This window comes from Lipophrys pholis, assembly GCF_963383615.2.
Source record: "Lipophrys pholis genome assembly, chromosome: 2".
Lineage (NCBI taxonomy): Eukaryota > Metazoa > Chordata > Actinopteri > Blenniiformes > Blenniidae > Lipophrys > Lipophrys pholis.
The window spans coordinates 9,260,856-9,549,213 of NC_137636.1; the positions used below are offsets into that span (position 1 = coordinate 9,260,856).

The 288,358-nt window shown below is 40.0% G+C and overlaps 3 protein-coding genes across 5 annotated transcripts; 2 read left to right on the forward strand and 1 right to left on the reverse strand.

Moving 5' to 3' along the window:
- The first annotated feature begins 24,268 nt into the window (after nt 1-24,268).
- Nucleotides 24,269-28,554, forward strand: pcdh20 (protocadherin 20). The gene is made up of 2 exons (XM_080458292.1): nt 24,269-24,437; nt 24,826-28,554. The coding sequence occupies exons 1-2, from the start codon at nt 24,390-24,392 to the stop codon at nt 27,445-27,447; spliced, it is 2,670 nt and encodes an 889-aa protein (XP_080314418.1). The 5' UTR covers nt 24,269-24,389; the 3' UTR covers nt 27,448-28,554.
- Nucleotides 28,555-52,166: 23,612 nt separating this feature from the next.
- On the reverse strand, nt 52,167-65,311 carry tdrd3 (tudor domain containing 3). Of its 3 annotated transcripts, none has more exons than XR_013935156.1 (14): nt 65,103-65,311; nt 63,904-63,988; nt 62,015-62,080; nt 61,252-61,412; nt 59,942-60,083; nt 59,713-59,784; nt 56,788-56,937; nt 56,134-56,286; nt 55,284-55,461; nt 54,617-54,742; nt 53,330-54,318; nt 53,053-53,178; nt 52,732-52,918; nt 52,167-52,406 (listed from the first exon to the last, which is right to left on the reverse strand). XR_013935156.1 is itself a non-coding variant. In XM_080458384.1 (14 exons), the coding sequence occupies exons 1-13, from the start codon at nt 65,138-65,140 to the stop codon at nt 52,766-52,768; spliced, it is 2,403 nt and encodes an 800-aa protein (XP_080314510.1). In that variant the 5' UTR covers nt 65,141-65,311; the 3' UTR covers nt 52,167-52,406; nt 52,732-52,765. The 3 variants fall into 3 exon arrangements, 2 of the variants coding, with proteins under 2 accessions (XP_080314510.1, XP_080314511.1); XM_080458384.1 differs by having other exon boundaries at nt 52,732-52,882; XM_080458385.1 differs by having other exon boundaries at nt 52,732-52,882; nt 65,199-65,252.
- Nucleotides 65,312-71,417: 6,106 nt separating this feature from the next.
- LOC308126859 (protein diaphanous homolog 3-like) lies at nt 71,418-232,422 on the forward strand. The gene is made up of 28 exons (XM_080491547.1): nt 71,418-71,960; nt 76,602-76,760; nt 78,053-78,157; nt 84,030-84,160; nt 92,141-92,215; nt 92,522-92,591; nt 95,984-96,120; nt 96,409-96,514; nt 100,103-100,213; nt 100,817-100,918; nt 101,174-101,307; nt 104,998-105,116; nt 105,185-105,249; nt 106,906-107,010; nt 108,609-108,947; nt 110,952-111,066; nt 132,884-132,925; nt 134,130-134,225; nt 135,751-135,845; nt 137,080-137,181; nt 139,861-140,100; nt 147,638-147,767; nt 155,501-155,660; nt 159,932-160,088; nt 167,452-167,587; nt 179,034-179,129; nt 179,740-179,802; nt 230,253-232,422. Exons 1-28 carry the CDS (start codon nt 71,838-71,840, stop codon nt 230,618-230,620), a joined length of 3,681 nt encoding a protein of 1,226 aa, XP_080347673.1. The 5' UTR covers nt 71,418-71,837; the 3' UTR covers nt 230,621-232,422.
- The last annotated feature ends 55,936 nt before the right edge of the window (nt 232,423-288,358 follow it).

Here is a 288,358-nt window from a genome sequence, read left to right on the forward strand (position 1 = left end):
TGTGGTTGACTACACAACAAATATCGGGAATTAATGGTGATTAAAAGTGATGCTTGCATTGTTGGAAAACTGTTGCTGTCTGCGATCAAACCCACCAGACAACAAGTTGTTGACCTACTTGTCGACTGAGAGCAGGAGAAACACAGCAGGATCGTTTCACACAATCAGCGCCTTCACAGAAGAGCATCAATCATCTCAGTCATTCACAAATCTATATTGAATATAGTTCATTATGAGTCTTCTTATTGTTTATTCAAACAAATGAGAATATTCCTCAATGTTTTGAAAATGGAAAGTTCGATTGTCCCTAGATCAAGACCAGGTTGGGGGTTTTTTATTTTTGGGGGGGGGGGGGGGGGGGGCTCTCTGTGTGTTTGAGGTTAATTTGTGACTTTAAAGTTGCCTGTAGCAGTGAGTGTGTGTGTGTGTGTGTGTGTGTGTGGTCGTGCTTGCACACGTGTGTAAGACTGCTTTAAACATTTTTCTTACGAACAAGAGCTATTGGCTCCTTCAAGCGGCACTGAAAAGTAAATGACACCCACAAATGAGGTCAAGGCGATCTGATTTTTGTATTTTCTTTTTTCACTTAATGATGTGCACTCAACACAAATCTTGGAAGAAGAAAACTTTTTTTGTATGCACTATTTATAGGAAAAGAAAAATCAAACCCTGGTCAGACTGTAAAAGACCTTCAGGGAGATTAAGCGGACTCAGGAGTGGTGCCGTGCTGTTCAGCTGCGCCGCACCTGTACAAATATGACCTTCATGGAGGCATCATCAGAAGAAATCCTTCCCTGTGTCCTCATCTGAAAAGTTGAGATGAGCAAAAGTATGTTTGGTTAAAGAACGATCATTTTTAGGGTGAAAATGGTCATGCTTTGGGCTTTTGATATTTTCAACACCATGATGAACATTTTACTGGTTAACTAAAAAATAAAAAAAGAATTCAGTCAAAATGTGAAATTCTGCAAGTAAATGTGTCAAGATGTGTAAAAAAAAAACTTTAGTTGCAGAGAGGAGGCCTGCTGTACCATCTCTTTTGCACGGTGCCAGCTGGGATTGTCTTCAGACCCCTGCGACTCTACACTGGATAGAGCAGGTTTAGAGGATGACTTCTACAACAGGATAATGACTCGACAACACATACCTCGAAATCCTGAAGAGGCATGAGCTGAAGGTTTTGCCTTGGCCCTCACAGTGCTCAACCTAAACATCGCAGAAAATCTGTGGATTGACCTCAAAAGAGCAGCGCCTACAAGACAGCTCAAGAATCTCACAGAACTGGAAATCTTTTGCTGAGAGAACTGGCAAGAAAAGGAGTAAAATAATTGTAAAATTCATGAGCTGTGATGTGTACTTTATTGATCATTTCTTAACACTAACAACATAGGGGGGACAAATGTTTACCTTGCACCCTGGTGTCAGTGGGATGACCTGGGTAAAGGTCAAATAAAGTAAAAATTAATCCATAAAAGAGGGTCGATATTAGAAAGTCAATCTCTTCAAAATAACCAAAAGTGGTGACCGGAGGTGCACAAAGAAAGCTGGTTTGTTGGGTTTCTCTCAGTAAAAAGCACCAAGAAACGACTGTGTTGTATTTGGTTCTATATTAATAAAGTTGAATTGAATTGAATTGCTTTCCCTTTTGCCCTGATCATATGACAACATAATAAAGGACTGAGAGTGAACGCTGTACGCGTGTTTAAACAAATACATGAACAAAAGAGCAAGTGGGCATCGGTGATGCAAACTGTAAGAAGTTGCATGATGGATCCATTTTTTTGCATGACTAATACTGGATGACAATGCATGACAGACTGTGCCACACAAAAGATTTATTCATGAAGTTGCTGAACGTTTGACAGGTGGGGTGGCGGGAATGAGCCGGAACAAAATGAGAGGAGCCCAGGAGAGGACATGAGTTGGAGGAAGTGATTTGAGCACGGAGCTTGAAGGTGTGGTGACAGTGGACGTGATGAAGCCAGCAGACAGACAGCGAGACACATACACAGAAATACAAAGAAAGACTACAGACTGAAAGCGAGGGGGAGGGGCAGGGAAAGGGAAAGGGAAAAAAAAAAAAAAGACACTTTCAAAACCATCTGCTGTCTGCCAGCGTGTCATTCCTAACCAGTCAACCAGTACCACAGGTATCTTTTTGAAGACTGTTACATTTTTAGCACTCGCCAAGTAGAATCCCGAAATATTACCCAGCATGCACTCACACATATTTAATTAGTCAGTAGCAATTTCAAAGAATTAATTTTTATTAACTTTGTTATGAGGTCTGATGAAAATTACATTTGTTGTAAAACCCCATTCATTAAGTGCGTTGAAAACAATTTCAAGAGAATCGGCAGGATACAGTGGAAACATTTGCACTATTACACTTCAGGAGTATACACACACGCACACACACACACACACACACACACACACACACACACACACACACACACACACACACACACACACACGCAAGCAGAACAATAACTACTATGTGCAGATTTGTGCCAGTTACGCCAATTTGTATTTGGCTACATTTACTAAATGCTTCATTTAAGTTACTGCTTCTAAATGACTAAAAATAAAAAATAAATAAATAAAAGAAACCTATTCTTGGAAATATAATTCACCAACCTTTAGTAATTCACAAGCAATTTAGAGTCAATAATTACCTTTAAATACATGCTTATGAACTGTGGGATGAGTGTGCCCAGATAGCTCAGAGAACAGAGATAACATGCAAACTCCTCACAGTAAAGCTCCCTAAGTCCAATTCAGACTCAAACCTGGGATTGTCTTATGTTGTATGTTTAATACATACAACCTGATGGGAATAAACCTATTAACTGATGACAAAAAGAACAAGCAGCAACAAACCTGCTTCGAAAATATGAAGATAGCAGCAGACAGGTGATAATAAGTTACTCTATGACTTTTATTTCAGGGTGGGTATACATCCGGTGTATTGTGAAGTAGTGCTGCTCCATTAATGTGTTTTTTGTTTCTCTAAAGCAATATAATACAATGCAGCTTCATAGCTTATGGCATGAAGTGTCTTGCCACTTATCCTTCTTGTCGTGCAGTGAATGCACTGAACTGTGTGGCTAGTAGCCATGTGAACAGAGGGACAGTCTGTTAACCAGATCCTCTTGGTTCAAGGCTCTGCACTGGCCAGTAAACCCTTCCCACACGTGTAGTCCAAGGAGGTCACATTTCCCCTCATGCGCATGCACACCCTCAAGTCCCCTGTCTGTTGATGGAAGCCGTTAGTGTGCAGTCGCGCAAAGCACCATTGCATCCAAAAATGGTGCTGCTCAGAGACTCCTGCACTTTGTAACCTGTTGTATATTTATGCTGCTCACACAAAAAAAGAGACAAAGAGAGAGAAAAAAAAAAGAAATGACATAAAAAAAAATCTCAGGGACCAACAGTGAGCATCTTTGCCTTGGATGCTAGCAAAGCGTTCATCCAGTGTGCCATTTCACTTGATTCCCACGTCTGACTGGGAAATGGAGGATAGCGAGGTCCTTGCCATGTCCCTGTGGGGGTGAAAGAATCATCAGTCATGCTTCCAATTTTAACAGGAGAGCACCCTAAAAAAAAAAAAAAAAAAAAAAATGGAATAGGGAATGATTCCAAATGTCTGGTGAAGGCTTGGATTCACAGCATTTGGAGCAGACATGGTCAGCGCCTGGACTACTGCCACCAGGAGAGACCCAAAAACATAAAAAGAGAGGGGGAGGCGGAGGGAGAAAGGGCTGCAGTCTGGCTCACTGGGGCTACCTCAGCTTGGTGGTGGATTAGTCATCAGGGATAATCTTTTCAAACAAGAGCAAGTGGTGACAAAATTGTGCCCCTTACTAATCCATTTACTGAATATGCAAAGTCGGTCATGCATAGCCACAGCTGCTTTGATGCAACATTTTTAGGAACAGTGTGACACAGGGGCAAAGCTGCAGATGAGGGAGTCTGGCTGTCTAGCCGTGTGCTCGAGCATCTGAACCTCTATGTGGAAAACAAACATGTTATTATAGGTTGTCAAAGCCATAGCAACAGTGAGGGTGGCAGGCTTGAACTCATCCTCCTCCAAGTGATGCGTAAAAAGGAAGTACCATAGAGCCTCACCTTTTAGGCTTCGGGGACCAGTTAGGGTAAAGGTAGAATTAAGGCAAGTCAAAACAAGTCTCCTGAGTTAAGTCTGTGGGGGTCGAATGGACGTTCAAGTGGTTCGAAATACCAATTTACTCGTTCTCGGCCACTAATTAAAAAAAGAAAGCCATATTTATATGCAACCACTCCAATAAATGCCTTCAAGCATCTTTATTCTGAGCAGACATAAGAAAAATAACTTAATGGCAACAACTAAGGTTGGAAATGGTGGCAGATGTAATAATTTAATGGCCAATAAAAAAAAGGCAATATGCAGCACATGGGGGATTTTATCGATACGGAAAATCTTGAAAATCATAGTGTAAGTTAAAATCAACTCCATTTTGTTAATTCGAGTGCAAAACTTCACATCGAGACTCGCTGATTCTGCGATTTTACTTAATATCTCTCTTGGTAGAGCATTTATTACATCAGATTCCTGGGTTCAGTCAGAGGATGTTCAATAGGATGAGAAGTACGAGCCATCTGTGAGGGGTGGGGAAGTGTCCTCTAAAGTGTTCTAATATTCAGCTCTAAGTGAAAAGGACGGGTTAGGAGGGTAATGTGAGGCAGCTGAACCCTGGTGCCCTGACCAACTGGCTTGAATGCCAGCTTGGAGAGGCCACAGGCCTTCTCCATGTGACCTTTAACCAGGTGGCCCCTGAAATAAACAACCATTTTGAGAGGAATGCGGAAGAAGGGGAAAAAAAATAAAAAAATAAAAAAATACAATTACAACACCAATGATGATTACAACACATTAACAAGAGGAGAAACCATGTTGTATACAGAAAAAAAGTGTAGCAAGATAAAGGTCAAGACCTCAAACAGTTCCTTTAGAAATTGAAAAATTCTCAAGAGAATTACATTTCCATCATTAATAACACATACACTCGCTCAACACCTCACAAAGATTCTCCGATATGCATTACTGATGGCTGAATGAAGACAGCAGCCCAATAGCCCATATAAACTAACTTGTGAACCAAATAAATACTAATTAAGATAGATCAAATGACATTTACTTGCTTCTGGAAATAAGAAAGTGTTCTCTCTAAAGGGAGTTTTACCTCATAATTTAGATATCTTTTTTGTCTTTAAAGTGTCTCACATGTTTGCATTACAGTAAAAATGAGAGTAATGATCCACTTGAATTGGAAGATTTAGAAAAATAAAGATCTAGTCTAAAAATTAGGTCTTAAATTCAGAAATTTGTTTTTACTTTGCTTTCTGACACTGGGAGCATACACGCTAAAGATGCTGAAACCAAACTCAATTGAAAAGGATCACAAGATAAATTATCAAAGGAAGATTATCACTTCAGTGATGAATGCAGAAATAATGTTTGAGGTTACCACAGTGGTTTATTCCCCTACACACAGCAGTAACCGTATATATCCATTTATCTTTGTGTCCTCTGTTCAGAAATAGCCAAACATCCTGTAATTCTCCATTTGTCATTTGTCTCACATGGCTTATACATTCCAGACTATGTCTTCTGCATCATGAAGCTTTTGTTTCACACTTCTTTACAATTACTACAGAGATAACCGTTTTCTCATTTGACTAAGCTTCTTTATCGAAACAAACACCTGACGGCTTTAATAAACAATAATTTCACCTTTGACTGGGGAAAAGTTTTAAGCTATACACGGAATGTAGCAAACAATAATCTGAAGTGTCACTTGTCATAGAGGATGAAAATGTTTATCTGGAGGACGTTGCCCAAACATGTTATCAAAGTCCTTGATAATGCTCGGAAAGGAAAAGAGAACACACAAGACCATTCTTGGAATAGTTGAATGTGTGAAGGCAGATTGCTTTCTGTGTGGCCCTGTATGGTCCTATTCACTGGTTTCTCGTTTACCTGGAATCCGAATGCCGCACACAACCATGTTTTGTATGACTTCACATGTTCCGTTCAAATTTACTTTTAATGCAAGTTCAACAAAGACTTGCGGCAAACGAACAAAAAGCAAAATGTTTGGGGCTGGTTGTGTGAAGGAAAAATGACAGCCCATTATCATCGTATGACATGCGGTGAACCAGCCAATACGAAAAAAGAGTGATGGGAAAGAAAAAAAAAAAGAGGCAGTTTTCCTTTGCATGAGGTGACCGGTCTTCACATTACTGATTGTAACTTTAAATAAAAGAATAAAATGGCGTGGAAAAGGAGACCTGAAGAGAAAGCATGGGGGGCACAGTGATAATAGGCTGCATTAGCCACGTCTGTTGGGAATAGGCCTGCAGTAAGGCTACTTGCTCAGTGAAGTGTAATCTTCAGTGGCCTGGCCCCTGTGACAGCCAGCACAGTGAGTGGTTTGGGTGGGGCCAGTGAGGCCTTACACAAAGCAATGAGTTTCACTATGGCAGGTAGGGGATACAAATAACACACATACAGCATAAACACAGGGGGAGGGCATCAGACCGTGTACGAGCCCAGCATGAAAGGTAGATCACCGGTGATATAGAGAGAAAACTAGATGTTGGAAAGGGGACTGTGGGGAAATTGGCTGGAGGGTGTGAATGGATGAGAGAGAGAGAGAAGATAGAAACTAGACTGTGATAGTAAATAGAACAGAGCTGCTGATGTGAAGATGCAATGGGAGGAAAAGGATGGATGGAATGATAAAGAGGATAACTATGGCATAAAGCGTGAGGGCTGAAGGGATAAAAACAAACGATAGCAGGTCAGGGAGGGATGCTAAAAGACGTGATAACAGTACGGAGACTCAAGATGAAATGCTCTCAGTGGGTCGGGATGTATGGTGTGACCTGTTAGAGGAGATCATATTTACCTACACGTGACAAGTTTCATCTCACTACATCCCTGGTAAGACATTGGAAATAAATGTACCGGCTGAATGTTACAATTCAATGCAGGCTTAATAAATCCAGTGTCTGTGTTACAGCTTGAATCATTGCTTTGAAGTGAGTCAGCACACAAGCAAATAGAGGGGCTTTGTGAGGGGTGGCTGATTATTTTACGTAAGGTATATGGACTGCAGGGCGAAGGCATTTTCTTCCTTTCAATTGTGTGGCAGAGTTCTATATTTTCTCATCATTCGTTGCGCGTACGTCACCGGAATGAAGAATATAAAACGTCACGACATCAAGTGAGACCACATATGCATGACCATCTGATGATATCCACAACCCAACTTGACTTGTGCACTGGATCAATTGTACGCAGTTCACAAGTCGGAAGTACCTCTTCAATCCTATCCCGCATCCCTGCACCCTGCCGGCCCCATGGGTGCCTGACCTTTGAGAAAGTGTCTCGTGAAACGAGAGACGGAGGGGAATAGAGACTCGGGAGATGTCTCCCCCCGGGGAGATGGACAGACTGGTAGACATGGGAAGTGGTGGCACTTGAAAGCAAATGGGAATCGGGATGGAAATAGAGGCACATCAGCAACTGTTGCCTGCAGGGTGGAGAGAAGTTGTTTGGTGTGCACCACTGAGGTGGAAATGTGCGGATGGCCCAGCATGGTGGGTGGGCAATTGCTTTTTTTAAAAAGTGGGAAATAAGAGGCATTTTTATGACTATGGAGATTTGCTTTTCTGTATGTTTATCTAAGACTTGCGAGCTGTGGATAGTGTAGTAGGATCAGCCTCAGAGCAGGACGTGTTTCTTCGCTGGCTAATTGTTTATCGAAACTTACCAAGATATCTTGAAGCGCATCCCAGAAACCAAATGTTCTACCTGCTGGTTGCAATGGATTTAATCAATTGTGTCATCAGAGAGCTGTGGTATTTTCATTTTAAATGCTGCTTTAACCTCCAGTTATACAATATGCAGTCTTGTGTATAAAAATAAAATAATTCTCTTGTGTCTGGTCTTGTTTTTGTCAAACAGCTGTATTGCATATTTCACCGAAAAGACACACATGGGAATGGTGTAGTTTCATTCAAAAATTTGGCATGGTGTTCTCCAAAGCTTGCAAAGTAATCCTCAGCCCTAACCGGAGAAGACATTTCCTATGCAGTGCTTGTAAACATCTGATTAACACTGCCTGGCCCCCACGTAAACAATATTACAAACATATTTGCATGCACAAACACATCGAGTAAATAAGGAAATCTTTTTCAATGAGGGCTGAGCACAAACGGCAAGAATCATATGAGATAATAGAGTGTGGAAGGTGACAGCTCCAAAGACCTCATGACCAGACACCAAGCAGAGAGATGTGTACGTCCATGGCAGCCAGTGACACTACATTGATGCAAACGGGCTTGCTGTTATTCACTTCTTTTTTTTTTACAGTGTAGTACAATGTGTTTCTCCACCTGCAGCTGAAGTGCAACCGTTTATAGATACCTAATGACAGTGATGATAACCGTGGAGTTTGAGTAAAGCAGACCTTTTTCCTTGTTGAGGAAATCCAAAGGTGTCTTTATTAAAAGGTAATTTCAAAGCCATCTGTTTCCATCAGCAACGCCGCCCCTTTTTCTCTGAAGGGCTTATTGATTTGGGTCGTAATCTACAAATAAATATATTGTTTGAGTTTATTTTTCCCATGCTCTAAGCAATGTTAAAAGGACACAGCTCATCTGGCTGATGGATGGGAGCAAATGTAGCCCAGGGCCTAAGGGTGGACTGCAAGAGAAATGTACCTTATAACACACATAGAAACCCACGCACACACATAAACAACCCCTCCAGATGGGTACCCCCTTGTGAGCAGAGTGTAGGGCCCAATTATGTGTGTGAGGGAGTGTGTGTGTTTGTTTGTGTGTATTAGCGAGAAGTGGGGTGGGGGCGGGGTGCAAACAACTCTTGTCACAAAGTGTTTTGAAAACTATTACAGCAAAATTGAGTCGCATTATGTGTAAAACACACTTTAAATCACACACACCTACATTACAGAACCACCGCACTCCACAGTAACACTGCACAACAACAGCGGAGCGCGTCGGTGGAGGTCAAGGCAGTGGATTATTGCTGCCATAAAAGAAAGCACAGTACAGTCTTACCCCACAAAGCTACGGTCATCTTTTTTATTCGTGTGCTTATCATGCAGCGTGACAATCGGCATGCCGGCATGGCTACAGGAGCGTTCTAAAGAGGTAGATGAAGAATCCAGAATGAACCGCTGTGTGCTGGCGATGAATGCCATCAAGCACAATCACTGGATATGTCAACTCCTTCATTTGCAGAGCTTTTAGTGTCTTTCTTGCATCACAGGACACCACTGCACTTATGGCGTCTTGCTAGCGCTACCGTTGAGTTTGACTCAGCTGCGATATAAACCATTTTTGTGTTTTTAGTGAAAGAAAGTAGTTCAGAGGGTGACACCCGAGGTTGCTCTGTTGGTTTTGACCTGTTTGGGTATACAGAGCAGAATGACCACTGAAAGAAGCTTTCTTAATGTTCCCACTATTTCTTTGTGTTAAGGAACAAAGAAAATTGAAGATGCAAGCAGCCTTGAACGGGTCCTCGCTCAGTCGGCGTATGCATGTCATCTAATGAAGCACGTGAAATACAGGGTCAATCGGACCATCGACAGGTTATGTAGACCGTACTTCCTGTTTCCAGCAGGTGGCGCTATAGTTGGGTAAAACAGGATTCTGGGGCTATCGTTTTCAAATTCTACAGGTTGTGCTGTTTTCACTAGGCCTGATGAATGTGTAAAGTGTCGCAAAAAAGTTCTGTATGTTTAGGCCCTCAAAAACACATTGGAATTAACAGGAGAATGATAACGATAATATCAATAATAATAAACCCTAGGTAATTACAGAAAACAAATACAAGTGAATACAAGTAGTATAAACTAAAAATCATTTACAAAAATTATTATAGTTGCTTCATCCTTGTTAAATGATGAAGGACATTCTTTCTGACTGTGTTGGGTCTTTACAAAGCTTCCTTGTCTGGCCAACACACACAGCTCGGTAGAACAAAGAGGTCAGAAACCAAGCAGAGGTCCCTGTGGGAGCTCTCTTGCCCTTCAACCTTTTAGGTGCTTGAGCCTGATGCTCATTCCCCAGAGGTGTCAGATGAACACAAACCAAGAGGTGTTGTATGCAAAGACAAGGAAAGGAGGTGTGGGAAACAAGGGAGAAGGAACTTGAGAAGGTGAGAGAGGACAGAAAGTGCTTTGAAAGAGCGTGGCAAAGGAGACAGTCGAGGAGAAGAAGAGAGGGAAGTTTAGAGGAAAAGAGCAGGAGGAGTGTGGCTGCAAATGGCATGTGGGGTTAACCGACAGGAGAGAAGGGGAGAGGAGAAGCGGTGCTCGAAAGAAAGAATACAACAAAGATGGGCCCGCATTAGCAGCACGTCTCAGACCAATTACACTGCTGCTAACCCTCTCTTCTATCGCTCCTCTGCTTTCCCTCTCACTGTCCTCTCCTTTTCTCTCCTTCTCCCCCACTTTCTCTATCGCTGCTCTAACTATCCGTGTGCTGTCAGCGGCAACAGATCCCTATATGATACCGGTCTGCACTGGCAGGTTTTATCTTCCCCGTTGTACAATAGGAAAGAAGGATCTGAGAGAAGATAAGATAGGACCAACCAACAGTGACAACAGCAAACACAGCGCAGAGGGGCACGTGCTTGACACAGTGCTTCACTGCCATCTAGTGGCAGGTGTTTCAGCAGGGCCTCCATCAAACCACGCTGATCATTAGTCACAGGCAGTTACGTTGCAGCAGCAGGATCAAAAAGCTCATCTGAGAAAGTGTTTTTTACAGATGAGTGCAATAAAAACCTTAAGGCCCTGAATTATGTTGTGCACCTGCACTCTGCGGGGGTTGTAATGCATTTGTGTGTGGTGAGGGTTTGTGTTTACCGTGCCTAATAAACTGAGCCAAAACATCCCGTTCTGGCTAAATGACTCCTAAATGACTCAAACGATGGTGTCTCAAGCAGCTCGATGCAATGCAGATCACCACAATAAAGACAATTTGATGCACGATGACAGAGAGTTTCTGAACAAAAGTTTAGGTTCTGAACAAAAATGTGGGGTTGAGCTCATAAGCAGTCATGAGATATATTTGTAAATCTCTATGATGTATTGGACTCAATATAAGAAAAGCAAGATAACTGCCGAATTACTAGCATGATCATTTATACTAATTTATACTAATAACAAGAGTCAAAATGCATCCTTGACTGTGCTGCGAGAAATTTCCTTCATTGTCCGTTTTTATCATTCAGTACAAATATATTTTCATTGCACACTGTCTATGCCTTTACAGTGGTATAGAGGTTCACACTCTCAACTCATAGTGAGATGTTCTCTGGTTTAGGTCTAGCTTAGGCCTGGGAAGTTTGCATGTTCTCCCTGTGCATGCATGTTTTTCCTCTGGTTTATACCAACAACAAAAAAAGAAATGCATTAAAGGTAAATTGGTGACTCTAAATCACTTGAACGTGTCTGTCTCTCTCTGTTTGCTCCTGTCTTCACCCACTGCTTACTGGGACCATCACAGGTGATCCTGAGTTGAGTGAAGCCTGGGCTTATGTGTGTGCTGTAAAGCTATTCACATCAAGCTTTGGAATTATGTACATTTTTAGAGTAGAGTCCTGTGCACCTCACTGTCTGACTCTGCAATGTATCGTACAAGAGAGACATTGACACCTTAACATGATTATCTTTTTTTAAGTCAAGACAAGGGTGATGACAAAAAAAAGAAATCAGAAAAGTAATGATGGAAGCAATGTTGCAGCAAATAAGCCCTGTTGATTTATGTGAGAAAAGGGTATCATTAATCTAAGAAGATATCTTTATTCTTAACAGTCATAAAATTGAGGCAAGGGGACCATTAGTGTCACTGTGGTTGAGAAACCCAATAGTTGGGTAAATCACAGTGTTGCATGTGGGACGAAAGTAAGTAAACAAAAAATATACACTCAAATTAAGCAATCAATGCTAATTCTAATCGTAACTATTACTAACCCTGGCCAATTCAAACTGTTTCAGGCTGTGTACCAGCCAGTGGTCTCAGATGACTTAGGGTGCGTTGCATGGTAACTACAAATTCATGCTATGAATAGGGTGTCAGGCTGTCATCTGTCTAATAGGGTGTTCAGGGTGTTACTGATGAGCTCATTCAGATGCAGAAAGAATAACACCAGCGGCGCCTTGTGAAGAACGTACAGGAAGATAATAACGTGTTAAATACTAACTGCTAACTTTTCTCATGTTTGATGAGTCTTCAATACCGGGCCAATCTCAAAAAAGACATTTTAACCGATGACTTAATTTGCATGAGGGCAACGGTCCAATGAGGTGAGAGTGTGTTCTGTGTGTGGTGGGTATCAGGGGTTAATATAGGTGCAAAGAGCTGGAAAAAGACAAAAATAAAATCGCGGGACCACTCCAGGAATAATGGGACATCTGGTCCAGGCATCTGGAGCCAGAGGACTTTTAGGAGCTTCCCAGCACCCTCTCACCTTGTGGGTAAATTAGCAAAGTGAGAAAATATGGCAGGGGTAAACGATGCTGACAATCACACAGAGGGAGGACAGTTGAGACAGGCTGGTGGGGGAATTCATCACTTGGAGGGTTTTTTTTGTGTTTCACATGAATAAAGGGTGATAAAGGCTGGACAATGTGGGAGTTCAAATGGGAATGTGTTTGTGTGTGTGTGCGTGCGTGTTTGAAAAGCAGATGGAGGTGGAGCTCGTCTCATTACTCTTTGACAAGAACTGATACGTTTTCTACACTGAGCTAATAAACACAAATATGTTTGTTAATGGAGATTATTATTCCAGGTAGGTTGGACAATAGATGACTGACAGTTATTTTCATCAGTCAGACATCAATATAAATCTCTCCTGCACCTGACAGGCAGAATTCATCATTACCAGGCGATCACTGGGCTTTACCAATATTTTTTTTTTTTAAATAGAAAAGAAAATCCTTTTGTTAAATCTGTCATAGATTAGCTCATGAAAATAGGTTCTGGAGACATTTTGAGAAACATGCCACAAGTTTGAGCTTTGGTTTTTAGCCGTACAAAAGTTGTTCAAAAGGTTGGAGGATATGAAGAGACAGGTCATCATTTAAACCTTACCAGGCTTAAATCTTGCAGTGAAAACTGAGCTTGCAAGATGCAGTCTGGCTTTGCAAGCACACATCATGGACTGATGGGTTGGCATGTGTCTGGAATGAGAGGCAGAAAGAGGGGCAGAGAGGGAGAGAGATGGTGTCAGATGTGATATTGATGACAAGCCAGTGTGCTCGTCTCTTGTTTCCCCTTGGCTTAATGTAAGGTCACAGAGGAAAGGTGGGACAACAAATGCCACCAAGTCACTCTGACAGCCTGACCCCTGGGAGAGAAAATACCCTTTTCATCAGATGCCCCCCTCCCAAATGCCCCATTCCTTTGCAGCCACCTCTCCACTTGCTTTTCCGTCTTGTGATCTTAATTCACCTTAAGTTAACCTATACTTTCCTCGTCACCTTCCTCAATATCACCAGCTGTTTTGCCCTTTTTGTTCTTTTCCCCTCTCTTCCGTGCCATTATACATACGCACATAAAGATATAGAAGCAGTCACACAGCCCACTCCTACCTGGCAGTTTCCTTGGGCTCTGGATCTAATGTCACAAATAGGTAATAAAGATGCCATCAAAAGGACACCAGAGGATCCACATTCTGCCTTCACTCCCTCCCACTCGTAACTCTCCAGAGGGCAGAAGGACATACATCACCTGGAGAGCTCCCTGGCATAGAATTATGTTGTTTAGTGCAGGCTGTTCCCATGGTGATCCAAATGCATAACACTCATGTGCACAGGAAAAAAAAAAAAGAATGAGACCCACACTGTGCAAATACAGCTAATATTATCCATTAAGTGGGAACCATTAAGTAATCTAAAGCATACAGCAAAATGTGTCTTCGAGCCCCCCTGTTCAACATGCGCACCACATGGAATTGGGAAGAAAGGATGCAGGGCGGTTAACGGGAAGTACATACTGTATTTATTCCCCTCTGTGTATCCTTCCGACCCCTCTTCAGACAGTCAAATAGGCCCTGCCCATAATATCTAGTCAGATATGACCTTGAGCGAGTCCATTGTCTCCCAGGATCTTCACTCACGCTGTCACATCAGGCCACTTCAGTGTTCTCAATAAAAACAACACAACAACAGCATTCCAATGATGTATGGCCATACATCAGTTGCATTAGCAAACAGCTGGGGAAGGTTTGTCATTTCCAGTCATTCAATCCGTACAGTGTAGTGGCTTTAAATGTCGTCCCAGTGAAATTTTTATGATTTAGCCTGTCTTGTCGGGCTCATTAACAACCGTGCTCATAAAAACCTTTTAGCAAACAAAGAAAGGGAAAAAGAAAAGAAAAAACAGCCCTCAGACCATCCTAACCTAAATGTACAACAGTATCCTCATATGTTAAATCACAGTTCATAGACTATGAATAACAGATTTAAAAAGAAAAATGTTGCGATTACAACATTGCACGCATGTCATGCTTGTGTCCTGCTTTTGTATGCAGCTTGAATGAATCTGATACCTTGGTCATGCGTTTCGTGGAGCTGTCGCAGTGACATTTTGCGCACAAATGTGTCTGGTTCACTGTGTTACTTTTAAGTGTGAAATTTAGTGCTGTGCCTTTAGGAATTATCTCACCTCCATGTGAGCGTTTTTGTCACAGCCCATGGTGTTGCACGGTACCAGCTCCAGTTAATGGCACATCATACTCATCTGTGCCCTTTTGCTATTTTGGCGTCTCAGTTCAGGTTGGCTGCACATTTGCGTGAGCAGAGGCTCAATACAGGTGGCAATGACCTAACAGTTCAAATTAGGATGATCCAAAGAGTTGTTTTTGAAGGTCTACACTGGTTGGAGAGCAGGTTCTTTGCAGTTTTTTTACAGGTGTTTCCTTGCAAGAAAGAACGAGCTTTGAATTACTGGTCTATGCGTATGAGCTTTCCCAGTTCCATCTGTGTAATTGTGGCATGCTACAAGCTGTTAATGCAATCCTGGTCCATTACAGCACCAAGAAGTCATGGAGAAGTTTGTTATGTTGGCATTTACTGTATGAAAAGGTGAAATATTAATTGCAGTGCCAAATTGTGAGACTTGTAAGTTGCTTTACACCTGCTTTGAATTTTTAACTCTTTGAAGCCAAGCCTATTTCTTCTTCTTGAAAATACCATGTGCTTATATTCTCAATGGCTCTGCTTTTATCTGGTGTATGGATTTATTTTATGCAAGCAGCCACAATATAGCAAACGGATTGACCAATTCACGCAACATGGATTTTGATATTTAGACTTTGATTTTATTATATATACTGTATTCTAGTAATCGTGCAATTTTTACCAAGATGATTTATGACTTATCTAAATGTTTTATGCCGTTTTATGTGATTGTGCAGTAGTGTACCAGGGTAGCACTGCAGCATTATAGCAAGATAGTGTCCGCTTCAAATACCTTACCCAACATAACCTTTCTGTACGACGTTTCCTTGCTCTACCTGTTCCAGTGGTTTGTCCAGGAAATGTAGCTTCCTTGTACATTCAGAAGACATCCATGTTGAGTTTATTTCTGACTCTAATGGTGAATATTCATGTGCGAATCATGCTTTTCTTTTCTTTTTTGTCGACTGAATCAAACTGTAGACTCCAGCAACCATAGTCTGAAAAATGTGGACATGCAAAAAAGATGGACGACGGGTGAACTGATTCATCGGAAAATGACCTCGAGTGGCCATACTTGAAAACATTGAGTGACAAAATCAGCAACAGAAGCTGCCTGTGGGTGGTAAATATTAGCACTCAATAGATTCTATCATGTTGCAAGCACAAAGAAGAACATTATTGGCTGTAATGTTTTCAAGTTGCATAACATAGTTATTTTAACCAAAACAAACACTTTTGCTGCGTGGCCTAACCAAATAATTTTGTGTTACCAGGTTTCCATTTGTTATGTTTATTGTGCCCGCTTATCATAAGATGAAACTCTGCTATGCTGGTCAATGATGCAATGAATTGTTAATATGAAGTGTGCTGTCTTTTTTTTTTTTCCTACATTTATGGTGTGTCCAAAGCTACATTGCAACTTTTTATTTATGTTAGTAGGTAGTCCCAGTCAGTTTTCAGCTACTCTGGAATTAACTGTTTATACATTTGAGGAGTGACTTGCATGCAATTTCTTTCTCTTTTGGTATGTTTGACTTCCTCTCCTCAGACTGGGACCCAATCAATCTTCTTCTTAGGTGTGTTCAAACCTTCATTAATCTCTTGAGTCAAAATGTTCCTGAAAGCCCAAATCATGTAAGTGACACTTTAATGTTTCGCTTACAATGCAAAAACTTGCACACTGTTCTTTATGTTCCAACTAAAGGCCATGCCCAGTGATTTTTCTGCATGAAACAAATATCAACAGACCACTGGATAATCGATAATCAAATAGTAATTCATTGAAAGATGTTTTAACAGGATATTGTAATAGTTTCCATGTTATTAACTATAGAAAAATAATGATTTCATTGAATAATAGTTTACTTGTCACTGCCCCTCTCTCTATCTGAGCTGCTATATGAAATAAATTAAGGTCTGATAAAGGACACCTGGGGTTGGTCCCATTCAGAGGAGGAAAGTCTGACAGCGTTTTGACTGAAAAAGGCTGATTGTTGAATTAAAGTATTTAGTTTATTAAAAGCAATTTTGTTTTGTTAAAGTTTCACATAATAAACACTTGAGCTGAAATGACAGTTGATTGGCCTTTTCTCATGATCAGCTCAAAATTCCCTCTCACTTGTGCTCCAAAATTTTCAATTTAGGCGCCAAAAATATGGAAGCTGAAAATTTGCAGCAGAAAAAACCCAGATAATCCTGAGAATAATCTTCAAACTGGTTGAAAATGACTTGGGCATAACTGCTTATTTGCAGGACAAAGTTCAAATTTACACTGACCCTCAACGTCTGATTGGAGTGTTTTCATTTTAATCGGCTTCAAAGGTTCTAAAATCGAGGTTGAGAAAACAAGACATGATGCTTTCCTGTTGTAGCCCCTAACCTCTGAAACAAGTCATGTGTTACCGCTAGATTTCCATTTCAGGTTTCCTTTATTCTGACTTGCTTCTCTTATTGTATTTTCTGAAGTTTCTGAAGCCTCCGTGTTGTCTTCTCACCTGATCATGTGACTTCAGGGCTCCACAAGTTGTGCATTCTGGGTTACACACATGGCTCTATGGGTTACTGTCATCCTCCTGTCATTCGCCTCTGACCTCTCTCATTGGCTCATTGGCATTTTCCTCCCCACAGAACTACAGCACTTTGGTTGTTGTTTTTGGCAAGAAACTGTGTAAACCCTGCAGAGCGTGGTGGAGGAAATCCCAGCAGATCAGCGGTTTCTGGAAAAACTCAAGCTAGACCGTCTGGCACTACCAATAATTGTATGGTCGAAGTCACTGAGATGACGTTTCTTTCTGCTTCTGGTGTTTGCTCTGAGGATGAACTGGACTTCCTCAGCATTTTTGGTCTTCATTATTCAAAAGCAAGAAACCTGTGTTTGTTGCACAGATGTCCGTCACTGCTGTGTATGTCAAAGGCCCCTTTCTCAATATCAGTTGCCACATGTGATGTGTCAACACTTTTCCAACATAGTAGGTGTGTACAAAAACCACCCCTTGGCAACGGCAAACATTCCATTCCAACATTGATCAAGAGCAGTAGATCAATAAGGAGGCTTCATCCACATAGTATTAGAGCTTTACAAATACATAATATTTTATATATTACTGGCACTTTTGTTGAGTGCATGGTCTTCTCAATTCATATATTTGAGGAGACCTTTTGTCGGCTTTCCAAGGATGGAAACTCTAGTCCATCTTGTGAGTTCGCTCTCTGTCATTTAACACTCTTAAGTGGCTATTTACTATGAAACTTATACCCTGATGGGGCTTGCTAAATGTAACTCCCCACTTTCTTTTGCTTTTATTGATTTAAAGACTCTCACAATATTGTAAAAAAAATTTAAAAGGACCCTTACTCTCAATTAAACTAGGAATTAAATAATTGATGGGTAAAATGTCACTATATATCTATACATTTTCCTTCTATTAATACAATTCTTCTTTCCGGCAAATCACAACAGACTTCATCCACTATAAGTAGTGAAATAATAAAACAATTATAATAATACAAAACAGATTTAGATTTCTAGTCAAAGTGTTCCATTCACACTAATGATATGTTTTCATGTTTTCACAAGGAAACAGAAAAAAAAAAGGTAAAATATTTCTGGAGAGCAATTCCAGACGAAGAATCGATGTTTTGGGTTTTTTCTTTCGAACTCCAATGAGACAAAAATCTACTATAGGTAGTCACTAAGCGATTATTTTTCCATCAACAAATTGAACCCTCCTGGAAACTCAATTTTATACACTAATTGATGTACTCAAAAACCTCAAACTGAGGTTCTGAAATAGTCACACTGTTAGCAGACAGAAACAAGAACTTGTGGTGGGCCAATCGATAGAAACTTCATTACCAGGAAGCCGGGCTAGTAATCTCCTTGGCTGCAGCTGTGAGAGGCATACATTCAACCACGGCACCTGTTCCCAATGATATATCCAGCCTGCACCTGCAGAGGCACAAAGGCACAGTCACACCACTCAGTGGTTTAACACTCCCAAACTATCTTACCATCTCTTTTCTCCATCTGTCTGTCTACCTATCAAATACGAGCGCACAAGGTTTCCATGTTATTTTATGCTCTCTCCCTGTTTCGCTCGCTCTCTCTCGGCTCCAGATGAGCTTTTTCACATTTGTGCCAGGATGCATCTTTACCAGCTGACAAGAGCAGAAAAGGAGAAAACTGATGGGAGAAAAAACAGCGGTGGAGAGGAGCAGCAGGGCAGGTGGGGGGAAAGTAAAGGGAAGAAGCAGCTGAGTATATCTTTTTTTTTTTCTGTTAATAGAAATAGACTGCTGGGGTTCAGAAATTGTGTAGTATAATATTAAGGTAGGACAGCTCCATTTTACACCAGAATTGGATCTATGATGGCTGGCCACGGAGTAAACATTCAAGCATTGTTCCTTTGTGGCTCTCCCTTGTTGAGAAAATTGGAACTTCACAGGGGGGGTGGGGGGGATGACAAATCATCTACTTATCAGGAATAAGTACCCTTGGAAGTATTTATCCTTGGACTGAACTGTTACATTTGTAGCAGTCTAATTCTCCGACAGAACAAAAACACTAGTGAAAACTAAATCCTAGCTCCAGCCGTGAATTGATTTTGTGCCCAACTAAACAACCTGCAAAAGATCTCTGTCAGGTCCAGTGTTGTGTGAATGAAACGTACTTATTTTATGTTAATTCAACCAGTAGATGGCAGTGACAGAGCAAGAACAAACATCTCTTATCTTGCAAGGTACATACTGTATTCCACACAAAGAGAAGTCCATGATATCTCCACAGTGATACAGAAAATGCTTTTCCTTGTTATTTACCCTCCATCCCATCTAGTAGCAGCCAGAACTAATCAAAATGTGCTCTTCCCTGCTCCAGCTTGGCGATGGCTACTCTTATAGTGAGGAATGCTGAAGTCTCCCCTTGAGGCGGAGGGATGCAGCTGCTCTGTCTTGTGCACACCGGAGAGCCCCTCGCTGGAAAATGTTGTTCCCAGATAGAAATATAGAACGGGCAGGGGTTATTTATTGTCTCATAGCCTCCATTGTGGTGGAAGTGGTCAATACCAGGACTTTGTCAAGAGAGAAATAATAAGTATATGCTAATAGTGCCCATCATGCATTCAGGTAGTGCAAAGTAAAGCAGAATTGTGGAGACTGTCTCCTGCGGCCCACTCTTGATCCTGATTGACATAATATATGTGCACTGAATGGATTTCTGCCTCATTGAATAGACTTAATGAACAGTGCATTTGGTGCTACTCCATTAAACCGAAATCTGTGTTTAATCTGCAGCAATTATCGTTTTGTGATAAACACAGGAAATGCAGGTTTGATTAATTCAATGTTACAAAACAAGTATTTGTAGCCACAGTGTGTTGAGTAGCCAGGAGCCAATTCTCCAAACATTCCATAATAACACAGCTGTGATGCATATTTCTGGAACTGTATATTACTATAGAAGTGACGATTCCAGCTGGCGCAGTAACAAAGTTTAGTGTCTTTGGGTTTTTGGCATTCCCACAATCATAGTAATTAGTCTGTGAAGAGTGTTTTGGGGCATTTGGTTAATTTGTACTGCATGAAACAATATATTACACATTGGGCACTTTAATTTGGGGAATAGTGCAGCTCCACATTGTTCTGAAGGAGAGCACTATTACACACATCTGCTTACCGAGAGGCAGACCATTGTAGGGCAAAGCTGTGTTACTGACCTGTTTGAGCACCTTGAGAAACATTTAATATAATCAATGGCTTGTTGGGAAAACAAAAGAGATGTGAAGTAACAAATTAAAAAGATACGCATTCTTGTAATTAAGTAGTATTTTTGGGCACTTGTATTTCACCTCCCTGGATAATACCCATGGCAATCTTGTTATGAGGTGACCATAATGTAATTCGTATATGGAAATTTCATACAGTAAACTGGGTCCTTTGCCTTATATTGACAATGCAGTTAAAAGTGACTGATTGTTTCAGTTGTTTCCGAGAAAAGTTTATAGTGTACTGTTACTTTCATTTGCTTGTAAATGACTACAGTTCAAGCAACGTGACACATTTTCGCACCTTTTCAGTCCTACTTCCATTTGTGCATATCACATGATTTAGAGGCGGTCAGTCGGCAAAAGCATGTTTTGAATGTGTACTCACAGGCTTTCAATGATGTCTAATTTGATGGAGCATAAAAGCCAGTCTAAATGCTTACATCAAGCAGTTCATGGTGGATTTTGAGATCCGTTGTGGGCCATTGTCCCACTGTAGAAGCATGCTTCTTTTCAATTTCTGCTTCATGACTGACTGGTAAAATTTGCATCCCGAATTTACAGGTATTCACTGGAATTCATTTTGTCCCCCATCTGCAAGATTTTCTGTGCCGCCAGCTTCTTCAAAGACCCAAAACAGATTATTTCTCTTCAACAGTTGGCAAGGTGTTCCTTTCAAATATTCTTTTTTTTCCCTCCCCTTCAAACATGTCTTTGGTGATTGTGGCCAAAGAGCTCAATTTGAACTTCATCTGTCAACAATGGCTCCGGCTCATTCAGATGTTGCTACACTGATGTTTGTGATGAGGTCACAGGAGAGGTTTCCTTGTGATGACTGTTTCATATGGTGGACCCTGTTTGTGCATTGATGTTGTCGACTTGAGGCTGATTTGACATGGATGGTTTTGCTTTGCCTTTCTGCCGAGCCGATACGATGTTTTATCCGAAAGTTTTCTTGATCTTGTCTAGACTTTCAGAGTTCCTCTCAACTGCCATTTCTTCAGAGAGTTTCTGACAGTCAAAGCTTGGAGTGCTTTGATACTTCTTTATAGCTTCCCCTTGCTTTGAAGTAACTGTACATCAGATAAAAATCATATTTTTTTCCCATGTTTGCTTGCCTGAGTAGTTGTATTTACTTCTCTTCACTTCAAAAATCAACACCATGTATGTAATTTGCCCAGTAATGTCCAAGCCACTGCACTTTAGGTGGTCCATAGGGAGCCTTAAATTTACTCACTAAGGCAGGATTCCTATGTTAAAGACATTATTAATTGCAATGGGAATCTTTGTAACTACAACTCAATCCAAAAGGGAAGTATGTTGTTTTTTTTATAATCTATGCTTAACTTAACTGAAATTGCTGTAAAAGATATCGGTTCTTGTTTTGCCCATTATTTAAACATATAAAGTAAAAAGTTTCAAGGACTTTTTACGATTTCAAATTATGGTCGCCATTTAAAATTGGAAAAATTATCTGATCTTATGAAATATTTTAATCATTTAAGTGGCTATCTTTAATTTTGGGTGAAAAAAGCTAAAAATAGTATTATATAAACAAAAAGGCTTGCGAAATGTCAGTGTATCTGTAATATATCTGTCTTTTTATTTAGTGTTTGGATGAAATCAAGGGGAAAATGATCTTTTCTATCGTTCTCATCTATCGTCTCACTTTTATGACTTTGCACAAATGTTTAACTTTACTTTTCAAACTCGTATATCTCTTGGCACAATACTTTTGTGTGGCCGTATCCATCTTACTTAACGGCTGTGAAGCTGTCTCGTAGCTATCAAGATAGCTTAGCAGCCCTTTGATTAAATGAAAAGACCAAGGTTAACAGGACATCTGTTAGGGAATCTGGGCAAAGATTACCCCGGCCTCATCTCACACAGACTCACAGCAGCAAATGATGTAATTAAGACCAAAGTAATACTGCCTCTTGGCCCTGGCTTCTAGCCTCATTCAACCTTTTGTAGTAGTTGTTTTCTGCCCAATCTCAGATTGGAGAGCTCACCAAAAACAAGAAAACATCCAAAAAGGAGTTGTGAATGCTTGGAACAGAACTAGTGAAATAATCTGCTGCAGTTATTTTGTATTAGGGAAAATTTGCCACTTCGATTTGTGGTCTGTAAACAGTCTTTATCTTTTTCTTACTTTCCGTTTGATTTTGGACTGAAGAGCATTATGATAGTTTCTGTTTTCTACGTTTGCGTGTTGTTCACAGAGTTTCAAAGAGTTCATGGTTGATCTTGATGAAGTGGATGACCTCTGAGAACTCAGAGAAACAGAGGTCAGGGTATCAGGTTTACACACATATAGCATCAGTGGTTTATGTGTTCGGCTCCTTGTCTTGTCACTGCTTCTTCGTAAATAATGTAAAGCCAGCCTGTAACATACAACCTTTTATGTTTGTTTAAAAAATTCATTACATAACTGATCACCTCCAACTTTAATCTTTCACTCGCATCGAATTGCAAAAGGTACCTTTTCTTTTCATGTGAAATATATAAATTCAACTGATAAAATGATTCACATCTAAATACTAAAAATACTACTGTTGTGTGATTTGAGGTAAGTACACTCTAGACCTTCAGTACCTGAATGCAGCTTTCAAATGACTCTCATTTTCCTCATCTTGTTTTCCCACGCTCTAAAGCCTCTCAGTCGACCATGTCTACAGCCTGTGTTTACAGAAATATTTTCAAGCCCAGAGCACGGACCAGAAAAAAAAACTCTGGATGCAGGAAGCGAGATAGATTTTTAGATGATCCATTTTAATATACTGCTTTCTCTGTCACCGAGCTGATGATATTATGCAAAGTGTGTCATAAAAATAGAAACTGGGTCTGTTTCCACAATCTCACCAAATAACAAAGGAAATGCATCAGTTGCATTATTAAGTTCATTGCAGTCCATCCATCCGATGCTCGCACATGATGAGAAATGACGGCAAATACCCGAGACTGTATGAGGCAAAATGATTGTGTGTGACTGTCTCAATCTGCCCTTTTCCAAAGAACTTCAATCTCGCAATATCTCTGAGCAGTATGCTTCCAATCCCAGCAAACAGCTGGCCTGGCATTTAGAACACATGGGGATTAGGGGGTTGATTTAGTTAAGGGCTCAATCCAGAGTCAGACCATAGCACCACTTATGATGCCAAGATCACCTCTCTGCAGGGTTTTTTCATGATATTTTTACATCATCCGCATTGATTAAATGCACATAAAGCATATAAGAAATAAGAATATTTTTTGCCACGTACCCAAGGCTGCTATGCGTCAGTAATATTATATGTCTTCTTATTTATCTGTTTATATTCTTAAGTGTTTGAACAAAGAAATGTGACAAATCAAAGTATATAATTTGACATTTGCTTTGATTCGTTCTGCAAAAACCTGTTTTTATCTGTTGTTGTTTTGTTTTTTAACTACTGCCGATTAAAATAATCTCCACACTGTGGAGATTTCAAATGTTGTCAGCTCGAGGTCAGCTGGTAATTATATGTTTTTGCTCTGTCACGTGAATACACGGCACGCAGGTGCTTGTGACGACACAGGTGTATTGAAAAAGTTCAGGCGTGTGTGTGTGGATGTGTTTTCATAGTATGCATGAAACAGGAATCTGTGAAGTCAAGCAGATCACCCGTTGGCCGTTCCCTTTCATTGGTTAACACCAGGGACTGATTTGCATACGGTGGGAGTGTCCTGAGCCAGCAGTGGGATGAATGACTTGTTCAAGTCAGACAGAAATAAGGCATAGCACTTAGCAGAGGACTGCACAGCTCAACGCTCAAAATGCCTGGGTTACTTAAGCTGCCACTCTTCCTGCTGTAAGTGGAAAGTGCTGGAATAGGACATAAACATGTTCAACAGCAGACACCCCAGCCTTAGCAAAACAGGAAGAATCTGGGTAAGTTTTGTCATGATTTGCTTTACAGATAGACTTCACTGTAACGTGACTCAGGTACAAGTGCATTTTTAATGCTGTGACTACTTTTTTATGGCAGAGGCACAAGCAGGCCCCATCTCCTATACACTGCTTTTTTTTCCAAGTGGTTTTAAGCAAGTGCATGCAAACCTTTATCTCAAAACAAATCTTATTTTATCGACTTTCTGATATAATAACATTCTTGTATTAGGTTGGCATGGTTGTAGTTCAAATCAGAGGCGCATGTAATAAATAATACAGCACAATATTAACTTTCTCATGTCATCCTAAAAAAGTCTCACTTTGACTCTCGTTTTATTGTGCTTTTCTTTTATTAAACTGTATCTCCTCTGATTGTTTTGCATTTCAGGGATTGTGCATCCTCTTGCTCTACGCCACCCCATTTTCCTGTTTGGCACATTTTAGTCAAGCAAAAGAGCTCATCTATAAGATAAAAGAGGGATTACCCAGGGGGACCTTCATAGGAGCCATTGGAGTGGACTTAAATTTGGATTTCACTGTGGAGCCCCCCTTTATATTCAATCTGCCACAAAAGAAGGTCAGTGAACAGTATGTGAATCTAAATAATACCACCGGGGAGCTGTTCACATCTGCTACGGAGATTGACAGGGAGACCCTCTGTCGTGATAACTCCGAGGGACAGGGATGTGTCCTCTCTCTGGATATATTTGTGCTGCCTCAGCAGTACTTTCAGCTTGTAAAAGTGAAGATTTTAATTGAGGATGTGAATGACAACAGGCCAAAGTTCCCCACAGATGAGATTGTAATGTCAATCCCAGAAAACGCACCGATCAATGCTCGGTATGCAGTGGAGCAGTCTGCAGTTGACCCTGACCTGGGTCAGCATGCAGTGAAGACCTACTGGCTGGTTAATGACTTTGGCATGTTCACGCTGGATGTTGAGGAGAATGAGGGAGGTGAGCTGACGCCTTTCCTCATTGTTACAGAAGCTTTGGACAGAGAGACACAAGCTGAATACAACACAGATATTATCGCAGAGGATGGAGGGGTCCCTCCTCTACTTGGCGCGGCCACTTTAAAAATTGTCATCACGGACGTGAATGATAACTGCCCCCAATTCACAGAGTCACAAATGAATGTCACCCTTAATGGGAATACCACTAAAGGGGCACATTTGGCACGTCTGCATGCTTTTGACCCTGACCTTGGTGCTAATGCTCAGATCAGCTATGCTTACAGTGAACGTGTGCCAAGGGACACCAGGAGCTTGTTCCATTTGGATAAAATCAGAGGGGAGATCAAGCTAGCAGGGAATATAGACACAGCCACAGCCACATTTTACAAACTCACTGTACTGGCCAATGGACCTGGTTGTATACCTGCTGTCGCCACTGTGACTGTCAATATCATCAAAGTTGTCACAGGACCACCAGCTATCATACCTCGATATATTGCACCGGAGAAGGATGGGGTGGTAACAATAAAGGAGTCGGAGCCAGCTTTTTCTCCCATTGCTTTTTTCACCGTTAAAAACGTCGACACAAACCAAAGGGTGGACTTGGATTTGGAAGGAATTGGTCCCTTCAGACTTGGCCCTTATCAGCTGTTTAAAAATGAATTTCTACTGGAGACTACAGAACCCCTAGACTATGAGAGGACACAGGAGTATGAGCTAATCTTGGTTGCGACGAATGCTCAAGGACTGGTTATGAAGACCTTCCTTAAGGTGCAGGTTATGGACGAGAATGATAATGCACCTGTGTTTCAGCAGTCCATGGTGGAGATATCAGTTGAGGAAAACAACCCACCTAACACCTTTCTAATCCAGCTCCAGGCGTCAGACCAGGACAGTGAAAGCAGAGGGGAAGTCGTCTACCTTCTCGGAGGAGATGCACCCAGCATTTTCCTTGTGGATCGAGACACAGGCGTCCTGACTGTGGCCTCCTCGCTGGATCGCGAGGAGAAGGAGAAATACAGATTTATCGTACGAGCAGTGGATCAGGGCTCACCCAGGCGGGAGTCGATTGCAACAGTGGTTGTGACTGTTCAAGATCGCAATGACAACAGTCCACGATTCATCAATAAGGACTTCACCTTCTTTGTACCTGAAAATTTTCCTGGTTACGGCGAGATTGGTGTACTGTCTGTAACTGATGCCGATGCTGGGGAAAACGGCTGGGTGGCCCTTTCTATCCTCAATGGCAGCGACATCTTCATGATCGACACTGGTCGAGGGGCACTCAGGGCCAAGACATCACTGGACCGTGAGCAACAGGGGACATATCAGCTATGGATCGAGGCTGTTGATGGTGGGGAGCCTGCGCTCTCTTCCGTTACAATGGTAACCGTGCTGTTGTTGGATGTTAATGACAACCCACCAATTGTCTTGTTTCCCCAGTCCAATCAGTCCTACATGCTAGTGCTGCCCAACACTGTACCAGGAACATCAATCACAGAGGTTTACGCGGTGGATAAAGACACTGGCATGAACGCTGTGATCGCTTACAGTATTATTAAAAGGAAAGGTGGTGAGCCGGGGTCATTTGCCATTGACCCTGACACAGGAAATATCACATTAAAGAGGGAGCTCAGCAACCGGGGCCTCTACAGCCTTCTGGTAAAGGTCAGTGACCACGGTCAACCTGAACCACTTTATTCGACTGTCATGGTTAACTTTTTTGTGAATGAAACTGTGAGTAATGAGAGTTACATCCAAAGTTTGCTGACCAGAGAGGCCGACATAGAGGTGGAGGAGAAGCCCTGGTACATTGGTCAAATGAGAGACGGTCCTGAGAGGTATGAGCTGTTTCCCTGTAAGCCCATCATTATAGCTCTATCAGTGACATGTATGGGGCTGTTCTTCTTAGTCCTCACATTGACATCTTACATATGCTGTAAAAGGTTTCAAAAGAGCAAGAAGAAAAGATCAGAGGTGGAAATACCTTTGAAAATGAAAAATGACTCAATGCATGTTGTAAACAGAAAGCTCAGGCAGATATCTAAGATTTGAAGTTCTGTCGTCCACACATCCAAAATCCACCACTGTTTACATGAATGTTTACAAAACTCCCTGAAAGAAGTGCAGCTCTTCAATTAAGTTGCTCCTTTTGCTTTTGTCCCATTTTTCTGGTTTACCTTTTTTTTTTTTAACCATAACTGAACAAGAGACTTTATTCAGGCATTGTCTCCCCCAGAAACACAATTAGCCACTACATGTTGTCACCATTATTGCAAAACCACAAGGAGCAACTCTCAGAATATTCTCAAGGCCCTATGTAAATATTGTACAAATGTTTTGCAACTTTATAGTTTTGCATTGGCATGAAAGGTACAAAGGATGTGTGGAAGCACAGAAAATGCTTGTTTCTTTAATAGTGTCCTCAAAACATTCAGTCGCTTTACGCCACCTGTTGTTATTACAAAGATATTGTTATATTTATTTTTTTATTGTATCATTCCAACATATTCATGAAGTAACTACTAATGTCTAAACTCTCGAACGAAAAAAAGGCTAATCAGATCTTGTATGTCATGCTGAATTACTAAGCACCAGTTCAATGATGATGCATTCTGTAGGATAAGCATGACTATTTATTCCTGAAACTGAAAACAGACCAAAAAGGAGAACAATCACTATTTTCTGGAGCTTTCAGTTGTGTCTCTCTTTTTTTTTTTTTTGATTGCTTTAGCTCAATCAATATGGGCTGATATACATTCAGTGATATATGTACAACTATAGTTGAGTAATATGCTGTGAGATAAGGTTGACAGCTTCTCAAAGTGAATCTTCTGGGTTTTTTTGTTTGTTTGTTTGTTTGTTTGTCTGCTTTGTTTTATACATGTCAGATTCTGTAGGTTGTTTCTGAGTCCTCCAGATGTGAAGGCTTATTGAGGATATTGACCATATATCTAAATCCTTTCAAATGCCATCTCAGCACAGCAAAGATTCACATATTTTCATTCGAAACAAGTGGACTTATGTCAAAACTTGTTTGTCAAATTGCTTTAAGTACATCACTGTCCTTCATCAAGTCAAGCAAATCTCAATGTTTCTGTGAAAACATGCAAGTGTCTGTGGAAGAAAATCAAAGTAATTATTAAAGATGTTTATTTTTCTACTACAATGGGTTTTATGCTTTGTGAATATTGCAATGAGATCATGTGTTCTCAAACAGGTTTGTCACTTCTGCCACATTTAGTAAGGGTTAATAGTTTTCTGCTTGACCCATCACTCGACCACCGACTAAAATGAAATGAAAAACACACACAAGGCAGACACGCCATCTGTCAAACTCTACTGTTGTTTAAGCAAATGTGAGGCTTGAAACAAAAAAAATAAAGTCTGTGTTGAATAATTAAGCTCATTAGTCAAAAGGAATCAAATTAAGACAGCATCCTCTTCAGATAAGATTTAATCTGGTATTCAAATTACCTGCTGCATTATAATTCAAAAGACACCGGAGACATGAAACGGTTAAAGATCAAAAGCCAGATATCCTGTATTGTTGTTATCACCTGAATAGGTCAGAGCTGGTGAGGTAAGACCCAGAGTCACACTTTGAAGGAACAACACTGCACCCAGCCGCCATTGTCAGGAACATTTTGGGATCAAATCATCATCTCTCACCTTTCCTGAGTGGTATTGGCAATCACTGTCCTCATAGTACCAAAACAATATCATCCAGGAAATTGTGAAAGAGGTTGTGACACTTTTGCTTCTAACAGATGAACTCATAAATTCTTTTTTTTTTTTTTTTTGCTTCACAGTGCTACTGTTTCTCTGCCCTATGCTGGTTTATCTGTTTTGCTGTGAGAATCTTTGTTTTCCTGTTAACTGCGCACACTCCCAAGTCAGGCACTCTGTTGGATTACGCGTCTTTAAAACCTGTTTGGGTTTGGTTCTCACAAAGCAGCAAGCATGCTAACCATCCTGTGAAAGTATTCACACATGCGCCTCCTCAAATTATCGCCAGTTTTATAAGAGAAACACTTCCTGTATGCACAGAGCACATCAGGAGCTTGAAACAGCTCAGTGTAATCCTCACTAATCACCTCTGGCCAAACAGTGCATTGCACAAATATACTGAAAGATGATATACATGCTTGTACTGAATGTACAAAAAGTAATGACATCTAGGACAGGTGCTGTAATAATAATTGAATACCTTAAGAGTGCATGACATTGAGCAAAAGCATTTCGCCTTATGTAAAAGAACAAGTGTAACCAGTTTGTTGTTGTTGTGCTGGAACCACTGCAGAATTCCTGTGATGCTGTCCAGCATAAAATGTGGCTAACTATTGTAGCAGTGTTCATGTGGGCCTATGCAGAGCAAAAAAATAAAAAAGCAGCAAAATTCAGTCATAAAAGGTACTTCGTCAACTTCTATTTTTAAAACTACTTTCATATTTGGATGCCCTTCACTGCTTTCACTTTGCAGGACATTTTCCAGAAAACTTCTCATAATATATGGGAACAGTTTCAAATGCCGCATACTCTTGGGGGACCAGGTGCTCTGTCATAATCAACTGCCCTCGTTTATCAAGCTGAATCAATACCCAGTCAATATCTTGTTCATGCATCCCGTATCTTCCTTTGGTAAAGAAGTCAGCTGCCTGGCCACTGGTTGTTTGCAGCCAAGTGACACAGAATTTAAGATGGTTTCTGCAGAGTATAACAGATTTTTTTATTTTTTTTTTCATGCAGAGCAAACAGTTACAGCACTTGATTTACTGCAGGAATAACAATGGAGGTCTAATTTCACTGTATCTCATTTCCCTCTCACCCACTCCGACTCTTTCAATTAGTCATTTTTCCCTCCACATGTTTAGACAGGAAACAGTCAAATAAGCCTTTTAGGCCTGTTATGGCTTAAGCCCAGCTGTTATGATGATAGAGTGTGCTCCTGGGTGGAACAACAAACAGTGGAGCATGTTATTAGATGATATGGCTTGATCATGGAATCACATTTCCTGAAATATTGCAATTATTGTGTTTTATTAGTCATTCGAGCCATTCATTGTTCTTTTGGAAACAAATGTATGACATGTGATACGTTTGTTATTGATGTAATTAATGATGAATCTTGAATATTTACTGTTATATTATGTTGTGTTTATACTCTTTTGGCAGATATGTGACAGTGTTTGAAATAAATTTAGCCTGAGTATACTATGGATGGATGGATGGATGGATGGATGGATGGATGGAGCTGGATGAAGCTGGATGAATGCAGAGTACATAGAGAAACAAACACATGTGATTTAGAGTGACTAAATAATTTTCAGCCCTTTTCTGAAGACTGTGAGAGATTTCTAGATACACCTGAAGAGAGCATGGCTCTGAACCAGACTCAAACCGTGGACATTCCTGCTGTGAAGTGTGGAGCACTAACCACTACAGGACCATGCGGCTCTTTGCTCACATTGTCTATGTGTCACAGCTGTGTTTAATAAAATACACACCGAGGCAACATCAGCTTAATGAGCGGATTACTAAGCATATCACAGCTTGTCCTGAGGAGAACACGGCTTGGTTTGTACCACGTTTAATGTCAGACTATTTAGTAGTTATCAAGATTTATTCTTTTTCCCATCAACTGCAATCATCAACCTCACGGGGACGTCACATAAACAGCAGGTGATCACCAAGGTTATTGTTACAGGAAAATGTGAAACTCATAAAAGCCCCTGTCCAAGTCTAGAAGATGTTGACATGATAATGTGAACCAAGTGCAGATACCGCACAGTTTTCTACAGTAAAACCCGGATTTGTCTAACAGTATGCAGCTTGCAGGAGCAGCCATGGCATTTCATTTTGTTGTCCATCAGTCAGTATCCTACTCCGCAGTATCAAATAGCAATTTGATCTATACATTCCCCTGCCCAATGCCATCCTCCAAAGAACTTTTAACCTCAGCTATAATTGTTTTTAACCTTCAGGAGGTCATAGACATGGCTCTGTCTTAGCAGATAAATCCTGCTTTGAGTTTTTTTTCATGGCCAGAAGCAGCTGGAACGGGAGTTATGCAGACGGAGATACTCCACAGCTTTTCTACATGACTGATGGCCTCCAGCAGTAAACCTGCTGACAGCCAGTTCAACATCTTCAGACCAGGGAAGAGTGGACTTTGGAGGAGTGGCCGACTTCGATCGGGTTTTTCTTGCCTTTGTTACTCCAGGGGGTTGTTTTCTGTATTTCACACTGTACACCAGGTATTCAAAAGACAGATTGTTTAGGGGTTTGAAGATTCTTCTTCCTCAATATATGCATATTGTGTAGCTAAATGTGTTTCTTCAGTAACGCACAGAAGCAAAGGCAAAGACAGACTGCTTTAGCTGAAGGCTAACTCAATGTCCACCACTCATTGGTTTCTCTCTCTCTCTCTCTCTATCTCTCTCTCTCTCTCTCTCTCTCTCTCTCTCTCTCTCTCTCTCTCTCTGCCTTCCAGGAAAGCCTATCTGAAATTACATTAAATTCTTAATGGTGTAGACAGCAAGTAATTACCATCAGTCACAGCGCGATCCCATTTCCAGATTGGCTTTATTGTAATGTCCCAGCCTTGAAATCAAACAAATAAAGACACAATGAGAGGTCCGGGTTAGGTTACGCAGGTCGGCTGAATAGGAGAGGCTACGTTTCCCAAGTTATGACATCAAATACGTCCCTCCGAACACACACACACACACACACACACACACACACACACACACACACACACACACACACACACACACACACACACACACACACACACACACACACACACACACACACACACACACACACACACACACACACACGTGCATGCAAACACACACATACACACTTTGCTCAATCTTCAATAATGCATCTTCCATATTCTCCCGGTGAAATCACTGCCTTTGATCTGAAAAAAATCTTTCATTTGCTGTGATGCAAGAAAATATAATCCAATCGCACTCTTTTGATCCTGCTGTGGATTATGTTACTAATTTCCTTTATACCTCCATCCTTATTTTTTCCCCAGTTTCATCTAGTTTCTGCCGACTAAAACACAGAGGGGCTTCCAGGGAATTAACTGTAGCAGTTCATTCCTGAGCAACTTATTTTTTCCCACAAACGCTAACAATTTAATACCATCCTGCCCTACCACTGTATTTATTCCCAATGACCCTGAAGCAGTTCATTTAGACAGTGTTGTTTCATTTTTCGTGGTTAAAAATACAAATTTAAAAAAATCATACCAATTATTCTGCTCAAAAATAATGTTTTTGACATTTTTAACCACTTTGAATCAGCCTCTTCTCACCAAAGCCATCATTAAAAGTAATGTAAAGTCTGCTCTGACTATTACAGTAAGAATTACCCACTGTGAAAAAATGAGTGTTCAAAAGTTTAAAGGATTTGATTTTTTCTTTTCATGTATCTATAGCGGATTGGTGACATGCTTCTTTTCAGCGTTGGTAATGTGCATGCTGCCTTCATATTGGAAGCTTTATGTGTTCGGTGAAGGAAGATATGTATTTAGAAGAAAAAGGTATGATTTACAGCACTGTCAACTGTATAAGACTACATATTGAAGTTGTTGCCTACCATTATATAAAGTAAGATAAGTAAACTGCTATGTGTTGAATGCAGTGCAAATGCCATACAGTTTCCTTTGTATTGGTCTCTTGATTTAAAACTGTCTGAATCACTATCACGTACCATTCATACCATTTTCTGAATTTCCATCCATCCATCTATCCATCTTCTATACCACTTTATCTTGTTCAAGAGCGCTGGGGGCCAATCCCAGCTAACTATGGGCGAGGGTAGGGTGCAGCCTGGAGAGGTTACCACACCATCACAGGGCAAACACAGAGAGACAGACAACACACACTCACATTCATACCTAGGGGCAATTCAGGATCACTAATTAACTTCACATGCATGTTTTTGGATTATCGGAAGAAACCCATGCACAAAGGAGAGAACATGCAAACTCCACACAGAAAGGCCCAGGTGGTATTTGAACCCATGACCTTCTTCCTGTGAGGCGAAAGCACTAATCGCAGCTTCACCGTGTGGCAGATATGAACTACTAATATAAAATGGTGCTCTTCCCTCTGCATCATTTACAGTGAGAGGCCATTGACTTAATTATCGGGTTTTTCTTAGTATTAAGAATGGTAATTGCTTAACCTTTGTACAGGGTTTTACAGTGGAAGAACTGGTTCAGCATAAACCTCTTCTAGTTGACTTTTAGGTAGAGCGCATGCCATGGCCAATTTGTTTCAAGAACCGAGTTAGCATTGCTAGTAGGTTAGCTGTTAGCTCATATCGATGCTGACTAGCCTGTCAGAAAGCAACATCACTGTGCAAAACACTGAGCGGGGGAGTGCAGATAAACCACTACCCGAGTCAATGGGCTCACACCGGTGTTCCTGGATATTTGCCGCACCGTGAGATTACCTGCTAGGTCCGTAGCGGAGTTAGCAGTATGCTGTCAGGCGGCTAACAGCAGCTTCCTTACAGCAGCTGTGAGTGATGGCTCACAGTGGACCTCCATTTTGTCCACAACAGAGGAAATATGTAACCTCTCCAGGAGCTGTTCGATCCCAAAACCTTGGTCCTTGGATGATGACAATCCCCCCCCCCCCCCCCCCCCCCTAATTATGAATTACAGATATGTGGAATATTCACCGAATTATTCTGAGTCTGTCATTGTTTTTCAGGGTTTAGGGCTGCGTGAGAGTTTTTGAATGTCTTCCAGACAACACAGTCCCTCATTGGAAAGTGTGCTGCTCGCTCCCCTTGCAGCTGGCTTCGCAAATTGTTGGAAGACAAGGTAAGGTAAGGTAAGGAAAGTCAAATCAACAACCGCATGCAGACATTTTGTCTCTCAAATTTATTTTTAAGTTGAGATGTTTGAGGGAGAATGAGTAGTCTGATGTCGGTTTGCAATGGGTAAATGGGTAGATGGCAGAAACAGCGTGACGGATTGATTCCTGAGTTCGCAGCACTGAAACAACGAATTGGCGATAAGTGAGTGGGTGTCCGTCAGGACTTTAAATACAGGTGCTGACCAACTTCAGGTGAGTATTACCAGGAGCCGAGAAACCAGCTGAGCTATTCTGTCTGAGAAATACAAAAAAAGAGGGAAAACAGACAGAGACCAGCCTCTGCTGCCACTTAGAGACTCAGTTAGGCTCTTTTTGTTGTTTAATCTACTCTTAACCTTTATTTGACAAAATGTATCTTCCCCATTCTTCTGTCTTTGAACATAATTAAGGTTATTCTATTCCTCTGATTTGAATAAAAAATCTAATAAGAATTTCTAAACATCAAGTAGTGGCAATGATTTGGCTTCTATTCAACCTTCAACTTTATTGTTGAAAGTTTCCGTTTTCTGACGTTTCAGTCTAGTTGTAGAGTTTTGTTATCATACGTTGTATACTGAAACTGTACTCCTCAAAGTAACGAAGCTGACAAAGGAGGGAATGCAATTTTTATTCTTTCAGATTTATGTGCAGCATGAGTCAATGTGAACCATCCAGTTTTAATTGATCACCAAGAGACGGGCTGACGTTGAGGACACTGCAACTAATTTTTTTCCAACCTTCTCCAGACAACCTTTGTAAGCATCACTGGGAATTTTCTACAAGGCCACCCCGTAGCATACTGCAAGGTTCGGTTTTAAACTCTTTTTTTCCCCCAATATATATTCTCTCTGTGGTGACATTATCCCGCACCGCAGTAGTTTCTTCTAATTTTTACATAGTTGATGCTTAGTTATAAATTTAACTTAGGGCTGATGATTCACAAAAAAGTGCTGGCCTAAAACAGTTTCAATGATGTCAATTCTCGGACGGTAAGCATAGAACATTAATGGATAAATGAATGGACGTAAAGTAACTGGTGAAACTTGAAACAGTGTAAAAATTAGCCCACAGCAATCTGGAAATTGTGCCTATGAAAGTAGTGCCTGCTCACTATATACATGAATTAGCAGTAATTCTAACCACTTAACTCTCGGGCATATCCACATCCTCACCATCAACACACATAAACAAAACTCTTCCTGCCTTTGAAGCTTCATGTAACATTTACCTCTACTGTCAAAGCCCAAGCTGCAAAGGACACTCTCCCAGCGCAATCTTTGGTTTATTTAATAAAATAAGTTGATTATATTAGAAAATTAAAAAAAGGCTCAATCAAGCGTAATTCACACAATTTCTTTCCAAGATGAAGCTTTCATGCTTCCTGGTGGATGCGTGTATTTAGTAGTAGCAGCAAACACATTTCTGAAAGAGAATAAAAAACAGCAAGTGAAAGAATTTTTAATGAAACTGTATTCTCTGGTTAGTTAACAACAAGGCCAGCTGGATCCTCACTACACAGTTTTCAAAGAGTTGTTGGAAATGCAGACTCCAGTTGCTCTTCTTTCACGTCATCACTTCTGTTTCTCTCTCATTTCTCTCCAGACTGATCTGAAACAGAACTACATGAACCGTCAAAGAAACAGCACCCGAACTGGTAAAGGAGAGCCAAATCAAATAATTCCATTCATAGGTTGTTTTATGTCATTTCAATCTACTAATCTAATCTATGTTTTACAAGCTGCACTTGTGTCTGTTTATTTTATTTCTCTGATCACACTGACGCTTTGATTGAACCTAATGTGCTTGCAGATTACTGCACTTTGTCAGTGTCCTTGACTGGGGAAAAGTGTTAAAAATGTGAAATGCTACCTGATAGTAAAATGGCTAACCTCAAAGTGAGAGTATTTCCAGTCCGTGTAAGAGCTTGGGAGTTTTTTCCTTCCTGTTCATGCTTGGGTTTCCTTCCAGAGTCCAACAGCTTGTGTTGTAGGTTAATTGGTGACTCTAATATCGCCTATACAATGAAAGTGAGTGGGGGTTGATTGTCTGTCTGTACAGGGAGTACCTGGCCTTCACACAGTAATCTGGATATGGGTTTCAGCAACTTGTTAGACTAAGTTGGATGAAACAGAATATCGATGGACAAAGAGCATGCCCAGTTTGCCAGTTTTCATGTGTAATTTAATTTTTCCGAAAGGTAAGAACCTCTGATCGTTCTATTTTCGTTGTAATTTGACAGTGAGAGATGGGGCAGCATGGCTCGGGTGGTAAAGCGGCCTCTCCTAATCAGAAGGTTGCAGGTTCAATTCCCATCTCCACACGTCAGAGTGTCCTTGAACCCCTTTTGCTCTCAATGTAGTGGCAGTGGCTTGCATGGCAGCAGCCTCCATTGGTGTGTGAATAGGTGAATGTCATTAATGATGTAAAACCACTTTAGGGCTGCTCATGCAGTTGAAAAGGGCTATATAAGTAAAGTTTATTTATCATTGTTTTAACCCCACTACCTTTAGTACATGTATTTGACACTACTGACTTGTCTACCAATCCATCCATCCATCCATCCATCCATCCATCCATCCATGCATCCAGCCGTCCATCCATCCATCCATCCATCCATCCATCCATCCAAATCTATATATTAAAGCAAGGGTATTGTTTCTGTGAGGAGAGAATATATATAGAGAGATATAATATATAATATATATATTATTTTATCATCCTACATGTAACCGAATCTGGCCCACATTAAATATACATAGTCCTAATTTTCTGAGTTGGTTTCATACTCACAGGAGAAACTATTTAATCAGTTACACACACCTGGGTGAGCTTAGTTTCTCTGGACCTGATGCAGTGCTAGTCTGCACTGTGACCAAATGTTCTGCAAATAAAGAAGAATACTTCTAAAGGGAGCCGTCTATAGTGTTGTAAATCCCTATCTTACCAGAAACTATTCTTTTCTTTACTTCAGATAGGGAAGGTGTTTATGTGCGTTGCATATTGAGTGCTTTCCAATTTAGTCGAGTAATAAAAGTCAAGGTTTCACTGAACTGCTGTCTTGGATTTGAAAATATAAAGCCAGAGATATCCCTTATCAACAAGCACAACTGACCTACACAGCAAGCCTTGAATTTTAAAATAAAACTCTTTCACTGATGCGTCTGACATTTGGTTGTGGAGAACCCGACTGTCACTTTCATTGTGTACAGTATCGTGTGTGAGATTATGGGTGTAACAATCAGCATGACTCTTGTCCCAGTCAACTTGCTATTCTTGTAGTATTTCTATTTACTTGGTCATGTGTCATTTACACATCTCTCATGCTGAAAGCTTTGTATGTTGAAGGGATAAGGTATTACGCATTGAAGGCTGGGTATTAACATGACTGCTTGGTATGTGTGTGGGTTTCCTTTGTTATTTGTACATCAAGGTGAGCAGAGAAAGCAAACTTAATGTCTTTCATCTCTTTGGGTTTGGCCAACAAACTATTTTGCCCTCTCTATTACCTTTTGTTTAAACCACAGATGAACCTATGACACGCTTTAGTTTTGTTTGTGGGCTTGTGAGCAGCTTTAATGACCTTGATGCGCTGCGATGAAAGAGAGGCTTCTGCTTGGTGAACATATCCAGCTCTGTGGGTGAGCAGTTAGGGACCACACCAACCCCAATTGACCCCTGTCCCCCCTACTGCATCCGGCACTCTCAAGTCATTGGGTGTTAATAATTAACACGATTTGTTATTCATAGTTAGAGGCACTGTCAGACAGCATTTTCAAATGTTACAAGTAAGCCTGTTATTAATGCTGCACTAAACCAGCAGGGGTGTTTCACCCATGCATGAGGTTGGCTGTACAAAAGTGAAGATGAAGGATTCTCTTCTAAGAGAGGAAACACATCGAAGTGCAGTCACTAATGAGATTTCACTCTGTGCAGTCACAGTGTGAAAGAAGTATTTTGTGCATGAGAATTGTACAAAATGTCAAACTAGAAGTGACACCGTGTGTTGTGTCATACTGGCATTTATTTCTATAGTACGTCATTCTGGAAGATGCAGGTTTATTTTTTATTTAAACATTGGTTCTAAGTACAGGGGTCATGAGGTTTCTTAATCCCCGAAGTAAAAGATGAAAGTGCAAAAAAAAAAAAAACCTGATAATGAACCAATCAGTGTATCTGAAGTCATTCTTTGCAGTGACTGGCATTTTGCAGTTTGATTGGCAGGATAAACTTTGTCATTGTGGCCACGACCACATTGTGCCCATTGTATTAGCCACATAGCATTAGCACAATTCAAGCAGGTACAGCATACTGCCAATAAGAATAAAAACAAAGACAGTGACACAATAAATATGAACAAGTGGATTTTTTATTCATTTTCTTCGTTTGACACTTACCCTTAGTTGAATGCTGGATTTTATTGAGATACTTTCCTAAATAAAGTGTTTTATCTTTTAAAACGTTTTGTTCATGTGGGGCAGTAGGAAACTTTTGCTATTACACAATGCTTTTTGCACAATGCTTTTTGGGGTATTTTCATTTGTTTTAATTTTGTGAATTAAACAGATCTACAAACATGCCTCACAATTAAAATCCTTCTTTTTTAAATTAATTAAATAACATCGATTAAGGAGGCAAGCTGGAGAAAGCTCCCTTTTATGTTTGTCTGTTTACCACTAGAAATCTACAAACACCAGATTACAAAACAGGTTTTAATTTTGACTGCAATCGAGTTCATTTGAGGTGAAAGCATTGATTAATTTTATAAAACACGTGTCGTCCTGCACAACTAAAGTGTTCCTCCTCCACTCCTCAAAGAGAAGTAAAAAAAAAGACTCTAATGCGAGGCGCCCTGTAAGGCCTGATTGTCTCGCTGTCTGACCGAGCTCTAGCATCAGGCTGAGTTAATGGAGTGCCAGATGAGCGGTCCTTGTTAATATCAGCCACTCATGCATTTCAGGAAGCCGTTTCTTCTGCCAAGGGGAACTAAGTCCGCTCACCTAATTTGGTGAATAAAATGTTCGACACAGGGTTTGTTTTTTTTTTAGAGAAAAGACATTTTCTTCACATCTCTTGTTTGACTGATGTTGATAAATGATTTGCAACATTTTCACGGTGTAGAACGGTTATAATATGTATGTAAATGGCTCGTGCAGAAGAAGAACTATGTACAGTATGTGCACTCCACGTGAGCATGTCTCTATAAAACGCTATACCCGATGCAGGAGAGGTAATTTGACATATTTAAAAAATCTCGTGCTAATTTTTCAGTATTGCAGTAGGTACAAATGATAAGAGCTGGTGGTGAAATGGAAAATTCACCTGAGTCGAGAGGGCAAATGCACACTGCGGACTGAATGGCAATGATAGGGTAATAGAAAAAAAAAAAAGAGAGAACCCATTAATCCCTCTGCACTCTGCTGGTGGTTTGTAATCTGACAGCCTGAAGCGAGAGAGAGAAAAAAAAAATGAAGAAAAACAACCAAAATACAGACAAAAATGAGCAGAAAAAGCCAGGAAGTACAGAGAAAGAACAGAGAGAAACAGACACGAACAGCTGGGCAAAGAAGCAAGTGCTTATGACATGTAGTCTTTGATCCAAAGTTTTGCTGTTGATAAAAAAGGACCCAGTACTCTTACCCCACAAAGCACAAGTTCAACTAATTCCATGTTTACTCGTGGATCATAAAAGTTGGACATGTTTTTCCATCTTTGTGACTCGTTCAAGCACATGTAAGGGTTAAATCAGACCCTGTGCTTCAAGCTTTCATGTTTTCATCTTTTCTCGTCATGGAAGGATTCGTTTTGAAATCTCTGTGTTTGCAGTCACACACAGTGACTCAGCTGCTCGTGTGCATGTATGCCCAACATTTTGGCAATAACTGAGAGTAGTTACTGAGTTGCCAACTATAATCAAGTGAAACTGGTTAGTTATAAGCTGGGGTATTTGTTCTAATCTGCAAAATGGCCTACAGTTAAATCTCTCTTGTCAAATGACATGTTGATACTTAACGGCTGAAAGAAAACGGTCATCTTCACTGACAGCATGAGAGGTGTTTGTCAGTTGTTTAAAAGTACTTGATATAACAACCAATGCCCCCGTTTCTCTTCTTTAGACGTGTTGCTGCTGTAAATGCAATTATTTCAAACTAATATTATTACATTTTCCATTTATTTTTATTTGGAGCCATTTTTAGCCTAAAGATATTTTCAAAATACTCAAAAAGAGCTATAATTTCTGTTACCCAATAAGAAGCGGGTGTTTTTCATACCTGTTTCAAACCAATTTCGGTGGTTCTGAAGGCAATAGCTGGCATGGTGGAAGCAGAAACACCTTGGATAGTCAGAATGTTCACATGGAGAGACAGACAGTCACATACACATGCCTATAAGGTAAGGCAGCTTTATTTGAATTCACATTTCTGCAAGATTGCAATTTAAAGTTGCATTAACAGTTAGGCAAATAAGTCGAGTTAACATGTGGGTCTTTGGACTGTGGTAGGAAACGTCCCGTTTCAGTGCAGTCACACTCCTGCTAAAAAAGTCTCATAAAGCAGATAAGGGCACGCAACATAACAGAAAATATTTCAAACATATGAGGTACAACAGTGCATGGAGTGCAACGCAATGTCTGGAGAAGGGAAGTCCTTCTTGAAAACCACACATTAGTATTAAAGAGTATTCCGAATCCCACTTGTGTGATGCATTTCTGGTAATTGCCACAGTGCACAAGTGCCTATTAGGACTGTCAGGATGTGGAGGATTAAAGGAGGTCAGCCGGATGCATTTGGGTCATTTTCGCAAAATACAAACACTGCACACGGCACGATCAGGCTGAGATGATTTGCCGCAAACGGCTAAGTAGGATCAAGCGTGCAGAATTACAGCTACAGTGACATTGTAAATATACATCTGATGACTGTGGACGAATTCAGTTGATCAGATGATCATTTTGTCATTTGGTACTACTGTGTTGTTGACGGCATAATGTTAACCTCAACATAAAAAAAGAATAGTTATTAAAGTAGGACAATTCAGCCACAATTTTATAGGCTTTGGAGCCAATAATTTTTTAAACATTCATGAATATTGTTGGTCTTTTCTTCTCTGGATAACTTGATGTGATGCAGTAGACCGGTAACCTGAGGGGTGTATTTACCGTAGTATTGAATGTGTCTCCAAGTGACCCAAGAGTTTATTGTACAAAATGATTTGAGCAAAGAAAGAGTGATATCCACCAGAGAAGATTAAAATAGAAATAAAAAAAGATTATATATGAAATGCAAAGCTGAAAGTATATCATGTTTGGCAGTATTTGTATTTACTAATGTTGCAGTTTTTCTCCTCTTGTGCTTAGACACTTACTGCACATTGTTTATTCGACTGTATGTTTTACTTTATTATAGTTTTATTTGCAAACAAATAACATATATAAGCCATCAGATGCAGGCCAGGGCCACATATCAAAATATTTAATTCAGCCAGTCAAAACCACACACACACTCACATAGATAGGCCTTCTACATTTCCATGTCTTTTACTCCGAAGTGACAATCATACACCAATCAGCCCAGGACCTTATGTTTTGACAATATGAAATATTTTACTGGGGTTCGGTCAACTTTGATTTCACTGTAATCACCAGTTGTTTGAGCCCCCCCCCCCCCCCCCCCAAAAAAAAGAAAAAGGGTTAAAAACATCAATAAACAAAATTTTCAATTCTCTTCATGATCTGGTGATTGCAGCTCATCCTTGAATATGACGTCAGTCAACAGTGCTAAACGCTCGTTCTCCGTTGAAGCCTCGCCTTGACACCGGCGTTGCACACATTTTCACCTTGTATCTCCGTGTTGCCAATATAACAAACCTCTGATCGGCAAAGCGTGCCAAGTTGCTCTCGAGCAGGCAGGAATACTAACACACACGCCAGAGGTCTAGAGGACATGAAGCGGTTTTAAGATTTTCTGTTGTTTTCACAATTACGTGCTCTGCCAAGTTGGATGAGATACCGCAAGATGAAAGCTCCCCTCCCCTGCTCAGGAAGAGCACCCAAAGAAGAAAAGATAAAGAAACGTATGTCGGGGGCTTTCAAAGGCATCGGAGTGTTTACTGTTATGCCTTTTACAATGCATTGATGTTTCCATGGATTTAGCTTAACGCAGTCATCAGTATGTGCATGAATATATATATATATATATATATATATATATCTGGCATCTTTAATTGCGTGCATGTTTTGGCCTCACAGGAATTTCAACAATAATTTCTGAAGAAGGATTTGTATTGCTTTGCACAGGACTCTTCTTAAACTACACATTACCATAGTGCACGGTACACTGCACAGCGTATAATATTGTGTCATTTGCAGTGTTTTTGTTCTCTAAAAGAAACTTTTGCTCCTTGCCACATGTCACAGTTGTACAGTAAAATAGATATAACCTCACACATGCCGGAATAAATAACACCCTCCGACATATAAGCCTCTTAGGGAGAGAGAAAGAGAGAGAGAGAGAGAGAGAGAGAGAGAGAGAGAGAGAGAGAGAGAGAGAGAGAGAGAGAGAGAGAGAGAGAGACGCCTTATGGTATTCATCATCATGTTCATCATGGTTTGCGGCTGCAATGCAAATCTCTATTGTCCACAGGTTAATCCAGAGATTTAATGGATTTTATGCACTTCATCAGCCAAATTTAGCTGCGATGAGCAAAAAAGGCACATTGGACCACGGTGCAGTCGATATTTTCTTCAGACGTATAGAAGGATTCAACCTTTACACACGTTGACATGACTCATTATTTCTGACAGGATCAAATTTTAGATGCTGTTGATCAACCTCAAAAATCCTTATAATGAAAAAGGAGCTTTGTTACATGCTCGCAAAATTCCATGCAGTATCTTACCAGAGAATAAGCTAACATTTAAAGGGATCAAAGGTCGTGCGTTTTGGGCCCATCAAGATTCAAAATAATCGAACAGTGGCTAGACAGTTTCAGAGGTGAACAAATTTTTCTTCATGTCTGATTGATTGAAGCCTTGGCATTCTACAATAACAGAAATTTTTTTTTTAAATTATGTATATGTAGTACATTCTTAAGTCCAAATGGCAAAACTTCCACTGAATTAAAGCCGATTACTTGAGACAGTTCAACCGAATTTACAGTGAGCTTATTATTTCTTACTTGTTACTTTATTTCAGAGTTTCCTAAATAAAAAAAGAGGTTACATCAGGTTACAGTAAACAACATTTAGGTGCCATCTTCAATCAGAAAGCAACAGAGCTAGGAATTGAAGTATTCACTAATGCCCTCAGAAGCAGAAGAGTGTGGTAACATAGTAACTTTGCTCCTCTCTACCTTTGGTGAACGGTGTACATGGGAAAGGAAGAGGCTGATGAAATGACGAGAGTCGCAGCGAAGAAAAAGATTGGGAAGCGCTGCTCTAGAGCCTCAGCTGTGGATCTCGAGCTGCAGACAAAGTATTAGCGGTGCGGTGAGGTTTGATTCATCAACAAGCACTTAACGTGTTACATCCTCTCGACTGCGGTGGGGAGAGACTTCCCGTCCCTGTCTCAAGACAATTTTTGCAATTCACAGATCACTCTTCGAGTTTACTCCCCCAGCAGCTGGAAAAACAAACGTACAACTAGCTTTGTAATTTGAAATTATTGAACGGTTGTTTTATTTATTTATTTATTTTATTTATTAACTTATGCCAATGGCTTCAGATGGAACTGTTAATGTATTACCACTTCTCTGCTATGATCCCTGGGGTCTGAAAGCTGCACGTCTACACCAACATGTGGCTCCTCGGCCCTTCTGCAGTAGTTTTCCTCGTTCACAAAATTGCACATCAATGAACATTTTCATTTGTTGTTATTATTTTCAGCAGAAATCATAGGCAAGTGTAGTTTATTTGTGCAGCACCGTTCATACACAAGGCAATTCAAAGTGCTTCCCAAAGGCAAAGACACACATCAAATTACATTAAAAACATAGAAATAAAACAAGTTAAGAAAATAAAAGCACATTTAAAAGGCAAAAAGCATTTAAAAGAAGAGTCTAAATAGCTGCGATTTTAAAATGAAACTAATAAAAATGCATTTAAAATAGTGAAAACTCTGAACGATTACAAGGAGTAATAATTAAAATCATGAGAATGCTGCAGTGAACAAGAATGTTTTCAGCCCTGATTTCAATTTTGACAGTTTGAGCAGATCTCTTGTGTTCGGGAAGTTTGTTCCACAGGGGAGGAGCACATAAACTTAATGCTGCTTCACTTCAACACACAGTAGACCTGTGTCAGACGATGAACTGAGAGATCTGGATGCTTCATAGAAACTAATAAATCTTGCATATATTATGGCCCAAGACCATTCAGTGCTTTGTAAACCAGCAGTAAGATTTCAGAGAGATTCATCATGCAACCTGAGGTGACAAAAACCTACATGATGGTTTCAGTTCCACTGAAATATGCATCACATGCTAACATGTCACCTGCCTGTTGACTTTCATCTCTGATCTATCACTAACTTAACCACAGCATTAGAGTAAAACCTATGGTTTCATTTAATGTGGACGGTCTTTCCCAATTCCACAAAAGCTGGTTTGACACCCCCCATCTCAACTTTTGCCGTGCCTCCCAGTAATGAAAAAATATCCATGCTTCTTCCTAATTGTGGTTCCTAAAGGCCACAGATGTAACATAAATCATAGTTTGCAACAAACTAGCCTGTATGCACACATGTTATTTCCACTTTAAAGGTTAAATATACTTGGTAGCTCCAGATGAGTTTCACTCGGTGGATAGTTGCGAAGGTTGCAGACCATTGCTCTATACCATGGCAGCCTCTTACTTTCTCTTTTGTTGGCAATGACAAGCGAAATTGTTCCCGTCTTTTCTGTTCCTGAAGAGAGTTGTGATGACTGAAATCACTCAGACACAGACAACTGAGCAGCCCTAACCTTGACACTTTGAGAACCAATTTACCAAAAATGTATAAACCTTTAGTTTTCACCTGTATTTGGAGGGTGATTGTCATTTGAACCAGGGGTCAGTAGAAATACTCCAAATTACTAGAATACTGAATTTATTTCAATAAAAAAAAAAAAAAAAGATATATCTAATGCTTCCATTCATCTAAAATTTGAAATATACCATTAGTCCATTTTCAATAAAGTAGCTTCCATAATAATAATAATAATAATAATAATAATAATAATAATAATAATAATAATAATAATAATAATAATATCACAATTTGGCCCTCACAAGGATTAAAACTACCCATCTCTCTGGACTAAAAATGTCTGCCAAAATTGGATAATTTTCTACTAAGTACAATAGCAAAGTAATATTTTTGACAAGAAGAAGAGTTTGCTGTGATTGCACGACCCGGACTGGACAAATGTATTTACTTCTAAAGATTGGAAAAAAATGTTTGCAGTATATACCAGTGCCGTTTTCTAGAAGTATAACTAATTAAGGCCAACAAATCTATACAGCCATTGTTCTTTTGAAGCTATTTTGAGTCCATAACGGTATAAATGTGGTCAGAGCAGAGAACGGAGTGAGCCCCATGGCTCCAATGGTGCCACTTAACAGAACCAGTTCCAATGCAATGGTGTTCTTAAACCCCTTTACTTCTGCTTGAACGGTTTTCAGCCTTAATGTGGAGCCCAAAAGTTTCTAGCCCATTTTCCATCACAGTCCTGGCCACTGTTTTCAGCGTGCTGACCCAGTCCTCTCACACTTTCTCATTTCTAAAAGCCTCAAAGCCGAATGTAGCATTACCCCAGGGGTCGCTCTCCCAGTTTTTCTGAGACAGGACCCAAAACAGTCCATTTTTCCCTCGAGGTCAAAAGGAGATCTTGTGCCTCACAGTTCACTACCTCCACAACATACAGTAATCACCTAATTAGGAAAGTCATGGAACCAGAAGCTGGAGGCATAACAAGGCCAAGTGGCTTTTTGTAGCTGACGAGCCCGGTGGGCCAGGCATCTTTTCTTTTTTTTTTCTTCAAAAATATCTCTTCATTTTAGTATATGAGGTTTCCTTAGATTTTAACATAAAAGAAAACCAAGATTGCAATAATGATCAGTGCTGAGCTTATTAACACAACCAACGTTTTTGATTAGGATTTCTTGTAAAGCAGTGACGTTTCAAAGAAGTACCTTTTCTTCTGTATTGCAACAGCAGTGTAAACCGCTCTTGAGTTTTGCATTAACGTGTTTTTTCTTCTTTTTTTTGATCCTTTGGCTCATAAGAGTAGTGGTGCAGCAAACGTACTAAACTTTGCTATTTGCAGGCAGGACTTTGGCTCGAAAAATGCTTGTAATTTCTGAATGTTTGATATGATGAAACAGAACTGAAACATTTGAGTTAAAAAAAAAAAAAAAAAGATATCCAAAAAGCTATGTGCAGCCAGTTATTACTACAAACTCAAATTAGAAAGATGTATTTCTGTGTATTAGGAGATTTTTATACTACTTAATACTAAGTTCACAATTAACAGGTGATTTCATTGAATAAAATCATCTTGGTTTGTTTGACAGAGGACTTCACGAATCTTAAGTTCTTGAAATTAAGTGGTTCACTTTGATTTTGCCACAATGAAGCAAGAAATAGAAATGAAAATCAGCTCTTTATTCATCGCAGCAAATACAAATGCACAGTTATTGGAAGACACGTTCCTAGATAGCTGACACCCACACTGCCTTGTTGCGCCATGATGAAGAAAATATTCTCGTTCGACCTCTAACACCAGACTGAGAAACTACCAGGGAATGTTAGTCTGGCTTCTTTGATGCCTTTGATCAGGAACTTCAGTCACCGACCAGTATGTCATGTCTGCAGCTCGACTCCTTAAAAAGTTTTTAGATGACCATTTCTAGAGCATTTGTGTGAGAACTGAGCAACACTCCCCAGCTCCATGAGCGACACTTTATGTGATCTGCAACCTGACCAAAGTGTGAACTTAATACAGGAAGTCTTGGTGTGGATGGGTGGACGCAAAAAAACACTCCCATGATGTTTATTCCTGTAGAGGAGGATTTTGTTTGCTACACCTGGCCTGATAGAGCACTGCCGCACCGGCAGAAAAGAACTCGACGAAACCCCCATGATGATATGAGTAGCTTTGTTCAAGAGAGCCTTTAGACTCAGTAACATACAGGTCACTTAATGAATCCGTTTCTCCCCGAGCTGGTTTGTAATGGAGATATAAAAATAACAAAGCCACATTAGCCAGACTCAATATATCTCCTTCATGTGGCATGTAGCCATTAGATGTAACTGGACAGAGTACATAAAAGTGACTGAAAGGTGCTTTGCTCCATGTTTTCTTTGTTGCGTAAGCCCATATGTGGTAATGGTAAGAATCAATACCAGGCTGCTGATTCATCATTCACCCTTAGTCCATACTGTCTTTGGTCAAGCTAACTGGCCCCATTTGACCATTACAGTGTCATGTGTTATGAGCAGCACAACGGCTGCTTGGCAACAAATGTTTGGCAGGATGTTTGAAGAATGACCCATATAGGCCACGGTCTGCTGCACTCTAAAAAACAACCATTAACGCTGACAAGCAGCACCTATCTTGCTCATTAAGCGTTCAGCCTCTGAACTTCAGCTCAAGTAGTGACACTGAAGCCTGAGATGCAGCCAAAAGTTCTTCTTTTCTTTCTTTCTTTTGCTGTTCTTTAGTGAGTGTTCTTGCATACATGTGTCAGTTAGATTAGTTAAACAAGTTCTATGACTCCTTATACCCACGATACTTAAAGAGCTCAACATTATGACTTAGATTGAGTGAGAAATTAATAGGCAGAAGTGGCAGTTAACAAATTGTTTGTGCTTCAATTGCAGGGTGTCAGGTTTATTTAGATTTTAGCCCACAAGGATTTGACTCTCTTACATTTTCATCTGAACTACAGAGACGCTGACGCCTCATTTCTTTATGCAGGTGAACGATGTAATTTCCCAGTGTAATTTACATGTGGGGTTGTTGTCGTTTTTGATATTATAATTGTTTCATATTTTTGTACTTTCTGTATTCTATATACCTATTCATGTTTGTACTTTGTGTCTTTATTAAAGTCGCTCGATTCATCCATGCAGTCTCTGTGCTGCTGAATCCAACTGAGGGTCCCAACATGCAGGAGCCAATCCCAGTTTACCAATAGTGTATACACACACACACACACACACACACACACACACACACACACACACACACACACACACACACACACACAGCTTGTTCTGCCTTGACCATTATATAAGAACGTATGTGGATACAGTTTTGAATAGCCAGTGAAATCACACATGTAAACAGTCCATTCATATATATTTTTTTTCTTTCTTGAAATAAACTTACCAGCCCTTGTGTATATATTCATCAGAGGTAACTTGAAATCTGCCATGCCAAAAACTGATTTCATATCCGACATCCAAGTCTGCGTTCAGGACCAAGGTGATATAATATGCAAAGGTTGGAAAATCACGCTGGTGCTCTGTGTCCTCTCCATCACCACCAAAGTTAGTGTTTCACTCGCACGAGTGCAAAGCTTTGCAACACAAATCGAATTTGCCTCGAGATTCCGACAAAGCATACACATGAAGGCACTTGTTTTGCATGTTAGTGGTGTTGCCATGTACCAGATGGTGGTTTGACTCTATACACTTTCACTCACATGCAAATTATAACTCTAAGCCTTTCACGAGCAGGAAAAACAGAAGAACCCACAGTCATGCAAATAGACATTTCCGGAAGCTTTAACCTCCACAAGCATCTTGTGTTGACCATTTTTCTTGGCATTTTAACCTTTTGAGCAGTAGCTAAAGCTGTCCTGTTTTTCTTGCTATGTTATCCAAATTGTGATCATTTTATTTAAAATCTCAGTTTCAAACAAGAAATTCTGTTGCATTATTAAGTGACAAAAATACTCTCATGTAGAAAGAATTTTCAAGGCTCATTGAAACAGTTCAGCCGTTCTTCCGTTTATTTGAAGTAATATCGTGCCTTTTTACTGATTCAGCAGTCTCAACAATGTTTTACATGATCCATACTCATTCACATTCAGCTTCTGTGCAAGGTGCTTGTACACCTTGGGGAGCAACAAAGTGTTCGCTGTCTTGTCCAATCACACTTTTGTCCCAAGAACAGGATGTAGGTTCAATACCCGCTGAGCAAGAGCCATCCCAAAGTCCCATATCAGTGATACAAAAAAAATGTCTTCACTGCAAATGAGCCTAATGGAAAATATGGAAGCTCGTTTAATTAAAAGGACCATTTATAGGTCTAATTCCAGTCAAAATGCATATATTTAAAAATTTTTGATTTGAAAGTTATTTAGTTTCTCTTTTTTTGATGACCCGACTAAAAAAAAAAAGGGCTCCACATCCTGAAGCACGGCATATCCCTGGAAAGGCTTTCTTCAATATACTATAATAGGAAAAAGTAGCGGACTCCAAGGAGTCAAAACAACTCATTCCATAGGGTCTCAGGATTGGTGTGACAGTGAACCACATAAAAATTTATTTTACTGGGTGGAAAACACCTCATAATGCAGCTAAGGTGTAATTTCTGCTGCACTGTTTCCATGTGTCACAGCTGGTACCAGATATGCCTGAAGGGAAACTTTGTTCTCTGGCCACTTTCATGTAGTCTCCTTTCTGACCCCCTTCGAAAAGACTAAGAGAAAGGATTAGTTTGTTGAAGCTGATGTTAAAATGATGTAAGAAAGAAGGCATTTAACAGAATGGCAGGGTTCAGATGTCACCGACACAAAAGTACCACGGTGGGTAGATGGAGAGAGAGGGGTCAGGTAAACTGAAAGACAATGGCCAACAGCTGTGAATGGGGATATGAGGCGAAGCGAGGCAGGTGGGAAACGAAAGGGGGGATGTTAATGTGGGAAAGAAGGTTGTTCCCTCTCGAGGAGTGAAAAGCATTCCTCCTGTTGCTGAAGGTTATCAGGTTGCAGGTTGAGGGAGGCCTGGAAAAGGAACACAGAAACCACCAGGTTTGTTTCAATGCTTCAAAAACGAGGCCCTTTCACCTCGCTGGCCACATGACTTTGGGGATCGCAACGTGTCTGGCCAGCACGGTTAAAAACATCAGCGCTATGGAAATGCCATTGTAAGCATCCTTGGGAGTTCATCGCACACATTTGATTGGGACACATGCTCATATTCTCCCCCAAAAGCACTGAGAACCGTTCCCGTCAGACTCTTAGACTTCATCATAAGGCTGTTTTGCTGTGAAGTGACAACTAACCACTGAGATCATCTGGCACCATCTCATAATCCAGTAAACAGAGACATGCGAGAGTGTGTCATGTGTGCACGAAAAATTAAGTCATGAAAGGGCAAACTTATTGCAACGAAGGCTTTCCTGTTCCATCCTATCAAACCCCGAAAGTGTTTTTCTCTCACTGTAAAATCCAATCATATCCTCAGACTGTTTGGTAGTACACTGGATAATTGAGATCACAGCTAACCACAGACTGTCTGTCACATAAAACCAAGCACAGTGGTTAAGGCTTTAGATTTACACTGATCACTGCACCAACTGTGTAGTTATATAAACATGAAAAACAAGTTGTAATCCACTCTTCTGTCCTCACAGATTTCATTCCCGCTTCTTTGGTGCAACTTTGCAAAGTACAAAACAGCCTTTCACACACACACACACACACACACACACACACACACACACACACACACACACACACACACACACACACACACACACACACACACACACACACACACACACACACACACACACACACACACACACACACACACACACACACACACACACACACACACACGTTACTGCAAAGGATCAGTGATTCAGGGCTACTTGTGTCTCCATAGACACTTGTGCCTTAAAACTGTTAAAGGTAGTCAACCGCATGATACCCACTGAAATAATTCAACAAATATACATTAAAATCCCGTTGGATTTTTTTTTTCTCCGTTGAAGATGGCTTTCTTTTCATTTCTACTTACAAGTAATATCAGTGAAAAACAGACACTTTTATCCAAAGTAACCTTTCGGTTTATTTACTCCCAACAGGTTAAACCAAGGGGACTTCTGATTAATGTGTTTTGCCTGCAGGGTCAAGTCAATATGAAATGGACTTAATACCACTACCAAAATATCAGTTTATCCGATTGAAAATCAATCCTTTAATATTATGTGGCCAGTGTGTCACGGTCAGCCCTCTAGAACACTTTCAAGAGCTTCACTTTCAGTTCCTCCCTGGTGGATAGGTTTCCATATTACCGGCCGTTAATTATTCATTTTGGCTCACTTGGAGCCCGAGTTGGAAAATAAAGCAAACCCTTTGGACTAGTGATACAGAATAACACAGTGACCTCTCGGTTGACCCCTGGTGCTTTGTCCATTTGTCTCCTACCGTTGGTATGAGTGAAATTGGAGCCACGGTGGAGATTATTTCTTCATGTGTAAATCTTGCCCCTTGCGCTGCTCGAGTCCATATACAGCTCCAACAGTAGGTGGTGTGCAGTGCTTGAAGAGCTGGGCACAGTCCCTTTTGTAATGTGCAAAATGATATCTCTGCAGTGTAACCATCTCTATTACAGGGGGAAGAGATTGTCTTACCCTCTGGATTTGCTTCAAAGAACAAGACAAATGAGCTCAAGCTGATCGTGCTATTGCCTATTCACAAGAAGAGAAATGTCACAGCTAAACTGTAAGACAACAACCATGGGAAAAATTTGTATGTAAAGTCAGTTAAAAAAATGATTTCTAATAAAAAAATTTCGGATCATGTAACAAAGGATCGTTGGATGGCTCACTTCTCTGCTCTGCATCAGTTTATTAATCATGTGAATCCTCAAGAATGAAACGCAACACAGGTCTGCTACAGACTAATCAGAATCTTTTATTTTAACGCATCCATTTTTCAAAGCATCACAACATATACAGTCGATACGTTCTTCACAAAATAAACAGAGGGAGCTTGTGTCAGTCTTTCCTTTAATTCCGTGTGAGGTGCAAGCCCTTTGAAAAGTTCTCATGTCCCAACGATGTGGACGCTTAAAAATTCAGGAAGCACTCTGGATTCTTGCAGAAAGTGGAGGAGGGTGTGAGACAAGCACGCTGATGGATAGAGAAAAAAAAAAGTAAGTACACTACAGAAATTACTCCTTTACATTTTTATGGCTGGAGCCTCTGACAGGATCAGAAGTCACATCTACATGACGCGAAAGAAGGATATCTTTAGTTCCTACTTGAAATAACCTTTAAGATATAATTGGCAAATTTATGGTATGCATTTTACAATAGCAGTAAGCAAAAGCCATGGTTAATTTTAAATAGCCACCTTAATAAAAAGAGTAGGATATGACAAGTTAACACAAAATTCCATCAAAAATACAGAAATATTTATCATTTGAATGCAAAAAAGAAAAGAAACGATACTTACATTGATTTACCAGCCAGTGTAAACTCAAGACACATTAATCTCGTGCCCTGGGTGGCTGGTAATACTGTTGTGTGGGTCTCGTGCGTCTCGGCTGTCCGTCTCCCCCACGTCGAAACTCAAGTGAACCGTCATAGTAACCATCATCTTCCTCCTGCCATCGCACATTTGATATGGTTTGGTTGTGTTACTGCGAGTGATTAAACTACATGTCATTCATATTTCATCAACTGTCTTCACTTCACATGAATACAGTTTAATTAACTGCTTCCATTTAGTATTTTGCAGCACATTAGGGTGTTGATGAACTCTTCAGATCCTTACCATGGCATCAGTGGGAATGGGCTTGATGTTGTGCAGGAGGACTTCTTCACAGTTTCCATAGTCACTAAATACAACCACAGCCGTGGAGCCTGATGGATGCACAGCATCTATTCTGGCATGGTACAACTTTACAGAGAAAGAGAGAAAAAAAATAATGTTATTTTAATACAAACATGTCCATATGCAAACATACCAATATCCCATTTAATTAGATCCCAACAACAAACAATGAAATGTAAATTTATTTTCTGACTCCAGTAATAGAGTAATGGCATACCTTGCCGTCTTCCCAGTACAATGCCAGACACTGGTCACCTGGTTTCCACACATGTTCCACAGGGTGACTTCTCTCGGATCCTCGGGGACCCTGACCTCTGCCTTGACCTCCTCTTCTCTTAGATCCAGGGTTGGTAGAGGCGTTTTTCCTGCTGGGCACCTCTCTGTTAGGCGGACAAGGGGAGATCATGGGCTTGATCGGTCCAGTTCTTTTGTGTTCCAGAATTCCATTTTGAAAATGAGCAGAATCTCCCGCCATTACTCGAGGAGCCTGTGATAACCCGACGTCTTGAACAGGACCTGTGCTGCCCCTTCCAATTCCTCCTCCACCTCCACCTCCTCCCCCTCCTCTCATGTTAAAGTTTGGAGGCCCACCATCCCTTTGTCGGTCAAAGTAATCCGAATTTGGTCGGTCAAATTTCCCCTTCCGACCGCCATTGTTGGCGTCGTCCATTCTGTCTGTGCGTTTATTATTTGCTCTTCCATCCATTTCGCTTCCTGCTGAATTATGCAGTTTAGGAGCTGGAACATTTTCTCTTCCCCCTCTCCTATGAGTTTGCCCAGACATATTCCCACTGCCATCTCCGTTTCTATATCGTTGTTGGGAAGATCCACTGAACTCCATCTGCTGCTGCTGCTGCTGCTGAGGATCCTTTGAATGAGGGAAGGCATTCATGTAGGCTGGAGGATAAATCTGCTCATCTCGCGTCTCTCTCCGATCATTTTGTGGTCTGTCCCGTGACCATCTGTCCTGGCCCCTCCACTGCTGGCCTTGAGCTGATGTTTGGGAGGTTGGAGAGTTGGAGAGAGGCTCCTGGCCGGGTTTGGGAAAATCAGTGTCCCTATTGAAGCGAGGTGGCCGGTCGTTCCTTTGCTGCCTGTGGTCATTGTGTGAGAACTTGGTGTGAGACGTGTCTTTGGTGTAATAATCTGGGTTGGAGAAATTTCCTCTGTTCTCATAATGTCTCTGTGGCGGCTGGTGTTTTGGCTCTGGAAAAAAGAAGAAGATGTAATTTATTAAAAAAAAAAAAAAACATCATCAAAAACAACATCAACACAATTATTCCATGAATATAACGCAGAGTTAAAAGGCATTCGTCTTGAGGGATTTAACGAGAGCGGCAAGCACCACTGAGAAAAATCCTCTTTAAACAAACACTATGAAGCCAACAACATCTAAAGATGCCTTTCGCCATGAAGTAGATCAAGTGTAAACTTGATGGGTTGTTCTGGACAATAAACGAGGCAATGGAGCAGTTTAGAAAGAAACACGGACCAGTTCACTCACCATCAATAGAGAAAACTCCCATCTTGGATTCCAGAAAATCAAACAGAGTGCTGGGTCCAGATGGCCTTCCTCCTGCTCCTTCATCCTCATCTTCATTTCTGGACCTGCCTCTTCCCTTTCCTCTGCCTGAGGGGAGCACAATAATCAGACCAAGTTAGGAATAGTTAACAAATAGGAGCTTGAACGAGCAAAAACCCAAGCAATGTGTTCTTACTGGGGGAGTAAATAAATGTACTTTTCTGTATGGGTGCTTGTGTCAGGCACTTTGTAGAACTCTAAGTCAATATACAGAATGTATGAACGCAGTAACTAAATGAGCTGTTGACCCACTCCCTGCTCGCAGTTGTAGAAAATAACTCTGTGAATAGTTCAGTGCGATTGGACTTACTGCACGTTGATTTTCATCACTGAAACAAATACCGAACAATGACTGCAGGTAAAGTGGAAAATCCATCGGATACCTTAAGGTGCGATTTGGAACAGAGTCAGCAGTAAAGTGCGCATTCAATTTCTGATAAGCAAACTAAAACAAGCCGTAGCGGCCACTGTGGACCTCTAACTACAGTGTTGGTGGTTTCCAATGCACTTAAAGGACCTCCACATCTCTGCCACAATGTTACCTCTCTAGGTGACATGAGGTCGGTGGAGGCAGGCGGTTTGTGCGTACCTCTGGGTTGCTGCTTGGTAGGTTCAGCTACCATCGGGCCAGGCCTGTTATCCGAGGATCCAGTCAGTAGGCTGTTTAGTGCCACTTCGAGGTTGTTATTATTATCCATCAGAGCCTGTCGAGCAGCCTCCCTGTTAAAACCCATCTCCATGATGTCTCTCAGAGCACGTTCATCCACCTACCCAGCGGACAGGATGAAAGAAGAGAAACTGAAGAGCACACGTTGAGTGAAAAAGGCGTAAAAAGTGCAGGGAGGTGAGAAAATGACACGTACAGATAATGTCTCCAACAATGAGGCAAAATAAGGCAACTTTAGAGGTAGATGTGAGGTTTATTCTGACTGAAAGAAAAAGGGACTGGAGAGATGGAAAAGAATCTAATGTTACTTCAACTTTAAAGCTCTGTTCTACCTTAGATTACTTTGAAATTAAGTTTGGAACCTGTAATAAAACAGTTCAGTGCCGAAAACTGTAATGACCTGTTCCATCCTATTTATGTCTTCGTACCAAAGCCGGCCGATTTTGAGCCGAGAAATTGGCAGGTAATAACATAAAAAAAAAAAAAAAGTCAAATGGATTCCCTCCTGATTGGAAAACCTGACCAGGCCTCCAATTCATTTACATTAGTAAAGTATCAAAATCAATACCTCACTTCCTCGTCTGTGAAGTGTAACAAAACACCTCAATCCAGATCACAAGACCCCAGAACAAGCTCCAGCTTTTAAATTACTTTTTTTTTTTTTTTTTGAACGGCGAATGGAGGCTTCAGTAAAGTGAGGTAAACCTATAATTATAACACAGTCTGCTTGCTTTCTTTCTTTTACAGGTTCAGACTACATTTGTCCTCTCACCAGCTCCCTGTAGTTTCCATCTTGTCTGCTCTCTGTTCTTTCGACCCTGTCTTCTCGTCTCCTCTGCTGGTATGAGTCTCGACTCCGGGAAGAGGAGGCTGCGTTGGATAAATTACTGCCTGCATTTCCTCCACCACCAAACGCGCGGGGGCCCTGACAAGAAGAAGAAGAAGGAAAAAAAAAAAAAAAAGCAGAAGACAAAAACACTTTGGGATCAATACGGCTGCAGGGCAGAATAATAAAGCAAAAAAAAAAAAAAAAAAAAAAAAGAGAGAAAGAAAGAAAACACCACAAAAGAAACAAGATGCTTGAAGTTGACAATGTAATTCAGATTTTTTATTTGCAGAGTTCCCAGAATGTCATGAGAGGTTAAGGGTAAAGCAGATGTCAATAAGGAGCATGTTTATTTTAAATGGAGGCCAAATTATGTAGCGTTTGCGTAATTTGAACGTCGATGAGCAAAGAGGCAAAAAAGTGTTAGCCGGGCAAACACGGTGCTTAGAGAAATCAAGTGGTCGATGAAGAAATTGAAACAAATATAGATTCCGTAGAAGTCTTTTTGAAATTGCTTGCAAAAGACTTTGTGTTGCATCACAAAATGTCCAGGCTACTTACTTTAAACACATTGGGGATTTACCTCGAGCTTTCGCTTACCTCTTTGGTCTTGGCCACCTCTGCAATGGCTGCCGTCCGCTGCTTTTCGAACTCGTCGTTCTCATCAGGACTTTTGACGATGCTGTGAGTCTGCAAAGTTTTCCTCTGGTCCAGCTCTTGGCTGTCGACTTCATCTTTCCTTGCACACTTCTACAGCAAGGAACATAACAGATCCAGTCAGGCACGGTTTCTGAAGCAAAGGATCAGTGCATTGTCAGTGCATTTTCTATGTTTACGCGGCACAACTACAATCAGTCCATCTGGAGCTCTGGTATTGTTGAGAGTCGGACTGAACCGGTAAGAAAAAGTCCTAACGCATCTGTTGCAATGTGAACTGCGCTGAATTTTAAAAGCATCATCCGTGACGTGGTAGGAATGAGATGGAAAGTGAAGATTTTTCCTGCAGCTGCTCAGTGACTGAAGGAAGTGATGAGTCAGAGCGAGAGTCAGCTACCAACTGCAGCAATGACCTTTGCTTCTGAGCAAGTCCCGTCTCTTTTATTGCTGCAAAGGTAAAACTGATGAGTCGGTAGGGATAAAGGACATAAAGGGAGCAATGACAGCAGGTATGCGACTACTGGAAAGTCGCCACACAAATCAAATCAACAGTAAACAGTGAAACAGTACTCTGAATGATGCCAAGCCGGCACTTTCTGTTTGTAATGACCAGGTCATTAGATAACCAGTAGACATTACAATATGATGTATGACTGCAGAAAGCTCTGAAAAATCACTTAAGGGAGTCTTTACAACAAAGGTACTCTGCATTATTCCCATACATCATCGTAATCAGTAAATACGGTATATATTAAGCCGAAGAGGTTTTCCCGAAGACAAATGTCCATGATCTCTGTAGATTGGCGAAGCTGGCCACAACACAAGATTTCTGCAGAAAAACCTAAACCTACTCTCACATTAATCCTTTTTCTACTCATATCCTGCCGTCGCTGACACAATTTTGCAGATCTAATCAGGGATGTGCTCGATGAGTCAAATTCAAATTCAAATATTTGCCCCCTTGTGAACGGCACCAGAAATGCGAAGTACAAATATACAAAGCAGCTGGACTGTCATGCACCTTGTCGCCACTAGTCGGGGCTGCAGAGCCGTCAAGACAGTAAGCCGCCATTTCAGCTAAAGTGCGTTTTTAAAAACAGCATGGAGGGAATTTCAAGGGATTTCTTTTCCCAAAATCAGCACTGTTTATCCATTAATTTTAACTGGAAGATTAAAAAAAAGAAAGAAAAAAAAAAGTAGCATGTATGCCGTCTCTGGAAAAAAAGAAAACTGGCACATAATCACTCTACAAGAGCAGTGCACAATCAACTCAACGGTTTAAATATTAACTTCCACGGAAACTTGCGTGTGAAATGTGGCTGCTGCTGCTCGCCACACTTCACACGCCAAATCAGTCACATGATTCTAATGAGACATTGTGATCCTGCAATATACAAGATATCTATATATGAGATATGCAGATATATTGTTAAAGTGACGCTAAGATTTACCTCTGTATGATCGTCACAATCACAGACAAGAAATCACATGCCTGTCACGTATTTGGAAAATTTACTTTTCAGTACATTAAAAGATACACAGGGCCGATGCACAGTAGCTCAAATTTCACAAAAAAACAAATGTCAATAATTCCAATCAACCTAGTACTAAATTGATGAACTGGCATTAGAACTTTGAGGACTTGAGCAATATATTCTAAAATACTCCTATATTTCACCTCGAGGTATGTCAGCCTGAAAAAAGCCCCGCTATGATGCAAACTAACCACTTTAACAAATTGTCAGATAAAAGCTCACCGACTCAGAAATCTCGCTCCTGATGTGAAGTGGGACACCTGGGGCTCCACGCTGTGAGAATGTCTTCCGAGTTGCAGGAACTCAAGAGAGGTACAATCGACTAACTGACAGAATATAAAGCCAAGGACAATGCAGGCACAGATTTGCTTCATGGTGCCAATTACTCTGAGATACAGGAATGTCTAACACCTTGAAGCGGACTTATTTAGCACTAAGTCCTGGACTGACCCGGGCATTAGGAATACAGCTGCACGGGTAAATCTGCAGAATGTTGAATGACGATTCCAAAAATGTTCCTCGTCCAACTTTACAAAGCTTGAGCAAATCTGGAATGAAGAGTGGGTGAAAATCCCACAATCCAAGTGTCAAGCTGATACGGATGCATCCCACTCTGAAGCTGCCATGCTTGCCAAGGGAGTATTGACTCAGAAACAGAAGCTTTTAAATGTAAATTCTGACAATTCTGAGCTTTCACTCCAGCCAGGAATTTAAATACAGTTTTTATTTCCTGAAAATAATCGTCATGTGCAAACCCTAAAATGCTGGAAAACAAAAAAACAAAAAAAAAAAAAAACGTGAGGTGATTTCATATGATGATGGTGAACATGGCCACTTTGTTCCTCTGTTCAACCGGATGTACAAACAGCTCATTTATCTTTTCTCAGTTTTTGTACACAGCAGCTTTAAATAAAAGCAACACTGACACCACATGTTGCTGATGGTTAAAAAAGAAAAAAAAAATGCACTAGAGGACTGTAAAGCAGAATTAAAAATCAACTATGCATTTCAAAGATCCATGCAGTTGTTGCAGAAAAGATCAGAGACAACGGAGCTGAGAAACTGGACACCCACCACCCTTTGAGGCAGAGACATGTGTTTTGCCCTTGCGTGTATTTCTGAGGTGATTGGTATTCAGCAGAATCCGACGTCCATTAAATCGCAGCTGAAATCTCATTTCATAAACATACGTTTTCCCCCGACTGTATTATTTTTGTTACTTCTTTTCAAATCACTGTTTCCAGGTTGCCGTTCGCTTGCGCCGGGCTTTTTTACCAGGGCGAGTTTTGATTGGAAAAGTGAAAGTGCCACTATAATTAATATTTTGCCTCACCTGACCAAACTGCACAAAGGGAGGAGGTCCGCCTTCTGCTCCAATGTTACTCCTGCTGTGTTTGGCCAAACTCTGGAGGTTAAAGAATAAAGACCTTGCAATCAGAGAAAATCCAAGCAACATTAAATAGCTGGAATACGTACTGGAGGCCGTTATTAGAGATTTAGGATGATCACTAAAATATGAATTCTTTAGTCAAAGTGGCCATCATTAAAATTTGGACTCTCACCCTTTGTAGTTCCCATTTCTCCACCATGTGATCAACCTCGCCTCCAAGGACGGAGATTTTTGAGTCATCAAGCAACAAAAGACCATTTTTAACCTGGACTGTACCAAGAAGCTTCACCTTTGTTCCGGGGGGGGTATTGAGGCTTGAAAAAAAAAAAAAAAAAAAGACAAGACATTAAAGCACATGCATTAAAAAAAATAAATATATATATAGATATATATTTGAAATCAATTCATAAAGGTTAAACTGTTCAGGTTTGAGCAAGGCACAGCATATAGAAAGCCCCAGACCCGACCACCTCACCCATACCACTTTATAAATGACATGGAGCAGTGCCAGCGGATGGGTGGCAAGGCTAGGAGAGACTATTAATAATCCCAGCTGCTCACCCATCCTCATGGTAAATTAAAAGCCCCTCTATCTCATCAGGCCTGATAAGGCCTCTGCCTCTCTCATTAGGAAAGCACAGGGACTTAGAGGGATTTCCAGCTACTGATGCCGGATGCCAAAGCAACAATTAGGGATTTCACTTCACACCACTGGGACGGATGGTGTTCTCATGATAACAGAAAACGTAGAAATGAGGCACTCACCGTCCTCGATTCGATCACATGCGAGCAAACACACATTTGGTGTTAGAATTCATCGCCAGCGCTGCTACTTAGTGCTAAATTGTCATGTCTCTCTACTATATCACTGTCACGCACTCTAAAGGGTCCTGTAATCCATCTCATCCTTCTTTACCACTCACTTATGGCCAGGCGCACACTAAAGCGGACACTTTCCGAGGAGACACTAACCACCGCAGTGGGCAGGCCTGCGTGTGTGTGTGCGCACCCCGCTCATAAAGAGGGGATTTGTTCGGTTCTTTCCTCTCTTCCCATCAGGAAGTCGAGGCCCACATTCGGGCCACTCCACCTGTACAGACTGGCTAGTCACCATGGCAGCAGTCACCAAGGCCACGGTTGCTTGGTTGGAGATGTAATTAAGGCCGGGAATTGTTAGATCAGCTGCCACCGACTGGAAATTGCAGATAAAGGGAAAATCCAAGCATGTGGTGGGGTGAGAGTGTTGACAAGGAGGTGAAGGGTGCGTACACAATCTTACCCATTAGCCTTGAATAAATGATGAAGTGGTTTAAATATAGCAAGTTTTAATTATACAGTATGTTGCAAAAAAAAAAAGAAAAAAAAAAGCCTCTTCTTTTTATTAAATAACAGTAACAAAACCAACAGCTGTTTAGAAGACAAATCGACTTCCAAGAAAAATACTGCATCTTTTATTTCCCTTGAACAAAACTGGTTTTGTACCTGATCTTAGACAGATGTTTAAACTCCAATCCAACACAGGTGGTGTGCCCATCTGTCATTTGTAGGCGCAGCATTCGCGGTGCACCCTGGGACTCTTCATGATCTTTAGGAGCCGAGATGTTTCTCACCTTCTGCACCTGGAGAACACATGGACCCTCCAACTGGCAAAGGAGTGAAAAACAATGTTTGAAAGGCAAATCGGCAACGTGCGGGGGGGAGTATTGCAAAAGTCGGTTCAAACTAAATCTGCACTTTTAAAAAAAATGATATTTCTAAACACAGTAACAAACACGTTCTGTTGCAATTATGTCGGAGCAAATTTTTGGATCTGTCTTAACTGCAACAGTATTTGTTTTCAGTTCAGTCAAAGAAAAGTTGCTACTTTTTTTCTGAAAAGATGTGTGAATGCCATCTACCTAAAACCCATCAATCTGGAAACTCAGAAAGGTCCTTTAAGTCCACTAAATAATGCATAGACACGCAGGGTATATTTCTAGAAAAATATGTGCCTGAATAGGAGTCGAACGCACATAAAATCACATGTTTTAATACACTTGAAGATTTTGTTTACTCTGGTTCTGAGAAGGGATAGTTTCATCTATATTTGTCAGTGTGTTAGGGCCATCTAGTGGTGCCTTTGTGAATTGCATGTAAAACGTATTTGTACCACAACATTTTCAACACAATTATCAGAGATTTTAACCTCTAGTATAAAGCAACGGCATTTAAAACAAAGCAAATAAAAACCTTACGGAGGACTCACCTTCTCTGTTCTTCCACTATTGATATCAGATGGGAGAAACTTTCTCCCAACAGGCCGTAGATCACTCTGGAAAACAATCAATATGTTCAACTAGGTTCATTATGCCTTTAGTTCAACGGTGTTCTTTTGTCTTTGTCAGAAATGTCATCAGCTGATAAAAAGAGGCATCATCCACCACCATCGGATGACATTTGAGGAAGACGAGAGAAGACCGCCCAAACATGTCAAAAAAGCATGTTGATAAAAGCCTACTTGCCTAAATAGATGAAAAGAGAATGCTTATAAAAGAATCATTATGAATAGGAAGACTGTGCCAATTATAAAATAAAAAAAATAAGAAACAAATGGATTTCAGTTACATAACGCTTTTCCACTTCGTCAGAAGTCCCCAAAGAACTTTGAATTGTTTATCACTTTCTCACACACACCAGTGGTGACGGCTGCCATGAAAAGCACTCAATCCTTCCATGGGGGCCAATTTGGAGTCAGTGTGTTGATCAAGTACACTTCCACATATGGACTGGGGAAAATGTGGGATCAAACCTGCGGCATTACAGTTTCAAGACGACCTCGCTCTACTAACTGAGCCTCGGCCACAAAAACGGGATCAAACAGTCCGTAAAAACAATTCACCCATGAGTAAGTGCCCTTTACCTGTATAGAACATCCCAGAAATTAAGTCCATTATTTGTTCCACCAAAAAATAACATCTAATAACGTGGTTAAACAAAAAAGTGACATATATATATATATATATATATATATATTTACACACACAGGCGGACTTGCATGATGAATATCCCTGGGGAAAAAAAGCTCAGGCAACCCTGACTGTCCCCAGTCAGCCTCCGTCTTCAGAGTTTATCTCGTTACCATCAGATCATTGGTTCAGTTTTTACCATCACACAGATCCAACAGCTGCCACTGGTCTATTCATTAACTGGAAATAGTGGCATCACTGAGTGTATTGTAGGACATATGCTTTCTTTTTTGTACGTCTCACTGCCGACTGTACTACAAATTGCCCTCTCGGGGATAATAAAGTTTACGTTGATGGTTTCTTATTTCAAGATTGTAAATAGATCCATACGCCATTATTTTTTCATGACTGCTAAAATTAGCATTAAACATCAGACGCTTTGTCAGTAAAAGATATATTTCCAAAAATATGTTTGCATATGTAGTTCCATCCTAATAAAATTGCTGTATTCATAACTCCATTACAATGGGCATTACCAAGTTTCATTCCTCTGTAATCCCGTGGACGTCTAAAATTATCTTTTGCCTTTTGGCCGTTCTACCCCCAAAGTCCACAGTTTACTAAATTAGGACTGTGTAGGCCAACACAACAAACAAACTTGGGTAAGTCCACATAAAGTACAAGACCTTTTAGCAGTACTCCAGGTCAAACATAAAAAGCTCTAAATAACTATTGCATTTTGCCAACTCTTCTGGTGCTGGTCAGGTACAGGCAGCTAAGAACGACGCCTGTTTTTTGGAATAGTCAGAAGAAGAAACCTCCACAAAGAGTCCTACAATCTCCATTTTCAGAAGCATTTAATTGTCATTACCATAAGCCAACTGCACTGTCTCTGCTATGTTGTCACATAATGCCACAAAAGCACACTATGGTTTTCAAGGTATTGCACCAACACTAATATATCTCTCCATCAACTATAACATGCATTAAAATCACGTGCCTATTTTTAAGTTTCATCAGGATGCCATGGTAGGACACGTCTAGAAGTCAGGGAGTGCATTAAATATACATTTCTCATGATAGCTGATGCAAATGAAACCGATTCAAGAATATGCAATGCAGTAAACCGCCCCCCTGACGATCAAATACAAAGCAACCACGATGGAAACTCTGCAAATGTGATACTCACATCAAGTGCAATGCCAATAATGTCAGCGTGTGTTACGCTCTCAACTGATCCTTTCAGTTCTGCTATACCTTCATCGCTGAGGTACCTGTAGGGTGAAAGATGAAGAAAAAAAACAAGAAGAAGCAAAAATTGGAAAAATTAAGCACTCTCAGGTAAACATATACAGTCTCAACAGTTGGCACTTGAAGACCGCTCAGTGGTTAGTCATCTCGCCTCACAGCAAGAAGGTCTGGGTTCAAATACTGGTGAGGCCTTTCTGTGTGGAGTGTGCATGTTCTCCTGCAGGTGAGGTGAATTGGTGACACTAAATTGCCCCCAAAGTGTGTGTGTGTGTGTGTGTGTGTGTGTGTGTGTGTGTGTGTGTGTGTGTGTGTGTGTTAGTCTGTCTCTCTGTTTGCTCTGTGATGGGCTGGTAGCCTGTCCACAGTGTGTTCTTTAGATTTTATACAGCTTTAACAGCTTTGTTGTTCAACTTAAAAATTATTTTGGAGGAGCTTCACAATCCTCGGGACTCATACGAGAAAACCCCCTCAATCAATACATGGGACGAATCTCACTAGAACAGTGTTTACAAAGATAGAATATTTAAACAGACAAAAATCGAAAACCAGGACAAGCCATTTATGAATCTTGCCACGTTAAGCATCAGGCAGTCGTTTAATTAGACTGTTTTCACCTGTGATCTCTGCAATCAAGCTCAAAAGGTACAGACTGACTTACTATTGAAATATCCATAACTTATGCAGAGTAAGACTGTCAGACTCCAAGTGGGGTCATCTCGACCCAATGTGTATGTTAGGCTTCTGAGTTCTTTTACAAATGTTGTATTGTAACTTGCACTTTGACAATCTCTTCTTGCCAAGATTGCACTGATGACGGTCTGGAGTAAGAGAGCAACCCTGTCGGTTTCGTTTTTACTGCTGATGGTAAAATATCAGCGTAGTGATAATAGCATGCTAAGTGTGTGTTAGCAAAGCTGGCGTCGTCAAGCCTGTCGCTGCTGCGTTCAGTTTGCTTTTTAATGTCGCTTTAGCGGGCACAACAATGTTACCGCAAGCAACAGAATCCAAGGCGTCCGCGATCAATTGCGTGAACGTGCGGTCGAATGTCAAAATGTGGATTCGTGTCGTTCGCTCGCACCAATTTAGCATCTCAGTATGAGATGCTAGCTCTCTGACATTAGCCGCCGTGCTACTCACCAGCCCTCTTTGACCAGGGAGTCTATCAGATCACTCATTTTCCTCCCAAACGCAGACGTGTAAATGAGTACACTAATGCATTGGAACGGGGGACACCTGAATGACGACTATCTCGGTCTGTAACACATGTTTGTCCCGCTAACAAAGCTCGCTAACGCGAGTGCTGAACGATCCTCTGGCTTTCACGTCACCACCGAAACGCGTTGTGCGGTACGGAAAGCCGCGTGGGCCAAATCAGCTATTATTGCCTTTTGCGAATAGAATAGAATACAAGAATCACCTTTATTGTTAATTAGAATATATACGAACGAGCGAGCAAAAATGTGCTAAGATGGCATGAAAACGCCAAGGCTTTTCTTATTGAAATGATGAAACCCAAACGAGTAATATACTGTATTTTGCGGGCACTTGGATTTTGGTGTCCCTTTACATCCTAGTGCTTTGCATCACTCTTTGATTTCAGCTGTGACAATCCAGTGGCATGTGGCATCCAAGTGCACGTCAGGAACTCGTCCTCTTCTTCTCCTGTCTTTGTATGCCCTGTCGATTGGAGGAGTCGGACAACCTCTCTTGTGGTCCATGTTATTTCCACTTTGGATCCGTGAAACTTCATGTTTTCTTGTCTTATCATACCATCTATCCTTTTCAACAACCAAGCAGTGACCACCATCATGCTATTGAGGTAAAACACAAGCCAATTGCACCACTTTGATCTGATTTTGTTGTGGTACAGTGCAATGAGAGAGTCCAGCAAATCTACTCCACCTATATATTTTCATTGTACTCTATCACAACTGTAGGACAGGAGACATGGATGACTTTTTTCCTCTTGTGGTCCTATCTATCTACCTCAGTGGCTGGATACACACTGTACCCTGCCCTGTCCTGTACTTAGCAGAGCTTTGCTCCAGTGCCCTGAACAGGAGGAGATGGTATAAAGGATTTCAATGGCTTGAAATTATTTTATTTGCCTATTAGTCAAAACAACACTGAATCACAATCCTTTCTGTAGTTTTCAACTATTTCTTTTAATATAGTTAGTCATAGTATGTTGTTGGGTTTTTGCCCATGCACATTTTTACATTCTTCCCAAAAATTTAATTAAAAAAACCTGTAATGTTGAGTCTAATATGAAACGGACTTTCTGGGAGATATAATATAATCCTTAATCCTTTTTGTATATTTCTTCTCTTGTTTTCTTTTGTAATGAGCCGAAATGGCTAAAACCCTCAAATTCAACAAGTTATTCTTCTCGCAAAAGTAAAGCTAAACTTTGATGAGTTATAGAGACTTTGCATGGGATGAAAGATTGCTATTGTGTGAAATCATAGCAAGTATTAGTTTTAAACATTTCCTTCCTCTTGGTTGCAAAGACTTTCCCTTAGCCTTAATAATGCAATATGTTTAAGCTCACACAGGATGTGTCTACGAAGCTGCTCAGAAAAATTGTTCTTCAATAATCCCTTGTGTCACATTGGTCATGATGCAATTTTCGTGTTGAAGAAGTCAAGCGTGAATGGAATATAAATCCAGCATTTACCTAAATTTGAGGAGTGTGTTTGAGAAGCATGCCCAGCCAAGTTCACTGTGTTCAAATTATGGCGTTTGGTTGAGGACACGAATCAGTCAGTGATGCTGAAAGAAGTCCACGTGACTCCTCAAAATGACTCAATGCAAAAAAAAACATTTGAGACCAGAGTGGATATCATTACATCAAACTTCAGACACACGTGACTGGAGATCAGCAGGTTTCTAATCCAGGTTTCTGGGCCCATCTGGGTGATACGACTGTGTCTCTCTGAGCTTGTCAAAATCAGATTTGTGAATATCAAATAAAACCACCACGAAATGATTTGTAATATTCAGAGCATAACGGGGAACTTTCTCATTGCTTTTAATTTTTGAACGCTTTTTGTGATTGTATGATCATTGGAGTGGGTGGGTTTGCCAGGGTGTTGCTTCATTGTCATGGTTTGTTTTTGTCTTGTTTGTTTTTTTCGTTTCTTTGCAATTCATCAACCTGAGAGAGAGTCCATAACTTTTCTTAGAGGGAATCTATGGTGGCTTCAAGAACAAAAGAGTAAATAATCTCTTGTGCAGATCAATAACATACATCTTGAAGTGTTGTCTTGCAGATTGTCTTTGAGATGACCAAGTGACAGACACAACACTTTAACAAGCTTTCTTTTCGGCACTTTGCAACCTTTTAGCTGGATAGACTGTTGGAGTATTTTGCAATTAATGACTATTCTCCTTGTCCTCGATGTCTTTTTTGGCGTTACACACCAGTGTGTATTCAGCAGCTCCTTTTTTTTTCTTGCAACTCCTGTCAAAGATTTGATTAAAGACTGTACAGTAAATGTTTATACTTGAACACACTGCTACAGTGATGTGATAATGGGCAACACTGTTCTATTCTTAAAGACAATTAATGGATCTCACTGTGAACAGCTTTCCCTGGGGATATTGATAAGTTCTCAGAGGGCTCAGTGACAGATTGCTAATGACTGATGATATATGAGCTCTTGCTGCAGAGACGTCTGTGTCAACTGGGATGTTTGTTCAACATCATAAACTTCACAAACCATATTGTATTGAGACAATTTATGCCTATTTTTTCCCCCTTGTGGTTGCTCTAATGATGTTGATTTCCTTTGCATTGAGTCATGTGCATCTTGGTCTGGGAAGAATATGGATTCAATAAAGGTTCATTTAAACGAGAGAGTATTTTTAAAGAGCGGACACATGTAAGGGGTTCCTGAACAGTATCAAATAATAACTGATGGTGTTGTAATGGAACCACAAGATGGCAGTCTATGCACATAAAAAGAGCATAACTGAGCCCGCTCCCCTGATAGGTTTATCAGGATTTATACTAGTTTTCAGTCAAAAATCACATTGAAATGGCCCTCTCAATAAATGATGCTTCGTATGTTTGACTCTATCTTATCTTATGGACGCTGACATGACGAACCTTTCCATTCTCAAGAGATCAAGAAAAGGTTTCCTTCTATTAAAGGAGTTTTACTCTTCCTTTACACTGTCACCTATACTCGCTCACGTGGAATTTGTTTTTTCTCTGTAAAAGTGTCTTCAGATGACATAGTTGTGTTTGGCGTTAAATACTTTGGTTCGAATTGAATTGACTTAACTTGAATTGATTTGACTTGACTTGAACTGATTTGATTTGAATTGAATTGAATTGAATTGAATTGAATTGAACAATGGCCCTCTCACCTCGGAGTGTAAATGTGACAGTGAAATCTGGACTGGCATTCCATGTTTTGTTTGTATACAACTGATAATAAAAGCAAATATTCAAACTCCTCAGCAAAAACAAATAAATCTTTTTTGTTTGATATGTAGTTTAAGAAAAAAGTCATTCAAAAAGAAGCACTTCGTTCTTATGAAATGTATCTGTATTTGTTGACACATTTTCAAGATATTCACGCCTATGTGGCACACAGCATTCAATTCCTTCATGAACCTTCTTGTATGCCGAGATCAATGTCATAATCTGTACGAGAACATTTATTTGGCTTTGGATTGTTTTTTTTTTTTTGTTTTTTTACTGTATATCCTTATGGCAGTCCTTTGACCGATTTGGAAGGCTCAATCTTTCATTGTCGGAAAGGATTAGCAAGGCACGATGCCACAAGGCTTGTGTTTGGCGAGACGAAGAGTGTTAATACACTGCTGGCAGGCATGCAGATAGCCTTCCAGGGATTCAAGGAGTAAAAGGTCTTTCGAGATAACAACATTTCAAGAGGTTGAATTTTAACAAAAGTCAAGTTAAATTTCATAGCTCAAAGCTTCATGCAAAAGTGACATTTGACTCAAGATAAAAAAAAATAAAAAAATTAGTTGGAGATTGTAAAATACACATTCGATATTGTTATGGGGCAAGTAATATACAAAATATACCTGTACAAATCATAGTTGGGTGGAAGAGTTCATTTTTATAAGCCGACAAAGTAATAATGAAAGACTGAATCATCCCATCTGTCAAAGATTGATACCCAAATATATAACAGTTGAGCAAATTTAATGAGCTACAAGATAGATGAATCATATCACCTGTTTTGTGTTTGTCAAATACTTTGTGCATTTTATTTCATTTTCAATTTTTTGCCTCAAGTGTACATGTCATAAAACGATGAATTACAAATGTTTCTCAAGTTGAAAAGTCTGGTAGGTCACACATGTCTTCTTGTCATGTGACTCCAGTGCTATGGATTCACAGAGGATTAGTACCGTGCTCACAGTTGTCAAGAGGCACAAAGGCTGTGAAAAAGCCTGACAACCGCTTGTGGTTATGATGTGTGATGGGAAGCAGTACCATGGGATCAGTCACAGGTTTGGATCGGCGGCAGCAGTATTGCAGTCATTGCGCTGGACTGTTATGTCAAGTAGGAGCAGAGATGCAAAGCCGCACTCCCCCGTCAGCACCCTCACCCGTGCTCATGAACTTCGTGTAATTTCCAGAATATTGAGATCAAAGACACAGACAGTTGAAAAGAGTTTCCTCTGCAGGGTGGCAGGCATCACTCTTCTTGACTGACGGGCCGGCCGGCCAAGAGAGACTCCAAGTGGAACCACTATATTCTTCCACATTTAGAAGAGCCAGTTGAGGTGTAGAGGACATCTGATTTTGGGTGCCTCCTGCTCAACCTCTCACGAGAGCTCGACTAGGGATGTCCAACTGAGAGAATGCTCAGGGCATGCATCAGAGATTATATCTCTTGGTTGGTCTGAGAGTGGATTGGGGTCCTCCTAGAAAAGCTGGATGAAGTTGTGGCGGACAGAGATGTCCGTGCCTCCTTGCTCGCCATACTGGTATGACAACTGATATGTGGACTCATTTAGGAAGAAGATCAGGCTTTTCACCTTCTTGCCTTCACCATAAGTAAAATAGAATTAGAATGAACATAACATTTTAATAACAATCCTAATCTTGCTACTGTTTAAAAGGAAAACCCATCAATGAATTCCAGCTCCTCTCGCTTACAGTAGTTGCCACAGCAAGTCGTAACAACCTGTGCATTAGTTTTCAAGCCAGATGCCTTTCATGCGGGTCTCACAAAATCAAGGTTAAGTTCCCTCATGTGCCACCATGGGGAAACATAAAGAAAATCCATCCATAGCAAGCTATAGTAGTGTGTGGTCCACCATCAATAATCCATACAGACATTTCCTTTTTTTTTTACTCTATTCTCAACAGGAGCACACTTGTTTCATAGTGGTTTGGCTTTCATTGAAGCTCTTTGTGATATTGCACGTCCTGAAAGATCGCGTTTCGAGTGGAGCACATGAGGGAAGTTTCTCTTAGTTGCATCATATTACTTTGCGCTGTTTGCATCAGACAAGGTACCTGGGATTTTACAGTAGCTTCAGTTTACTTTTAAATGAAAAACTACTGTGTAATAAACATTCACTTTTGCAAAGGTGAACTGAAGGAACTTTTAGGTTACATGAACAATGAACAAATTGTTACATCTGGCTAATATAACACATTGAAAAGAAAAATATAAGGCATATGACTTACCTAAAAAGTAAATAATATAGGTGGCTGCTGGTAAAGTTTATTTAAACATCTATTCTCCCTTTTCACATGATAAACAGTGGGTTTATAATTCCAAACTAATTGTTTGACTTTTGCCTTTTATGGGAGTGAGTGCCACTCAGGCACTGGAGCCGATTGTCTTCTAATCTTGGGGTTAATGGTTCAATCACCAGCTCTGTCTGACTATTTGTTCTGGTGTCCTTGGGGAAGACACTAAGACACTTAACATAAGGTTTCTCCCAGTGGTGTGTGAGCAGCTTTCATGGCAGTTGTCTCAGTTGGTGTTTGGACAGGTGAATGTGACTGAGAGTATTTTCTGGCATCTATCTATCTCTCTATCTCTCTAGCTATCTATCTAGCTATCTATCTGTGTACATACTCATAGAAATTCATAAAATACACATAGATCACCAATACTGTATCTGGTTTAACGTGACAGAAAAGGGGTAGGAAGAAGTAAAACGTATTTAATCCTAAACTCTTCTCCAAGATTCAAAAATTACAGAATGATTTTCTCAGAACAGTTGCACACCAGACTCCACTCAAAGCAGACTCTGTTTACTCGGGAGGATAAACACGCTTCAATCCGAAAATGAGGTAGGATTGACTAACAGCTCAGTTCGACCAATCATAGGGTGAATAAAAGCAATTCAGCCAATGAGGAGAGACGCCTGTTGTTCCAAGCACACTATTGGTTTGATTGAACACGAGGATATGACGTCGTCATTGCGCGGGTCTGTCAAAAAAACTATTCTCCAGCTGGAATTTATGCGGCTAACTCTTCAACTGCTCCACAGCTTTCTTTTAACGAGCGGGTAAAATTTGTTTAGCGGCGAAAATAGGCAGGTTTCAAACCGCTCTTTCTTTCTTTTCGTTTTTCTTTTTCTTTCCGCGAGCGGAACCCTGGGCGTTACGTGACAGTCCATAAATTGGATTAAGGGCTAAGTAAAGCCACCAGTGAATGATAGTGTAGCACCTTGCTAGCTGGCTGAACGGACCAGTGGAACAGTGACAGTAACCTGGATTTGTTTTTTTTCGTTTTTTTTTTAGCTTTAACTTCAGAGACACAGATGGTGACCTTACAGCGTGTTTAGATCTTTTGTCGTTCTACTCTGTGTTACACACGTTTACGTCCCAGGTCTCACCAGGTCGTGTGGAGTCATTACGTTAACATGGATAGTTATAATCAGCGGTTTGAATCAACTGCAGGACGTGATAGTAAGTCTCAAAAGAAGAAGGGCTCTTTCCAGCACAGCACGTCGGTGTACGATGAAGGGGACCGCAAACCAAAATTTGTGAGTATGGCAGTGGATTGAGAAACTTGTCTGTATGGCACAAAAGCAGGTGATGGCTTCATACACTCACACAAACACACAAAAAGCTTTGTTTATTTAGCGAAGGATGCATTCAGAGCCTCACGCAGAACAAAAATCAGAACCCCATGCTGTCAAACTCTGTCTCACGACTATTTTATTTAATGCAGAATAGACTACTCTTCTTTATAAGATCTATGCAGGCAACCATGGGCTGAGTTAGATCATTATAACTTACTGTCTTTTCACATGATTATCAAACAGGCAATGCCATTTAGAGGCTGAGAGCTGCATGCAACTCATCTTATGTCTTATCTTGAGAAAAAAAATTGATGAAAATCTCTTCAAATCAACGTGCAGTCAAAGCTTTTTTTGACCCATGACCTTGAGTGTTTGTTGACATTGGTTTGCATGTAGGAAATCAAATGGTTATAATTAGCCCAGGGTTTAGCAAACACTAATCCATGTGTTTCCATCTACTACAAACCAACCACCACCCTGTCATTGAGACGCTGGCTTACTCGATTCTTTAGGAGTTGGTGGGAAGATGTCAGTAGTTAAAAACTGAACCATCATTGATTTCTTTTATTTTCCACTTTATTCAACACATTGTCTGGTTTCTGTGAGGTTATTGTGAACATAATACATTTGTCTTTCAGAAAAAGAACTTGTTTATGGCAGTGATCTACTCATTGCACAGTCTAATTTTTTGATGAGCCCATTGTTGTTCGAGTACTACTAAATTCAAATTCCTTGTAGTATGGGTAGGAGTTACTTAGATATGTATCTAATGCCGATTATATCTGATAAAAAAATTGGACAGTAACTGTCAGAGTAGGAGTGCCAATGCACACAGTGCATCGTCTTTGTGAAAGGCAAAACAAAATGTTTACAATCACCCTGGACTCTGGTAATTTGTGATGGCTATTTGTTGTTATTTCTTCTGAAAGCAGAGAGGGTCCATCTCTGTGTGTGTCCCACCAGAACTATTGACTCATGGGCGCGTGCATGCCCTAAAATGGCTCGGTGGCTTTCCCAGCTGAAAGGAAGCAGAATGTCAGAGCACTGTTGGAATTATTGGTATGAATGTGAAGCTTCAAAGTAATTATGCCAGTCATGTATGAAGTGACACCAGCTCCCAGCTCTCAGTTTGTAGCAGGGACACAGAGAATAATTAGCAGTAAAAAGAGAATTGCAAGAGCCTGAGAAAATTGGAGAACAATATAATTAAACTTCTCGGTTTCATTGTAGGTTTTGTCTCTGAGGTTATTCAATATTTTCCGGGATGAACTCCACGTATTAGCCACTTTCTTGACCCGTATAGTTTGAGCAGAGAAGGGCCATGTTCTGGCATTCCTAACTATGAGTTGAAATATAGTAAAGGCTTATCAAAAATTCCACAGTGTGTGTAGCGTTTTAATGTCTTACCCGAGTAGTGAATTAAATCCAACAAAAAAAACCCAACTTGCTGCGCTCCTAAAATGTTCTGTTGGAAATTATATTATTCCAGTAGCTGTCGTACATCTTGTCGATATCAGTGTACAATTCTGCAATTGTAACTGTAATTATTTGGTTGCAACCCATTTAAAGGAAGTTTCACTCTGAACATCTTGTACTGAGCAGCACAAAATAAATACATGCATTGTTACGTCTACAGGTAGTAGTGCAATATGAAAAGAATCTGGATCGTTCATATTCAATTTCCCTGTTATAATAAATCTATTTCTTTCCCTTTTCCAGCTACAAAGAAATTCTGCTTATTCACACTAAAAGAGTTGTAATCCTGTTCAACACGGGTTATTTGCGATCCGTGTGGAACGCATTTCCACACAAAGTTAAAATGTGTTGACAGAAGAGATGAACTTTTTTACAATGCGTTGTGTCTGGGTAAAGGTAGTTATAAGAGTTTGGCTGATTTGACTGAGAGAAAAAATATGCCTATGAATAAAAAGAAAAAAAAAGAGGCGCTGTAGAACTTTGCTAAATTAAATTATCATTGCATAAGAATTGAATAATGATGCAAAGTTTGTGAAAGCGTGGAGAAAGTCCGACTGTCAGGTCTGATTCACAAATACATCCGTCATTACAGCAGGATTCAAAAAATGTTCAGCACAAGCCCTGGAAAGTTGATGGTTGAGTGTCTGGATTTTTCCTTCTCTGATAACTTTCTTCATAATATCTGCCAGCAAATTAGAAAATCTTTCAAAAAATGTTTAATTTCTCTTCACCTTGGTGTTTTGCATTCTCGCCTGACAATGAAGAGCTCCAGGTTGACTTTAAAATGCTTGATTTCTGCTGTGTTTTTGCCATGCGTGTGTTTACAATCTCATGTTCTGGGTGTGTTTTTGATACTAATGCTGTTTTTCAAGCATTGAAGTGGTTATCTGTCACTGCTGCATCACTCCTTATGAGCATTGCTGTTCTGTTCAGCCTCCAGTTTTGTGTTACGACTCCAACAGTGTATTCACCAGTGGAGAAATCAAGAACAGCAGCTACATTTGCTGAAAATGTCTCATAATATTCCCTTTGAAATGTTAAGACTTCACAAGGTCGTCCGATGGGGCAACACTGGCAGATGGGCCATATGTTGGAAACCCCTGTTCTGTTGGAAGCGGCTCAGTGGTTGTAAGACAACATTTCTCACAGCGGGTACATACAGTTTGTCATTTTATTACAATTGGGTTGTACCAAATTCGGTCTGAATTTGAGCCGAAAAGTATTTTCTTTCTCAGGAAGCAGATTTATGGCTCATTGACAAGTTGACATTGATTCATTTCATACAAACAGAATTGCTCCAAAGTGTATTTCAATGCTTGACGAAAAACTAACCCTGTTTATATATGGGTTTTCCCAAATGTCACTTTCCAAAATCCCAACACAACATTAAACCAACTTTAAGTCAAATAAATGAGAGAAAAAATAATGTAATCATTTTTGTATGTGCAAATTACTGGACATTGGCACTGACGTATAATTTTTTTTAGAGATGTGGCTTGTCTAAAACTCCCCTTCAGGCAGCGACTGAATAACGCTGCTTTATTAACCAGGTAAACTGGACCGCTGGATTTCTCAATAGGATTTCGCTTTTTCTGAGGTGAAGTTTGGCACCTACCCATTGTATTTACTGGTAGTTGGACACGCTTTTGGGGAAATGTGCAGTCATTTTGACTTCATTCAGCTGGCACACACTGGGTCCATTACTACTCCTGGATCAAAGCACTGAGTGTACCTTTACATAATGGAAAGTTCAAGTATTTATGGAAATGTGAACACTAACCTGGCAACTACAATCCTTTTATCCTTTCAGATAAATGAACAGAAATGTCTGTAGGGACGATTCTGTTATTGTTATACAACACACTAATGCTTTTCAGGCAGGAAGTATCAGGACTTTGGCATGTTCTTGGTTGGGTAGCCATTATATTTTTCCTGTGTTTGACTCTTCACTCAAGTTTTCATCTAGTTTGAATTCAGACAGCCTTCACAACTCTTTTTGTGTTTTGTGATTAATGTAAACAAGTGATAACAAAGGCTTCTTAGATATGCTCCACAAAGCATTATAGTTACTCAATAACTCCCAAAAAGTGAAATGAAAGGAATTCTGTAATAAAAATGTTTAATATTTAATGTGATTAGCACAAATATGTCAAAAAATATTTAGCTGTTCTATGCTTCGAAAGTCTTCTTTTTGTATTCGGTACTGTATCTTTGTGTCCTGATTTGAGTTTTCCTGTTCCTCTCTTTTTTTTTTTTTAGCATTTACCTTTTCGAAACATCACAGACGATGTGGTAAGATCGGACAAAGATTGTTTAGTTTTTAATGCCTGACTAATGTCTACCATCACCTTGCATGAAGTAATCGCGTCTCCTTTTTGAAGTGGTATTATTGTGTCATTGTGATTCGTTAACTCAGGGAACAAACTGCTTTACTCACAAACATCCTCGACTCGAGCTTGTGCTTTGTTTAACACGTGTCAACCAGAGGGCTGTACTACAAAGCTGGATTTTCTCTTTTCGAGGTACTTCAGGGTTAATCCGGGGTTTTCTGTCCTACAACGCAGGTTCACTTTAACCGGAGTAAATCACCAAGGTGACTTTTTGCTGAGTGGCTAACCTGCTCCGGTGCAGGTTATGTTCTGGATAATAGATTGCGTATAAAAGCACCGCCTCCTGACCACTCTTGGGAAAATATAAACGGGAAGAGCACTGAGGAAGTTCCGCCCAAAACGTCTGTGCCATGATAAAGTTTTGAGTGATCAGAGTGCTTTCCGTTTATATTGTGCAATGAATTAATATACTAAGTTACACATTAACAGTAGGCAAATCTGGGTTTAATTACCGAGTTGATAACCAGCTTTGTAGTGCCGCTTATCAACCCAGGTAACTGAGAAATATATTAATCTCGCTTTGTAGTACAGGCCCTTGATGTTCTGTGTTTGAGCTTCTTTCACACTCTAACCATTGTTTTCTAACTTGGTAAACGGCAAATTGGTTGTTTACCCAAGTAGTAACCGTTCTACCATACTTATATTCTAACACTGCTATTGTTCATCTCACCTCAGCTCAAAAGAGTCCAACGTCGCCTCCCCCGTATTCATGCTGCTTTCTTTGTTTCCTCCATAGCTGGACAGATTTGCCAGTATCCGGATTCCAGGCAGTAAAAAGGAGCGGCCACCCTTAACGCAAGCTAAAAACAACACAAACGATGGGTCCACTTCGTCTTTCTCCACCACTCATCACTTTGAGGAAAAAGAGATCTTGGCTCTGTTTGAAAAGATGATGGTATGTTCCTCTGTTGTTACTGTGGAATCAAACTCTCTCTATAAGTAAATAGGGGTGACTTGTGAAGCCTTCTATATGATGGACGGGCAACTCGTGAGTTGCTGAGTAGTAGTGATGTGGATCACATTGAAGAGAAGCAATAAATCTAACAAAGGCATCTGCCAAAATCGGAACATCTTTTCACGTCTGAATAAAAATACATCAAATGAATTAAAGAATTGTAAGCATTTTAACAGAGCAAAGTAATGTGTGATTGACGCCTGTATTTGTTTTTGAGACTTACCCGTATTTAAATATGCAGTGGGTTCTGAGACCGAAACATGATTGAAACGTTGTCCTTACTATTCATAATACCTGTGGAGTTGAGTGAAAAGTTAATTCTTTTAAGATAAAAATGCACATAAATTTTCTCATTCTATATAATTGGCCTCCACAGATTTTTTTTTTATTTTTTTTGCTTTTGACAGCTCGCACCCGAGATTGGCTGGATGGATTTTTTGCAAAAACCTTGTCTGACGAAGTTCTAATGAACTGATAATGATGTGAAAATTCTCAGCTTTCACAGTGTTGAGATGAGGTGAAGGGAAGCCTCTTACACAGCCTTCGTGGCTTCCTGGAATTCTTAAAAAATATAAAAATTAAAAAAATTCTGCCAATGTTTTGGTAGTGATTGAGAGAACACGACTGGCTGCGAGTTCCCGCATTTAAAACATCATCAAGTTGTGTCAGATGGGAACAACCGTGTCGAGAAACTTTTGCAGCTACAATCGCACCCACAACTTGCATGCGTCAATATTATGGCAGGAAGAAAACTAGCAAGTTACTTTCTGTGTCGAAACCTGTAAAAGGGAGAAGCCGAACAGAAACCAAACGTGTTAAAATTCTTCTGCAAGGGTTTTTTTTTTTTTTTTTTTTCTGATATAACAAGTGTTCTTATTATAACCGAGGAGACAAGTTTCAAATCTCTACTGTTTGCGTTCTCAGTGTCTCTGTCTTGAATTTTAAAGTTTGCTTGTTACATCTCCAATATTGACCATGTTTGGTAGGTCATCATGTTTATCTTTTAGATGACCATGAATGGAGGACAACCAAAAAAAACAACAACAAAAAACCACGACTCAAAACTGTATTGGGACTGTACTTTCAAACAAAACTAACTTTGCTACAACTTAATGAACATGCAAAAGAAGAAAGGGAAACTGGATAGCAATTGCCATTGCCAAGGTGCTGTTTTGTAGAAAAAAAAAATTTAAATTGCATATTCATTCAATTTCTTTCATTTTTTTTTTCAGGAGGACATGAACTTGAACGAGGACAAAAAGACTCCTTTGAGGGACAAGGACCTGAACACAAAGAGAGAAATGGTCCTCCAGTACATTTTTACTGCCTCCAAATCTGTGAGTTTTCAACTGCCTACACGTGTTTGCCTCAATTTTTACTCCGTTAGTTCCTGCCCGACTCTTTTATCTGAGAGCTGGTGTGTGGAAAATGAACATCTGCGCTTCAATGTCATAATTTTTCAAATCTAATTTTCTTTTCCTCCTATGTATTCATATTGAGTCATGTGGGTTCTTGAGCGTATGAAACGGGAGATTTGATTACACGAGACATCCAAGGTGTCCATACAGGTTTGAAATGTAAACTCACGCTTTCAGTTCTGCTGCTCCGTGTCCCTCTGAGGATCTTACATGGCTACTGGGACGTTCGGAAAAAATGTATAGAGGATGGAATGATTGAATAAAGTGGTCCATTACCTACAAGAGTTTAACAATTTTCAATACATGGTAGTTAAGATCTCCCCACACCGGCTGTGTCAGTGTCTCCTCTTGTTTCTTTTAGATTTGCTCACTCTTTAAAGATTTGTGACTTAAAAAAAAAAAAGAAGATCTTCAGCTATAGCGTTTGCTTTTGGCTAGTAATGTGTCACAGTCTTAGAATAATAGTAGATCACAACACAGAGGGGGTAACATTTGTATCGATTGGTAATATATATATTTTTTTTAATGCTGGAAGGTGGTTGATTAGATTGAGAGTTTGCTCTCACGGTTGATTGGTCCTTCGTCAACGTTTCAGCAATGAGCCCTAAGCTTTTCTTTTCCGCCTTCCCAAAGCAGACAGATGGATAGAGGGTTATAAAACTGTCAGTGTTTGAAGAAAAACAATTAAATCTTCAAAGAAATGGAAACTTTGGTTTCTTTAACCCCCCCCCCCCCCCCCCCCTAAAGAAGGTTGACGTGAGGGCTGCAATTTGCAGGTGATACTCCCATTAAACATTTAACCCACAGCATGCTCATAATTAACACGAGTTCAGCCTGTGACTCTTTGTTTGAATAATAATGAAAGCAGTCGACTTGATGTGTTTTGTTTTGGTTTATTTCACGTTAACAGGAACCTGAGAAAGCCTCCTCTTGGGGGTGCCTCGAAGGTGTTCTTTTTTTTTTTGTGTTCATTTCACTCTGACAATCTTGAGAATAATTATAATTTTTTTTTGTCCATATGAACAGAGCTTAAAGCTTCTTTCTGAGGGTTTCGCCTCAATTAAATCAAATTATTGTCACAGACACTGTTCAATTGTTGTATTTTTTTATCGCATGCATGAAGCTTAGATGGTCCCTTTCTACAATGACATTTGTGACGTTTTTTTTCTTTCTTCTTTCCTTTCCTCCTGGCGTTTCTTTACAATTGTGATGTTGGAACTTCAGCGATGTCTAACACTGACATCCAGAACCTCGGGGTGAACGTATGTAAAATGTCTTCTGGTCACAGTCGGCTCTCGGAGCTTCGGTTCACATGTTTAGTGAAGTCCACCAAACCACAACTTCACTTTGTGTTTTGGTTTAACGAATGTGACCTGATGCGGCCACACTGGCGCCAGTATATCAATTTATATTCCCAAGTGGTAAGTATAAAAACAAAAGTTTGTTGTCTTCACAATCGGCTTACATATCTTTTTTTTTTTTAAGGTCAACTGTAATGATTGTTTGCAGTTGACATTGAACTCTGCATATATTGGTGATAACTCGCTATCGGTGGCTTTTCAGACTTTTTAAAAAAAAAAAACAACAACAAATAAAACGCCACAATTTAGGTTTGTTGCCTCACGTTCCTCCTTTTTTGTTCCAAAACTAGCACAAAATCAAAGGAGGTTTGATAGCTTCTTTTTATGAAAAGGTTAAATGTATTTATAGAGCACTATTCAGACACAAGGCAATTCACAGGGCTTCATATAGAAAGAAAAGAAAAATATTAAAGCTTTACGAAGAAATAAAAGAAATACATTAAAGCAAGCAATTCAGAATGTCATTCTTAGTATGCAATACTTTAAAACCTCTCGCATTCTCTCTCACGCACTCCTCCTTTTCATTGGATCAACTGTACTTTGTGTTTTTCCCATATTGGTAATTTGGCGTCCCAAATCGCCCACAAATATTACGTCCTCTCGTCAGAGAACCCCATTCGTCATACTATTCCAGGTACCTTCACAAACAATGGACTCAAGCTATGCATCCAACATAGACGTAATACATTTCTGTATGACCGGTGGAGCTCTACACACCAAACTTTGAAATTAATTTCTACATGTGCGAAGGGAGCGCTTCACTGCGTCGCTTCAAAAAATGAATCTCCGATTAATTTCAAGGGGCAATTTTCAACTCGATCACTATCGGTTCTCACTCTTAGGTTGGGTCTGTTAAATAACAAGTTGAGCTGCAGTTGCAATATATAATTTCAGTCTGTTCTTGCCACAGTATCTTGAAGCCCCTTTTTACCTCATAAAAGCTTTCCAGTGAAAACTGCAAAGTTTTGTTGGGTCTTGGATGCTCGTTTTCCAAATGTTGCAAAACTCTTCTGATAGTTCCTCATTAAATCCTTTAGTGCTTTTATTGAATCATTTAGCTGTATGACCAACTTGCCCACAGCTATTTAATGAATTCATCAACAAAATGTAAATCTCAGGATTTTTCCCTTCAGATTTGGCCATGCGGTACAGTTTGTTGTGTCGTTCATGGACGGGGGGGGGGCTTTTAGGGACAATAGCTAAAATTCTAAGATTCAGGCAGTGGACAAAAATGAGCATTTAAAGAAAAATAATTAGTTTTCTGAACAACGGAACCAATGAATATTTTTTGAGTAGATCCTTTGGAGAAAAAAAACAAGAGCATTGGCACTGTGTTGTATTTATTATATTGTTAAAACTAGACACGTCTCCAAGTTCCCCTCTGCAACCTGCCTCCAGTTACCATGGTGATGCATTTGTTTACCTGCATAGTAAAATACCGTGGCCATTTTAATACAGAACATATATTTTCTTAAACTGGTGAGAGAGATGCATCTTCATGCATTGGAAAGTTGTGAGACCATGTGTTACAGTATTTTTACTTGTCCGGCATTACAGAATAGATAATAGCCAATTGATGTGTAATATTCAAGTTTGATTGTCTGTGAGTGTATAAAATGCTTATTTGCTATTATAGTGATGGAACTTGTTCAATATTTTGTTGTCTTTTCTTTTATTTGGCCTTATTTCATTCTTTCACAAAAAAAAAAAAAGAAGGAGAAAACCTGTCAGGAATAACACAATTTACTGGACACAATCCATTTAAAATGGCATTTTCTTGGCACATCTTTTCCAACCACATCTCTGCTTTACCAATTAACCTTTCATACTGGATTCTAAATTGATGCCTGCCCCTTTGCTGACATCGTCGACTGTGTTTCTACCTTGCGAATTTGGTAGATTGCCTTGTAAGAAAACAATTTTGTTGCATGTTGTTACACAAAATAATGGCTGGCCTTTGACCGTGTGTTATGTAGCAGTAGTTGTCTTGAAATAACAATTCTTACCTTGGTGTTGATTTGTTGGTAAAGTAAACCCTTATGTGGGAAATTGTGGATAGTCTACTTTAGTAGTGTGCTCTGAATCATGTCTGTGTCTTCAAGATTTTTATTTCTTCTTGTTTTTAAGAGAAGCGCTGAATACAATAATAAACATTCAGCTGATTAAGACCGTGAGTTAAAGCATGTAAAAGTAGTATGCTGGAGAGTCACAGATGCTTTCTGTTACATCCAGAATGTGAACGTGAGCCAGAGCTGTTGTTTAAATTCTGTCCTGTGTCGTGTGATGTGGAGCAAATTGAATTGAAAGAGGTTACCGACGGGTCCATGGCTCCTTCAGTGCTTGCAGAGAACAAACAGACACTAAAACTTATTTGATGAGAAAGTTCAGACAGATCGGCCATGAACAGCACACTGTTTCTGTGCCGTGGTGGAAGGCTAAAGAGATCCTGAGGAGCAAACAGACGAGTCATCATCACTGCTCACCAAAATTGCTTTTGGGGGCAGGCGCTGATTGAGCTACAGGACAAAAATGGAGGAAGGCTGATACTTACTGTACCCTTGATGGTTCGTTGTCCACCCATTATTCATGCAATTGCCTATGTTGTTCCACATACTCTGTGATGAGCAAGAGAAATATCAAAGGAAATGATGGTAATCAACGACCAATGTGTAAATATGGAGAAACAGGCATGATAATGTTCTGCAGCGGATGGTGTGAGATGCCCTATATCCATGAAAGGAGAGGCTGCTTTGATATGCCTTGTCCTGTTGAGCCATAAGGGTGGAGTTCACACCAAAGAGAATGATCACATTACGATTCTGATCTTCAGTAATTACTGTCTCACCACATCAACTACTTTATAGATTTGCAGATTACCATTGTCATACATATTTCTCTTTGACTCCTCCTATATGGGCAATCCATTTCTATACTTGGGACGACAGCTGAATATGATTATAGAAACACAAATATTTCTGGACTCCAGAGTCTCACATACGTTAAAGAAAAGAGAGATGGACAAGCAGTGCAGAAGCCTTGAGGGAGTATTAGATCCTTTTGATAGCGATGCAGGACAAGCGCCGAAACCTTTGATACATCAAGAATATGTCTTGCATTCCATGTACTCTGCTGTTCTCAGAAGTCCAACACTACATCATTGTAAGTATTTTGCTGCTGCTTTGTGAAACCACGAAATAACTTTTTATGGATATACAGTACATACTAGTTTAGTAGAAGCTTCTGAATTATGACTATACAACTGAAGATGGACTGTTTATTTAGTAATTTATGCTAATTTATCCACCATGGAGTTAATTTCAAATACAGTACGGTTGACCAAACGTGAAGTAATTCTGAACTCTTTGTTTGAAAGGTCATGTTTTTCTGAAGATGTTGTTAACTTTACTGTGTGGTGGGGCTTCAGTGAGAAATATATTGAAGTTTGGAAACTGAAGAGCTGCGAACTTCAAGCTTGTGCAATGCAGAGTTTTCAAAAACCAATCAATTGCTAGAATCTTAAAAAATACTTCTGAAGGTTGCTCCTATACATGAAGGTTGATGTTATTATCTCGTCATCATGGGAATGTGGAAAGGTTTAACAGACACAGGCATGATTTATTAAAAAAAAAACTATACAGCTTTGTCTTTTATAAAACACTGTGAATGCACGTATTTACAGGTTTCATATGATCACTCTTCTCTTCTTCATTAATCACATGCTTAAAAATAGTACCACGCTCACTCTATATATATTTCTCAAACCGATGTTCTACATCCTTCTCATTTCTATCACACCATGAAGACTCATACCACTGTAGTGAATTGTTGACACAGAGATGCTGTCATGTATTATTGATATACCTGCGCTACTGCAGTACACTTGAGCTGCTGTTGATTGATTAGCATTGTGTTTGAGAACACATTACATATACCCCCGTATACTTTTCACTGCAAAAGGCTTGTGACTTGCATCCAAATTTACCAGAGCGAAAGCTAGTTTCTTCCCGTCCTGGTGATGCATCATATATTTGCACTCTTGACCGTGTATGGATTTGTTTTATAAATTTTTTTTGGGCCAGGATTCTCCTATTTCAAAAACCAACACTGGGACTGGGAAAAAAAACCACATTTAATACCTCTTGCATTATTTTTTAAATGTGGTCAGATTTGCTGAAAACATTTTGTAATACAAGACATTTTCTGTATCCGTGAATGCATTAATCATCTTTTTCAGAATCAAATGCCGCCAGCCGGAACACCGTTCATCAGCAACAAACCACGTCTTAAGATTCCCAAACTTCCACCTGTATTGTTTCTTATATTCACCTCCAAGTTGACATTTGGACAGATTTATCCTGGATAAGCAACAAGCTGATGCTACTGACTTGCGTCTGGCAGATTTCTGAGATTTCTTCTTTCTTTCTTCCCAGGGTAGCTTGAGGAGCAGCCATCAGATATCTCCCCTAGAATTCCTGAGTGAGCTGAAGTCAGGGGTGATGGATGAACGTCTGTTTGCCTGCCTCGACTCACTGCGAGTGTCCCTTACCAGCAATCCTGTCAGGTATAGTACAAGATTATGACAGTGGACGTTCACATTTATAGCTGGTCACAGATGAAAAACTTACTATTGTTTATCAAGAAGATGATGGTGCTGAATATAATTGTTGGTCGAGCATCAGGGTCACTCAAAAAGTGACAATCTCACTGTTTTCACTATTTTTTGTGCCAAATAGAATATCTGTATGTTTAATTGCTCTTTCACCAATTATGGTAGAGATAATATTGATGGTGTTTCCCCAGGAGGCAACTGTTAAGTAGTTGTTTCTCTTTAACTAACTTTCAGGAATCTGCAATTCTTACAATTTCTCAATGATCTTGTGCAGACTAGTAGCTTCGAGTCATTCACTTCAATTGAATCCAATTGAATCCAACAGCCCTGGTATAGGCATGGCTATCTGAAACATAAAACATATAAAAACAGTTCATTGGAAATCATATATTTTTTCATGTATTCGTAGGACTCATTTCTCAGTACCTTGACAAGACAAACTGCTTTCTGACACAGATGAGTTAAAAACTACATTTCGCTTAAGCATATGAGTTAGCTGCCATTGCACTTTCCTTCATTCTGTTTCAAACTCTGTGAAAAGTGTCAGATTTAAGATCCACTTCCAACATTATCATTATCCATGAACCTTCCTCAGCAGTAACCTTATGCTTTATGATAGCGCGGCATCTGGTCTCCCGCTGCTTTGAAGATGTTGGCCGTTGCCACTGTTTTGCTGTTGGCTTTTATCTGACTGGAACTGACAACCTTGCTGCAAAGTTGGGTTCCTCTTGCAGCCTTGAACCTTTTGCTGTACAATGCTCGCTTCTCACTCCTGAATAGCCTTTGCACCTCTGCTGCTATAGATCTCGCTCTGTTTTTTTTTTTTTTTTTCTTTTTTGTCAAGTAAGGCCACATTGTTACCCCACAGGAGCAGCAAGGCTACAACTTGTAATTGTATTAAATGGATTTGATAAATGGATCTGACAAACAAGTGGAAATTGGTTTTTGATATTATATTAAAGCTGACCTTCAGGTTTAAAGCTCAAAATATATTTATTCATTTATCATTTTAGCCACACAACCATGCAAAGTTGAGCATCCTTCTTCTTGATACCAACATGTAAAAAAATAAAAATAAAAAAAGTAGATTCTCTTATTTTCTCTCATACACCCATGAGCACCTCGTACAGCTTTAAAAGTCCCATACCAAGATAATGACTTATCGTTTGAGTGCATAAACACTGTTTTATGAAATTAATGTGTTGATTATCAGGTTGTACTTTTCGGTATTGATGCACCGAATTGTAATATGTTGGCTTTTATTTCATCCTTGTCCACCCCAACAGGAAAGTGGGAAGAATTCCTGACACATTTCAGTGGAATGCCTTCAGGCACTTTAGATACACAACAGGCTGCTTTTAAACGAAGATGAAGACAAAGCAACTCACTGACAGTGTTAAATGTTTTTTGTAAAATTAGAATTTATGTCTTAGCTCGTTGCTGGATTGCTGAGTCGATGCTAATATGAATTAAAGCGAGGTGTATTATGAAACCTATGACACATTAAATTGTTTTTTTTCATTCTAATATTTAAATATAAAGTAAGAAGCGCTATAACGTTCTTAAAACTGATAAACTATTTAACACTATGGTCTTGTATGTATATTGCATTAGACCATTAGAATACTCAAAAGTTTGGGTATTGGGTAAAATATTTCAAAGTACATTAAAGAATCTTTTTTTTCTCCATTGTGAACAAAGGTGTTCTTGAAATTGTATATGTACATGCAGGGTTTCATAATCTGTAATGAAAATATTTGCGATGAGGTTGAGATAGTTTGGTCTTGTATGAAGGAGAGATTGCGGCGTCAAAGGAGGCTGAGGCTGGAGATGCCAATCGAAAAAAGAGGAGGGAAGCTCATGAGGTGGTTCATGGGTACAGTGTCAGAGAACATAAACTCACTGAGATTAATGGAAGTAGATGATCTGCTGAGGTAAGGCCTAATGGGGAAAGGAAAATTTGCTTTGGTCTTATTTATAAAAAAATTTTCAAACTAAAGTCATTGCTGGTGACTTTTGGATACGCTATTGGTATCATTCCTTTCCATTATTTACTCTTCTTTATTTCAGAGTTCCCACATTCTGTCACTCCAGTCTCAATATGAGAGCCTTCCGGTTGTCAGATAACTTATGCCCAATACAACATATTAAAAGCCAATTTTTTATTTCTGTTTCATAATCGATTTGGCGGCGTGCGACGCTACGCTGTCTGGGAACCTTGGAGTCATTCCCCTGAGACTAGAAGTCAAGCTACCTTAGCTGTGAAGTTAGCCCGAGAAGACTCCTCATTTTTCTTTTTGATTTATGACTGTTTTTGTTTCTCAGGGAAATGGAAGGATATTTTTATTTATTTATTTTTCAAAAGGCCCATCCCCACTCTTCCTTGGTGTCTTTTGATAATTATAGCTTTCGTTCCAGTATTGCTTCTTTTGCATGTGTCCATGGTGACGTCTCTTTACAGCATGTGTGAACATTAGTTTCAGTTTATCTGTTTCCAACAGGACGTGTTTGTGCAGGACGGAGGTTTGTTTTTGAGGAAAATGGCTGAATTGATAAGTGGACGGTTGCTGATGGACTTATGTGGATTTGTTGTGACTTAGGATGGCTCTGGTCTGGGTCGGAGAATGGATTGAACCCCTTCTGTATGTCGAAGTGTTGAAGTGTCCTTGAGCAACGCGCTGAATCCTAAGTTGCACTTTGCATGCCCAACGTGCGAGAAGCGAAAGCGCCACCATGTAAAGCTTGTTGAGACTTCTAAATGCACTATAAAGGTTAAGTCCAGCGTGCATTTCTATCCATTGGTTTGTCTGTGGCGTCATAGTGAGGGTAGAATAATATCCTGTGTAGCCAATCAAACCTCTCTGGCTATAGGTAATAAAGATAAATTCTGCAAAATGTCTGGAAGCCGTGCAGCTCGGATCTGTGACCTTTGTGAAAACTGATGGTAACTCAGAACTGGTTTGAATCTGTCCAGGTTTATTATGCGTCACATGTTTATGTGGCTAAATGCCAAACGATGCCAGCAACGTTAACGTCCATTCCTCAGACTGAGCTCAGGGCTGCAGTTTCTGAGCAATGACAAAAATGGTGAAAACTTGTTTCAGATCATTTTTGCGCAACACAGCTCTCCTCACTGAGGACATTCAGGCAGAGAATGTGATTGAAGTTTTCTCATTTGGGATGTGGGAGTGGTGCCAGATGTTAGGAACTAATGAAACCCAAGGGCTGCCAGAGCATGCTAGATTAGCAAACAGAATATCAAATACTTTAATCATTTTAGTGTGTAGACAGACAGCATGTCAAATACTAACCACTTAACTGCAGAAGTATAAGACTACTACAGAAATTGTGAGATATTTTATCTCTACATGCATCGTCCTTGACAAGGACAGCAGGATTCTGGACAAAATTCAAATGGCGTCCTTCAATTATAGTCCTTCATATTTGTTTCACCATAACAATTTCTTACATGATTTATCGAATACAGAAGAAAACATGACAAACAATGTGCCCGCAAGAGCTCGAGACCACAAAAGAAGATGGCTCTTGAATAGCTTCATTAATCCTACAGGAAAACACCCAACTTCAGTCTTTTGTACAGGTTTTAAATCAGTATTTTTTAGTGCGTAACATGACAAAACTTTCTGTCCTTCCTGCTCTTATGCGGCGTTACACAGCATTGTCATTTGGCAAGAGAGAAAGTAGCACTGGGCTTTTGTTTCCAGTCAAGTAAATGGTTTCTGCAGAAGCAAGACTGAGTAGAAGAGTGCATTAATATTGTGTTGCTGACAGGATAAGATTAATCTTTCGGCCTTAACCCCTTTCTGAATTTCAGATTTTTCTGAATTTTCCCCGTGGCTGAAAGTGATTCACACTGCTGTAATCATCTGAACTATACACAGTTGATACAGACAGACCCATATAGCTACATAGACTTTATTAGAATCCCCTTTGAACCAGTGGTTCTAGTGTTCAGCATTAGCACCCGCACCGCAGTTAGGATTTTGTTCTCCAAGTTTGTGTGCATTGTACCTGCCAATTCTGGTTCTGCAGAAAAGCCATTTAGAATAAATGGTCCGTCTGAAGACAACTGACACATCACATAAAATTGCACGAAGAATGCCTTGCTTTATTTGCCCTACCCCGGCTCCCTTCTGACCTTCAAAAGAATGTAAAGGCGCACACCTTTGATGAATTATTGTCTGAGCCTGATTGTTCTTGCTCTTGAAGATGAGACTTTTCTCCAGGCGTTGTAGAAAGCTATTGCTTTGTCACTTTCTGGCCTCTGAGATCTTCGAAATGCATAAAAGCTAAAATCTTCAAAAAGCCTTTGAAACATGACTCATGCCACCACTATTCCCACTTTTCCCTCATATGTTTCATGGCGAACGTCTTTGAAAGGTTGCCAGACGGAACCTGACGGCGTAGGCGTGTTTGGTTTCCTCTGCTATAATTGCCAGTGTAGCATATATCGGCTGATTATTTTCTTTGCTCGCTGCCTCACCTATTGATGATGAAAAAGTAGCATATAGTTGCCACCGAGCAATGCATTTCAATGAAGCTCTTGTCAAGATCGTCAACCTTCCTACTCTATAACCAGAATGGCCTGGGCCATGGCCTCAGTCAGGAGTGCAGACTAAATTGATTTCTTTTCTCAAATATGCAGGCTTCATTTCTTAGCTACCTTGGCAGCAGCCTTCCCTGTCTTCATCAGCAAAGCTGTTCCAGTTTTTTGTCAGCGTCCCTCATTTTCCTGACCCTGTCTCACACACATGCTGTCGTTTATCCTGAAAGTGTGGAAAACTCCGCTGCTTCCTCGCAGTTTTGCATGTTTGAGGAGGCCAGTCTAGTCAATTGTAAAACTAATTGAAAGGCATTGAAAATTCATCATTCATTACTGGTTTGTTTGATTAGAAAGGTTTAAGTTGCATATTTCAACTTAATGATCCACAAAGTAGTTTTTGTTGCATTTAAGTCGATGCTGTCATTCCTCGGGGTCAATGCAATGACTGATTAGCTTCATAAGTTCAGCTGAGGTTGCATTGGTTGGAGTTTAAATAGTGATGTGTGCAGGTTCATTTGCACCGTTTGTCAATCAGTCATTATTAATGTCCAGGATTTTCAAATGCATGGTGGGTTGAGTGGAGCTTGCGATCGTGCTGCAGAACTCAGCAGAAACATCTACTTTTGAAAAAAAATAAAAAATAATTGCTTGAAGAATGACAATGATGAGAAGCAGCACAAAAAATGGCTGAGATGAACTACCACCGTGCATCGAGCAGCAGATTGATCTTATGAAGATAAATGAGTGTTTAAGCAGTGCAACAAATACATCACAGGCACAGTGGAGGGAAAAAACTAAATCTTTGCAAAAGCTGAAAGCCAGCTCAGGAAACAGGCCAGTAAGAGACAACAGCTAAATTCAGAGATTGTAATGACAACAATTGAAGAGTAACCAGTTTATAGCCCCTTACTGCCATATGTACTGCCACTACCGTAATGTGGGTAATTTATCAGACTAATGCCAGGGGTCAACATGTTGGTCATTGGTATGCGTTATTTGTAATGAGGGGAAACTAACCATACTCCTCGAAACCCCATGGAACCATGGTATGTTGGATCAAATTTTCTCTTTGGAAAAACTCAACTGAAATACTGATTGTAGGGCACCATCAATGTTATTTAATCAACTCCCCCCCCCCCCCCCCCCCCCCATAATTTTAAAAGTAGTTTGAGCTTCAGCAGTTTGTATCGAGCTCGCAGACAAACGCCTCGAAATGTTTCAAGTCATTCATTTTGAAAAATAGTCATTTGCATGTGAGCAAACGATGATTCAAGCTAAATGAGATAAAGACTATAATCTGTTAGCGTTTCTAAGTGTTTTTCTTCTTGATACAAATAATGGCCTTCATTGTTATTCTTTACTACACAACAAAAATATAACAGAAAACACATAACTCCTGGCAAACGCTATTTATACTGCTTTTCAAATACAGATAACAGCTTCTCATTCTATCTTGTCACCTTGAGAGTTTCTGTACATTTGATGCTGGAAGGCATGCAGTTTGTTGATTAGAGCGGCAGAGCGAATGCTGATGTTGGGAGGCAGTGTTCGGGCTCAGTCAGGGGGGAGGTACAGTCGCTCACGGTCTCACTCAGGCTGTTGTCTGCATACTTGAAGGCTTTTCAGTCAAGTTCACAAGTTAACACTTGTTATTTGCCGTTCTTATCTGAATCACAAAACATTCTCGCTGAAAGTCGTGTCCGCTGATTGGTTCCGTTCTGTCGTTAAGTTGTGAGTGAAACCTCGGATCTGTCGCTTGTGGGTTCTCTGTAATAAGGTTCACCGTTTCAGTGACTTTCCGTTCTGATTCTACTATTCAAGAAGTCTTACGGCTGCTTTTTTTGTTACTATTCCTGTTGTTTGACTCACGACTGTTACATACAGCTGTGGTTTATATTGATGAATACCCTATTTTCGGCACACATCTCCACACAGGGCTTTAATCTAAAGAAAACGTAGGTTCATTACCTCCTCTTTAGAATCTCAATGCTTTAAGTAAAGCCTTTATCAGGATTGGAATATATGCTGGTCATATTCTCTTTCTCATACGTCAGATCAAAGTTTGAGTGAGAGTGCCACGACGTCTCTTCGCTTGATTTAAAAGCATTTCTGACTTACAGCAGGGGTGTCAAACATAAGGCCTGTGGGCCCAAAACCAGCCTACAAGAGGCTCCAATCTGACCCGCCAAATTACACAAATTTCAAAGTAAACAATGAATTTTTTCAGATTTAGTTTAGAATTCGTTCAAATATTGGTAAAGGACATGCGTTTTCTTTCTTCTTGAATGAATGTGCGGGTACTTCTTCAATCATACATTCTTATAAATAAAGTCTTTATCCTCTAGAAGCTTATTAAGTGAAACTATACCGGGATCTGTTTTAACGTAGTTAACAGTCTTTTTGTCCAAAGGAAAAAAATATCTTGACTGAATCGGTGCCAAAGTAGACCAGTGTGGTAACAACAACCTTCCCTTAAATAAATCACCTTTAAAGCCTTTGGTAATTTGTGATATTTTGACCATCACTTTTGAAGAGTGTGGTGTGGCGAAGGGAATTGATTCGTTTTTGTTTTTTTGTCTCGACCCACTCGGCGTCACAGTTTCAAAGGACTAGATGGAAAGAACTGTGCCCTTTCAAAGGAAAATAAATCTATATTATTCGTCGGTCCTGGGCTTTCGTAATAACTCTTTAATCACAGGCCACATTCCCTGTGATCCACCAAAGGCACCTTCTCCATAAGACGTCTAAAATCAACTTTCACATATAGAGCAGCAGCAAAATTTGATCTACCCACAGCTTCCTCTTTTTTTTTTTTTTCCACGACAGTGAGGTGTGAACTTACCTAACGGCCTTGAGAGAGATTCAGCTCAAATGTCACTTGCTTCAAGCATGACTGAGAATTTAATTTGTCCTCAGGCAATACACTTATTTTTCCTTCATTATTGCTTTTTATTTTCTTCTGAAGTTTCTTGTGACATTGCATCAAGGATGCTTTCTTTATGATGTGGATTCATAACATGTGGCATTATAGCTCAGGTTATTGTTGAAAATGTGTAAGTACAACATAATTAACAATGTAAATGATTGCAATAGTTCATCTCGTATAAATTCAGTATTACTGATCATTGAATGAAAGTCCAAGATTACTTGTATTAGCACCTTTTTCTTTTGGTTGGATGAAGGCTTTTGCAGCATGCCTACAGGTATCCAATGTTTCCTGCTGCCGAGTTTCTTTTCAGCTCGGAGTACTGAATTCTACATGTTTTTCTGTCTTCAAACTTTCCATGGCGGTTGATTAGTATGAAATTGTTGCTGTCAGTTGTCAGTCTGACACTGTTGTGTTATTGATTTCCTGTTTGTTATTTCAGTTGGGTGCAGAGCTTTGGGCATGAGGGTCTTGGACTGCTGCTGGACATTTTGGAGAGACTGCTCCTCAAGAAACAGTAAGTTTATGTCCAAACACTCAAGTGTATTCTAGTCTAAACTAATGCCCAGCTCGCTACAATGAACTGATAGCAAATCAACACCCTTTTGTAATTGTAGCCAATCAAAATGCACTCATAATTGGTGGTGCAGTCAACTGTTGTTTCTGTGCATTTTTAAAAGGAAATGAATATTAGATCTCTCAGCCATTTATCTGAATATTTATAAGCATGTGTTTTCAAACGCCTCGCATACAGTAAGTGTAGTATTGTTTTGATGGTTTGTATTGGAGAGCAATGGATCATTTCACTATCCTGTGTTCCCAGGCAAGACAGGATTGATAAAAAGAATCAACATAAAGTCGTTCAATGTCTCAAGGCCTCCATGAACAATAAGGTAAGTGTTTCCCCTGCGACCTGGATGACCTCCCATCTACGTTGTTTGTTTCTTGTTGCAACTATTACAGTCGGGGTCCATCTTTGGCATAAGAACAAACAAACAAACATGTAATGATCTTTGATGTGGAATTAAGTATAAAGTCTATCTATTTTGAGGAGCCGGAAAACATTTCTTACATTTAATCCACACCATCATAGCTGTGCCTTATGTGACATACCTGTGTCCTGCAGTCTTGTGTCATCTATCTGTGGACATGTTGGTCATCAAAATGTTAATTAACGTACGTGTTTTTTAAAAAACTCGACTGACTTTAGATTTTTTCATTTTTTTTTTAATATTACTTTGCTTGTTTGTTTGTTTTTATCTAATTAGGCCCCAGGGATTTTATTAATATGAGCAATGAAGCAGAATTATATTATTGTGACTTTAAAAAGCCAATTGACCTGAGTTTTACTAGTGTTGTTTGACACCGTATGACACTTTTATGAAACGTGAATACTCCTGACCCGCAAGACGTGTTATCTCTGTAATTAGTATTTTCTGGTGGCTCTGGAAATAAAAAGCAGTGTAGTGAAGAAAGACTACAAAAGACACGGCTTCATTAGCTGTTAGTTCTTTGTGTACTGATGAACTACAAGCACAGCTTATTAACCATAAATCAGACAATAATGTGTGTGGGAATAGCATCTCAAACAGTGGTCAACTTTAAAAACCAGCTGTTGCTTTTTTTTTATGCAATGTAGTTTTTGCAAAAAGAGTTTTAGCCCTTCAGAGGCGAGTGAAAGTCCACTTTTCTTTTTTATAGGTGGAAAGCTTGTGAGTGTAGTATTCTCTTCAATATTTATAAATGGGTGTAATGTCAAATAAACAAACACATCTTCCATCTTCTTCCTTTTACAATATCGATTCAATATTCGACTTGTCAATGCATCATCTTACAGTGATACCTGAGGTTAGATCCTCATCCTTTCGGTCGAAATATCAGAAGTTAATTACGACATTACTGCTGCCCCATGTGTATTCTGTCCCATCATAAAGAAGCCACATAGGTGCTGCAGGTATTTAACATGCAATACTTAGGCAAACCAAAATAGACTAAACACGATAAGTGATAAAGACTTCTCACACGTAGGAGGCAGATTCAAAGCAGTTGTGACACAAGTATAGTGTGTTTGGTGCACTGCAGCAAAAGACTGCAAGGTAGGGCCGAGCTATTCGTTTCACACTTCGAGCTGATCAAATGCAAAATTTCTTTTTCTGATGCAGCTGAAAACTCCTCAGTTCAAGACAAACAATCCCAAGAAAGTTGATGTTCAGTCTGTTTCTTATTTTTGTTTTTGTTTTTAACCTTTAAAGGACTTTGTGCTGCAATTTACTGTACTGAAAGTGCTATTCAAATAAAGGTTGATTTGATTGGTGCACATTTGCATACAAGTGTATGTGGCACAAAGACCCAACAAGAAGATGAAAACTGTGTTACTCTTAAACTAATCAAGGCATCGCGCTGTTTGTTGCCGAGCATTAAACGCAAGATCAGAAGATACTGATAGTAGTAGGTTTAATAAGGTGATATGTTGGATTATCTTGAGTACGAGGAGGAGCAGGACTATTCTCTTCTTCTCTGTTTTGAGGTCTCCATGTCTTCTCCTGCGTTGTTGGTGTATTTCAGCCACAGCGCCCCCTAAAGGCCTGGCATATGTACTACATCGTAATGATCCGTGTTCTTAGTGACGTGTGGATGGAATTTTCTTTTTTGAGAACGCCGGGGAGAATAAGATTGTTTGGGCTATAACTTCAAAAAGAATAGACTCCCGTGATGAAATGATGCCATTAAAACAGAGTAGACACTAATATTGACTCTGCGCCCAGGCCTAAGCATTTGTAAATGTGTTCTGTTGAAGTAGCGTCATTTCATAATGCTTCAGCTTTTCCTCCTCATGTCCTGTTAGTCCACAAGTAGATACAGGCAGGGAATCGAGCCACATGGAGCTAAAACCCCGCGGAGACGGATATACAGCCCCTCTGGCACAAAGTGTGCTGTAAGGTCTCTTGTAATCCTGCGTCTCAACAGGCGCCAGACGCCAGCATTTACCCGTAGGCTCCTCTGTCAGTCCAGACCTTTCCCTGGCTAGAAAGGCATCTTGGGACGGAAGGTACCCACAATGCCAAGAAGACAGGTGTTCTCTGCCAGCTGTCACTGCAGCCTTTTCTTCTTCTGCCTCCCTGTGTCAAGCCACACACTTGCATATTTTGTATTGTCTGTCGCCAACGGCATAATAATGTAATACTAAGAATTACCACACTGTGAAATTGTTCCTTGAACCGCTCAGCTGCATCAAAAAAAAAACCTTCCCCAGTAAAATGAGCATGTGGCTTTTTCTTCACTCGGTAAAACAAAACACATACGCAATACTTCATTTGTGGTTTAAATTATTCTGGAATAGGTTTCATACAGACAATTCAGCCAAAGATTTTCTTTAACTCTTTTAATCACTGGAGAAGGAGAGATGCAATTAATATTTTGTAAGTTCTAGGAAATCATGAATCACTAACTTTTACATTTGTTCTGAACATGCTGTCGTCAACTGTAACATAGTTAAGTGAATCACCCGTGTGATCTCAATATCGTGGCACCTGCTTTATAGGGGTAATATGTCACGCTAAAGTTGATGGGTTACAAACAGGAACAATTGGTTTAGGATCACTTCAAGGACTGTGTTTGAAATGTGCTAAATTCTGATGAATGGATGATCGAATCGAAGCATTTTCTAAACTGCTGCACAACAAAATGTAAATTGAAACTACCACCAGTTCTTTCTCAAAATAAAACAGTATCATTGCCTTTGACATAAACGAGTTCACCTTGACTGTTTATTTTCCAACAAACACAAACGTTGACTTTTGATTTGATTCTTTCAGTCCAAATGAACACACATTCTTCAGCAATTACTTCAAATGTTGTTGACAATGAGCTCTATACAGAATCCTATGCTGTGATCTGGTGCTGTTTCAAGTACGGACATTCATGTTCACTGATGTAAATACACTACATTATACATGATTATTTTTCTACTTTTAGTATCCAACATAAGATAAGTAGATAATTACATCCAATATGTGATGAATTCCATTCTTTGAAGTCGCTTTGCTAGCTAATTTTCTTGTAAAGGAGTTCTGTTACATATTATGCTATGCCAGACGTCTAAGTAGGATTTTATTTTCTGCAAAAAGAACAAGAGACCTTTTAAAATTCAATAAAATGTCAAGTGTTGCATTTGCGAGGTAATCAATTTCATGTGTTTTTAAAAAAATTTTTATGTGACTTTATATGCTTCTGGAAAATGAACCAGAATGGGATTATCTAAACAACCTTTTGTTGCTACCTGCAGTATGGCTTGGATCGGATCCTGGGCGAGGAAAAAAGTCTTGCTTTACTGGCAAGAGCCATTGATCCCTCGCAGTCTGCCATGATGACCGACGTGGTGAAGCTCCTCTCGGCCATCTGCATTGTAGGCGAAGAAAACACGTATGTTGTCCATTTTATGCTGCGGTTGTTGACCGTTTTGTTTATCAATTCAAATGTCATTGCTGTGCTTGGTGAAATGTGCTCAGACAGTTAAAATTGAAGTGGATGACGGAAAAAAGATGCCTCGAATGCATTTTCTCGCCCATATACCTTTATCATTTCCTCAGCTCCAGGTAACCTTGGGTAAAATATGGAAGGAAATACCTAATGCTCAAAATCCTTATAAATGAATGTATTACTTTTTTTTTTTTTTTCAGTTTCACTCATGCATTTCTTGTTCTCATTTAGTCTGGAGAAGGTCCTTGAAGCCATCACCACAGCAGGGGAATGGCGAGCCATTGAGCGGTTCAGCCCTATTGTGCAAGGACTCCGAGACCGCTCGGTTCAGTTACAAGTGAGTGCTAAGTACACTTACAGCCACAACACCTTATTTCCCTCAGATTTCACAAAAAATATGAACAGAATGGCTGGCAATGTGAGAATGCCTGCATATCAAAGCCATTTTGAGATCTTCAATTTATTGTATTGGTTTGAAAATAATTAGATATCAGGTATTTCAGATAATGGGCTATGGATTGCTGTTTTTGTGGTATTCAACAATGACAATCTCTTCTTGATATATAATATAAAGCATACAAGAACTGAACAGAAATGCATAGAAAACCATAATTTGAATGTTTCTTTTGTGTTTGTTTAAGTTCGATATGTCAGTATAAAGTAAATTATAACTAATGTTTCATATAATCTTTTCAGAAACAATTTGGACAAAGACTTTGGACTTCACTTTCTTTTTAACTCCATTTGAGCAAAGTCCTTGTTTATTTTACTATAAAACTGACCAGAGTATACCCTAAACAGCAAAGGCATTGTGTAGTTATCAAGCAAATAAAACATGACACATCTATTTCTTTCAGCTACGTGATTAGCAATAATATAGAAATAATATCAGTACATTCAGGGGAAACATAATTATGCATATATTAAAAAAAAAAAAAAAAGCCACTATCCCATTCAGCTACACATGGACTGTCAGTACCAGATGCTTCAATTAAGCACAGACATCCACTTTAATGATCACTTAGAGCACAGACAGGACAGAAAGTGAAAGTCTGCCACCTAATTCATCTGCACTGTTTCTGTTGACATCAGCCTGATATGTGCAGACAGCTGGGAGAAACTGAATGAAGTAGAATTCCCACACTGTTCACTCACATTCAGCTTCATATCTCAAAGCCAGAAATACAAGCTCATCACCAGGCACACACACAGAGCCCAGATCAGTCGACAGTTTTCTTTTAGTCAATTCCTCTTGTAGATATGATCTCCAGATTGTCTAAGAGATATCCAGAAACGCCTAACCATTCCAAAAAAACTGCTGTGGGTCTAGAAATACAGCAGGTATTCGCGCCACACTTTATAAGACGGCTGTACCTCTGGATTCTATTTGTTATTCTTGCTCCCTTGACCACTAATATGGCCAGTTTTCATGCAGTTCAACTCAGTTTGGAATGAAGTTGTGTACAGGTCTAAAGTCTAAATTACAGTATGGAACCACAACATACACATACTAACTGACCAAAAATGAACACACACAGGTTATAAATTGGTGCAAATATGACTTATTTGAAAATAAGAGTAATGACCATGACCACTGTAATGGTCGTAGCTACTCACTTCCATTATTTAATGTTGTTGTGTGTAAAAACCTTTACTGACAGTACATCAGACCCCACAAGACATAATATTACAAGATGTCTTGTGGGGTCTGATGTACTGTCAGTAAAGGTTCCCCCCCACATCAACAAAAATGCACTTATCTCTGGTGCGGTGAAACGGGAATCAAGAGTTCACCAAAGAAATATTTGTAGTAACTAAAGAAACTTCTGGTCGTAGTCACGTGAACTTTATGCTCTGCGAGTTGGTGCGGCATTTAGACCAGAATGGAAAAGGTCCATGTGAATGTGGATCAAGCTTAGTGCAGGGTGTCATTACATCCTGGTTTGCAGAGAATGCGCCTCCACACTAACAAGTGAGAAAACGCCATTGATTCTGGAAAGTGTCTTATTATCATTTTCTTTCATTGGTTAAATCCAATTTTGACAACCCATGAGAAGCCAAATAATTATAGCACCCCAGTCCTCTCACTAGAGCCACTGCACTAATGAGCGATCATAACCAGCATTTCTTTCACAATCTTCTCAAAACAAACAAAATATCTCACCAATCTTCATCATCTTAATTTCTATATATTAAAAATGGACTTTTACTGGAGTGAGTGCCTTCCGTTAACATGTCATTCCTCTCTAATCTTTTTATTGATAAGCTCCCTGCTTATACAGTATACAGATAATTGAGATGATGCATATGGGCTTTTGTACTCATGGCCACCATTGTTTTGTGCCAATAATGTTATTCATTATTAAAGTATGCTGTCTGAATCTTTAATCACGAGCTCAGGGATGTGCATTGATAATTCTCCCCTGATCCCCCTCCACCCTCACAACACGCACGCATGCACCAACAATCACACATTTTCACCAGGACAATCCTTTGTTTCTTTTGTTGTTTATCATTCTCATGCAGTGACCATCGCGGAACCTAATTAAAAGATGCAATCGTTGCTCCCCTCTTGCAGTATTATCATTAGCACTCAGTTTTGACGTACATTTGTCAGGCGGAAAACTATATGATCACTTCAAGAAAGTGAGAGCTGAGGAATCAGTCATCAACGAGAAAGGACGAGATTCTTGCGTGGAAGCAATCGCAGATATAAAAGACGTCCAGGATTTCGGTGGCTCAATTTCATACGATTGCGAGTCTCAAAAAGACCAAACTCATCCGTGGCCGTGCAAACACATCTCTTTCTACTTAGCTGAGTTTTATCAATGCTTGAGTATTACTTCCCAGTGTCTAATAGACAACACAAATCCCCTTTAAGCCCATGCATATTTAAAGCATAAATACCGTTCTCCTAAATGTAGCAATACGTAGCCACAGGCACTCTATCCTTCTTTACAAAGCCAATGTCTGAGAAGAAAGACTGAACAGTTTAGTCAGGTGGAGATTTAGACAATAGTGTAAAAAGGAATGTGGATGAGCAAAAAGATGTCAGACATGTTTATTTAATAGATTTTCCTTTTTGAAAGGGCGGTGCAAAAAAAGCCAAAGCAATAGCAGATGATGAGATTACGTACATGTACACTATTTAGTTGAAAATGTAGATGCACAATATTCCCATCACAGACCTTAATTGGTTGAGTAAATCATGACCATATGGACTATTTGTTTACATTAGTAAGAGCTGTGATATTTTCTCTTTACTCATTGCTAAGTAAGGCAATCTCTTAAATAACTGTTGAGGTCTTTGCAGTAATGGTTTCAACTTCCTGAATCAAATTTTGACAATGTGATCTACTGTCGCATTGCTTGTCTGCATTTCAATTTTAAAACGAGATGTTAAAGACTTCATTTTAAAAAATCAGAGCGTAAACGGTAAAAATAGGAGTATGCTGGATTTGACAATGATTCTCAAGGCATCTGAATATTTAGCATGGCCATGCCTTCTTTTCACACATGAATGGAGTGCTGCTTTGATCAATAATTGATTTTTTTGTTTGTGTTTGCCCAGCTAGTCGAAGTGTCGCAGGGTGCAGCGGTCCCTGTGTAGTAAACCAAACTCAGGAGGGAGTGAAAACAGCTTCCAAATACGGCAGTTTGCCCTCAAATTGACTGTTAGTTAGTTTTGGGTGTATGGGTCTGCAGTTGTTGCATTAATATTAAAATCCCCCCCCCCCCCAGCTGGTGACTGGAGAAAATAGACATGCATTAGTTATGGTCCTCTGCTTCCAAGGGACATAACTCATTTAGAATGCATGCCAGCATGCTTTTCATCAACTTCTGGGAAGAAGTCACTCATCTTTTTCTTTGGTTCTCTTGCTCCCTCTTGTCTCTGTCTTTATTCTCTGTACTTTTCATGTCGCAGGTGGCATGCATGCAGCTCATCAATGCACTGGTTACATCTCCTGATGAGTTGGACTTCAGGCTCCACATTAGAAATGAATTTATGCGCTGCGGCCTGAAAGAGATACTGCCGGTAAGCAAAACACACACACACACACACACACACACACACACACACACACACACACACACACACACACACACACACACACGTTCACGAATGCACAATATAAACTCACACTCACCTTGTAAATATTTAAATGACTTGTCCACTCCTGTGAAATATTTTCGATTTGCTCCAGCAAATAATTTATGGAACAAAGTGGAGTTTGTACGCCCTCTGTCTGTGTAGCAGCCAGAAACTAATAAAGATTCCAGTGTCTGGGCTGATAATCTTCCAACTTTAATAGATCTACCTAGCATGTTTATGTGTTGTAAACAATGTTGCTTTTACTGCCAAGATAATGAATAAGTAAAAGTGCAAGTTGACGCTGACACCTGTAAACAACGATGAGTAATCTTGGCTTCGAGCCTTTTGTATATATGGGCAGTTAACTTAATATTACTTATTTAACTTTACTTAAGCTATCTGTTTTATTTTGTGTGGAGCTGTCAAAGAATATCCCATATCATAAAGGTTCTCAAGCCCCTCGTCGTAATTCGTGTTGCTTCGTTTTGGATCTCAATGCATCTATTCATCCTGTAGTTATATGTCTCTCCCTTGATTCACCTGTAGAACCTGATGGCTATCAGAAACGAGGCCCTTGACATCCAGCTCAAGGTGTTCGAGGAGCACAAAGAAGAAGATATGATTGAGTTCTCTCATAGGTTGGAAGACATCAAGTGTGAGCTGGAATATCCTTTTCACTTTTGCCAAAGTTACATGCAACTCAGGTCTGATTCAGTGTACGTTTGTCTTGTATTCAACTTTGACATTGTTCGGAAATGTTGAGGGCGTGAATTCAAGGTCAACTGTTCTTGACAAGATGTTATGCAACGTGAAATTTAATCAAAATCCTAAACAGTTCTTTCATGTCATTATTTTATCCTTTTTCTGTGGGGGGGGGGAGCATGTTTCTTTTAATGTATCTAGTCCTTGACTTCCTGCACCGATGCAGGGGATGTGTTCCGTATTGTGCAGAGCACAGTGAAGGACAGCAGCGCCGAGCCCTATTTCCTCTCTATACTGCAGCACCTGATGCTGATACGGAACGACTACCTGATCAAGTAAGGTCAACACTGCACACAGAGCATTGATAATTGAGAACGTGATGAAGCAAGCCGCACTTTTAATCATCAATTTTTATTTTTTAAATTTACTTCCAAGATTTATTGTTTCCGCATGTTTATGATTTGAACGTTCCACATTGGTGTCAAACTGTTTTAGTTAATATTTGATTTGCAACTTAACACTTTGGTTTAGTTAGGAGTGTATATTACTGTTACTTACAGCGTGTGAGAAATGATCACGGACAGCGAGTTAAGTACAAAGGTGCAAAGGTTGGTCCACTTGTGAGCGCTGGTTAATAAGGGGCACTGGTGGGGCGCTCATGTTCCGCCGGGGTCTAACTCCTTCTGCCTTAAAATCCTCTCAATGACACCGGCTAACAAAGAGAATGCGTTCTCTTTCATCTGGCAGCCATCTCCAGCAACTATAGCTCCAGAGCATTTCTCATCAGCTATTAATGGCACTTTTCAAAGGCTTACTTTATGTTGGTTCTCTCACAGCTGGGTCTGACTTAAACCATAGTTTGATCAAAAGATGGAGCTTTTATCTGAAGAATACCAAATGCATCACCTGCAGTTTTCCCTCCCACCCAAAAACAACACCTGTCAGACACTCTCCTCTGACTGGGTCTGACTAATTTTCTGTATTAAAAATGCTTAAACCTCGAGAACTAAATGTCTCCATCATTAGTATTACCATCTACTTGGTAAACAGCAGTGATATTATAAGAATATTCGTTGGACACACTAAGTTGTATGTTGCAGTCTTCTGTAATCACTTCACTATTATGTTTTCTCTCTTTTTTTTTTAATGTTCTGATAGCAAAACCTGTTAATCTGATGATCATCTAGTAATCCTAAATCAACGTTTGAATGATAGTGATCCTAATTTAGCTGAGGTAACGGCCAAGCAGTTTGACCGGCCTGTCAAGCCTGAGTGACTTTATGTCTGGAGCCTTGTTAAAATGTCATAACTTCAATATGAGTTCAGAATATTTTTTCTTTTAGTTTGAACAATTCCTGAAATCAAAGAAACTGAAGCGAATTGGCAATAGAGTGCTTTTACACTTGTCGGGTTTAAGAGGCGAACTTCATGACAGGGACAGGTAAATGGTGGCTTGTGGGCATCGTCGTTCTTTCCAGAAATGAACATATTGTTGGTTGACAAAGTGATTTTACCTACATTTTAACCTTGTTTCAATTCAACTCAGTTCCATAGTTCTGATATAGGCTTGCTGTAAGAAGTGGTCCCTCACAAATGTGGGCTGATACTTTAGATGCCATATATTGATTGAAAAATGCATGCTTTGATTGATATATATATATTTCAAAATTTCCCAGAGTTTTTCCACCACTTCTGTATAAGAAGTATTCATGCATGAGTTATGAGTGACGTTTGTACTTACTGGCGATTGGATCAGCTATTTATGTTGGAAGACACAACCACTGATGTCTTTTCTTTGAGAGTTGGCAGCCATTCAGATGAGCAACTTCTCTCATTATCCAAAGTGACCTATTTGTCCTCCTGTTTTGCACCGCGCAGTCTGCCAAAAGCCTCCGTTTTTACTTTCAACATCCGCACACTGCAAGTAATCCCCTCTTTTCTCTGCCCTGCTGTCTTTGCAAGCTGGATGTATTTCCACTTCTTCCTCCACTTCTTGGTAATGCCTGAAGTCCACACGGGAAACTAAATGTCTGTGTATATTGACACTTGGTTTTTGTCTTAACATATACATAGCAGAAGTCGTGTTTTGTGTGGATTTTGATTGACGTGCAAGTCTAAAGATGCAAAGAGAGAGGAAGGGAGAAAAATCTCTTGTTTGAGTGAAGCAAACTTTTCTTTTTTCTTTTTCTTTTTCTTTTAACATGTAAAAAATAACAGAATGCTGGGTTAATGAGCACAGCTATGCTGTGGAATCTGCCATAATGACATAATTAATGAGGGATGTTGCTTTTGATATATTTTCTTTCATCACATTTAGCGTATTCGACATGTGATGGTTTGTAAAGCATCTCAAGACATTGGAAATGCCTTTGCCGGAGTCGCTGAGCCTTCTCAATGTGTCTGGTCTTCATCCATGTCGGGCTCCTCATCCAGCAGCTTCTGTTTTTCTTTTGATCCTTGTAAAGAAATAGAGTAATGTTGAATAAACTTTACATATACAGTACATTTTATCTCTTGGGCAGTCTAAAAGAGATATATAAAGATCAGTCACATTGATTCCCTCTGTCACACCACCGACCTTAATATTAGAAGATGATCCTCTCGAAGAGCTAAACCACAGCAGCCGTCTCATTGACTCAATGATTGCTAAAGTCGATGATTTATATAGTCAATGCAAAAAAAAAAATATATATAGTGCAAAAAAAAAAAAGTTAACATGAAGGATTTGTGAATTTTAAGGGAGTGTTCCTCAATTTATATGCAACATTTTTACTTAAATTTTGCTCGGCCTTTGCGCAACATGCCTAACGTAAGATTACAGTGGGATCACCAGTAAAAATTGTAGCTAATTTGCAATTCCCCCCCCCCATATTTCTTTGTCCCCAATTGGTTGTAAATTGCAGCAGCCCAGTGAGAGGCATTCAAAATCTGATGATTGCAGAGTCATTTATCACTTCACATGCGGCATCATATCTAAAATGTCTTTCTTTGATTGCGCTGCACTTCTTACAACTGATTGTTGTAATGATCTGTTGTTGGCAGAGTCTTTGAATTCTTGATCTCAAAGATATGTTGCCCCTTTTTGTCTTGGTTGCCAAAGTCGAGGAATAACGAAAGGAGCATGATAAGATTGACTGATAGCGCGCCCTTTTTTTCCCCCCATTGTGACTGTTACCAATTCTATCAGCCCATCTTTTAAATCACAGTCACAATATCAGATTGAGTCTCTGCATCGTTTTACGAAGAGGTGGGAACCGGTTGCCCTGATTAATCACTGTTTGTACATATGAGAGTTTTAGTTAATGATTTGGTCGAGAAGGGATTAGGACTCTCAGTGGCATTGTTGTGAGATAATGAGCAGATCAAACAGACGCTTTCTCTTTAACTTGCAATAGCACTGTGGCTCCCAGCCTTGCATGTCAGCCATTGTTGCACTATAATATTTCCTTTTGCTTATTGAGGCTTGCCCTCGGTTATTCTGAGATTACTGCATTCAAAGGAGCAATGTGAAACAATTTAACTGCGATTACTTAACAGCTGCTAATTGGTTGGTGTCTATTCCCTGCTCTTCAGTATCATCAAAACGGTGCTTATATTAAGGTGTAAGTGGTGTTAAATGGCCGTTTTTGGATTTAGCAGTTCTCTGGAAACTGAAGAGCCGTAACGTGTGTAACATTACCATGAGTTTCATTTTGTAAATGGTACTGTCTTAAGTTAACAGTCAACACAGTTCAGAACATGTCACATTTGAGATTTAATCTTTAACCTTGCATGCACCTTATAGGACACTGAGATCAGACTTGTAAAAAATGTTGTTTGAACTCAAAAAGAAAAATTTAAAGAAGACTGTAAATCATTTATTTAAATTTCTCTCTGGGATTAATACTTTTTATAAAATTCTGTACATTTATAAACGTGTGTAGAATCAGACAAGAAGAAAGGCTTTTTTTTTTTTTTTTCTCCTTCTTTTCATGTTGAGCAAATTGAAAAGTAAACTCTTATGCGCCACTTATTGTGACCCGTAGGCCTCAGTACTTTAAGATCATTGAGGAGTGTGTTGCACAAATCGTGCTTCACCGCAGTGGCACCGACCCAGACTTCAGTTACCGCAAGCGCCTAGACGTTGACTTCAGCCACCTCTTGGGTAAGTGTCACCCCTTTTCATAGGTTTACACTATAGACTGTCATTAAAGCGACTCTTTGTTTTTGCAGAAATATGTGTGGAAAAAGCGCGAACAGATGAGTATGAACAAAGAGCTTCAGAGCTGGCACAGAAGGCAAGTATTGACCCAAGAAAAGAAAAAAAAAAAGAAAAGCATCCAAGATTTTTATTGTGTATATCCACTATACCATCGGGACAAAACAAAACCGTAGCTTGCTGGCATTTATACAATTGTTTTTGGATAAAGTAGCATTTTTTTTTTAATAAAATATAAGCATCGTGAAATAAACAGAACACAGTTAATTCCTTGGGGTTTTGTTAAAATAACAGAAGATCATAAACATGACAAACATTCTGTAAATTTATTGAAAATAACCTGAAAAAACTACCTTTTTACCATCAGCATTACATAAGGTGACATTTCCTTTGGAATAACAATCAGACTGGCCTTAAAATATTCAGGTCCCTTAATACAGTCACGCAAACTGAACACAGTTCTAATGCCAGGTAAACTATATTTTTCCATGTCCTTAGTTTTTTTTCTTCGTGTTGATGAGCAGAAGCTATTCCTCACGCTTTGCCGTTTTACACGTGACATTTTTATTGCAATATAATGCTCATCAGTCTCCTTTACTTTGAGGTTCTGTATTTATCAACATGTTTAAATGTTGTTTTTTTCCTCTGATGAAAAATAAGTAACCCGCTGCAAGCTTGCACTACATTCATTAAGTCACTTGCGTTGTGACAGAAGCGTCGTCATTTGAGATCAAGCATGTGCATGTTTTCTTTCCTGTCTTTAACTAAAGTCTATGTAGCAGCAGAGTTTATAGTTGCATAGCGTATAAATGAAAAACATAATAAACTGCTGTTTGTAAGACAATTAATTGATAGAGAAGGAAATTTGATTAAAATGATGATTAATAGACATAATTAACAGTGAAACATAGAAGTTGAAATGTTGTAGATTCTGCTTTGAAATCTGGATCCATTGACTGGTGAAAGCTTTTAACAACTGTCATGGATGAAACGGTTACGGCTGTTTTATGCTTCACGCGTCAGCGTATTACGTCATTTTAGCAGCGACAGCCCCTTGCGCTGCCCTTGTCAAGCGGAAAATCTCAGCTTTGTGCGCCTCCAACTTTTTCTAATGAGATGTGTGGTAAAAAGGGAGAAGGATTGAAGACACTAGAAAACAGAGAATAGTATAAAGCCACCCACACGGACACTGAAAACACAAGATTTGACTCAAAGGCACCGCTTTCTATTTTTGACCATTGGGGGGAGACTCGGACTTCAATGGAAAGAAAATTTAATTTTAAAGATTAAACCGAGTGATGTTGTATCAAAAACCGTGTGTGACTACTCGTCATGCATGCAGCTTGTGCAGTATAGTGGTGGGATTCTTGGCAGACACTCCGGAAGGTCTGGGTTCGATTCCTGTTTGAGGCGACATTTTTTCAACTATTGATTGAAATATGTTTATATATTGATTGATTGATTTTTTTTTTTTTTGATGTTCTATCCCCCAGTTGATGCCGACCTTTTCAGTGGGTGCTCCAGCTCCTGAGCACCCACGGGATCAGTGGCTATAAATATAAAATGTACCAACTGCTTTATGAGGCTGTTCAGCCGGATGCATTGTAGCTGATGTCTAACCTGTCAATCAAACACGGATACGAGCGTGGACATGAAATGTTTGTTTGGTGAGTGAATGTGAATGGCATCACCTTCACAACATCACAGTAACGAATTGGTGTTTTCTGCTTTTAAGTTTGATGAAGAGTTCCTGAGCAGACAGGAGGCACAAGCTCAACTGGTTAAGTGTGAAGAAACGATAGCAGAACTCCAAGCAGAGCTCCAGGCCTTCAGGTCCCAGGTATGTTTCAGCTGTCAATGTCACGTTTTGTATGTTTTAACGGCATGATAGATATAACAAAGCACTTGTTTTTCTTTTTAGATTCAAACAGTTGTTGAGTATTCAAAACAACAACAAAAAAAACCCCAGCAGTTTAACACATTGTGAGATGTTCTTGTTATTTTGGGCTGCCGGATGGGGATGGAACTGGCTGGTTTATGCACTGGAGCCTGCAGTTTGGTTTGACATGGAGGCTGCTCTGTTGGCTAGCTGACACTAAGTCTAATGAGAACACTGACCGGTCCTCCATGTTGGCCATTTCTAATTCTCAGATCTCTATCCCATAAGAGGAAATTGTTCTAAAAGCAATTTATTCTGACAACCCCTTCAGCCTCACTACTGGGGCTTTCTTCAATCCCCCACCCCCAACACATCAGGGAGTTGCTCGCACACCCTGGCATTGCAAGATAGCTACACAGTCAGAGAGGGGAAGCGAACTTCCTTTTTATTTTCCTGATAATTTTTCAATTTGAGTGAGCAAACACAGAGTGCATACTCAAATAGTACCTTGGTTGAAATCGCAATAGTACATTTAACCAGTGCACACGCATGCACGCGCACACGCACGCACGCGCTCTTTGTCTCTGTCTGTCCATTCAGCCCTCTGTCAGTCCCACTCTCATGAGCATGCTTGCACACACACTTGTTAATTCAGCCAAGGTGTTGTTCCCTGTAGATGCGGTGGCAGCATTGGGCCAAGGGCTGACCTTTAGTGTGCGTCTTTAATCTAAAACTGCTGCATGGATCAATAAGTCATTTGCGCTGTATGATACAATTTACAAAACTTGTAGGCCCAGTTATAACGTTTCTTTTTTCTTTTTTTTTTTTTTTGCTTTGGAAGAAAACAAACAAATCATTGTTGTTAGATTCTGAACAGAATCATGACCGTCTGTAAGCTTTTGCCCTTTCCTGAATGAATGAGAAAACGTGTCTTTGTTATACATCGTAAAGTGATGTTGTGTGTGCTACGCACTTGGTGTGTTGGCTACTGAATAGAAAAAAGTCATATTCACGGGAGTCAAGCACGTGCAGTCTATTTATGAAGCAAACAAGAATGTTTAAATGACATGAGGAACATTTTAAAAGGTGAGCTATTTCTGTTCTTATAAATGACAAGTGAAGTTGACAATTTACTGCTAAAGCCCATTTATATAAAAAAAAACAACCCCAAAACAAGTTAAGTTAAGGACGATTTAATCTGATTCAAGACGTCTTTAAGAAATGTTTAACATGAGTAAAACATTTGGTAGCTTTTTTTTTTTTTACACCCCAGAAGGTAATAAAACTTGGAGATAATTCTTGGTGTGGCTCTTAATTTGTTGGATTTCTCTCAGTAAAAAGCACCGAGTGTTGTGTTGTATTTGGTGCAATATAGATGAAGTTGAATTGAATTGAAATTAATTTTAAAAAAATTCAATAGATGTAGATGTTGAAAATGAAGTTAGGTGCATGGATCAACAGACACTGTTGATCTGGCTTCCTCTTTAAATGTGTGACATTGGTGGTGAACTTAGTTTGTACAATTAAAAAGGTTGTTTTCTTTGTCTTTGTGTGTTCAGTTTGGAGCCGTTTCTGGTTGTGTGACTGCTAAGCAGGCTGGACCGGCATTATCTTGCCCCCCGATGCCTTCGGGACCTTCAGGCCCTGGTCCAGCACCCGGAATGCCGGCTCCTCCTCCACCTCCCCCCCCTCCTCCTCCACCACCACCACCCTTACCTGGCTGCCCTGCTGCACCTCCTCCACCCGGGCTGCCTCCTCCATTCGGTGCTCCACCTCTGCCCCCTCCTGGGTTTTTCGGCGGTCTTGGTTCCCCCACCCCACACACACTGCCTTATGGCCTCAGGCCGAAGAAGGAGTTCAAGCCTGAAACCTCCATTAAGCGCCTCAACTGGTCCAAGGTAGGACACCGTTTTGGAACACGAGGGTGAAATAAGAACGAGTATATGATTTGTCATGTGAAATGATTTAACAAAAATCCCCAAACGGTATGTGTTGGAGATGTCTGCTCAATGTCATTAAGTACTATCCACTAACAGATATTGGAGATGCTTTTGAGTTCCGCTAAAACTTTGCAACAGAAAACTATAAATTTAGGCCGGAGGTTTGTGATGTTTCTCTCCTTTCTGATTTCTTCCTGATCTTCATTAGCAGCACCTGCACAGTACAGCTGTTTCTCTAAGAATTAAACAACAACTTTCTACTTTTGTGCCAAGACGGTAATACTTGAAAATAACAGATGATCGTATGCTAATGGCGGAGCGGCAACTGCAGATGTTTTTCTCTGCAGAGCAGTATACCTTCACACCACAAGTGGTGTTAGTTTGTGGTTCGATTAATAATTAAATTTGAGGTTTACATCAATGCAGGTGTTCGACAAACTAAACCAGATGCTTGAAATTTCAAGTGAACTCTTTAGTAGGACAGGCGGACGACAGACAGCTGCTGGAGACCCCCACATATGCTTATGTTTGGGACAAAGCTGTTGAGAAAGTTCTCGTGCAATAAGATCTCAAACTTCAAACAGTTGCCCACAAAAGCAGAAATTGACAAAGGAAAAGAGTATCTCAGCCTGTTTTCTAAGTCACAACTGTAGCTTTTTTTTTTCATTCAGCAGCTACAGAGGCAATAGTGTCACATAACACCTGACTCCAGCAGGATTTATATTCACAAAAGTTAAGGAAATGATGCACCCATCCCTGTGTTGAGTATCTGGTTTGATACTGTGAGTTTAAAGTGCTCCGGTATGTCACACCCAATGCAACCTCACCGCAGCTCGACAGCACCCACTGAGCAGACAAAGAGCAGCAATGTCACCTGGATGGCGAGTTTGAAAATACCCACCAGTGACTGCAGTGAGGCTGACTGCAAACTCTCATTCTTGATTGTCTCAATTGGCTGATATTTTTTCTTCTTCTCAGCAATTCAAAAGGAAAATTATGTTGAGTGCTGCTAAGTGAATTCTAAGTTTGATAATAAAAGTTAACTTAGTTTTTCAATGATGACTGTTGTTCAATTATTACACCATTTCTAATTAGAATGAATAATTTGGAAATCATGTTAAAAAATATAAATGCAATATTAAATACTCATATAGTAATTGCTACAGGTAAGTACCCAAATGCAAGCGCTTGAAAAAAAGTGTTATCGGGTCACTATTTGAAGCAGATTTTGTCCAATTTCATGCAACTGTGCACCCGGCTCGGGTGACCTTTTGGGGGTTTGTAAGGATTTGTAATATGGACAGGTCATGAAGGTGTCTTCATTTATCCACTCAACACTTTCAAGGCCTCTTATCACATGAAATACTAAATGACTGCATCGATGCAGTACAGCTTGCAGGCATTCAGCCTGTTGCTCAGCTGAGAGGTTACCAAGTCCCAGGGTGCTTTTGATTGCAGCCTTCAGCATGTCTGTGTAGTTGGTTTGGCATCACTCTGTTTCCTCTGAACAGTACCTACATTTGACAAGTGTTGACTACACACGCTTTATTTTCAGAGATATCGGACCGTACCTGTTTGTATTTTGCATGACATTTAGATTTCTGAGGTTCACTTATATAGTTTGGTTAGAGGTCCCATATCATACAGTTTTTCAACAATTTCACAGTTTTGTGGATATACTCGTATTTGTTGTTGTGTCATCGAGGCCTCAGCTATAAGATGAAGCAGATCAGCCACGGTGTGGTACGCGTCATTGACTAAAAATATCAATAGATGTGAATATCAGTTAACCCCTTTTTCTATCTTTGTTTGATTTCATTTGACTTCATTTTGCAACCTTTTGTTTTGTGCGTCTGGTTACAGTGCTGCATTTTTAAAAGTGTCACATGTGCCCTTAATTATTAACATCTCAATGAAGGTTTCTCATTTTAACAGTGGGACACTTTGATTCTGTGTTTTCAGATTCGTCCCCAGGAAATGTCAGAAAGCTGTTTCTGGGTGCTGGTTGATGAGGACCAGTATGCAAAGCCAGATTTGCTCAACAGGGTTGCTCTAACATTTGGATCACAAAAAACAGGTCAGACATTAATAATAACAATAACACTTTATTGTCTGTTCATGTCATGTTCTTTTGTTGCCTGTGTGTTTTGACACGGCTTCTCTAAAGATAACAGATTGATGTTTTCACACAATCATTTGTGTTTAATGTGCCTTTTATTTCACTTTTTACAATTAAAATCATTTCCTCCTCCTATGGATTCAAAAAATAACCTTTACCTCTTTCAAGTTTCAACACTTTGTCAATGCATTGATAATTTGATACGATTTTAGGTCTAGATTTTCCTTAGCTCTGCTCATCGCTGAGCTATTTTGGCCACAAAGGCAGCCTTTCTCAGCTCAGCCAGGACGATAAAACCACTGTCTAAATTCTTTCTGGCACCGTCAAAAGCCAGCACATATTCTCTTAATTTATACAGATTTATAGAATTGATGAACACTTGTATTTAAATTAGGCTAATTTATATAAGGCTGTGCGTATGTGTCTCAATGGCTTTAGGACAATCCGTCATCAGCTGGACTTGTGGTGGGCTGGTAATGCTCCATGATAAAACACCTTACCGTTGCATGCTCATATATTAGTATGGCTGGTAAGATCCAGGATATGCATGTACAAGGTTGTTGGAGTGATTAAAGCTAGAGCAGGAGGCAGCAAGAGATGTTATCACTTTTGTCATCCCCTGCGTGCGGTCTATTAGTCCCTTCGCTGATGATTTATTCACATGTCTCGTGTTTTCTTTCTTGTCTTGTCACTACCTCAGCGAGCTCATGCCAAATTTAATTATTCATTCAGGTGTTATCTACCTGTCACAACTCTATGCTAACTCCTCTCAAGGCACCCCCGGACCTCCACATACACCAGCGCACCTTGGTTGCCCATTGTCAGGGTGTTGAATAATGGAGGCAGATCTAAATGGCAAACAGGGGGACTGACAGCCAATCAGGTGTTCTCTAGGGAGGTGAGAGGAAGGCTGCCCACTTCTCTCGCAATGACCCAGAGTCTGCATACATTTACACACCGAATTATATTTTACAGCGATCATGAAACACTTTCCCCTTCAAATGGTCGGGCCCACAAACACACTGCTGCCCTGCAGTGAACTGGCTGCTCGGTTTGTTCCTGCTCATGGGTAATTAATTTTCGATTCAGTGAGAATGGGATGAAACGTTTGACTACAATCGAACCTTTCACATGATTTGCATCCGCTCCTTCAGCTGCCTTGTCTCCCTCTTCCTCCGGTCTCAGTGGATGTTGTCGGAGCGGCACGACCGGCAGGTTGTGCAGTTGGACCCAGATGCTGCTGGGGCTGTGTCAAAGAGTAAACTCCAGTGCATACGTGCAAGTGGACTTGTCTTCTTATTACAAGAGCCTTGTAGCATCATGTTTCATCTCACTTAAGAGCAGCAGCATCTGGATCAGCATTAAACATTAAAAAGGACACACTGTGAAACAGTATTCACTCAGTTATTCCTCATTAAATATTCATTTATATCTCTTGAAACTTCCGTATTCTTTTGTGATGTTTGCGCCGCCTGTTGTAATTTTGTTTTAGGACAATTCTTGCTACAAGAGCACATACTGCTGAGTTTAGATACATGCTGGGAACAGTTTGCTGTATCTCTGCTAATCTGGACTTTAACTATCCAGAATAATACACTGATAAAGCGAGGAGAAAGATTGACAGTAATGCACAATGAACTGAAGAAATTGTGCGTGATTATGTCAGTTGATATATTGTTGACGTATTCTTTAATATTCTCAGTGTTTTGACAGTAACTTAATACATGGAATGTCTTGTAATTGTTGACCGTTTCTGGTTGCAGGAATAATCACAGTGCATTTTACAGAACATAAAATAGTCTTCATTCCTAAATGAATAAACCTGAATTAGTGATTCACGGACTCTTGTATTAACTTGATGAAGGCAGTTTTGCAAACAAGAACAGGAGTCCTTGTGGTTATACAACGCTTAAAAATGTAAAAGTAAACTCAAAAACTAAGCTCAGACTACTTATCTGAGCTCAAATCAATAATAGTCATGTTGATGATTTGCAAACAAACTAAAAAGTGCAGAAATCTTTTCAAGTCCTCCAAATCCATAATGAGAGGCAGATTTTTCCGGATGAAAATACGCATCTCTGCCTTTTCACGACCTATACCAGGGGTGTCAAACATATTCTAGTTCCCAATTTCACATTGAGCAAGCTGGACCGGAGAAATGGTGCCATGATACCTTTAAATTTGAACTTTTATACTTTTTGGTGTGGTGGAGAGAATACTTGATGAAAATGTCTATCTTCATTGCATTCACTGCATCCATTGCACACGGCGAATTTGATCAGTTTCTAAAACCTAAAAAAAATAATAAAAAATTGCCACACAGAAGCAAGACAACTGAAAAGAACTACGATCATCTGTTTCGTGCCGTTGTTGTGCCAACATCATCATGCGTCCCTAGTTTTAATCCAACACAACCCACGTTTTCTGCTCATTGTTTTTACTTTTTAACATTCACAACAATGCATCCATAGAGATTGTGATTGTTTTTTTTGTTTTTGTTTTTTTTTTCATTTGCCAGGCCGTTCAATTCCTGCCTCATTGAGATGTTCTTCCTAAATCTCTCAGATTATAATGACTCGTTGCAACATCAGTTCCCTTTATTGACTCAGCCAAAATAACCCATATAATAACCGGGACTGCAAAGAGCAGCACAGATCAATTTTAAATTGCTTTTCACCTTCATCAGGAACAATCACATTTAAAATAAGATAGTGCTACTAAACATGTACTTCTAAGGTGGTCTTTATCTGAAGTTTCTTCCTACTGCCACAACTTTGAGCTTTGACAAGTTCTCTATAAAACCGATTAACATTATTCATCGGGAGCTCATTACTCTGAACAAGAACAAGCTTTTAAAAGTCACACTGGACGTCTGCCTAGTTTCTATGATAAATATGACAATTGTAGCTGCCTCACATTTGTTTGAAATGATGTGATTAAAAGAACTGCCTGGGCCGAGCCCTGTAGTTGAGTGGTATGTATGTCCATTCATGCCAACAGCAGCCCAATCAGTGAAGAGCTGAATGTCACTTGTGCTGAAGGTCTGTTGCCTCCACTCGCTGCATGCATCTTCCTTGTTTTTGTCTCTAACCATACTGGTAATTTCATGAAGCCCTGATTAAACCAGGATGTAATTTCAAGCATAAGCACTCTGGAATTGGGGTTCACTTCAGTATAATTTTTTTTTTAACATCTAATTCAGGTGCCTTATATTTTTCAAATCCATTATTTGATCCATTATATTCCTCATTATGTTACACAGAGACTATCAACATTTCGATTCAAAAGGAAAATAAAGAATATCGTATGTCACCTCCAGCACCTCTAAATGGTGACTTTAACTAATCGTTGTTGACTTATATATGAGTATTAAATCCTAGTAAAGGCATTTTCCTGTCTCAGTCCCTTACTCATGAGAATTTTCTTAGTCTAATAAAGACCACAAAATATAAACTACAATTCTGAGACACCAAATGTAAACTCAAACCGACTTTCTAAACCAGATCCCTTGTGGAGCTTCTTTTAAGTGTTCTTGAATTGAAAGCTGAGTCGGGAAGCCAGCTCCAGCCCCGCTGTTCTTTCTACTTCGTCTTCTCCGCTGTCTGCTCTCTTACAACACAGCTGCTGTTCAGCAGGAGTCGGTGCACACAAGTGGACAGCTTGCCTTGTGTAAGATGAAAAAGCCATAGACTAGTGTCTGTCTCTGCTGCTTTCACAAAATAATAAAACTTCCCATCAACTTTTCAAAGCAAGAGAAATGAGAGGTGCGAAGATGATCTGTGTCGGGTGGATGGAATGTCAGCCAACCCATTACTTTTTCCCATTGTAACCTTTTGAGATGAGCCATTTCAAGCAAATTGGAAGGAACGGTTTGAAAAATTATTTTTCTCTCAAGAGTTACTCAGAGATTTCAGATTCCTGAGGGTAAAAGTGAGTCTCTCCACAAGCCATCAGTACAATACTTGTGCTCGTTGAAGAGTGGCACACTGACTGCTCAGACAGCCTTTTAAAGCCCTTTCTCAAGGCAACAGATGCTGACATTAAAATGTAGCATTCAAGGCTTCATGTGGCTGGTGTCTCCATAAAACCGAGCTTCTGTGTCTTACTATTACATTTTTTGGTCTTGTCATTAAATAACTATCTCAGCCTAAGGCCACATGGACACATGGATGTGTCTCACTTATTTTGACTTCTCTTCGAACGTCACATTTTTTCCCCCCCAAGGTTTCGTCTCTGTTATATCAGCAAAGGCTTGGTCAGTTTTCACCATTACAACTCCAAGCACGCACCGCTATTTCTTTCTACTGGCTTCCTGAGATTTTTATCATTTTCCCATATTGTAGAGTGGAAAGGTTATATTAGTTTATTTCCCAAAGATTAAATCTCAGATCATCTGTGGGCCCAGTTTCCCATAAACATGGATAATGGGAATTGTAAAGTTGAACATAAACCGCTGTCACACGTTTCTGTTGAATATTTGCTGAATTTCTGCTTTAGCACGACGCTATAATAACAACCACTGAGCCAAGACATGTTTTTAGAGTATTAAGAAGCATGGGATAGTTTGTCACATGTTCTTTTGGAAAAAATCGGATCTACTTTAGCAGTTAAGAGAGGAAACAGTGGGCATGATTCATAAGTGATATTCAAATTCCATTCTCATAGTTTTAACTACAAAAAAATTGGCACAGTGTCGTAAAGTCTGTCTTGCAGAGCTTAAAGAAATGAATGGAGGGACAAGTTAATTTTGCAGGTGGTTTTTGTTTTGTGTCAGACAGAATGATCCAAATATGACTGTTTGTCGGTCAGTTCCTGGATTCACTCGCAACAAATATACATGTGACTTGCTGTTACTTATAGGCATCCCTGTTAGAAATCTGATCTATTTGTTCCATTAGTCTTTCTAGTGTGCTCTTATCGTTTCACAAAAATAATGCGTATGCATCTTGAGAATGATCCTACACGCGAATTACTAAATATACTGACAAGCTGCTTGCGGAAGTTTGCATGAAGGGATTTATGAGCGGCCTGTAAAAAGAGCACAAGAGCACTCCAAAAAAAAAAAAAAAAAAAAAAAAAGCCTGGTTTCCCAAAAAGTTTGTTCCTCAATGTTACGCCATCTGTTATCATTGTGAAAACACTGGAAAAGTGAGGCACAGTACTCTAAAGTTGGTTATTAAATTTTATATATCCTTGAGCAAACGGCATACATGTTGATTTTTGGAATGAGAAGTACTAAATGCTCCCCCTGCAGCCGACACATTTCCAATTGTAAAGCATGGGGGTGGAGGCATTCTGCTTTAGGGCGACGTGTCAGCCGGTTGAGCAAGAAAAAAAAAAAAAAAAAAAGCATGGACAGAAGGAAGAATGGATTCCACTAATTATCAGCAAAGTGTGAATGCAGATGTCATGCAGCCAAACAAAAAAAGTAACTGTAGCTGGCTTCCGCAGTAGGACAGTGATTTAAAATGTACCATCAACACTTTTTGAGACGTACGTCTCTTAACGGCTCCCATGCCGCCCAATAGCACAAAAAATCCTCTTAGGGATGTTAAACATTTTGTATGGAAGTCTGTTTTAAAACATATTTCAAAACTACAAGTAGGAGGTCATTAAAATTCCCGAAACAAGTAAAGATAGAAAAAAGTAATAACTGCTGAAAGATCAGTCTTTAGGAGGCATAGACTAATCATTATCAAATATTTATCAGTTAATATCATTTTTGGAATCTGTGTCTAGTTTTCTCTTCAGCTCTAATTTCCAATTCAACTAAAATGTGATATTTTGCTTCAGGATGAGTCGACTTAACCGCAGTATCTCTGGCTTAGTCCTACATTAAAAGTAAATGATGGATGAACAGTGCGTGATTGTTTTGGGTAAGTCGAGTAAGAAATGTACACACAAGAGTTGTGGATCCCTGAGAATCAGAAGTTTATTTTAACAAAGATGATGCACACGGTTTTCAAGTTTTTCTTGATGTCATAAGATTGTGTGCTGCTGCATTTGGGATGTGAAGTTCGTTTGAGTTTTTTTTTTGTCTCATTTCTAAACAGAAATGATCTGTACCTGCACCATGCAGGTGTAATATAACCATACTACCGTCATTTCCGGACTATAAGCCGCTATTTCTTTTCACATGCTCTGAACCCTGCGGCTTATACAATGACGCGGCTAATTTATGGATTTTTACGGGTTAATGGGCTTCAAGTTGCCAGATTCTACTTTGGCAGGTAGATACATGCTGTTCTGAGCGGCTCTGCTTCTACAAAACCTGCCCTAAAAGTGATATTTCTGCTCATCGTGACCTCGTCTGGTGCTGCTTTCCGTGGTCCGGAATTCCAGCAGCTGACTGCCGTGAGTGATGCGTTCAGGTGCATCACGTAAAGCCCTCCTGCACTCCGTGGCTGAGAAATCTTCCTCCTCAGAATCACAATCAGCAAATAACCGATAAAATACTTTTATCAGCAGAGATAAAACCCTGTGATTGTGTAGTTCTCTCTCTCTCTTCTCCGCAGCAGGCGGACGATGCGTACACACACACACACACATTGCGCCGTGTGCAGGAATTTCCAGCACTGTGAAAGACAGATTTGCGGCAATTTGAAATATGAGCAATCCCCGTAGTTCCGCAGTGAAAGTGCTGCCCTGTTACAATGTGGACACCTGCAGCCTATATATGTACTTTTCTTTTTTCTTTTTAAATTTTGCTGATCCGGCTTCGATTCAGGTGTGCTCAGTAGTCCGGAAAATTCGGTACTCAAAAAGCACACTTTAAAGAATACTGTCAAAGCCTCTATGCAGTAACGCTCTGGATAATGTGTGATTGAAAGAATTTGAACGAGAAGTATGCAAATATACAAAGGAATAAGCATATCATGGATTTCAGTCTCAATTTCAGGGGTTAATTGTGTTGAACACTGCACACTTGTAGTTTGAGTCAGTATTAGATGCCAGGTCTGCTGTTGGTATAAAACAAATGTATATAATATCATACAAGTTTTAGAAAACATTTCTATTGGATTTAAACCAAGTTACATACTAATACTGAATGTATTGTCCGATAATTTTGCAAAAAAATATTTTTGCAATAATCATTTATTTGCAATTGATTCATAAACCTCAGAAAATGTATTGATCATTTAATTGACCTTTTAACATATTTTTCTGTACCTGATATTATTAAATATAAGTTACTGTTACTTGTTTGCATAGTGATCCATCAGCTAGTTGCAAGAGATATGCATACGGTCGTCCAACGGCAAAGCCAGGCCTGAAAACCGTGGTGACTCGATGGGATGTCTGTGCAAAGGCCGACTGTTTTTTTTTTTTTTTGTTTTTTTTTCTCTTCTCATTCCACTTTTCAGGTAGAGTGTAGTGCAAGAGTATGATCCATTAGCTTATCGGTGTTTTCATAGAGGTTTTTGGGCCATATTGCAAGGGTACAAAAATGTAGACCTATAAAGTAACACAAGCCCCCCCCCCCCCCACCCCCCCCACATCCCTGACATTTCAAGCAAGTACCTTTTAAAGTGTGCAGGTCTCCAGAGTATGAACTCCTACATTTGTACTCTGTTACAGTCACAATTCTGCATAAATCTCATCCAAAGATTTACTAGGTTCCGATGGGAAAGCAACACCCGTACTGTAAAGTGCACTTTTTCCCTCCGTCCTCACAAAAACTGAGATCAGATGGAATTCTAACAGCAAAGTATTTCCCATGTAACCTCTGGCTGCTGCCTGTCATTGTTTACCGTCAATTTGTTTGTAAAGATTTCATTATCATCCTCAACTCATTTCTATCTTTGCAATTATGGTGTTTTTCCTGTCAGTTTATCTTGGTAAAAATTTAACCTTCTTGCCTTGTAATTGCACAATTTTTTTTGTGAATGTGTCGTTTGTTTTGACATCAGTTCTGTCAGATTGCAGATCCCACATTTTAGGACACATTAACATTGCAAATTGATTAAAGTCAAAACTGCGACAGAAGAAATGGTGTCTTTTACAATCTAAAATTTGCACTACTCCTCTTAAACTAAACACAAAATATAAAGGAGAGACATGGATTTTTGGAATGAACAGGAGAGCGAATTATGTGCGCTATGCTCATATAAAATTTGCTAAAACTTCTCTGGCAGTACCAAACACGACCGTGTCACGACTGTCCTTCATCACCAAGCTGGTTTGCGCTGGTGTTAGTAACGCACGCATCGGCACGTGAAAACGTGGAAGGATTTTTTTTTATTCAGTGATGAATCCTGATTCTGGCTCCTTTGCTCGGATCGGCAGGTCAAAGTGTGGCGAAGACGTGCACCACAGCTCGCTGATTGCTGCACTGGAAGAGTAATATCTTTTGGTCAAGGTCTTGTGATGGTGTGGGGAACCGTCTCTCTCGCTGGATAAATGAGGCTTGTTATCATTGTAGGCGATCTCAGAGCAGAGAGATATTGAGATGAAATTCAGTGGCCAGTGACAATCTGATACCTCAATAGTTTGGAACCAAACTGTCCTCCAAGATGACAATACTCGCCCGGACGGAGCGGGTTTTATCAGCCCGCTGTTGTAGAATAGGAGGCCACGTCTCACAGTGGTGGGAACATGCTGGTGACCACCAGAAGATGGAGGTACCAGACTGTTGTTATTTCACACACTAATGCGACTTTCACCCGATTATCAATATGTTGCTTTGTCCTCCGACTGAAATCTTTCAATTCATCAAACAGATATTGTTTGCTGTTGACTCTTTGCTGTGTGGCGATTTGAAAATCTGTTTGACAACGGCAGAGAAGATTTCATTTCATGAGCCTATTCCACAAACTCTTCTTTGCGGCTCATCCCACAAATGCAGGCTGTTTTAATGTTGCACAGGCTTTAAAACGGTGTGACATTCCTTGCCAAAAAAAACCATTGTTAAAACAAAGACATACTCTACTTATCAGAAATTCCCTTACGTTTGTGCATAGATTCATATTATAACTGTTTATATCTTTAAAACAGTAACCGCTCACACTTTGAGGGTGCGTGAAAAGCCAGACCCCATTTTCATTGTTTATTATTTTAGTGTGTGAAGGTGAGAAGTCAAAACACCGTAATCACACGTGTGTTCCTGCACCGTTTGTGCCATATTGGTATGCCGTGTCGAAATGAAAGAGGGATGGCTGCGTTTACACAAGTCATTTACGTAGCTTTCAGGTTAACTACCAAAAGTGCGGTGTGGATTTATACGTCAGGTTTCTCTCATTGCGATTAATATTCACAGATTATATATTAAGCATAGTTAATGATGCTCCAGTGTCTGACTCTGAACCCGCAGCTTTAATCTGCTCCCTTGACACCTAAGTGGTTTAATTGCTGCCTTTGTGGTTAGTTTCTCATTTGTTGAGTGCAGGAGCCATGGGGGGGGGCGGGGGGGGCTGGCTGGCAGGCGGGTGGGTGGGCGGGGCAGTCAGACTTTCTCAGGGCTTCATCAAGGCACTTCAATAGAGAGAACTGAAAATGGCAGAAGCTGTGGAGCGATTGTCATTCATAGAAACAAATTGACTGCTGACCCGTGTTGTGAAAAACGGCAACGCGATAATAAAAATGGCATTTTCTCTGCAATCAGTCAACTTCTGTGATTGCACGCAGAGCCACGGTGTGCACTTTGTTTTATGGGAGTGTTTTTTTTTGTTTGTTTTTTTCCTTTCTGTGAATGAAGTATGGCCAGAAGATTAAATCCTTTGTCGAAACTATTTGCATACATTTCAAGGGATGAAGCATTTTATTTGTGTAAAGTTCAGAAACACAGCACATACCAGCTTTTCACATTCGTTCACTCTTGTGGAATGTTGGTGAAACACAGTCATGGTGAAATATGAGAGAATATTTGCATGTTAATGGTTGTAACGGTAGCACGCAGCCACTAATATTGTTTCTTTCAAAATAGGAAAACAAGGCTCTGACCTATAATGTCTGACATCATGAAGTTATTAGCGGCAGCTATCGGTGACTCAGATCACTCCTCATTTATACCAAGTGTGATATTATAAAGAATCGAGTCCAAATGGTCTGCGTTCATAGCGGTTTGCTTTCAGTTATTGCTTTACAAGGTCTCTATACTCATAGCATCAGTTCTTCTGCTTCTGCATTGCGTTGATGTTTTTCAGCGAACAATATAATGTCTATTACAATGCTTACTTCAAACATATCTAACCAGCTATTCTTCTTTTTGTTTGCTCATTCTCTTGTGATCTGCCTCTCTCCTCTTGCTTCTTCATTTGTCCCTTTCTTTTCAAATTCTGCTTGGCTGCACGCTTTGCTTGCTCCGGATCAGAAACAAAAGGTCAGTCTTTTTTTTTCTTCATTATTTATTGTTTTATGAGCTATAACTGATTGTCTGTACTTATCCGGAGCTTACTGTTCGAACACTTTATCCAAGGGTGATCCCAGTCAGATTCTTTGAAATTCCTTCCTGCAAATGAAACGGGCATGACTACCTCCCTATTCAACTGCTGAAGAACCATAACCCACTTTGGTATTTGCACTCAAGTGATTTTGTTAAGTACATTTGACCCCCTGATATTTTCATTCAGTGTGTCTTCTTTTTTATTTAAACCCGTTTGACTTCCAACACTTTCAGGTTTTCAGTTTTCAAACTAAACCTCACAAACACACACAGATGTGATGAAAGGAGCATCTCGAACAGCTTGGAAATGAACCAGGATTTAGAGTTACAGATTTATTTTTGCATTCAAAAGGGTCGTCTTTTCCTGACACTTAATATCAAGTATAGAATTTGACCTTTTGATGCAAAGGGTATAGTATATCACAGTCTGTCACTGTCATGAATTGATACTTTCATCAGTTACGTTTTCAGTTTCCCACTGTATTCATTTACATAGTAGTGTCATTTCTGAACATTCGTGGCTTTATCCTGATAGAATTTGGACCCATCATTGCACTCAGTGGATCATGAAACAGCAACTTTCTTCTAAAGATTGATTTATTGTCTGAGGCCAGAGGTTGTCCTAAACTTTATTGTTTGATTGTTTTGGTTCATGCAGTTGGGATGGAAAAAAAACCCATCTTTCAAAAGCATTTATTTAGTAGATTTTATTTCAAAGATTGTCATGACAAAAAACAGAAATGTTTGCAAATGAATAGAATAAGCAACACTATGACCCCCCCCCCCCCTTCACTTTTTTCTATCAGCCTAAATTGTGGATTCATATGTATGTACATTTTCCATAAATCAATTTTTCCTCTTTTTCACAACCCAAAATGTATATTTATATCAAATATCTAAGTTATTCACAATACGATCATTCACCCAGTAATACTAAGTGTAATTTTTATTTCCAGTACGTGGGCAAATGAAAGTAGTCGTCGTAAAATATTATCGCTTTGTGCTGTAAATCATTTTGCTTATAGATGATCCCCAAAACAAGTTTATCATGAACATTTCTTACAAATGAAAGGTTTTCCATTAGACTGTGATGCTAGTTATTGTTTTCTTTCTATTTTTCTCTGTGTGGCAATTGCGTGTGACTTTTACCTTTTGATTCTATCATTGAATTACCACTTTAATGACTTTAGTGATCTTTTCTGTCAAATCAAAAGTACAACATTTTTTTTACTAATTACAAAAAAGACAAACTTAATCTGTGACAAAACAGTTGTTCAGTGGGTTCTATAAGTGGTCTCTTTGGCGTTCATTTGTCTTCTATTTATCTTGGGTTGGTGACCTTTGTTATCTATATAGGGTAACTGGTTAATGCATTTTGGTTGCATGATCCTGTAATGTAAAAGCTATAGGCAGCCACCAGTTAGATGTACTTAATGTATTGCATTAAAGAAGGAAGCTGACTGTGTAAGCACACAAAGAGCTTTTCAGTCTCGTGTCCTGCACTACAGCAGCTGGCTGTAGCTTTGTAGAGCAGGTTCTCTTCCTGTGCAAATGTTGGCTGTGTGATTCCGTATCTTTCATAAAGTGCTCATAGGCTTCAGTTTTGCACAAGGAATCCTCCTGTGTTTCCCCTGATGGTGCGCAAGCACCTTGTCTGGCATCCGTTGCTGCTGCTGCTGCTACGCCAGTGTGTGAATGTGCCTGAATTTGTGAAAGTGCATTGAGACTGCTAAAGCAGGACGAGTGAAGTAAACTACATATGCATTATCTAATTGAATGTTTGAAAAGGGGGAAAAAAAAGGATACTACAGTCAATTTGTTATCACTTGCATAATAGATGAGACACACCGGAGTAAAATAGACACTCCCTCCCTTAAACCAGTCATCTCCCCAGTGTCACAGTACATTTGCTTGTTTGTTTCTCTCTTTTACTTCTTTCTGAGTGTCTGACCAGAGAAAATGCTGACAGCTCTCAGAGGTTTCAGCAATTCCTGTGATTTCACATACAGCCTCTAGAGAAGCGATTTGAGACCATCAGTGTCAATAGATAGAGATAAAACATGTATAGCGGGGCTTTCCTGTGGGTGTTAGTGAGAAGAAAGGGCGAAAATCACAGAATATTTCAGAGACACTGGCAACTGGGAACGGAGGGATAGCAGAAAAAACATGTCCCTTTTTTGACTATACCACTTGAGCCTTGTCTGTTTTTATTGTAATTTTTCTCAAGCTCTGCCACCAGTGAGGTTACCAACCACACGTTTACTGCTGTTCTACTTCAGCCTTTCTTGTTTACGCTTTGTTTTCAGTCCAATAAGGAAATAATATCGCAGATGTCTGACAAATTGACTGTGGGTGAATAATCGGTCAGCTTGATTTACATAAGATATATTCTAAATTAAGTGTGTGCAATGATGTCATTTCTTTCTATTTGTTCCGTGTTTTTTTTCTCAGCCAATAGGTTTGACCAATATGTAGTCTACTTAATCTCCTTTACGTCTTCATTTTAAAATCTGCTTTTGAAGCTTTTGCTGTATGAATTCAAGGCTTTTACCTTAGTAAATATAATGTAAGTAACTTCCTTTACATGTAGAGATGATTGCACGTTCCACTTTATATACTAATATATGGAAATATTTTGTCACATCTGCACTCATGGCTTTAGTTGAGGCATCCTAATTGACATGTGAAACACACCAGCCTTTTCCTTCTGTCTGTTTATCAAGTGAGGCCATAACAAGAGATTTTTTTTCTTTTCTTTTTTTTCGATAGTGCTCAGAAAATGAGCAACAACATGAAGAGCGCTGCCCTTTCCCGGGGCTTCTTTTTTTTTTGTGGTTAATAAATAACATCCAATTAGATGAAATCCTCATAGATCACAAAGTCAGTTTGCCATTTCTCCCCAGGATACATGTATGTGCTAATAATCTACCTCCAAACCTGCACTGCAGTGAGATGAGAGGCAAAAAGAGAATGAAATACAAACGCTGTCATCTAATTTGGGTTCTCAAAACTAAGAAAAAAAACAACCTTTTTGTAACTTCTTATTAGTTTGTCGTTTCATTTTTGGGGGGGGGGGGGTGTAGTAACAGGAGTCGCCAAATCTCCCTGAAGTCTAAATGCTCAGCGTTTGAAAGTATGAAGATAAATATGATGTTGTGAAGAGGACATTTTCACAGAAACAAGTGAAAACTCCTGAACCCGTGATATTATAACTCTATTCATGAAATGTTTGCTCTGAAGAGAAAGACACTGTTACACAAATATTTATCCTTTTTATGGAAATAATAATCACAATAATTGTAATATAATATCTGAAGAGAATAATGAAACCTTTATTCATATAGTAACTCACTGAGCATGCATCAGAGTCACAAGATGATATGCATCATTAATGTATTACAATTTAGTTATTAGTCAGACTCATAGATGGTGTTTGTACAGGCAAGAAAATGGCACTTATATAAGCTCTCTGCTGCAGCTGTGTGCTCCCTGGATGAAAACCTGCTGTGGTTATACATACAAAGCAATCTTGACACGTCGCTTTCACATGGTGGATGGCACGGAGGCTATGGAAAGTGGCTCATCTATAGTTCTCTTTCAATAAATAGACCGGGCGTTAAATAAATCCAAGTAGTGTTTATGTGGCGAGCTTATATTAGTTTGATCCGTGCAAACAATGTAATCCCAAATTTGCCTTAAGCTGATTACTAATCAGTCTTGATATGCCTCTCATTTCCCCAGTGGGTGTTTTGTTACACTGTACAGATTATTAATTTAATAAAATTGTTTATTAATAGATTTTGATTGAATTAATGATTGTGTTTAATCAGCGCTAGAAGTCCCAGACAGCAATGATCAAAGCTCGCAGAAGTACAGTGTGGAGCTTGGTGTGGTATATAAATTGCCGTAAAAGCTTCATAAATGCTAAAAGTTTCATGATAGATTTTCCTGAAGTGACACACAGACTATTTAACACTTTGACATGATGCTTCACATGTGTCCCCTTTGTTATGTTACTTGCCATAGTATTGAGGCTGTGCTCCCGGTGGATGTCAGGCTCTCCAGATCAATGTAGCCTGTTAAAGAGAAAGTTGAGGAAAGACGAGCTCTTTTCCCTACTGCTGCTGTGCTGTAAGAGATAATTAGACAGCCCATTTCCATATGAATATAATGGCCTGGAATGGCAGCGTGTTTGTGTGGGTTCCGTCAGTCCGCGCTAGCATATTTGGGGGAGCACTTGATTGAAATGGTGGGTGTGTGGGTGGGAGGGGTTAAGCTGCTACGGGTGGTTTCGGAGAGCACAAAGTCAAGGGAAGGCTCCCATATGGAGGTAAAGACCACGGTCAGAGCTGATGGCTTGTCGGGACTTGTCAAATTGGCTGATGTGACACATTAAACAGTCATGATCATTCAAATCCATGCCTCTACTCTGTCAGTCTTCTGTACAACACCACTCAGACTACGTCTAAATTGGAGCCACTTAACATATCCACATAGTGATGGTTAATAGGTCTCTTGAATGCAAGGTGGGCGGATTTCTTAGAATAGGAATAGCTTTTGTGGTCTGCTGTGCGGAGAAGTTGATAGGCTTTTGAATTACAATGAGACGAACGGAGCAGAGGAGGTTGGTGGAGACCATCAGAGGAATTAAGAAGTGATCAAGGACAAGAGAAGGTGGGGATGAGAGGACAAAAAAAAAAAAACCCTAAGTACAGGAGGAAGTATTGAGAGGGGGGAAAGAAAAGTAAATGATTTTAAAAAGTCAAAGTATTTCATATTCATAGGACCTACAATATTATGAACTTATTCTTGCCTCGGTTGTGTTGCACGCGATAATTAAGTTCCCCCATTACCATTTTCATCACAGTCATAGCCGAGGATAGATAAAACATTACCTTCAGAGGTGCATGGAGTCCAGTCGTGTTTTATGATGGAAGGAGATGGAATTAGCCGACTTCAAACGCTTTAAATATAGTTTGTTTTGAGCCACTCGGAGTATCTGAAGATAACAGCAGGATGTCCATCTCATGCTGCCTTGCAGTTAGTATTGCTCTCCACTGCTACATATCTGTTCTCATCAAATGGACTTTTCTCCGCTGTGTGCCTTCGACTTGCTTATTCTCCTCTCCTCTCCTTTTCTCCCACTCTCTGTATGCCTTTGCTTTGACATTTTGAAGAAGACCATTAGTTCTATAATGACTTTTTGTGTGGCAGCAGAAAATTTCTGCCATTATGAGATCTCATCAAACGCATAATCATTAATGGCTCTTTTCATTGTTGTTGAAAGGGGGCATCTCATCACATTGTACACAGAGTGAAATGATGGCCTTTTTTGGGGGGGGATTTTAAGAATACAATTTTGACACATATTTTCACAAACCCCTATAATTTAAACACGTTCAGGTCCAAAATGTGTTCCAGTAAAATTAGTTCCTGCGTGCAGCACTTATGCTGGATCGACACCAATTACCTGGGACCGTGACGGAGTCCCGAGGAGCTTGAAAATGTCACGAGACTTCCACAAATGCGCACATATGCAGACTCATCGTCCTCACTAGCTCACCTTGTGTTTTTCTTCTTTGTGTTTAACATTCTATTTTTTCAACTTTACCACTACATTGATGTTTCTCTCTCTCTCTCTCTCTCTCTCTCTCTCTCTCTCTCTCTCTGTATCTGCATTAGCTTCTCAAGCATCAGCTCTTCAATTTAGTCCCAATTTGTGTTTTTATGTTCTCATATCACCAAAGTAATGGGCACGCTCGTTAAAAACATATTTGCTTTCCCGACTTTATGCTTTTCCCCCCTGCAATTTTTCATCCACACATGTAGGTTTATGTATGAATGGTGGCAGTGTTGGGGGTTGGGGGGGGGGGGGGGGGGGATGCAGACATGTTTGCAACAGCAGAGAGTGAAAAGAGAGGAAAAACAGCAAACGACTTCAGAGGTGAGTGATTTAGGCTGTCATCAATCCATTGAATGACTTGGGGAAATGTTAGGGTGGGCTTAACAACTGTTCAGATTAGATTGGTGCTGTCACAGTGAAATGAAATGGAGATAATAATGCTTCATACCTGATATGACAGAATCGGCAGAAAAAAAAAGTATTTTACACACACATACACACACCCACACACACACACACACACACCCACACAGGCTCGGGTTGTTGGTAGGTCTTCGAGAGGCCTTTAGAGGGCACTACTCCACAGAGAATAGAGCCATCGGTTCAATTCATCCATCCCCACAAGCCAACAGGCTGATTAGTAGAAGCTTCTAATCAATTAGGGATTTTTTTGATGTATTATCAGTCACTTGAGTCCAGATTTGCCACTTTATTTTTTAAATGTCTATCCTTATGTGTTCTCTTTTGTGCAATTTGCTTGCTTTGTGGAGAGAAATGGCCTGGGCCATTGTAGACCCTGACACTTGTACAGGAACACTTTTAGTGATCTTGGTGTAGAAGGAAGAAAAAAAGAGAGGAGAAGAGAGAAAAAGCCTAATGAAGTCTGTTAATTTGCTGCTATCAGAATGAAAGTCTCAGACTAATTATGGCCTTGGGTCATCTAGTCTGGATCACAGAGAGAGGTGGCCGTGCATGGTTCACTTTGATTAGCTCACTCACAACACAGCTCCTCACTTCATTACTCTGATCTCTTTCTGCCCCACACTTGGTGGTACTCACACGTACGCGCGCACACACTGGTACCTTTTAACAGAGGGAAAAGGACAGTCCATGTGCAAACAGACCAGTCGAGCTGTCATCTGGCTGTTATCCATGACTATGGACTGTGTGTGTGTGTGTGTGTGTGTGTGTGTGTGTGTGTGTGTGTGTGTGTGTGTGTGTGTGTGTGTGTGTGTGTGTGTGTGTGTGTGTGTGTGTGTGTGTGTGTGTGTGTGTGTGTGTGTGTGTGTGTGTGTGTGTGTGTGTGTGTGTGTGTGTGTGTGTGTGTGTGTGTGTGTGTGTGTGTGTGTGTGTGTGTGTGTGTGTGTGTGTGTGTGTGTGTGTGTGTGTGTGTGTGTGTGTGTGTGTGTGTGTGTGTGTGTGTGTGTGTGTGTGTGTGTGTGTGTGTGTGTGTGTGTGTGTGTGTGTGTGTGTGTGTGCGTGTGCGCGTGCGCGTTGGTGAGGCAGAGACCAAAAGGTGAAAGCAGGTATGCATAGTGCAAGTAACCATTTTTGATGTCTCTTGTGCTTTCTGTCAGTCTGACTGAAGTTCAGGACTTAGCTGGATCCGAACCATACAGTGATTCAACCAGTCAAACTGTGCGGCTGGTTTGACTGTTCCTCTCCCCTCTGTTGACTGCGGAGTTGACAGACGTGTCGGAATTGTGGATTTGTTCACTTGCTAGAGACAGCCCCCCTCCTGTGCATCAGATGTCTCACGCTGGATTTTGCTCCAGGCAACTGTGTGTATTATATATGGGTGTGTAGTGTTTGCCTATTCCATAGAAAGGCCCCATGAATTATCGTGCCGCTGACACCCCTTGATAGTAGTGATTTAAAAGTTACCTGCATGGCTGCTTTGATTGGCTATTGGAAACAACACAGTAATTGAATTAGCCTGTGGAGACTGTGGCCCTCCCAACTTTCTCCTCATCGTGTGCTTGTTTACCTTTTTGTGGAGTAGATGATGGTGTCACTATATCTTGCTCTGAATAATTAACTCTGATCAAGGAGAGAGAAATGTAGCAAAAGAAGTAAGACAAATGTAAATCAAATAAAGGTCTCATATATGTCTCTGATTCATTTATCTGTTAACTTCTTTCAAGTTAGTATTCCATTTTGAATGTTTTGGTTTTTTTCTTTCTTTCTTTTTATGTGGGCAAAAAGCAGACCAGAAAAGGTTTTTTCTCTGATTGGGAATCCATCTTGATAAGATAAAGTGGCAATGTGAGTGGAGAGAGCTCCGGAGGAGAAGGGGATTTTTGTGTGGGTGTGGAAGGGGTGGGAGGGGATTTGAGGTGTTACTTGCTCTTCTCTTAGGCCTGCCTGTCATATACGGCATCAGTCATGCTCTTTCACAGCAGTTTTTGTTCATCCACCACTCGTTTTAGTGCTTTGATGGCACAATTCAGTGATTCTGCCTTCTGGGAAGTGCTACTGTTTGGAATCTTTGCGTGTGCGCCCACTGTTACACACTGTCATATTTTTGTCAAGTGCAAGTGCAGATATCGGATCAAAATCCAGCCTGTAAAATTATTTTGACTGACAAGAGTAGATAATCCTGTTATAAAATCCAACCTTCTATCCCCATCTGGCCCTGCAACTAAACATTAATATGCTCATCCCCTGACAATAAGACCACTTTCTTCTTCTCGGGTTACCAATAGTGTTTTTACTCAAATGAACGTACGTTATGCTGTCATGGGAATATAACATCACAAAAGTGTTACACTCAAAGTAAAGAAAACAATCCAGACATAGTCCTTTATCGTTGTTTTGTTTGTCAGACTTATCTTTCCTACTACTTTGTTCACAGTCCCCACATCAAGTTGACATTTATCACCGACCTCCATGAAAAAGCTTTAGCTTGGTTAGAGGGTTGATGGCTTGCGCTCATGTGTGCTGCTGTAGAGCAGCGCGGACCTTTCAACTCGCACCGTTTCCCCACTGTCAGCGTCTATCTGTAATGCTCTGCTCTCTCCTGTTGTGTGATTCTTGCCCTGCTTTCCCCCTTTTCACGTTATCTGATCTTAACTGTGGTTTTTAGTCGGTGGCTCATTTCTTAACTTCCATCTTTTATATCACGCTCAGATTATATATTTTTTTCTCCCAGTACCATCTCTAAACACTTTTTATCCCAGCAGTGAGTCGTCTTTTCACACAAAATGAATGTTGGAAACTATGCCATTAGAGCCTTGAATATCAGCTTCAGTTGGACTTTACCTGAACTGCATCCACTTTTTTTTTTTTTTCCCCTTTTGACCCTTTTCCCACCTGCTTTTTCTTAGATTTGTGAAGTGATACGGAGTCCCCCACTGCTCTGCTCCCACAAGTGCACCTTTATCTTTCCACTTCCTAGATGAAGGCGCAATCTGATAACTACAACTGACGCCACCCCCTCTGATTGATTAACCACTGACCTCCGACCTTTAGCGGGAAATTTTAATTGGCTGATGCATAATGAGCTGCCTTCCCTAAAGAAGAGATGCTTTTGACCACAGAGGATGAGGGGGTGATGTTGGAACAGAGCGATCTAATTAGCTGATTCAACTGATAACGCACGAGTTGGCTGGGGGGAGGGTATATGTTAGTGTGTCCGTATGTGTAATGTGATTTCTATCTGACCGCTATCTCTTATACTGGAGTGATGGACTTAGTCCTTGCAGGCCTGTGCGGGGATGATTCATGAATTCACGACTCAGCCAAGTATGTTCATATCCATGCTGAAACATGATGATGAATACTATACTACTTTTATTTATTTACATTAGCTAGTTTGTGCATGAGCTTGTATTTGAGGGAGCGTCGGTGTGTGCTGTAATAAAGGAGATTCTGATGGGCTATAAGTTATGATTGGGTAGATCAATACAACATCTTAATGCAGTAAGCTGGAGGCTTTTTTAGCCTGCCGTCTTATATTGCATGTAAATACCCAACAGCGTCACATTTAAAGCTTATGTTCCCCGAAGAGTAAATACCCCAATTCTTCATGCCTTTATTAATTTCTTTTTTTTCCTTTTCAAAGTCTGTTCTGCACACAATCTTTATTCTTTAGGATTATCTTAACCAAAATGTGTTGCATCATACTGTGTTGAACATATTTACACAAGCAGCTGGATTAGAAGACTGTGTGGCTCTTGGGGATAATGCTAATTTATAGCAGTCCTTCAAGCCTATTTATATCAATATGTTTTCTCCGCCCTTATTTGAATAGTGTTGCATCATCATTTACCTGTTTCAAGCATTTAAGTTCTAAAATAGATCTTTAACCTTGCAGTGCACAAAGCATGTACAGTATAATATCTGTAAGATGCTTAAAATTAACGTTTCTTTCATCACTACATATGATCAGATCTAATATTTTTAGATTAGTTGAGTGTCAGCCGTGAACAAATCTACAGAAACTTTAAACATGAAACAATGAAAACCTCAATGACGAATGCAACACAAATCGCCCACTTATCATTCTGACAATTACTTTCAGGGCTCCATTTTACAAATGTCACAGCGTATCGCCCAGCACAATGCAATTCAGACAAGCGTTGTTGTCAATTCCTTTTTTTTTTTTTTTAGTCCATCACCCACGTTGTTTAATTAGCAGAAGTGGGTCTAGTACTTGCACCCATGGAGATGTAGATAGTAAAAGTAGGTGTTGTCAAGTGCATTGCTGTTTTGAGGCCATGGAAAACTATTGTGCAATTTGACCAATAGAACCTATTTGAATCTAAAAAAAAATAAATTTGAAACGGCAGTAAAATTAGTCAACACAATGAAACATTATTATTGTCACTTACCAGTATACACACGTATCCATCTCTTCTTAGCCACAGCAGGATATGCAGAACCCCAGCATGCAATGTGATATAAATGGTGTTATTTTATACAAAATGACTTTATTTTATGCTATTCATTGAACTTTAGTTGTGAATAATAACAGGCGGTGCAACTTCCTTGAAACGTGCAGATCAGAGTACTTGCTGTTAAGACAGCAGCAGTTAAAGTCTCTTGCACAAGCCACTGCTTTAGATTGTGCTCTCAACAGTATAGAACAGTTAAAACCTTTAGCCTTTAAAATGTATAAAACATGTCTTCTTAAAGTAGAATTTGAATATATGGATTGCCTTTTTTCTGGATAGATCACAGGGCAAACACAGACAGATGGAGAACCACATCCACTCACATCCACACCGAGAGGTGTGCATCTCTGGATCATATCAAGGAATTTGAGTAGCTAGAAAAAAAAAACAATTCCCTTCCAAAAAACAAAATAAGTGCAGACATACCACGCCAGCTCAGAGAAGCCAGTGACATTGACCATGAGGCGTGGTTGCTAACGTTTAATATAACTATTGCACCCCAGATTGATATCCTTTTTAACTTGGACTAAGTGATCTGCATTCGAGTAATAAGTGAACAAGGCTCACAACACAAATGTGCATTATATTGAGTAACGGAGGACCAACAAAGTTCAGTCATTATGGATTGTTTTTCTCGCAGGTTATTTGGTCAAATTTTACACTGTGCTTGCTTTCTACTCAATTGTTTATTCAGCCATCTCTAGTTTTAGTTCTATAACATGTGTTCTCTTTGTACTGCACCCAGTCCACACTGGGGTGAAGCACGATTATGAAAAAGTATTTTCATCTTTTCATTCTCTCTCCTCTCCCCTTCTCCATGGTACACACTTGCCAATGTCCTCCACATGTGTCCTTTACATTTTTGCCTCCCTCACTTGTTGAAAGACTGTGAGGAGAGTGTACCAACAGAGGAGCCACGTAAGTCCAAGGATAGCTCTGTGTGTGGCCGTGTTTGTGTATTTCAGTGTGGTGGGCTGTGCTGTAGGTGTGCTTGTTTGTGAACATGCTACCAATCTGTTCATGTGGGGAGCTCCCAGCATACCTCTTCACTTTTTAATTAGATACAGCATCCCTGAAAGAAGACTAAGCCCATGTGGAACAGCAGAATACCTGTGCTCTATCTCTCTTGTCTCCTCTCCTCTCCTCTCCTCTCCTCTCCTCTCCTCTCCTCTCCTCTCCTCTCCTCTCCTCTCCTCTCCTCTCACCACACACACAATAATTACAGCGCCAGACAATTACCCAGCGTACTCCTGGGATGCACATTTTGTTCTCTTAATCTGGCGTCTTAAATAATTAAAACCAACCATGAAACTCATCTTTGTGAGCATGGCTCAAGAGGGCGTGTGTGTGTGTGTGTGTGTGTGTGTGTGTGTGTGTGTGTGTGTGTGTGTGTGTGTGTGTGTGTGTGTGTGTGTGTGTGTGTGTGTGTGTGTGTGTGTGTGTGTGTGTGTGTGTGTGTGTGTGTGTGTGTGTGTGTGTGTGTGTGTGTGTGTGTGTGTGTGTGTGTGTGTGTGTGTTTTATGTATTTCCATTATTCTTTTGATGTTTTAATCCAGAGCTCTCTGTGCCTCTGCTGTCTACCAATAGATCTATCAAAATCCCACCCACCTGACTCCGTCACCCAAATCACATTTACCATCACCTGTAACCTAATTACCAAATGTGCAACTTTGTGTTTATGGTGGAGTCGTGGCTCTCCGATGCTTTGCTCAGTGCTGTGATCACAGTTTCTCCCCTTAATCTCTTTTTCCATGGTTTTCCAAAAGCATGGCTTCCCATCATTGTGTCATTGTTCACTTGGCAAATATATGTAAATGCACACACAGAGACAACAACCAAAGAGAAAAGGGAAGTGTTTGGTAGTCTTTTCAAACAGCTGATATATTTATAACCTGTGTCGTGCCTCGGCTCAATACACGGATGCAATGCAGCCGGACAATCTCTACATCCCAGGGCACTTTTCACTCTTCACTTCCTTACCCTGTCACCTGGACACGGATCTAAATCCCTTAATCTGACTGAATTTGTGTGCGTCGTTCAAACATCAGCAGGGACTTGCTGACACGTGCATTTGTGCGATGTTTATGCATTGACAATAATTGAGGATTTCTGTTTTCATCAGCCAAAAAAGAAGAGGAGGATCTGGAGGATAAGAAAACCATAAAGAAGAAAATTAAGGCGCTCAAGGTCCTCGATCCCAAGATTGCACAGAATCTGTGTGAGTATTTGTTCATTTTCAGCACACGCTGACCATGAACTCTATTTTCAGGTCGGTGTTACTCAAGTGTAATGAGCATATGTTTCCTTATATCTTCATGTTTGCTATTTATTCACGGTCTGCAGCCTTTTTGCAATTCTTTTACCATAGTAGACCGTATTGGCAGGGAGCAGGCTTCACTGTGGTTTCTTTCAGCGGCAATTGAAGCAAGACAGCATTTGGCCATTCCTACCTATGACTCACGTCTTCACACTGAGTTAATTAATAATGTTAAGGATCCGTTAAGGGACGAGAGAAACAGAAGGAGAGAGCTGATCCGTCCGTCTCATTTTCACTCCCACTTGCATTCATCCATGCATGCTTGGTCTTTAAATGGCCATTTTAAAAGCACACGGCATTATTGAGGATGCAGCTGATCTCTTAAGCACTCTCAGATCTTAGGACCTCATTGGCTCGTATCAAGGGAAGCTGTGACCTTTGTTTCATGTATTAAAAGGAAATGAGACTAATCAGCCATGTAACAGTGATAAATCATGCAGCACAACTCATAGCGCAGGAAAAAGTAAAAGGAGAGTGGGCGGTTTATATGTTTTGCCATAGGAGGTAAAGAGTCTTTGATTGAAGTTAAGAGCGAGTATCAAGAGTCCTGTTGCCTGATTGATGCCGTCACTGAAACAGCGCAAATTTATTCCACCAAATGAGTTTTAATGTACTCAAACGTTCTCATTTGCTAATGAAGGAGCTTTAAATCACATTTCACATGCTTTCACTCGAGAAAATGTGCGTGCTGCTCGTCAGCCACACCTTTATTGTGAGTGTCTTAAAATGTTTGAACATCTGACTTAATGTCAGTAATACTAACAACTCATTTTGCAATTTTTGTCTTAATTAGAAGTAGTGAACATTATATTTTTCTTGTTTTAATGTGGATCCTGTAGGTTTGATGTCCTTGAATTACTTCACATTGGAAGCTCTCAAATGCAGAGCAGGCATTCATATCACCACAATTTTTAGCTTTACATATTCCCAATCAGTGTTCAAGTTCTGCAACATCAAATTCTGAGCCCGGTCACACATCTTTTAGCTGAGGTTTTTGTGTGTGTGTGTGTGTGTGTGTGTGTGTGTGTGTGTGTGTGTGTGTGTGTGTGTGTGTGTGTGTGTGTGTGTGTGTGTGGTTCCACTGACTACACTAATGACTTATGTCCCTAGCTGTATCACTTGCATGAGGATTTCATTCTTGCTTGGCCAGTATGATTTTTCAAAGCCAAACCCCACCCGCCATAAAAGTAAAACAAAACAGTTTCTTTGATAATATATTTCTTCAGTTCTTACTTCATGGCCTATGAGTGCTCTTTGAAGCTGCTCTCTCTGTTTGACATCATTCTTCATCTAATCTTTTGTTTCTTTTCTGTGTCCTTTCACTTTTATGACCAATTGGCTGAAACCATGACAATGATGGCCAGTAACGAATCATATCTATATTTACGACAGCATTTGATGTGTCCTTTCTTTGTGTTTTATATAGCCATCTTTCTGGGTTCCTTTCGAATGCCATATCAGGAAATTCGACGCATGATAGTGGAGGTGGATGAGGACCAACTGAGTGAATCCATGATCCAGGTAGATCTCTCTTTGCTTCACTTTATAAACACGTTGAGTACAAACTCGACTTGTCACTGGGCCTACTTAACTTTGACATGGAAGGAATATTGGTAACTAGTTCAGACTGCTTTGTGCAACTTTACACCTTGGGGGCTGGAAGTGTATTTTTATTGCTGCCGTTCTCCTACTCAGTTGGCCCGGTTCGTGCCCCAACTCTTGTCTATTGTCCTGATTATTCGTCTGCCTTAAAACGGCATGTTAGCCTGAGGCTGACGCATCGGCCATCTGTAAAGCCTTCAGTACAGAAGGTGTCGAAGCAGTTGGTGAGCAGAAGAAATCTGTCAATAGATAAATAGCACTATGGTGATATACAGCTGTTTTTCATGATTTTTATATTGTGCTGTGGCTGCTCGAAAGTTTACTTTCCATCTTGTATGTATTTATTTCTTGCATCTCAGTCCATCCATTAATTCCATTCATTCTTTGGAGTATTGTATTGTAATGGACTAGCCTGAGTCTCTTTTGGCTTGCTGACTGCCATCGCTTCGGTTGTTTGTGAATTTAGCTGGTGGATGGACAAGTGTGAGAAGTGATTTGCATGATGGATTCATTACTGATAATTTCCCTATAATGGTCTGTGTACAGCTATTTAAATGTCGAAATTGTCAGAAGATATTGCACTAAATGTTGATGACCTGTAAGTTAAAAAAAAAAAATATAAGATCTCTTTTTTATATTTGTGTTTAAATCAAAACCAACGTAAGCCATAAACCTACATTTAGAAATAATATTTTAATAGTCAATGAGGAAAAGAGATGTAAGGAATCATAAATCAAACGCATCTCCTTGTAGTACTTTAGTGATAACTATAACACTATTAATGTTCAAATAAACAATTTATGTGACTTTAGGGATTTGCTATCATATTTATTGAGAGGCCATTGAGATTGGACAATGGAATGTATGTCTTCAATAGCTTGACATTTATTCCTTTTGTAATAGAACAGAAGCTTTGTGTTATCCTATCATACAAAAAAAAACTCTTTATGCTTGTAACTATGAGACTATTACTTTACATTGCTTTATAAACTAAAGCAAACACCATAGAGTCGAATTCTATAGAGAGAATAGTCAACAAGAATGTCGCATTTTGCCAAGTGTAAATGATATGAAATGTCTTTGTTACCATGTCTTGTATGGGGTCTCCCTCACTCCCTGTCTTACTTTTTTTTTTTCTTTTTCTCCCCACCAGAACCTTGTAAAGCATCTCCCCGAGCAGGAGCAACTGAATGCTCTGGCAAAGTACAAAAATGAGTACTCCAGTTTATCCGAGCCAGAGCAGTTTGGGGTTGTGGTGAGTACACATTATCACAAACGGCTGCACAACGCTCCGCTTCCCGCCACCAGGATGTTGTTCTCAGAATACATGTTTGCACATTTTGCACGTCATATCACAGAAACAAAAACAACAAAATTCGAATTGTTGTAAAACTTTGCACAAAGTCGTCTTTCTCACTTTGACAAGACAAATCATAAACCTTGAAAGAAACACAAATGTTCGTATGTTGATTGAGAACAGTGGCTGTTATTGTAATTCAAAGTTATCTTGTAGTTATTTGAAATCCATCCCAGCCTTTTTTCTTCTCGAGAAGACGAGCACATATTACACACATTGAGCACTCTCATATGATTACCATAATCCTGAGCTCTTTAAAATTCAGTCTCTTTAAGCCGTAAGACGAAAGACGGGACACCTGTGGACTGCTGAACTAATTTATGCACTTTAAAGAGCAGCACTGCTGCCTAATTGTGTCTGCTTCAATTTCTTACTTGACTTTTTAAGAGGGGTGGCGGAGTTACACAGAATTATGCATGAGGGGTGCAGTAGTTTTGTTTTTATGTATTCAGAGTTTCTGCTGAGCAGCTATGTTACTGACAATATACAATAATCTTCTTTGGCCCGGTGTTTTGTATTTACTCATGAAGACATCTGAAAATAACCAACTAAGTAGTTGATGGAGGGGGTAAAAAAAAATAAAAAATAGAGCGTGTTCAGCTGTTGTATATCGTTCATCAGGGAGACATAGAACAAAGAACAGCCCGCTTATATAATATTGTTTCACTGCTGTGCGTGCGTGGGCCCAAGGAGGCCTGTGTGCTTTCACCTACCAGAAAAGCTTAGGTTCAAAGGGAATTTTTAATTTACCATTGTGCAAACACATGCAATTTATCCTTTCTATTTACAATCCTCAACATTCTCACACTTGACTTCATCTGCACCTCATGTGATTGCAGTGTGCGAAAGTAATGCCTATTCTAGGAAATGGATGTGAATGCATTGTAAGAATCTTTACTGTGCCTCGGACTAAATGCCCTTGTGATTATTATTTAATGTTTCTCCTGCAGCTCTGCAGAGAAATTAAATACTCTGTGGCAATCTGTCAAAAGGAATTAAAAGATCTTCATCCTCTACATTAAGTTGCATTGATTGTAATTTCGATATATTATAATGTTTATTACTTTGAAACATCTTCTAATATATTCATGCTGCACAGTCACAGCTGCTGTACCTCAGTGAGAGTGGAAATATATATATATATATTTATTTATTTCTTTAATTTGTGAAATGGAAGGACTGTTTACCAGTGTGTGCGTCCTGCTGATTCAAATATAGTTGCAGTCCTTAGCTGTGGAGCATCTTTGAGTTGAAGCTTTTCAGCTTGGATTCAAATTGTTGTTGACACTCCATGGACACATTTATTACCAGCTGTCAAAATATTTACTCATAATAATTTGTTTTTACACCAGACGATGGCTTTTAGAACTTTGGAATCCTGTATTGATTCTCGGACCTTTTAGAAAACATGAGGGAAACGTCCAATATGTCAACAGAACTTTATCCCCTATCACCCTGTGGGGCGGCTGCAGCTCAGTGGGTAGAGTGGATAGTCTTTATAACTCAAGGTTGGCGGTACGATTCCCACATCTCGTCTCGTCCATATGTCGGAAGTGTCCTCAGGCAAGACACCAAATTGCTCCCACTTGAAGTCGAGCACCTCGCATGGCAGCTGTCTCCATCGGTGTGTGTCAGAACAAGCAAAGTGTGCAGAGACTGCTCAAGCTGTAAGAGAAGTTATTTATTTAAGTAAAGTCAATTTACCTCAGTTCACCTCTTGAAATTATGACTTAGCAAAACACACATTTCCCTTAACTTCCCGTCCTGCTAGAACTCATCCCCTCATGTGGTCAGTACAGTCTCTTCTACAGTTTCGTATATTTGCTTTTATTCTTCTTTGTCCCATTATCTTCTATGTATTTGATCCCATAAATTATCACATTCAGACTTCACAAGCACATTGTGTTCGCTCCTTCGGTGCTCTTCACTGTTTAATTTCGCCATGTAATTCTCCTCCTCTTTTCTCTCTTGCTTTCTGCAACACACACACACAATAGTCATTTGATAATATTACAGTAGCTATAATTAAACCCTTGATGGAAGACATCAAACCGCACAGCCAGCTGTTGTGTGAAACAGACTATTGGAACCTGCCCTCCTCCCCTCCCCTCCCCTCCACCTCACACACGTACACAATCACTGTTGTTAGCCAGGTCCTGGGCCCATTGCAATATTTTCCAATTTTCTCTAATTGTGTGAGAGTGGTAATCCAAGGCTGCCTATTGTATATTCCACCCCCTCTGCTGCCTGCCCTATATGGACACTAACTCCACAATTAACTTTACCAGACCTGGGTCCCAAATCAAATCACTGCCAGCATCCATTACCACTGCCTAGCAACACTTTCCAACATGCTGGTTGCATAAATATCTTTTAAATGAGTTTGTCTGCTTTTGAGAGTGTGACAGAAGTGCGATTGTGATTATTTCAAGTTTTAACTCTCTTTGCTGACTGAGTGTTCTTCCTTTGACATGATTTCCTTCAAATTGCTCCACAGCTACTTTTGTCTCTTTCCAATAATTATTCTTTTCCTATTTTTCTTCAAAAATATACCAACGTGTTTCCTGCCTTACACAGATGAGCAGTGTGAAGCGTCTGCATCCTCGCCTCAGCCACATCCTCTTCCGGCTGCAGTTTGACGAGCAGGTAAACAACCTGCGTCCAGACATCCTGGCAGTAAATGCCGCATGCGATGAGGTCAGGAAGAGCCGCGCCTTTGGCCGCTTGCTGGAGCTCGTGCTGCTGCTGGGGAATTACATGAATGCCGGCTCTCGAAACGCCCAGTCGTATGGCTTCGACCTCAGTTCCCTTTGCAAGGTAAGCGCTGAGTGACCGCACTGACTGTTCACATCCAGAATAGAGTCATTCATCTCTCCTGTGCCAATGGTTCAACATGAGTAATGACGGTTCAATAAAGCTTATGAGATAAAGTTCCCCAATAGATTTTACACAGCTTTGTCTGCTGCCATAACAAACACCAGTCGGCCACAACATTAAAACCACCTGGCCTGTATTGTGTAGGTTCCCCCCCTTTTCTACAGAACCGACTCTTCAAGCAATGAACCTCACTAGACTTTTGAAGGTATAGTGTGTGTAAGTGGTAATGTAAGGCTTCTATGGGACCACCTGGTTCAGTGAGCCTTTGCTACCCACTTTTGATAGAGACTGACCAGAAACGCTGTACAAGAGCTGCAGTTTTTCTTACACTTTTTTTTTCTGTTTCTGACACATCAACTTTGAGGAAAGTACACCTTAATACTCCATTCAGTAGAATCAGGGTCGTTTACTTGTCTGCCAGTGGTTCCAATGTTCTGGTTGCTCAGTGTCAGTTTTACCAATTACACAAAACTACACGTTTTTTTTCTTTATTTGATTTTGCCGCCTCTCACAGTTTTCTGATTTCCTTGCTGCCTTGTATGTTATTTGTTGCAGTCAAACCTCTTTTATTAAGGCACTGTGATGGATCATCTGTGTCAAAAAGAGAAGTCTTGGTTCACAACACTCCTATTGTCACAACTTGGTTAATGGTCATGTGAAATGTCACCCTGTGTGTCAGTAATGAACAGTACGGCCCAAAAACAATGCTGCTGTATTTCATGCCATTTCAGTGAGAGGACCTTTTTCGTCACAATATCACTAAATAATAATAAGTTGGATTGTTGAAAAGACCCACGTAATAATATTTCCTTCTATTTGTCATTCTGGGTGTTTAATATAACAGACAAATTGAATTTTCATAGTCCAGTAAGAAAACAGTAAAAGGCTCATTAATATCAATTATCAAAGGTACGTTACAGAATATTCCTTCTTCTGACTGGAGGTCTTCTCATACAATTCCACTCTTGATTTACCTGTTAGTCTTGTTTGAATATTTAATCCTCAATCTTGAGCTGCTATATGACTCCAGGTGTGTCGTAGGGACATGAATTCTACTTCCTAAAATAAAGATTAAAAAAAGGATGGCAATAACAACTGTAAATGACTCACACAGACACGACGGCATCTGTGTACTCAACATTGCACTTTGCTGAACTCCTCAAATATTTTCTTGTCACATACAGTTTTATATGCAATCTCTAGTGTGGTCAGCTTCACTGGTTTTGCACTGTCACTCTTGCGCTCCTGCTACGCCTCCCCCTCCAATGGTGCGTCATCCTCCCTGCCATCCAAAGCGTTTGCAATATCTAACGCCATCCAGCACCAGTTTGTCCCCTTTCTGAAACCCTGGTACTGTTCTGCAGAAATTGGCATAACACCGGCAGCTAAAATATTAGACGACCCCCTTTTTTGAGCTGTTGACAGTCAAACCAATATGGTACATCGCGTCACTGCTGACAGCTCAATACTGTGTGATTTTGGCCATCTTGGATGAATGCCGGGCAATAGCGGTGGTTATATTTGTTCATGATGTAAATCGTAAGGGTTAATACCTCTGACTCAGTGGAGAAAGACACTGTGCTGTCAAACTTACCATCTTACCCAAGTTCATGTAATCTTTCTCACAGCATAGCAGGTAATAAACGTATAAGACTGCTGAAATCAGCCAGCGACCTGCTGCTCCTCTAAACTGTGCTTTCACTAAACAACTGGGCATGAGAACATAGACATTAAATGGCGTATGTTTGCATTAACGTTTTTGTTTCATTCTGTGAAAACACAATAGAGGATTGTCATGGTTCATCAACTTGAGCAATACCCAGTGGTGTCACTCTTCAGGCATGCTAATGATGTGTTACCTGTGTCACAAGTATGACATAATTTCCACAACTTGAGTATTTCCTTCATTGTAGATTATTTAAAACTATATCAACAGTTGTATTTATATGGTTTTGCACAATGATACATGTAGTTTGCTGTTTATAGTGCTTTTAGTGTTATTGCTCTCTGGTACTGATGTACGTACCTGCATATTTTTACTTTTCTTGTCATCTCAGCCAAGTTTTGTCGAGGGACTAATTCAAAGTGGCTGCTGCAATGACGCATCTTCTTTTTCATTTTTCTTTTAATTGAACACTATCAGCCCTCGCAAGACCGGGCTTTTCTTTCTCAGCTCACTTTGATCAAAGCATCCAAACCTTGGGAGTACTTTATTCTCATTCTCCTGCTCAGAATAGATAAGTGAGGCTTTGACCACTATCCTTTTTGAAAGTTCACCCACCCTGCAGGACTACCTGCTCTTCAAGGGCACAGGCAGATAACCGTGCTTGGAGACTTTAGATGACATGAAGACGGAGCACTACGTTTCCCTGTGTGATAGTGATGGCAAAAACAGAGTGTAATTGTGAACGAGGATACTCCTCAGTTGGTTACATTACAGCTGTTGGCAAACACACTGCAGTTTCCACAGTAACAGCCACTGCAGCAATTTGTCAATGCCACCTCTTTGCCCCGTTAGACTTGGATGCTTATGCGTGCGTGTGTGTGTGTGTGTGTGTGTGTGTGTGTGTGTGTGTGTGTGTGTGTGTGTGTGTGTGTGTGTGTGTGTGTGTGTGTGTGTGTGTGTGTGTGTGTGTGTGTGTGTGTGTGTGTGTGTGTGTGTGTGTGTGTGTGTGTGTGTGTGTGTGTGTGTGTGTGTGTGTGTGTGTGTGTGTGTGTGTTCGTTTGTGTGGGTGGGTGGGGGTGGGGGGGGCATGCATTGAGACATAAATGATGGATTTGATGCATCAGCCCTAAAATAACATGATCAATTAACAGTCCATTAAAGCACTTTTTTCTTTTCTCCCCCTTCTCACTAGCATAACTGAAAATGCAACCATTCCGATGTGTCGTTGTCGTTATGCCAGTTCTCATAAGCTGCCTGACAAAGGTTTGAGTCAATGTCACTGGCAGGATATACGTTCAGAGGAAGACATCACCTTAGTGTCTGCTCACAAGTTTGACAACTTAATTCCATGGCACACTCCACAGCACAGGGAAATTGCACCTGGCGCAACTGGAAAAGGGAAATGTTTACATTGTCAGCTATGATTACCATCCATCTAAATTCAGAGAGGGACCTTTTGTGAGTGAGCACTTGAAGTCTTTGAAAAAAAATGGGAAAACAGATATGAAAAGAGAGATGAGGATGTTTGATTAGAAGAGATAATACAAACATGATTAAACCCAGCGGGTCTGAGCACACTGCTGTCTACCAATAGATCACCTAGAGAGATACACAGCAACAGACTCTGCAGGAGGGATGCTTGGCGGGGATACTGAGAGACATCTTGGAATCAGACTGTAAAAGAGCAATGATGGAAATTTATCAGGGAAATTAAAACATTGTTGTATGTGGGTGAGCGAGAGGAAGTAAGTGGAGGAGGTCAGCGCATTATGATCCGCCACATGAAGATGAGACGTGAAATCATCTGGAGCATTGTCAACACTTGGTGTCAAAAAAGCTTGGTTGGATTATAATAGGGCAGCATGGGTCAGTTGGTAGAGCGGTTGTCTCCCAATCGGAAGGTTTCAGGTTCGACTCCCATCTCTGAGAGTGAGTGAGTGGTTGCTGGTGGTCTTTTGGGCCGATGGTGTAGATTGGCAACCTTGCTTACATCAGTCTACCCCAGGGCAGCTGAGGCTACATGTGTAGTTTACCACCATCGAGTAAGGAGTGAATGAATAATGCAATGTAAACCGTCTTTGAGTGTCCAGAAAAGCGCTATATAAACCTATGCATTATTGTTATTATTAATACAGTTGTTCTATGAATCACAATGGTACTCATTTATACAACATCTGGTAAATGTAGTTGTCGAGAAAAATCTGATGTCAGCAAAAGGGCCAGAAAAGTAATTTCCGCTTTGTCTATTGCAGCATTCATATCTGCAATGAATCAATACTTCTCTGCTCTTCTTTGAGGGAAGAAAAATGAAAACTAAATTTATACAGATGTTTGGCTTCATGATGGCATCCGTCTCGCTGCTTGGCAGTAATTTAATATTGTACCATTCCAGTATCCATCTGCGTCAGAGGTCTTCGTAGATGGAGACCGAACTTCAATGCATCCAATAATCTTGCATAACTCGGTAATGTCTGTGCTCTGTCACAGGCAGAGGACACAGTCACAATTAAGGAGTGAGCGCATAAACATTCATTAGCTGATATTGCACTGCTAACATAGGCTGGCAGGTAAGATGACAAATTTGCTTCTGAGCTGCAGCACATTAAACGGCGTGTAAACACACCTGCAAGTTCCTGTTAGGTTCAATTAGATGGGTAGTTTGGCTCTTATTCGTCACAGCAGAATCATGCAATCTATCCTTGTCCTGTGGGATTTCGTTGTGTTTCCCTCTGGTATTATGGCCAATGTACCATGTGCTGTCAATGAGACACAGACAACCATTCACCCCTGTAGCCAGTTTATTGAAAATGGGGCATTCTGGTATTTCATCCAATAATTCCAGGGGCGTCCTATCTGACCTGGATGGTATAGATCAGAGAACAGTTCGATCCGCTTCTCATATTCATGTGTCAAAAACCCTTTTTATGCTTCATAATTGTTATGGGAGTGTTGCGCCTTTGTTCTTCCCTCGCTGTCTATTTAAACGGCACGGGCTGAATTCGAGGCCAGTGTCATTTGGCCTCTGTTCTGGCGGCAGAGGGACTGAAGGGAGAGAATGTGAAGGTGAATTTGTGTCTGTAAGAATAGATGAGAACTTACATACACACATGAGTTACATCGCTTTCCTGTTGCTATTACTGGAAACGGTTGTTGTATTAAATCACACACTGGTCTGCTGTTAATGTTGCGGGTCAGAGTAGGGCTTGTGGAATCCTTATGTGCACGGCACTGAAGTGTCCTCGGGTAAGAGACTTTATGCCCAAACTACCATTAATAGCACTTCATCACCAACACGATTAGCATATGTCACGTCAAGGTATAGTTATACAACTATATGATTGAAATCCCTTTGTAAGAACTATAATTGACCTAAACGTTTTCTATCCCTACATCGTCTCAGGTTAGTAAGCTGTAAACAGAGCAGAATCTGTAGGACTGGACAGGACAGGAAATTCTGCGTGGTCTTGCACTCTCTCTGGACCGTTGCTGATCTTTTTTCAGTGGGTATCCCTTGTGTTTTCGCCCCTTGTCAGTCTACAGCAGTCGTGTGACTTTGTGCGCTGCTCCCATTGGTCATTGAGCTATGACTCTGTCCTGAGTAGTCCTGGATCATCGCAAATCATCAGGATCAATACATTCTAGGCTGGGATCACCCTGTTGACGTCCTGAAATATCCACATTTTATGATATGGCCAGGAACACTCCAGACTTGGTCCGGGACCAATAATACCTATCAGCTGACATCGCAAACAGAGCGGATCAGAACAGATTTCTTATCCGAGAAAAAAAATAAAATCTGTCCCAAGCAGCATGCTTCAGGGAGCTATGGAAATGTTATGGTTAATGGAGCTAACATTGGGCAAATTCCACAGAACTTGCTGGACAGGGCGCCGGTCCATCATGGCAAATCAGACAATCACTGAAACTCACATTCACACCTACAGCCAATCGTGTGCTCTAATCTACCAGACAAGTATGTGGCTCGTAGAAAGTTGGCCAGACAATGCAACAAAAGCCACTGTAGGCATTGAAATTATATAATAGTTCTACAGTGTAGACCACAATATCACTGTGCTGACCCAATTTGATGGACCATATTGATGAATAGTTGGATATGACATAATACACAAGTTCTTTCTGTGCAGCTTGTTCATTGAAGGAAAAAAGCACAAAACACGAGTTTACAAACGAGTCAATAAAAACCAAAAACGAGGTTTGCCAGCGGCAAATCAATTGGTGGCGTTCGCTCGGCAAAAAAATAAAAAAGCATCTTCCAAGCATCTTAGTGTGCACACAAACGTCAGGATTTTTCTTTGTCATGTAATCAAGATCATTCTATAAGGAAAAGGAGAAGCAAACTCTGCAAATTCCTGGAGAAAGTTGCTCACGAATTAGACATTTAGGACAGCGATTGACAGCTATTTTCTCACACGCAAGTGTGACTAAGTCCAAAGGCTCCACACCTGTATTTCTTGTCTTTTTACACTTTTCACCGCACTGCAGAGTAATGTTAATACCAGCTGCAAGTGAAATCAGCAGCTCTGGGCATGGAATTAACGTTGCAATCCAAGTCACAGAACCTGCATCAGGATATCTGACAACTTGCATCCTCATTCTTTCAAAACTCATACCAAGTTTATGAGCACATACAACCAGCTGAATGCTTTATATTTAGTATGAGTTAATAGTATAAATATTGTAGGTAGGCACAAATAATTTGCAAAATGTAAATAAAACATACAGGTTTCAATGTATAGACAAAACGTCAGATGTTGAAATTACCATAAAATGCCATTAAATCTAAAACTACTGGTTCATTAATAAAACATTGCAAAAGAGACAACAGAATCCTTGTAAACTCAAAGCTATGATTGAAAAAAAATCAGTAAAAAACTTGTGAAAGGCCAATAGCATGTCGATACGAAAAGTGTGTTTTAGAGAGTTGCTCAGAAATGAATACTTATATGAAAAAATGAGTCAAGCATGATAACTGTTTCAGGCAAGTGTTTCTCAATTTAAAATCTCCTTTGTTGTGTGAGTAAATTATGGGTCAGTGATTTATTTTCTTGTTGGAATTGATCTTGTTAGTACTGTGCTTGAAAAGACTACTAACTGCAAGTGGCCTATTACGGTACTTTCTGGATTATAAGGCAGATCTGTCGCAAAATGCATCATGAAGAGGGAGGGGAAATGGTTTTATCTTTCAATTTCTTATGTGTAGCCGTACTGTTGGTAAACCTCAGCCAGCAGTTCGCTGCTTATAAACACCATCTGTGAGTTTGTTTCTCTCACTCTTAGTTTATGCTTTTAGTTTATGATTAGCCTTTTCGTTTTGCTTTTTAATCTCAGCTATATTTTCTCTGCTTCTCATCTGTCCGTCACAAGTTTCTGAGTGATTGAGAACTCTGGTTGCTCTGTTTCCGTCTTCTGCTGCACATTTCATATTTCCGTGACTTGCTTGCAGTCTCTGTTAAACACTTCAGTAATGGAGGATTCTTTTGGGTGTGGAACTGTCTTATGATGCAAAACAGGGGTCTCAGGTGGTATGTACTGGTATATGCTGATCTACAAGTCACTTCTTAATATAGGTCGCATGACCATCCAACAGCTAAAACAAAAAGTGTGGCTCAGAATCTGGAAGAAAATATATTATTACTTAGAAAGTTCATTTATGTGTCTGACTTTAATGCTCATGGGAGAGTGTTATGTTACCTTTTGTCTTGAAGTAAATCGATAGAATTACCTTAATAATGATTTATTAGTAATCTTCATGTGTAACTTTATCGGTTTGTTGTTTGTGTTTCATTCCAGCTAAAGGACACAAAATCTGCAGACCAGAAGACCACGTTACTTCACTTCCTTGCACAAGTGTGTGAGGAAGAATTTCCAGATGTGATCAAGTTTGTTGATGAGCTGGAGCACGTGGATCGAGCCAGCAGAGGTAACATATATTATTTGACTCAATTGTCTAAATATCACTGATGCATTCAGGGCGTGTTCACATTCCCCTGTTTGTTCCGGACTGGAGTTCTCTTAAGGCAGTGGTCCTCAAAGTGTGTGTTGGGGGGCGGTGAATGGAGGAGAAAAGCATAATAGACAGGTTTTTGACTGGGCTCTCGTGTAAACGCAAAGCGGAAGATGAAGCAAATAGTTGTACTGTAACGGTGGTTAAAAAAAGGTTGTAGTCTGTTATTTCAACCAATTTATTGCAGTTTGAAAAACAAAATGTGTTTTTTCTGGTTGACAGTTGTGTGTTAGCCGGGGATGGGGAGGACAAAAAAGTTTTTTCTTTAAAACAAAAGGGGGCCCAACCGGAAAAGTTTGGGGAAACACCGTCTTAAGGGAAAATCTGTCTCGTTTGGGCGACGTGAACGAACTAACGAGCAATGTCAGTGTTCGTTTCGGGCGACAGTGCCCCCCAAAGGAACATTTTCCAGGCGGTTTGATCCGGTCTCAAAAGTTAATGTGAACACCACCCGAACCAAACGAAGGTGTGAACTGAGTCCCGGACTATCCGAAAGTAAAAACGCCGATTAGTGTTGACAAAAAGTCAGGTTTTTGAAAATACTTGATCTCAACCTAAAGCAAAGCATATCTCTTTGCTATTTACCTCTGTGTTCACAGTTGATAATAATTCACAGTTTGTTTCTTGGAGCTACTTGATAATTTTTAGCTGCCCACCTCCCACTTTTTTTTGAGGCTACATCCCAGTGAGATTATTACTGTTACTTTGGTCTCCCGCTGGTGTTGACTTAAATTCTTCAGCTCTCCCAGTGCACACAGAGTTTCATCCGCGCACTATCAAATCAAAAACCCCGATGATGTTTAGCAGCAGGGTTTTGTCAACTGGTCTTAACTAAAGAATTACTAATCAAATAACGCAGTTTCTTTTCAAACAACAGAACATAGAAAACAACAAACCCTGTGACTTTGTCTCTTTTCTCTTTGTGTCTCTGTGTGAAAAACTGTGTGAAACAGCTTTGAATTAAATGACAAAAGCCTTTTATGTTATCCACTGTTCAGCGTGTTGTTTCAGCAGCCGAGGACATTATTAAATCTGAAAACTGAATAATAATTTAGAAATGTAGAAAGACGGCTCCAGTCTCGTATTCAGTGGTGGCCATTAAGCTTCATCACCTGACACAAACAATAGCTCACTTTGGACAACAGCAGTCTGAAACGGGGTTAAAGCGGAGTCTAATGAAAACATAATTTGATATGTGGGTTGTCTTACCGCATAAAGTCGTGGTATTGCAAAACCTTATCACATTTTAACATTATCTAATTTAAAATCTGTTATATTTAACCACTGAGATCTAACAACATCCAGACAAAAACCAATACTTTTATCTCAGCTCCTCTAAAGTAATTGTACCAGTAATAGGAAAGAGAGAAAGTTGTAATATTGAACACAGTGGTGACACAGTGCTCAGGTCCATCATGAAAAGAAGATTCATGCACCACTGAGTAAATATGTTATATTTTGTTGAAACTGAACAGATGTTGGATTTAGTGTTTCGTTTTGAAAGTATTTGAGCAAGACTGAGAGCACCATGCATAAGCAGCATCTTACCTTGACAGCATACGTACCTTGACAAAGAATCAAATGTTCTTTTTTACTGGATTTGTTTGTTTTAGTTTGGGCTTTATTCCTTTCTTTTTGTTTTTATAACTCCATGGGGATTATTCAGGGCTTGGATGCTTGTTGATTCTGTAAGCACCGATTGTGTTTTATCCTTTTAGCGTTTGATCTATGTTGTGCTTGGTTCGTCTGCTCCGGTGTTTGATTCCAACATTAATCTTATGCTGGAACATATTTACAAGTTATACATTTACTTTTCAAGGAAACTCTTTGAGTCATGACTGGTATGGAGATGGACAGCGCTGTGTTTGAATGCATTTCAAGCGAGGCGCTGGTTCAAGACAAACTGTGGGTAGGGGGTATTACGGGTATGAACACAAGAATGGCTACGCAGGGAAAGCTCCCACGGTGCTGGAAGTTTGTCCAGTGCATCTGGAGTATGGTAAAGGTCAGAGGCAGACTGGGTGGTGAGAGAACGCTCGGTCTTTGTCCATGTCTGCTGGTTGTGTTTTGTGTGCGTGTCAGGTCATGCTGTCACAGCATGTTTCCTCCTGCTTCAAAGATGATTTTACCCACTGTGCCATTCCCAGCAGGGGGGGGGGGGGGGGGAAGAAAGTGTGAGGAGGAGAAAACATGGGAGGATGAAATATGTGACTTTATTGTTTGGACTCTTGTTGCTGTGAGGACTCTTGACAATTTTTATTTTTTATGGTGCTTTGATAATCTCTAGAACGATGCTCCTGTTGAGTGTTTCATTTCGTCTAACTGTACTGCGTGTCCGCAAGCCCTTAGACGAAACTCAGTACAAGGGTAGGATCAATGGAACGCACAATCCTTGGATCTTTCTTCAAGCTTTGACCACCTGCTTACTTCAAGGGCCTCAAGCTGAGTATATGTGCAACTATACTGTGTGATAATGAACCAACTCTGTATTTTGGTCAAATATTATGTTCAAGAACTCAAAACCAAAACAACTTAAATATTCAGTTGGCGCAATCACCTTCAGGTGATCTAATTAGGTGACGGGGAAAAAAGAGTGTGGCTTAAAATGAGGAATAACTTGCAGTTGGGTGTGCATTTTTATAAGGCAACCTTTTTGTGATGGTTGTGTATGAGGGAGAGAAAAAAAGTTCAAGCTGAGCGAAAGGACAAAATATTGTCAAAGGATAGAGGATGATTAAAACAGTGGAAACGTAAAGGTATGACAAACACGCAGTCAAACACAAAAAAACCCCACATTGTGCCCTTCAGGAGAATTGGCGAGTGGTGGAAATACTGAATGACAAATCTGTCAAATGTTTTATGGAGGGATAACCATTGATGGGGCAAATTTTAAGGTCTATGTTACAATCCTTCCTTTACATGCATCAGCTTTTTCACTCGAGCACCCACAAGTTTATATTGAAAAGTTTGTGTGACTAATCAACGCTGCACAGATTGGATCTGTCGGAGTTGACTCAAGTTTGCCTCTCAAATTTGCTTCCAGCGATGGTCTAAGACGCTGTCTGCCGTTTTCAGTGTAACCAAGATATTAATGTGGGACAAAGCTCTCCGCCTGGTGTCCAAACACCGCACTGTTTGGCATGCAAGCAATAGGCTTCAAAGGTGATTGCATTAATTATTTACCTCCTTGTTCTCCAGACTGTCATTCCACTGATATTTCTCTGTCATTGTTAGATAGTTGATAAGAGTCTTTGATTGCTGCTTGGGGAAGAATTCGTGGTGAACAACATAGAATATCAAAATTTCAGTTCACACAGTGCTCGTTAAAAGAAGTTGAAACCGCACCTATACGGTTTGGACACCTTTATATCCAAGGAAAACTAAAGTATTCCTGAGAATGCATTAGTCCAATAAGACTCAGAATACATGAAATATTATCATATCCATCATCCTGTTTTTCTACCACTTCAACATGTCTGCATTTACTGTGCTATCTCCATGTATTTGGCATCCAGACACACAAATCGTAATTTCTTTGTAAACTAAGTAAGTAGCTTGTTCATTAGGGGTGACCGCCATTCAGAAAGCCTTTAGACACATTTAGAGACTGCATGACATTCAGAGGTACAAACCAAAAGGGTTCAATGAGCAAAACAAGACTGGATAAAGGCAGCGGTAATGATTTGCACTGCTGTTGTAAAAGCTGCCATCTTTCGACTATGTAACACAGTGCACCTTTCCCCCACTGCTTTTCAAAGACACCCTATTGCAGTTGAGGATTCGTTCCTCCTATTTTGGCCTTTTTTTCTAGAGAGCAGCGCAGTCATTATTTCCTCTGCTATAGAGACTGTGCTGCCTCTCTGTCATTCATCTTGTATATCTTTACCTCGCTATCATTGTCTTGCTGTTTTGACTTTCTTGTCTGACTTTCAGTGTGATGTTTTGCTTTCTGTCCCTTTACATTTCTACATCAATTTATTTCCTATCTTCCTGTAATCACACATGGGCGTTGAAAGACACCAGCGGGTTCAGGCAATTCGGCTGGCTTGGCGAGTGGTACTTGTTGTCAAGCAGTTATGGAGACAGATTATTGTTGTCAATCTGGCCACTTTGTTTTGTAACTTCAAATACTAAAGGCAGTAACATTGCTCAATTGCGATGTCTTTATACTAAACCGACATTGCTGCGCAAATGTAATGCACCCAAAATGGAAGATGTGTTCTGTGTCTTTTCAAGGGGGTGTGGCCCTGAGGAGTTCTGAAGAAGAACTAATCAACTGAGATGATTCTATGTGGTTCAGTCTTTGTTTTGTAGTTTTCTCGCGCGCTCTAAGTGATGAACCTCAGGTTGAAAGTACATAGAATGAACACGACAGCCTGCGATTCACCAGCTGCCGTGCTCTTTTCGAATCTCCTCCTGTCGGTGCTCAGTATGTAGAGCAGGATTTCATCAAGGTCTCCCCATCCCCAGCCTCTCACACCATCAGTCTAGTCACACTTGTCTGTCAGGCTTTTGACCTCAGTAGGAAGATCTGAAAATTTTTTTTTTTTTCAGTTTCTTAATTTCCATACATCAGAGGATGATCTATTGTGGAGCTGTGTGTTTGCAGGGCTGCTTGTGAGTTTCCATGGCTGTGTGTTCCATTCTGACTCATTTATAGCACAGCAGGTTAGCAGTGCAATAAAAATGTGTCAATGGGGGGATTTGACCTCTACAAATATTCCAATTATTCTTCTTCTAAAACATCCTATATCTGTCTGCAACCCCTCTGGACCACAGAGGCGTTCAGGCCCCACTGCTCATAAAAATCACTCACGCTTTAACACACAAACAGTGAGAAAGCAAGAGCAGTGTTGCCACAGAGTACAATGAAAACACCCCGTCATGTTTATCGCCCACTCTGCTTGCCGGTGTACCACTTAGCAATTATTCAACTTTTTTTTTTGGGTTTGTTTTTGTTGCTGATATGTTTAAATGCAGGGGGAAATGACCTTTGCTCCTTGAATATTACAGCTGCTGCAGTTATATATTCAGTCTCCACAAATAGGTACATCTTATTCAATACAGAAAGCCTGTGGATTGGCTTGTGAAACTCCGATACGAGGAGGTCTCTTTCTCTTTTGATTTTGTCTTACACTCCTTTGCTCTTTTCTCAGTCAGTGCATCATTACTTGGCTTTAATCGTTTCCGTTAACAGACTGCCAGTCTGTCCTCCCTCCTCGTCTGAATGCTGCCCACACCTTATTCAGATGATTTCAGTTGCCTGGTAATTCACCAAGGGGACTTTATAGAAAAGAGAAAGAAATAGAAGTGGATGAAATTGAATAGGTGCAGACTTCACTGATTTTCGAGCAAATTTGTCCACGACATTGATTTTGAGTGAGGGAATCATTTAGTCTCTCGTCAACATTAAAAAAAGACTTTTTTGCCCAGTTTTATTTTTTGAAATTTCACAGGTGAAATGGTCTGTGATGAGGATTTTTTTTAAGATGAAAAAACCAAACCAAACAATATTCTGCAGTGTCTTATCATTTACATTTTTAAAAAGATTAAACGAGCATTGACCCCCCCCTCCCAAAAGAAAAGGCCAAAGCTCAACCATGTAGAGGCAATGTACTTTTAATACATTTTCAATTTACTCATACTCGCACAACTACTTTAGCTAAAGACTAGTATCTGTGAAGATGTCGATTCTTTACATTACACTTGCATGTTTCGCTCTAGTTTTTTTTTTTTTGTCCTTGGTAGTGCTTTTCACATTGGAAAGGTCAATCGTCGGACACAAACCTGTTGTGGTGCCTCACAAAGTCAAGCCAGACGATGCAAATTTTACCCTCTCAATCACAAAATCAACATCAGATCCAAATCAACCCAGCTAGACCGCAGTTTTAAATGCTGCACCCAAATGCTTTTGATGTTTTGCAAAAAATTTCTCACATTGAAAAAACAAAAAAAAAGAAGTCTAAAACTTCTGAGATACTGCTTTTACCACGTCACTGCTTTTCCATGTGGGAGAAGAGCCATGCCAGAAACATCTCGCGTCCCTTTTAAAAAAAATTTTTTTTTCATTTTTTTCAAAACTCCCCAGACTAGTAAAATGATTTCTTGCTAAAATAAAAATCTATGGTATTCCCAGTCAGTGCAAAGTGATGGCTTTTTGAAAACTGTTCTGATTGAAGCGCCGTTGGTCACAACATAATCTGTAACAGGATTTTTTTAAAGGACCAGCGTGCACTTACATTGTTAGTGCCCCAGACTGGCTGTTAGCGTCAGGAGGAGAGTCAGAGGAGGAGAACAGGAACAAGAAAATCGAGATATACAAATCTCTGGGAAAGTAAGAATAGTATATCCAGGACGAAATGATCCAGACTTTAAAGAAGGAGTTGATCATGTGATGATTACTTGATATGTGTTTTGTAGTATTTGTAGTTTCCGGAGTGTTTTTTTTTTTCTCTCTCTCTCTTAAGCCTTGTTGTTATGGCAGCATATCAAATCTTCTTTCTAAATGATGACTGACAACAAAATGAGAAAAAAACCACTTGCCTTTTCCTCTCAGCCGGCTGATTGCAAGCGAGTGAATTTTGTGTGTACGTTCAACGCCTTAACATCAGCGAGAAAAACATGCCTCTAAACTTTCAAATTAAGATGAATTGATCAACTTCTTAGAATACCTTGAGTGAAAATGTCTCCATGAACGTAGGTGCGTCCCAGATGAGACGCACAGAACAGTATGTTGCCATCAGGAAGTGAAGTTTATAACGGAAATTCAGTGAGAAGCTTAAGTGCATTGAAGTTCTTTGCCTATTTTTTTTTTTTTTTTCTTAAAGCGTGAATTAGGTTCAAGGGAAATTTGAAACTACTTAAAATTAAGCAGCTTATGCCTTTTTGTCAAGCAGGGTCTAATCTGAGTAATTTAAGCCATCTGCTGTATTCAGAGACTAGCTTAAAGTGTCAGCCATGACCAACTTAACAGGAAGTTGGGCTCCGCGTTCCCCTGCTCTCTCACCTGCATGACCCGTACACCTGTTGACAAGACCAAAGTCAACGGATGAGAGGCGTATTAAGATTTTTTTTTTTAAACTTCAACAGCCATCTTCATACCTCAAGGTTGCAGTTACTGTTTGTGTCTCATGCTCCGTCTGTACCACTGAGAAGCCATGTGCGCCATGTGAGCAAACGGCAATCATTTGCTGTCACCACAATGTATGTGACAGAAAGGGCATTGCGTTTTTATATGAATCTAATAGTCTGCAGCACGCATGGACACGAGGTAAACAGAATAATAAAAAGCCTATGTATTGAGCATGCTCTTCAGTCACTGTTTGTATTTTTTCAGTCATTGTTCATTCCCATGGTGTTTCTGGCACAGTGTGAACCCATAATAAGCCTGCTTTGCAATTGAACTGCCTCTCTTTCACTTTCCCTGTTATTTATTTATTTCTTTGCGTGCTGTCTTTTTCCAGATCCTCCCAGAACTTCAAAATAATAATGCATTTGATTGTACCTGTACTCAAGTTGTCCTGTCTCTCGTGCTTTCTTCGAATATCCTTGACACATGGACGTGTTTCTGTGTACTTTTATGAACGTATGCCTGTCTGAAAATAGTGTGTGTGTGTGTGCGTGTGTGTGTGTGTGTGTGTGTGTGTCAGTATCTGCAGAGAATCTGGAAAAGAGCCTCAGGCAGATGGAGAGGCAGCTGCTGCAGCTGGAGAGAGACCTGGAGACTTTCTCCTCCCCCGATGACCCCAACGACATGTTCCTCAAAAAAATGGCTATATCCTTTTCATATATATGCTCATGCTCACTGATGTAGTTAATTTTACTGTGGGTTTACTGTAATGAGTCAAACAGAAAACTGTTTACATAAAGAAGTTAAATGTTTACTTTCATAACTGTGGTGCTCCAAACACAGACTGAATTTCCATAGCCGAACAAGGCCAATCCTCTCATTTTAATTTGGTCAAATAAATCCAAACAACTTTCATCATTAAATTAAACATATGTGGTATAACCTGAGAGGCTCTTCAGCTTTTATCCCTTCAACTTTGCTCGGCAGAGATTTTCATTTGAGCTGATCAACATCTGAGAGCGGCCAGTGTTCTGCGTCTTGCTTAAATCCAGAATCTCTTGCTGACAGTAGAGTTGAAGCACACCATCTTCTGTTTTCAATTCTAAAGCTCTGATCACTGGATCAGCGTCTCCAATTGGCTATTCCGCTTGAGTTCTTATTGCTGTGTGAAACAAAAAATATTGTGATTTAAAAGGTAAATACCACTCTGCTATTCATTCCAGTTTTTCCTCCCTTGGCTGCGCTAACCCTTGACACGCCTGTAAAGAAACTATATGCACCCAAAAAAGCAAAACATCAAGAATATGCAGATCTCCTGTTTATCACCCCAGAGCTTCTTTCTATTGTTTCTATTGTTATTCTTATTGAGTGGAGCCCGATGCTGATTTTTGGAGCAGAATAGTTAGTTTTAAGTGTACTTAAAACTGAATAAGTTTTCCGAATCGGCAAGAATAGTTAGAGAGCGAGGATAAAAACACCTGACAGTATAAGATAGTGACAGGATGCCAGTGTGTCAGTCATTGTGTATCCCTCAAGACAAAAAAATAAGTTATTTATTATTTTTAATTAGACTGTCATTTTATATTACCTAAACCTCTAAGGTATAGCTAAACAAACTCAATTTCTTGATGTCAATTGACCGCCTGTTTGCGATGTCTCCCTTTGTTGCTGACAGCTGTCTATATTTGTCTGACAGCAGTGTAAATTATTTAATGCCTTGTGAGGTTGTTCCACTGGATCAGGTTGACAGGCATGTCTCAGGCCAGGTGTGTGTGTAAGTGTGTGTTCAATAATACACCCTGCACCTTGCCTCCTTCATGTAGTTTTGATCAATAGCCCAGGGGCTGGGGCACTGATGGCTTGTGCAGGAGTAGTTAGCAGACAACTTGAGTGCAACATAGAGGTTCACCGAGAATGGATTTGACAGCTCTGTCTTTTGTTGCTCAAGCTTCTTTTTTTTTTTAAATTTTTTTTATAGCTTTTCAATTCCTTGCAGTCACAGCGTGTCTAAGCGCTGATTAAAAACTTGAGGTTTAAAGCACTTAGTAAGTAAAAATGATAAAAGAGGTGAAGTACTGCGTCCATGGGTAACTACACAGAGGTTCTGATCGTCGGAGTGGAGTACTATTGAAAACTAAATATCAGGCAGATATACACACGCTCACTGGTTTCAACTCTGCAATAACAAATATTTCACTCAGCTTTTGTGATTCCTGCTGCTCAGTTGCATTCACCCCAAAGCCATCCATATGTGAAGTACACACTCCATACTGCGTTTATGGTTTTGGTACTTTCATTCATCCCACAGTTTAAGGTCCTCCAGCTCTGTGAGATACTTTTGCTGAAATGGCAGAAGACAGAAGTTTTTATTTGGAATCCTATTGACGGACACAGCTTGGATATGAGTTCTGAGCATTTTAAGATATGGTGTTATGTAAACATTCATGTGGCTCAGTTTGATGCAGTACTTACCTCCTGTCTACTGTCAAATTGTTTTCTCTCGCATGCATTAAATAACTTTTTTTGTTAAAACAGTAGCAAAAATATATATTACCCTCCACTTCTATATTCATTCATTAACTTAATTCTTCTACCAATATATCCATAAATGTGTTTTCTTGTCAGTATTAGTCATCTGTGTTTGTATAAGTGAATTATTTAGACTTCACTCAAGTACATGGAGTATCCTGCATGTTGAATATACTCCCAATCATCTCTGGCATAACACACGAAACAGTCCTGTCAGAGACAAATACACAATATGCACTTTTTTTTATTCTTGTGTTTTATAAAATTGACCCATATCAGTTCAGTTTGTGTCAGATTACAATAGTGAGGTGATTCAAAATACAGACAAACTCCCATGTGAATGATGGTAATATTTCTCTTTAAGCAACAGTGAAGTTAAGGAAAGAGGGTTTTTACTTTGGTGACATCTTCTTCAGAGCGTCTTCTGATGTGTGATAACGTGTTGTTATTATGGTAAAAACCAAATTTTTCACTTAAAAAGTATACGCTATCCTTAAGTAAGAAACAACAAAATGAACATAATTCATCTAAACAATTTTAAAGTGTTTGTGCCGTGAGATATATTTCTTCACAATATTTTCTGTTTTGACTTTTAAGTGATATAACTGCAGTTAGCTTTTTTCACATTTAAAATAATTATTTTACATATATTTGTAGAATATACACATAATACATATTTTGTATATTTTGCAACATTACTAAAGGCACACGCCAAACATAATAAACGTAGGATGCAACAGTGGTGACACTTAAAACAAAAAAGAAAACTGTTGCATCCTGCCTCACTTAGTGGTAAAACAAGACTGGGAGGAGAATGAAGACAGTGAGGATAAAATATAAATATGGAACGGGGGAAGGGGGAGATACTTGAGAATGAGCTGCAGTGCAACATTGCTTTTTCCTGGTAAAGGAAAGAAGCCTACAGAGGCGTAACAACACGAGGATGGAAATTTCACACTTCGCGATACTTATCAACCACAGTTCTCAGCGGTGTCTTTCTTTTTCTTTTTCTCTTGCTTTCCATCACCTGTTCAGACTTTCTGCATGTATTCCAACACAAGCGTTTGGCTTGGAAAGATACAGTATTACTGACATATCAATTTGGGGGGGGAAGTGCCTATTGAACAGAATTTACCCAGCTGTGAATAGGTAGTCTTATCCACAGCCAGATTCAACTGAGGCCAAACCTCAAATAGGTCCATCAATTGAGCTCTAATGAAGGGGCATGATAGGAACCAGAGAGGCTGCCCACACACTTGAGTGGTGCTGCACACATGCAGACACTGTTGCCTCTTATCTGCCACCAGTGTAACAATCATTAGTGAGACTGATTAGAAGGATGCATAATTTTCTGGGAAATTATGCACTGATTTTGAAATTACAGAAAAAAAAGAAGAAGGAAAAAAAGAAATTGCTCCCAATGTGCATCGCAGGCTGTAATAGCAAATAGCTTGCAACGTTAAGAAGGGGCAGACGGTGACGTGCTCTAAAAAACCAAATTAATTAACTTTGCAAATTCATGGTTTCTGGTTTCTTTTTTGTGTGATGTGTGTGTGTGTGTGTGTTTGTGTGAATGAGATGACATACAGCTGACGTCCTCGCGGTACTATATGCCCTGGTGGTTGAGGTGATGTGTTGTTGTGCTTTCACTTTAACCTTCACTTCAGTCTAACACACACACACACACACACCTCTCCAGTTCATGTTGACACAACTATTACCCGTTTGTCCCTGTGTCCTCACAGAAGGACTTTCCACCTATACCAGAGTGGTACTTTGCACCAAAACTAACTGTTATGGCAAACTAAAAGTATTACAAGGTTATTCAGATTGAAGCAGAGTTTGCAGTATTCTCTAGCTCTGTGCGTGTTGAGCTATATCAGTCTGCAGCGAGAGCCAGATCTTGATTATCTTCCTTTAGCTTTTTTAGATGCAAAGGGATATTGCCTGGAAATTCTAAACAGACACGTTTACAGGAGCCCATCATAAACAGGTTGCTGGATTTGCAATGAGCACATGTCATTACCTTCTGATATGTCGTTTTCCCTAGTTAGTTATTGTCTTGGCTCTCGAATGACACGCAAGTCAAAAAAGTGAACTTTGAGTTAATTAAAACTTTGTGGTGCTCCACAGTGAAGGGAGCACTGCGGCATTAGATGCTTTGTTTTCAGAGCATAACACATTCTTTTAGATTTTTATTTTGTTCATGTTTTCTGTCTTCACTTGGCATGACAGACACATGCACACTTTGCCAGCAGCTAGACTTGGGTCACAATGCTGCCGGCTGTTGGAGTTGTACACACTCAGTGGTCGTAACCCGACAATGTCACAGGCTCATAATGCCACCGACTGACCTCAAGCTTCAGGTCCTATCCCATAAGGGTTGAATAGGCGTCTTCAATGGGAAGTAAGTATTTCCATCAGCATTTCACCAATGTGATACTTGATTGGTTTTCCTTGACCGCAACCTCCACAACTTCAGTAAAGTTTCCCGGGAGCAGTATGATAAACTGGTAACCATGCACAGCAATATGGAGACGTTGTATCAAAACCTGCTGGAGTACTTTGCTGTTGATCCCAAGAAGACCTCAGTGGATGAGCTGCTTACTGACCTCAGCAACTTCCGTTCCATGTTCAGTGTAAGTACAAAATCCTCTATACTTACACACACAAAAAGTACTTTATAAACAACTGATTAAGTGTTCCTGTAAATGCATAAAAATGATCTTGGTTTTTTTTTTGGGGGGGGGGGGGAATTGGTAGAAATTTTTAATCAAAGAGAGAGTAGTCCAATGTCATGTTACTTGCAGTGTGATGTTGATAAAGGCTCATTTATAATTTTATCTTAAGTAGTCAGTTGTTTCATGAGGCTATAGGCTTATCTCTTAAAAACAACTAAATCTTTAAGCACAACTGAGATAGCTGAATAGTTATTGCGGATGTGAACTAGATCACTTAGTTCATCCCAACACCCTCGTTTTGCTAAAGCATGGGCGGATGAATGCATTCAGTGTATGTTCATCCATCAAAAGTTCAAACTTCAGTGGAATGTTGGGTTCTATTTGCATATTTTCCAACACTAACAACAAAAAGTAAGGACACTTTGATTCTTTGCAGCAATGTGTGTAAATTCCAAATTGGAATTGATTGTAACAGGGAACTACAAATGTCTGTCATTGACAGAAACGTGTTTAATGCTAGACTCAGCTCAGCTGCTCATCCCCCAAATGCATGTTCCTTGCCTATAAGGAACCATTTGAAATGGAAAGGATCAAGCTTTCAGATTTTCCAGTGGATTAAGATTTATTGCCCAGAAGCTTTGTTACAGCAGAGAAATAATTTGCCAAACAGAACTTTTCCTACAAATTTGTACGGTTTATTTGTAGTACAAGACTGCATTTATTCACAAATGTTCGAAAGCAAAAAAAAAAAAAAAGCTAGTGTTTTGTGATGGCTTTGGGAAGAGCCACAGTAATTCTCTTGGTGCCCAGTGGCGTAATACATCGCAGTGCACAGCCAAGTCTGTGTAGTCCAGTCTCACCCAGATATTTATGTCATCGCTGAGCTCCGTGGCCTTATCAGTCTGCTGCTACTGTGAGCTCTGGAGCTGCAGAGACCCACAGTGTTTAATCAGCAGGATTAGTGGCACAGGCCACTGGGCGCAACAGATAATAGTAGCTAATTAGCCTACTAAAGTTCATGCCCTGCCCCCAACTTAACATTTACCACACACACACAAATGGATTTCATGCCTCTTTGCTTTTTTTTTTTTTTTTCTTTCTTTCCCCTGCATAGTTATTAGTTATGTTTTAGGTCTTCTTTACAGGAAAGCTGTGTCTTTACATTGATGTGTTTTTTTGTGTGAAGAGTAGCAGTCTTATATTTTTAATGTCTTTTGAATTGACGACTTTTTCATGAAACCTGAAAATTGGGTGTCTCCATGATGATATTTTTACAGATTTTTTTTTTTCTGGTCATATGTATTATATTATAAACAGGTTGCGAAGAGAAATAAATAAATAAATAAAAATAAATAGGTTGTTTTAAACATACTGCAGTACAACATTTCCAAATGGTCCAAAGTCCAAGATTTTATTTAGTCTAGCTAAAGTTTGATCTCCAAGTAGTTATCGAATGGCGTTATGGATAAGTGTAACAAAATTATGTTTTATTTCCACAGTTTTTTCTTTCAGTAGACTAACAGAAATTCTAGATGATTCAGGGTGAACGAAAACCAACAACCTGTTTTCTCAAGGTTGTAAAGTGTTCCTGAGAATGTGATATGGTGACACAATACAATAATGACCAAAAGGCCTTGCCTAAATGTCAGAGACAAATAGGATTAGTTTCCCCTCTCATTCTATCGTAATATTATAATAATGGGCACTAAAAGAGATTTTGAAGTGACTTTTGTGATTTGTTGACTGAAGACATGTCGCCATTATTTATTTTCTCTGATCTAAATCATGGGCGTGATCGACCTGCTGTCCCTGCACGCACGCACGCACGCACGCACACACACACACATTTTATAAGTGATTGCAGAAGGAGGGTCCTTCTAGCCATATTTGAATTTAAAATGATATACAGTTGCTCTTTAATTACTATATTGGTATTTAAAAATGAAAAAAATATCAAATGCAGGCATAGATTTATATAGAAAACAAACAAAAAAAGAACTTGATTTTGAGACATAAGACACCTTTGTTTGTTTGCAATTAGTGGGTGAGTCTGCTGTTGACTCCTGGTTGTGAGAATGCAGGATGTGTGACCTTTACAATTGTTGATTTTCTTCAACATGTGAGATTCAATGTCTAAAAAAGCCCACATATGTATACCTTGCTGTAAGCTGGATGAAACAGTTGAACGGATTGCCAGTTCATTATTTATTGAGGATTACAGTGTTGCTTTGCCCCTTTTCTCCTTTCTATTTACTACGATTTAGATCTGAAAACTGAGCTGTCACACAACTTGATACGCTGCCCACTGTATGTGGCATCTGAGACTGAAGCTACACTTGCACAGTGTTTACAGTGTTTCAAAGACACAGCCTAGAAAGAAAAAAAACTATCCCAGGTGTATTGTTTTCAGTCTGGCTTTTTTATGTTATTGATCCCAGGCCTTCCCTGTACTGTGATCTTTAGCCACAACCCGAATCACACTGTGGTATGTTTGGACATAATGCAGAGCTCGAGTGCACCTTGCAAAATTAATGTATCCCATACAATGCAAAGAAAGAAACATGCTGTGTGTATAAAAAAAAATAAAAAATGCTTTACATAACAGGAACTGTTGCTTTTATGGAAAACTCATGGCTGAGGTTTGAATTTTTGTCATACCTCCTATGTTGTAACCAAACATAACAGCTAATGCTTGTGCCACTGAAAGGTGGACAAGCCAAGTGTTATAAAGACTAGCATTATATGGTCCCAATTCCCAAGGTACCTATTTATTCCCCTGTGATAGGTCAAGGCGTAAGCAGCTTACACCCTCAGCAATTCGTTCAAATGGTCACATCACGCTGACATATCTTGGGAAAAGCCAAGGCTAGGTCAATGAACGCAGGCTTACAGTAAATCTCAGCATCGTAACCTCTCGGTCAAATCTGTGTCAGCATTTACCCTGCTGTGCCAAGGCCCATGCTAATAGGTGTGTACTGTCTCTAGACCACTGCCCAAGGCGAGCTGAGCCTTGAACTGTGTGTATCTCGCACGCATAATATGTGTGCGTGTGCATGTTTGTTTGTGTTTGTGCACGGCATCTGGTCGTGGTGATTTTATGTTATCGGAAAAGCTCCTTATTTATTTATTTTTTTTCCCCACACATCCAGACGTACACACAGAGAAACATACACACTTGTGCACACACATACAGCATGTTCAGTCACCCGTAGGAAGGAGACCCAGGGCGAGGCCGCGCATCTGACAGGAATCCAATTGAGCGTGTCTAATGGCGGACATCCAGGAGAGGCGGAGGGCGAAGCAGACCTGTAGTGATGAAGGAGAGCGGAGGGCAATTTCCTCAGAGAGAGCTGCGTCTCTCTCTCTCTCTCTCTCTCTCTCTCTCTCTCTCTCTGGCTCTCTCTCGCTCTCTCTCTCTCGCTTGCAAATCTCGATATTCCAGTAAAATCTAATGTTTTGCTGTCAAATGACAATAATCATATAGGTGTCATCTTTCAAGATTTTCTCACTATTTCTTTCTAAATCTGTTGATATAAACTTCCTTTTTTAAAAAAACATTTTTAGTGTGCTTGCTATCGTGGTTGAAGATAAATCTCCTGCATGTTCCTAAAAATTAGCCACTGTATTAATTCAATTGAAATCTTCTTGATCCTGTCTTTTCCTGTTTTTGTGAGGTTTAAGGGTAATTTTTCCTTTCATACATACATCCAAAGTTAAATTTCATTAAAGAAATGTCAGTTTGACTCAGGGTATATTAAAAGGGGTCTGGGTTTAGGGTGGAAAGAACACTGTTTGATCGCTGTGATATGACAAGTTGTCCTTTTCACTTTGATAATTAAATTTGACTTTTTAATGGGAGTACTGCTGGATCACCATAAAAAAGGAAAGAGCACTAGTTTTTAGGGAGTTCACATTCAACGTCAATCATGGTGCAACCTGAAATCATATAATTGTTCCTTTCAGAAAATATATTTTGTGTGGGAAGCCTTGTTCCGCTCTTCTTCCTCCTTGTTTCTTCCCCTAATTTACTCGATTGGATGCCATTAAGAATGTAGTCGTTTGTGATTCATTGGTTGCCATGAGCAACCCACCGTCATTCCATCAAATCAAAGTTAATTTTGTGAAGTAGTTGGTTTCATTTAAAAATAGTTTTAAAAAGAGCTCTCTGAATAGCTTCAGTCTCAGTCATTTGGCATTCATCTTCACCCTCTCGCTTTCTTCAATGCTCTTTTCTCCTCTGATGAGTGCGGCTCAGTGGGCTTATGGGAATACCAGTTATGTTAGATGCTATTGTCCCTTTCGCAGTCTACTATCATGTAAATGCACTCAATAATCCATATTGTCAAAATACAACCGTGTTAAAACATTTAGTCTATTACATAGAAATACTTATAGTTATCATTTACAAATTATCCAGCTAGTGACAAACCAGTATGGTAAATCCTACTTCTGATCGCCGATAACACAAAGTAAACCAATCAATTGTTCACTCATAACTATGAACAAAAAGAAATAGAGTGATTCTGCCATTTCTTTATTTCTTTATTTTTAAATTTCCTTCATGTTTGTATGGTAAAACTAATTTGATTTACTTCAGTGTAGCAGCCCCACGATACATGCTTACAAAGTAGCTGAGAGTGTGGCAGTTCCAAATAGGATATTGGCTGATTAAATCCTTGGCTTTCACTCACACTTTGCTTTGTTAAACCTTTCACGTGTTTCCCTTCTCTAGGGATCTTCACAAACACATTTTGCCAATAGCAAATGTGTTGTCTTCCTTCTCAGTTCTAAAAATGTCCACAGTGATGTGACATATGTGGCCAAGCACAACACTTGGAAGAATCGTCTCTCTGTGGGGAAGCAATCTACTGTATTGCACAGGAAAGAAATCCTGCTGCCACCTACTATTTCGAACATCACTGCTTTGCTTGCAGTCACAGGCCTACAGCGAGTAATGGTGGCTAACCTACCTGCAGTACTAAGTAAAATAAATAATAAATAGGATTAAAGTACCAAAGGTGGGTGGAGAAAAGTATTTTACTTTGAAGTATAAAATTCTTCATTCTCTCAATCCTGATCAATCATCCCTTTTGCTGGAAAGTGATACTCTGACATGAGGCTGCCACTACAATACTTGAAATGCCAGTTGATTTGACAGTGTTTACTAGTTATTGTATCTGAAACTCCCATCCGTCTGTTCATCATCTTATTTTGGGACGCAAGGTGCTGGAGCCAATCATAGCTGACTATGTGTAAAGGCAGTGTACATCCAGGACAGACGGCCAGTAAATCAGTGTAAATACTGTCCATTTAGAATAACCAATTAACTTAAATTCTGTGGGGTTTTTTTTGACTGTGGGAGGAAAGTTGATTAAGTAATTTTTGGATTAATTAATACCAAAAAGAGAAACAAATGGACCCAGACTCTTCTAAATGTGATTTACGAGTTACCGAATTGCAATAATGTCTTGAGAATATATTAATAACCCAGAAAAGGGGTTAAGGGGATTGTATTGAATTCATAATTTAGTGGCAATATATTTAGGCACTCATGTTCATAGCTGGCTTTAGGGAACACGGGATTTGAGCACAAAGAGCAATCAAGCTTTGTCACGATGTGAGTCCTGTATACTGTTACACCTCTATTTGTAATTTTGTAGTGTTTATTCAAGTTGCCATTGCTCTGTATTTTAAGTAGCTGTTGGTGTTGGACTTCACTGAACTGTTTAGACTTGTAGTAGACTATATAATTTTCATCAAAGGTCACTTGTAGACTGAAATAATAAGAGGCTGCCACTCGACCTCAATGAGTGACCGCCCCTCTTTAGTGTGCCACTGTCGTACGTCATACCCGACAGTCCTTGCGCTGTGTGTTTCTGTCCACATCGTGTCATGTTGGTTTGGCATTTCCATTCTTCCGCTGACCTGCCAGTCAAGCCGGGCTGTGTGAATAAAGGAGGAGGAGAGGAGTTAAGAGGGAGGAGATGGGTGTTTGATGAAAGCCCAGACTCGCCGACGTTAAGTGACTGGCTATTGATCAGGATGACAATCATGCTAGCACTCTATTAAATCATATGCAGCCTGTCCCTTGGCTGGAGCATTATTGAGCTATTGACATCATCATAGGCGTTCCACAAAAGGAATTGTAGTGCCTGTATCCATTACAGGCTGATGTACAATTGATACTACACCCAAAGACTGATCTATCAGCGAGACCGACAATAAATGGTTGCCAAGACAACTTTTAAAGTTCAATACATTGGATTCTTCACACATAGAGACACCCCAAAGACCTAAGAACCAGTACTGATGTTGATAAATACCCACTACTTTTGCGTCCTTGTTTGTTTGTTTTTGAAGCCCATAGTGATTGTTTAAAGTTGCACATTAACATTGCATCCGTTCCACCGCAACGCAAATTCCAAAATGGACACATCGTCCATCCATCTCGCCTGTTGTTTGTGTTGGCTTGTGTTTATTTTGGTTGTGATGAAGACACACAATTACAAATGCCACTAAAGCAGATCCTGGGCATTTTCTTCAAAAGAGTTTTATGTGCAGTTTGGTTTGCTTCATCTAACAGTGAAGGCTGAGTTAAAACTTCAGCTTGATTTGAAAGATTCAGGCAGTGCACAAAACCCTTTTCTATATCCCCGTTCTGATTGTGATTCAAGTATTTGCCCTGATGCACTTTTTACAGGACAGATAGTTAATGGCAGATGAGCCCGTACACATTTGAAGGTTCTTATGAAAATATTACATAAGACATCCTTTCTTTGGCACCACAACTGGGCTTTCCAGAATTTATTGTGTGGAGTTAGTTCGCCATTAGTTCAAGTCATGACTGTAAGTTTAATATATTAATCTAGTTCTATTATCCTCCTTAAAAAAAAAGAATATTGCTGTATTGTTATTAGCGTTTAAATGTATGCTTGATTTTTGTACCACAAGTGTCCAGCTTCTTTATGATATTTGGCATTTAATAATTTCAGCTGCCAATCTTTTCACCCACACAGCATTACATGTGAACAGCTCTCACCATCTACTACACTGCCAGTTTCATGAAAGGACAAAGTTCACGCATTATCCACCAGGTGATGCTGAAACGGTCTTCCTGACCTTAACTCACACCTTAGAAACATCTCCTGAGTTTAATGGTGCCTGATAATGATGTCTGTTGGGTTTGACAGCAGCCTTTGATTTTGACAGGCTCCACACTACTATAATTAACCCCACTTAGCAATCCGTCATGTCTTCTCTTGTTCTCTATCTTTTTGCCACTTTTTTAACCCCCCCTCTTTCTTTCTCTCTCTCCCCACAGCAAGCATTGAAGGAGAACTTCAGGCGGCGGGACTTAGAGGAGAAACAGAGGAAGGCACGGGCAGCAAAGGAGAAGGCAGAGCGTGAAAAACAGGAGAGACAGCAGAAAAAAAGAAGGTTGCTGGAAGTCAATGCAGGTAGATTTTCTTTGCTTGCTAACTTGCATAGATAAACTGTTTACGGAGAAGTGTGCAGTAATCAATTTTTGGTCTAACCATTTAAGAGATTATTCAAAGACAACGACTCATTTATCAAACAAAGGAGACTTATTTTAATGATTATGCAATTCACGATATTTTTCAAATAACATAAATCCACTTTTACCGAAAAGCCTTTTGTGCTTGTTTTGATGGATGGAGTTATGAAAGAAATTATAGAAATACCCAACGTATTCATTGCTGGAGCATAATGTACATCTTTATATTTCCCGTGAAGATTAACATTCAGGTTACATCACTTCTGTCAAAATTATAGTCTTTGCTCGTGTTATTTCTTGTCCATTAACCTATCAAATGTACCTGACAGGTATGAAAAGCATACAGAATTATATGAGTCACGTACCACACTTTAATACAGTTTATGCTCCGTTATTTATTGGTTTCCTTCAATCTATGGACAGTCCATCAAGGTAAGATCACTGATGTGTGCAACTCTGCAGATTTTAACTTCATATTTCAGTAAAATAATTCACTTGTTATTGAGTTTAGGACACAAAGTCCGCTTAAAATACTTGACTTTTAATTTGGATCTACTGGTTGGATGACAGAATTTGTCACTTAAACTTAAACAATGGGGCACAAAGTCTTTCTCCTTTTGGGCCATCATCCCAATTTGACCCCGGTCTTCCACATTAAAGGTCAAAACTTAATCCAACATGCTACCATACCATGTAAAAACACAAACATTCTTAAATGGGAAGAACTGAAGTCAGTCAGTTTTTCAAAAATTATCTTAATACGGCATTTATTAAAGAAACATATAAACATGTTATAAATGTTTTTCAGGCTAAACTAAATCAAGTCAAACCGTTGCTTAACTTTCAGCGTTGATTTGAATTTATTGTTCAAGACAGCAGGATGTTAAGACAGTAAATCATATGAAAAAAATATGCAAAAAGAAAATGGTCATATGTGATTCGACTCTCGCCCATAGTTAGCTGAAATTTTCTCCAGCACCCTGTGACCCCGAATGTTATTAAGCAATATTGAAGATGGATGGATGGATGAACTTTATCGATTTACTAAATCTGATTCTTTCTAGCCAGTTTTGCCAGGCTCAAATCCTTGGTTTGAATTATCTCCTTGCAGGAATTGTTCCTCTAACATTTAGTGAGGCCCAGCTAATGAAAACATTAATAAAAAGAGGCTGTCTTTTCCTACTTTCTTTTTAAGTGAACAAGAATGTTGAGAATCAGAAATGGTATTATCAAAATCCATCAATTCCGAAGGTATGCGGGGTAATCAGCAGAGAGCCTGTATCGAGATTATCCTCATTTCAAAAATATCCTAATGTTGTCAAAAAGATTGTCATAAAGCTGTTAAGATGCTTTCTGGACATGGAGTTAAAAAATGAAGATAAGTCTCTAAAGATTGGTGTTAATTGTGGAGGAAAAACACATTGAGGGACTTTCAAACTCAGGTGGAACAGTCTGGAGTGGTGCTTGCAGGCCGTTTCATTCACTGCACACCAATCGAAGTACAGCTCTGTGGAAAAAGGCCAAGGAGGACACCATGACTGAAATCCAGGCACAAAATTATGTTTTGCAAAAACCTTCATAGATTCCTTCCAAGACCATGTACAATGGGCACTTTTTTTTTGTGAATCAACTCATTTATTGGAGAGAAAGTTATATTTATAGTCCACCCTATCTACTCTCAAACTTAAAGTTAATGTGAATCATTGTATCTATTCTCCAAGGTATATTGGAGAGAAGTGCATTCCACTGTGTCAAACAATCTAGTTTAAGGTGAAGGTCTTCAGCTAATCAATAGGTCATTGACTCAAACCACTCAACTAGAAGGAAATGGCTTATTTTTTAACCTATTCAACATGTCATGAACAAAATTCAATTGGAAACCTTGGGAGAGTTTATGACTGCAATTGCAGAAAGGGCCCAGCAAACTCATGAACTTGAATGCATGAAAGAAGCTCCTGCAGACAGGTCCCAGAATCCCTTTGTTGAATAGGAGGCATGTTTTTAAGCTGTCATGGCTGCGAAAGATTCTGGAACCAAATATTATTGAGGGGTGGCAACAGTTGTCGTTTTGCTGATCTGTGACAGTCAAAATTCACACGTCTTCAGCTGCTTCTGTTCCAGATGCAACCAACGTGAGGCAAATGGCTGTTGGTGGCAGTGTTGCTGCTAAAGATGCAGTTTCGTGGTTGGACCATATATCTAAATAGCTACACAATATGTAGCTATTGCTGGAGGTTTTATGGAGTTTCAGGACCATGATTTGATATTTGAATTGACCCACACTTGTGTCCGTGTCATTTGAGTGAGACCAGTCAGTACCATCTATACAAATAGGAGGTTTTTCCCTCTTTGTGTAATGTTGTCATGTAAACATTTTGCAGCTGTTTAGGCCTCTTCGATGCATCTGACTATATTGATCTAGTGCTTTTCCCAAATAACCCTACATGTTGTCCCCCTCCACTATGGCATAGCTTGAGCGATATCTCTATTTACTGCACAGCTCTAAAGAAGGCACAATCTACCTTATGCCAGGGAATCTGCCTCGAACAGCCAGTTGTTTTTTTTTTGTTTTTTTTGTTCAACAGTGTTGCCTCCAGCCCCACTTCCAATGCCAAAGCCAAGATTGGCAGAACAGTTAAGCTTGGCAGTCCGTGCATTGAACCAGCATCTATAGTGAACATGACTTTGCCAGCCACACTAGCACTTCTGTAGATGTTAGAGTGCAAGACCACAACCAGCATGGTGTGTCCAGGCCTAAGTACTACTCTGGGGGTGCTATCTAGCCAAACCAAGGCCACTCTTGGCAAAAACATAATATAAACCACTCCCTTTTCACATTTCTCTGATTTGAATAGCTTTCAGTCGTCCCCAGTTACCATAAATTGCCTGAAATTTTACAGTTCTGGCTCACCCACTCAAAGGGTTGTGTCAATTCAAAATTAAAAGCAACTTCCATGGACAGGCAGTGCCCGGTGCAATATTCCAGCCGAATGTAACCTATTGCATCTTACCTTGTCTTGTTGTGATTTTAATAATATCAAGAATTGTTTGTATTGCACCTACACCGGGGAAACTCAACATCAATACATAAGTTATTTGGCTATGGTTCAGTTGGTAAAAGTGGATTTCCTCTCAATTGGAAGATTTCATGTTTGATATGTTCATATGTCGAACGGTCCTTGAGCAAGACACTGAATCCCAAACTGCTCTCAATGGGTGGACTGAGCACAAAAACGATAATTACAGCATCGTTATATCAGAATGCTTCTTTATGGAAAACCTGTGGAGGTATTGGGTTAAATCGATGCAAAACAATTAAAAGAAATACTGAAAAGGAGACCTGGTTTCATTTTTTAAGAGAGCTGTGGCTTGAGAAGAAATTCAACTTGTAGCAAGAATGGCTTGAAGTTGAGTATCTTATGCGTCTTGGACAGAGGAAATCAAAATCCAGACTACAATCAAATGAAGAATTAGTTTTTTACTAAGTAGGCCCAAAACAATTTGAAAAGAATGATGAAAATCCCCTCCATCCAAACAATGACAACCTAAATAAATCACAAAGGTTTAGTACCTGCTTTTGATTATTGCATTGAAGAGGGGGCAGAGTTGGTTAACAATTTGATTTTGAACCTAATTCACATCAGTTGATTTTCACTTTTAGATTACGTTTCTGTTCATTTCTGACAGAATAATTGCAGCATATCTGACTGGCTTCAGCATTGTAAACCAATAAAACGGACTTCAGTATTCTTTACTGGCACAGAACACTCTGTGTCCTCATGTGAATTTGAATAATTGATGACTCAGATTGACAACTTGGAGGGCCCCCCACCCCCCTTTATGTGTGTGTTTGTGTGGTTTGGGTAGTGTTGCTCTGCAAACTTTTCTGAAAAGTAGTTCAAATGTAGGAAAACCATACGAATGAACCTGGGCCAAATTTTTGTCAGAAAGGCTTATACAAATGTGCCTGGAGCTGGAAATTTATTTAGATATGCTCAATTTAAGATAAAGCTAAAGGCAAACTTGGTGACATCTCTAAGAAGTAAGGTTTTTGGCAAAACACACACACACACACACACACACACACACACACACACACACACACACACACAGATTGTTCAAATGAAATGAATATGTTACAGAGAATTTTTGCTCCCGACTCACGGCAGGATTTACTCGCTCACTCTCATATGCTCTCTCTCACTCTCGTCTGTCTCTCAGCCTATTTATTAACTAAAGAGCTTTCTCTTTGTTTGTCGGGGAGGATTGTCCTCAATGGAGATTTTCTGTGTAATCATCTGATTATCCATCAATTCCCTAAAAAGCCCCAGAGAGACTCTGTATCCACATTATGCTGAAGGGCACGGCAATGAGACAGGGGAAGGGAAGTGGGGGGGGGGGGGGGTTTCTGGAGAAATTGATCAAAATAAATTTTAGCTTTTTACCTGCTGCAGGTATTTGGTTTTAGCTTCAGTCGCTAATATGTTCATGAAGCATGAGGTTGTACTATTATCTTCCTCTTTTTCCTCCACCTTTTCTTTTTTCTTTTTTTTTTTATACCCGTCAGAGATTAGGCTCCAACCCCCCCCCCCCCCCCCCCCCCCCACATCATATGCAGCCTTGTTTTGCCATTGGTTGTTTCTGGCAGTTCCAGAGAACAGAAGCGTCAGCTTGCATCCATTTGCATAGAACCCTATGGAGATTGAAATTCAGATTGAATAGGTGTTTTTTTCCCTTCTCCTTCTCCTCTAGCTGTGCCTGGCTTGTGTATGACAAATCTGTTGCATTAACTCCCAGGGTAGGCCGAGAGCAGGAATGTTTGTGAAGCGACAAATTACACATCAGAGTTTTATTTAACATTCCCTACATGGCTACAAGCGATGAACTATTAAGACATCAAATAGAAGAACGGCGAGAGATGCAACTCTGCATGCAAAGATGCTAAATGCATCGGAGGACCATGGAAAAAAGAGTGATGAAAGAAAATTGGTGGAGAAATAGGAGTTTGTCTGAAAATATGTACATTTTCGTGAGAGATTTTTTACACTGATGCTGTAGGTGAAGGTTGAGGTTCTGAGCCATGCATTGGTTATACAGTAGCGCTCACATGGTTCGCACTTGATTCCCTACTGTTGTTTTTATTTTCACTGTCGTTATTGGATCACTGGCTGCAAGGAACCCAGAGTTCTATGCATGAAATTTTTGTTCTATGTGTGAGAGCCGTGTGATTATCTTCACATCATTGTCAGTTGAAATTCATGTAGGACGCAGAGATGGACTCCTGACACTTGTTTATACAAGGACATTCAGAATGCCTCGTCTTGTTTACCAGACTGCAATTGAACGGTAGTTGCTGACATCTGCATCACGTCATACACTGACATGTTTGTCTCATGTCATTTTTACACGCCACTATGACATGCTGCGGACCAACGCTGACTGCTTTCCATCCTTGATTGTAGAAAATATGTTATTTTAATCACAAACGAAAAACTGCCTTAAGTGATCAAGGCTGAAAGATTTCTTTCTCCAACGGTCATATTTCCTCTAAATATCGCAAACTGCGTCCCTGATCTTTGCAGTCTAGTGCAGAGGTCTGCAACCTGCGGCTCAGGACCCGCTTGTGGTTCTTTGACACTTCTGTAGTGGCTCCCGGAGGCTTTCACTAAATTATAACTTAATAAACAATTTAGCTTGATTTTATTATCTTTACACACCAGAGTCATTCTTAAATTGACTATCTCTTGGATGAAAAAAAGCTTTTCACAAAAGGCAAAATAACTAAAATAGGAAAAAAATGCTAAAAATACGAGAATTTAAAAAAAGAAAAAAAAGAAAACTGCCAAACTGTGTAGAAAAGAGATCTAATCTTTAAATTAGATAACATGTACGTCCTTTCTTTCTGTGGCCATATGAGTCTATAACTCCTTCATGGAAATAGTGTTTGCTGTGCCTTTAGTTCATTTCATCAAGTCTGTGCTAATATTAGTCACCGCTAATTATTTTAGTCACCCTGTACATATAAATATTTAAAATTACTTATTTGATTTTGATCCGGTCTTATTTGATATTCAACTTTCTTTCTATTTATTCTCTGAGGAGCTGTGCTTGAATAAATTCCTTAATATTTTGTAATTATTGACATTAGTACAAAATGTCAAAAATGCACGAAAAGAATTACGAAACTTCTAAAATCAGATACTGAAATGGCTGAAAATGTAATCGAAATGTTTACCAATCCTAAATTCTATTTAAAACATCAGAAATGCAACATACAGTGTGTTTATAATCTGTGTTAGCCTCATTTTAAAGATTCAACATTTTTTGCGGCTCCAGTTGACTTTGATTTGGTGGAAAATCAGAAAAGTGACTCTTTTGGTCATAAAGGTAGCAGACCCCTGGTCTCGTGCAAGAATGAGTTTATGTATAATAATGTAGCATGCATACACACTAATTGAGTTTCTTTTGTTAATGCTCACATGCAAAGAACAAACTTATGAGAAGTGTGAATGGTAGTACTAGTTTCATTTTGGTATACTCCCACAGTTTAAGTAACCTATCCAAAAACACTGCAGTAGTACTGCAATTAACTCGGCTGCTTCTTTCAACGGCCTCAAAACAGAGGGCACACATGAACATGACCAAAGCAGTACACTGGTGTCATTTATCTACAGTACTCAAACAGAGCCAATTTATCCTTAAAATCACCTTCACAGTAGGTTTTGGAAAATTATTTCTGCACGGCCCACAGTTTTGTTTAAGGTTTAAAAAAAGAAAAAAATACACATGTGGAGCTCTTTTGTCTGAACCAAATTAAAGATTTTCAATATTAAAGTCAGGCAAAACTTGTGCTTTTTCCCTCTTGAATTAAATTTTAACAGCAATTATCAGTTTTTTTCCCTCCCTTTCTTGTTTTTTTACTTTGTAACCTACTTAGATCAAGTCAGAACCCCGAGTGGGAGTCCTGAGCCTCCCGGAGAGAAACCATCCTAATGAGCTGCCATTCTCTTTATGTCTATTTATTGTGTTTTCTGTCACCAAGACACCACTGCTAATACATGGAAGTTTTATTTAATCTTACTTTTCTTCACCTAACACCATTGAAAGGGTGCTCAGAAATGAGTTGCTTGAATAATGTATAGCTCGTTATGATATATGGTACACTTTGTACATCCTTAAACACCATTTAGTGAAAGCCTTCATTTCTTCAGCTCAAAGTCTCAGTAAAGTCCAACAGCACCCATTCAAGGGAGAGAAAGTGGGCTGACCAACTTTATTGCACCATTTGTCTTCTAAGAGTTCAGGGGTACACAGTGGTGGGCCTGCATTCATTGTACTCAGGCATGTCATTTAGTCTCCTTAGCTTTTCCATCCCAACCCAATTGACCCGGTTTCTAGCCTGGCTCCGGCCCACCTCTGCTACACACTGCCACCACTGGGTCATTGTCCTGATGATAAGTGCCACATCCTGTTGAGTGAAGAGGTGGGAGACATTTAGTCTGGGTCTGAATAGAGGGTGGACATCGGCACACAGACAGGCCGCTTGTCCAGACAATGGGAAATGCCACTGTGAACAGGCCCTGATTAAATAGATGGTGATTGAAGTTTCACTTCAGACAGGAGGATAACTATAGCTTTTCCCCAGAGGTGGAGGTTCATTGTAGTCTTGATTCTACTCCCGGAGTTTGTTCTTTTGTTTTGTGGTAGAGTAAACATCTTTTTTTTTCTTTTTTTTTATTTCCTCGTTAACCTGACCTTTACTCTTGTAGTACATCTACATTTGCACTCCAAACTATACATTTTCACACTTGTTCGGTCTCCCGTCTAAAGTGGGAGGGCTGTTAAATATGACACATCTTATTACAGCTTGTTCGCTTCTACGTTCTTAATGTGGGAAATGTATCGGCATTGTGAAAAAAGCTGCGAAGGTCAAGGTGGGCCCCATTCTTTAAATGGACATCAAGTGAAGTCTCGACTGGCTTCCAAGAAAGTCCTCAATGCTGAGGTATAGCAACTATCTGCGAGCACATTGCACACCTGTCATAGGAGCTCTAAATTCCAGACAGCACAATCAGAAAAGTCACACAAATTGTGCACATCAAAGCACCAATCAGTGGCTCCGTGGTTGGAGCTGGATACCACTCTCAACTGTCCCGTCCTTCTCACCAGTCTTTATTCTCTTGCCACATTCCCCTCAACGCCAGCCTTCACATGCTGAATGACTGTTTCAAGCCCATTTCACAGCTGCTAGCTTGACTAATATTCTGCTGCCATGTGTTTCTCTGCCATTACTGTCTATGTGACACGTCTGTGATCTCTCCAAGTTTGGGAGCATGTGGGTGTGAGTTTATAAATATGTGTTATAGTTTTTCAGTGTTCGGAAGCACCTCTTGTCTAAATTCTTTAAAGGATTTTTCTGTCTGGGTCGCTCTGAATTGCTTTTGATTGATGTGTAAAATTGGACTGTTTTTGCTCCCATATATTCCTGAGGCGGGAGATCTGAGTGGGTTTCGTTTTTCCTCTCCTCCTGAGGCACACAAAACGTTTCATGTTCTTGTGGGTTGGAGTCAAACGGAGTACTACACATGAAGGCACACACTGCAGGTTGCAATAGATTGATCTGCTCCTCTCTGCTTGTTTTCTGAGCGCTTTTGGTCCTCTCCTATGTGTGTTGTGGTGAGCGTGAAGCTTGGCGCCTGTGATGAATTGCCATAGCAGTGAAGACAAATTTGGACGTTGAGGAGCGTTGGTTTTGCTCCGAGTTTTTTGCTGCCTCTCTGCTTCGTGTAATGATGAAGAACCGGGCCCGTATCAGGCAGGGGAGGAGTGCAACTGTTGCAAATGAAAAGCAGACGAACGCATGCACACATTGGAGCAGGCAGACATGAAAGCGAGTCGACATACATCCACTGCGAGCGCGGTATGTATCCAGGTTTTTAGTGTGAGCGTCACTTTAGCATCACCTTCTACAATGGAGACCCTCTAAAATCAGAAGCACGTGGAGCAGGAATGTAGTCACTGCAAGACAGGAGAATCAAATGTTGGTTTGAACGCCCCTGAGTACGTCCGATGATTTCTTCCGTACAGTATTTCTTGTCTCAGAATCTCTGACATTTGATAAGAGCCGTCCAATCTGGTTGAATAGGATCAAAATCCACTGTACACGTTTACTTAATAAAATGTAGCCTCATCAATGTTTTGTCACCTATTATAATAATCATTCATGTTCAGGTTTTTTTTTTTTAAGTTGTACATTCACACACAAGTCATATACGTTGAGATGGTGTATTTGTTCTATAATAGTCTGCTCCTTAAACACCTTTTACGTCCAACGCCAGCCACACTCTTTCAGTCTTTTAGTCTCATAGTAGAATGAATCAATATAGTAGGCTGAAATTTGACCAAAATAATGTTGTGTGGTCATTCTGTCTTCAGGTTTGTTTGTTTTGTTGTTTGTTTTTTTTAAACATAAATGAAGTAAAAAATTATGAAAATGTAAATGCATAAATTATATTAATAATATGTCAACATAAATGCCATGTTTTTTCATTTTTTGTGAGGGTGAAAGTCCTAGTCTGAAATTTGCACCTGTGAGCAGTGGAAAGTCGGATTTTCTCTCCTTTTATCTGTGATATTAGCATTATTTCAATTGTTGTTTTCACAAATACTCATCAATAGCCCCCCCCCCCTCCCAACACACACACAGTGAGAGCTGTGCAAACACCTCTTTGTTTGACACTGCAATAAAAACTGTATGCTCCATTTAGAAATGATTTATAGCACAGTTGTTTTATTAGATTGGATTAGCCAATAAACTTCAAAGTTGGTGCATTTGATTGTAGAAACAATTACATTTGGGATGCTCCTCAGGCTCAGTCTACCCTAGTCAAGGGCAACCTTCTGGTTATATACACTGTTCCTTTAAACCGGTGCCTCCTCTCAAGCCATTTCCCCTACTTTGCTGGGCAGCATCAGGGACAATATCACCTATAAGTGATGTTTCACAAAAAGAAACCTGTGTGCGTTTTAAGAAGTGAAGACGGTTGGTCAAGCAGAGGTCCTGGGTAGTGTCACACGGGTCAAATGCGAGTAATAGACATTTATAAATATTTTATTTCTTTTCTTTTCGGCATGTTATTGCTCCAGAGGGAATTTTCAGGTCAAAATCAAAGAGTAAGAGAACTGCACGCAACCTTAATCAGACCAATGTCCTCTTCACCTTTAGTAAATCAGTGGTGGGACTTGGCAGTCACGCCATGCCTGAGTGTGCACCTTGGCTCATATTTGAAGCCAAAAACGTTTAACGAGATTTTTTCGGATTTCATACTTAAACATACCAAACTTATACATGTTAAAATACACTGCACTGTTGAATTGCGTAAGCCTTTTGCCTTCATACTATTTGTTGCATGTACATGGCTGTACATGGCAGTGTTCGGATGGAAAGTTTTTAATGCTTCTCGCATAACTTTTGTACTTTATTTTTTAAATGTATTTTCAACAATGAGCAATCGCATCACATGTTCCTGCCAGTGGAATAAGACATGTGAATAGCCTTCAGCATTTGCAAAATTCAAATGCTAAAGTCCCAAATGACCCGGGTTAAGTGGCACACAGCTGTTAACATTTTCAAGGTAGCTGACAAAAACTTAAAATCTGAAGGCAACTCCGAAGCAACTTAGAAAATGAAACACCTACGCTCATCCAGTCGCATTTGCATGACAAGCAGAGTATACACTTTTTATTGAAGGTGTGCGTTGTCCCTGAACATCCCTACATCGTATATCTGCTGGCTATTTCACGGCTGTTTTCACTGCGTATCTCTGGTCAAGTCTGTCATTCCGCTTCAGGTGGCGCGGCAAGGTTATCCCAGCTCCATCAACACCAAACCGCATTCAAACGTCTTACATGAGCATTACTTTTGACTATATATATATATATATATATATCGACCATACATCTGCATATTTAAAGTTGCTTTGCATCAACAATCCAAACAAAAAGTTAAATATGTGTTTTCCGTCAAGCCTTGTAAATATTGAGAACGATGCTCGCAGGTTGGATTGTCTCTTGTAGTTTTTAAAATTACACTATAAAGTGAGGCGCATTATGGAACCAAATAACAGGACTGCAAACATCAGACTGCACCTTCAAATACTTTTTGGCTTTCTGACATGTGCATGACTTTATTTTCTGGATCCTCGTTTCACCGTTTCTTCAGGATGTCACCATTGAGCAATGTTGTTTAACTTGTCCTCCGAAATGTTGCAAACTCCATGGTATACACCAATTTCAAAAGAAAAGGGAATTCATTTGGTTTGGATACTTTACTTTTCCCTTTTTCCTGTAACATCGACTTTTTTTTCCTCCTTCCTGTGGTTTTTCAGAGAATGATGAGACGGGTGTGATGGATAGTTTGCTCGAAGCCCTACAGTCTGGAGCTGCTTTCAGAGACCGGAGGAAGAGAGCGCCAAGACCCAGAGGTGAGTCTTTGAGTGTGCTTTTATTATATATGCATACCACAAAAGGCAGAACATAGTGGTCACATTTTCTGCCCAAACAGGCAGAAATAAGACAATTAAAACAAATTCTTGGGAAGGGTGTGACACAATTTATGTATTTAGTTTGTTTCTAAGAGTTCAGTGAATTGGATACATCATGAAGTGCTTTGGCTCGCTACACTCTCTTTCTCAGTCACTTGCAAAATACACTGGCTTGTTGTTGTTTATACACTTGCTTGCTAGAAGCACAATGCCAGAGAATCCTCAGCCTGACAACATTACTACAACTGTCTGATGTTTGGATTTGTATTTTTGTTCCTGGCAGTCGTGAGTCCAAATCCAGAAACTGAAAAATTGAGAAAACAAGCATATGCAGTGACTCTACCATGAGATTTGTACCTAATTTGACAAAGGATTGCCTCATTCAATATTAGGGGGAAATTAGCAGCTGATCTTTTAACAAAGTCTTTCTTTGTAATGCACTTTCTTTCACAGCTGTTCTCCAGTGGTCGATGTCTTATCCTCAGCTTTTTTTTTATCCTTCTTAAGTACTCAATGTGCTGGCATTATTTGTTCACTGCCCTCCCTACAGATACCCAGCAGCAGACGATCAGCCCCAGCTCCTTCCGCCAGGTCCTCAGGCCTGTTAATTATGGTAAAGCAAAAAATATGAAACACCCCCTACAGCTAAAACCTCAAGCATGCTCAGCTTTGTCTCTCAGCTGCTGTTGGAATTCAGCTTTAAATCTCTTTGAATGGTTTGTAATGCAAATTTCCTTTGACAGTTCATGTGTCCTGCTTTTTTCAGGGGGGGTTTGACCTTTTCACTTGCCAATTTACCTTTTTGTGACCTTGTGTGTGTGTGTGTGTGTAACTTCTCAACATGTGACAGAGCACCAGTGAAACATTTTGAGGCAGTGCTGTGTGTGGACTCTGAGAAAAGCTGGGTTGAGATGCTCAGAAAGCAGTGTGTGGGCTGTTCTGGTTTACTCGGTTTGAAAAGACTCCTAAATTGTTCAGCAACTGCAGAGTTTTGAGCTCAACCCTGTGCTTTTGAATTCAGGAGGGGTCTTTCACATTCTTCGGATCTTCTAGAGAATCGCCTTTTTTTTCTTGAATTTTTAACAGCTGACCTTTGTATTGAATGTTTTTAAAAGAGCTGTGAGGCATATGCACCAGGATCGAACACATGATACAGAATAGATGCTATGGCTCTAATTGGATACACACCACTTCTACCTTGGAGCACTTCAGATGTTCACTGCTCCTCAGCATTGTGTGGGGACAGTATAGGAATATTATAATGTAAACAGGGCTAGCTATGTGACTCTGGGCGTACTGATTACATGAGATCCTAATTATACAAATACACTAATATATGTAGTTGTGAACATATATGGCGCCTTTAGCTGTTACTAAAATAAACAGGTTCCCATTGTCACAGGTTTTCTACAGTCATTACCACAGCACTTAAAAAATTATGCTGTAACCCTATTACCTCTTATTACTTGTAATTGGAGTCCTAGTGTGCTGGGTGCAGGCACACATGAATAAAATTATTCACGCTCAATCCTCCCACATCATTGATGGCAATGATAAAGGGCCTTGCTCTGTTGTTCTGCTGTGGCTTATCTGAAATTAGATTGGAAAGGGACGAGGGGGAGGGTTATATATAGGGTGGGAGGAAAGAGACAGATAGATGTGGCTGTAACATAAGAAATGGAGAGAAATGGTGTGAGGAAGAAAGATAGAGCCAGTTGGTACGGGTGAAAGTAAGGGATAATGTGGGAGAGGAAAAAAAATTGGACTGAGATGCTGGTTTGACTGTGTGAGAGAGAGAATGGGCGTGAGAGTGAGTCAGTAACTATAAGACAGAACAAGCCAGAGCTGTGTTGTATTAACTGGAGATTAGGGTTGAAAAAAATTACAAACTATAAAGGAGCTGCTGCTCAGTGCCCATGTTGTGAAAATACCCCACGGGGTGTAGTACAGGTAAGGAGATACTGGGAGGTTGCTGACCCAGCCGCCCCCTGCTGGCAGCTTCAGACATGGCATGTTGACTAATAAAGCTCAAGGCTTTAGCCTGTCACTGCAGGCATCATACTCACTGCCAGCCTCCCAGAGCAAACACAGCTAATTACTTTTCTCTGCCCAGCCCCAGCACCATCTCAGCCCTCTCAGTGCCCATTCATCTTAATTTCCCCCTCTCTGCCATCTGCCTCCTAAATAACACTCCTCCTCATTTCCCTACTATCCCATATCCCTGCTGTCTTCTTCTATACTCTCATGGCCATGCAATGGCCCTCCCATACATAATTGCCTGTTATTGGTATGGAGTCTCTCCATTGCTTTTTGCCTCACCCTTTCTTTCCCATTTTCCCATCCCTCCTTCACTGCTACAGAGATCTGGGCTTTAATTGCCCTGGGTTTAGTCACTGGAGTGAGTGAAACCCACAGGATGGTCTCTCTTTAGTTGGGAGGTGATGAAGTTTAGTCGGCATCAGGGCCATTTAAACAGCTGCTTTCACTTTCACACCATCATACCACCTCTTTCTCCCACCATTTTAAATACCCTTTAATAATTGATCTCAGGGGTGTTGCTGCACTCCAGTGGAGCTGCAGAGAGAATTAAACAGTAACATCTGTGCCAGAAGATACTGTAATTATTAGTGAAGGAAAGAGATTTGAATGGTCAATCAGAACATGCATGGTGTCATTTTGTGTTTGTCACAAGGGAGTCTCAAGTGAACCAGTCTGTTGTTTGTGCCAAACAAATCAGCATGCCGACACCAAAGTGCTCCCTATCAGACTGATAAGGCTGTTGTAGTAGTTTGATCTATTTTATATACTTGATGAAAGTAGTTGCCATGAAATGCGAAACTAGAGTAGAAGATGCTTTGTAAGTATGTGCCTCCAGTGTTTCTTGCAAATGGAATTATCCAGATTCTTCTCTTCAGTTTTGTTTCTTCCTATTGACTTTGATACTGGGCTGGTTCCTGGCCTGGTGAACCTGCTTTTCTTCCTCGGGTTTCCTTGTCTGTCATCCTTTTTTTCCTTGCCCTAAACCCTACCCCTAAATTGGCTCAACACACTTTAACATGAGCCAGCAGCTATGGTGTTTAGCTTGGTCTGCACTCTCCCGGCAGCACAGACACACCCACAGACTTTGGGGGATGAAGGTAAGCTGGCTTTGCGGTGACTCTGGCTTGGGTTAGGATAAGGCTGTGGGACTCTGGGGCTCCTCAACACTCTAAATTGGATTGGGCTCCACAGAATGATGGATCGATGGTGGTTAGCCACACAGGTGTAAGATACTTATTGAATCTATAAAGCAGCTCCAGCTTTTTAACTGTGTCCTTCTGAAAACATCTCTCCAGGCACTGCCTGGTCATTTCAGGCTCTTTTTTTTTGCAAGCTCTCATCACAGCTGTGCAGACTCTCAGGCGAGTGTGTACAGAACATGTTTCGAGGATTTATAAAAATACACTCTTTCATCATTGTGTCTGGCAGAAATGAGAAAGCGCCAAGTGTATGCGCATGCAATAGTGCCCTTGTCTGGCACGGATCTACTGTGGAAGGCATAGTGTGGAATAAGATCCATGAAGAAGTAAAAGCCGTTGTCTTTAGGAACAATTATTTCAGATGTTTTTAGTGACACCCCACCTAACAATTGTCATGTGTGATATAGCTCTTAACTGGATCTTGAAATTGATGTAAAGGTCACTTCACAAAGTCAGTGAACCCCTTTTACCAAATGGAGACAGGAGTTATTTTCCTTACTTTCCTTTCAAAGCATTAATGTGTTTGCCCCTAAATACCTGCCTCTAGTTACTGGAGATTGTTTGCCCTCTGTATTTGCTAAGTAAACATCTTGACTTTTTTTTTTTTTTTTTTTTTTGATGAATTTATGTTTCTTTAGATACAGTATGTTGAATCTGGAGCTCTATTTGCAGACTCCATATGACTTGGGTATGGGAGCAGATGCTTGTGAAAGATGACTAATGGGCTTAATCTGAAACGCAACCTGAAGTCCTGAAGCGTCTGTTAAATCTGTAGAATGGCTAAAATAAAAAATAAATAAATAAAAAGTTTCTGCTCGACACTCCGTGATGTGTGTGTTCACACGTGAGACATTCATGAACAACTCGCTGTGAGAGTGAGCCACTGTAGCTTCCTGAGGCTGGGGCACTCCAGTGGAATCTACTGTTAGATGCTTGCTTTTTGATTGGGCCTCTTATAGGCTGTGATATGTGGATTTCACTGCGGGCTAACTGTATCCTGCAGATCGCATGTGTGCTTTTTCATTCCTCTTCCACATTTCTGTCTGCTCATATCAGTGTCAATTATGGGAGAAAGCTTCCCATCGCTCAAAAGTTCCTATGTCTACACTTTACTTTTTGACTTTATTTTGTCTTCACTTTATCTCTTCCATTGCCTTACTGCTTTTCCCCGGCCATGACATGAGCAGAAGAAAGAGGCTTATTAAATCATTTCAGAAAGCTCAAGAGAAAAACAAGAGCATAGACTTTGTCCTCTTTAGATCTATTGCAATTGACGCAACACGTCATTATTTCAAAACGTGTAACTGTAGAAGTAGCTGATTTATCTGCATTTGCTCATCATACATCATCCACACATCACATACGGCCTGTGCGCTTTTCATTAAAGTGACAGATTATTGCCAGGAAGCTTCTGTTCCTGAACAGAGTGTTCATTGTTCACTTTCCACACATACATACTCATGCATACATGCATGAAATTGTCAACTCAAAGACTGTTTTAATGACACACACAGAAAGTTAAAGACTATTTTAGGGTTAGGGCAGTAGTTGTCTATAGCTTGAACAGATGTATACATTTCAGTATCCGTGTCTTCATTCATCAGGCCACTTAGTCATGGTGTCTTATCGCCTCACTTGATTGGTGGTTTAGATGTTTAACTGTTCTTGTAGACAAAGGTATATCCAGATGGGAAAATATGCCTTGACCTGCCTTTGTCTGTGTCTGAAGTGCTGCACTTGGTGTGTGAGGGTGTGCATGTTGAAAGCTGTGCACAAATGCATTGAACAGATGGAGCAAGAGGGCACCTTAACAAAGTGGTTGGCGTAATTAGGTATGGCCTGTGCAGTGAGACTTGTGGAATAGTAATTGAAGGTTGTGGAACGCGGTAAGACAGAGTTTTTACGCCCTCTTTTTCAAGTTTCAAAGCATCCTCTCTTTCAAGGAATGCCCTGTTGCATGCTCAGGCACACGGAAAGGTCCCATTACAATACAGTCTGATTGGTTGGACACTCAGCCACTCTTCTTTTTTTTTTTTTTCTTCTCAATCTACTTCTCACGATTCATTTTGCCATATTTGTTTCAACTGTCTGGTGATTATACACGAAACACAATCCCTCATCTCTTTTATGACGGAAGTAGCACCTGGGATCTATCTTGGGACAACCAAATGCCAGTTATTTGCCAAGCCATAATTTCCCGCATGCATAACACAGACCGTCATTAAGTTCAGATTTCCTCATAGCCTATCACACTTTGTGGGATCATGTTGCTGTTTACTTCTTGCGTCGCCTTAAAGGCAAGGCCATCGGGGGCTTTAATAGCTCCCACTTGGGCTTCAGGAAATGACCATTGCCTCCTGAATATTAAGGGGTGTTTTCTCAACAAAACATGGATGACTTTTGATGCACACACAACTTATGTTGAAAGTAATAAAAGTTGTGTAAGTGTATGCTAATAGAAAAACTTGAAGCACCTCTAGTAAACCTCACGTCTACACATTGAAGCTCTGCAAAGCCTGTTCTGCTGAGAGGGGAAGAGGATAAGAAAGTGAAATTTTATGCTGTATGTCCTCTTGACTGGCTAGAGAGGTCAATGTAAAGGATGAGAACAGGGTAGACACACATGCATGCACACAAGCTTTGCTGTTCCCACTCTCTCCTATATAGAAAACGGTTGATAAAAACCATCTTTGCACTCTGCTTCATGTCTCTCTGCTGTACATCCCACATTTTTAGCCAAGTCCTAAGCCGATCAGGCTCCTCAGATATCCACGTTTAGCTGGATTATGAGGAAGCTGGGCTGTAATAAAGGCTGTGAATCGTGAAATAGAAAGTGGTGTTCAGCATGTCGAGCCAAGGACCCTAATCAGTCCATTCACACCAGCTCAGGCCCCAAACAGCAGGTGAAGCTGCTAATGTCGGATTGTTATTCAGTCGGCTTTTGAGATCCTCCTCCTTTTCATTTCACATGCAGGAACTGTCTTGCCTTCTGACTGTTTTGATATATTCCTGATGTCACAAGGACCGAGACTGATAAATCTCAAACTTTTTCTGAGATCTGTTAGATTTACTTTAAATAAACATTGATTTGAAGGACTGTAGGTTTATACTTTTCAAATCTTTTTCCCTTTTTTTTTTTTTTTTCTCATTTTGGCCTTTCTTTTTTTGCTCTCCCTCTGGAAATCTGTTTTCTCTCACTAACCCGTTATTTCCATTGATTGAGTCTGGGCTCTTACATAGTGCTTTAGTTAATAATGCAGTGAGAAATTAAGTCATTTTCACCATGGCTTTGTGCTAATTAAATTTTACAGCAGCGTTATCGCCAGAGCCACACACACTCTTGGTCCTCCCACATTTACCGATGCCAGCAGCCATATCATGTAGACGACAGAGAGAAAGAGCTGGGAGATGATTGTATGAACTTACGTTGTTATGGGAGGGAAATGAGCGCAATCTTCACCTCATATCTTTACCGTAAACAAAGGGTGGCGCTTGAGCTCCATCTGCAGTGATGTAAAAATAGAGTTTCAAACAGAGCTCAGAGTTTTAACTCCATCTTGCCAAACATTTGTGTTGTTCCTTTATTTGTTTTTTTTTTTTTTTTTTAGTTTTGCAATTTGTTTATAATGGGTCACACTTTGGGCTTGGGGAAAAACCAGCCACACGTCTGTGAAAGTGTACTACTAAGCCGTCTTAACTCGAAGAGAGAAAGACAAAGTTTTGGAAGGAGTGATAAAAGAGGATAAATTATTATACTAAAATTCTTCTCACCTTCCTGCCATAACCACCGTGTAAACAGTCCCATATCCAGATATCATCCTCTGGTGTATCGTACACACACAGAAAAAGGAAGAGATACCACGCCTGCTGTTGCAGATTATTCCCAGAACCACTCTAGTCTGTGGTGATAAAATGATCACATTCTTTCAAACTGCCTCGTTTCTCCGTCGCTCTGTCTGGCAGTCATTTCTGCTGCCACTCTACCTGCTATGTGTCTCTTCAGTGATCCAGAAGCTCTAAGTGCAGTGACAAGAGTTTCCATGCCGACAGAGCGAGAAGGCCAGCCCGCAGGCAGCAAGATCTGTTTGATGCCGAATTCCCCTCAGAGAGCGGGATTTGGGCTTTGCTGATCTACTCTCTCATACCACCCTTTTATGTCCACATACTCACGCATTCACACATTTGACTGTACACGGCCGCATGGATTCGCTCAAGCACGTAGACACACGCGGGCACACACACTCCCTGGTAGATGCTCAGCCTTGAGGCACAGGGCCATGTATGCGTCTCTGGCCTCTGGGCTAAAGAGCTTCATTAGTCTGGCACCAGCTTTGATTAGCATCCTCAGGGGTCCAAATTAGCAAACAAGCTCAAGTGATCCTGTGAAGAAATGCCCTCTCTGGTACTTTCTACTGATATATGCATACTCCACAAGCATATGATTTCCCTTTCGTTCAGAAGATGACAGTTTTACCTTAAAGTCCCTCTCCCCTTGGAGAAAGAAGAAAAAAAAATCTGTGCTGGTCCCTCATTCGAATGTTTGAGCTTTGCAGAGTGGAGCTCAAAACTACAAGGCCGCTTTCATAGTCAGCTGCTGAGAGGGGTTTAATCCTTTGTGGACACTGAGAATGGGATTTTAGAAATGTGCCTGCATTGATCATTTGTGTTCCAAGAAAAGCTCTCCTGATTCAACTTAACTCAAAACAGTACCAATCATGTCGTGTTGCACAACCACTAACAATTATATTTCAAGAAGAAATTGACATTTTGTGTTTGTGGGTGCTAAGCTTGTTAATAAAACTCAATTTCAATTCTCATTGACCCTTGAAGTACGTTGGTCAGTTATCGCAAGTCAGTGCTATTTTTCAAAGTGATGTGTTTTATATATGCATCTTAAAAACATACATTTATGCTTCTTGTAGTATTTAGTGAGAATATTCTCAAGGGTCTTTGCAGCATCAGAGCGTTAAATGTTTGCGTGTACTATGAACTAAAACGTAATTTTCTACACTTGTGCGTATGTGCACGGTAAACATACTGTGTGTGCACATATGTATGTGTGTGTGTATATATATATATATATATATATATATATTTTTTTTAAAGGGTCAGTTGTATTATTTAATGTTAAAGGTGCAAGTTTACCTCTTTAGTAGGAGAGAAAATTAAGATAATTAAACACATTTTAGTTGTTGGGGGATTTGATGTTGTTCTTGGAACGAACAATATTCTTGCACAAACATGTTTTGAACCAGATTTGGCCCGCGGAGCCTTGAGTTTGACACCTGACTTATAAGCATGTGAAGACGTGTAAACATTACTCCGGCTCCGAATGGGTTAATTTCACCACCTCAGCAAAGGCATTAGTGTGTGGAGATGTAAGTTGTACATGCACATTGTCCAAGGCAGCTTTTTTTTTTTTTCATCCAGGTGAATTTCGTCGAGCTGCCGCTTCCTCTATAATAACCATACTTGACATTTCTCTCTCCTCCAGCATGTGGAGACTAGCAGATGCTTTCCATTCCAGTTGAACCCATTAAGGCCTTCTCTTCTGTACTGCATCCGCTGGCCTGTCCTTTGGCAGGGCCCTTCTGAATGTCAAAACTAACTGTTTAGCATCACAATAAAGCAGATATGGGGCAGAGGAGTAAAGGAAAGGAAATGACTGGCTGGCAAAGGGCATGGACAAAGAGATTTAAAAAAAAAAAGACATACCACTGCTCTCTCATTGCTGTATAGCGGTGCGTTTTTTTTTTTTTTTTTCCATCTTCTGCATTTCTCTTTTTGAGAAGTTACTTCACTGTAAATCTGCTTTAATGGTCGACATATGGACTTTTCTTCAGCAGTCAGTCAAACATGTTAGAACCAGTTGTTTTTCTTTGGATTTCCTTTAAACCAATTATAACATCTTTTTTTTGTCAAGAAACTGGCTTTTTTTTTTGAGAGAGAGTTTCTTCAGCGCGTTTGACTTTTGATAGCAGTAAAAGGATTCAATTGTTAGGCAACGCAGAGTGGATTGGTCTTGCATGCTTCATTGTTTGAATTGGTTGGTTGAATGGATAATTTTTTTTTCAGTTGCGTTCAACTTACTGCTTCGCACGGCCATTGTTTGTAATCTTTGTTTTTTTTTTTTAAGCATACACCTGACTCTTTATGTTCTGTTTGAATGGAATCACTGACTCCAAGCATCACAAAATATTTTTTTTCCACGTAGTGGTACTAAGACGTTATTAAACAAATGGGCCTTATTAACAACCGTAATCAATCAATTTATGGCCAAGTTAAAATACTGATTCAAATCTTACAGCTGTACCAACAGAAAATGTTAATGGCACAATATAGAGAATAATGAAGTCATTTATATAACAATGTACGTAAATATAATAGATTAGACACTTGATTACTTTGTTATGAGGCAAATTTGTGATTGAAAACAAAGCCTCAAATAAATGCCTAGTAGACTTTATTTTTTAGGCCGTGAGGTTTGTGCACAAACCAGATCATTTTTCTAAACATTGAGGAAATTAGCCTGGCTAGTTTGAATGGTAATTACAACGTCAACTAAAGAGAAAGGGGACGGTCTAAATGTAACTCAGACAGTCCTCTGCTCGTCCACATAAGCTACCACTACGCTCAAACCCACACACCCATATCTCATTCAGAATTCTGGACATTCTGTGGTTGTTTATATCTTTTGGCTTACATAAGTTGATTACAGCAAACCAAAATAAAAACACAAATACAGTCAGCATAGATGTGTGACTGTATCCTACTTAAATGTTGCATCATACCTTCTGCTCATTTTTTTTTTAAGACAAATTAAATTCCTTGTCTATAATTTATACCCAGTATGTACATGTGATGCATGATTCATATATGATGCAGCAATACAATTGTAAGCATGTGTGGTATGTAGGTAATGTTTTTATTACCAGCAATAGCTCCTGGGGATCCCCTGAACGGGTGTCCTCCGTCAAATAATGCCAGAGAGGGCAGTAAAAGACAAATATGGTAATGTGCAATTTCATAGCATTAATAATGAATAAAACAATATGCAAATATTTTATAAACACCTAGAGAAATTCATATGCATGCAGAGGTTTGTCTTAATGTAAACTCGTGAAGGAAAAGTTTGTGTGGAGTTTGCATGTTTTGTCGGTGCCTGCATGGGTTTACTTTCGTTCTTAAACGTATTCCCACAGTCCAAAGACATTTTTCTTTCGCTCAGTTTTCCACTATTTGCCCAGAGTAAGCTGGCACTTATCTAAGATGATTTATAAATTGGTTGTTGAATTGGATCAGAAGTAAATAAATCATATATCCTCGGTGAAGCTCATAGTCACAGTATATAAATACTGGGTGTAAAGTTCTCTTTTCAAAAATCCGTGATACTTTATTTTATCACGACACTTATTGTAGTGCTTCAGTGATTAGTTTATGTTCCTTCTATTTTGATGCAGTTATATCTCTTCAGCTCGTACAAAGCCCTGTTGGATCTTAATCAGATCCCAATTAGTGAGATAACACTGGATTTTGCAGTTAGTTATACACACTGTTTGTTCTCTGAGTTGCAATGAATAATTAAGAATATTAAAATGTTATTAAATTTATCCACCAAAACAATAATTAATTGGTTTTCTATGCCATGTTTGGAACTTGCCTTTTTTCTTTTCACATACAGTACCTACATAGCGTCGAAGCATCAAATATTAATGAACACAAAAGCCAAACATTACAAGATGTGTGAAATTAGGTTTTTCATGAAAACATTCAAAGTGACACATATTGAGTATATAATTACAACTATATACCAGAGATATAATATAAGATTTCCAACATCGTGACATATTGTGAACAAAAACAATCTGTATTTGAAAATGAAATATTCATTTTGTTATGTATAAACAAATTAAAGATAGGAAGACAATGAAAAAGAAAATCCTACAGTACCCTTATCATAAAAGCAGCAAGAATTCTATACCATTTCAGTTTAATCTTTCCGAAAATATCACAAATGTAACTCGACTTTGATATTTTTTAACTGTTTATTTGTTTGTCTATGTAAAGTGAATAAGACAGCTAGATTCTTCAATTAAGTCTTTTGGAGTAAGCTTTGAGTTTTTGGCTCTTTGATGTCGACAGGAGGAAAATGGGAGGCTTTAAGATGGTACTAGAAACCTTATTTGCTTTGCCAGTTCTGACACATATACAAAGAAACACAATTCAAGTGGCCATTGGATAACATCTGTCCTTATTGTCCTTGTATTACTGCACTGACAAAGTGTAGCACTGGGCAGCCTCCCTGAGCTCAGAAATGTGAGAGGGTTAATGAACAAGGCTTATCCACCTTGGAAGGTTTTAGAAAGAGAAGACTGACTGCTTGTAAATCATCCATCAGCCTTTGCAGCCAGTTGAGCCCGAACTCCGACAATGGAAGGTGTTTGGGCTACAGCAGAGGAGGACATGATTTATCAGGGAGGTGAGTGATTATGTGAAGCCTCCGTACGTGTGAGACAGGCAGGACTAAAAGATGATCCCACTTGGTTTCATGAAACATGCAAAGGATAGTCCATGGGCGTTTGTGAAATATAGCTATGTGTTTAAGTGCTAGTAGAAGATACTCTGAACAAATTCAACTTAAAATGGTAATGTTTTGTATTTCATAGATGTAAGACTCTGCGAGAGCTATAACAGTCCTTGATGACTTGATGTCATTTTCTAAATTGCTATAATCACTGTCCTTCCAGCTTGTCACTCTGCAGTGGCATATTTAAAAGCATTTCTCTGGGACAGGAATGACAAAATGTAGCACTTTTCTTCTTTTTAATGGATAATTATCTGTCTCAGGTGTTAGAGAGGGGAAAATGATGAGCACCAAAATAGATCAGGGAAAGAGAAAAAGTCTCTGATCTTCTCTTGGCAGTGTAGTGGAATCAAAAATGAAAAGCCTGTGGTTTAACGTTAAGTGTTTCAAGTGCAAATTCACCTTCACACATTGACAGTTCACACTGGCACAGTAGATGACTGGTTTAAATCTCAGTTATGTCATCTTTTTTTATTAGATGTAAGTCATTATCTTTTGTTTTGTCCCAGTTCCCAAGACCATGAAGGATTCGTACTGTGATGAAAGGGGGTAAAGAAGTTGACATCCACTTTAGTCTGCTTAAATTATTTGCTTTGAAGATCCAAATCGAGATAAATAAATATCAACAAACAATGACTACAGACCAACTCACCTCTGCTACTGCTTTCTTCAACATTTCAGAGATAGTTGATAGACGTGTAAGGAGTATGGAGACGGGGGGTGCGAAGGGATGCGAGAGAGGGAGAGGGAATGAGGCAGAGGTGATCTGCTTGCAGACAAATTTCTTTTCTTTTACCCTCCAGCCTCAGGCATAGTTTAAAACCTACAGTATACAACTGTCTAATCCTTGGAGCATATTGTTCATACCAATATGATAATCAGTGCATACTATAGCACATCTATGGTCCTCAGGGCAGAACTTGCATAAGATATAGCGGATACACAAAAGCTAAACGCGTCGAAGGTTTTGTGTGAGAAACCCACAATATAACATACCATGTGGCAGTATCTCATTCTGTCAAACGGATCATCTTCCAATCCCAGTGTTGGAAGTTCAGTCACCCATTTCATCGTGTCCATATGCTGAAGTGTCCTTGTGCAAGACAATGAAGCCCAAATTGCTCCCAATGGTGTTAGAGCATCTTGCATTGTCGTCATCGAAACCTGTGCGTGCGCCCTCAATAATTAACAGCCATTTATCATTGTCTTCATTGGATTATGCGTGCTAGAAAAGCTTGTGCTCAAAAATATATAATCAAGTTGTTTTGGACCATTATGTCTCTAGTCTGGTAAAAGCTACACATTTATTCTTCACCTATATATTACATGACATCCTATTAGTCACAGGCATTTGAACTTGTCAACAACAATCTTATACAATATAGCTACAAATGGTGGGGTTTTAATTCTGACTTTGTATTTGTTTTTTTATACGCTTTTTAAAGAATTATTCAAGGACCGAAATCAGACCTCATGTATTTACATTGAAATTGCTACACAATGTACAAAGCAAAAGTTAAGTCAACTTATTGTTAAAGATTGAAACATCTGACATATCGTTACATATTATGACTGCAATTCTTCACGACACTGGTCAATCAGGGAAGATGTACTGTGTTCGTAATATTATGTCAACCAAACTCCATAGTTTACATTGCCGATGGTACATACGTACCAGTGAACCTCCTCCACTGGTTGAGTGTAACTATATAGTGCATACAAGTGCACTAGTACAAATCAGTACATTACATTACATGAGTCCACTCCCTTTATTTTTTATTCAGAAGAAATACACTTCTTTTTCGTAATCTTACATCTCATGGGTCAACAGGTCGGCACTTCCAATTCAAACAATATTCAACTTTCATTCATGTTATAAGTCTCGCGGCAGGAACACTGAGAGAGAAACCACTAAATCCAAGCAGAAGCAGATAGAAGTGAAACTGTGCATGGCTCGACGCCACAAGGGAGAAAGGAAAAAATATGTCTTTTTGTAATTTGTGTGAACTGACCCTTCAAGGTGAGTTACAGCACAGTTCCTTTGAGTAAAGCTGTCCTGACCTTGTGATTCTGTATTGCATCGCTGATAGGTGTTTTTGGGCAAGAATACAGAGCCAAGATGGAAAGTGAAAAGAAGAATGGACAGGGACAGGTATGCTGAGCTTAAAGTAGAAACAAATGAAATAAACAATGTTAAGAGACAGGTGTCTATATTTTTGTCACTCTTCCTGCTCTCTCTCACTCTTGAATGATGAAATTGCCAATGATTTATAACAAACGTCAGTGGCAGGCACAGCAGACTGCTGTTTTGTCCCTGTCAGAGCCGAGTAGAGCCTGAGGTAGGCAGCTTTGCTTATCAATCAACGCCTCTCCCCTCTCTTCCGCCACCACTCAGTGCAAAGCTCACTGGTTCACCAGCTCTCCAAACCCAAGACCAACATGGTTGTCATGGAGATAGTACCATATATTCTGGTGGGGTAGTGGTAGGGAGAGACCAATCAGGGGGTAACAGTAATACTTTTGCTTCATATGTACATTTAGATGAGGCAACTCCGTCTTCTTGGTGTAGGTCTACCTTGCTCTTTTACCAAATCCAAGCTTCCCTCTTCCAAAACCTGCCACTTCTAACCAGCATTTACTGAGAGCGACTTGTGCATGATTAATTCTCATAAATACAACACCATCTTAGTTTGCTTGAGTACCCTTGACTTTTAAATGTACTTATAAGCAGATTTCACAGGTGACTTAAGCTACACCTCAGACTATTACATAAAGTCCGTCTCGCCCTTCTGCTCTCATGAAGGTGCAGCCTGTGATGCAGAGTAACTTAACAGAGTTCATTGTTTGAGGATTTGGAAGGAAGCGCCAGCCTTAATTATTCATCGTTTCCAAACCCTTGACTTTGCATTTACAAATTATTCAATTTATTGCAATTTCAATTTTATCTGTATCGCATCAAATACAGCACAGTCATTCCAAGACACTTTTACAGAGAAAACCCCAACAATTCCATATGAGCAAGCATAGGCGATGCCCTATCTGTAAGCGTTTTAAAATAGTCTTAAGCCTAACCTTAAAAGCCGAGACTGTGCTCGGCTCCCTCACTGAAACTTGGAGCTGGTTCCACATGAGAGGAGCCTGATAGCTGAAAGCTCTGCCTTTCTACCTTTGGTAAATGTAGAAACCTCCAGTAAGCCAGCACCTTGAGAATTAAGTGTTCTGCTAGAGTAATATGGCACTAACTGCTTTTTAAGATATGATATAGTCTGGTTAAGAGCTACTTAAGTTAAAAGAATTATTTAAAATTGTATTCTATTCTAATTAGATTGTCGAAGCTAATAATGTGGGTTGATCTGATCTCTCCTGGTAGTTCCTGTCAGCACTTCCACTGAATCAACTGAAGTCTTTTTAAGCATGTATACGGACACCCCGATAATCGGGATTTACATTAGTCTACTCTGGAAGTAACAAACGCATGGATTAGTTTTTTAGCGTTTTAGACATACTAAACAGGTGAAAAAAGACAACCCTGCAGACTTGTTTAATGTGGGAATTAAAGGATCAGTTCTGGTCAAAATATCTTCCAGGTTCCAGGTCAAAGTAACACCACCCAGTCTTACTAGATGGTGTTACATCCCGTGTTTAAAATGGATTTCACTTATATAGCGCTTTTCCACCAAATGAGTAGTCTCCAAAGCACTGTTAATCACATTCACCTATTCACATATGCACTCACACACCAATGGAGGCGGCTGTCATGCGAGGCACTCAATCTATCCGTCCATTGAGAGCAGTTTCTGGTTCAGTGTCTTGCATAAAGACACTTCAACATCGATTGAGATATTACTACTCTACCAACTGAGCCAGAGTTGCCCCAATTTCTTTCTCATATACTTTAGGCCAAATATAACTTCTATTCTATCTGAGTTCAGAAATAAAAAAAATATGGTTTATCCAGGCTTTTATGTCTTTGGTACAAGCTTGACAAGTTGATCAGTATCATGTGGAATCTGCCGAGCTGTACCTTTAACTCCGACGATATGTTCCTGTCTCTGTAGTCGGATTGTATGATCAATAGTACAAAATGCAACACTGAGCTCTTCCAGGACAAGAACAGAGACGAGTCCTTTGTCTGAGGTCATTAAAAGATCATTGGGTACTTTGACAAGTGCTGTCCCTGCTATGATGAGCTCTAAAACCCTACTAAAAATACTCAAATAGGTCGTTTGAAAATAGTTGACTTTTTCCAGGATTTTGAAAAATAATTTAAAGGTTGGATAATGTCCTTTAACTTGTTAAAACACCTATATCAAGTTTAGACTTTTTAAGAAAATGTTTAGTTACAGCCAGTCAGGTTTTGTCAGGATTGGATCTCGCAGGCATGTTGGTGGTTTAGATGAATCTACAATTGATAACTCAGAGAGCTCTAATGGATTGAAGCTGTAAAACTGTATATCAGTTTCTATAGACAAGTCTGAATATTTTATTGATAGGTTCATTTTTAATCCCTATTGGAATGTTGTTGTTAAAGAAGTGTACAAAGTCATTACTGCTCGAAGTTAAAAGGATATGAGGTTCAACAGAGCTCAACCTGGGGTTGTTCTTGTTTGAGAAAGAATAATAATAATACATTTCATTCCTAATGCACTTTTCATTCAAAAATCTCAAAGTGCAACAAGCACACTAAAAAAGAAGCAACACAAACACCTAAAATTACAAATTTACAAAGAGTTCTTCAAGAGAGTACTTTTTTTCTTTCGTAAAAAATCAAACCAAGTAGTTAGCTTACAATAAACTCTTGCTGCTTAGTTACGGATGTATTTGAAAAGACGAGCTAATTTGTCAGATGGAAGACGGCACGGTGACGCTGGTGTCATTTGGTCTCTGGCATCAAAGCAAGGCAAGAAAAACAGCAACAGATGACCTGAGCCATGAAAGGATGTGAACCATGAATAGCTGTCAGCTGTGTTGTGAAGAAGAAATATACATTTTTCATCCTATGGTTCACAGATACTATTTTCAGGTAAACGGGGGCGGGGTGGGGTGAGTGATTGTAGTATCTTGCGTTCCTGTACGTCAGATTGAAGGGGAAACAGCTCATATACAGAATCATATCTCAAAGCAACTGTAGCTTTATGATGATGTACAATACCACCACTCATCTGGGGATTATTGGATTGAAAGAGATTAATGGATAGATATAGTCAAACTTGGTGAGCTGTACCTTTTTCAAATCTTTATGTGCAAATAAGTTTATTCTCACTTGTTTACAGATATATATAGTTTGACAGAAAAATTGATAGTTAAAGACAACAGATTCATAGTTTGTCAATATTAGTTCAAGTGCCCTTTTTAGCTGAGTGCCACTTGAAATAGTTTATGAGCATATTTTCAAATTGAACACTTTAAAGTTACTCTACCAGAAAGAAAATCTTCCCATCTGCCTACTACTTCCCGTAACAGGCATCACTTCTGCACAGAGAATAAACCCATGTGCAAGAACAAGACCATCACCGCTCATTAACACAAATTTCCAACCCGCGGTTGCCTAAATCGATCACACCGAAGTTGATACGTTTGCAAACAAGCTGGAATTTGTAGCCATCTTTGGAAAACTGCCAAATAGCTTTCTGGCATATCGAAGATTGGTGTTGTGGCAGCTCCAGTGAAAATATTAACATTTGACCCATTTAGCCCGAAAGAAAAGCCACTTTTTAAAAGAAAGATTATTCAAGCCACAAGAATAGTCTTAAGTGTTTTTAAACTGATCTTTTTTCCAGTGCGAATCAAACTTTTGCAAGATCAAGTGTACAAACAGGATCTTGCTTCGGGAATCTTCGGGGGTTTCCTCGCCAGTAGATATGTCAGGTCCAGCTTCAAATGTGGATTTTTTTCCTTCACCATCCCAGAACAAACATTTGTAAGTCATCTGGTGGCTACATTGTTCATTAACTATGGATGTTCATGTGTGCTGGTCATTCTGAGGAGCATGTCAGCTGTTGTGCATCTACAGGTGAGCTTCTGTCACCTCCCTTGCCAACAGGTGGCACTGATTTGCCTGCATGAGACATATTTAAAATAACACCTCTGAAGAGGAATGAGCCTTTGGGAGTGTCATTTCCTATCTATATTTCTAACTGAGAATGGTCCTGAAAAAACAAAGTTGGGTGATGCTGATTTCCTTAAATATTTTATGACATGTTCAAAACATCAGAATAATGGTGCATGGTAAACAACCTGCTTTGTATGCTTCCTCCTCGGCACAGAATCTAGACTATTTTTCAGAAGCAGATTAAGTGGGAAAAAAAGGATGTTGTTTTCTTGGTTACTTGTATCACCAGTCATCAGTTACCAATCTTATAAAGGTTTATGCTGCAGTACCTTTAGAGCATGCCTCACCTATTTCAACTTTAATTTAAACACTCAGTAGATGCACTTTACTCGTCTTATGTTCTTTCTTCTTATCGGATTGATGTTTGGATAACTAATTGATATTGTAAGATTGTAAATAATTTACTTCTCCCAATTTGCATTATCAAATTAAAGAACACTGATTTGTTTAATTATTTATTATTTATTTTTATTTAAATTTTTTGGGGGGCGGGAGTGATTGCAACCATACAACCAACTTGCACAATAACATATAATGCCATCTGAGTGGTTGCTGTGCATGATCACTTACTGTATCTTGTCTGCATACTTCCATGCTCACGTATTTATGCGTTGAGTGACACGTGTGTGGGCAGTCACCTCTCATGGGAACTCATTAAAAACAAAGAATGAAAGTGTCATAGGAAAAAGAAAAATCTCCAATTCAGTGGCATCTATCATAAATGAAAGGCGAAAAAAATCTTTTATATACCACAGAGACAAATACTGGTGAGATATTTGAATTACATGCTCATCTGGTTTCAACCTTAATCCCCAGTCAAGTCTCAAAGACATGTAACACATATTTTTATTGAGAGAGAAAAACATTACAAGGTCAAAACATTTTTTGACTCTCGTATAGAGATCACTGTACTCATTTGCTTGATCAAATCACTGATTAGACTAATCACTGTAAAATGAACTAAAGAGAGCATTCTAAGTATTGTGGCAAGGGAACTTAACGCTTTACATTTTTCTCATTAAAGACTGCAGTTATGTCAGTGTTCAATAACAACACAGTTCTTTCATTTGAATGCTTCTTAATGTCTAAATGTCTTCGTTGAAGATTTAGAACAGGATATTGTGATGTCACTATATTATCGTTAGCATCGAAAATAAAGTACGCCATCAGCACTTCTACTTTTATTGTCACTTATAGGGGACATCTCTGTCACACTTGACACTTATTTGAAAAGTGAAATGATCGCAAAGATGAATCACTCATTAAACTTAATTTTCTCGCATATACCAGGATTTGACACTTAGTGCTTAGACTAGTTTCCCAGTAGATATATTGTATCAGTGATTCACATTCAGGGAGTAAGATGACTGATGTGCAGAACCTGTACCTTTTTCTTTGTTTTGTTTTTGGAGCATTAAGTTGTCATTCAAGCACAAACACTGAGCTGACATTTGCAGCCATGTATTGTATTTGTGGATATGTTTCACATTCACGGTGTGAGTTGGGGGATTAGCTCAAACAAAAGTGAGACTGAGGAGTAACTGCTGAGGCTAAGGTTGGGAAAGAAAATGTAGTATGGGGAGGAAAATTATTGTCAGTAATGGGAGCGTTAGACAAAAGCAAATGAAGCCTTTCCTGCTCTATGAAGTGTGATACATTGATTTTAATCTTGCCTCTTTTTTTTTTTTTTTTGCTAATGAAAACACTGCTTAATATAAATCTATTGCAATTCTAATCAGAAGTATAAAGAGCTTAAGCTGAACAACCCAGGGCAACCTGCTGCTCCAGTTTACTTACCTAACACAGGCAGAGTTTCTTAACCCCTAATTGCCGCTCATTCACACCAAATCTCGCTATTGCATGATCTGTTCTGCCCAGCTGGCAACCTTTTTAAGTCTTTGTTCCTCTATTTGTTAACCATGTTTCTATTCACGATTTCTGTGCTAAAGTAAAAGAAAGGCTTTGCACAGTTTTAAATAAATAAGTCACAGTCAAGCACAAGTATAAATCCACAGAAACGGAGCAAGCATGTACTCAAAATATTTTGCAGCGTATTTCATCATTTACCTATCTGTATATGTAACACAGCCACAGAACTGTTTGGTGTACCATTTTATTTTTGAAACAAGGATGAAATCATTCACACAGCAGAGTTTTTTTTTTTTAAAGATGACTAACTTTGATCCATGGAGGAAAAGACTGAAATAAAATTGTAGTTGTGGGAATTACTGTGATACTACACAGGTTATCAATTCATTAGAGTTTTTCACATATAGCTTGCTTTTATTTTTTATACTTTATAAGCTGATGCAACAACAGCTGGCACATTTCTTCCACTGTGAGTGATAATAAATACGTTCCCTGGTTTTAAGGACCTTTTTGAGATTTTGAAACACCATTAAAAAGTGCTGGTGTGCATTTGTTAGTGTGTGAGGTTCATAGAGATTTTTTGAGGTTGCTATATGGCAGGGGTGTCAAACAAATTTTCACGGGGTCCCACATCAGCATAAATGTAACTAAATGTAACCAAAATATACTGTACAATAAATGTAACTACTCCTTAATTTTAAATAACTCTGACTTTATTACTTATTCATATTTGCACAGATGAAAAAAGAAAAAAAAAACAGTTTGCTCATTGCTCTGTTAAGGCTAACTTTGGCATACTTCGCTCCATGTCTGGTGTCAAAATGCCAACGTATATTGTACTCTTTGACAACCAACACCTTCTTATAACACAAAAGACATACTGGTTTTTCTCCTTTCAGCACACGCATGTATTCGCCTTCCCATCGTTCATGAAACTGCCTTCCATCTGCATCATTTTTTCTCTTCCTGGACATTTTAGGATCATTTGTATTTCTCACTTCTACTTGCTGAAAAATTGCATTGATGCTTATAAACTGCAATTTAGTGGCAGGGTGCTGTCACTTCGCTGGTAATATAATCGCCATGCATTGTTGGAAATGTAGTTTATGCTCACTGCACTTTATCAAAGATGTGGCAAGCTCCAAGAAACAAACCTCACTACTTGATAAAATATTGTATTTTGTAGTGGGTGCAAAAGTGCATAAACAACAGTCAATTAAAATTTTTAAGCTTTTTTTAGTCTGAGCACCACTCTGTATTTGCCATATTTTATAGAATTTTTAAACCTGCGCTCACATGTTCCCAATACATGCAAAACCCCAAGGTTTGCACTCACGCACTGGGCGTCTATTGGAAACAAAACGATATTGATTTCAAGACAATCAGACCTTTAAGCTCTTGCGGGCCATATAGAATAATGCGGCTGGCCACATTTTGCCCGCGGGCCTTGACTTTGACACATGTGCTATATGCGGTTGTATAAGATGAAGACAAGACAATGATCCCACTTTTATCCATTTAAAACACTTATTTACCTAATTTCATCCTGGTTTTTGTGGTGGTTAGCAATCTGGCTCGGAGATCTGTGGTGGATTATAGGCTCGGGGCATTTCTGTGTAAAGCTAGTGTGTTCTTTCTTTGCATGCATAGGTTTTTTTTTCTAGGTAGTGTGGTTTTCTTCAACGGTTGACAATTGTCTCTCTCTGTCAGCCCTGTGATGGACTGGCAACCTGCCCAATTGTACCCTGCCTTTGGCCCACAGTCAGCTAGGATTGGCTCCAGCGCCCAACGACCTTAAGTTGGACAAAGTTTGCATAGACGACGGACGGATGAGTGGATTATCAAGCAGCGAGAGTGAGATAAATTGAATTCACTCAAGTGTTTATGGATCGCCTGTTAGCCAGCAAGCTACACTACTTGTAGATAATTTTTTATTTGGTACTGGGTTGGGATTAGTCAGCATTTCAAAGTGTAAATAAAAAACCTAAGAGGATTACTTTAACGGCTCGTTCCTAAAATACGCGCACTTGTATTATCTGTAATGTTTTGATGTAGAGACCCACCACATCATAGGAAAAAATGAACAACTTTGATGCTTCTGCTGCATATGAATTCCCTGTAAAATAATTTATTTCATGTAACTTTCATGGGTCGTGTTGCTTTGCAGTCAATTCAGAGACCCGTGTTACTCGTGTTCTTTCTCATTTTGAGCTCACTGTAAGAGCCTCTGCAAACAGGCACATTTATGTCAAGTATCGGCAATGGGGAGGGAAGTTTGATCAATGGCTTTGACCGAGTAATCAAAATACAGTCTTTGCAGTGGTGAATCCCACAAATTCCAAACCAGAAGAAGGCCAAACATATGAACAGTGTGAAGAGAAGCATCTTTGGCATCTTCTTTGAAAAGTATGGGTTTATACCTGTGAAGTAGGACCCCACAGTGACCTGGCAACGCAAATATATTCTATAAGGTATTGCAAGCAGAGGTTATGGCATGAAAAGGCTTAGTTTTATTTCAGATGATTATAATGTGCTTGCTCATATAGCACTGACGGCACACCAACACAATCCAAGCTCCCATCAACCTGTACACACCCGGGTTGGCTCACTTCGACTCTTTCGTCTTTTTCAAGATGGGGCTCAAGCTGAAGGGCTTTTGGTTTGATGCAGTGGAAAATATCCAGTTCCTCTTGGATGATGTGTTTCATAAATTTGTTTATTGGGACTTCCCTAAAGCATGGCAAGGCTGCTTGGAACGCCGTTTGCCTGCACAAGGTGGCTGCCTAAGAGGGGGATTGGCTGCTAAATCTCCTACCACTTACAGTCATTGCTTTTAGCCACAGAATGTTATGATCACACCTCGTACAGAACACATTGATGGGTAATAATAAGAATTGCAAAGGGACACGCTGTGGTTTTGTAATTGGCAATTTGCCTCATAGAAAAAGTGTCCCCGGTTTGAGGCCAGCTTAGACAGGGGGAGATTTCTGTCAAGAGTTTGCATGTTTTCCCACTGTGTAGCTTCTCTCTGGGTACTCCAGTTTCTTCGCCAAGGCCAAAGACAACTGTTGTATATGTGAGCGTGTGACTGTCCATCTCTCTGTATTTTCCCCGTAATAGACTGCCTCGGGTGTACCCTGCCTTCGTCCCTAGTAAGCTGGGATTAACTCCAGCCCTCTGCCATCCTGAATTGGATGTACTTGTATCGAAAGTGAATGGATGGAGTTTGGAGAGCCCTTTTTAGATCTTGGACACCAGGGAAAAAGGTTGGGAAACGGTCGTTTAGAGAACCTGACAATATTAATATTAATGCTACCTCATGTTTATCCAGGTCAATCGTGGTTTTAGGTGTTCTTTTGCTTTGTGACTTTTTCTGCACCCCACAACTATAGGACAGTATCGAAGACGATTCGGTAAGTTCTTGGTAATTCATTTATTACCCTGTTTGAGGGCTAACATTAGCACATACACATTCAGAAAACAGCTATTATATTGTTGGACTGTTGTTTCTGTTTAAACTCTATTTATACTGAATCGGTATATTTTACAGTGCCTGTGAAGTTGGCTTAGGGCTAATATAAATTACAAATCAAGGCATTTGAAGGACTTATAAAATGGACCCGTGTGCAACTCATCCCTATTTGTATGTGAAAGTTCCCGTTTCCTGTTTTTATTTCTTACTGCAAAAGAGATTACTTTCTTTGCTGGGAAATAAAGCCTCTTTGTTTGGCTGTCACAGTTGACTAGTAGCTGTCTGTCACAAGAAAAAATAATGGCAATGGAGTGGGAAGGCAGAAATAGTCTTTAGAGGTAGGAGGAAAAGAAATATGAAAAGAGATGAGAAAATGTGATGGCCAGGAGAAATGGAAACACTGAGAAACACTGAGATATGAAAGACAGCAATAATGAAATGGTACAAATAAACAGATGTTATGAGTTTGGGAAAAAGACAAATCAAGCTTAGTCACTAAGTGAAAATTAGAGAAACAAAGAAATGGACAAATATATTTTATTTTCTATTGAGATTGGGTGAGACAGTCATTACCTCTGTATACACTGAATGCTTGGTCTTATTCTCAGAGAGCCATTGATTCAAACCGTGTGGATGTGTGTGTGTATCCCTGTGGGTTGTAGCTAATCATCAAACAGTGCTGTGGGCCAGAGTTTACTCGTGATCGTCTGCCAGCCGATGTTCATTAAACATTTGGCACATGGCTGCTTGTCTGGACACAGTTATCCATGGCAGGTGTGGCTGTGTGTGTGTGTGTGTTTATACACTGTATACAGTACTGTGCAAAAGTTTTAGTCTTTAAATTAAAATCAGACTGTTTTCAGAAATTGCTATAAATTTTCAGTCAGTATGACAACGCAGTATTATGACGATGACATACATTGGGATAGCCTAACAAATATTTGATGATGTGGAATATATGGTTTTCAGTGAGTATCAGTGAAATAGTGACTTTGTGATAAATTATTCCATGATGGGATATGGCTTTATCATGACATTTTGTTTATCAGACTCACAACCCTCTTTGCTCAATGTGGATTCATCTGTATCTGGCCCCCCCCCCCCCCCCCCCCCCTTACTGAGACTCCAGTTTCATATCTTCTCGAAAGTAAGACAACAGAGTGAGATCACCATTGCTGGATAGTGACAGAAATGTATGTTATAGTGCAACGACAAAGTCATGCGACAGGGATGAATAAAGAGTGCAGAGGTGCACTGTTTGCGTCAGTTGCATGTATGTAACAACTCGTATCCCCTTCTGCTATGTCTCTCCATGCATTTTGTGACATCAACCACTTGCACCTCTTCAGAGGAGAACTTATGTGATTGGGCAGATGTGTTGACACGAACGCACAGTGCATTGAAAGATGTATAATATTTCAGTGACAGTTTTGTTGATTGCACGTGTTTTTTTAACAGTCTTTTAATGTTTTGGGGCTTTTTGCAGTTTCAGTGGACACTCACAAGAAATCAGGACAAGGACTTGAGAACTATACTATTGTCACTTAACATAAACTGCTTCGTTATGCCTCCGCATGTTGTTTGCTGCTGCAGAATTGAATTATTTTTAATCAGACTCATCCTGATGAAATCCTGTGATGGATAATCATCAAAAGCAGAGGGGAAAAAATAGTCAAATGAAGACTGCTTTTCTATTCAACGTGATTTATATGTACTATCTGAAAGGTGTTATGCAGGTTAACGCCTGGACACTTGTGAACAGAAACCTTGAGATGATTAAGCCGTCAAGGACTGCAGAAATCAATGACACAATAAAACAATGTAGAATGTAGACAGTCCGTGGCTATGAGCAATGTGGTTGAGGGAATATAAAGAGATATGGTTGCTTCAGATAAATGTGTGCAGTTTTCTTTTGACCCAATTCATCAATGCAGGACTTCAGTTGAAAATCACCTCCTTTTTTAACTCAATTAAGAAGTCACAGAAAACATTAATTAAACTAAAATCTATTCTACTTGATGGTTTTTAAAGACTAATAAAGACATTTTGGGCTGGCTAGTCAGTATTTTAAAGAAAATGGGTACATTTATATTTGTTCCGTTGTTTGACACCACATAAAGTACAAACCACCTCTCTCGTGGCTCAGGAGAAAAAGAAACAAGTTGAGCCAAGCCTAACAAGACAGTATAGAAAACAGGCCTCTTCCTGCAATGTTCACTACACAATCACAAGCACACACACTGTAGAACAAATAGCTGTTACTTCAGAGCCATATATCCGCAATCCCAAAATGTTCTCCTAAATTGTTTCACCCTCGCCTTATGTTATGGCACAATACATATATCTTAATTTTGTATTTTGTGACTCCAATGAAGTCTTACACGTTACAGCATAGGTTCAGAACCCATTCCCTGGAGCTGCCATCAAAAGACTCCGCCATATCTTCTTTCTTTCCTACACAGACTCTGTCTCGCACACAGTTTTCCCTCCATCCTGCTCCTGTTCCCATGTTGACAGAGATGACAGTTGAAACCACCCCCTAACTGGTTGGCCGTCAAGCACCATTTTGCCCCTGTCATTCAAATGTCTTCACCTGACTCAGTCGGTGTCAACCCATCTCAAATCATTATAACTCAAGGTCACAGCTGTTCCATTTCAATCTCACGATGTTTTTTGCTTTACAAAAAGAAAAAAAAAATCTATATGTATAATGATAGTAGGAATAATAATAGCAATCATAATAATAATAATGGTTAAAAAAAAATGTATTTGTCACAAAACTTTGCCACCGGACTGTACAAATAAATGTTTGACTAAAACACAAAAGATCACAGCAAAGTCATAATAATCAGAATGACAAACTGTCTGCTAATACAACAAACATAATTGAAAAAATTATGTTATTCACTATATTATTGCATTTTCAGAATAGTATTAATCTTCAAATATATAATTAAAAGGTGACATTTTTTGTCAAAGCACATTTTTTTTTGCCTATTATAGAGTAGTGGATGTGAAACAGTAGAAATGTTCATCTTAACCTTATAAACCCATATTTCCTTCATAACGACAATAAACCTAAAACCACTTTATCTAGGGATGCACCGATGCCAGTATCTAGTCCAATACTGCATGGAATACTCATACTCCGAAAAATACAACCCAGTGAGTATTCTGTGACATCACCTGTCAGTAAAATCGCCTCCTGTCAGCAGTTTGGAGATTCTTTAATATTAATGAGAATGACAAAAGTAAGGCAGACGGTAAAATATGATCTGCCAAAATATCAAGAGGAGGTGAAAGATAGTTCATGTAACACCCGAAACCTAATCACCAGTTTCATTTAGGCCAGCAGAGTTAGCCTGGTGTTGCTCATTAGTTCAGCTGCTCAGCCCGTAACTCCGAGCGATGCGCCATGCTAAAGAGTTTCGGGGATCATACACCAGCGATGCTACATGCTAAATATGATTATAGTATGACGGATGCACTCTAACAGTGAACTGGGGCGAGTGGCAGCACACAGCAAGCTCGGTGTACAGTTTGCATGGAGCAGTGTGTGAGTAGACACTACGCTCTGCTTTATGCAAACAATAAGCTGTAATTCTGTTGGAGGTGTGCGTCACATCGACGCAAAGACTGTGGGGAGGTAGTGTGCGGCAATGCATAGCCTTCGCGTATTGTTTGAGTATGGAGCATGAATTAGGCCTTATGGCATTTGCTGTTGAATTTTGATAGTTTGTGTCAAATAAATGTACAATTTCCTCACGGTAAGGGCTATTGGATAGCGAGGAGTACTTGTATCGGTAGTCAGTAACAACAAGTTGCTAAAGGTTCATACTCCTTCTTGATATCCAATAGCCCGTACCTTGAGGAAATGCTACAGTAATTTGGGGTTTTCACGATTTAATTTTTCAATCTACTTCTATTTTTTCAGCCTTCAAGTATAAATAAACGAGATGACAAGATGTCTTCATGCAAAATCACATAAAATTGTATCTCGATGCCTCAGGTGATAATGCAGTACGGACAAACACTTCCATTTGTCGAATGCGTGAGAATTTTAAGGCAACAGTCTGATGGAACACAAGCAGAAGTGATCTGGAAAGACACTTTCCACTAATGGTTCTTTATTCCCTCGCTTGGGCAGCTAGCACCTGTACTGTATCACATACATGATATAGAAAAAATTGTTCTTTTGCACTGAAATGGTTCTGCTTGAGCGCTACAATAGTCACTGAAAAACATGGGCTTCAATAATGTTTCCAATTACATAAAACTTGAGAAGAAAAGTTTGATTTGCAGCTTTTCCGTTAGCTTTTTATTAAAGCAAGTGATTACATGACGCATTTGTAGATGGCAGAAATTTGTATGTATGGCATATTGTTCCAAAACAAAAGAAAATGTATGATTAGACCCTGCTGCTCATTGGAACGCAAAATATTGACTGGTTCAGCCAGTCAGTGTTTTATTCATGTGCAAGCATCCACCTGCCACGAGTTGGGGCTACAGCCCACAGCATATTCCCCTTCCCTTCAAGTGCCTGGGTAGACTAATTCTTTGTAACACCAGCATGACTGGGCAGTACTAGTAGAAAATAGAAACAAGGTAGCAGGGATGCTGTGCCAGGAAACAATCTGCCATAAATAACTCATCTAGAGCAACGCGCAGCCACATTCGTTTTAAAATGAACCTGATTGAAATGACTTCTGCTACCGGTGCTAGCCAATTTGATCAAATTTACATGGAGACGCTGTGATCCCGCTTGGTTCAAGGAAGATCGTACAGCTCATGACAACAATAACCTCGCTTCCACTTAACTTGATGGTAAAGGCTTTAGGGAATGAATGAAAAATATGCTGTGCTGCATTCCAAACGTTTACTGAGCATTTTCCATTTCCTGACTAGTTCACTTTGCCAAACTTAAGGTTTTTGAAGTCCCAGAGTGACAATTAATTCTCATTACATCATATAACATTAATAACTAATTTCAAGTTCAGTAGACAAGTCTATAGAGATTTAGGATAACAATGAGTGAATTAAGCTTTTTTTTTTATTTTTATTGAGACTTCTCCCAAAATCCCTGTTGTAGATGCATAGATACATTATACATCTGCCCAAATGGTATACTGTTGTATATTTTTCAATAATGTTCATTCTGTCTAAAATCCAGGCCTACAATAGTCAGGACTTTCATTTTATTTTATGTTATTAAAAAAAAACAACCTTGTAAATATTCCTTAGTACAAAGATGGAATAATTTTCGGTTTTGTTGTCTGCCCCCCCCCCCCCCCCCCCGTAACTTTAACAAAATTTCATACTGTCCAGCTTTGTGTCAGATTTCCTTTTTATTATTCCGCGACCTTGCTGTCACCTTTGTTCATCTTCATGGTTTTCATAAACACTATTTATTTCACCACCCAGAGAAAGACAAGTTATACAAGTTCTGGCTATGCCTGTCGGAACATTTCTTTTTCCTGTCATGACGACCCGGATGTCGAAAATACTATCAAGCTTTCTTGCCTGAACAGATTATAGTGTAATGGAAACACATTTTCTAAAAGATGAGAAACCTCTTTTTGTGTGTAGTTAAATAAATGGAACCCTTGGTCAAACAGCTTTCAAACAAAGGCCAAAAGAGGAAAAGGGGAGTGAAGGAGAGTAAGATTGATAAATAAGAGATGACGGGAAGGAAGAGAGGAGAGGGAGAATAATGTAACGGGGCCAATCACGCCTCAGTGGTTCTACTAATCATGCAAACAAGGTCACTGTCTGCCAGAGCCAAACTGGCAGGCTATATACATCTGAGGCATTGCTCTCTCTCTCTCTCTCTCTCTCACTCGCTTCCTCTCTTTGCAGTGTCTTCGTCCTTCTGTTTGGCCACTCAGTTAATCAGTTGGACATACAGGCAACCGCACACAAGCCAGTTCAGTGGAACATGAAAGTTACCAATTATTGTACATTACATGGAAAACATCATCGTGTGATCAGGAGACAAAAAAAAAAAGAAAAAAAAAAGCTTTTCAGTGCTTCATTTTTCACACCCTTTACTGCTTTAACTTTGTCTATTAACTTGAATAATTTTTGTTTTGTTGTTAAGAGGAAGACGAGCAGTGTTTGTCTTGGGAAAACAGTCAAGAATCAAACAAATTAATGAAATCAATCATTACAATCTTTGTTTTTTGTCTTTTTATATTTTTATTCATATTCAGTTATTTTTTCATCGTTCAACCGATTGTCAAAAAATGTTGACTGTTATTCTGAAGCAATATTTGTATCTTGATATTCATGTGAGTCTTTATGAAGCAACACAGGATTTCTCAGTCTAGAAACTGACCAATAATGTCTGTGAATAATTACTTGGAATTTTATATTTCATGTGTTTTTCTTTTATTATTTATTTCCAACTACTTTGGTTTCCTTCCACAGTTGAAAAACATGCTTTTGAGGCTAATTGGTGACTTCAAATTGCCTGTGGGTGTGAATGTGAGTGTATGTGACTGTCTCTCTGTGTTTACTCTGACTAAGACTGGCGACTTGTCCAGGATGTATCCTGCCTTCACCCATAATCTGCTCAGATCAACTCCAGCTCTGGGCAAACCTAAGTTGTATATGGCGGTATTGAAGATAAATAGATATTTCATCAGTGGCTATGTGTTTTGACTGATCTTTCTAAGTCTCAAAGGCAGCTTTATCAGTGTTAAATCCAGTCATCTGGGCAGAAGGGATTATTTTCTGAGGTAAATTTTGGAATCTCAATATATTACTGCTGAACAGCAGCTTTCATTCCAATCAGGGAGAGTAACTGCAAACTGGCTTACTATTTGCATATTGTTCATTACACACACCACAAATGCATGTTTTGCTTGCAAGTGTGATGACAAATGATATAAAACACCTGCGGTTTCAGTTTCATTTTCTCTAGCACGCTTGTAGTTGTCAAAATTCACTCACACACACACACGCAGTTATAACTCCCTTGACAGAAAATTTCATGTTTCCCCGCTACCCTTAATTGGCCACATGGCGAAAGGAAGGCACCATTGCAGTAGTAAAATGTTAGTGGCTCTTTTTGGGTAGAGTCCACTTGAAACTACATAGGAATAATAGGAGACCCCATGAGGCACAGAAGTCTTGTGAAGTCATCACTTTTCGGCCGTCTGGAGCCGTTTCTACACCGACACTGTTCAGCATACTTCGTTGTTGTCATTTATTTCACAGAGGCTAAATATGGACACTAAGCCTTCACGGAAACTTTTCATGGAGCTGATGAATTAAGTCATTTTGCCGTGTTATTTTCCCCATTTCCTTTGATCCACAGTTGAAAGGGGGCTTCATTTTTACCTTTCTGTCTTTTGAGTCATTAGGTCTGTTAGGCTTGCATCATCTCCCCATTCAAAGTGTTGCAATGGTGAAATAAGAGATGTTTATTAGGAAATGTTCGCACAATGTCTTCATTGTGGCATAATTTGCTGTATGTTACCCGAAAGATGATATGATTATAGGCTGTTCTGCTGTCGGCTGTGAATGAGTGCTTTGATGCCGATTTCAAAATGCAGGGATGTTGTTTTTAGTAGGCATCCTCTCACCCCTGTTCGGGGTGAGGTGCACATACTGTCACCAGGAACGGTTTCCTCTGCACCAGTGTTGCAGTGACAGGCAGAGGAGTGGTGGCCATATGTTTGTGATTTCTCAAGGAGGATTAGACTCAACCCAGGTCCTGACATGGTCAACACCCTGATGACAAACGACATAAACGTGAAGAATCATTCATCACACACGTACACACACAGCATGACCAATATTGTCCCAGGGCCCTGAAGCAGAAGCTTTGTATGTGTTTATGACCTTAAGTGCTGTTGACAGGTGAGAATAAATCCCATTCCCCTTTTCTCCTTCCTTGTGGTGCTTTTTCAGACTGTGTGCATCCCCCATTCTTCTTCTACTCTCCCACTCATTGGTTTCCATATTCATACAAATGATGGAAAGCAATTCCTTTCTGAAGGCACAATGTGGATAAAATGTACGAGACATTTTATCCACATTGTGCCTTCTTGTTCTCCTTTCTGCCATATCATATAAAGCATCTCTTTTATGTGTATGACGAATGTCCATAAACGCCTCCCCATTTCTTTAGAATAAACCTAATTAATTATTGAGTAAGTAAATAAATATAATTTTAGCTTCCATTCAGCCACCTAATGTCTTTTAGTCTGAAGTCCAATTGAAGCACAATGAAGTCGTCCTCTTCCTTGTTGTCAGTATATACAAATGCCAAAGCCCCTGCTCTAAAGGTACTTTGCCCATGTGCTCCTGAAACACCTCCTGCATGACAGATAGAGGGGTGCAGGAAGGAGGGGGTTGGAGTAGTAACAAGGGAGATACTGTCAGGATTCGTCAAAGTCCTTGCGTATAAAATGCCAGCAGCATTTTGAAAAAGGAGCCACAGAGGACTCGACATTAGCATGATGCGTGTCTGTGTATGCTTGTCTGTGTCTTGGGGCCATTTTACTAGTGCAATACGGCGTGTGTACAGCTGTTTGAAACAAGTCGTCTAATCAGATCGTAATGAGATCCAGGTAGTCCGATATAAAGGATTCATAAGCTAGAGTTGTATATTAGGTGCCAGGTGTTTCTTTCCTGTTGCTATGGTGAGCAGCAAATTGATGTATACAGAAGGAAGTGTCTATTGCACGGATGTATAAAATAAAACTGTCAGAATTTGCATGCACTTTGCTATCAAATGGCATTAGTTATGCTGCACCCATCTTACCACTAACGGAAAAGGCCAAATATAACTTTTTTTTTTCCCCACAAATGTCCTTTTACTTTGGCTTTCTTTTCTTCTTTCTCTTTATCCCACGTGTTTTACTCTCAGCAGTGACTCTGTACGTGCTGAGTGAGAAACATGAGCTCTACAAAGAATATCTCTTTTTTTTTTTCCTCCTCCACCCACCCATGTCAGTACGCAATAAGTAGCCACAGACCAGCTCTGGAAGGTGTTTGTGCTGATTGTACTGGGCCTGTTCCAGTCTCATGTATTCCACTCACACCTTGGTCATTACAAAGCAGTATTTAAAAGCAGACACTTTCAGTTAATCTCAGAGTAAGAAATGGATGATATGACACCTGTAAAGCCTCCAAAATGATATTCAGAAAAGACATTTCAGTGTTTAGAAATGGTATCGGTGCTCTAAAATTCACTGTGTTCTCCTGTCATTTTGTTGTCATTCGGTCAAGTTGTGAAATTAGGTTTAGGATTAAGCCTGCACTCACATTTCTTCCTTGGTGAAGTCTCCGTGGTAAAAAAGCAGAGCTGGAAATGCTCCTCTCTGTATGTGTGCAGAGAGGACTACAAAAATATGTGCACATTTTTGTACACTGAACCTCAGGGGAATTAAAGTACTGTGTGTTATTCAAGTAATGATTTGCGCAGACTAATGGATAGCCATGCTTTGTTTCACAGCAAACTTTGTTCTTTTGGTAAAATAACTCCTCTTTAATTAAAACATACTGTGGCTCGATGTAAATTGGTTTGAATAATCAACCAAACAATCTTACATAACCACCCTTTGTCATATTTTTGTTACGGCCATCAAATTAAACACATTTTTTATGATGTCATCAGTTGACCCTCTCTTATGCAGTCTACGTTTTGTTGTGAGTTGTTTTTTGGTTTTTTTGCACAACAATGTTGTGGTTTTCTGTCTCACCTCACAGTGAGAATACCCTCTGTTCGATTGTGGGCCCAGTGCCCTCATTGGTTAAGCATTGAATCGAAACAAGCATTAAGTCTGTGATGGATCAACTACCCTTCCGAGGTGGACCCTTCATTTTGCACATTGTCAGCTGAAGTCGACGAGAACCCCCTGTGACCCTCGGTTGAATAAAAGGGATCAAGAGTAGTATTTGGAGTCATTTTATTGAAATGGACAATTGCCAAATACTGTTACATTCAAATAAAAAAAAGAAATTAAGTATTTTGTGAATAATATTTTATTTCGAACAGAACTAATATTTTGTTGATGCTGCGAGAGCTATTTTGATATTTTGTGGAGAGAAAAAAATTGCTTTCGTAGCTTTTGACAACTGATTAAGATAATTGCCAATGGATTTCAGTAAATGAATCATTTCATAGAGACACAATATCTCTGAAGTAAGTTAGACAAAGAATCACAAATCTGTGAAAAACTCCATCTAAAAATTGTGGAAAATATTTAAAGAATATTATTCAACATAGAATTGCCAATCTTTTCAAGGTCCCACTATCTACAGTGTATAATAGCAAAACTTTTTTTTTTGTACTCTACAAACGCTCATGGTCTCAAGGCCCTCGGACAGCACTGAATTAAAAACAATACCATTATTCTCTACTGGATATCAAAGCAAGGGCTCAGGAACACTTCCAGAAATCAATGTCTGTCAACACAGTTCATCACGGAATCCACATATGCCATTTATAGCTGTTTGAAGAAGCCATATGTGAACACAATCCAGAATCACTGCCGTCTGCTCCGGACCAAAAATCATTTAAAAATGGTCAAGGCTAAATGGAAAACTATTCTGTTTCTCCGATGAACGATGAATCAACACTGGAAATTATGTCTGAAGAACCATTGACACATTGTCCTGTGGATCACAGAGGAGCAGGACCGTCCAACTTGTTATCAATGTACAGTTCATAAGCCTCTGAAGTGATGCAGTGAATGAGCACAGTTCTGGTGCTGAGCTTGCACTGCAGACTGCAGTCTCAAGTTTTTCAGTTATGAAGCAAGGAGGAACAGAACAACATTGATCTTAAGAAAATTCCAGTAACTTGTCTCCTGGTTTCTCAGCTTCTTGCAGACAATTGTTAAGAATAGTTGATGCTAAACAATGATGAACATTGTGTTCAGACTAAAATGTGTTGCTGCCATTTAAATCAATATATGATTTACATGGAATGGTATAATGTCAGTTCTCATATAAATGTGCTTTTGAGGGGCTTTTTTTGTGTTAATGGATCTTTCGCATTTCAAGTTATAATTGTTTTAAATTTGGAACTGGTCATAAAGATCAAACCTTTATGTTTCCAGTCAAACAGGATAAAGATTTGTTTATACTGGGTTATTCATTAGCTAAAGCAAATTCAGTCTCCACTGTGCTCCATCATCATCATCATCATCATCATCATCATCATCATCATCATCATCCCATTACATATGTACTAGTCTTTTCTGTCGTAAACCACTCCCGAATGTGGGTATGCTTTGCAACAGGATAACACCCCAGTATTCTACCGGATATGTAAGCCGGTTCTTCTCCTGTTATCTTCCTTCTGGGTTTAGAGATGTCTGATTATGTCCAGACTCAAGCAATTCCAATAACAATGTAAGCTTGGCCTCCTCGCCAAATGTTTTGGCAGATATGAAATCAGTACAAACAAAATCTGATTTGTGCATGCCCAGAGCTACAGCCCAGCATTACTGCAGTGACTACTGTAATTGTAGTCATGTATGTGTCGCAAGCCACAGTTCACGACGAGCAGGGTCGATTTTTTATCGTGCCACTTCACATTACCTCCCGTACCGTCACTGTCTTTATGCCAAAATTTTATCATTTGAATTTCAGTCTCCTTGTCCTGCGTTTACTGCATTTGATCGTGTGGGAGGCAGCACTGATTGCAAAACTCTCGCCATCAGGAGATCAGTTTTCTGGATTGCTGTGATGAATGGTGTCTGCTGGTGAGAATGGATTTGTTCATTTCAATTAACCTACAGACAAAAAAGAATAAATACCGTATATATTTGCAGGTCTGCGATCAATAGCAGAGCTCCACTGGCTCGTCTGGTTAGAAAAAGTAGAAGCAGACATTCATAAAGACTTGGATAAAGCCAGTCACTCAACTGAATTAACAAGTTATCTTCTTCGCAGTTAAATTAGCTGATTAGCAGCGAATGGTCGCAACAAATACACTTGACCTGACCAGAATGTAAATGTAATATTTGGTCACCTGCATATATAAAACGGAACAATTCTGTTTGAAAGGCATTGAGCATCAGCCACATTTTCACCCACTATATGTTCTTTCTGCCGACTCCTTTTGCGTGTTGTTGTAGAATTTATGGAATACATGTTTCCCCCTATTTGAAAGCCGAATTGTATTCTGAGTACTTCTGCATTTTTGCATAATTGCTTCTGCTGCGGTCTGTTGTTCCAGTTACTAACATGTTTTCACCAAGAAAATCTTTGTTTTTAGCCTGAGCTGATGTCTCGCCAATAAATACCTGCCGTCAGCCTCAGTCCTGTAGCCCCGTGCACTAGTTGCAGGAGGCATTGTTTTTGTTTGTGCCATTACTTATGCAAAGTACACCTCTCACCAGACTAAAATAAGTGCATCTTTGTGTGTTTTCGTTTCGACTATATGCCCTTGTTTTTGAGTAAATGTGGAGGTTGTGGTTTTGAGTTTGTTGGTGGGGGTGTTGTTTGAATGTGATGTGTAATATATGGGGAATACTCAGGCCTGAGTATGCAATCGTAATGAGGCAGTTTTCGGTGGAAATAACTGTTGTTTAAGTAACTTTCCAAAACAGTCGAGAGACATGCTCATGCGGGCCTAGGTAGCCCTGCTCTCACCCTCTGTTTTATGTCTCCTGTCTGATCAATGCAAGCAACTGACAACAGCACCAAAGCTTCCCTGATTGTTCCCAGTCAGAGGGTGTTGCATGCTGTCATGGCGCTTTGTCTTCTTTCTGAAGTTATTTACTGTTTGTTTCCCCCTCGATTTTCTGCTTTGTTCCTGTGTTTGTCTCGCCTGTATCTGCTGATTGGTGTTGTGATAATTACAACTAGGATTGTGCTGCAGGCGCTCCTGTATGCTCTGATGTTTCACACTGAGCCATTGTTCTCTTCATTGGCTGATTAAAGAAAACAAACACACGTCTAGGTGTTATTTTGTATATCTAACGGTGCAGAATAAATAGCACAACTGTGCAGTTTTATAAAACAGGTGTGTATCTCATGTTACGCCACTGCTTTGATTTACGTCTAAAAAAAAATATTAAAAAATCGCAATTTATTAGAGTCGAAACAAATAACATAAGTTCAGGAGATTATAATTTTAAATAATGAAAACCCAACAATTCAGCAACTATGGCATTGGCAATACCGAGGAGGATAGTGCTCTCTTTAAACAGGAAAAAACCTGAAAGAGCCAGACGCAGAGGTGGGCAGCCGTCTGCCTCGACCGGCCGGGGTGAGAGGACAGCAAGAAAAGAAAAGCACTGCACAGAGGAATAACAAACACACAAACACCGGTCAGGTTGATAAGGCCAGGAACCTCAGATCAGACAACAGCAGCTGTGGGCTCTGAAGAAATATCATGGCAGACAGGACAGAGAGTTAAAGGCACTAACGGTGTCATACTTCTTTGGGAAGCTAAATCCAATAGGAATGGCTTCTGAAATTAATTTCAAATTATGATGTAAGTGAAGTTCTGATTATGTCTCTTAAGATATTTGCAATTACACAAGAAGAAGAACTGATGGACTGTACTCGTTCTGCCAGTTAACCTGAGCAATGCAATATTAATTATACATTTTAATTTCATCAACAACAAAAAAAGTCCTGATTGAAAAGTAAACCCTTTGTTTGTATTTGCTTTGTCTTGCAATTGCAAAGCAACAGCAGTTCTGGGAATCATTATGCCAGTGCTGCAAATATTTTTATTGAAATAGTTCACATAATGTTAAGCATTGTGTCAGAGTTGAGTTGAATAAATGTTTAAAGTTCATTTTCTTTATAACTTTGCTCAACCGAAAGCCCTGTCAATATAACTGCCATGTAGGGCAACAGAGCACAGAGTTACCAGTCTTTTTTTTTTTTTTAACACCCTTTTGCCTTTGAGCAAGAGGCAGTAATGATCAGAACTTTCACTGATGATGAGACTGGCAGATACAGAACAAGGAAACACAGAATAACAGTCATGATTAGCTGTGTTAAAAAGGTGGGGGGCGTCACGTCAGGCTTTTCTGATGCAGAAATACCTGCATCGATTCGGCTGCGATTCCCTCCCAGCTTTGCCCCTGATTCAACCAGTTTGAATCGATGCAGCTGTATCTTAGACATTAAGCCCAGCACATTGATTCCACTTGGTGAATCGTGACACCTCCTTTGTCTGTGTATGCACACGCAAGGACGGACACACACATACACACACACGCGCACACGTTCGTTTTCATATCTTTCAAGATTTTGTTATTCATCCACAACAAGAAGGCAGATGTTGATTTTAAGCATGACCATGTATGAAGCAGAACATTACCCCACATGCTAAACACCCCCTGCTCTACATCTGCTTCACATGTTTCTCGAGGTCAGCTAGAAAATCTGCTGCTTCTTTTGTGACCCTTGAATGTATGGATTTGCCCAGTTTTCTATTTTCATGCCTCGTTTTTTTTTTTTTTTCTTTTCCCCCTCTCAATCAAAGCTTCAACCAAGTTGCAACCTTTTTGGCAGTGTTCCTCTGCAGGCCATTTCCAATATTAACCCATTGTATTGTCCACACTGCTGCAACCTCTGTGGACTGGTGAGACATCGAATATGTCTGAAGGGAACATGGATTGCTATGGTCCCCATGGGAGCTCTCAGAAGGAATGAGATGGATGACACACTTGCACTAAAGCGCTGCACTTTTCCCTCAGGTCAGATCTGCTAAGGATGCTTTTGTGCTAAACCATCAATACATGCACAGATATTACGCAGATATGCTTAAACAGTGACTGGATTTTTTATTAAAAAAAATTTTGACATGCTTTGACAGTAAACTAAAATAATCATTTACTGCCGGCACATATCTGGCAATACACATATACTGAGGTCAGTGCCACGGGTCCCACTCAGTTTGAAAGCCATCCCCTGAGTATTTTCGAACAACTGCCTACAAAATGCGGCTCCACAATTAAAACATCTTCCGTCGTCTCGGGAGGGCATGCACCTCCTTTCAAACCCTCTATTGATTAAAATCAATATGGTCCAATTTCATCAGCACCACTGTCCTTGTGCTTACTGGTGTCTGTCTTGCAGAGGGCCTTGGGTGTGTGATGAACTACAGCTTTCTTTGGGAAGATCCATTCCTTATGAGGTGATTGGGTTAACGTGCTCCCCTGAGCCATGATATGTATAGCCGCCTTTTTCATTGCATCATTTGTCTGCAACATTGATTAGAGGTTCATTGAATGCAACAATGCAACAAAGCTGGCTGTGCCGTCGGTTCGAAATGTGCAGGGAATATGAAACACAATAGGCATTTCTTTGCACACACTGTGCTGAGCAGATTTGTCCATTTACATGTGTGTGGCTTGTGCAAATGTATGATTATATGTTCTTCGGAAAGTGGCGTCGACCACTGATGCATGTATTTTTAATTGCCAGGCCAGTGTGAGAGTTTGAGGAAGAGGCCCCTGGACAGAGGCTGAGCAAAACTCAGCCATGCCGTCCTGTCACTTAATTTGTTTCCTCTCAGACTGCCTCCCTCACTCTCTTGCTGTCTCTTTGTTTCTCTCTGTTAGTCTGAGTGGTGTTAGCTGACCTTCACTGGGACACAGCCATGACTCTAATTGCATTGATATGTCAGTGAGCTCCAGTGGTTGCAGGAGAGTATAGCAATATTACCCCAAAGCACTGTGGTGGTGCCATGTGTATTTTGCTTTCTTTTCACTGATGACTCACAGAATAAAGCAGCTGAAAAGAAATAGACAGACCCGTGCTTGCACACACGTAGCTCTTCAAAATTAATTCTCAGCAGGATGCCCAAACCACACCCGGGTGTGCCGTACGCATGCAAAGCCTTTCAACCGTACTCCAGATTGGGATGTAATACATCGCCTCCATGTCATGTCCGGTATGTTTGTGATGGTTTATTTTAAGTCGTAATGTCAACTCACTGCTTGCTGCTATCTTTTATCATCAGTTAAGGCAGGGAATTATAATTTCTCTGCTTTCAACTTATTCATTAGAATTTCCCAGCAAAGAGCTCGGGCATATCTATGGAAGTCTTCTAGTTTGGAATAACAGCAGAAAGTGTTTGATTTGCATATCTATACATCTTTACTCTGTGTTATGTGCCACAGTGGTTTGCACTGTTATCATTCATTGAATTTATGTTGGCCTTCATGTCTGGAGTTTGCATGTTCTCCCTGTGAATCCATTACAGGACTTGAATGTTAACATGTGTGACTGTGTGTCAGTTTTGTGATGGACTGGTCACATGATTCTGTGTTTTGGACTTGATGAAATAATGCCCTGTTACCTTATGCAGTATTTTCCTTTTATATGTCATGCATATTGTGGATGAGTGCCGTTTATTTTTCTCAGATTTGACTCAAACCGCTGAATAAAGAGCAGCTTTAAATGCAAAAGAAAAAACCCTTTTAATGATATTGCTTTTTAATATTACCATCATTCAGCTGTGCAGCATGTTTTCATGATCCTTTGCTTCCTTCTTCGTTTTGATTGTGATAGAAGCTGATTTGATCAAATTCTTTTCCCTGCCAACTTGTGGGTGGCTGCTCGCACATGTTTCTGCCCTCAGGCTTTTGTATGTGTGTGTCATATGTATTCATCAAATGAAATATCTGAAATCAAGTGGGAGCAAAGAATTTGCATATTGTAAAATTCAATGTGAATTAAATACGCTTTTGTTTATTTGTATTTTTTAGGACGAGCTAGTTTCCTTCTAAATGCTGCCATTATTTATTGCAACAATACAATGATATCACTGGATTTAAATGAGTTGGGACAATGATCACATACAGTATTCTGCATCAGTGTATCACACAATCTTTCAAGTCTCTTTGACTAGTTACATATTTATTTTACATTTCTTTAAGCATGGCTTCCACCAGAGAACTTCAATTATGTAAATTAAAATAGTTTTTTTTTTTAATTACATTTGTTGGGTTTCATTTGGAAATGGAGCTTTCAATTTTGACAAAATATTTTGCTCAGTAGTTTCATTTTTATATAATTTTTTTAGGCCGATTCCAGCAGACTGTTATTTTGTATTTAACCTATTTTTATACAGAAATCATTATTTGGACAATCTTCACAATAATAATTGAAATAATGAGCCTGTTTCCATAACTATACAATCCTACAAAATGGGGGTAATCAAGTAATTGTGATTACCAGATATTATACATTTATGTGAGCCGCAAGAGTGATTTCATTGGAAAGACTTTGCTCGTTTCAGAAGACTCCATTTCTTTTGTTAAACAAAGCTATGCGTAAGGTCTCTTCTTCATTCCAGATATGACTTTGTGTAGAATTTCTGCTGTTGCATGTCATGTTTGCTGTATTTTGTCTTCTTCTAGGGTTTATTACACATGTGCAGATTTCAATATAGCAGATAAACTGGTATCGGTGCACAAATACATCAGTTTTGTGTAAGAATATCTGTGTTAATCTGTTTTGTTCTGATCAGGTAACATATATATATATTACTGGTCACATGATCAATTCAGTAATCTGACGTCTCCACAAAGATAAATAAATGAGCTCAGTAATAGAGAATATCATTAGAGTCTTCAGGTGTCTGCATCTCAACTGTTTGCACCTTTTGTACAGCACCGAAGACAGATCTGTGTTTTTTGAAGTCAGTCTTTTTTAGCATTTAAATTTGACTTGGAGGAGTAAATGAGCGCCATTTTATTTGAATGAGTATATTTATAATATTGAATTGATAACTTGGTTATTTGGTTATCACCATTATCCAGGCAAAGTCCAAACAGAGTTGCTGTAAATCATCTTTTCACACCCAGCCACTTCAGCTGCACATTTTGATTAATCAATTTTGAGTTTTCCTTTTTTTTTTTATTATTATTTTTTTTTAAATAAGTCCAGACTGCTTTGATATGTCTGCGACTGTCACAGACATTGCAGTCTGTCCTAACTAATTTTGCTGTATTGTGACAAATCTTCCTCACTTTTTGAAATAAGAAACCAGCTTTATCCTGCAGCAGGAAGAAAATTGAGAACCATTTTTCCAGCTGGTGGTCTGTGTGATTTTTCTCAAAATGGATGAGGTTGAAGGACAGCTGAGAGGTGACAGTTGCAGCAGAAAGCTAGAAGAAGGAAAAAAAACTTTGCAGACAATTTTCAGACAACAAGGGAGAAGAGAAAAGTAAATGAGATAAAGGAGGCAGGAAGAAGTGTACAGTTGTTTGAAAGAGGGAAACCTGTGTTGACGGGGACAGGCTGGTTACCAGATGGGTTTTGTCAGAGAGAGAGAGAGGGGAACAGAGAGAAGGAAATGGTTAAGAGATGGAGGCTGATGTGGCTTTCTGTAATGCGATATGGCAGATGCGATTTTATTTTTAGGACACAAGGCCCCAGAACGATAGGTTTTATAGGGTTTTGAGTGGGTTGATCTTTTTAAATATTCAACTTCAATGAAATATGGAGCATGACTCCAGGCTGTTTGGAATTCATAAGTCTGTTTGGCAGGACTGGCCCTGCATATTGAGAGCTGTCAGAATCGGCCTGAGTGTTAAACACAACCCTTCAGCTGGCAGCCGAAACAATGGCAAAAAAGAAACACCTCAGTGGGAATACAAAAGGTTCAAAGAATGAAAGTCTTCTATTGGAGGCTGACATATTTAATCACTGGTAATTTAACGCCAAGACAGAAAGTGATTCTGTCCTATACTGTATTCTGCGTGAACCAATAACGTCACGCAGATTAAATTCCTTTTTTTTTTTTTGCTAAATATCCTTGTGGATAATGAATTGGTTATCAATAAAAATGTGACTAATCTTTATCTGAGTGTTGGAACTTTTGCCAAAAGAAGTGCTTTTCTTAGTATCACGAGTAAAAATGTGAACCATGTCTTACCGAGGAACACACAGCCACCAAAACCAAAATATTAAAGGATCTACACACCAGAGGTGCCACATGGCTTGCTATATCTCATACCTGGATGTTGAAGCAATTTGAGTCACAACTGAGCCTCTTCTGAAATGTATGAGTCTATAAATAGAGCAGATAAAAGTTTGTGGATTTTTAAAAAAAATCTAAGACGGTGTAGTAGTGAAGCTATCAAAGACAATCTAGGGTTGGTAGTGAATATACGCATGCTTTACTTATGCCCAACTCGCTTTCATGATCCACTGTAGTCATTTTGTACAGACTATTGGCTGTGCATCCGTTTTTCCACATAAACTTCCTCTTGGTTATTGAGGTTATTAATCCATGTCACCTGCAGATTGCAAGTAAACAGAGCTGTGTGCTTCCACCTGTCTGTGTGTCTGAGGATGCATTTGAAAGTGTGTTTCAGCTTCATGTCTGGAGGCGTGTGAAGGATCAATATTTTCCTCTCCCAGTGTGACAGGTGTACACTGCTGGAGAAAGCAGCTGATAGAAAGCCTTAGTTAGTGTGAAGTCACCGAGGGGAAATACATATGCATTAGACTACGACTGCGGGGGATATTTACCAGCAGTAACCATACAAACAACAACAGCTAGCAAAGCCTGAAACCAAGACATGTTTAATTCATGCCTGATGCAGTAAAGTACACTGTCTACACACCTGTATCAGTGAAATAGCCCGTGCTCATTCGGTCTGTGTGTATGTGTTTAGCTCTCTGCAGTGATATGTGTCCATCAGGTTGTCTTGCTGTGCTTGTGCCTGATATCTCCTTTGCTTTCGGTATATGTGGGACACACACACACACACACACACACACACACACACACACACACACACACACACACACACACACAGGCAAGATCCCAGGAAATGATGCGGTCCCTGTATGAGGAAACATCCTCAGTCCATTACCCTGCATGTAGACATAATTAGCGTAAAGCAGGACGAAGGGCCCGGGTTGCTGCAGCCATCTGCCAGGTGTACGTCCTCTTTGTAATGCAGGCAGATGTATTTTTTCATATTGTGAAAAAGAAATAAAGCCTTTTTTGTATTGCTGACTATAGCCTCCAGTAAAGATTTGTTTTTATATTTTAAATCTTTCTAAGTTGCTTGATCTAGGTAATAAAGACTGCATTACTCACATAATCAATTGCATTCATTTACTTTCCCTCAGATCATAGTCTTGTCATGATGTACCATAGCAAATTGCTGCACACGGTTTATATTGATCTGAATCGGTGGTCTGTCGAACTGTTTGGAAACGCTGCTGAGGCGATGTTACTGATGTGTCTTTAAGATTTGACAATGAAAAGATCGCTTGTGGGGTCCATTAAAGCAGAGGCTTTGGATTATCGCTGTATTCTCACCAGACCATCCGATACAATGCGAGACAGTAGTGAGTGCAGAGTTGCAGTACTAGTGATAGGGAACCAGGCTCACTTTAGAGGCATTGTTAGACGCACCAAGGCGTGTTAACGTAATGTCATGCTCCGCTGAACCTCACAGTGACTGGGGTTCTCACTGAGGGGCAGAGGACTTGAGGGACATCCAGCTCAGCCTTTTCATATTCTTCACATCACTCTTATCGGTTTCTGGCATCAAAATCCCCCTAACACGACTAGCAACTTCCAGCTCACTTTGCCATGTACCGCTGCATTTTAATATGTCATATTTGCTTATAGATCGTAGGTGGGATGCTGTCTATATGGTTTTTGTCTATATGCACATGGGCCTATGTTTGTGCAAAGGTACTTGCCATGTCCAGTTAAAGCGTACTTACTAGCTTGTAGTCATAGAGAGTGACCTATAAATGTCCAAGGACCGTCCCCCAGATCCCGTCTTTTCAACCATTTATTCAAGCTCCACTTACTGTGATTACAGATTACTTTTTGTTTCATTAATTAATTTCATCAACATGCCAAAACATAGAAAACAAAGATGCGTATAAAGAAAATAAATCATTTGCTACAAACAAACCCACACACACCCTTCAGAAATAATCTATATAAATAATCATTTAAAGCTATATTTTATAAACACAAATTGTGTCCAATTATAGACACCCTATACATACACACATAACACATACATCTGATTCAATGTATCTGACAAGGTGCTGTTCTGATCAGCATTTCTGGTTCATATTCAAGTGTAAGGTTACTTTGAAGCCTGAAATAGCAGGGGGAGAGCCTTTATTTCCCACACATCTGATTCAAATTTGAGTTATAACTTGTGGGTTTTCGTTTCCAGAAAAAGAACTCTGGAGCACAAAGCATATCAAAAGTTGCTTAGAGCCTTTACAAATTAACTGTACCAAATTGAGGATTGTGGTGGGCCAACATGCTTCTCTTTTTGGACTGATTATCACTGTAACTTAATCAAAATGTGTGCTTTTGGCAGGACTAGTAGGGTGTAATACATCCCTCTCGGGCTGCAACTAATTAGTATTTTATTCTCAACTAATCTGTAGATTATTTTTTGAGATTTTACAGATTACATGATTCTTACATTATTAAAGAGAATTGTGACAGATCCCACCACAAGTTCCTGGAGCCCAGTTTGAATATATTTTTTTTTTTGTAACAAAAACTTTCTAACGTACAAACCAGAGAGAAGCGGCACGTTGACAATCTGTAGCTACAGTTAATGCCGGCTGTATTTTTGCTTGATAAATAACTTTTTGTTAGTCGTCACGATTGATTTTCGCGGCTTTTCAACTAGCTGCTGGCTACGCATGCACACATACACACACAAAATCAAAGGCCATTTTCAGTCATATAATCTACAGACTGGGGCATATCCTTCTAAAAAGCTTGCAAATTATGCTGCTTTTACACCAAGATTAGGATGTACTTTGTCTGCATTTCAACAAAGATATTAGGAGTTGTTAAATGTGCGAGAGAAGAGACAGAAAAGGACGGAGGAAAATCACAGCTCAACAAAGGAAAACACTCTGATATGCATTAGAGCAGGACAGGCCTCAGTTTCTTATACCGGTGCTGTTTTTCACATTACCCATAGGGTTTGTTATAGTGTTCTTCCAACAGTCCATCCCTCCTCTCTCTCTGTTTTCTCTTTCTTTTCTCTTGAAAACTCTGTTTTCAGGTCCAAATTACAATCATTGGTTCCAAATCATGCCACCATCTTGATGCTGTTTATTCTGTGCACCTTGTCATCTTCTCAGTCATCATTACATTTCTTCTGCTGTTGTGCTCTTTCAACTCGGCATATTGCTCGTCGCTTCTCCTCATTTTTTCTTTTTTTTTTTAATCCTGCATGCTGTTTTGACGTCTCCCCTACGTGACAGAGAAGCGAGATGGACCACTCTGCACACACATAGTTATTTACTACAAACAAGCCAGGGACAAACCTTTGGTGACTGGTGTATTGCCAGGTAATGATCTTTAATTACAGTCAGTCTAATACTCCCAGGCACACTAACAAGCAGTCTGCTGGCTGTTACCTTTTAAAAGACTTGGACGTAGGGGGGGGGGGACATGAAACATTTATGACACCATGCAGCTCCAGATTCTGGCTTTTCTTCACGCTTCCCAGTTGTTTTTGTATGAAATCATAGCTTTTAACAGCACATCACCCACTATCTCTCTCCAGCCAACCACATCACTCTATCCAACTCGGAGTTCCCAGCCGACCATGGAAAAATGCAGGGCACATCCTGGACACGTCGCACTGGAACCAGATACATTTACACACCATGGGGATAGAACGCTAACCACCACACAACTGCACCTGTTTTCAAACACCAAAGAATGCATCTGTAATTTACACTTAGTGACAGATGGTTCAAGCATTGTTTTGTGTAATTCTGTAAAAGAATTAATCATGAAGCCCTACATATAATTGTTTCATCTGTACGTATTTATACAGCTTATGGTCAGGAGCCACTGAAACCTGAGTCTTTATACCAAGTGTATTTCACAACGAATCTAATTGAGTTTCTGAATACGACCTGAACATCAATCTGGAAACTGGCCCCAAATGTTTCACTTGTAAATGCGAAGAAATGGGGCGAAATAGTCATCATTAGACAGAACATGCCGTGCCCTGCCAAGCCAGCTAGCGGTGTTTTGATTTATGGCGGGTGTAGAAACGTGTCTTTGATCTTGCTAACTTCAACTTGTTGTGTCAGTCACTCTGGAGAGAGAAAAAGTCACTTCGCTGTCTGTATTTTTGTGAGTCTGCTTGACTACTCGCTTCTTAAAGTGATCAAATGCAGCAAACTTCATAAGAGTGGAGAGAAGGGGAGGGAGCGGGAGATGAGAGGAAAGGCTCATCTGCATCTGTATTTGAAGTGGCAAATGCAAATGGACCAAATGATCTGACAAGAGGAAAATGTGAATTCCTCTCTGCAGCTATTTGCAGATAAAAAAAAATTGCCGCGGGGGGGGGGGGGGGGGGGGTTCCATTTCTTTATTGGACAGGGCCTTTCACGTTACTGCAAAATGCCATCCTGTCAGACATAAACCACCATGGTTCCCGCTTGAAAATTCCCAATGATATTTCCAAACCATTCAGAAGAGCGATTAGTCTGTTTTGTTTGAGTTTTTGCTTGTCTTACGCTGCAGCACAGCCAGTGTAAGTCGCTGGGTAAAAGGCTGTGAGCTTTGAGACTCACAGTTTAAAGACACTTTTTTTTTTTTTTTTTGGAGCAAAGCTAAGAGCAAGAAGAGGCACAACAAACTCAATCTGCCAGCTCTCTTATGATTGTTTTTCAACTGTTTCTCTTCTCCAGTCTGGCTTCCAGCGAAGTAAAGGACGACGTCGGACTGTTGACTGTGATAGACTGCTAGTTTGCCACAATCACACTGGGCTCAGCGGTTTACACATGAGAATGCCTGGAGACGGGCATTCTCCCGTGTTGTCTGTTTCCCTTCAACCTCTTAACAACACTCCATGTAGATGAGTTCATGGTTCCCGCAGTCTTGGCAGTATTGCTTTTGCAGTCAGAGAAAGGAAGAGACAGGCAAGCACGACTGCATCCGTGACTTCACCTTCTGTCTCTCTGCAGAGACTCCCGAGCTTCAACTAAACTTTTCCAAACACCAGGAGAGCAGGGGGAAGAGAAATGACTAAAGGCTCATCTGCCTCAGGAGAAGCAGCAAAGATAAATGAGGCAAATGATCCTACCCGAGATAATGTAAACTCCTTCCTGCTGGTATTTGCAGATGGAATAAAGGAATGCCTTGTGCACTCTTTAATATTGAGCCTGGAAAGTTTCTCGGTGAGCTGCCAACACATCAAGGTGTGAAGATGAGTCGTTTTAAGAGCTGCACAATATTTCACCTGAATACTAGTATTTCTCTGTTTGCATGCTAAAAATTCACATCAGTGAACATGTGATGTTAATCAAAATAAATGACGCATACTCACACACACAGATAGAAAAATACTCAAATGAGTGTTTCTTTTATGTAACACTTTTGCATGAGTGTTTATTTTAACAGAAATGGGATTTATCAGCTATTAGGCCCTGTTTATGTGACACGCTTGGAGTGAAAATGCATCATTTTTGCATTTTTGTTTCAAAATAATTTTGTGTTTACACTGCGTTAAATATTTTTATTATATAATATGTTTGGATCACCAAGACTGTGTTCTTTTATTCCGTATGGAATATTTAGATGATCACAGTGGTCAACATCGTGACCGATTTATAAAACCACTCACATTATTTTAGAACAGAGCTATTCAAAATGTCAAGTCCATTTCTTTTCCATATTGCAATATACACATATATATATTGCCAATAGGTAATGTACGTTCGAAATCAAAAGGTGATTGTATGCTCTTGTATATATGGTACAAAAATTGCACATATTTACCCGTGATAGAAAAACTTTCTCAGAATCTACTATCTTATGATAAAGCGATTTTTGTCCTTACTAAACCTTTAAAAGCCGGTTAAATGTATCGTCACCAACTTACTTTTTTAGAAAAACAAGAAAACTCACTTTCTTCTCACAAGGCAATAACTGGAGCAATAAGCTGTTTTATTCACAAGGACATGCTCCCATTTAGTGTTTTAAAGAGCTCGATTTAGATGGATGGCAATGATCCTAAAATCGAGGTAAACAATACCCAGTTGGCAAGATTTAAGAGAAAAATGCATCCGTTTTGGAGACCGTCCCAAGTATTGGCCTTCTGGCCGGGGCTGATTGTTCAAAAGGAAGTCCCCCAATTTTGTCAGAGTGCATTTACAGCCCTCGTCCATATGTGGACAAATGTTTTCTGAAGCCTCTTTTGTAGCTCCACAGGGAGCTGTGCAAACTCTGACCAATTGCCAGAAATGGCGTCTCTTGAGTCGCCTTGATTTGAGTGCTGGAGATTCTGAGGTGGAGACGTTTGTCCTGCTCCTCGCGTCTGCTGGACGCTGGTCACTCTTTTGGCTGCTTACGACCATAACACAGCCGAATTTATGACGGAGCTGTCTGCCGCTGAGTCGCATTGTGAGGAAAAGGGACAGTCGGCTTCCAGAATGTGTGAAATAAAAAAGATGATTTGTCTGGCTGCATTGATTTTTTGATTTTTTTTTCTTCTTCTTCATCTTCTTCTCAAAGCTTCCAGTATTATAGGAGTGCATTGCTAAATCAATGTGATTCATTGAATTATTGATAATGTGGCAGTTTTAGTAGGCAATTGAAATAAAAGGTGAAACACAACTAAATATCAAATTTAAGCTGAACGGAAATGTACCGAGTAAATCTTCGATTTTATTTTATATATGAATTTTTTCTTCTTTTTTTTTTTTTTTAAACAAACCTTCGATCATATTGTCAAAGAGGAATAAGCACACAACCCCGGTCATCGCAGCGTGTGCTCAGTTAAAGACGCCAGCTTCGCCTTCAGATTCGACGGCCATCCACAGTTAAATTCTACTTGAATCGTTCTCTGGTACAACCTTTGTCAGCTGCTGGTTAAAGGAGTGCAACCTGTGAGATGAGGCATGTTTTACATCTCTCAAATGTGTTTTAGATCTTAGTTGAAGGCATATGCTGAGAAACGTCGAGGCTTCAAAGGAAGGGGCAGCGAGGTGTCACAGGCGGGCCGAGTGAGAAGAAACTGAACTTGCCAGCACTTTGATCATGTCCACCAGTAAAGGCCAGAGCCCTGTTAGGGAGAAAAGAATCACACTTTTGGATAAGAGGTCTTATTCAAGTGTGGGTTTTTTCCATTTCTTTTTGAAGTGTAAATCTGTATGTGCGCGTGGCACTTCTTTTTAACGTCTGTTTTTCCATAAATGATCATTAGGGCTGAAAATAATGAAAATGTTAATCAATTCCAGTCAATTATGACGCAAATGTAAATTCAGATATTCGTGTGTTTGACTTTCGTCACTTCGGATGTCTAATGATACCGGATTCAACTCCCCCCTCCTGTTGAATATACCAGAAGTTAAGATTTGCACAAATATATAAACAAGGCATCAAAAATGCAAATAGTTGATAAGACGATGGATCATTTTCACATCGTGAGCTCCACATCTGCGACTGTCATTTGTAAATGTGTGTTTGCGAGGAGGCACCTCCGAGCAGAAAGCAGCAGAATTGATGGGGGCAGATGACGGGTTTTTACGGGGAGGACAGAGGAATCAGGATGTGATAGGGAAATTGTGGTGGGAAAGGATCGAATGTGGGAAATAATTGTCATGTGTTACAACAGAGACTGCTGCAACAGGAAGAGGGAGCAGAAAGGGTTAGATAATGAGGGGAGACTTGGATTTTCAGCTGTGCTATGGCAGCACACTCCACTCATTTCATCCCTTTAAAATCCTCCCACTGCCTCTTGTTTGTCTAACGAGCTTTTGTGTGCCCGCGTGTGCGTGCGAGTGTGTGATCGTCGGCTTTCTTTGCTTAATTTTTCAGTCAGTTCCTTCTTGTCTGCTCTCTTTCCCCCTTTATCCTTATTTATTTGTCAGAGGTTGTGTTCAGGGACGTTCCTTGTCATTCGTCAGCTCAGCCCATAAAACACACTGTCATGACTGACTGGCCACGCTCCAAACTCATTACCGATTGGCTGACAGAGCGGGTCGCTCTGTTCTGCTCTGGTGTGTTTGACTCCTGTTTGCCAGACATTTCAGGCTCAGGAAACTTTAAATGCAGTGGTGTCTTTCCCGGCGCCACTCCTCTCAGCCTCACGCTCAAGGTCACATGAATATGGATTTACCCTCTCCTTCCAGCACACACATACTGATGATGAAGTCTAAGATCTACTCAGAGGGATTATAATTCAGAACGTAGGTCTGATCTTGGCATCTGGGCGTCGCTCTGTTCCTCTGTCTGTCTGGCAATGTGTTTTAAAGAATAGGAGAGATGAAGAGGAGCACTGTAGAGGCAAAGCGCTGAGATGAAGCGCAGAGAAAGGAGAACGGATGATGATAGTGGGATCAGGGGAGGTGGAGCAGGGTGGGGGTGGGTAAAAAAGGAAAAGAGACTTGGAGATTGGAAAAGGGCAACATACAATCTTATTGAGTTTCTGTTGTGGTTGATCAGCTATATCCATTTCATCATATCGAGCTGGCTCCATGCCACAGACGGCTGCAGAAAATGTATCCTCATCAATGTGTGTATACATGCTGTACACTGCCGTGGTGTTGGAGTATCCACATTACTTCATGCATATGCGCCACTAAAGTCTTAAACATTATTGCTTGATGCCGCCTGTCTTGTGTGTGCTCTGCATATTCTTTACCCTAACTTGCTTTTCTTTCCTCCTCTTTGTGTCGCTTGTAATTTGACATGTAATCTGATTAACCTCCGTGCTGCCGTTCATTTAGTGAGTCAGTCACGCATCATCTCCTTCTCACTGTCCTCCCTCCTTCTCTTAGCGATGCTCACTGTTTTTGTCTCCGTTTTTCCCGCCCGCAGAAAACAACAAGGCACCTTTACAAAGGTCCCGCTCCCGGCAGAATATAAATGCGAGCTCAGCGGCGGTGAAAGCTCCCTCCGCCAAGGAGGCCCATAACGAGTATGAGGCCCATCCATCCACAGCCAGGGCCAAGGCTCCTGCGTGCTCAGAGTCGGGCCGCAGGTACAGGAACATCCCAGGTCACTGCTATGGCCTGGACAGAGAGAGGGTGGTCAACAGAGAGGTACTTAAACCAACTGAAAAAGAGATGGAGGTTGAAGAGCGTCCGGCCCTTCAACCCCCGTCCTCCAGTCCTGCGGTCAGCAGTTGTGGCACCAGCGGAGAGTCAGATGTCGAGGCTCTCCTCGCCAGGTTAAGAGCTTTGTGAGGTTGTTTTCTTATCTCTGAAATTATTCTTTTTAATCATTATTATTGAGCACACACTATATTTTGACACTTGTATCTTAATGTCCTCTGAATGTAACCTAAAAAGATTCTCCTCAGTATGTTAACAGAGAGGATTTCATTCTTTCATCACCTCTGTTGGAGTGACTTGGAAAAACGTACCACATTCATGCCTGAACAAAGCGCTTGGTCACTCTCCAAAGCTTTGTTTTTCAGTTTGAGCAAAGGGAATCGCACATTTCACCCACCTGGAATGGAAGGAGGGCTTTCTGCCACCAGGACGTCCAAACGGGGTAACTTTTCTTCACAGCCTTGGTGCAGCTTTTGTTCAACACTTATCAAAGCAGGAGATATTTTCCTTGTGGCTTTGCGGCTCAATCGCTCTCATTTGCCGTCACCAGATCTTGTTCGGCTTCAAACCTTTGCATCGCAAAAGTCAGTCAAGCCAGCAGCAAAGCAAAAAGCACAGCAACAACACCAAGTATAGAGTTTCTAATTTTATTTTAGCTTCTCATCTGTAGGCATTTCCTACTTATGAATGCGCCCACATATAAAACTGCAGTTACTTCCTGTCAATTTTAATTGTCTGAGGTAATCCGCCTTTGTTTCCCGTGTTCCCACATTAAATCCAGCTTAGATACCATTAGCACCTACAATTTGTGTTTGGCTTTGATCGGACCCAAAATTCAACATGCAAGAACGTTTGTGTGAAATGAAATGTAAGGAAATCTGCAGACATCCAAGTCCAAGCCAACATGGCAACACTGAAAGGAGGTTCAAGAAACACGACTTCCTCTTTAACAGGATCAAACATCAGCTGTTGAGAGACATAATCAATGCATGAGGCTCGATATATAAGAAATACACATTTCAAGCTTTATAAAAAAAATTTTTATTTCTAAATCTATATTATTTATTTACAAAATACAGACTATGATGCTCAATGGTACAGCAAGTAATAAACAAGCTGATCAGACTTTGTCCTGCAGGAGTTTGATTCAGTCATTTTACAGTGTAGAAATAAAAAATAAAAAACATCGATGCTTCAAACATACAAATGTGTCATGTTAGTGTTAAATGGGGAAAAAAATAAGCCACTGATAAATTCAGTTAAGTGCACTGCCAAAAAGGTTGCCCATCTTTTATAATTTCTAACATAATGTGTTCTCAAATAGTCAAGGAGAAGGTTGTTCAGCACTTTTCTTTGGTGCAAGTTTTCAAGAAGTATGCGATGTTTAAGCATTTCCTTTCCATCTGCTGAATGTATTTCTTTTTTTTTTCTTATTATAATTTCCTCTCTGTATTTCTGTGTATAGTTGATTATATTCATGTTCATGGTATTAGTCAGATAAACCGCAAGCATAATTCCTCATCTTGTAATTTCTTTGTATTTTTTATGGTTTTCTCCTTTTTTCTTTTTCATTTGTTGTTGTAGGAGGGAGGTGATTTATGTCATCAATTTGCCTAATTATACGATTGCAAAGAGCACATATTGAAATATAAAGATCTATATGATACATATCTGTAATTATGACACATGTCATAGCAGTAATTTGATTTGATTTCAGTTGTGTCCATCTGTTCTTTGTCATTAGCTCGTGAGAACATCTACTCAAAAGAGCCGATTCTCTGAGAAATTAAGTCTTAGTGAGAAAAAAAACAAACCGGCAACATGCTGATACAGTTTTTCTTCTGCATTCCTGCTGCAATCGCTCATACATTATGCATTTGTTATTTCTTTATTTGTACTCATCAGTTTTATAGTCCCATTTACAATAAAATAAAGCAACCAAAAAAAAAGTTCATTTTTGTCTGTCTTAAATTACAAAGTCAAAGTGAGTATATGTGTGTCTGCGAGTGTTCGGAGAGTTTTGTTTTTATTCTCATTGTTGATAATATAACTCACTATGCTGAAACAGATCACATCCTCATTACAGGCACCCTGAAGGCTTTGCAGAAGGTATACAACCTGAATTAATGTCTGATGCAAGTAAGCAGCACTAATCAGCTCCAAAAGGTCCCAGAACACTGTGACAGAGTAAAATGAAAAGCTAAAATAAAAAATGGAGCAGTCCCAAACAATTCTTCAAAGTGATAATTATTGTTGTTTCAAGCAACCTTCTGCTGTTTGATTTTAAATCTGCTTGACCACATATTTGAAGCACAACTGAACCTGTGTTCATGCTTGAAGTTGGTGTGAATATTGTTGTAAATCAAATTAATTGAAGGGTTGCTGTGGATCAATTTCGATTAATCACGATTTAATATCAGGTTTTTTAATCTGTTTTAATTCTGTTTGATTTTGCATGTGTGTTTACTATGTTTGTTAAACACCTTCAACAGGTCCACATTAACCAAAAAAAAAAAAAAACCTTACAAATATTTATTTGCATTGATTACTTGTTGACGTTATCCGAGAGGAGATTCATCACTTGGGGGTTGTCTGCTCCTTGTGGAGTTCAAACTGCTCGATCATAGATTTTCTCTTTGATCAGTAAAACATTTCAGCGAAAAGTGTTTATGAAAACAGTCGAGGCGAGAATTAAGCTGTCCAGTTTCTGAATCTGTCCTCGTTTTGGTTCCCCCTCTGCTAGTTTAGACGTTTTACGAAAGTTTTGTAATGCGTTGGGCTTGACGCTCCGTCTCATTTGCATAACATTGGCAAGTTTCTGCTGGACGATGGTGTGTTGCACCGCGGTGTGTTTCACATAGACAATGAATGGGAAGCTTGGGAAATTGATGGATCCTGTGGACACCTACATTCATTCTGAATAGCAGATGGGTTGAACATGTTGAAAAGTTTAATGAGATTAATCACGATGATGGATTAATCTGCACTATCGCATACATTTTGACAGCTCTAACACACACACACAGACACATTATACTTCATAAATGCACTTTGCAGTCACCCACTGTAGTACCATAACCATACTGGTATTGGTACTGTGCTCTGGATAATTTGCAGCAGAGAGTACTGCAAGGGTTACAACATGACTCCACTTAGATGTGCATCAGTAGTTCTTCTCAGCCTGTGACTGACCTTTGTACAGTATGTTCCACTGTTCTACAATTTATTTCTTGTATTTTTACAGTTAACTCTGGACTCCTTTAGAAGGCAGTACTTTCACTGAATAACTACAGCGAGCAGTGTCCTTGTAGAAGTTTCTTTTTTATTGAAGTTGCTCAGATCATAATTGCCTCCATAATAAGCTCAGTTTTCAAATGATTCATGAATGGATTTGTTCATAAAAGACTACCTAATCACACGTACAGCTAATAAAATGCCAGTTTTACCATATTTAATTTGCATTCAGGTTGTTAAAGGTTCCAAATAAAACTCGCACCTGACCGAGCTTATGAGGAGCATGTGTGTGCTTTTGTCACCCAATTTTATAGATAAACAAGCTGTGTTGAACTCATGTCCCAAATAAATTAGCTTTCCAGGAATAGATTAAATGCAGAAAAGCAAATCCCTGATAATCTGTGCAGAGATGTATTCAGGCGGTGAAAGGAGAATTTTGCTGACCCAATATCTGACGGTGTGCTGGTGGATATCTTCAGCACTGGGAACAGCACCAGAGAAACATCTTCCCTTACAATGCAATCAGCAGTGGCTAACCAACCTCCCCCAGTGGCCTTGATTTAGCTTTAGCTGACTCCAGCGCACTTTTACAGAGCAGTTTAAAATCAAACCGAAGTCCTTTATAGGCCTCGGGTAGACTGTTAAAGCAGTCATCAACCTTTTCAATGCTAAACATATGTTCTAAAAGAAGACATATTTACCCTCTTCTTTTTTTTTTTTTTCACTATATCTCCTGTAAATTACTTTTTTTCGGCTTCACAATTCTCATTTTGATGTGGGAGATTATGTGTGTGGGTGTTATCCGTTACTGAATGTGGTGTTTCTCAGGATGTGCCGCGATGTTGATACAATATACTTAATGTGCTGTGAATATGACTGTGATTTCAAAGGGGTTTGGGTTGTTATTGCACCAAAAGAGAATGTCACCTGATTTATTAATTTATTTTCAACATCCCGGGGTTGTTTTATGCAGTTGCGTGCATATGTTTGGACGTTTTCCACATTTAGTTAATTTTTGAAATGAAATTAAGGAAATAAAAGCATGAATGTAGCAGTTATCGAAAATGATTACAGTGATAAATATTTACAAGGATACGAATGTGCAACACTCAGGGCTTTGTTAGCTTGGCCAATGCCGGTACACATAAACGTTCACTTAACAACCCTGGACTCCTCTCAGTAACTGACAGTCCAAACTGGTTAATTGATGCTTACAAACTAGAGGAAGACGTGAGGCGCATATCAAGATGCTTCCAGCTTGAAATTTCCACTTTGTGATAGTCGATTAGAAATGGCAGCAAAAGAGAAAGGGAAACGGTGGCAGCCAAGAAAAGATCTGAACGGTCAAGAAATCCTCCAGATTACAACGTGCGTTGGGTAAAGAGGAAAGAAAATCCTCCGATGTGACTGAAAGGAACTTTGTGATGTTACATTCAACCGACCACATTGAAAATAATAATAAAGAACCCATAGGGCCCTGTTCAAGCCCGATATGTAACGACGACCCGATGGTAGAAGAAAAAAAAATGTAATAAAATTCTAAATGTATTAACCGATCGATATTGTAACAAGATGTTGAGCCCAAAACGAGACAGCCTGGGCTGACTCCAACACTCTGTGACATTAAGTTGGACGGAGCACTATAGAAGCGTTTATAATTGTCTGCTTTTTCCTATTTGCATCTTTGATTTAAAGTCCACCAGATGCCAAATCTGTCCAGGCATGCCTAAACTATTGCAAACTGTTTACGTACCTAACAGGAACTGAATATTTCTAATTAGTACTTTTCAGAAAATGATTACATTTTAGCCCGGCGTCTGTACAAGCCCACGTGTTTAATGGCAAATCAAGAAAATGACCAGCTAAACTCCTCGACATGACAAATGAAGAGGAGGAGAGCATAAGGAGGGTAGGATCTTGTTATGCTGAGGGAGCCTTCATTACTCACAGGCCCGTGTTCCATCCATGGCGTTTATCTATGGGCCTAATAAAGTGGAGCAAAACATATTGTGGAGCAGATTGCAATCTTGGCTTCTTTGATTGGAGATGAAGTTAAAAATGTGTCGTGGATTTGTAGAGTAGGGTGGGTACAAGGCACGTCGAGTTGTCACTCTTTCTTTTCCCCCACGAGTAAAAAAAAAACCCAGAGAACTCAGCTGTATTTATATCTTCCCGTATACACCTACCGTGGAATTTCATTCTGCAAAGATTGCTTTCTATTTTCAGGATGTTGGGCAGGATCCGTTTGTAATCTACTCTTGATGGCGTCAGTCACAGTTGCAGAAAGAGGCTTGGATGGTTTAAGACGATGTAACCATCCACCTCGTCTGCTATGGAAATGTCGTACTGCTTCTAATTTGCCTTGCCAAAATGCCTCTTGGAGGGAAAGTAATTGGAGCCTGGATTACAGTCGCTGTCAATGGAGGAAGAACGATGATCTTGCACCTTGTTGACAGCAGCCTCAGCGTCTTGTCGGCGTCTGTACTGGCAGTGTGCAGCCACAGTGCTGTAATGAAAGTTGCAGCTGATCGCTCAGACACGAGATGCGCAACAGAGGCCTGTGGAGTGAGTCCCTAAGTGCGGACCATCGCTGAGAAATCAGAAAACTTTCTGGCTCGGTTCACTCTCCATCAACACTCACTTTAACACGGGGTGTGCTAATTACAACGTTTAACAGACGAGACACTGCACAGCTGCTCCTCTGTCTTCTCGGTTATGTTTGACATCAAAAAAGTTTTTGTCCTCAAAGTTGATGTTGTCAGAAAACAATACTGTCGAGTTGAGTGAATTTCACAACCTCCAATTTGCGACGGCGAGATCGTTCCTTCTCAGCCCTCCTGGTCGCACCACTGCCCTGCATCTTTCAGAAGCATCTCCGCTCCGACACTGTTGATTGGCTTGTTGTCGACGACCCGTTAGTTTAACTCTGGGATGTCGAAACAGGGCGACCTCTAAAAACCTGCAACGCACTGCTGGCACTTTATGTTATGGGATGTTATAAAAGGATCTGCTGGTTACATTCCCCTGATTCATAAAGTATTTCTGACCTTCAGAAGTCTACGGCGTACGTAGGTAACTGTTTGCAAGCCACAAACTTTATGGCCCTTGAAGCAATTTTCCCAAAATGAATGAATAGTTAGTTTACAGGAAATGGCTGGATGATGGTCTGGGGCTACATTTCAAGCAAATATCAATCAAAATTACTTCAAATCACCGTAGTACTGGGTTTACTTCAAGGTAAAAATATAAAAAGCAAGCATGCTGATTAAAGTTGGAGCCATGCAGTAACTTTTTTTCATTAGAATATCTGCCGAAACTCTGAAATGCTCCTCTTAATTTGATCCAAGCTTCCATCCCTGGCCTTGTGGCTCGTGGTCTGGACGGTTTTGGTCGTGAAAGGAGGACCGACGCATGATTGGCCGGATACTTATAACGTGATGATTGATGTGTTTATTTGTGGGACTGTTGTTATAGCTTTCCCCGCAGCCCTGCGTCCTGACTTCATTGCACTGCGATGAGAAATACAGCAAGAATATAGTTTATACTACAAGAGAGCTCAGCAACCGCTTAAAAATTTATAAAGAAGTTAAAACACCAGTGGAAATTTCTGCGCTTCACACACCAACGGAAGAGCTCTGCTGCGGGGAGATGGGCAGTTCTGACATCTGCCACGTCCTTTGCTCGGTTTGTTTGGATGCCTTTGGTTCACATAGCATTCATAATTTAATTGAGCCACACTACTCTTTGTTTGGAGGCAGACCTCGGTCTGCTTTTCAAACAAAATCTCTGGCTTCCTGTGTGTTGCACACCAGGGCTTTAATAGCAGTGTTCACACCTCCACAAAAGGACCACACTGGCTGAGCTCTTACACCGAGGTTCATCATCACTGGACCAAATTTGACAAGTGGGAACGCATCCAAAAATAACTACAGTTTATGATTTCAGAGTTGTTATGTGCTATGTTGTTTTTCCTTCCCTGGGACCTCTGTTGTTTGTCTGCCAACTGGTCCCAGCTCATAACCTTTAATTTTTCTTTCTTTCTTTGATAGCTGCTTCATTGTCAGTACCTTTGGGTAAAGGCAAAAAATCTGAATTGCTCTGTTTACTAATATAAGAATCCTTGAGCTCGCCACTTCTAACACACTGAAGTAGTCAGAGATGGAGATTGTGTCTTTAGCATGCTCTCTCTTTTCTCTGTCTCTCACAAGCAAAGAGCTGATGTGTTTTGGTTCTTTATCGCCTCTCTCTTGCTTTCTTTCTTTCTCTCCTGTGAAATGTGAAGCCGCTGCAGAGAGCATCACTATGTTGCAGAACCTGACTAATCACTGTTCGGCTCAAACCCACTCACCTTGTTGTCGGGCTCTGATCCAGGAGGAGACGGTTATTGTGGTACACCGACGCCCCGATACCGTCGCCCGGGGGGGAAGAAGTCGGGCCTCTCACTGTTCCTTCCCGTTTATTGATCAAACCCGAACCGTCTTCCACGAAACGTTCATGCCGGCACAAAGCTGTGTTTGTCGTCGGAGCACTTAAATCAGCCATGGATTCTTCTCACTCTCCTTATTATTCCCGTCTCATTCTTGTCTACCAGCCTTTCTTGAAGCGCCACGTTGCCCTCTCTTTTCTTCACTGGGGCTACCACCATCTGTCACTGCAGGTGTTTTTGTGTTTCCTGTCGCTGTTTCTTTGATCACTATTGCATTCCACCGGTGTAAATTTTTGCCCTCTTTCAGTTCTTTGTCTTTGTTGTGTTGTCTCGCGGAGATGTTTGTTGATGTTTTTGTTGTTAAAACGATGAAAGACGGACGATTCATCCCTCGCTGCTTTTCAAACAAATGGCACTTTTTTGGCAATCATGCAAAATATCACAACAGATATTGACTACCTCGCTATTTGTCCCAATGGGCTGATTTATTCCCTCTTCAAACAGTTGAATCGTATCCTGCGGTCTGAACAATATGCACGCTCATCCATCGGTAGTCACAACAAATTAGCAAGGTTCACTTTGTTGTTTTTGTCGGCAGCTGTTGATCTTTACGTGTAGATTTCTCTATAGTCTGAATTCTACATTTAGCTGGCAGGGCTGGGATAAACAACAGAGTTGCTCCTCATACGTGGAGTTATTGTGTTGCTGCATAATGGGGGAAAAAAAGATAACATAGAAATTAAAGTTGTTCTTTTTCATTTTTAAGTTTACAAATATTGACCTTTAAAAAGAAATACACCAACTGATCTAACCAAGCAAAGAGAAATAGTAGATAATTATTCCTGTAGGAATTTCTCGCACCAAACAATGATCTAATTTACATTAACGACACAACATTAAAAGGCATAAATGTACATGAAATTAATAAATATATATATATATATATATATGTCAGAATGTTCATATAAAAATTTTTTTTAAATAATGTCTGAATCATAGAGGCTCATAAAAACAATTCCATCAGAGTTGATTCCAGAACCAGAGTTGTGGTTGAGGACTGTTGAGGCTGAAGCTCACGTCCAACAGAGAAGCTTTAACTTATGGGGGGAAGACGAGGCGAAGCTGCTTCTGATCAGGCTGCAGAGTTCAGTTTGCTTTCTGTGTGGCTGAAGACTGATCAGGGTGCGCATGCTGCCCTCGATGCTGTTACTCTGTAAAAGAAAATCATGTGAAAACCAAAATGTTTCACAGCGTGATGAAAGAGTGCGGCCGGAATTCCGTTTTGCGTGGTGTGCATGTGGCTTCTTATTCCAGGAAAAGAACAAATGGACCCAGAATGCACCAAGCGAAGTGCACAAGCTGGCAGCGGCAGCGGAATGTTTTGAATCAACTGGAAAAGCTGAGGAACGACTATTGATGTGGGTTCAGTTTGACTTACACTATCCTACGTATGTAAGTGTATCTTTTCATTGACATCATGTCTGATATTGGCCTTTTTTCCCCCTTGACAAACAGACACAGAGGCCTGGATTCATCTTAATATAACAACAATGAATATCTGCTTATGACATCTTAGAGCCTGATCCTTCATTCCACCTTCAGAAGTCCACACCTTCACTGGTTGGGATTCATCTGTCAGCAAAAAAAGGGACTTACACAATATTTTTCATCAATGTTCAGTAATAACTCTTTGACAGAGACGCCGTTGTCTGCAGATCGTTTTTATTAAAGGACTCAATTGTTCTTTATACTACATCTTTCCTTAATTTCTTCGGATGTTCTTCATTTTTTGTTTCCCACAGTGTTGATTCTGTGTTTGTCTTTCACCAGATGCAGATGTCGCTTCGTTGTAATCCTACAATATGTTTGACAACGTCGTCCACAAACGATTCGTGTGTTATCGGATTTTATTTATTGCTTGCTCTCAGCTCCTCATCCAATATTTTCAGGGTGAATGTCAGATGAGCATGTGAATTATCTCTCCTTATTTGGGATCTTGGTGAATTGGGCTTGAGGCTCTCACGCTGTGTGGAGTTTTGCATGTCCTCGCTCTCTCTCTCTCTCTCTCTCTCTCTCTCTCTCTCTCTCTCTCTCTCTCTCTCTCTCTCTCTCTCTCCTGTGTCTCCAGTTTGTTCCCATACTCCAAAGATATGCATAATATTGATTCTTGTCTGAAAATGTACGGTATGCATTTGTCCATCTGTCTGCCTCTCTGTTTCTACCCTGTATTGGAATGGTGTCTTGTCTAAGTTGAACTCCTACTTTCACCAGTTGCCTCAAACCTCTTGTGACCTGAAGGACAAAGATCATAAGTGAAACACTCAAACCTGAATGCTCATGGTGAAGGCTTGTGCTTTTGACTCGCATGCTTTTTCTGGATGACCAACTGAGCGTGACGTCATCATCCGCAAACAGACAGAGTATTTGGCAAGTTGAATTTGAGTGCTGTAAGCAGTGTACATGAGGACGATCTGATGAAAACAGAATCATTTCGGAGTTCAGAAAGGAGTTTGGCTGGAGTGCTGAGACCCCACAAGCGCCGAATGAAATGTCATACCTTTGAGTTGGCGTGTTGGTGGAGGAAGTTATTAAACATGGAGTGTTAGAGAGAAAGAAATGTGGCTAAAAATAGATAAAGGAAAACACAATCTGTGGCAAAGTTGTGGGAAGAAAATAGAAGATACTCAGACAAGATTACGGAATGTGTGATTTTTTTTAAACCTGAGTGTATCACATTAGTAGGTGAGTGTGTGTGTGTGTGATACGACGTTATGTGAGGTGGCTTAGACCTTTCAGTGAGATAAATCTGAGTGCCTTATGGTGCCAAAAGCAAAGGTCTGGCCAACTCTTCCTGTTGCAAACTTTATCGATTTGTTATTGATTTATTGCTTAGGCCATTGGACCGAAGTGAAAAGTAAGACAGAAAGTGTGTCCGTTTAAAGAGAAAGATGCTCGTTCAAAGAGAAACAGAGAGTGTGCCAGGAGACTTACATGAAATCTGACTTCACAGAAGAGATTTAGAGCTGAATGCATCTTTTGTGCTTGAAGACTGGTGAATGAAACCGCGTAAGCTGAAGCGGCACCAGACCACCAAACACCCCGAGACAGTGTGTATCCCAGAAGAGTTTATATCTGCGTCTCAAGAAAAAGGTTGGCGCTGAATTATGTTCATTTTGTTGTTTTCACTGCTTAACTGTCTGATATTGTTTCTTTTTGACCAACAATTTCGTAGTACGAGGGGGCCGCCACCCATCGCGCACACCTGGAATTCCGTCCTGTAATTCGGTAAAACAACTTTCCTTACTAAACTGTTGGTGAAAAATAAACAATATCAGAAACATTAATGATCGTCAATGATTTATTAGATCAGGCTCTTAAGCTTGATAGATTCGTTATAGGAGATGGATGGATGATTGAAAGATACTGCGTGAGATACACCTTTTGTCACAGGATCAACATGATCTTGGCGTGACGACGATCGATTGTATTTATTCATCAAACTTTAGCTTTCGGCCAATGTTGCGTCTACGTAGAGTGAAGCCAAAGAAAGACATTAAACTGCAGCGGATTAGTTTGACTTTTCTATTCCTTCAGCCCAGGAGACGAACTGTGGCGAGTCGTCAGGTTCTCGCAGCATGCCGTGGATTCCCCCGGGGCTGTGGCACCGAGCAGACTGACAACTGTAAAAACGCTCTGTACAGATGTGCTTTGTTGGCGGCAACAGCAGTGCGCACATCTGGCTTTGATCACCATGGTGATGGCGGTTGCAGGGAGTGACAGGGCATGCAGAGCGATTGGAGGCTGATCCTCGGGGGAATCATTATCCTGTTTAGTAAGCCTAATGAGAGAAAAGGTGTTGCACCCCGGCTAACTGCTGTACCTGCTTCAAACACTTGCAGGAAAACATGAACACTGTATGTCTTGCGACGCTACGCCGCAGCCTTCACTGACTCAGGCACGATTAATGGATGTGTTATCGCGGCGTTAAACATTTGGACGCGAGAAATGGGGAGAACAAAAGGTATTAAAAATGTGATTGGATTCATCATCAAAGGTTTCAATTATACACATCTATCACGACAATCGCATCTGAGAATAATTACATTCAGGAAGATAAAATCTACAAACAGAAGAAAATGGTGAAAATTTGATTTCTTTAAAAAAAAACCCTGCTGAAGCAACGTGTCTTGGATTTTATGCAAAATATCTGGATGTAGATGCAACTCTTGACATAAGATTGACCTGAATGCACAAAGTGTGGCTACAAAGTGATCGGGAACAGAAGAAAATGAAGAAAGGGCAGTGAAATAATGAGGGGGTGTAGATTTAATCAATGCAAATATAATTTTGATGAAACAAGAATTTTGCAAGATTGAAGACAAAAATCTCTTTGTGCTTCTGTGGCTGATTTGAGTTTCTTTCAGTTTCTTTTCATGTGTAAGCCCAGGAACTTATTGCTTATTAGTCAGGTCATGTTTGCAGGGGTAATCACCAGTAATGCCTTTTTTTTTTTTTTTTAAACAGATATTCAAGCAGAAACGGAAGTGTAGAATTAAAACTCTGTATAAAACATTTGAGGGCTGCAGCATGGTGTGAATGTGAGTGTGGTTGTCGGTCTTTGTGTTTCCCCTGTGATGGACTGACCACCGCCCTTCATCCACAGTCAGCTGGCTGCAGCCTAATGCAAAATGAGACTGAGCAGTATAGATGATGAAGAGATGAGCAGATGATTATTCTCATGCTAACAAATCAGTTAAAAGCACCTTTTTTTTTGTCAATTGTTTCATCATCAAATGTTTTGACTTATTTTAATTGGATTTTGGTCTAAAAAAGAAAGAATATATTTGATTTCCTTGATTTAAAAGCTTCAATATTTAAACAAATAAGAGGCTTAAAATAACTAACCTAACATTGATTACATTTAAAATATACTTTTTTAAAAACACTGTTAAGTTACAGGTTTTTTTTAATGTACCCGCAGTATGATTACTGACTCTTTTTTTTAATTAAGGTTTTTCTTTTAACAATTTTGGTGGTTGGGTTGAGCACATATACATAATTAAATATTCAACTTTACGATGAGTCAAGTCCTTGTTGTCCAGTAGAAGTGATGGTGGTGTCGTCCGCTTCCTGTCTTCTGTAATCTGTCCATTTTTCACCTTTTTTTTTTTTTTTATTATATCTAAAACTGTGGCTCTTGCGGTCTCAGTTTATGTGTGAGTCTCTCCATTAGATGTATCTCCTCCACAGTACACGCCCACTGCTCCACGGTCGGGGGTGTGAGGTTGCACCATAGTCTTGTGATTGACTTTTATACTTGCCGCCAACAGTATTTTAGTTAGTTTTTCTGAGTTGAACAGATTACTGATTCTTCATTAGTTGAGCACCTCTGCCAGCTACCACAGCAATTAAGAGAAAGCTGATACCTGATGTGAGGCAGAATGGTTGAGACTGTAGGGATGATATGAGCACCACCACTAAGAAAAAAACAAACAAATCAGGATTTGGGGAACTGAAAAGCAGCCGTCTATCCATCTATCTATCCGTTTCTCTGTCTGTGGGGTCATGCAGACTGTAGGAGGAGGTGACACGGCCCGATGTTTGGCCTGCAGCTCCTGTGTCATCTTGGCATTGGTCCGGGGGAAGCCACAGCGCTGAAGCTTCATCCTCCAACAGCGCAGTCTCTCATTAGAGTGCCAAGGAACAGTGACGGCTTCAGGGAGGGAGGCCAGCTCTGCTGTCACAAACACATCCGTCAGCAGCGTACAGGTAGCTGGCAACACGGCACGGTCACAACGAGACAACCAGGCCATCACTTACAATCCTGATCTCACATTATGATTCATCTAGTATGTGGATGAAAGGCAGTGAGGGAATATATTGTATTTTATGTGGTCTTAAAAATGGAAGAACCAAGTCTCATCAATCATTTGAAAAAAAAAAAAAGATTTTACCTCATCTGACCAGGACATTGTTTAAACGATACCAATATACTGTATTATAGAATATATCTGTATAATATCCACTTGACAAAGACATGCTGCCACCGAAAAATAGACATCGTTTTCTTAAATCTTCCTGTCCTTGTCGCTTGACATCCTACTTTACAGTTTTATTTCCCCATAGCCCTGAAACTGTATCTCAATACCTCAATGGGGGCATTGCTTGTTTGAAATTTTCAACTTCTCGTGGGGATTTTATTTGCTGAAAAATATTCCCGTCGTTCAGAAACTTCAGTGTTTACATGACTCCACCACAGCTTAGCAAAACAGGCACTTCTCGATATGTGGGCTTAACGGAGGGGTCGGACTGACTGCTGCCAGGACGAGCGCTGTGGTAACCTGCCAGAAACCGCGGCCTGGCCACTCAAACGGCCATTCAGCTCCAGTTTACTTCCCCCAACCCGCAGCAGCAGGCTCCCAAATAAAATAAGACAACTGAGTATCTTCAAATTAAAGAGCAAGCATTAACTCCTGTACTCACTCATGCAGCTGTACTGAGATAAGACACATTTTAACTGGATTTATTTTTATTTTTTTTATATATATATATATAACTAAGTTTAGTGCCAACAGCAGTGGACTGCTTGAGCAGTAATTGCTGCCTGGTAAAGCTCTGGTAGACAGGTAAATGGTGTGGGGAGTCTGGCTTATTGAACTTTGTCACCGAGTTGATGAGCGTGCAGCTCGGCCAGCCACGGGCTGTACAAATCACCTGGAGCACACTCACACAGACTGTTGGCAAAGAAGAGAAAAGACGGAGCCTTTTCTGGAACAGTTTCTCGAGCCGAACAGCCGCTACAGTCACCTCTATGACTTCGAACCTTGTCCACCCAATCAGATACATCTGTTTTCCAGGTCATAGCGTTTGCAGACATTTACTAAAAAAAGAAGGGAAAAAAAGGGTGGGGGGTGCAGTTCTCAACGAGTGGCTCCAAAGTTTAGACCTTTTCTCAGTTTTTTTTTTTTTTTTCCTCTTTTCATTCCCCTTCCCCCCCCCACAGCTTTTAGTCTCCAGCTCGCCTTGTAAAAACCTCCACCGCAGCTTATTGCACCTTCGGCTTCACACAGTTCACTCAGCGATGCTTCAAGTCTTAACAATCTAACATCGTCCTACGGTTTGAACTGTTGTTTTTTTTAAAGCACTTGCAAAATATTATTTACAGGCATTAAACAAAAGACTATCGGACTCCCCTTCCCTATCTCTATTGTTGTCTTAAAGTAGGACATGATTCAATGAAATGTCATTGGTAGAGTGACCCAACAATACAATCATGTAGTAATCCTTTGACGCCCAGTGAGCCAGAGGCAGATCGTATGATCTTCACATGCTGTGTGCAGTGAAGCACGCCTGATTTTTTTTTCTTCTTTTCGTTCTTCCAGTGATGTGGAAGTGAAATGATCACCCAGCAGCCCCTAACAGCCACCATTACTGATGGTAAAATCGGTCTTTGATGGATTTGCAATAACAAGGATTGCGTCCGCGGCGTCGATGGCGGAGAACATTACTATTATTACCGTGGTGTTTTTATGACAGCGCTCTGTCTGATTCACGTTTTCGATTTGGTTTCCCACCCTGATAAATTCTTCAGTTGCCTCACCTGTTGCCGTTAAAGCGCCCCATGTTACTCGGAGGCAGGGCCCGCCTCCCGCCATACGAGCCTGTGATCAATAAAGCTCATAAGTTTTTTCCTCCAACTGAGCGAGCTTCTGCTCCCCGACCCGCTGAGAATCGCTGAGCGTCAGACAGACCAGACACACTCCTCCTAAAGGTGCCTCCTGTCGCATACAAATCCCGACTCTGTCTTCCTCCGCTCCGCCAGGCTGTGCCACATGCACATTCCTCCCCCGAGGCCAGAGACAACCAGACAAGTAGATAACGTTTTAGTGAGTCCCAGCCAAGGAGGAGATTAATATGGGGGGGATGCATATTGTTTGTGTGTCAGTGAGTTTACATGCTTATGAATATGCTGATTTGCTCCGAGGGTTCACTTAATATAGGCACTCACATGCAATCATACAACGTTACTGGCTTTTTTTTCTCTTTTGGTAAATTTCTTCTTTTTTAACATTTCTCATTGGCATTCTGCAAATTGCATTAGCGTATAGGAAGCCACTATCGTACTCGCCTAATCAAAGAATTAAGATTAAAATGATGTTTAGGGCCAAAAGCTACAACATGCTTGAGAAATAAACAGCTTGTCTCATCTAATTTGCAAATCTTGTAAAGTGTTTTGAAATCTCTTTGATTTAGGACCTCTCCGCTCTGCAATGTAAATCAGCTGGTGAATAAATGACTTAATGGCTCCATCAATATGTATGCACATGTCAAGCTCGCCTGTAGCCTGATGTCAACAAGATCTGGGACAAACTGGACTCCCCGTTTGGAGAGACAGGCAAATTGGAAATGCACATCTCAATTCCCGCCGCGGCGTCATTACTGAAGATTTTGCAAGAAAAAGGAATGAAAATAGATGGAGAGAACATAATCAAAGTGAACAAAGTAGCAGAAACACATTTACACGTACCTTTCAGGAGAAGTGCGCACACTGGTTGTTGGAATATTGCCCGTGCATTACAGAAACCTCACATATGGTTGAACCACGGACAGCAGCGTGGTGCTGATGGTGTAAACGAGGAGTTAAAATAGATGACTAAGAAGGGAAAGAGAGAGAGAGAGAGAGAGAGAACAAACTGACGTCCAGGTGGGCACAAAGCCCGCTGATCGTCTCGGAGGTCCGACAGCAGGGTCAGACAAACCAACACGTGGTCCGCCTGCAGATGCTGAAAATGCAGCTTCGCTGCATCAAAGTCGGAGCTATTTTTTGATTCAAAGCCAGCGATAAAGCCTTAATTGCTCTTTCATTATGAGTCATGATGCACTATTCATGTGCAATTAGCGACTGAGCCGATGGACGCGTTTGTGTTCATACATGAGCCCGCATTGTGGACACGCATGTGAGCAGAGCAGCTCCAGAGCAGCTCCGGAGACTCAACTTTGATGTGTTTCCTTGATTGTATCCTCTGGCAGATAACACTGCTGTGTGATTTGGGGCATAGGGGCGAGAGTGCCTGAGTCAGCTCCAGCTCTGCTCTGGGAACAGCCGGTCTCCCACTCGTTTGAAATCACAGCAACATACAGTACGTCTCAAGAATCAAACTACCACAGGCGTTTTCCAACAGAGTGATAGCCGAGACAGACCCTATCTTAATGCACTCACGTACAGGAGTTGGCTGCCGCAGTTCGTTTCATCGACCGCACCATCAAAGCCTTCAATCTTCTCGCCGGAGCAATTTCCCAAAGTCGTAATGGTCGTTAGATTCAAATTTACCCAGATACACAATAGACTGAATCAATCATATCAAACATTTCTTGATAATGTGCTTCTTTAACATAGTTTGTCATTTAAGATGCCCCCACTGTGCACGTAGCATACCCATTGTAAAGTATTATTACATCCATCTTTGATAACGCTTTATTCAGCTTAGGGTCGTGGGGTGTATCATTATGGTTCGTGCACATTGTGCTCCGACAAACCGACATTATGCTGCGTGTTATAAAAGAGTGCGTGCTGGGTTGATTGTTGATTGTTTCACATTCGGTAACAAAGACGTGCAGCCAGAACCTTTACAGTTGTGCAGAGAGGTTAACGACATGCTGCTGAGAGCGTCCAGCTGACCTGTAAATAACTTCAGAAAGCCAGAAATGATTTCCTTGCACAGAATAATGCTGTTAATACTTCCACACTTTACGTAACACGGCACGATAACGTAAACTTGCTGCATCGTGGTGATCAATGGAAAAAGTCCTGGGTTTGTTCTATTGCTGTTTTTGCCAGCTTCCAGATTCCTCCTCAGGAGAACAAAGTGTCGCCTCTGCTGAATTGTGATTCCAATAATATGGCTGCTTTTCTGTACAAAACAACTTTGACAACATCCAGGAACAAAGAACGAGTGCATAAAGGGAATGTATAGTGACACAATGTCTGAAAAGGCACAAATGTGAGCATTTAGTTATAATGAAGCCACTGAAGTGGCAAAGGCAACATCGGTAGAGATGCGTGTCACTGATGGAGACATAAGATGTGGCTGCAAGTCAATCTTCCTCAGGGGGTCACCTCTCTTCAAAACAGAACTTATTGAATTGACGGGATGTTCAGGAGACGAGAGAAATAGCCTCATTGAGAGCATGTAAACTCCAAACTAAAAGTTAGATAAAAGTAATTTCTCAACATATGTCCACAGAGTAGAAATAGCAATAGTTGGTATTTGAGCCAATTTGGTCCAATCATGGAGACTCCACTCTTCTCATGATTGTTTCTCTTTACAGAACAAAAAAAAGAAATGTGCTTTTGCAATAAATAAAAACATTTTTGATGAGTTTAACCACACGTTGGAGGAAATGCTCCTCAGTTTTCTGAAAACGTGCTCTCCAGTTTTACTCGCTGCCAGTGTTCAAATTACATTTTAAGTCAGCCATTCTGTCATCTGGCTCTGCCGCCGGATTGTCGGCTCCCTGTTTTGGTTTAAACATTATTTTGAACTGACGATCAGAGGAAAGGAAATTAAGCACTTGGTGGAAGAAAAGGAAAAAAAAAAAAAAACACATACATTGTCCGCCATGAATAAAGGCATAGTGACTGCCAGTTGCTTTATTCCCCATAAATAGAGCTCCAATTAAACCAAGACGCTTTTTGTCTCATTGGAGAAGGAGAAACCAAGCTCATTTACAGTACCAGTATCTTGAGGAGTCATGACAGATAAGAAACATAGTATTACTGTACAACATCCTGCCAGTGATTGGAAGGAGACTCGGGGGCAGCAAAAAACAATTCCTGACACTGAACTGATGAATATTTTTCAGTGCACGAAAGCTATTTAAAGAGAACTGGAAGACCTTAACGCTGTTAGCGCACATTGTATTTCTTTGTCTCTAAAGTCCCCGAAGGCTCCATTCTCTTGGTCATACAGTAGCGTCAGTATTCACACTGAATAAGGGGAGGATTTTAGTTATTAAATGCTTTTGGGGGCTTGGATTTATTATTTTGAGAACATGAAGCTTGTAAATAGACCTGCGTGTCTGATATGAAATCACCCCATGGGGAGATGTCTGTGTGCTATTCTCATTTTCGCCACAAATGGAAGAAAGAAAAAGAAAAACTGCACAAGAAGTCACCTTAAATCAAATAACACCTGAAGAAAACACTTCCCAGTGTAGGAAAGGTGAGCTCCTGCAAGACCATGCATCCTCATTAGAGTTCCCTGCATACATGATGTGTGTGCCGCGCTTACTGTCTCCAGGTGCCGTTTAGTCTGCGGGAGCCAATCCAGGCCCGGCGACGGGAGCCGAATGGCCTTTCTCCTGCCGTTAACGCCGCTCGCCTGCCACCATTACCGTGCATATGGTCAGCGCGTTCCCAGGCGGCCGGGTTGCACACAGACACGTCGCACTGTGAGTTGGCGTCTTCACCCTGCACAGACAGGCTGGAGAGGCACAAGCACGCGTTCAGACAGCCTCCTCTCCCTCCGTCGGCTCTGCTTCCCATGATTCCAGCTGACAGCGGCAGATGTGTCACAGCTGGCTCGGAGACCAAACTTGAACAAAGGCAGGTTAAGCCAACTAGGTCACATGTCTTCTTGAAGGCTTCAATCCCCCCCACCCTTTTTTTTTTTTCTTTGCCCCACAGGGACCTTCAATATTTGATTTCTGTTAGATTTCTGGGGTCATTTGGATTTATGGCCCATTTTCTACCTCCATATGTAGGATAGACAGGGTGTGATTTACCGGGTGGATGAGGGTGGGGTTTACCCCCTCTCTCTGCTTGCCAAGTCCCCTCTTCTGCTAAATTATTTTTCTATCGGGAGGGAGAAATTGAGTGTTTTTCTCACAGTGACATGATCAGCAGACTGGACGAAACACATCGAACAATTGTGTTTTAAAAGTAAAGCAAAGTTGCCAACTGTCACCCCAAGATCACACACGTTAGCAAATATTAGTTTTATGCTCAGGTCTTCTTGAGAGACTAATTTCTGATGGGCTTGTTTGGGTTTTTTACATCCCAAACTGACATGCACAGCATAACTTGCAGAAACAAGTAACTATTTCTCGCAGGGGAAAGAAACAACTATTTGAGTGCACTGATCGATCAGATGTCGCTTTTAATAGCACAAACTGACCAAGGTCTCCACTCCGTGTCTTCAGGGTCAATATGGAGGAAGACTTAAGGAAAATGCAAATTACTTTTTTTTTTATCTTTCCTTGGCTGCTCAGACTGCACTTTTGTTTTCAAGCCATACAGACGAACTAAAGTCTAAATTGAGGGATTAAGGACAGGAAGTTATGAACAGAACAAGCATGAAATATACACTGTTTTCAGAAAAACTATTCAACCTGCTTCCGTCTTTAGGTAATCATTAAATATGGGAAAAGAAAGCTACAGAAGCTGTTACAAGGCTTCATCCATAGGCAGTGAAGGATAAATCCTAGACATGGCAACATCAGAGTTTACAAGAAAACCCGTAGAAAACATGTGGTGAGGAACATATAACTCTACAAAGAAAATCTAAACCCAGATGTTCTTGCTGTGAGGGGGGGAGTGCCCTCCAATCCACACGGCATCACTCGTCTTCTTTGGAAGATTGTTAGAAATGACCAAAAAAACCCAAAAAACTTTTAATTCATGACTTCTTTCACTGCATCATAACATCTCAATTATTTTTTACTTGCAGTTAAATGGTAGAACTATCTTTTACAAGACAGACGTGCCCTCACACCTGCAATGCATTCAGCTTGTGTGCCACAGGAGGTGCAAGCAGAGGGAGCTGGAGTTGCTGAACTGCAAGTAGTGTCAGATAACAAGTGTCAAGAGGAAATGACAAGAGGGGTTTCTCAGATATGGACAGGGGACCTTATCCCAACGGGAATCTTGGCTGAACCCAGCATCCCTAAACTCCACCGCCGCTACGGACACAGGCGGGTTCCTACAAATGCTGCTCAAGGGCTTTTTGTATCATTTGTTCAGGGACACGAGGCGCAGAGCATATGTGCACATGGACAATGGTGCATTTTTAGCAAAACTAATCAGTTTGTTTTCAACACTGCAAAAAGCATCGCCAGTGGATCTCGCCTCGGACAAAACTGGAATTTAGCAGCATTTTTCTCCTCCCAAAAAATGCCTTTCTTCACAGTTTGCCTTCAGCCGCTTTGTGCGAAGTGTTCAATAGCCTGAACTTCATGCTGCTCTATGTTATTTAAAGCACGACCTTCTGCTTGTCCTTGGTGACCGCTGCCATCGGGCTCTCAGCGGCCACGACTGACGCATTTCTTTTCTCTCAGTCTTCATTTTTGTATGAGTTTATCCAAGGTGCTGCCATGACAATGAGAACTGACACACACACACACACACACACACACACACACACACACACACACACACACACACACACATACACACACACACACACACACACACACACACACACAGAGTCAGAGTCAGAGTCAGAGTCAGAGTGAGAGTGGCTGGAAAAACTGAAAACTTTCCTTTCCGCGTCTCCCTGACCCACCCACTCATACACAAATACACTGCTGCTCGGGAGCTTTTGAATCTTTAATACCAGGAACATCTGCGTGTCCTTCTGCAGCGGCTCGACCCTCTCCCACAGGTGCCCGGGCTCGGTTTCGTACCCGCCAACGTTAGTTTATAGGATAGGCCAGAGGGAAGTGTTCAGATGGGCCAAGGACTTTTGAGAGTGTCTGGTTAAACGTTCCAATAAGTTCTCTGGAGAAAAAAATAAATAAAATGCATATGTATTAAAATTAAACAAATCTGGAAAAAAACTGACATTGGTTTACAAGCTTTTAAATTCCATGTTAAGTCGGTAATCATTTTACCTGGAGCTAAAACAATTTGTCACATAATTGATTAGTGGATTCCCTGAAAGAAAAATAAATAAATTATCTGCACCTATTTCAATTATTGACATGGCATTTAAGTTAATTTTCTCCATGCAACACTGACCAGGCACTGCAGCTCATTTATGATGATTTGCTATTATTGTTGTGGTTATAAATTGTATCCTTCGGAAAATGTACCGAGCATTTTCACAGACTTCTGACACCGTGACCTATCAATTGATTGGCTAAACAATGGAAAGTTCTATTGATAATGATTATTGGTAATTGCAGCTCCCCCGATGTGCTATTTTTTTTTTTTTAATGCATTCAGCTTGAAGATATTGGTCGGCAGCACATTTTCTCATTTTAATTTATCTGTCTCACTGGGGCTCAGGCCACAACTTTCTTTTCACACGCTGCAGAGATAAACAAGCACCACGTGGCCCTCGCCATCCTGGAGGGGAAAACAAAACTTGTTGCCCTGTTGCCCTCACCCTCCTGCAAACATTGCACTTGCTCTCCTCGACTTCATTGGGATCTCGCCAAAGCCCGCCAGGAGCAGCTCTGGACAGTGTGGCACTTGAGCTGCAGATTCCATGACAATGTGTGGCCCTAAAGGACATTATCATTACATCACAAAAAAGAAAGTTCTGTAATTTTCAGGCAATGTTCTGACCACACACTCACATTGAAAAAGTTGTGTCACTGAGTGTGGAAACTCCAGGAATTCGTACCAGCGTGTTTTTTTGCCGGTAACAGGGTGAAATCTTCAGCGGATGATGAAACAGAAGGACACAATTGCATTTACCCAATGTTAAACTGCTATTTAAATCTGTTAAAAAGTCTGTGGTTCCAGCACTTGATGTGTCTTTCTATTTGCATTCCAACTCCTTTATAAAAAAAAAAATACGACTTTCTGAAATATTTATGCAAAAGAATGCTTAATGTAAGCGATAAACCACTAAATCTATGTACCGCGGGGCAGGATATGTTTATGAATTCCACCTGCCCACTTCTTTTTCTCTCTGGTCATTTTGCCATGTTGGAGTGTGGCGGAGAGGCGACATGTGCTTTTGAGACAACTTCAAGAGTGACTTTATCTGCATTTTCTCAGGCCCCGCAGACACCAGTCTCATGGACAAATGCCTCCCTCCCTCCCTCCCTCCCTCCCTCCCACACACACACACACAGACAGACACGCACCTATCTTATTGTTGCAGCCGAGTCATTGTGCGTGTCGCCCAAATATTACACGAAGAATGTCCGTGTTGCAGGCGAGGAATGGAAACAGGAAGGAAAAATGTCAGGAATCATGCCACAAAAAAAGTGTTACGATTATTTTCACCTTATTACGTCTTTGGTTGAAATGAACTTTTAGAACCCCCCCCCCCCCCCCCCCCCCCTTTTTTTTTTCTCCTACTCTTGCATGTCTCGAGGGTGCAGAAAAAATAAAAGTTGAGTAATATTTTGAAATGATACGGACCTGTCAGTAAAAGAGGGAGCAGGTTGTGCAAATACAACATTGAGCTATTACACATAAATACCACAGAGGTCATTTGCTCCCTGTGTTGTGCGTGTGGTAGAAATGTTTTTGGAGGGATTTGGAAATAATAAAAGCTCCACGAAAAGTGGTGTTTTTATTGACTTGTCACGGCTTTGCGTGAAGCCCTTTCTGGATGTTATTAGTGTTACATGGAAATGTCTTTTTTTTTTTTTTTTTGACACCGGCTGTCGGTAATTGCACTCAGTCATCTGGATGGGATAATAAGTCAGTGCGGAAACATTAATAAAACAAAAACAGGCCGTCGAGGATGATCCAAACACTAAAGAGAAACTCCTGCTTTGGCGTTGGGTTTTTCTGCCTCGGAAACATTCATCAGTTCTTCAACTCCCGAGACAGTCCATAGTGAAGACTGATGCTGCTGCAGGTTATATGACCCTTCTAATAGTGATACCAAGTGAACTCGTCAGTTACAGCCAGAGACATCAATTCAGACTCTGCATCATAAAACTAGAAACGTCTGCATGTGCAGCACGAAAAGAAAAAAAAGCCAAGAAAAAAACACATGCAAATGTTTCTGGCACATATATTAAGCTCTCATTTCATGGCGCACACACAGTGTATGTTGCTTAAGCACACGTGTAACTTGGTTTGGATTTAAAAATTAACGGCCCGTGTTACGTGTATGCCGGGGAGTACGACGGTGCAGTCATGCACAGGGAATTATATCTTAGTCAAGTATATCTCACACTCATACGAAGATCGAGGTCTGATTTACTATCAATCACATCTTATTCTCTCTTTACCTTCCTATACGTGCAGCATAAAGACAATATGTTATTCATTTCTACATGTTGGAATTACTCGAAAGTGTATAAATACTCCAAGAAGGATAATAAAACACTGAGCCAAGCTGCTGTAGTGTGAATCTTATCATGGAATACTGCCAAGATTTTTTCTATACATCTGAATTAATATGCAGGATTCCATCTACTGGCATTTCCTTTTAGATATTTTTATTTTTTGCATTCTACAAAAGTGGGCACTCTTAGTGATAAGACTGCAGGATTAAGTGCAGGCAAGTTCAATTTAAATGTCACAATTTGCAATAGCTCCTTAGACTCTTGATCCAGATAAGAGAAAACTACCCCGAAAAGCTTTACATAATCAATACAGAGACAAGTTACCCCCGGAGACGGCGCTGAGGAAGGAAGCGTCCTCCACAATGGTCTCAGTAAAAAAAAAAAGACGTGCATCCAAAATCAACAACAAAAACAAGTGCCGCGTGTTCAGAAGTTATAAGATTCAAACACGTGTGGAGATGACCTAAGATGAGGCAAAGTAACCCGGAGGAAGAACGAGAGCGAGTCTGAGCAGCGTGAAGTCGTCAGCGCGCGGAGACGAGAGAAACACGCAGGAACGAGCAGCGATCGCACCTTTCACACATATCACACGGAGGGAGAGAGAGACGAGACAAGAGCTAATCCTCTGGAGGGCAATGTGGCGTTCGAGAGCAACTTTTCAGCTCATTATTTTAGTTCGCTGCTCGCAACTTTACGATATTCGCAATATGTGTGTGGGCAGGAGCAAGAAAGCCGTTCATAACAAAGAGCCAAAGTCAAGGCAGAAATTATGGGCAAACCAAAAGAAGGAGAAAAAAAAAAACCAAACAAAAAAAACAACAGCAACTCTTGTCTATGTTTGCATACTACAACGTTCTGCAGTCAGTAAAGTATCAGCAAAGTTGACAATGTGTCTCCACCTCCTCACAAACGAGCTCCGATGTCAGCTGCATGCAGCAGAAGAAATCAACACAATCACAGGCTTGAAATGGGCGGAAAACTTTAGAACGCAAGTTTAATTTTCTTTCCACTTCCGAGAATTTTTTTTATTTATTTATTTATTTTTTTTATGACGAATATTCAGTATTTTATTTTAGATAATGCATGAGTATTGAGCCAAAGTGCTTCACATAATAGACCAAATAAAAATGACAATAGAAAGAGTAAAAACGGTAAAATACAGTCAAACAAACAAGAAGACAAATGAGGCAGTGTTGACGTCGGACACTTTGTGTTGAATACAGACCTTGGTCGAGTCTGATTCTGGTGAAAGTGAACTATACTCTGGATTCACAGTTAGCGTGGCTGTGACTCTGCGCCCCTTCAGCTAATGGCGGGGGTTGTGGCGGCATTATTAGACGATGCTCTTTTCTCCCATCAACATGTTTTTCAGGCCAAGTGGATCCATTCCCCACTGGGAGCGCTCCAAGCCAAGGTGGAATCTAAGCCCCCATAATCTGCCATGTTATTGAATTAAAGGCTTATGAGTGTTCCCCACGAGTATGTCAATTATTCTCATTTCAATGGTGCGCTCACTCATTTCCTTTTTCAATTAAAGGTAGATCCAGCACTTAAATGCAAAGGAATGCATGCGTCAATTGATGCATGACAGCGAGGACAAGCAAGCGAATTTCAGATTTCTATTTATTTATTTTTTTCCTTCTCTTTCCATACCTATGTTGTACGGGATAAATTATTCATTGTGTTTGTGCTGCGCGGCTCGCGATTGTTTTTCGAATGTGGAGGTGACGAGTGTTTCCTGTGATGTTAACAAGGGAATGCAGGCGCGGTTGTCGTGTTTGTTCTGGTGCTTTATTTCTTATAATAGATTGTTCGAGCGACGGAACACGGTCAAAGTTTAAAAGTCGACGAGAGAGCCCGGTCCCTCTAATGAGCGCTGATTACACATTTAGTTGTACAAGTTGTGCCTTTTGAAGACGCCACACAAAGTGGACGTGGCTTCTACTTTTGTGTCTTTTATAGTCCACGTGGGATGAGAGAAGCTATTTATACGTTTTGCCAACTTTTGAAGTGAAATTGACTGAGTTGACACGGCGCCGTTTGTCCGCCGCGGGAAGAGAAAAGACAAGGAAAGTTGCTACTTTCTTGCTCCTTAAAAGAGCCGTTTCTGTAAGAATTACGCTCAAAGTATACGTCGCGTATGGTTGCATCTTGAGGATTGAAGGAGAAGGCAGAAAAGGGTCTTGAAATACATTGCATAAAATAACAAAAAGGTGCCACTTTTGGTTGAAGTCAAGAAGAACAAAACGATCCATTTTTAATCGACTGATGCATGTATTTATTACCCGTCAGGCTTAATGCTTCTTGTAAAAGCGCCTCCCCACCAAGTCCCTTTTTTTTCTTTTTTTTTTTTCTAAAATAACATTCATACTCTGATACATTCATTTTCATTTTGTAGCAGCCGCCTTCTTTGTATAAGCGTTTGCAGCGAATGCCGTAAGTCGACGCCGACACGGCGACTGTGAGTTACACTTTTCCCGTCCTAAATGACTTGTGATACCTTTCATGTGAGCAGCTTGACACTGGGCTCTCATTAGAGCCGGCCACCTCCGACAGAAAATCAAGAGGCAGTGTGATCACAGGCAGTTCAGAAAAGGAGGGAAACATGAAGTGAATGAGAGCGCCGTGTGTTGTAAAGCCTCCCGAGTTTCAACCGAGGTCAGGGAAGATGTAACGGGAGAACAGCGGCTTTACCAGAGGAAGAGGAACGTTTCAGCTGTAAATAGGACTAAGTAATGAGAAAGTTGGGTAAAAGGTTGTTTTTTTTTGTCTTTTAGGTTCAAACTTTGATTGTACAAAAGAGCCAGAAAACCTCAATGCATTGTCTTTTTTTTTTTTTTGTAACAAAAGAAATATGACTCAGCCTATCGTCCCAGAGATCGAGCTCCAGCAATAGAAATAAACTTAAACGCAGAGCTCTACTTAGAAAATTGTCTTGATTTAACTTTTTTTTTAAATTATTATTAAATAAGCTGAGGATGAAAAAAGAAAATCACTTAGTTTCACGTGTTTCAGAAAAAACGCAACGTGTTTAACAGAGCTTCCTGTTTGACATGCGTTGAGTACCTCTCCATTGCGCACGCTGATCTCGCGCCGCCGTGATGAGGCAAGGTGACAGTACAAACGTGACATCGGCTGCCAACTCAAGCACACATTTTCAAAATGTAGAAACTGGTAATCAGTAAGTGGAAGTTACAATTACACGTGTTCATCGTGGTTGATTGTAACTTCAAAAACAGGCCATATCGGTCCGCATTGAAAAATATCTAATACATGCCAATCAAAGATGAAATACAGTCACATAATCCATCCATCTTCTTTCCCGCTTAGTCCGTTTGGGGTCGTGGTGGAAGTACAAACGAGGAGTGAATACAGCTGTATTGTGCTATTATGCTATTGACGGGAAAAAAGACAATAAATGTGCACGCATGTTTCACAATTCTAAATCTACTTGACTGATTTCAGTGTGATACAATCTGTAATAAAGTGAACTCAATTAAAACAGTTTTATTGTGACCACTACGCTCGGACAGTCTGTCTTTCTAGATGATGGCATTACCACTTGGTGCATCGCCATCAGTTCCTTGACCGTCCAGATCAGTCAAGCATAAGGCCTGTGGGCCAAAACCAGCCTGCAAGACGCTCCGAGCCAAGCAAATTGTACTTTTGTTGTTTTTTTTTAATTTAAACATATTTCTTCACAGCAGACACAACACTCAGACCTGAGCCGAGATATCGGTGATGCTGACATGAAAGCGAGCTACGTTGTTGCAAAAATGCGAAGGAGCATTGGCCTGAAAGCCATGCTGTCAGGATGAGTTTATAAAAAACATGCATAATACAGCAGCTATGGGGTAAAGTGTTTTGGACATTTCACTGTGTTTTACATCAGAAGGTTTCATTAAAATTGTCTTTGTATTAAGATTGTTGTAATTCTCCATCATATTAGTTTGCTTTGTGAAAATATTGAAATTTTCATCGCATATACTCTGTGCCACAATAAAGAAAAACTTTAAATAAAGTTTAAATCTCAAAGTTATTATGGCACTATTTTACTGGTCCGGCCCACTCAAGATGAAATTGTGGGTGTACGTGGCCCCAGAACTAAAATGGCCTGGATCAAATAAATGAACAGATTACAACAAAATGTCATAATACTGTATATACCTGCTATTTATACCACAGTATTTATTTTTTAGTATTCAGCTATTTATCATCAGCATTCCACGGCCGTCCTACTGGGTGTTTTCAAGATGAAATGTTGTGCAACAATCCCCAAATGCACTTGCTGATGTGACAATATGTATTGGTATCTTGGAAGGCATTTCGCTACTCGTCTAAGTTGCTCAATCAGTTCATTCTGGCTTTGGTGTTTTACGGTCGCCTCCGTTTAGGGGTCCACCAGGCACGTCCAACTGGGAGGAGCCCCTGGGGTCGGGTCTGGAACTCCCCGGAGAGAATAGATCTGTCAGGCAGCAGCTGGAGGTCGTCCCAAAAGAGGAGCAGGAAGTTGCAGTGGATGTCTTTGCTCCGTTGTTCTCAATCCTTCCACCATGAGCCCATGTGAAGCGAGAGAGAGAAAGAAGATGGATCGATGGATTGTGTCTGTTAGCACAAAAAGCAGCAGTTTTATGTTTTTGTCGCGCACTGGTCCGGAGGGAGAGGTGCATAACATAATAATTCAAGGTAAATTCCCCACCTCCTCAGCCCCAGCACCAATATTCCAGTAAAGTGTCAACAACACTACAGAATAAAACCAAATTCCTCAAAATGAACTGAAGCTAAATCCAATAACTTAACCCGTCTGTAAAATAAATCAAACAAAAAGCTAAATTATTCTCTAACTTCACACACACTGGAGAAATACAGACACAAAAGGAAAAGCAAGTCCACCTTTACTGCACTCAAAGAATTATCCAAACAAACACTATATCCAATCCATAATTCCTAATTGCCTAAACTACTGGAGCAACACACAAACATAAGGTTCTAAAGTTTTTAAGGATAGAATGGATTGAAGACGGTCTACTTGAACACAAGAAACTGATCCTCCAATCCTTTGTGTCCAGTCCGCCAATCACACACACACACGCACGCACGCACGCACGCACGCACGCACGCACGCACGCACGCACGCACGCACGCACGCACGCACGCACGCACACACACACACACACACACACACTTGCAGCATCACAACGTAGGTCCATGCAGAGACAAGAGCTCTCACTCACACGCAGATGGACAGCATACAGACCACTCACTTCCTGCCAATAACACAGAAACCCCAAATAATCCGTGAACTCCAGCCAAAGTGGTAACTGTAATCCTAACGGTGATGCTGTATTTATAAGCGTAATTGTATCAGTGTGTTGGTAAATTGACACTTTGACATTTATCTGTAAGGGCAGACTGAACAGCTGTTAGTTATTGTCTCGAACTCCTAAATCGTCTTTATCATCTGTATAAATGATTGTCATTTTTACTTTCAAGTCATTCCACTTGAATATATTGTAAATATTCGATTTATTCTGTTGATGTAAGTTACATGTTTGTCATCCATTACGCCAAATTTCCCAGACTGTTGAAATGTTCAACTTTCCCAATGGAAGGTTCCCAGTTATTGTTTTTATTTTAATTATTTGTTTAACATTCGGGAGGTTGCCTGCGGGTCTTTGCAGAGGTGCGTCTGAGCCGCATGAAACACAAAAAGCTGAAATCCAAGAGAGCACAAGTTGTTTTTTTCTTCTTCTTCTAAAGGGGAATTACCTCATTATTTGAAAGTACCCACTTGAACATCAGATATTGTACAGGAAACCCTCGCAGGTTCCCTTTAGGTAACTTGGTGCAATGAGGAAGTTTTGCTTGTTATGCAGGATCCACACAATTAAGTTCCCACATTATTAAGCTCTGGAGCCATTTGCTTTCTTCTCTTGCATTTTCTTAGTTCTCGGCATGTTTAGACTGAGTTTTAAAATGCCCACCAACCTCTTTAGCCAAGGGCTGCTTTGTTGTTTTTGTAGAGAAAACAGTTCAAGACAAATCACATCTATTGGAGCTGACCAACATGCCAGAGGACTGAAAGAAAACAAAAAACAAAAACCCGCAGATTGTTTTTACAACACTTAGTGGGATTTTAAAGATGACATTATATGAAAAAAGGAACGTAGTTTTCATTAATTATACATTTCAAGGCTGGATTTCTGTTCTTTTGATTCTTCTGGGAGTAACCTTTTTGGGTTTTTTTTTCCCTCTTTGCACAGCGTGCATGTTTACCCACCTTCTGTAATGTGTTCTGCACGTCCGCATTACAGCTGGCCGGTGCCAATTATAGCCGACACAGGGTAAACCCTGGACAGGTCGCCTGTCAGTCACAGGGCTAACACAGAGAGACAGACACACTCACACCTACAGCTGATTAGACTGACCGGTCAAACTTGATTTACGATCAAAATTGACAATGATGGGATCACAAAGTAAGATCAGAGGGTTAGTACACCGATCAGTGCACAGTCTACACAGACAAATTGTTTACAAACAGAGATTTATTATCGCAGTGACTGCTCTCCTTAGTATTCAACTGAGCTGAGAATGCTTAGACAAATTTGAAAAAGGGTGAATTTAGAGAAAAAGGATTCAAGGACTCAGTGGTGCTGTTTTAGTCCCCTGCTAATTCATCCATCCATCTTGAGTACACCCGGTTTATCCAAGTTCTTGTTGTATTGGGCTGGAGTCAATCCCTACCTACACTGAATGAAAACACGCTGGACAGGTTGCCAGTCCATTACGGAGCTAACACACAGCGAGAGCAACCACCCATACACACATTCCCATTTATGGACAATTTAGAGTCCCCAATAAAACCAACAAGCATGTCTTTGGATTGTGGGAGGAAGTCGTAATACCTGGAGAAGGCCTAATTACCAGACATATTTGTGCTGTTAAACTGTTCAACACTCAAATCTGCTTAATGTGATTATTCAACAGATTTGGGCTATGGTATAAGACCCGCAGTTTTTTATTCTGGTAATAAGTCTGTCAATAATAAAAGTAGCCAACACAAAGGATTTTCATTTTCAGGTAAGGCTCGGCGAACAGTGATGTATGCCTTTACATCAACATCGACTTCGTGAACAAACTAAACCTTTAAAATCACAGAAACTGTGAAAATCCTTCCGATCCAACAACCATCATACCAGTTTGCCAACATATAAACTAATCCGCTGTTAGAGAGGCGATAACAAGACATTTCCCAGCATGCCCTGAGCCTGTGCTATCAGTGCATGAAGCTGCAGCCACGAGCCAAAAAACTCTGCAGCTGCCTGTAAGTCATGGGTTTTTGCGTTTGACTGACTCGAGGGACTCTATCACCATATTCCAATCGGGGTGCCCCGCGTGCCGATCGCTGATCGATTCTGTGCAGGTCTGGCTCATCTCAAATGAGCCTATTTTATCTTCACAGCCTCACCCGATGTGGAACCAACCGTCTATTTGGGTGACAAAAATTTTTTTCTTCTGAAAAAATGGGTCCGTTATGACAGGTGAAGTAAGAAAATGACAACTTACTCCTGCAAACTTCTTATCAAAGCAAAGACCACGGCCACACAACTCCAGGAAACGTCTCTTTCCGGAACGTGCAACGGTTTTTCCCTTCAGCATCTTCTTAGAGAGAATCTTAGAAATTAGATTTTCCTCAACAAACAATAACCACATGCATAAAATTGCCACGGCCAATGTTAATAGCCCACAACCTTTTCAGATCAAAACACATTTGCAAACCTCAAATAGATTTGATTCTGCTTTCATCTTAACCGGACTCAAAATAATAATTTACCATTTAATAACTGGAATAAGTTTCTGTCAGTAGTTTCTTAGTAAAACAGAATAATGTTGTTTGTGGAGACAGAAGAAAGCAGCCTGTTCACAGTTGCAATATGGATAAGGTGTGGGTGTCACAACAATGCAAAGATGAATGTAGCTTTCAGTGTCTCGGCCTCATTGGTAGTCCTTTAGCGAAGTGACTTCCTGTCTTGTATTGATAACACAGCAGGTGCTTTATCTTCTCCACATTCTTCTGTTTTATAATGGCTTAGATTATTAAACAACTATATCAGACAAACCCAGAGGTGTTGTGGGAACCTCTGGAGCCAGTTAGCAAAAAAAATAAATAAAAGAAATGCCCCGTGTCTTAAGCACATGTTGAGTTTTCTTACTTATCATGTGAAATGACTCAGAAGCAAAGACACATGAAATTGATTACAGCCTCCTGCTGTTTAACACAACTTTTCTCATCTTCTGATTGAAATACCTTGTCAGTGTTGTGACTACTCCTAGTGAGAAAATAATTGCAGGTAATTGTTTTTTTTCTAAAAAGAATAGGTAATTAATAACCTTGTTTTCTAAACAAAATCATGTTTCTTCACATAGCACCATCATGCAGTCTAGCACGCTTAACACAAAAACATTTGCCCACGCATAGCTGCGTTTTTTTTTTTTTTTACATCTTATCGATCTGCCATCAAGGGGCCATTAACCACTGTGTTACAATTCAATAAATTTTTATTCCAATTAAATTTTTACAGCACCAAAGACAACAATAACCCAACAATTCCCAAGGGGTTTTCTCTGTAAAAGTGCCAAGAAGTATGTTGTATTTGGTGCTATACAAGTAAAATGTAACTGAATTGAAGAATTCACATGAGCATGAGTGATGGTGGAAAGGAAATTCTCCTTTTCGACAGAAAGAAACTGAGGCTCTGAGGCGGCGGCTGTCTGCTATTCCGGGCGGGGTTAGGTTTAGGGTTAGGAAAAGGAGGGAAACAGACAGGACAGATTGTGGGGAGGGAATCAATCCCCGGGGTCAGGCAGTTACACAAACGTGCACGTATGCACGCACATACGTTTATAATTGTTCCAAGGTTTCAGAATGATTCCCTGGCAACACATCAGTTTTTGATGTCGCCTTCAGAATCATGTTAGAATTATAGCTACACAGACATTATCATCCCCAAGGTCTGGGTGTAAAATTGTTAGTGGGCATGAATAAAATACGAGTGCAATAATGCCATGTGTATCGCATGAGAGGGCATGGGATCTCTGAGTGCTTGTGTTTCCATCAGCAGGTCTGCAGTCTTGATTGATGGGGCGATTGAGGTTGGGGAGTTTGCTACAAATCAGCAGTGTTGTTATGAGGCCGGCTGGCCAGCCCGCTATGCTTGGATCTCGGCAATGTCTCCACCGCTCTGCCCGAGGACAGTTTTCACAGCGATGCGTGACCTCTGGGGCCGTTCAGTCGGCCTGGTTAGTAAGAAAGACTTCCTACCATGTGCACACACATGCGGATGCACACACACACACACCTAACCCTCGCCAGCAGTGCATCACCTCGCTCAGCCCAGCCTCTTTCAAGTCATGCATTTCAAGCACACAGACGCACAGCCGTGCTCACCCACAACCCGAGTCCTCCTGCTGCCAATAAAAATATGAAGAACCAAGACAGTGAGATTGAGCTTCCTGCCATGGCACAGGGGGAGTCTGGGTAATATTCAGACAGCTTTGCCTCGAGCAATGAAATCAAACAGAAGCTCCCTGCAGAGTTAGACGTCTGTTATTAAAGGCTGTTGTTTTGCTGTCAGGGTCAGCGCAGACCCTGTTATACCCATGCCCGGAAAAAACCCCACAATGATATATTCCGGAAAGAAAAAAAAAAGCAAGAAAAACAAAAAAATCACACACTAAACAAACCAGGTGAAATAATTTGCTGCCCTTGAATGAGTGGTTCATCTAATCTGTCCTCTTTTTTTTTATTTTGTCCTTATCTGAATGTAGGCAAACCAAAAGAGGTGAAGGACCTGGATTTCATTAGTACCTATTGTAAGTACAGGAGGATCTGCATGTAACCACGCGTTTTACACATTACCAAGGTTTCTGTGAAAGACCAATTTCTGAAGAATAACAAAAGCCTGTAGGATAACTCCAGCACCAGAATGCAGCATCAATCTTCAGCAAATATATAACGTCCTCATCCATATACATACGTATCCATCTATCTTCTGGAGTGACTTTGACCCGGTTGGGTGCAGTTTTTTTTTTCTTGTATCCTTAAGGTGTTATAAAAGTTTCATGACTGTGAAACATCCTGTTAAAACTCAAGTTGCATGATCTGTGATAATTACCTTCAAGCATCTCGATGGATTTTTTTACAGTTTATTTGGCGATTTTGTTTTTGACAAGTTTTCTTACGGGGTTGCAGAGGGGTGTGGTGCAGGTCAGCGTTCTTCCTACAAGCATGTGTTTGAGGTTATTTTGTGAGTCTTATTTGTCTGCAGCTATGTGGATCTGTGGATTTTAAACTGATCTTCTCCTATGTGTTTTTTTTTGGGACCATCGGTTGGACTAACCAGTAAAGAAAAGTGCCGAATGAATGGGTTGGTGTCATCGGGTAAACAATCAATGGAGTAATGGCGCGTGCAAGACAACCCGGGAATTTCTGAAGCATTGGACTGATATTGATATCATACACCTTTAGCTCGTTCATTCAGTTTCATTCCAAATTATTGAAAAGCTCATTTGGTGTCAAAAATTAATGATGCCTTTACAATAAGGACGAACTGAAAAGCAACATATTATGGAAAAGAAAAATGTTAGTCATATTTCAAAATTGTTGTGGGTTTCTGAAAAACCCACAACAAAACAGAAAGAAACATAAAAGGCCTGCTGTATTGGTGTCTGTAAGGAATATTTGGTTGAGTAACCTTTGGCAGCAATGTAGCCTCTCAACACGTCTTGTTTTCATCTGGTAGCTTTTTGCATTTGTCTGCTTGTAGTTTCTGCCACTCTTCCACGTCGACGTGTGAAAGCTTAAAAATCGCGGGCGCAGTGGCAGATTTCAGCTCCAAAGGTTTTCAGTTGGATTTGGGTCAGGACTCATTGCTCGCCAGTTTAAAACAGTCCATCTTTTCCTTTTCAACAATTTCTTTGTGCCGCTGGATTTCTGCTTCGTGCCCAGACAAAACCCAAGACCTTCACCTCAAACCACTTTTTTTTCCGGCTCTGGCTGACACATTTCTCTCAAATGTTTTTGTAATCTTCAGATTTGATACGTTCAGAGCTTCCACTTCCCAAGGCAACAAGGGCCCACGGTATAATCCAGCCACTAATGTGCTTTACAATGGGAAGGATGGATTTTCTTTATGGGTTTGTTTTCAGTGCCTATGAACAAACTGCAGCATCACATTCTCGAAGAGCTTGGCTTGGGTTTAAATTACCCATTGAGGATTTTCTCAGAAAGACAATATATATATATGTTATATATATATATATATATATATATATATATATATATATATATATATATATATATATATATATATATATATATATATATATATATATATATATATATATATATATATATATTTTCCAAATTAAACTTATTCTGCTATTCTAAGTTGTGTCCTTTGTGGCCTTTATCCACCCCTCTATCGCTATCCATCCTCTGTACTTCATTGTCCATCAAAGAGTAGTGGCAACACACACACACACACACACACACACACACACACACACACACACACACACACACACACACACACACACACACACACACACACACACACACACACACACACACACACACACACACACACACACACACACACACACACACACACACACACACACAGAAGCCCCTGCTAATCGTAACACCAGTGTGTGTTGGCCTTTACTTGGTTTGGTTTGGTGTGCACTACATTATACAGACTCCACACTCAACCAAGTGGCAATCCAGATTGTTCAAGCTCAGCCTGAAGCTGCTTAGAATCCCTAAGCTACTTTTTTTAATTCACACCAAAATCTTCACAGACTTCTTACACTAACTTTTTCTTGGTTCTACATTCATTAGGTGTTGTAACAACTTAATCATTATGTGTTATTCAAATTAACTTTTGAATCTGTCTTCTCGTTACCATTGTGAAGGAGAAGCTGAAGATTATTCTAACCATCATTTATTGGTTGATTCAGCTCATGTGAAAATTGAAAATTTGTCTAAGTTTGAATTTTGTTTTAAGGACGATTGGAAGGGTCTCTTGTGTGTCTTTGTCAAGTCTCTTACATGTTTGTCCTTCTTCCTGTTTTATTTCGAAGTTAACTGTCTTGTCCACGTCTCTGCATACTTGTCTTGTCGCCAGATGTCACTACTGGTTTTGGATGCCTGATCTAAAATATACTCTCTGAACTACCTGATTTGTGCCTGAGTTCTGCATTTGGGTTCACCACAGTCTGTAACAACTATTTGAAATTTCCTATTTTTAATTTCATAATAATTCACAATTTTCTCTACAGTGATTTTGCTGTTGTTATTAATTTCCTTTGGACATTTGATTCATGATTCAGACTATGCGTATTTTAAATTCTATTGACAATGCACCAAGTACATCACAGGGCACATTTGCAGAGAAAACCCGAGCCATTCCTGGTCCTCCAGCAATCTTAACCAATAACTATTTGTCTAGAAAATGGTCCAGGGTGCCCTGAACCAGCCTGAACTGCATGCTTTATCAAAGAGAAAAGTCTTAAGCCTAACCTTAGAGGAGCCTGATAGTTAAAAGTCCTGCTTTGTGTGATCAGCCCCAGTACGCAGGAAGTGGGAGCACAAAAGCTCCCTACCACCTGAGTACTGACACAAACAATCTTTACAGGTGCAAGAAGAGCTGGAGACGTGCATTCAACTCAACAAAATTCAATTCATTTTACATGTGGACGGATGGTGGGGGTTGTAAAAGACCCAAAGATAAAAAAAAGAAAAAAAAAAGCAGTTACGGCTTAAAAGCAAAGATAGCGTTATTTCAGTGTCCCAAAAAAAAATGGTTTGAAGAAATACCCAGAGAGACAGATTGTGTACGAAGCAACTCAAAACCATTCCCACAGGCACGTATAATACTTTACCCAATAACTGAACTAACAGGCAGGTTGCCTACTGTGGGGAGAGTCCAGTGCAGACCCGGTAATCACCACATGTGCAACCTGTGATCACTTCAAGCACCACAACTCTCACTGCAAGCAGAATTGGGGAAATCTACATACGAAGGTGACCACCAAACTTCAAACTTACTACACTGCATGCAACAAGGGTGTGTGAATCACTAACACTCCGCGAAGGTTTGTCCAGTGCCTAAAGCAAAACAAAACAAAAACAAACAAATAGATCATATATTCACTTGGCAGTGGGTTTGCACTACACAATGTAGAGTAGACATAGAATCTACTAATGGAATAAAGAAGTAAAAACAGTAATAACAGTCACAGTTTAATATGACAGTCTCGAATGCATAAATATGTGCACTAATGTCTCCTGCAGTTTAAATCCACCTTGTGAATGGTGAAGCACTTTAAGAGCTCAGTTCTTTCAGGACCAGGCAAAGCAGCAGTCTGTCACGAGGTCTGAATCAAAGAAAAGTCCATTTCTGGCTAAATACCTCAGAATACCTTGAAGCAGCAGCCTGCCCCTTCAGCAGGGGCTACAAAGCATTCCCCCGAAACTGGGTGACTTAGCAGCACCAACTCTGCATGAAGCAGTCAGATTCACGGTCAGATGCAATGAAACAACCAACCAAAAATCAAACCCCCCTGCCCAGATGTCCCTCAGCTGCAGGCAGCAGTCAGAATGAGCCTCGACCCTCCACCCAGCCTCATATAGAGGAAGCTCTCATTGCTCACACTTACCTTGGTCATACAAGGGGAAGTTCAATACCTGCCCTACAGAGGGTGCTGCTCTCAACCTAAGAGCCTGATGCTTGAACCTCGATGCCAGCCCTCACACTCCCATTCTACTTTCAGAAAACCGAGGAACCTCCAGTTAGCAGGGACGCTGAGAACCAAGTGTCCTGCCGGGGTAACGTGGGACTAACATCTCTTTAAGATATGATGGAGCCTGATTGGTAAGAGCTTTATGATTTAAAAGAAGAATTTAGTTCATATTCTAGACTTTGTGACAAAGAATCTTTCAACTATAATTTTATTTTCATTGATTTATCGAGCTTTGCGTTACTTGAAATGTTGAAACCATATGTGAATTTATCTCAGCAGGGGGGGATTCCTACTTTCTGTGGGTACAATACAATGTTGTATTGCTGTGTGAACATTTAATTAGAATAACTCTCAATTTGTTCTGACAGTGTGGTTGTAATTTGTCAAGTGCAGCAATACTAGCAAGAGCATGTATTTATTGTATTTATGTACAGCACAGCACAGCGGTAGCCAGCGTGCGGCTACAGGGGACCGGGTCAGCTCTGCCTCGCTCAGGGTCCCACAGGGTGACCAAATCCACAACTTTGCCACTTCTACTGATACTGGGTGCAAAGGGGGGAAAAAAAGGAAATGTTTCACTCTTTTTTCACTCTTATATCTCTACTGACTACCAAAAATTAGTGGGGAAAGTGTTTTAAAGGCCCTTATGTTGCTACGTTTCCTGGCATTTCTTTCTCTTTATAGTGGGCATTTATGTGCGTGGTGAGAATCATTTCCTTTTTTTCTCCTCTTCTGCTCTCTTCGCTCACCCCTGCTGATGATGCAATCCACCATTTCCCTTCTTTTTTTTTCTTTCTTTTTTTTTAAGAAAGGGAGCGCACAAACAGAAAACCATATGCTGTAGGCTTTTCTCTCTTTGAGGTGCGTCTGAGAAAGAGGGTAAATATACAATATTTGTAGCTCATGATTGCAGCAATATCTCAATGCAGTGTTACGTTGTTTATCACAATATATTCCAGGACATTAAATATTGATCGACATGAAGTGCAATTCACTTCAATGTATTTTTATTTTTGAAGATTGTTATAGACGTCCCATCACATAAACCTTTGAAGGATATACAAATGAGCTTTTCTGTCATTCAAAGTTCCCTCCAACAGCTTATTCTGCTGCACAGTGTACCTATTTCTAGGCTCACTGTTCTGTGGGATGCATTCTTCAGCACAATCCCATGAGCATTACAGAAACATGTGCCAATACCACTGAAATGACTATGTATCATTGCACAAAAAAAAGTAAAGTAGAGTTAAATATTGTTCTCTTTCTTTGGTGTTGAGGTGTTGTGTGGGTTACCTAAGAATAGAATAGATTACTCTAGGCAGGCAGTCTGCAGTGATTAACACAAAATATATTCATTATGCAGCCACTTTTTTTTTTTCTTTCTCATATTCTTTGTGACATGTGGCTGTAGCTCATTTAGCATTCATGTCAGGAGAAAAGGAGCAATTACCTGATCTGGAAATATATATTTACCCCTTTTTTTTCTGGGGGTTTGCTCACAGTTGTCAGATTTATGCAAACATAACTAATGCAAGACACCTTTGAATATCTTGTTAAACTTCAAAATGATGATCTGATGTCCACAGAGAATGCTATGATCATTATCCTGCACAGATAAAGTCATGCACATAACTTTGCATGTTCTATCTGTACATGTGTAGGTTTTTTTTTTCTTATTTTTCTTCTGCATGTTCTGGCTTCCTCCCATCATACAGAAGCTTGTTGATGTTACTTGTGAGCCATGGGAGGGAATATGTGAGATTTTATCATTTGCAAGCCAATCCGACATTAATGGAGGGAGACATCGGAAGCAGTTGTGCTTTTATTTAAACCCATAAAAATCCTGCTTCTAAACAGTGTTTTAGGAAAAACAACTAAACATATTGATTCATCCAGACAAATAACTGTATTACGTGTCAAAGGGATGCGAAAGGAAGGTATTTTCCCGGTTGATTATGTCGGTAATTGTATTTTTGTGGCACGATTGCTGCTGTAAACAAACATTTAACAACATGAGAAAACATTATTGACCTGCTGCTGGTTTCCCATGATTTTGTGTGTATTAAACACCTGTCAGTCAGGCTCCAGGCGCCTTGTTCTTTCCCACAGAAACTTCTGGAGCCGCGTTGTGCTTCCATCCCTGGTGGAGGATACAAGCCTTTACTGTGTCCTCGCTCTACCTCAAGGTCTCTTCCCATTCAGAGATGCCAAAAATGCTTCCAAAGGGAGGCGGCTGATGTGACATAGCACCATCCAGCTTGCACAAAACCACAGGAAAAGGTGTTTTCACCATCGGCCTCCAGATTGTATTTTGAACTGAATGTTGCATGAAATGAATGGCAGCAATCGAGGGCAAAAGAGTCGGCATCAGTCATGGTAATAATAGAGAAAAAAGTGGCATCTCATAAAGGTTAGATTGCAACATGCCGATGTGGGCTTCATGAAGAGGTCAAAACTGTCAGCAGCACAGTGTAGAAAAATGAAAAAAGGGATTTTATCCCATTTTCCTGCTCAAATAAATTGAAAATGGGGGCAGATCTGGATACAGTTTAATAAATTATCAACATCCCCCTGGTAATGTGTTTGTGACTTCTTGTTGTTTCATTTCGTCTTTTGTCATCTATTGACATTTTAGCTCACCAATTGCCCACCGATGGACTTTGCTAAGAGTGGTGCAAATTGTGTCAATACCAAAGCAGGATGAAATACTGATTTCTAAGCAGTTGACATTTCTTCACAAGAGTTAAAAATTGGGTGTATGTGTTAGGATGACCTGATTCTCCATCAACAGATAATAAAATGTGATCTAATCTTTATTTGAAGCACAGGTGAAGTAAAATACAAAAATCTGAAGGCAAAAAGTTGCACATGAGTCTTTCAGCAGCTATAATTGTAAACAATCACTATTTATCACTGCAGATAAAACCTACAGAATGCACTTGGAAATAGACCTTTTGTCTGAATATTTGGGAATCCATTCTCTTGATGGTTTCTTCCATTGATGGTGGTGATTGGATTGTGTTCCCATTGTGAATCAAATTCTCGCAAGATATACACGTTCACATTGTTTAGATTCTACATGTCTGATAGATTGACTTTCTGTCAAATTACATCAAGTGTCATGTCTTACACTGCAAATTATTCAATACATTTTTGAAGTTCAATAACAGATATGAAATATTTGTGCAGAAGCACTTACAGCATTTAACTGACTTCCAGGTTTCAAGGTTTGCAAACGATTGATTCAGATCAAGTTTTTTGACATGTCCCCAAAGTTCCTATTTGCTTGACACTTTGAATTTACTCTTCTTGAGCTTCGACTGGCTGCTGACGGAGGGGCCGCCCACGCTGTTCTGTCTGCTGCACCTGAGGAGTGATTGAAGAAGCTGGCCCAGCATTCACCTGGCTGCTTGTTGACATCAGCTGTCCTGTTTAACCTTGCTGTTGTCATTCAGGTAGCAGTGTGGGAGCAGCCTGCCACTCTTATTCTTGAACTGCATCTATTCAGGATGTTCTCTGATCTGAAGCAATCAAGGGTTAGAAAGCTTCTTTTGACTGAGCCAGAAGTTAAAGTTAGTTTTGAATGTACACATATGTACACATACATGTTTTGTATACTCGTTTTACACGAAGAAACTGACTTCCACTGACCTTCCTCAAAACGTAGTGTACACACTGGACAAAGATGAAAGTCTATCACAAGGCTAGAGGGATGGACACTCTCATACAACACACTCACTCACCAAGTCTCCTGCAAGCCTAAAACCCATTTGGACTGTGGAGGAAAATCCACACATGCGCAGGATGAACTCCCCCTTGCCTTGACCCAATCATCTTCTGTGCCTCTTTATGCTGTCCAGGATTGTTGGGCATTGGAGGCGATCTCTAAGTTATCCGTGTGGTACTAAAGCTCCACTCATCACTCCACTCATCTAAACTGGTTACCAATAGAAAAATGTGTTGTGCAGTTTAAACTAAATCATATCCACCAACTTGTTAACAAGACATCGCCTTCTTACGTCTCCTCATTTTGTAATACTGTCAGCCAGGTCCACAACATCAGAACTTGATCAAGTCTCGGGTCACTTGTGTTACCCAGATTTAACACCACGCTGGGTCAGAGCACGCCAGAGCTGCAGTCTGGAACAGCTTCCCCACACATGTCCAAACAAACACCAAAAAACAGGCTTTTAACAAACAAGTCAAAAGGTTTTTATTGGAATCTATAAAAACTGCTAAATTATTTACATATACTTTTTAACTAACTGTGATGCATAGTTTATATTTCTCATTTCATTTTTTTTAATTCTTTTTTATGATTAATCGCTCTGTGATAACTTATGTTTGATCCATATATACATTTGTGATAATTTTAGATTTTTTGATTTGTATAGGTAGAACTTGTATTTATCTATTTATTCTAAATTGTACCATACATTTGTACAATTTTGTGTTTTTAATTGTTCACTATAATGTCACTATTTTATATTTTAATTCAATTTAATTTAATTCTTTAACTATATATATATATATATATATATATATATTATTTTTTTTTACCATTATTAGATCTTTTTCCTTTATCTGAATGTGGATACAAATTAGTTAATTAATAGCTAATTACTTTTGTATCCACCAAATCAATTTCCTTGAGGGCTGCAGCCCTGCATGTGTTCCATGTCTCCCTGCTTCAACACGGCCGATTGCATTGAGCGGCTCGTTGTCTGGCTTTCTGCTGAATGTGGTGATGGACCATCAAGACATTCAGGTGTGTTAAAGAAGGGAGACATGGAAAACATGTAGGGCTACGGCCCTCCATGACCTGAGTCTGACACCCCTGCACCAAATATTTGCCCTTTCTGTGTCTGTTGGACTTGCACAGGATATAACATTAACTGTACCAGTGACACCATATGTTTATCATGGCCTACCTCAACCCCAGACACGATTGTCTTTGAAAATTTGACTTCATAAACTCTTTCTAGTGAACTAAATGAAATCCTAACCAAGACTTCTTTGCTTTCACACTGTTAATGAAAACACCCCTCAATGCCATTCATTTGTATTAATAATTACTTGGAAATTGCAGAACTGACCAAAAATCACTCACATTTGATGATTTATTGCTTAAATACTATTACGAGTGCTGTCCCTTGCCCTGGCTGAAGGTCGAACAACCCTATCGGAAGATTTTCTTCTCCTCTCTCTTAGAATGATCAAGTAAGTGATCATTTCTTTTACTCATTAAACTCTTCAATAACTATGAGCTGGAAATTTGTAGTGCCATACAGAAATGACTTTGGTATAGTGTCCACTGATCAAAAGAAGACATTGCATAAAGAGAGTGTGTGCCATCGATGATCTGAACTCTGCAAGTGGGTTCAATTTCTTATTGGATTTAAAGCAGAAATTGATGCATTCAGCAATATCATGTATTATTTGCTTAAAATCTATATTTTTTGAAAATGTATTAATTTGATGAGTGTTTTTCGAAAAATATTGTCATTTTTAAATGCACAATGTGTATGAGCAAACTGGGTGTTCCCAGTTTTTCACCTTTTCAAGCCCATTTGTCAATCACATGTTCTCATGCTTAGCAGAAAACAAAGGTGCGAAACACAACAGTTTTTGTGTTATTACAGGACGTGTGAAAAACACATGCTGCATTTTTGCATTTTGTCCAGCAAAACTATCTGAAACTATCTAAAACATATAAAGAAATGATTCATTTTGGAGTTATCATCACGCCAGGTCAGACTGACAAGTTAATGAATTTGGGTTGGAATCATGCCTAGTTTGCACGCAGTACTATAAATGCATTCTGACTGTTAAATTCTGATTTCTCTTTCTAGGAAATTCGAATGGTACGCTTTAAGGCTACTGCAATAACTGGATAGACTCCATGTAGCATCATTTAGCATTCATCATTTTCTTCATCAACCCCACTCTGAGCCCATTTGCATCTTTAATATAAATGTATGATTGAAGTGTGATTACATATTTGTTCCACAAGGATAAATAGTTATTTGGCTCTTTTCCACGTGCATGTTTTGCCCTTTGGCTGAGCTTGCGCGACAGCTTAGGTTAACTCAAAACAACAAAATACACATAATGTTTAATGAGAGAACACAGAAAGAAAACACTCAAGTGTGTTTGCATTGTCTTGCATCTGTGACAGCAGATTCAGTGATTTGAACCTCTGACACTGAATTGATAAACGACCTCAGATACGTAACATTCACATCTGCCTCTGAGAAAACACTGGCGTGATGAGAGTATATGTGTGAAACAGCTGTTTGAAGTTTGTCCTGTTAATGTGATCTGGCACCCCCATAGCAGAGAGAAACAGCTCACTTCCTGCTTGAGCCTCGGCACACTGGGAGAGCATCGCAGGAAATCAAGTCAGCCTGCAGTTGTTGCGGCGCACTCGGGTTTCACTGAGCCTGACACTGTCTGCCTTACTGTGAACCAGGCCAGCAGGTGAGGCGTAGAAGGCGCTATTGTCAAGAACTGTCAGAGTCAACCAGATGCTTAAACACTGTGGAACTTACACTCGAAAATGTAAAGAACAGAAAGAGGAAATGGAAATTAGTGCTACTTCACAAACAACCATGTACTGCATGCAGCTGTGATGGCAGTGAAATGTCCCACGGTTCCGAAGGCCTCACATTGCCTCAAGTGGGAGTCTTCAGCATCGCTAATCATATTATTCAAGAGAATTCATCAGTTTTTTTTTTTTTTTTTTCATGCAGAGGTGGCTGAAGTAGCAATCACAATATTTTCCAAAAAAAGAAGTAGATACTTTATTTATTTTTTTTTTTTTTTTTTTATCAACTCCATATTGCAAATTAATGTGAGGAAGTAGAGGTTCTAAAATGCAAAAGTAAAAATGTTTTTTTTAAACCCTGTTCATAGATGACAAGCGGTGGGCTGGACGGAGGCACAAGAAATAACCTTTGAGCTGAAAATGTCCTCCCAAAGTCCCGCTCTGCAGTATAGTAGTTAGTACTGTTGTCTCGAGAAGAAAATGTTAGTAACTTGGGTCCTGCCTGAGTGGAGTTCATATGTCCTCCCTTTGTGTGCCTGGGTTTTCTTTCATTTTCCTCCCACAGTAACAGAAAAACACGCCTTTGACGCTAATTGATGAGTATAAATTGCCCGTAGATGGGAATGTGACTCTGTTTGCGATTGATGGAAATACAATTGGATATATTACCAAAAACAATCAAGGGATGAAAGGAACAATAACTAAAAGTAACCTTAAGAAAACCAAGGATGACATTGGCTGGATTAGAAACGTAACAGAGGTCACACAATAGAATAGAATAGAATAGAATAGAATAGAATAGAATAGAATAGAATAGAATATGAATACTTCATTAATCCAAGAGGGAAATTCTTTGTTGTTTCGTTTTAGAAAAATATCCTATTTCAGACCATCGTGTTTTAAGCAAAACAAGATAGCAATTGAAATCTATTCGAGACTGATTTGATCCCATAAGTGAAATAATCTGGATCACTGAAATAAGATTAATAACCAAAACCTTAAAGGCGAAAGTGTTTGATGACCGCTCATCATAAAGTTGTCTTGACATGGCTGACTTCCCATCTCTGTGTTACCGACTTACTTCAAGTAAATGAGGTCTGTAGAATGTACAACTTTCTCTGTCCAAACTGAGGGACTGAAAAAAAACAAATGATGTCAAAAAGATAAATACTCCGCTGTTAACATTTTGCTTTGCTATTTCACGTATACTCTCAGCTTCTTACTCTATTTGATTAACTGTACAGCTTGCATAGAAAGAGAGGAAAAAAACCTCCCCAAATCCTTCTGAAACCTCTCCACATGTGTTTTTGGATACTTCCCAAATTTCGCTTTCAAATCGCACGAGTCTAAAATGGGTTTTGAATGTTAAATGGTCCTTACAATGGCTGCTCTGACAAAGCTTTTTGAAAAATCAGCCACTGCATTTATGCAGTGTGCATCACAGTTCACTGACTCTAATAAAAGAAATGAGCTCCCCAGAATTTAGCCTTTGTGATATTTTTCACCAGCAATTTTGTCTTCCCATCAGATTTGTTGAGATGATTGCTCAAGCATTTTTAGTTGTAGTGTAGTGTGCTTGTGTCGAGCAGATGCCCCGCTAGCTCATCAGCTTCTCCATTTCTGTACATTAACTTGAATTTCCTCCACTTAGATATGTCGTGTAAATAAGTTGCAGGTTAATGGCTCAGTTTATTAAGAGATAAATGACGTAAAGGCAGATTCGCTTTAATTTTAAATGCGGCTATATGCTTTAAGCAGTCAGTATTTACACCCTCCAAGGCTTCAATTTGGTTTTTGGCTACCAGTCAAAGATAACAGCTGTGCACTTTGAAGGTTCAATGAACTCTCCCAGCCCCTGGCAGCCAGTTAGTCCCGCGGGAGAGGATCATAATTAGAAATGTTATTGGTCATCTTTAGAAAAATCCCCTCCATTTGTAATGAATGATTAAGCGAATGAAATTAGAAGGAGAGACTGAAGAAAGAAAAATAACTGACATTGAAAAAGGAACAAAAGAGGGAAGAAAAAGAAGAAAGGAGGAAGAAATGATGGATGCAATGAAAGATGGCTAATAAAAAAAAAGAAAAAAGAAGAAAAAAGATCAAATGACCAGGTGCACAGTTGCCTCTGGTGTCACATATTTTCTTTCACTCCATTACTGAGAGGTTCACGGTGATCTTATCTGCAAAGATGCTCTGAGTGGCAATGATAACCACCGAGCATTCAAACTGGAGAGGAGCCGGCAGGGATGTATTGTTTGCTGCAGAACAACAATTAGATAAATGCACAGAGGTGCAAGCATCGCCCCGCTCAGTTCCCACTGTTCCATCATCCTCACAAGGAGCCGGGTTGAGTTGCCTCAGGACACGAGGACAGGCAGGATATAACGATAAGTGTCACTCTTTTGCTCGTTTCGGCACTCCGTTGTTCCCTTGGTATTTTCTATGTGGCCCGAGGTGATGCAGTAGAGTGGCCCATTACAAACTCACATTTTATTCACTGAAAAAGCCGCATGACTTGCATCAGTAACCTCCGATGCCGGCGGCGGTTGCCACTGGTCGGCATCTTCGAGGGTCAGATAGATGCACTGTCGGGAATTCTGATGGGTCGTTGCAGTATCAGTTATAACCATTACAACTGCACACAAGTTTGACATGATTTAGAGAAAAAGGACAGGCGGAGAGACGGGGAGTCAGCAGCACTGACCTTGATGTTTGTATTGACTCTTTGAAGCTCTGATCTCACTGTGCTGCGGCAACTCACGGGTAATTGAAAACAAAACATGCAAGAAGGAACACAAATTAGCAGCAATCATCACTTGGACTCATTCTGAATTCTTACTTTGTGTTTGTGTCACTTGGTAGTTGCACAAACTTTGAGAAATCTGGGCCAAAATGTGTCTGGTGTGATGACACACTCGAGATTTGCAGGATTTTTGCAAGATGAGAGATGACATGACTTAAATTCTTGGCTGTCGTGAGCATCTTGTAATGGATTCATGGATGTTCTTCAACAATCGCACACTTATGGAAGGCGATTGAGAGTTTTGGATCATAAATAAGGGATCTCTCCTCAGCACTTTAATGAATTTGCCATCAGATGTCAAACAAAATGGAGCTAAAATAAAATAAAGTGAGAACAACGTACCACTTCCTGTGGACGTTGATCTGGAGACCAGCTTTCACGACAGGGTGGAGACCCCAACCTGGAAGAAGACTGACACGCACAAGTCTCATTTCTCATATTTTTTTTAATACAAGGAAACCAAAACGATGAGGGTTGGAGACAGGTTTGAAACATCTAGGAGACTATTTGTGATGCATTTCCAAACTCCACTGGCACTGTGACTCATGCAACTCATTTGCAAACCCCTGCAAGATGTTTCAGGATGTTTTGAGAAGAGGTTTACAGATCCCACTCACGAATTGTCGAAGCCCAGTGCATTGGGACGCTTTAGGAAGGTTTCTTTTTTTTTTTCTTAATTTCTGTTGATTTATTTTTGATAATTTTGGGGTATTTCATGCTTTTTTCATGCGTAATTTGAGCTTGTTATTGCTGCAGTTAAGTTGGCAAAAGACATTACCAGAAAATCACAAACAGAAATTTCATTTTTGTTGAGAATGATAAGACAAAAGAGTGATTTTCCGAAAGACTGCGATGCGATTTGTTGATTGATTTCAGGTTTATACAGAAATCGCCCTCAGAAACATCTCAAGCAATGACACAGATACACAGAATCCGTCTGTACAACAGGGACCTTTTCATTAATCCGTCTATCCATCTTTTATACTGTGGGGTAGCGAGGTGCGAGTTTGAACGAATCGTTCAAAACCCTCGAGCCACTTTGCTGAATGGTGACTCACGAGTCATCTCGTTCATTCACTCGTTTAATGAGTCATTCTTGCTGCAGCCGTCCAGCTGCAGAGAGAAAAACAGAAATGTCACTGTTGGTCTGCTGCTACTGCTAATAGCTGCTACCGGCCCTTTAAGCTCATATGAGGCGTTCAGCGCGCATGCCCGACTCAGCTTGAAACTGGAAAGAGTCGTTCACCTCCTCTGAATCGGACAGTACGTAGAGTCGTGAGCTGCACCGTTCAACTCGCTTCAGCCTTCCGCCCCTCCCAACCTGAAAGTCTGCAGCGGCGCTGCGCTCAGATAGTTTCTGAGTGACGGCGGAGTAAAAAACACTTTGTTTGTTTTGCAAAGCTTGTAGAAATAAATTCATGAATACATGAATTATTAGATAATAAATAATGTTAAAATACGACAGTAGCGTGTATTGTGTTGCGTTTAATACTGTCCCCTATTATTAGTTCTGCCCTTTGAATGTCGTTATTTATTAATACTAGTAAAACAATTTTTGAAAATTTTAAGGAGAAAATCTGAGCTTTTCAAGAATATATATATATATATATATATATATATATATATATATATATTGCTATTCTGAATACCTGGTATATACTTTATGTTTAATGACTTATTTAACTTAGTTCCTTCGTTAACTTTGTTCAATTAAACCTCAAACACAACACAAATAATGTAGACTAAACAGACCAGTGCCACGAAAAACTCGTGTGTAGTTCTTGTTTCAGCCTTTTCCTATTGCTATGTGATGCTCCCCAAGCGTCTACGTCTGGGAGAGGGTGGAAATAGTGCGTATGCGCAACTGTTCAAATGATTCATGATTCAGACACCTGAATAACTTGGATGAAAGACTCAAAAACCGTTGAGTCAGTTTAAGGAGTCGGGTTGCTCATCACTACTGTGGGAACCCAGCATGAGTCATTCTGATGATGTGACATTGCGTTTGAATGGATTCAAGCTTCAGATTTAATGTCTCTTCATATGGGCAATTTAAGATTTTTCATTGGCTTTCTGAAGTTGCTTCTCTTCTATCCTGTTCTCCCAGCAAGGTCACAGCAGCTCAGTGCCAAGGTTTTCCAGGAAAGATCATGTTTATGAAAACTGGCGACCCGAGTTGAAAATCTCCCTTTAAAAAAATTGGCACGCGTTCATTGTAAGAGAGGCGAAACTATGAAGTAACTTCACATGAAAGCTTCACAAGAGCCTAATTTCCCCTTGGACCACTAATTGGATGCATTTGGACCGTTCACAGAGCATATCATTGAATGTCTGATTTGCACTCTGAACGGTTTTGTAATTTCCTGAATGTCTTGTAATTTCTGACTTTAATTGCTCTAATTCATGAATTGCACAAAACCTAATTCTTCTTCATCCATTACCTCAGGTACATCTTCCTGTGCGGACATGCATACACATATACATCTTACTCTGTCCAGCACAATGTTGCTGTGAAGTCGCTTCGTAATGCAGCCGTGGTCAGATTATGCTGAAATACAAACACGATTTTGTGTGGTTGAGACAATTTTCAACCAATTGTAATATCAATAAGGTTTTCTTAATTAATGCACAATAATACTAATATAAGTGCCGTGTTTGAAAAGATTTTGCAATGTGATTTTTAAATAAATAAATTTTTTTAGATCTAATGCTGCGTGGAAACAGTTTCCTGCTGGTACATTTGACTTGTGCCTGCACTTTAAATCAGTAAAATCCCACTCCTCTTTTATTGCCCCAAGTTACAGCCACATTAAATGCAGCCATTTTGACACCTGTGTTACAAAAGAAACGATTACAGTTTAACTGCGGCAGCAGATATGTTACTACAGACATTTTCACAGTTTGTTAGTTTTCTTTCAAATCACTCTCTGGTCCTGTCAAGAACCTTTTTTTTATTTTTTATTTCAAATGCCTTGCAGCTATTACTTGGTGTAATGCAGAATGTATACAAAGCTCTGGGCATACTACAAAATACAGTATATGGCTGGTGTGATTAATTGGGATTCTTTGCCCTACCACTATTTAGAGGGACCTGGCTCCAATCAGGAATGATTGAGTTACCTAAAAAGTCAATTTTTAAGCTGCAAATCTTCTATAGTGTAAATTTAGGGGGGGACTTTCTTGCCTGTCGTGTCCATCTTTACATGCCCTTTACAATCTGTGGACCACTCGAAGCCTTTGCTCTTTGAACACCTTGTGAGTCAGAGATCTAATTGACTGAGGGTAAAAAAAGAATTCACTTGAAATGGTTCTAGCAAAAAAAAAGAAAAAAGAAAGAAAGAAGGGGAGTCAAAAATAAAGTGTGACACTTTCAGGAAAGGTGACAATTAAAATCCAGTTTCATGTTTTCTTAATTTTTCATGAGACTGTTCCCTTGTTTGACGAGCACGATATAAATAGACGCTGCGAGACAAACGCTGTCAATAAACACAAATCATCGGAAAATATGAGCGATGATCACATATTAAAGACTATTGATATTAAACGTAAAAAAAAATGAGACCCAGATACTCATGGTCTTTTGGCATTCATAATATCACATGACAAAAATTGGAAAGTTGCAGGTCGATTCCCCATCCATGGATGGACTAGGCGCCTCGAGTGGCAGCTGCCTGCACTGGTGTGTGAATGTGTGTGAATGTGTGTGAATGTGGGTGAATGTGACTAACACATTTTAAAATGCATTGGGACTGCTCAAGCAGTGGAAAAGCGCTGCATATGTAAGTGAAATCCATTTAACATTTAAATCTGGCCTTTATAGAAAAACAGAAAAACAGAAAAAAGAAGTGGGGCTGCTCTGATCAGTGGTGTCACATTTCTTCATTTAAAATCTGGAACAGAATTCACAATTGCTCTGTTGCCTTACAAAATTCTTTGTAATATTCATTAACATGGTGCTGGTTTATTGGAGGTTACGAGAGTTTCTACAGTAGAATGGGGGGGGGGGGCGGAGGATTCAGCTGTGAGGTTCTTCGCATGTTGAACACACTCCCACGTTGATTTAGGGAGGCGAACACGACTACTACTTTAGGAACTCATTTGTAAAACTGTCCTATTCAATGAAGCCATGTCACTGTGGACCATTTAGCAGTAGAGCCGCTGTAAGTTTAGACTGCTCAAAACAGGGTTGTTTCACCTTTCGTCACCCTCATATATCCACACATCACTGTTGCATCTCACTAACATTCTTCTCTGCATGGTTGTTTTTTCTCTGGACTTTTTTGGCATGTAAATGCCACGAGCTGGCTATGTTGCGATTGGTGGTGTATACTGTATAAAGAGAACTGACAAAATACAGACAATTGATGGTGCAACACTTCAATAACTCAAGAGAAAATGTGCCCCAAGTCTGTGGAATTGCTTTCCTATATGTCCATTTATTGTCTTTTTCATTTTTTCCACGCGTGTTTTTTCCATGAACCCTTTTCATAGATTACAGTGTACGAGAGTGAGAGTGATAAATTACACAGATGTACGGGCTATAATGCACCTTGGCTTTTCTACAGAATGATGGTGCTAACAAAAAAACTAAAGAAAAGAAGAAAATACTGCCTAACTATGTCCTTTTCTTGTCCCTATGGTAACAAGAAGCAGGGCAAAGGTCTATCTGAGTAATAATTAGGCGTTACTCTATTGATCTCCTCATGGAAATTCTCTTTTTGCCTGCCCTTGTGTGCAGGAGAGTCAGACCACTGGGTCAGCTTGAGAAGTGCACTGCTGACTCTTCAGTGGGATGAAAGCATGTCATCACAGAGGCTTTAACCTGCTCTCTGCAGTGGAAGAAAGATGTCCCTCCATACTTCACTCTGCCCTGCCTTGCCCTGCCCAGCCTGCATGTATGTAAGTCGATATGAATAAAAATATAGTGCATCTTCAAAGGTGCTTGTCTTGGCTTGTGGCCATTATAAAAGCAGTCCTTGGGTAAACACATTTGCATTTGACCATAGAATATGCAGGCAAGTGGATGATTTTTTTTTTCCTACTTAGGTGTAAGTGGGGTCTGTTTGCAGCAAGTGAATTGTGTACATGGAAACAAAAAACGTGGGATACTCCGGCCCCAATGCAGCATTGGAACCAACCAGCTCTTATTTAATGACAACATATAATTCTATAACGTTTTATTATAATCAAATCTTCATTCATACAAAAATGTCCCTTTAATGAGATTAAGTGAGCTTTGGTCAGAGCAATAGATGATGGGTTTCAAGATCAATCACGATGTAAAAAATGAATGGTGCACAGAGCAGGAAATCTTAGTCTAAATGTCCATTATACAGATGTCCAGTGGCTATACCAGAACCCAGATGATATTAGCCGTAGCTCCCAGAGGCTGAATTGTCATCAGATTGATAGCTGATGTATTCTGGGATTTCTTTTTTAAGAGTTGTATGCAGTAACGGGCAGGAGCAAATAATATCAAAAGGTTTGCATATTGTGACCTCCTGTTATAATATAAAGAGGGCAATCTAACATGCAGTTCAATCAGAGATGAGTGTAATAGACAATTCTTCCTCTTCACCACTGCTGAGTTGATCTATGAATGGCTCGAAGTTGTTATTTCAATGCAGGATCAAGTTCAATAGCGTTCCCGCTGAAGATTGGATATTTTAATATGCAATGCTGTTTTGTGGCAAACAAATCCCGTGGATGACGTTCCGCTGAGAATTTATCTTAGTATGGATTCTAATCATTCATCCCAGCAGCATGGTGGGCTCTTCACTCCGCTCTTGAGTAGATCCCCAATGTCAGTGTGACCATCTGTAGTCATTTCATTTACTCGTCTAAAAAGAAAAAAGAAAAAAGAAAGAAAATAAGAGATTTTTCTTCTATACCCAAATGCAGCTCATTGCATGCTCATCATAGAGTGTGAGTTCGGACATCACCTTTTCCGTCCCTCCTTTTCTTACCAAGACATAGGCACGGAATAGATTGTCTGCTGCTAATAGGTTTCCCTCATTGACGGATAATGCTGTGGCAGCGGGGTGTGGTTTTGTATCTATCTGGGTAGCAGACATCAGCGGAGGCTCAGCCCTGCAGTCACAGCTGCAGGTAAATTGGTAATTAGTAATCTTGTCTATTTATCCTCCCTGCAGTGAGGCTGGAGTCTTTCTCCTGGTGATTATGTACGCCAGCAGCGTGCTCTCCCTGCCTCCAGTCCGACGTTGTCTGCTGGAGTGTCGAGAGTCTCGGCTGCGTTATTTCTATTTAACAAAATCACAGGTGTTTTTTAACTAATCCCCTACGTGACTATCCATCTGGGAGAAGTGAAGACATCAGACCCTTTTACTGCCTCACTGCTGGTGCATTTCATTTCACATCCCTTCATTTCCCTGTCCTCCGATGACCCATGCAAATTGATTGGGTCTGCCATCATAAATGACATCTCAGTTCCCTTAATTCTACTCGGAGGAGCAGGAGCACAGATGCCTAATAGAGAAAAAGAATCATCCTAAGTGGAAACCTTTATCAGATGGACACACCCTTGGAGTGGAAGTGAGAGGATTGTAAGTGAGCTGATAATACAGGCTGCTCTGAAAGCACTTTGTCACAACACCGTAAGGATCGATGAACAGACCCTCACTTTGTCTTTTCAGGTAAATTGTGATGCAGAGAAACAAATGCGATTCATGCATTTCTTCTATTTCACTCAGAAGTTTCTATTACATCCCTATAGTGGCACAAATGCAACATTTCTACTCAATGTGATACTTGTACTTTTACATAAAAGTGGTATGTTAAAAGTTCTTTACTTGATCAGGTAACTTCTGCAGTTCGGTTATGTTTAGCGCTGATTACAACAAACCCACCTCGTAGTACTTTGAACAATAAAAATAACAATCCCCAAATCCCACTGTGGGTATCAATAGAGAGCAGACTCCAGACTCCGAAGTGGGGTCAGAGAACAGTAAGAAAAATTACAGACAGAAAGTCACAACTTCTTCAGACACATTGTCTTTCCTCCTCATCCTCATGATGTGCATGTCGCAGTATTATTTTGACAATATGGTCTTGTTGCTCTGACACATTGTTTGAGCCGTTAGGACTGTGCAAGGGCTGATTCACTCATAACAAAACAATGTGTTAGTTGAACAAACATCCTCTATCGTATGGATGCCAGTGATTATTGAAAGAGGGAGATTTCAACAACAAAAAGCAGCCACAAAACAGCAGAGATGAACAAGCATGCAGAGACGGTAATGACCAGGTGCTAAAAGCATTCATGGCCTCGTCGCTTTTTTGAACACTCGATGTTGGCTCTTCCTTGATTGGCCGTTTTGATTGTGTTTGACAGTCGGTTGTATTTCACTTTATACCCTTCAACATCATATCATACCAGATGGCAACAGGCCAGAAGTCAGAAGAACAAAATGAAAAAAGAAATCAAGGAAAAATGACAAAACAAAAACCCAAAACAAAGTCAACAATCTGCTCAAACAGATTCTGAAACACTGCTGGTGAGAAGTGTGGCTGAGACTACCGTTATTTCAAAATACCAAAAGCACAAAAGCGTCATTGTCATATACTGAAGCGTTTCTTTATTTATTGCAAGATATACAACATTACTCAACATTATCGCATGTGTAACTATTATCGTGCAGCAGTGGAGATCATCTGGCCTGAAGACCTCTCCGGAGGGAAAGAGCTAATTAATGATTTTAATAATAAATTAAGACTGCTCATGCATCACGGATACTGTGGATACAGGTCAACGTTAATGTCACTTACAGTTAGACATTTTTATGTTGCTGTCGGGAAAACTGATTTAGTAAAGGACTAATGGTTTGCCACTCTCCCTGCAAACAGAAGATAAGTGAAATAGCAACCTTTCTCACGCGCTAAGACTTACAGATGACACATTAGAAGGATAGTTAGAGGAAGCAGTTGGTTTTTTTTGTACAAAAGTTATGTACAATAAACAGCAATGAGCCCACTGAAACTTGAATCAATGATTTCAAAAATAGGGATCAACTCCTTAGTATTTTTTGATTTATGACACATAATTCCTAATAACTGATGTCGACTGGCTGATAAGGTGTAGAGGATAAGAAGGGTCCACAAGCTTGTTACTATTGAGAAAATGTATTTGTCTTTACAGGGGGCATCAATCAGAGCAAGTCATTGCAACTTTATTAAAATGATCTAATTAATTATCTACTAATGAATTATCAACCAAGGCGTTGTGCGTATTAAAAAACATGTGTAAATTGGATATTACATGAACACATGCCAGGAAGGTGATGTACTGATAGGATGCATTGAGGATCAAGATTAAATAATTCACACAATTGATTTAGCTCATTTACTTTCGTGAATGCGGAATATCAGGTGTGTATTCCAGGTCATGCCAAACACCGGAAGGAGTTTATATCTGATAAATCAAATGTACAATGTGCAATGTGACTGTTCAGCTCAGCCTTCAGCAGAAATGCTGCTGTTATTGTGGTGGACGGCATTTCTTCCACTGGCGCCGCACAACTTCTATTTGCAAATGTTTAAATATTTTCGTTGTCGTACCTCATCGTGACTGATCTATACCCAGCTTTCACTTTTCTTAATGACAAATTCACATTCACTTGCAGTAAAAAAAACAACATATGTTTGATAACTTCCTCCACAAAAACATAAAACTCTGTTTTATCCCATTTCATTTACCGGATTGATCTGAGGTAAAATTCCTGATAAACATCCTTCTGAACATTGACACCAATTGAGACCAGTCTATCACAAAAGTTCTTTTCAGATGAAGAATTTTAGTAAAACCATCTAAAATGTCCTTACATTTTAAAATATCACAGTGTTTTATGACTCACTGCTTCTTTCTTAAGGAGAGTCAATACCCCAACCTGCAGAGAATCCACAAAAGCCTGATAACCCATGATATTACGGCATGACTTGACAATGTTCAAAGGTTTTTTTTTGTGATGCCAAGGAGGGTTTGGCTTTCCACCCCCATAAGTGCTTGGGTTAGTACATGATAGTCCTTTGGACTTCTTTGGCTTTAAGGTGCTTCTTATAAAGCTATGAGGTGCATCAGGGGTCACAATCCTGCTGCAAAGATTCAAAGAAGATGAACATTGTCTCTAAATAATGCAGCAGTACTGCTCTTTGACATGGCTGGAGTTTACCCGCTGCACGTGTCCGGCTCCAGCGTATTCAAACTACTCTCTGACTTGATTACTTCTCCTGCCGTGTTTCACCACAGGATCATCCGGATCAGTCTCTCTCCCGTTTGTCTCGACACACAAACCCACACGCTCCTTGTTACTGCCGTGAATCTCAAAATTGAATTCATGAGTAACGGGGACTTTTTCTCTCTCTCTCTCTGACGGTGAAATACTGGTGTGCATTAGCCCAGTCTGAGTGTCTGGCCTTATTTCTCCTCCTGAGAAAAAGAAACCCCTCCTCACCCAGGTGGCTTTCTTTTTTCTTTTGAGTTCTGCGGTTCTGTATTTCATAAATTTGTTACCTGCGATGAACTTTTTGTGTGTGTATTTTTCAAATAACAAAGCTTAAACCATTGATCGTCTCACGATTTGCTCATTGCTTTGGTGTGACTAGTTTAGTATTTATTAAGTTAAATTAATTAAAATATACATAAAATATTACAGGTTCACAGGCACTACAGCGATTTGACAGTATGGGAAGAACAATGAAGTTGAGATGGTTTGGTCATGTTTACAGGGAAAAAGTATAACTATGTAGGGAAAACAATGGTGAGGATGGCGTGGAGAAGTAGGAAACCATAGGTGGTGGGAGGTGCAGTGATGTGGGGAGAAAAGATGCAGAAAATGGAAGGCATTAGGGGGAGATGATTCATTGTGGCAGCTCTGTATGGAAAAATACAGAAAGAAGAATTATTATTACATGATTAAATACATGTAAATATATAATAACAACACAAAATGCGTTTTACGTTTCCTACCAATTACGAATGCATCCTACATGCCTCAGTTAGTTTTGTATTGTGCCCAGGCTCAAATTAAACATACTTTGTTATTACACAGGTTCACTGATACAGTAGATAGCTGATTTCTTGTGTAAAACAGCATCGTTTACCTGCCCGGGCATGCAAAGCACACTCACAGTTTTGACCAGCCTTTGCCTAACCTGGACTTTAAATGGATCCTGCAATGTGGACGTCTTGCTCAATATTACTAATATGTAACAAGGGGACAGCAGTATAATTTAAAAAATGTAAGAACTTACAATGGAAAGTGTACTCCCAAATGGTTTAGAGAGTAAGTCACATTATCTGTGCAAAAAAGAAAAAAAAGAAAAAGAGAAACAGATGACACAGTTAAGACCCAAACATGTGTTCCTGCTCTGCAGCCCTCATCAGTAATGGCACCACTTCAAATGATATTAATGCCAGAAACAGCAATAAGTGTTGGATAAACTCTTGCATCATATGCAGTGCAACTTTATATTACAAGATAAATGAACGTTTCGTTTGTTCAAGTATCTTCCAGAGTAAGGTGACGCTTCTTCCCGTGTAGTCCATGTACACAGCACACAATTAATATGGTACAGCAATAACTTTTATATTGAAATGGAATGGTTGGTTTCTGTTGATCATTTTGAAAATCAAAACTTGGTAATAGTCCTTTGTTATTTCCTGGGAATGGAGTGGAAGTACAACTGCTCTTGAGTGAAAGATAATGAGAAAACGCAGCAACAAAAATATTGAGATAAACTAAAGGCATGAAGACAGCAACAGGAAGCTCGAACACAAGTTAC

Coding starts and splice junctions, on each gene's coding strand:
- pcdh20 (XM_080458292.1), top strand. CDS start 24,390: ATGTTCAACAGCAGACACCCCAGCCTTAGCAAAACAGGAAGAATCTGG. Junction 24,438..24,825: donor GCAAAACAGGAAGAATCTGG/GTAAGTTTTGTC, acceptor TTTGCATTTCAG/GGATTGTGCATCCTCTTGCT.
- LOC308126859 (XM_080491547.1), top strand. CDS start 71,838: ATGGATAGTTATAATCAGCGGTTTGAATCAACTGCAGGACGTGATAGT. Junction 84,161..92,140: donor CTTACCAGCAATCCTGTCAG/GTATAGTACAAG, acceptor TTGTTATTTCAG/TTGGGTGCAGAGCTTTGGGC. Junction 137,182..139,860: donor CAGAGCAGTTTGGGGTTGTG/GTGAGTACACAT, acceptor TGCCTTACACAG/ATGAGCAGTGTGAAGCGTCT.
- tdrd3 (XM_080458384.1), bottom strand. CDS start 65,140: ATGAGTGATCTGATAGACTCCCTGGTCAAAGAGGGCTG. Junction 55,462..56,133: donor ATGGAAACTACAGGGAGCTG/GTGAGAGGACAA, acceptor TCCGCTGGGTAG/GTGGATGAACGTGCTCTGAG. Junction 53,179..53,329: donor TGTACTGGGAAGACGGCAAG/GTATGCCATTAC, acceptor TTCTCTGTAAAG/TTGTACCATGCCAGAATAGA.